The 253,066-nt window shown below is 43.4% G+C and overlaps 10 protein-coding genes across 15 annotated transcripts; 8 read left to right on the top strand and 2 right to left on the bottom strand.

Moving 5' to 3' along the window:
* Positions 1-4,864: 4,864 nt before the first annotated feature.
* LOC104034763 (sulfotransferase 1 family member D1-like) lies at positions 4,865-7,506 on the top strand. The gene is given in 9 exon segments (XM_075709447.1): positions 4,865-5,177; positions 5,965-6,186; positions 6,261-6,306; positions 6,308-6,381; positions 6,494-6,591; positions 6,689-6,815; positions 6,915-6,994; positions 7,083-7,263; positions 7,388-7,506. Coding segments are annotated over 9 exon segments (1,260 nt in total).
* A 3,441-nt stretch (positions 7,507-10,947) lies between these two features.
* Positions 10,948-12,482, top strand: LOC142593472 (sulfotransferase 1B1-like). The gene is made up of 7 exons (XM_075709755.1): positions 10,948-11,095; positions 11,279-11,407; positions 11,525-11,622; positions 11,728-11,854; positions 11,940-12,034; positions 12,112-12,292; positions 12,370-12,482. The coding sequence occupies exons 1-7, from the start codon at positions 10,948-10,950 to the stop codon at positions 12,480-12,482; spliced, it is 891 nt and encodes a 296-aa protein (XP_075565870.1).
* Positions 12,483-13,619: 1,137 nt separating this feature from the next.
* On the top strand, positions 13,620-15,243 carry LOC104033465 (sulfotransferase 1B1-like). The gene is made up of 7 exons (XM_075708750.1): positions 13,620-13,767; positions 13,987-14,115; positions 14,217-14,314; positions 14,492-14,618; positions 14,703-14,797; positions 14,875-15,055; positions 15,131-15,243. The coding sequence occupies exons 1-7, from the start codon at positions 13,620-13,622 to the stop codon at positions 15,241-15,243; spliced, it is 891 nt and encodes a 296-aa protein (XP_075564865.1).
* Positions 15,244-23,237: 7,994 nt separating this feature from the next.
* On the top strand, positions 23,238-36,638 carry LOC104038996 (UDP-glucuronosyltransferase 2A2-like). 2 transcript variants are annotated; one of them, XM_009493554.2, is made up of 6 exons: positions 23,238-23,973; positions 31,935-32,083; positions 33,372-33,503; positions 33,916-34,003; positions 34,794-35,013; positions 36,287-36,638. In XM_009493554.2, the coding sequence occupies exons 1-6, from the start codon at positions 23,238-23,240 to the stop codon at positions 36,561-36,563; spliced, it is 1,602 nt and encodes a 533-aa protein (XP_009491829.2). In that variant the 3' UTR covers positions 36,564-36,638. The 2 variants fall into 2 exon arrangements, with proteins under 2 accessions (XP_009491829.2, XP_009491837.1); XM_009493562.2 differs by lacking the exon at positions 23,238-23,973 and adding an exon at positions 29,411-30,134.
* Positions 36,639-39,253: 2,615 nt separating this feature from the next.
* YTHDC1 (YTH N6-methyladenosine RNA binding protein C1) lies at positions 39,254-60,318 on the bottom strand. Of its 5 annotated transcripts, XM_075709373.1 has the most exons (19): positions 60,227-60,252; positions 58,613-58,703; positions 56,133-56,234; positions 55,193-55,521; positions 54,706-55,060; positions 53,326-53,415; positions 52,765-52,818; positions 52,057-52,151; positions 50,044-50,152; positions 49,824-49,941; positions 48,609-48,693; positions 46,532-46,698; positions 43,908-43,990; positions 42,424-42,460; positions 42,292-42,331; positions 42,125-42,187; positions 40,374-40,508; positions 39,479-39,686; positions 39,254-39,379 (listed from the first exon to the last, which is right to left on the bottom strand). In XM_075709373.1, the coding sequence occupies exons 2-19, from the start codon at positions 58,662-58,664 to the stop codon at positions 39,354-39,356; spliced, it is 2,148 nt and encodes a 715-aa protein (XP_075565488.1). In that variant the 5' UTR covers positions 58,665-58,703; positions 60,227-60,252; the 3' UTR covers positions 39,254-39,353. The 5 variants fall into 5 exon arrangements, with proteins under 5 accessions (XP_075565488.1, XP_075565486.1, XP_075565487.1 ...); XM_075709371.1 differs by lacking the exon at positions 58,613-58,703 and adding an exon at positions 58,478-58,612 and having other exon boundaries at positions 39,254-39,686; positions 60,227-60,318; XM_075709372.1 differs by lacking the exons at positions 52,765-52,818; positions 58,613-58,703 and adding an exon at positions 58,478-58,612 and having other exon boundaries at positions 39,254-39,686; positions 60,227-60,318.
* A 29,908-nt stretch (positions 60,319-90,226) lies between these two features.
* LOC104035354 (transmembrane serine protease 11E) lies at positions 90,227-109,158 on the top strand. Its single transcript, XM_075709367.1, is given in 11 exon segments — positions 90,227-90,262; positions 91,507-91,608; positions 100,560-100,683; positions 101,836-101,951; positions 102,372-102,439; positions 104,034-104,197; positions 105,174-105,212; positions 106,902-107,082; positions 107,310-107,575; positions 108,444-108,586; positions 108,997-109,158. Coding segments are annotated over 11 exon segments (1,401 nt in total).
* Positions 109,159-119,346: 10,188 nt separating this feature from the next.
* On the top strand, positions 119,347-166,615 carry LOC142593440 (transmembrane protease serine 11E-like). Its single transcript, XM_075709503.1, has 10 exons — positions 119,347-119,513; positions 127,502-127,623; positions 128,363-128,481; positions 142,198-142,265; positions 145,549-145,712; positions 156,018-156,056; positions 159,205-159,397; positions 164,068-164,327; positions 165,095-165,237; positions 166,454-166,615. Exons 1-10 carry the CDS (start codon positions 119,347-119,349, stop codon positions 166,613-166,615), a joined length of 1,437 nt encoding a protein of 478 aa, XP_075565618.1.
* Positions 166,616-175,877: 9,262 nt separating this feature from the next.
* On the top strand, positions 175,878-206,794 carry UBA6 (ubiquitin like modifier activating enzyme 6). The gene is made up of 32 exons (XM_075708848.1): positions 175,878-175,918; positions 178,290-178,384; positions 179,224-179,252; positions 180,071-180,165; positions 181,268-181,379; positions 182,480-182,560; positions 183,113-183,235; positions 185,071-185,194; positions 186,437-186,540; positions 187,386-187,448; positions 188,485-188,561; positions 189,236-189,302; positions 189,713-189,856; positions 190,543-190,610; positions 190,883-190,961; positions 191,168-191,248; positions 192,344-192,421; positions 193,609-193,790; positions 194,357-194,462; positions 195,507-195,596; positions 195,707-195,787; positions 196,388-196,516; positions 197,445-197,496; positions 197,602-197,665; positions 198,551-198,620; positions 199,301-199,372; positions 200,572-200,689; positions 201,645-201,838; positions 202,463-202,590; positions 203,396-203,483; positions 203,863-203,957; positions 206,279-206,794. Exons 1-32 carry the CDS (start codon positions 175,878-175,880, stop codon positions 206,412-206,414), a joined length of 3,066 nt encoding a protein of 1,021 aa, XP_075564963.1. The 3' UTR covers positions 206,415-206,794.
* A 6,039-nt stretch (positions 206,795-212,833) lies between these two features.
* On the bottom strand, positions 212,834-220,497 carry STAP1 (signal transducing adaptor family member 1). Its single transcript, XM_009487900.2, has 8 exons — positions 220,360-220,497; positions 217,914-217,985; positions 217,106-217,219; positions 216,338-216,394; positions 215,272-215,432; positions 214,510-214,638; positions 213,792-213,861; positions 212,834-212,962 (listed from the first exon to the last, which is right to left on the bottom strand). The coding sequence occupies exons 1-8, from the start codon at positions 220,495-220,497 to the stop codon at positions 212,834-212,836; spliced, it is 870 nt and encodes a 289-aa protein (XP_009486175.2).
* Positions 220,498-223,418: 2,921 nt separating this feature from the next.
* On the top strand, positions 223,419-246,432 carry CENPC (centromere protein C). Its single transcript, XM_075709446.1, is given in 18 exon segments — positions 223,419-223,564; positions 225,203-225,264; positions 225,594-225,691; positions 226,776-226,866; positions 227,117-227,189; positions 228,115-228,318; positions 228,927-229,306; positions 229,977-230,805; positions 231,426-231,464; positions 232,718-232,791; positions 233,705-233,773; positions 235,015-235,119; positions 235,940-236,038; positions 238,865-238,960; positions 239,273-239,427; positions 239,918-240,008; positions 241,464-241,536; positions 246,351-246,432. Coding segments are annotated over 18 exon segments (2,766 nt in total).
* The last annotated feature ends 6,634 nt before the right edge of the window (positions 246,433-253,066 follow it).

Below are 253,066 nucleotides of genomic sequence, written 5' to 3'. Positions count from 1 at the left end.
CACTGCCGTTACGTCCCTGCCAGACTTTAGGAAGGGCTTTCTGATTTTTTTGCAGAAGTTGAAGCAAAGCAGAATTACCAAGCCTGCCTCAAATCAGTGCGGCCAAAGGTAATCACTCCCCAGACCTCGCTCTCAGTGCACAAGCCTTCGTGGGTTAACTGTCACATGTTGGTTCATAAAATGCACTTTTGTTAGAAAACATTTATGTTAGCAGCTGCACTGGCAAGGTTACTACCAAAATATCCTTCTGGGCTTTGGGTTTTTACAGTCTTTGTTGGTTGGTGGTTTATTTGTTTTGTTGTTGTTAGTTTTTTTTTTTTTAAATCCTCATCCTGTTCTAAATAGGGGAGTGATTCATTCCTCTCTTTCTGTTTAATTTTGCTTCAGCCTGCCATTTTCTGTTTCAGACGGAAGGAAAACTCCTGGTTCGGTCATAATAGAAGGAAAATATGACTGTATAAGCTTGGCCCTTGGAAGACAGAACTAGACCTGTTTGTATCTCATTTAGCATAAATAGATTCTGTGTAAGGCTGGTGTATAGCACTTGAAAGAATAAAACCAGTGAAGTCACCACAATATGACCTACCTTGAAATTACCTATAGCTGAACTAACTTGCCCTAGAGGTCCCTGATTTTGCTGGAGGGAGCAGCAGTTATAGCACGCACAAATGGATGGGGATGGCAATAAGGAAAAATAATTTGATACAGCAGCGGTTACTGAACACAGTTTGAGGCCACTACTTTCAAGAAAAATGTTTCTTCCTGCTAGAATTAAATACAAATACTTCTTGATCTAGACATAGTCAGAATCATCTTCCTATATCAAAATTACTTAGGGATTTACCAATGAAAAGGTCAGTGTGGTGAAAAGGGTGAGGGCTTCTATAGGTTAACACACAGGATCAGCTACCCAACCAAACCCAGCCACTGTAAGAAAGGATTTTTTCTAACCATAACACCTAATTTAGTCTGTTTGCAGGTTTTGAACAACTTTGGGCAACAAGCTTTGGGGTTTTTTTGAAACGCAAACTGCAATATTTATATTTGCTAATTGCACTGGATGGCTTTGCCAGGGGAAAGACTGTTCTTGCAAGCGGGAGGGAAGCTATTATGAGAGGCACTAGGCACACAAAGCTGCCGTTTACCTTTTCCACGTAGTTATTCACTCTTCTAAGCCCACAGTTATTCTGCACTGATGTAGTTTTGCCACTGGCAGCCACGGGGCAAATGAGAAGTGTTGGGCCAGGAGCAGCTCTGAGCCTCTCAGCCCTGGTGAGCATAAGGGCTGTGCTGATGGGACCCCAACAATTCTGATCTTGTCCCAAACCTCTCTGATTTCAGAAGTTATTTGCTGTTAATGCATTGCTTGGGCATTGGGGAAATGCAGGATAAAACACAAGTCGTGTGTTGGTATAAATTCTGTGAGGAGTTGGAAGGACATTGAGTTCTTGCCTGTAACTATAAACTGCTTTTAAAACTACATGCAGTTATTAAATTGCATGTGCTACTAAGGGGAACAAATTATTTATGTGAAGATGAGGCACTCAGAAGGCAGGGATCTGAGTCTGTGTCATCCCTTAGGGGACTCTTGGGGGAAAAAAAAAAGGAATATTGGGAGAGAGAAAATGTGGTGAGAGGCAGGTAATGGGGTGGAGGGGGCTGTGTTAGATGACAGGGGCGAGGCAGAAGCTGTTCTGGAGGAACAGAGAGATGCACCTTACCAGGCCCCTCCAGCTTGCTGCCCGCTCCCTTGCCTGTGGGTTCCCCCTCCCTTTTCTCCAGCCGTCCTCTCTGCTAGTGTCAGGGACGCTGCAGGATTTCCAGCCCATCCCCAGGGAATGTCCCGGCTGACACCTGCAGCTTGTACTTTGTATTGGCATCCTGGAGCTGATTTTGGGGTGATGGGTCTCTCTGGCCCTGTCCTGATGGGTGGGAGGTGCTGGGAAATGTGCTTGAAAGGTTTCAGGGGAGAGAGACCCCCCCCAGGTGGGGTTTGGGCCATGGGTCCTGTGCCCGGAGCGCTCAGGGAGCAGAGAGCATGGTTTCTTTCCAATCCCTCTCCGCACCGATGCGACCAACACAGACCTTGTTCCCGCAGCCCTGGGATGAGACCCCCGTGCCCAGTGAGGCCCGTGGCGCATCCCGCTGCAGGGTGAGGAGAGGGTCTGGGTGATGCCCTGCCGAGCCCTGGCAGTGGGGTGCGGCTGAGGGGTGCCCAGGGAGATGGGAGAGGACCGGAGGACACTCAGGCTGCGGTCATGCTTGCCTACCGCAGAAGCCATCCTGTGCAAGGCAGAGGCTGGGCAGGAATGGGGACAATGGGCGGGAGCAGCTCAGGGGCCAGGGAGAAGCAAGGTGGGGACTGGGACAGGGGCACCTGTGTGGAACGGTGCCAGAGGTTGCATTGGTCCCTGAAGCTTGGGAGGCTGGCACGCACCAGGCTGAACTCAATGCCTGAGACAGTTTCTGGGGGAAAGGGCACTTTTCACACCTTCTTCGCATCCAACTCTATTTGAGGTGTGTACAACAGCCAGAATAGTCATGAACTCATTAGTCCATATTTAGACAATGTATGATTATGACAGTTCATATTCAACTTATGACAGCAATTGATCTACAAACCTGTCAAAAGTTCATTTGAACAAGCACAAGCTGTAATTAATCAGAGCAGAAACAAACTGGAGCTGGAGCCACAGAACAAATGGAGATGGAACTGAACTGGAGCTGCAAATAAGCTGGAGCTGAGGTGAAGCCAGAGAAGATGAAACCCAACTGGAGCCTGAAACATGCCTGAAGCCACAAGAAGATGGAGCCATCCCTGAGCTGGACCTGAAACAAACCGGGGACAGAAACAAATGACCTGAAGCTGCAAACGAGCTGGAGGCATCCACGAGCTGAAACAGGCCTGAAACGAACTGGAACTGAAATTAGCCAGAGCCGCGCATGAGCTGGAGCAACAAATGAACTGGAGGCATCCACAAGCTGGGGCAGAAACAAAACAGAACAGGGGCAGAAGCAACCGACCTGAAGCCACAACTGCGCTGGGGCCGCAAAGTGCCCGCAGCATCTCCGGGCAGGCAGAGCCGGGCGGGTGCAGGCAGGGCTGTCCCCAGCCACACGCAGGGCAGGCGGCAGCGTCATCCTCGGCGCAGGCAGCCCGGCTTCTTCCTGGGGGCTGCACACCCGACATGGGTGTCTCTGGCGTGGGTGGCTCCCGGCATGGCTGGAGCGCGTCTGTCTGTCCATCTGTCCATCCCTGTGCAGGGAGAGGCATGGGACAGTCAGAGCTTCCTGCAGCCCAGCACAGCCCAGAGAGCCCCTGGAGCTGCTGCCCCTGCAAGCCCTGCTGCCTCCTGGGCACAGGCAGCTCTTCCCGGCCCCTCATCAGCACTTTCGACAGCAGCTCCCCGGTGCCACGCACCCACAACTTGAGGGGAGGGAGAAACAAGGACGGGATGCCAGAAACCTCCCATTTCTCCCCAGGTGAGAGCCAGGATCTGGCTGAAAACCCACCTGCCCCATGCAGCGGCAGCAGCGGCACAGACCAATGACCAGCAGCCCTGGGGCTGGGGCTGGCACCGCACCAGTGCCAGCAGGATCTGGGCCAGAACCCAACAGCTCCTGCCAGCCCTGAGGGATGCACACCAGCACCCACAGCAACCCACTGGTGCTGCCCCTCTCACACCAGGACCCCTCCTTCCCCCCAAGGGCCCAACGGGGACCCCTGCGGGGGGACAGCACCCACCCTCCCCCTCCCTCAGCTGCCATGCTGGCAGGATGAGGGGCAAAGCCAGAGTGCCCTGAGCACAAAACTGCTCCCCGAGCTCTGGCTGGGGCCGGCTCCCTCGCCCCAGCTTGGTCTCAGGGCGTGGCAGCCCCCGGCACCCCAATCCCATGGCTGGGGACATGACCCACGACCCCTGCCCACCCTTCCACCCCCAGGGACCCGGCCCCTCCTGCAGCACCAGAGATCCCCAGGCACAGCCGGTCCCACCGCGCAGGTCTGCTGGGTCACTGCCTTGGGGCCGTGCTCCTCGCCCAGGCGCCGGGATGAGCCTTCCCCACATTTCGGCACAGCCACGCAGCCTCACCTGTGCCACCAACACGCCCGAGGGACCAGTGGCACTGGCACGGCTGTCGGTCCCTGTGCCCGGCCAGGCTGGCTTCACCGTGTCACCAATGGGGCTGCAGAGCCAGTGTGGATCCCTGGAGCGGCCTCTGCTCCCACTGCAGCACATTTTGAGCTGAAAAAGGAGGGTTTCAGTAAAAGCAGGGCTTCATGCAGGGCCCAGAGCTGCCCCAAGGCCTCACCATGGCAGTGCCTGATGCTGCCGGCTCCGGCCCTCGGGCATCGCTGGCGAGGGTGACACCGGGCAGGGCTGAAGGGCTGAACCCCAGCGAAAACCAGTTCCCCCAGCAGCAGCTCCCTCACTCACCAGTTGGAGCTCTCACTGGCTCTGGCAGAGCCAGTGCCAGGCTGGAAGGGTTTGTCTTGCCGGCAGCTGCTCTGGAAAAGAGCTGGGGAGAAGGAACCAGCTGGGAGGAGGGAGCCCGGTGGCAGGAGGGGCCCCCAGCCCTGCCGGGCCCCCTTCTCCCCCAGGAGCTGCTGGCCTGACCGAGCTGGGGCTGATCCCGGGGTGGAAATCGGGAGCTCCCGGGGACCCCCAGCCCCAAAGGCCGAGCTGCAGCTGCTGCCCCCTGAGAGGGGACCCCAGAGGATCAGTGCCAAAATCCTCCAGGAAAAGCACTGGGCCCCAGCCGGGCACCCACGGGGGATCCTGCTCCGGGGGGGACAGGAAAACAAACCACTCGCCCGCAGCTGCCCCGGCGAGGCTGCCCCAGTGCGGGAGTGGAGCAGGCACGGATGGCAGGCAGCGCAGGCAGCGCAGGCAGCGCAGCTCCCGTAGCCCTGCGGCCGGGAAACCCGGCGGGCAGCAGCGAGCGCGGCGCCTGCCCGCGGTCACCCGTGGGTGCTGGCGAGAGCCCCCAGCCGAGAGCCGGGGCGGGGGCAGCACCGCGCTGCCTGCGGGGAGAGGCCGGGCCCGCACCGACCCCCGGCCGCTGCCCGCAGGCAGCGCAGGGCCCGGGCTCCAGGCAGCAGCTAACGGGCAGCGGCCGGCGCCCCCGCTGCCGCACGGGAGCCAGCGGGCGGGGGGAGACCGGAGGAAACGGCCCCGGTTTGCCCCATTTTGCCCCGGCTTCCCCCGTTTCCCTCGCCCGGCCCCGTCCCGGGACCCCGAGGCCGGCCGGGGCGGCCTGGAGACGGCGTCGCCCCCGGTTGCCGCCCGCCGGCTACGGCCGCGCCGCGCCGCGACCGTGAGAGCCGCCCCGGAGGAGCCCCGGGGCCCGGCGCAGCGGCACCCTCGCTCTAGCCCTGGCCCTGGCCCGCAGCAGGGCCCGGGGCGCCGGTGTCCGCTCGGCCCCGGGCAGGAGAGAGGCGGCGGGGGCAGCCGCGGCGGGGAAGCGGCCCCAGCGCAGCCCCGGGCCGCCGCAGACGGGAGCCGGGCCCCGCCGGGCCCCACCGGCCACAGGCGCGGGCGGCGGCGCCCCCTGGCGGCCGCGGGGGCGTTTGAAGTCTCGGGGGCCGCCCCGCACGGTGGCGCCCCCTGTTGGCCGCGGAGCGGCACCGCAGTCCCCGGCACCGGCACCGGCGGCACCACCGCGGCGGCCGGGCGCGACCCACCGGGCCCCTCTGCCCGCCCCTCCCGCGGCCCCGGCCCCGGCGCTCTCCCTGCCGGGCACATTCCCCGCGTGCCTGCCTACAGCGAGGCTCCACCTGCCCGTCCCCCGCCGGTGGCCCATTGGGATTGGGGTCAGGGGGCCCCACAGGCTCCCGCCGCTCCCCCCGCTGCCTCCCCGGGGGATGCCCGCCCCAAAACCGCCCCAGGCCTCGGCTGTTGGCCCTTTAATCCTGCTTCCCATCCCCCGAGCCCCTCGGCCGAGCCGGCTTCCGTTAACCATTAGGGCCCGGGGAGGGGCGGGAGGGCGAGGTGCGAGGCCCCGGGGCGGGCAGCCCTGCCGACCACGCCCGCAGGACCCGGCAGGTACGGGAAGACGTGGTCAGCGAGGAGCTGGGCAGCCTCCACACCATCCCCCTCCACAGGTGCTTCGTCGAGGGTTGGCTGCAGGTGGAGGCTTTCCAAGCCCGGCCAGATGGCCCGCTCATGGCCACCTACCCCAAATCGGGTGAGTGGCCCTGGGGAAGGGTGCAGGGGGGTCGGGGAGATGCCAGCCCTTGCAACGCCGTCCCTGTGCTGCAGGCACGACGTGGCTGAGCGAGATCCTGGACGTGATCTACCACGACGGTGGAGAAGTGCCGATGGGATGCCATCTCCAACTGGGTGCCCTTCCTGGAAATGAAGGCCCCCGAGATGCTGAGCAGTGACCCCCCAGCCCGGCTGCCTCCCTGGGTTGGGTGGGGAGGGGGCTGAGCCGGGGTGGGGGTGAGGGTGCAGGTGCTAGGGCTCACACCACTAATCCCCCTGTCCCGCAGGCATTGAGCTGCTGGAGAAAACCCCATCCCTGCGGCTGGTGAAGACCCATCTCCCAGTCCAGCTCCTCCCAACCTCCTTCCAGGACAAGGACTGCAAGGTAACACTGCAGGTGCCCCCCCGCCTCTCTCCCCATCCGGGTGACAGGGAGGGGGCGCCGCTCTGCACCACCAAACCACATCCTCAGCTGTCCCCAGGTCATCTACATGGCCTGCGACCCCAAGGGTATCATCACCTCCTACTACTACCTCTACCAGATGGCCAAGATGCACCCTGACCCCGGCACGCTGGGTGAATTCCTGGAGACCTTCATGGCTGGCAAAGGTGGGGGCTGAGCCCCAGGGTGCCCACCCCAAAACGCTGGTGGGGTGGGTGTCCCCCGCCACCCCACTTTTCGGCTAGCCCCTTCACTGCATCTCACAGTGGCCTACAGGTCCTGGTACGAGCATGTGTGGTGGGAGAAGAAGCAGCTCCTCTGCCTCTTCTATGAGGACATGAAGAAGGTGAGGGTGGGATGGAGGGGCAGGAGCCCCAGTCCCACCACCCCCCCCCAGCCTTTTTGGCAGCCTCCCTATGTCAGCTGCCTTGCAGGACCCACGGCAGGACGTGCAGAAGATTCTGCAGATCCTGGGCAAGGAGATGGTGGAGGGGATGGTGGCGAGGATCCTCCACCACACCTCCTTCCAGGAGATGAGGCAGAACCCTGCCACCAACTATGAGACCATGCCCACCGCCCTGATGGACCACAGCCTCTCCCCCTTCCTCCGGAAAGGTGGGGTTCGGCCAGCGGTGGGGGGCTTGGGAGGGGTGTCCCCGGGCTGTATTGCAGCCCCCATCTGTGGCTGCAAATATTTTGGGGGTGTCAGGATTTTCCCCACTCACTTGCTCGCCCTCAGGGATCTCTGGGGACTGGAAGAACCACTCCACTGTGGCCTGGAATGAACATTTCAACCAGCACTACCGGGAGCACATGGCAGGCTCTGACCTCTGCTTCCGGATGGGGATGGAGGCATGAGGGGCTCATACCCCTTGCTGGGGGCGGGGGGGCTTCGCTTCTCCCTGCTTCCCCGGTGGGGACAGTGGGTCTGGACGGAGCATCCTTGCACCAAGTCACTTTTCCCTCACAATTCTCCTGGTTTCGGCTGGGATAGAGTTAATTTTCTTCCTAGTAGCAGGCATAGTGCTGTGTTTTAGATTTAGTAGGAGAAGAATGCTGATAACACGCTGATGTTTTTAGTTGTTGCTGAGTACTGCTTACGCTAGTCAAGGACTTTTCAGCTTCCCATGCTCTGCCAGGTGCACAAGAAACTGGGAGGGGGCACAGCCAGAACAGTTGATCCAAACTGACCAAAGGGCTATTCCATACCATATGATGTCATGCTCAGTATATAAACTGGGGGGGATTGGCCAGGGAGCTGCAATTGCTGCTCGGGAACTGTCTGGGTATCGGTCGTCGGGTGGTGAGCAATTGCATTGTGCATCACTTGCTTTGTATATCGTTATTATTATTATCATTATTATACTGTTACTATTAGCATTACTATTTTACTTTATTTCAATTATTAAACTGTTCTTATCTCAACCCAGGAGTTTTTCTCACTCTTACTCCTCCGATTCTCCCCCCCATCCCATCGGGGTAGGGGGAGTGAGCGAGCAGCTGTGTGGTGCTTAGTTGCTGGCTGGGGCTAAACCACAACAACAATAAATTGGGATAACCAGAGGGCGAGCCATTGTCTGTGGGGAAAGGTGGTGGTGCTGAACCCCCTGAATCCTGGGCAGCAGCCAGGGGCACCCCCATGCTCAGTGGGCAGGAGGGTGGGCGCGGTAGATTTTTAGCCTGTGGTGGTCAGGCATCGCTGGGGGTGGGCATCCTCCCAAAAACCACTGCTGGCCCTCAACACCTTGGGCTGCCCCCGCCCCATCCTACCAAGGCATCCAGAGGTAGCAAAGACTGGTGAAGAGTGGAAAAACCCCACAACGCTGGCGAACCCGCTGGCCCCGCAGCTCTTGCGTGTGCAGGAGCTGTCATGCCTCTGGGTTGTGACAAGTTTCTTGACAGAGTGGGCGGTGGCAGGGCTCACCCCAGGCTCCCTGGCCCAGCCGGAGCTCGTCAGCCCGTGGTTTGTGGAGCAAAGGTGAAGGCAAACACCTCCCTGCCAGCCTATTGCCGTGCTCGGCAGCATCACCGTCCTTGCCGGATGGGCAACCCACCCTGCAACCTCCGACCAGGCTGCACCGAGCCCTTCCTTGGGGATGGCTGAAGCAAACCAGTCCCTGTCCCACTGGGGAGACGGGTTTGCTTTGGAGCCCCGGATTCCCCAGTTACGCCCCATTTCCAGCCTGTTCTTGAGTTTTGTGCTGGTTTTGGCCGAGATAGTTAATTTTCTTCACAGTAGCTAGCGTGGGGCTGTGCTTTGGACTTGTGCTGTAAACAGTGTTGATAACACAGGGATGTTTTAGTCACTGCTGAGCAGTGCTTACACAGGGTCAAGGCCTTTTCTGCTCCTCACCCCACCCCACCAGTGAGCAGGCTGGGGGTGCACAAGATGCTGGGAGGGGACACAGCTGGGACAGCTGACCCCAACTGACCACAGGGATATCCCACACTGTATGACGTCATGCTCAGCATGTAAAGCTGGGGGAAGAAGGAAAGGGATGACGTTCAGCTAGGATTAAACCACAGTAAGTTTCCAAGATTGCAGCTTGTTGGCAAGGCAGTCTCGTGGGGTTGTTTCATCCCCAAAGAGATGCAACCTGGATCCGACACCTAAAGAGCAGCAGTGCTATGAGGGGACCTCTCCCACAGGAATAAATCCTTTCCATGCGTTTATTTAAACACTGATGGAAATCTCTGTGCTTCCCCAACTCCTGGCTTTGCCTGTGAGGTTTGCACACGCCCCCAATTTTGCTGGCATACAGACAGATGGACAGGCAGGGAGGGCATGTCCCTGTCTACAAAACACCCGAATGCCTGACATGGCATGTCCTGCCTCACCAGGAACTCGGCCCTGGGGACAAATCATAGAATCATAGAATCGTGGACATTTTTCTCAACATTGCAAACAGGCAAGCTGCCCTGCCTGGCTGTCACCTCTCCTGCCTTCCCTGCTCCCTCCTGGCTCGCGTTCGCCTGTGAGAAGCAGGTAAGGAGGAGCATTTCACCACCACCGGCGCCTTTAAACCCTTTTTCCAGAAGCACGGTATGAGCTGCACTCACGCTTTGCAACCCTGCAAACTTTGGACCCATGTCTGAGTGCCTTGCGGGGGGGGTTGTGACCAAAGCCTGACCCCCCACATCCCACTAGCAAGCCCTGCGCCAGTGCAAGGAGCTGGGGATGTCCACGGGGGTGACCCCAGATCGGGACAGGGTGATGTTCAAGCCCCCCAGGACGTGGGTTGGGATTTCCTCCCTGCGTTTGCCTCTGCAAAGGGGTGGAGGGGGAAGCTGTGATTCCCCGCCCCCTCCCATCTGTGTGTTTACCGGGGGGGTGCTGAGCATGGCACAGCTCATCACAGGTGTCTGGGGACCGTCCCCAGAGGGGCTGCACCCCCATCCCCACTCGGCCCTTCCCTGCACTCCTCCCTCCACAGCACCGGGACCAGGTCGCTCTGGATCCCTTCCCTAATGATGTTCCCCGGCCTCCCACAGCCCCAGGCACTTCCCCAAACCTCCATCTTCCACGCACAGAAGGGAAAATAACAACCCCCCGGCCAAAGCTGCAGGCAAAGCTTTGCCTCCTCCCTGTCAGAGCACCCGATGAAGACCCACGGTCTGGGGGCTTGGCCCGTTTTGGGGTACCCCAGCCTTGCAAGCAGAGGGCTTGCATGGGGGAGCGCGGGGGGCTTGGAGGGGCTTGGTGTCCCCACAAGCCCCTGGGAGAGGAGACGAGCCACAAAGCTGCTCTCCAAAAATCACAGCATGGGTGTTTTGCAGCCAGCATCTCCAGCATTTCTGTCCCAGCCGGTGGGTGGAAAGGTTTCCTCGGGAGAGTCCTGTGAGCCCAGCTCCCCCTTCCCATCTCCTTCAAACCCTCATGTAGCCCCCCTAAGCAGGGCTTCCCCGTGCCATCGAGCAACAGAGAGCCAGGGAAAAAAAAGCCAGGGGCGGGGGGGCAGAAAGCAGCCTGAAACCCCAGACAGCAAAGCCCCTGAGAGCCTTTACACCCAGGAGCAGCGCTGCCAGCTTGGTACGGGCAGCTGCTCGCTGCCTGTGCTGATCTGAGCACCCTCAGGGATGGCTGTGCCCCTCCACGCTCCTTGCACTGCCAGCCAGCCCCCAAAATCCCTGCAGGAGGTAGGTGCCACCTCCTGGGATGCCAGCAAGCAGGGGACAGTTTCCTTCCTGTGGCTGGGATGGCTGGGCTCAGCAGGAATTTTGGGGATCCCAGGGGATGAGGTGGCCCGTGATGCTTCCCACTGCCTGCCAGCCTCCCCAGGCGTCCCTGTTCCCAGCAGCATGCCCAATCTGGACACCTACCTGCGGCAGCCCTGGCGCGTGGTGCACGGCATCCCCATGGTCAGCGCCTTCGCCCACGACTGGGAGCGCATCGACACCTTCCAGAGCCGCCCCGAAGACATCGTGGTGGTCACCTTCCCCAAATCCGGTGAGTGTCCCTGAGCAGCGGAGAGGAGCCGCACCTGGGAAGGGAGGCACCAGCCTGCAGCCCCCTGGGCTGGGACTTGGGGGGATGCCAAAAGGCAATGCCAGTGGATGGTGCCCATCTGGTGCCCAAGATGGGGCTCCGGTGAGAATGGCACCAGCCGGACACCCCACCTCTCCTCGCCAGGCACCACCTGGGTCAGCGAGATCGTGGACATGATCCTGAAAGGCGGTGACCCCGAAAAATGCAAGCAGGATGCCATTGTCAACCGGGTGCCCATGCTGGAGTTTGCTGCCCCCGGGAAGATGCTGGCAGGTGGGGGTGGGGCAGGGGATAGCAGGGGGCAGTGGGTGCTGGATGGGGGCAGGCTTGATTTTGGGGGACACACCCTGCCGGCAGTGGGAGCGCTCCTGGGGGAAATCTCCTTTTCAGGCACGGAGCAGCTGGAGGCCATGGCCTCCCCTCGCATCATCAAGACCCACATCCCAGCTCACATCTTGCCTAAATCCTTCTGGGAAAATGGCTGCAAGGTAATAGGCTGGAGGGAACACACCTGGAGGGACCCAGCAGAGTTAAGGGGGGACATGCCCCGCTGGGACCTTGCAAGTCCCCACGTTTCACCAAGCTCTTCACAGATGATCTACGTGGGGCGCAACGCCAAGGATGTGGCTGTCTCCTTCTACCACTTTGACCTGATGAACAAGCTGCACCCACACCCTGGGACGTGGGCTCAGTACCTGGAGGAGTTCATGGCCAGCAGAGGTGGGACAGGGCACCCATGGGTGCATGTGGGGACCCTGTGGGGTGCTGTCACCCACTGACACCCCCGGCCACTCTCCCCATGCAGTGGCATATGGCTCCTGGTACGACCATGTCAAGGAGTACTGGGAGCGGAGGAAGGATCACCCCATCCTCTACCTCTTCTACGAGGACTTGAAGGAGGTGAGGGACTGGGGTGGGTGGTGGTGTGGAGTCTGGGGGGCTGGCAGGAGGGCTGAGCATCAGCCTGTGTCCCACAGGACCTCCGCCGGGAGATTGCCAAGGTGGCCCAGTTCCTGGGGCGGGAGCTGCCAGAGGCAGCACTGGACGCCATCACGCGACACACCTCCTTCGAGGCCATGCGGGACAACCCCACCACCAACTACAGCATGGTGCCCTCCCACCTCATGGACCACGGCATCTCCCCCTTCATGCACAAAGGTGAGCGGCCCCAGGGGGGCTGCCAGCGCATCGGCCCCTCTGGTCCCCGCTGACCCCCCTGTCTCGCTCGGCCCCAGGCACCGTCGGAGACTGGAAGAACCACTTCACCGTGGCCCAGAGCGAGCGCTTTAACCAGGACTATGCGCGGAAGATGTCGGGCACCGACCCGCGCTTCCGCACCCAGATCTGAGGAGGCACCGCCGCGCGCCCCCCAAATCCGACCCGTGCCGATGGCACTGCCGCCGTGCTGGGGGCTCCTTCCCCTCTCCTGGGGCTGCCGGAGAGAAATAAAACGCCCTGCCTGACCCCCCCGGGATGCTCACTGCCCTGCCTGCGCTGACCCCAGCCCAGCCGCCCCCCCGGGGTCACTGGCGGCTCCTCGGGTGGGGCCAGGCCGGTGCCACCCCACGTCCCCTCGGCCGCCGTGGCGGGGCCATTGCCGCTGACAGCTCGCGGGGGAGGATTTCGGCAAAGCCACGCGCGGGCAAGGCGCCGGCCGGGCACGGGCGGCGGGAGGCGGCCTCCCCGTCCCCGCCTGGGGGGACACAGGCCGGGAGCTGCGGGTGGGGAGCGGCGGCGCCGGGGCCGTGTTGGCCGGCGGGGCCCCGCGGGAGGTCAGCGGCCGCCGGCTTCTCGCCGTGCTCGCTCCTCCCTCCCGGCAGCCGCAGCGCTGGCAAACACCGCTGCCCTCGCCCGCCCTGCCTCTTCCCTTCTCCTCCCCGTGAAAAGCTCCGCGGGGCCCCGCGTCTCCCTGTCCTCTGCCGTCACCCCCCGCGGCGTCGCGTCACCCCCCCGTTGTCGCCGTCACCCCCCGGCGTCGCCCCCCGGCGCAGAGCGGCACGGCGTGAGGTGAGCCGGGTGCCCCGGGGCAGCCTGCGGGTTGCCCTGCCCACGCTCCGCCGCTCGGGGCTGCGTGCTGCGGGGTCCGGGGTGGTGGGTTTGGGGTGCTTTGGGGTGCAGCCAGCAGCCCTAAACCTTCCCCTCAGCTGGGGGCTGCTGCGATAACCCCAGGGACCCCGTTCCCTGCTCCTCTGGGGTGCTGAGGTGGGGGGGAGAGGTGCCTGGCCTGGGTGACACCGGCACCCCGCGGGCATGCCCAGCCCTTTCTGGGGCTCCCACGCCTGCAGACAGGACCCCCGTCCCCAACGGCGGGTGCAGTGGCAGGGCCATGGCGATCTCTGGTCCCGGTGCTGTCAGTGTCACCGCCGCTCTCCAGGGCAGGCACGGCGCCAGGTGCCCGTGCTGCCCCGGCCGGCAGCCGCCCTGGTTGGGCGAGGGGGGCCACCCTCACCGGCCACATCCTCCACGCGTCCTCGTCCCCAGCAGCATGGCCAATCCGGACACCTACCTGCGGCAGCCCTGGCGCATGGTGCACGGCATCCCCATGGTCAACTCCTTCGCCCACAACTGGGAGCGCATCGACACCTTCCAGAGCCGCCCTGAAGACATCGTGGTGGTCACCTTCCCCAAATCTGGTGAGTGTCCCCAAGTTCACCAGACGTGGTGGTGCTGGGTGGGCGAGCGTGTTGTACAGCTGGGACCTGCTGCCTGGGGAAGCGTATTCGGGGTTGTCAGGGCAGAGCCGTGTGGGATTTCCCTTCACCCCATGGCTCCTGGTCAACATCTGGGGTGTTGTTGGTGCTAAACCCCCCAATGTTGCCCTGGCCACCCCCTTGGTGGGTTGCTTTTTCTAGGCACCACCTGGGTCAGTGAGATCGTGGACATGATCCTGCAAGGCGGCAACCCCGAGAAATGCAAGCGGGACATTATCACCAGGAGGGTACCCATGCTGGAGTTCAGTGCCCCCGGGGAGATGCCAGCAGGTAGCGGGGTTTGGGGGCTTGGCCGTGGGGACCCCACTGGGCCCTGAGCCCGGCGCCACTCTGCCGAGGGTCCGCTGGGGACGTGCTTTGGGGTCCCCCAGGGACGGACCTGCTGGCCACCATGCCCTCACCCCGTGTGGTGAAGACCCACCTGCCCGTACATATCCTGCCCAAATCCTTCTGGGAAAACCGCTGCAAGGTAACCCCCAACCCCGGTCTCTGCCCCAGGGAGCGTTGCAGACCCCTGTTTCCCCAAAGCAGGACACCCTGCTGCTCCCTCCAGCATCTTAAGTGGTGTTGGGAGCCCTAGGGGCTGGAGCATCGCCCCTGTTGGGGGTCCTGGGGTTGCCCCTTGTACCCCATGGCCCCTCTGCAGATGATCTACGTGGGGCGCAACGCCAAGGACGTGGCTGTCTCCTTCTACCACTTTGACCTGATGAACAAGTTAGAGCCGCACCCTGGGACGTGGGCTCAGTACCTGGAGGAGTTCATGGCCGGCAGAGGTGGGACAGGGCACCCATGGGGGCAGTCACCCTCCCTCCTCCAGCCCCCCCAGCTGACACCCTCTGGCCACTCTCCCCATGCAGTGGCATATGGCTCCTGGTACGACCATGTCAAGGAGTACTGGGAGCGGAGGAAGGATCACCCCATCCTCTACCTCTTCTACGAGGACTTGAAGGAGGTGAGGGACTGGGGTGGGTGGTGGTGTGGAGTCTGGGGGGCTGGCAGGAGGGCTGAGCATCAGCCTGTGTCCCACAGGACCTCCGCCGGGAGATTGCCAAGGTGGCCCAGTTCCTGGGGCGGGAGCTGCCAGAGGCAGCACTGGACGCCATCACGCGACACACCTCCTTCGAGGCCATGCGGGACAACCCCACCACCAACTACAGCATGGTGCCCTCCCACCTCATGGACCACGGCATCTCCCCCTTCATGCGCAAAGGTGAGCAGCCCCAGGGGCTCCCGGTACATCGGCCCCCCCAGCCCCCACTGACCCCCCTGTCTCGCTCGGCCCCAGGCACCGTCGGAGACTGGAAGAACCACTTCACCGTGGCCCAGAGCGAGCGCTTTGACCTGGACTATGCACAGAAGATGTCGGGCACTGACCTGCGCTTCCACACCCAGATTTGAGATGGCACAATCACATGCTCCCCCAACCCACCCCCACCAATTCTGCTCCCTGGCACCACCCCAACCTGCCTGCGTCTCACTGGCCTCCCTACACCAGACGGACTTTTGAAAAACTGAAGAGTTTTATTTCTGCATCTTCCTCCCAAATTTGCACCTGTGTGAAAGCTGCTGCACTGGTACAAAGCACTGCAGAGCCTCATCCCACCTTGCATTGCCCCAGCCCTGCGTTGCTCGCCCAGGACATGTGTAGGATATGCCTGTGTGTCTGCTTTTGGAGGAATAAAAAAGCCAGTACATAGTACAGAGGTGTTTCCAGCATGCGATGAATAAAAGTTGTTAGCAGCTTCCACTTGCACATCTCTACCGTGGCCAGGGCTCACATAGGGTCCCGCACCCACTGCCTCCTACCTCAGAAACCCCGCTGCTGATGTCACATTTTGGGGGAAGGGGAGAGATGGGACAGGACAGGGCACAGTGATGGCCATGCCCCCGCCCTCGCTTCTGGGGCCACGTGGAAGAGACGAGGTGAGCAGGATGGGGACAAAACCAGCCCCAGGGTGGCCAGGAGATGGACGCAGCCTGGGGAGCTTGGGACCAATCCTTCCACCCAGGAGCAACAAAGCTGGAGGTAAAAGAGGATTTTGCCACTCAGTTATGTGCTGTTCTGCTCCCAGGAACCTGGAAGCTGTTATGCTCTGCCAGTATTCTCGCAACCACATTGCCCATCCAGGCATGGCAGGTCCCCAGGGGTCAGAGGAAAGGGTCCCCTCGGCTGCTCCCCCTCCCACCACGGCCAGAAAAACCACAGCTAAAGGGCACACTGCAGCACCACGGCGCATGATGCAGCTGGAGGGGGGGCCTGGAACAGCATTGCTAAAAGCTGGTGCTTTTAAAACAGCTGTTTTTATGTTGCAATCATTTAAGAAAAGGACACTGCGAGTCAGATGGTCTTTGGGTCCCGGCTCCTCGGATGCTGTCCTCTCCTGCCCGTGTTCATCATCCTCTCTTCTGTTTGTACACGTGCAAGACAAACTTGCCTGCAACCTGGAGGAAATATTCATTGCTTGTAGGCACGGAGCATCTCTGAAGAAGCAGTTTCTTTCTCAGGAGTGGCTGAAATAGGCCAAGAGGTTAAAAAAAAAGACCGGGGACCTGGGGGACAGGCAAGGTGACGGGGATGCAGCCAGGCACAACCCAGTGCTGAAACAGGGGCTATGGGGTGTGAAACAGCTCTGCTATGCTCCAGGAATGAGACTGACTGACAGGTGGGACCTGTCCGGGAATACAGGCAACAGAACCGAGTTAAACCCCATCGTTCAGCAAAGTCCTTGGAGTTTGGCCATTAGGTACCACAAACCCAACAAAAGCGGGGGTGGTGGGTGTTGCAGCAGAGATAGGTCTTACCTACCTAGGTGTGTGGGGAGAAAAGAAGGAGAAAAAGAGAAGACACAGAACTGTGATCACTCCTTGGAAGAAATGTTATTTTAAGTCATAATAAAATAATTGCAAATGGTTTCTGGTTCTCTCTCAGATGCTGGGAGCTTCTCTGTGTTGTACGATGCAGTTTGTGTATCGCTTGATTATAGTGATTTGTCACAGAACGACGCAGCAGGCTCTGAACCTTGCTGTCCCCTCTTACCTTGCAGTCTCAGTACAAACAAAACTGAGCCAGCGATGCCAGAGAGATGGTAAAAATAATCCAGATAATTACAGACAGGAGCAGAGATACCTGAACTAGCGAGCTGTGGCTTTAGCCACTTCTGTTGTACAGAAAAGATGCCATGTAGGAAAGCAGCTCCTGAGCCAGATGTGGTTCCTCGCGTCTGGTCACTCTAGTTTTGTCTTCTACAAATCTGCCTTTGAAACCCTGACTCTCGTGACATCCACCACATTCCATACCACATTGTACCTCCCCTGGGGATTCGCTTTTCCCCCATAACTTGCTTTTTCTGGGTTAGTTTGGGGTTTTTTTATTTTTTTCCCTGAGGTCCTTACTTCATGCATTGAGATACTACCAGCAATTCATCCACATTGATCTTCCCCATCCTTTGGGACTCTATTGGCTTTCCTCACAACGCAGCCTCCCCCAGCTGTGTATTTTTAGGCTGAAGGCATCTTACTCTATTCAGGCGCTGGATTTCCTCTGCTGGTTTATCTCTCAGCCCCTCGACATCATGACTGTCTTGCTACAGAAATTTCCTTTCATTCTTACTCCTGCTGTTGCACCTCAGCATCACCAGCATGTGTTTTGGCCCCACTGCTGTTGCCAAAGACTGCTCCTCTGCTAATGTCCACAACTTGTTCCTCTGTAATTTCTTTCAGGCATTTTCTTCCCTCCGTAAATCTCTTGCATGCCTGTTTGTTGCTGCTTGGCTATAAAGCCAGGCCTTCCAATCATCCCTGCTTTGCTACTTAGATGTTTCCATTTGTGTGACAGATTTTGTTTTTTGTTTCCCCAAAGCATCTCTGGTCTGTTAGATGACTTTAATGACACCCCTTTCCTCTTCATAATTCAGATAGCAGCTCCTGTGAAATGTATAGGGGCATCAAACATGCTTCAAGAAGTGCTTTCATTCACTACTCTCAGTGAAAACCAGGGGGTTTTATATCTTTTGTCACTAGGCTCAAAGTGCAATCCTAACAGCACCTACTCTTGCTGCTGTAGTTATGGTGCCTGTTAGCAGCTGAAGAGATGAAACATAACCAGCTAGGGGAGGCTAAAATGCTGTGGCCCAGAAGTTTTGTGTAGACCCAAACTGCTAAGACCTGGGGAAAGAAACAAGTATTTGTTTATGAGGCCAGAGGAGGGACTGCAGAAGTAACTTTGCCCTTACAAGCACCACCTAGTAAATCAGGGCAGGATGAGTGCAGCTACCTCATAAACACCCTTGTAAAACCAGGACTTTGAATCCCTTGATATGAATGCAGTGCCTCTCTTCCCGCTGCTTGTTGACACCGCAGTGTACACATGGCAGATGAAAGCCCCGGCGGCGACGGAGGAGCCTTCCTCCTCACAGCCGCGCACAGACGCCCAGGAGCGGAGCCATGGACCACAGAAGGGGTTTCTTGCTGGCTTAGAGGCAGGAGCTCAGGGGAAGTCCTTGATGCTCACAGTAAGAGTGGTCATGGGTGCTCCCACACCACATGTGGAGGTCCAGACATCCAAGCTGATGACATCCAAAGCAGAGAACATTCCTTCCTCTCACTCTTCCAGCCTCAAAACACCCCAGGTGCAGGATACAGCAGCCCCAGCCAAAATCCCAGCCACGCCTGCAGTGCAAACAGAGGAGGAAACACAAACCTGTCCTGATGAAATGGCAGTTACGAGGTGAAGCCCAAGTCCAAACCTCCAGACCTGATTTCCTGGGAGCAGAAGGGGTGCCTCTATTTGCCTCGAGGACAGACGTGCCGAAACGTTCCTCCACACTGCGATTAGCAGCAGATGAAGTGCTCCCCTCTGCATCCCAGACCGAGCCGTGATGGATCACCTCCAAACCTGCAATATCAGAGGACAGGCAGCCTCTGCCTTTCCTACATGCTGAAACACAAGAGGAGCTGTGGCCACAGGCGGTGCTGGCAAGGAGGGTTATCTCCAAGGATGCGTGCCAAGGCCGAGGTGCAGACTTCCCACATGGATATACCTCTGGAGAATAAGTGGCAGGTGTACCGCTTGTGTACCAAGGTCCAGGTACAAACCTTGCACTAGCAGCTTCCAGTGTCAAACAGCAAAACTTTGCTCCTGCAAGACACAGATGTGGCTTAGGACCTTGAGCAGGCTGCATCCAAGTAAGAAAAAGTTATTTCCGATAAATTTCCCCTGGCCAGAGATGAGCTTTGCTCTGCTTCTAAATTTCTTTTTTAGACCAGAAAGCCAGCAAGAAGCTACAGTACAGCAGCAAGGTTATGTACAATTGGTGGATTCAGTCAAAATTTAGCAGGGATTTCAATTTAGTTTTCATTCCCCTGCAGAGCTATGAACACACAAATGCATTATAGCATGTGCATACATTACTACAAGGCTCAATGCAATGGCTGCTGGCCAACCATTCAGGGGGACCCCTACTCTGTGATAGCCTGCCTGGTCTTTGCCCAACTCCCCCCTGGCCCAGCAGCAAACTCATCTACTAAAATAAGTCATTGGCAAGCTGACCTGGCACAGGGAAAGGGTTGGCATGGGAGCATGAGCAGCAAACACACATGAGAAAGTGGGAGGGGGAGAGCGACTGCCCCTTTGCGGGCTGGTGAGCCATTAGATGAGTCTCATCATGTCTATACCCTCAGTATTTGCAGATTTGCCCATCTCCACAGCACTCAGCTTTCCCCTGGGGGTCGGGCAGATGCTGGCAAGACAGGGGTGTGCCATATGTGCAGGCAGCTTCAGCAAGGCTCCACTGCTGCACCTCACTGTAGAGCTGGAAAAGGACAGGGTGCAGCACCTCTTCTCCACCAAAATGCACAAGTCTTAGCAGGGACACAAAACTCGGCCTGGACCTTCTCTCATTTCTTTTTTTTTTTTTCGGCTAGCAGAGTAGAAACGGCTCCAGTGCCAGCCACCCCAGTCTCTACATTTACATGCCAAGGTGCCCCTGCAGCATCACAACAGCAGTGAAGAGAGTTCATGTAATTCTTAAACTGAATCAATAAAAATAAGTGAAATGCTATCAACCTAGCCCATGGTATTTTTTGTCCTAAAGCTGCAGGGTAGAGGTATAAAGATACAATTTAGCTGAGAAAGGGGGTTATGATAAGGCTATTTCAGCTCATTAACTTTTTCTGGAGTTTCCCTATTATCCCTGGGGTTTACATGGGAGTAGGCGTTTTACTGAGCACTTGCACACGTGCCTCTGCAAAGTTGCTCAATCCACTCATTTCCGTCTGTACTCAGGGATGAGCCAACCTTGGTATTTTCCCCATCCAGCCTCCTCCACCCCCCCCAAAGAAAAAAAGATAGTCAAGACTTTCAAGTCTGCTTTCAGTCCAGAAGCTGCTTTATTGCAGTAAGTGAAAGGAAACCCACAGAGTCATTTGGTGCTTCTCAGGGCAAATCCTCCCTTTTTCTACCCTGGCACTGAATTTTTGAGGTGCTGGCTGGCATCAAGGTTTTCTAGAAATAAAGGTGCCATGTACACCATCACCCCCATTCAGCAAAATGTTGGAGACACGTATTTGGAAAACACTAGCTTGTATTGCCTAAGTTTTGCATAACTCACCTTCACCTCAAAAAGCCCGTCATTATTTAACAAGGCTAGAGGTTGCATCAGTGTCTGCAGCACTTCTGCTAAGTAATGCGAGCTGTGTGCAATACAGACACTTAACACCATCTATTTTCTTCAGCCCCACTTTTCTTTCTCTCATTTGCTGGATTTTGTCCTTTAATCCTCTCAAAATGCTTATCTTCTCTGCATTAAGCATAATCTGAGTATCGTCTTTAAAAACTGGCCATGGAAACAAGACAAATTTAACCCTCTGGTTCCCCCAGCAATAGCTCTCATTTTGCTACGGAGGAATTAGTTACTGAGGGGTTAGAGACAAAACCCAAGTTCCCATCTGCCCTAGCCCACATGAACATGGACTTTCTAGTTGCTGGAAAAGCTTTAAGTTTCTTACAGGACTTCCCCAAATAAGCTAAATTAGCCTGAAAAAAAGATATTAGTCTGAATACAAAGGTCTATGGAGAGATGATAATGAAACTCCTGGCTGTAAGGCCAAATTACTGTTGAAACATGCTGGCATAATTGCCCTGAATTCCGAGGGTTTAGAAAAAGTCAAGTTGAATATTATGGACAATATTTAAAAACCATGGAGGTGCATCTTTAGATTCCTATATTTTCAAGTCACTAAAAACTTGCCTAGATCTCCAGAATCAAGGGCCACACATGCAGCACAGATAACATACCAACTTTTGAAAAATTCTGCAAACCAACCACAAGATTTTCTCTTTGTTCCTGTGGACAGTTTATAAACAAGTCTATTACTTAACAAACAATTTTTTTTTTTTTTTTTGCCAGCTGGGACCCTAAAGGGAGAGAAAAATCTTTTTAGCAGTCAGATACCGTATTTCTGAGCTACAGGGTGCAAAGTCCTGAGAATCTGGCTCTGTAATAACATTATAATATACCCTAACGTGGGGAAGACCATCTCGACTATTAAATTACTGGAGCATAACAAAGCAATGAATAATCCCAGAATATGTGCCTTGTTGTGATCATCCCATATTGTATTTCTTCCTCCTTTTGAAAAGCCCAGTTAAGAGGGCAACTTATTTAAGATCCTTCTGCTGGATACCCAGCCTCGCCAGAGCAGCTCAGGCACAGAGGTGGTGAGCAGCAAGAAACAGAAGCAAACCGATGTAGCAAATTGCACCTTGCAACTCAGAGCACAATGCTTACGTACCTTGGGAGACTCCGCTAGGTAAGAGTTTTTTGCTGCATGGCATTCATTCCCCAAATTGCATTGGATTGACCGTATCATTATATGCATGGGTTTTAGTTGTCATTTTGGCTCTTGGTGGTTAAGAGCTCCTTCCAGGACATAGCGCCTTACATTCAAGTGTTGACTTTCCAAGTGAGAGCCTCCCCAGAAGATGTGGATTTTGCTCTGAGAAGCACCTTTAGAGGCCAGGAGGGCCGGAGACTGATGTTTAGACACCTGAATTGAGCCCACAACATGACCAGGGTGGTGGTGATGTGCCGCAGACAGTAGCAATGAGCTCCCTGCATTAAGAGTTGCCTGGGAGCAGTCAGAAACCACCTGTCACATACAAGAACAAACTACATGTTATTATTGGCATTATCATCACCCGAATGCTCTTTTCTCTCAGCATGGGAAACGTCAGCAGTTCTAACATCTCACTCTGAAAAAGGATGCCACTTCCAAGTCAGCCACTTAAACGTACCCTGTGGCCTCTCCTTCCTTGGCCTGCCTCTGGCATCGCTAGCTCATGGGAGCAACGCAAGACATTTGTTTGAGTATCAGAGCCGGCATCCAGGGTACTGGCTCACTTGCAGTTTCTTCCTCTGTAAAGATGCACCAACTTGAATTAATGGTGAAGCCGGGAGGAGCAGCAGCTCTCCACAGGGGCTGGGGCATGACTGACAGTAATTCATATTATTTACCAGCAGGGACATGGCTGTAGAAGGGTTGAGGAGGCTTAAGGGTGCCTACGGTATAATTTGCACTGCTAGTCCCACCATAGGTGTCCCTCCACCTTGTGTTGCCCAGGGCTCTTGCCCCAAGTCTAGCAATATCTTCAAGCAAGCACTCCCTGTAGCACTGCTGCCCGTCAGCTAAGTAAGCCCCTGTGCTGCTTCTGGAAAGAAAGGTGGAGAAAGCTGGGAAACTCTCAGAATAAAGAGAAATATCTTTCAGTACAGGTAGGTCTGCTGCCATAAGTCATAGAAACATTACAGTATACAGATACTATGGCTGTTGCAATTGAAAACAGGCATTTTAAAATCAGATGTGGTCATACATTCTCCAGCAACTCTCAGTATTTCTCCAGTGCTGGCAGCAGAGCCACTTATTTGCTAATACTTATAGTAAATGTGCCAGCATTTACTGATACAGTAATTACACAGCTAGAAGAGACCCCCTGTTATTTGCTTTTATTTCATGGTTTTTCCTCAGAAAAACTACAAAAACTACAAAAGGTATAAAAAATAAAGGATTAAATTCTTCTTGTGCAAAGGGAGTAGCTTGAAGGCAGACTTCTGACAGCAGCGCGGATTGCTGCCACCCTGCTAACCAGGGAAAGGAGCTCCCTCAGGGGGAAACTAACAGGGTAGAAGGCAGAAAGGGAAAAGTGAATCACCAAACATCCTTTTCTGTCTTTTCAGACCTGAGACCAAACGTGGGTTTTAAAGGGCCCACCTGTGCAACAGCAAACTCTTGCTTTTGCTAAGAGTGCTAGTAAAGAGCCATCAAACGCAACACAGAGGTGCAGCACTTCCAACTGGAAGGGAGAACTCCCAGGCTATCTAGCCCTTAACCCTGCCATGGCCACAAAAGCCCCCGGCTCTAAGAAATACCTCCAGCTGCTCCTTTTTCAGGTCGCTCTTCTAGGGCCTGTGTTCTGTGGGAACGTGTTGGTCTGGCCAATGGAAGGCAGCCACTGGCTGAACGTGAAGATAGTTATACAGGAGCTCATCCACCACGGGCACAGCGTTACTGTCCTGGTATCCAATGCTTCCCTCTTCATCAAACCCAGGGCTGAGGCTGCGGAGAAGTTTGAGGTCTATAATGTGCCCTTCAAGAAAGACACCATTGAGAACCTGATCGAGGATGTAGTGGCACTGTGGCTGAATAACAGGCCAACCACCTTGACCTTCTGGCAGTTCTACAAGGAGCTGGGAAAACTGTCCAAAAACTGGCACCAGATGAACAGGCTAATGTGCGACGCAGTGCTAACCAACCGAGAGCTGATGGCCCACCTGCAGGGGTCTAGCTATGACCTGCTGCTGTCAGACCCGGTGACCCTCTGCGGGGACCTCCTGGCTCTCAAGCTGGCCATCCCCTTCATCTACTCACTGCGCTTCTCCCCAGCCTCCACCGTGGAGAGGCACTGTGGCAAGATCCCAGCCCCACCATCCTACGCGCCTGCAGCCCTGTCCGAGCTCACCGACTGCATGTCCTTCGTCGAGAGAATAAAAAACATTGTGTCTTACCACCTGCAAGACTACGTTTTCCAGAGCTACTGGGGAGAATGGGATATCTATTACAGCAAGGTCTTAGGTAAGCCTTCTGCTACGTCACTTCCCATTACACAGCCTCCCGCCTTATGACCCGCAGAGCTAGGAACCTGGCAGGGTGGCAAAGTCAAGGTCTGAGAGAGGTCAGCCAGAAGTTTGTCATTATGTCCCTATGTGGAAAAGCAAATGGGCCACCAGGGTCCATCGGTTGCACCCACTCCCCTACCAGGGTGCTGTGCTGCTATACCATTCCATTGAGACAGGGATCGGTGGTCATCCCGACTGACAGATTTGACTTTTGCCATAATTACTTTTAATGTGGAGGTTGAAACAACTTCCACACCACATAGTGCCCTCAGCAAGGGAGCTCAGCTTACACATTTCCCCCTCCAATGACTGCCTGCACAGAAAGCAGCCAGGAACAGAGCTGTTTTCCCAATCCAGGGTATCGTAACAAAGAGGGGGGAGCTGGTGAATTACGAGCCAACCCTGCCACCCTCAGCAGCAATACTGAAGTGCATTGTGGCTTTGTAATAAGAGACTTCACTTACATCACTGGTCATATAAAACCAATCCTCTCTGCACAAGACAGCTTTTATTTAAAACACATCCTCCACCCACAAACAAACAGTGAAAGCAACACGTCCTCCTCTGCAGGCTTTTCTTCTGGCCTGTTTGGAGTGAAAAATGTAGAAAAGTATGTTTATTTAAGTATTAATCACATGTGATCAACACAACATTTTTACTAACCTCACACTTGAGCTCATGAAAAAGAGCACTTGAAAATCTCTCAGGGTTCAATTGCCTGGAAATACCTGCACGCTGCAGGACTCCATAAGTACACCAAACTGTTGTCATGTACACAGCAGATGAGGTATCTCAGCTTGGCTTCTCACAGCCCAACTGCTTCCATCACCCTCATTTTCATCCTGGAAAGGATGCTCTAGGCAGCACGGAAACTTTAGCAAAAGTCTTGCACAACAACATTAAGAAAACATTGCGTAACAGAGCTGGGCAGAAGCCCGGTAGTGATGATTTTTAGCACAGTGAGGAGGACTTAACGTTATTTCTTAATCGCACATCAGAAGGGTGACCACAGATAAAACCGTTCAACAGATTTTCTCATTCAACTTATAGTGCATAATTGGCACCTAGTGGCAGGCAGGACAGCCCACACCATCACCTCCCAGCTCTGGCCTCCCGCGATGCATGCTCTGGAAGAGGGAGGTTCACATGAGGACAGTATTACTCTGATACACTTGCCGTGCAGTTTCATCCACTTCGAGACGCAGCTTTTTAGCTGCAACCCTGAGTCACCACCTTAAGTGCACTGTAAACGGACGCTCAGCGGCTTTATAAAGCAAAACGGTGCCCACACAGTCAGTGAATATCTTCGCTGCGTACCCAGTTGTGCTTCAAAGAGCCAGCAGAATGAAAAAGTCACCTCTTCTACCAAACAAATAACATAGAGATGGTAGTTAGGCAGGAGGGTCAGGATGACTAACAGGACACAATCCTTGCTGGACTGTGCCGCCCAGGGCTGACAGCTCTCCCCGCTGCTCCAGAGGAAGCACATCTTCCAGCTTCAGCAAGCGATTTACCACCAGACGATGCCAGCTGGTCCCGGTCACCGTTTTCCCCAGGAAAACATGCTGTTATCCAGGACAGGATTTTGCGCCCGCTACCTTCGGTCCCTGCCTTCCGGAGCAAGGCAGTGCAACGCATGCCCAGCCCAGCTTGGGAGCGCTGCTGCTCCCCGTGAAGGAAGGTCACCGGGTCATTGCCACGCAGGGCAGGCTATGGCTGGGAAGAAGGTGACAGTGCTGTGGCTGCTGGCCATGTTGGGCTGGGGATCCGGGGGGAAGGTGTTGGTCTGGCCAGCTGACAACAGCCACTGGCTGAACATGGAGTACATACTCCAGGAGCTTGTGGTCCGGGGCCACGAGGTGACCGTGCTGCTGCCTTCGTGCTTCCTCATCCTCAACGCCACACAGCCCTCACCCTTCCAGTTTGAGGTGGTTGAGGTACCAATCACCAAAAAGGAGATGACTGCCTTCCTGGAAGAAGTGTTCTATTTTTGGCTTTACCAGGAGAGAGCGCTATCTGTCTGGGAAAGTCTTTACAAGATAGCTCAACTGGTGCACAAGATGCAGGATGTAACCAAAATAATTTGTGATGAAGTCCTGAAGAATGAGGCACTGCTGGAAAGACTGAGGGCATCCAACTTCGACGTCCTCTTGGCAGACCCACTGGCACCCAGTGGGGAGCTGTTTGCTGAGAAGCTGGGTATCCCCTTCGTGTACACCATCCGGTTCTCCATAGGCAACACAGTGGAGCGGCTCTGTGGGACACTCCCAGCACCTCCTTCCTACGTACCAGCCACCCTAAGCCACCTAACAGATAGGATGTCCTTCCTGGAAAGGCTAAAAAACATCTTCACCTACACTGTGCAGGATATCATACATCATTACCTTGTCTGGGGAAGCTGGGATCAATACTACAGTGATGTTTTAGGTAAGGCTGCTCTTACTTCCAGAAATTACAGCTGCTGTACCCACAAGAGTAAATACCCAGAGCTTAGAGGTTAAGGCACAAATTAGGAGCAACACAGCCCTGCACTCACTCTCCTTCCTCCAAAATTTCTGTGTCAAGTCAAACAATCCAGGCAAGTACAAACGTTACCTGTTAATCCTGACCTGCTACGCTAGTACAGCTAAGTCCGTACAGGTACTCCTAGGATAGGTAAAACAGTGCTAAAGTCACTTGAAACAGAGCTCATCAGTCATATTCATAGATGAATCATGACAAACACTAAGAACAGCAACATAATACTATATACCCACCTACTACTATACAACGCTACTACTGAATTAAACCTTTTGAAGTAGAAATAAAAAATGGGTTTGGAAAGCTATACAACTATACTACCTTTTTTTCCCCTAGCACCCTTCTTGCTTGCTAGCTTATCTCAAAATGAGAGACAATGGCCTCCTTTGGTCTTTTAAAGGCTTGGGAGAGCAGCTGAGCCCCAATTTGCAGTGATAAAAGGCCCTCAGCAGAGACAGGGTTCTTTGCTTTTCTGAAAGTGTCTTAAATATTGGAAGATAGGTGCATTTATTTATACATTTTTTTCTTTTTAAAATAATATTTGTGTAATTATTTTCACCTTTTTGCTCTGATTACTGTAATACTTAAAAGGAAACAGGGCAAACATACATGCATTGTTGGTGGGCAGATAAAATGGATATTATTTCAATATGAGACTCTAAGTGTTTTTATGTATATTTCACTAGTAGAGTGTAATTCTGCTAAGGGAGCTAAGTTGCTACGATATCCTACTATTAAGAGTACCTAGCTGTGTGTTTGTTTACTTGTGTTGCCTATCATGTTTGACAGAGACTAGAAAATTTTGTGCTGGCAGAAGCATGGTTTGCTGATCTCCTGTTGTGCAAGCCTCAGAGCTGCTTAGATTTTGTGTTGTCTTTTTATTGTTAAATATGGAGTTTAGTATTTAAGGCTCCATGGGCAATACCTGTTTCATTAGCTGTGTTAGCTTAGCTGTTCTCTACCCTGACTGTTACATGCTTTGATCTGGAGTGCATCCAGTCCTGAAGGAGATGTGAAAGGAAGGGGCAAGCATCTCACAGAAATGCGGCAATATCCCAGCTCCTGCAGTGTATGCATGCACCTTCTTTTTCTCCTTGGAAAATCTTCTTCAGGGTTCTTCTTCTTCAGGACTCCACCAGAGAGGTGGTAGAGTCACCATCCCTGGAGGTGTTCAAAAAACATGTAGACGTGGCACTTTGGGACATGGTTTAGTAAGCATGGTGGTGTTGGGTTGACGGTTGGACTAGATGATCTTAGAGGTCTTTTCCAACCTTAATGATTCTAGTCTAGTCTAGTCTAGTCTAGTCTAGTCTACTCTAGTCTAGTCTATTCTATTCTTATTATTCTAGCTGCTTTCCTAGAGCTACCTAAAGGCTTTTTCAGGTGATGAGGTTGAAGCATGCATGGAGCAACTGCTTGCTCCACTGTCAGTCTAGTGAGGGGAGCTCACGTGGTGGTGCTGAGCTCCTGGAGGAGCCTCATTTGCCCTCTGCTCAGGAGAGAGCAGCTACCTGTTCTTTTTCCTGAACACATCAGTAGCAGCAAGCATCTCCACTACATCTGCAGGACACAGTCAAGAGAAGTCAGGTCTCTTGTCTTGGCAGTATCTGTCCTGGACTGCATGATAATGGATACACTGATGCCAGTTTGAAGCATCTTCCCAAGAGAAGGCACAGAAGCAGCAAGGTGAGCAAAACCTGTGCTCTTCACATCCTCCTGTTTTTCCTGGGGTGGCCTGATGCTGGAGTCATCTCTGCCAGGACTGTGTCCTGCCAGCGGCAGTGCTGTGTGTCCACAGCATCTGGTTATAGAGAGGACAGAACTAGAGCACCCTGTGACCTTTGCAGCTAGTAAATGAGGAGATAAAAACTGTAACCAGCTTTACAGGTAGGTTGGTTCTTGCAGGGCAAAGAAGCAAATCTAGGCTGTAGTCAAGTGATAAGATGGGGTTCATCTTGTAGCTGTCAAAAAAGTCACATGGGCTGCTCATGTGCTTTCCCTAGCCTGAGCTCCTGCTTAGTATGGGAATGTGTATCTTCACCTTGAAGAACTGGTATGAGGGTATACTGATTTTGGCTGGAATAGAATTAATTTTCTTCATAGTAGCTTGCATGGGGCTATATTTTGGATTTGTGATGAAAACTGTTGATAACACAGGGATGCTTTAGTTACCACTGAGCAGTGCTTACACAGCGTCAAGGCCCTTCCTGCTTCTCACCCCACCCCACCAGTGAGCAGGCTGGGGGTGCACAAGAAGCTGGGAGGGGACACAGCTGGGACAGCTGATCCCAGCTGACCACAGGGATATTCCACGCTATGTGATGTTGTGCTCAGCAAAAAAAGCTGGGGGTGGGGGGAAGTTTGCCAGGGCTGCTGTTGCTCAGGGACTGGCTGGGCATTTCTTGGCTGGTGGTGAGCGATTGTTCTTTTTGCATTACTTGTTTTTCTTGGTTTTATTTTTGGTTTTTGCTTATTAAGCTGTCTCTATCTCAATCCATGAGTTTTCTAACTTTTTCCCTTCCTATTCTTTTCCCCTCCTACTGTGGGGAAGTGGGAGGCTCTGTGGTGCTTAGCTGCCTATCTAGATTAAGGAAAGGGCTTCTGGTCCTCACATGCTGCAAAATACACTTTGCGGTGAGCAGAAACAGGAGTTGCTGTCATGTCGAGATCAGCTGTGGCTCTGCAGGAGACTCCAGAACGGGATTTGCTGCTTGCCCGGTCCTCCCATGAGTGTTTTGTGTTCTGACATGCCCTCTTGCCAAGCTTGGCACCAAGTAGATCTCACTTTTATTGGCTGGCTTTAAAGTGTTTGCACACTGGAGCAGTGAACTGCTTTCAGCTTGTCAGACTGGAGTTGTACATGGACTGCTGAGATGATGGGGTCAAGGTTCCCCTGGCTGCTCTGGGCCTATGCATGCTGCTGGAGCACTGGCTTTTGTGGGAAGGTGGTGGTCTGGCCCACCGATGCAAGTCACTGGATCAATGTGAAAGTGCTGCTGGAAGAGCTCGTTCTCCGGGGTCATGAAGTGACTGTGCTGGTGCCCTCAAGTAATCTGCTCATCAACTACCGAGACATCTCCTCCCCCTTCACCTTTGAGGTCCTGCAAGTCCCCTTTACCCAGAAGACCCTGAATGCTATCATGGAGGACTTTCTCAATTTCTGGATGAATGAGGTCTCTAATCTCTCCCAGTGGGAGATCATGTGGAGAATGAAAAAGGACTTGGAGGTCTTTACCAATATGTCAAAGCAGGTCTGTGACACCTTGGTGATGAACCCTCAGCTGATAGCAAAGCTGCAGCAGGCCAAGTTTGATGTTCTGATCGCTGACCCGCTGTCTTTAGGCGGGGAGCTCGTAGCAGAAATCCTAGCCATCCCTTTTGTCTACAGCTTCCGCTTCTCTGATGGGAATGTGGTAGAGCGGCTGTGCGGTGGGCTCCCGTCCCCACCTTCTTATGTGCCTGCTAGCACAAGCGCGCTGACAGACCAGATGTCCTTCATGGAAAGACTACAGAACTTCCTCTTTTACTTTTACACGGATTTATTTTTCTTGAAGTTTTGGCAAGACGAATGGGATGGGTACTACAGTAATGTCTTAGGTAAGGCAGCTGTTGAGTGGTTTCTCCTCTTGCATAGGTTGTGCCTGTTGAATGTTTTGGGAGCTCTATGCTGTTGTCTCAAAATCTCAATGGCCAGCAGAGATGGTAATCCTATTTGGTCACATGGAGGCTGTGCTTTCCCTTTTAGGTCTAGTCTCATGTAACAGACACCAGTGCAGTTTTGCTCTAGTCCCTCTTGAGGATCTTCAGAGCACACAGTTCTAATTTTTGTCAATGACAATACTGCTGCTGAGCTCTTGCAGTGAGCTGTATGCCTGTTTTAGTACTTTCAGAGGACAGTTGTTGCCTCTTCATCTTGATGACAGGCACTTCTACAATTAAGATGGTAGCAGACAAAGGCTGGAGGGCAAAATCATTCCTTAACTAAGCGTAAGGCACTGGAGACCGTTCCATTGACAACACAGGGATGGAGTTAACCCTGTCATAACTAAGAATGCTGGCTGTCTCTGGACAACTGCAGAGCAAAAAAGCACCCTTATAAATAGTCTCCTTAAACTACATACATACATACCTGAAATTTTTCTTCCAACCTAGTACAACTCAGGCTTGATTCAAAGTCTATTCAAGAGACCTTTTAGTTCAATGGACTTTGAATCTTGTACAGAATATCTATGTTTAGGCAGATAACGAGTGAACAGCAAGCACAAGGGCATCTATTCTGTTGCCCACCAATCTCTTCCTGTGTTTCCCAAGAACGTCTCTGTTCTCTGCAAACTAGTCCCTTCTCCCTGGATTGATTTTTTTTTTAATACCACGTAAGACTTAATTACACTTTTATATCACTCTACTTTTAACACAGGCTTAATTTTCACTCCAGTAACTTTGTAACTGACTCATTGTTCCTTACTTAAAATAAAATTAAAAAAAATTACTGGTGTAAATTGTAATGCTGATCAAGTAGTGTAAGAAGATGCCCTATATATAATTTTTATCTTGCTGCTTATTTTGCTTGGTTCCTGCTTGCATTAGGCTGGCTTTGGACAATTATTTACCAACACTTCTAACCCTTTTACTCCCCAGTTCCACTTTGTGGGGAAAATACTGTAAAGACAACTTGCAACATGTACCTGAGAATATGTATTTTTCCAAATGGGAAGCTATAAAACAGTTTTATCCATTGGATTTTTTTCTATAGATGGATTTCTAGAGACATTGGATTTTGCATAAAATGACATCCAAAGCATCTATGGATTTGGCCAAATTTTCCCAGTATGTGTCAGAAGGAGCTGACCCAGTCCCCAAGAGAACTAGGGATGGCTGTACCTGTCTTTTATTGTAGTCTGAGCAGCCACTGATTGAATTACCATTTGAAAAATGACACAGAACTTTGTTTAAAAACTTTTCTCCTCCCTGACTGGTGATCATCACTTTGCGATTCATTTATTTTTTATTTGGAATTAATTTTTCTGTGACTGTTCTCTTCCCCAAAGTGTTTTTTTATTACAAGCACAGGTAATGAAGTCTTTCAGCGGTACAAGAATTACAGTATCACAGAAACTAACTGCTTGCCACTTACTCTTCTACTGCTCTAAATTCATCCTGAAGGTTCAAAATCCTTTCAAAGATTATATTGCCTTGTCCATGGCAACCTGCCAAGGCTAAGCACAGGACAGGGCAAGGAATAGGTCTGGATTTGTCCATGTTTTCATTTCACGCATGATTTGATAGACTACACTGACTGGGAGTGCCAAAAGACAAAGGTAAGGCTCCTATTTTGCAATCTACAGCAAACGAGACCACTCCCGCGTGTGTTGTAAACCCCTTGTACATTGTTCACAGGAAGGCCCACAACCCTGTGTGAGACAATGGGGAAAGCAGAGATATGGCTCATCAGAACATACTGGGATTTTGAATTTCCACGCCCTTTCCTGCCCAACTTTGAGTTTGTTGGAGGACTTCATTGCCAGCCTGCAAAGCCATTACCAAAGGTATCCAAACTTTGTTTTGCTGTTGGTTGGTGGTTTGCCCAGCAGAACAAAAACTGTTTCTCTCCCCGATCAACCATGTAAGCCAAGTCCCGAGAAAGCTCATTCTTAAAGAAGATGCTCTGCTGCCAGTGGGGAGCACGGAGCTATTTAGCAATCTGTCTGTACTTGTGCAAACTGAGGGCTGCATTTACAGCCTGCTGTCTTAAAAGAGGACAGCTGAGGTCAGCAGGAGGGAATACAGTGTTTTAGGAAAAATATGTGCTATCTCAGAGTAGTTAAGTGTAAGATTTAATTCTAAGATACAGACTTGCAACCCATGATAACACTGAAATATCTGATGCAAAAAGGCACTGTGATGGGACAAATTCTTTAGACAAAGTGGAGTCAAGACGTGCAGAAAGGGATGAGTGTTGCTTAGTTTAAGACATCTTAAAGGGAGTAAAATACTCAGCATCTCCAGCCTATGCTCTGCTGTGACTGGCAATATTCAGGTGGAATTTGAAAATCCCAGATACTGATGACAGCAACACGACAAGTTCCGATCTAGATTATCACTCCTGTAGGAGCCTTAGAGGAGGTTAGGGTATTTTCAGTGCAAGTTGTCTACTAAAAGAAATCTTCTAACTCTCTTCCTACTCCCCTGTAGCAGGGGTTGAGTTGCGGGAAATGGATAACCATTCTCTTTTCAATGCTATTGCTCCATTTCACGTGACTAACTAAAAAAAGGAACAGGAAACCTGTTGGTCCTATTTGTAGAAAATCTGTTTAGCAACATGTGCTGTGTTGCAAGAAATAGAGAACTGGCTGACTAACAAAGTGACAGCAGCAACTTGATGAATCTCTGATGAGGATGCTGAAAAACCCTGTCAGTTTTCAGCACTGTCCCTTCCTGCAAAGCTATGAAATGCAAAGTACTCGTTCCAGGAAAATCCAGAACCATGACTGACTATGCTAGGGAGTGTGTCACAGGGTATGGCCCTCTCATGCCAGTGCCAGGATCCATTTCTGCTGCTTGTGCTCTGGAAGAAACGTGTCCTGAAACTGCTTGACTTGCTTTCAAAAAGACAAAGCTTCTCACCTGTCTCAACTTGTCCTGCTCCTTCTTGGGGAGAAACTGTCCATTTTGCACAGGGCCAGGTCTATCTTTGCAATGCCCTTCTGCCAGTGGAGGTGCTCATGCACAACTATCATCTCCTTAGTAAGCTAAAAACGTTATGCTCGTTGTTCACAGAAACCTGTGTAATCTGCAGTATGTAATTACCCTTAGTATGTTTTCTGCCTCTCCTAGGAAATGGAAGAATTTGTTCAGAGCTCAGGGGAACATGGCATTGTGGTGTTCTCTCTCGGGTCGATGGTCTACAACCTAACTGATGAAAAAAGTAATGTGATTGCCAGAGCCCTCAGCCAGCTTCCACAGAAGGTGAATTTCCTTTCGAGTCTGAAACAACTTGCCTTGGTTTTTATCACTCCGGTTGCCTACAGCAAGCCTTTTACATTTAGACTGGCCTGGTTTTTATCTGCATCTCTGCTGGATGTGCCACAACCAGGAAGCTGGGCTCTGCAGAGCTGCAGACTGCTGAGTCACCTCATGGGGAGTTCTGGTGTTTCCCCTTACCTGACCCAAATGACACGGAGGTGTGTTCATAGGCCAAAATATAAAAATCACTCTATGCAAGCACATAATAAGTCATCAAAGAGCTAAACTGGAGCCAAAGCTATTTGAATTAGTGGGAAAAGATATGTGGGTTTGAGATAAAGCCCTATGTTACATATAATAATACAGAGGGGCATGTCACATGCACTATGTTTATCTTATTCTTCCTTTGTTCAAGGTGCTCTGGCGGTACAAAGGAAACAAACCAGAAACTCTAGGCTCCAACACCAGGATTTATGACTGGATACCCCAAAATGACCTGCTTGGTGAGACTGATTCTACTGATTCTATCTGGGATGCATTGTGCCCTTGGAAAAACTGTTTCCTTCTCCCTTTTTCCACTAAAACGGCTTATTCAGGCAAAGAACCACATAATACTTGGGGCTACAATTAGTTTCGCAGCTTAAGCAGCAGAGGTTTGCTCTTGGAGCCTTAGTTTCCTAGCCTGCTTTTGACTTTAAGGCGAGCGGCTGTACAAGAACCATGGAAGATACAGACAGGCTGTGAAGGGAGTAGGGAGCAGTGGCTCAACAAGGCAGCAACTTGAGCTTAGCTATAAAGATGGATCTTGCTTAGCTATAAAGATGGATCTGCAGAGGCAAAAGCCTCTGTCCTACAGAGCTTGGTGGCAATTGTCTGGAAGGGCTAAGAACCACCTGTAGACAGGAGTAAATATCAAAGTAGACATGTACTCTGGAGCTGGATTTGGCCTCTGCAGTTAATCTCCAGGGCTCATTCTTCAAAACGCTGGACCTAAGCAAGGCTGCAGCAGGGGGCTGTTGTGAACCTGATACCATGTAAAAACTAGAACTGCACAACAGCAGAAAGGCTGAAGTAACTCTGGGGTAGTCTGGGGGAACATGCTGATTCACACATTGCATTAAAATAAATATGAATGCATGAAAGCTATGTGTGCAAGCTCTGATGCTGATCCAGAGGTCAGGGCTGTTCCCCTCTCTAGCAATGCATTTGCCCAGGTAGTCTGCACTGCTCACGTCCCAGCGAACACAGTCTGCCACAGCTGCTGTTACACGTGCCTCTCCTTCCCTGTTCCAGGCCATCCTTTGACGAAGGCCTTTATTACTCATGGTGGGACCAATGGGATCTACGAAGCTATCTACCACGGGATCCCGATGGTTGGGATTCCCATGTTTGGCGACCAGCACGACAACATTGTCCACATGACAGCAAAGGGAGCTGCAGTTGCGCTGGATTTCAACACTCTGAAGACGCAGGACCTAGTTGATGCGCTGAATACAGTTATTAACAATTCCACGTGAGTTTTGTTCTTGCCTTACAGTAGGATGAGGTTATTAAAACCTTGGGCTGCTGATGTGAGGAATTCTGCTGGCTCTTCTGGGAACCAAAACCAGCGAGCAGCTGGAGTTTGGGTTTCAGATGAAATTCATCTTTCATTTCTGAGAATCAGCATTTCTCAGGAAGGATAGATTAGTGATTTAATTTTCCTTATACTACATTTTATGATCCCTTTGAGAAAAATAGTTCTTTGAAAGCTGAGAGCAGCTCCCGAGACAGTTTTCTGCTCTCTCTCTTCCTTGTTCTCTGCTAGTATAAACCCTCTGGAGGCTCTGGGTGACAATTCTAGTTGTATTATGTCTACTCTGTAGCCACAACAATTCTTTCTCCTACCCCTGAGTTACCAATACCCTTAGGTTACTGTACCCATCAGTCAAGAATTAAAGGGTACGGAAGCTGGCAGCTGGGATCCCTTGCTAAGGATAAGGCCATTGACAAAGGGACCAGGAAAAAGCCGAGTCCTCAGTCTTTGGCAGCAACTCCTGTCAAGTGTGAAGGACAGGTATCCCTTCAAGGAAGAACCTGCAAATTCTCACAGCAAATGGACCAACATTGATGGAGGTATCCAGTATCTGAGTTGTGGTGATCTGTAACAATCTGGATGATGACCCAGCATCCAGAGACCTGGATGAAATCTGGTGCACACGCCCCCCCTGCCAACCTCCCCTTTCTTTTTATTGCTGAGCATGATGTCATGTGGTCAGTTGGGGTCAGCTGTCCCAGCTGTGTCCCCTCCCAATCTCTTGTGCACCCCCAGCCTACTCGCTGGTGGGGTGGTGTGAGGAGCAGAAAAGGCCTTGACTCTGTGTAAGCGCTGCTCAGCAGTAACTAAAACATCCCTGTATTATCAACACTGTTTCCAGTACAAATCCAAAACATAGCCCCACACCAGCTACTATAAGGAAAATTAACTCTATCCCAGCCAAAACCAGCACACTATATTATACTGGAACAGAAAACACTGCAAATGTTTCCATGTTGCTTTTTTTAAAGGAATATCTGGAATAATTTTGAATAACTTTTCTTTGCAAAAGACTGGCTTTCTCTATTAACCGTTCATAACCCAATCCTATGCAGACAGGAGTAAATTGAGCCAGTTTCAAATATATTTAAGTAACACTGATGAAAGTAAAAGCAGGGCTTTCTACCTTTCTCAAGAGGACTGCCAGGTGCTGAATGGATTGTTTCAGGAATCAGTGACAGATCTCCTTGGTTTCTCCTTTTTACCCCAGCTATAAGGAAAATGCTCTAAGGTTATCCAAGATACACCACGACCAGCCAGTTAAGCCTCTGGACAGAGCTGTCTTCTGGATTGAATTTGTCATGCGTCACAAAGGAGCAAAGCACTTGAGACCAGCTGCTCACCATCTCACCTGGTACCAGTACCACTGCCTGGATGTTCTAGCATTCTTGTTCACCTGTGCAGCCATTGCTGTCTTCATTCTTGTCAAGTGCTGCTCATTTTGCTGTAGGAGATGTGGCAGGATTGCAAAGAGGAAGAAAGAATAGACATCCTGTTCCCATCAACACTTTTTCTTCTTCTAGGGTGATTCAGCAAGGCATTTATGCACATCCCTTGATGAATAAAATTATTAGGATGTGCTTTAAACTGGGCATATCATGGAAGCACCCTGCTGAACTGGGTCACGCTAAAAAACTGTTGTGAGGCAGAGCTGCTTGCTTAGCCAGCAAATTCCTTCTGGCCTAAATAAGATTGAATTATATAGTTGCTTTATCCTTTGGAACCCTGTCAGCTGATCACACACAGTCCCTAGAATGGTAATTGCTGCTCTAACTTTTCAAATTCATTTTGGTACATTTCATAAATCCAGCCTTCCCATGTGTGGTACTGTGGGTCCCTCACTCTGCAGCAAGTCTCCTTACCTTAACTCTGTCCTCTCCTATAACGTCACCCAGGCTTGATGATTCACAACCAAAATGCCTCTCCTGTCACAATAGCTCTCTCCAGACTGGACAATGAAGCTAAGATTATGGGCTCCTAAAAAGCATCCATCTGAATGGCCAAGATCATGAAAAACTGGGAGCTGCAAGTGGCTGGTATCATCACATTTTTACAAATGCACTGACTACTTGGGGGCTGAGGGAAAACCAGAGTCCTAAAACCCAGCAGAGAAATTACTTTTCTGAGAACCATTTCTCTTTTCCATTCAGTATATGCCTGGAGTCCTGCACAGGCCAACATTCTAAGTGCAACACTACAGGGGTGTGAAAACCACCTCTGTCAGTAACTAACTCCCAAATGCCTCTGAGGCATGCTAACTGATAAATGCAGGAAAAGCTCTAGAGATGGAACTTGCAAAGAAGTAACGTTACATGTGGGAACAGCGCAATAGTCACTTGCTTTGCTTGAAAAGTGGGAGGGAAAATGCTGCTGCTCTTTGCTCAGGTAAGAGTGGTAGTAAATGCAGCACTCTTGAAATTGTTCAGGATGCACTTACTAATGAAAGCCTACTAAAATTACGCTAGTTCAGGCCTCCTGTTCTAGGTAGGGTTATTCCACTGCTGTGCCAGCTTACTCAAGAAAGAACCCGCCCCAATTTTAACTGATATTTGCTGTATTCTGGATTCTGCAGAATTGTTTTCAAACAGAACAAGCTGAGAAAACGTTATATTTGTTTACAGAATAAAATTCCCTATGGTACATTAACTTTTTTATCAGCATTGTCAATAGTTTCAAAGTCCGCTTAAATCTCTTCATACTACAACATTTACAAAAGCTCAAGTGAATTGCTTCCAAACTAAAGAGGGGTTAGAACAAGACTAATGCTTCTCATGGTAACTTCTGGTACACTGTTCCTATGGTCATGACAGAATCATAGGCAGGAATTCGCATATTGGAATATGCATAGTGAACAGAGAGTGGAACAGCATGACATTCAGGCGCCAGATCTGAAAAGTTTTGTTTTAACTGTTCATAGAGCTGGGTCCCTAGGCACAGCTCCACCAAGCTTGATCACTAACAGCCCCCATCATCCAGCTTCTGGCAGTAGAAGATTTGCCAAGATGTCAGTTTGGTCACCAGAAGGCCAGCAAGCCTCCTAGCATACTGCAAAGACACTGGTCAGATAGGGCTAACAAAGGACATGGGAAACAGGATAGCTGGGAAAAGTTGAACAGAGAAAGTGCTCTGCAGTCACTTCAAGGAGGTGCTTCTTTTCTATAACTTATTCAGAGTTTCACAGTTTTACCACTGGCATTTAGATTCAAGTATTTCCCATTTAAGAGAAATAACAAGCGATGAAGTAATCACTACACAGAAGACATGGGGAGAGTCTGGATCTTGCAGGACTAACACACTCCTAGGAAACAGGTATTATGGCCAAGGACAGCCTATCAATAGCTCAAAGATCACTTGATAATCAAGTTATCAGGGCCTTAATAACTCTGATTAGCTGCAGAAGCTGTAAGTTGACTACTTCACTGTGGAAACAGAAAAGCAATTACTTTTTATTTCAACAGTCCTTCTCCTACATTCAGGCTTTGGACCAATTTCACCTATCACAAGAACCTTTAAACTATTTTTGAACACAAATACTTTCCTAGAACTGCCAGAATCTATCAAAGCTGGCAAGCTTACAAGACCAAGAAACCCGATCTGGAGTTGTAATATCATTTCAATAGTTACCAATTTATTTTTATATAAAAAAAAATGGTAGCAATGTAGAATACAGCAATATTTTCTGGTTCCACACACGCAGGTTGTGAACATTCCAAGCAATGTGTACATTTTGGAAGGAGACTAGACAATAGAATTGACCAAAATGTTACTGAACATGGGAAGATTTTTAAAAAAGGTTAAAAATTAGAAATCAATAGTGTCGTCTTAATATTGCTTTCATTACTGAAGACTGAAAAAACACTTGACTTTACAGATAGGGTTAAAAAATGGGAGGGGGGGCAGGGGGAAGGAAAAAAAAGGCTGCTACAACACTGCCATACAGTAAAAAAAAAAAAAAAATCATACTTCAATATTTGCATACTTGATAGCAGCATTCTCCCACTGAACCATGTGAAACTACAGGAAGAAAACATCAAAGCAAAAAAAAAAAAAAAAGGCAGTTATCCATCAGTATTCAAAAACCTAGAATGAAGTCACTAAGTAGATGAACACTTATTGAGAATTAATCAGTATCTACATTCTTAGCTGTTTCCCATTCTGCTCTAATAGAAACGCCAAGTTGAGTGTCAGCTTTGTGTATTTTATTTTTGGCCGATTTGAGTTTTTCCAGTTCATAGTTCACTGCATGCTTGGAATAGAGAGGGTCATTATAAATCCTTCTACACAACGAACTGTAAGTAGACAGCTGAAAATAAAATATACTACTTGTAAACACACAAAAAAATACAAGCTTTTTTTGTTTCAAGTGAGCACTGGTTCCAGATAGATTATCTTCGGTATCTACCTCTTTCACCTCTGTCTCTGTCCCGGTCACAAATCCTCTCTCTCTCCCTTTCCCGATCACGGCCTCTGTCACGCTCTCTGTCTCTTCTGTTATCTCTAGGACGGTCCCGTTCCCGCTCTCGGTCCCTCTCCCGAGGCCTGCTTCTCCGACCGCTGACAACTGCTTGTGTACGGCGAAGAAAGTCGTCTACTCTCATGTCGTAGTCATGCTGTGACGAAAGAACAGCTCTGTTCATTTTCTTTCCCAGATTAAAATCCCCTCCCTTCCCTTATCCACAGCATTGGCTATAACTCTTGGGAAAGCCCAGTATTTTTAAAAAAAAAAAAAAAAAAAAAATTATGTCCAGCATCCATAAGCACAAGTTCCTTCTTTCATCTTCTGGGCAGCATCACATCTGTGCTTCCACTGTGCAGAAGCTAGGGTTCAAATGCCAGATACCAGCAAGAGACCTGAAAGCTAAGCAGCCTTCAAAGGCAGCTAACAGAAATTATTTAACAATCTGCACTGTTTTTTGATGTACCTGTAAAAAGTTATAAAACACAAACTTTTCTGCTGATAAAATAATTTGTTGTACACGAGTGCATGCAATGTTACAGGCATGTCCTTACTCGAACTGGGCTTCAGCATGAAAAGTTCAGAGCTAGACAGCTGGAAGCCATTTTAAGCACACACCTCAGTTTAAGAGTATGTTCTGAGAACTTTGCACTTCCAGCATCTTTGAAAAGCCTCTCTCTCCCAGTTGATATAGAAGTCTCTAGTCAATCAAAATAACTGATCTTTCCAAGGGAAACTAATTCAACAAATCTCAGGTTAGGCTACATCTGTACCCCAAATTCCTCCTGTTCCTACTCTGGCCTGCAGACTCGTGTCCCCTCTTGTCTCTGTGGACACTTACTACTCGTTTGTCTCTGTATCTTGCTTCATGTGGTACAGGATGATGTCCTGAGTATGGAGGGTGAGCTTGAGGTGGAGGTGCATGGTGCTGATAATAAGGGTGGTGTGGTGGCTGCTCCATACCTGGATACGGTTGCTACAAGAAAGTTACAGGAAGTTTGTTGAGTGTTTCAAAACAAAAGAATGCACACAAGGCTGAGCACTGGGAATTAAGAGCAGAGGTTACTTTCATTCAAATGGAAAACATGACATCTAAATATATCTGATCACAGCCTCCTAACTGAATGGCAGACTATTTTTCATTAAGTTTGCATGCTTCACTACTTCTCTACCATTGCTTCTTTAGAAGTTTGGCCAACACCCTCCCCAAACATGTCTTCTTTCCCTATCTGCCTCAAAGTGATACTGTACATAAAACTTCTGCTAGTTAAATGTGGTTTGTTTTTTTTAATCTATGCATATGGAATATGAATTTTGTCCAAACCAGCAAGCTCTTACAGAAATGAGTCTTTTCAGAGCCATTCCTTATGAATATATTCCTATTTTAAATGAACAAACTTACTCTGCAAGACAAAATTATTTGACAAAAGGCTAGCATATAATTTTCTTTTTTTTTTTAAAAACAAGACATCTCTTGTCTGTTCTCTTCCATTTCTTCAATCAGCAGGGCCTGCTTTTCCCATATTACTGAAGCATCTTTGCTTGCACTGTTGTCACAAAGGAAGTATGTGGGAGTGCTGGATTTTAGGATCAGCATTCAGAATGGGGAACAGGGGGGAGGAAGGGAGAAAAAAAAAAAAGAAAAACAAAGAAAAAAGAAAGGGAGTTTCTGGAGGCTTATCTGTATTTGAAAAACCATTTTCCTCCCAGTCTGACAACTTTGCTCACTTCCTTCAGTTACAACAAACCAGAGTTGTGTTTCAGCTGAGAAAAATGAGAGGCTACAGCAGCATCTCTACATCTGGCACTGCCTTTTGCTCATTCACAGTATACACAAGAGCCAAAAGACTCATTACAGTTACACAAAATCAGGACCCTCAGGGCCAGAATTACTAAATATAACCAAAATTACTAGTTATAATCACTATTCCTCCTGACATGATGGCAAAACCACAATTGTACAAGTGAACTATCTGTTAATTTCCATGTATGTAGCCGTAGATATGTGTATCTCATGCATATGCTCATCTGACTGGGAAAAAAGTGCATTTCAGTGGAGGCTGCAATACAGCAAGACTTATTTTGATTATGGTGTGCAGTACATTCTGCTACTTTCCTGCATGCTTCACTGCCATAGCCAAAAGCAAGCCGCTGTGCAACACTACAGCATGCCAACCCATTCCAGGAGCCTCTGCAGCAAGTCCACCTCTTTGATGCATTTGCTGTTTGAGAGAAAGCCAATTACTATGAATATTTAGCAGAATATGAAATTCCATCACACCCTCTTGTGTAGGCTAAAGGAGGGTTCTGCTATTTCCTCAGAGCTTTCAGTTTCTTGTAGGTTCAAACCAAGCCAGATTCCTGCTGCTGTACTGCTTACTAGAATACTGGACTATTGCTGAGCGCTAATTAAATTACAAAATACTTGATATAAATATTTTTTTCCCCTAAAAATTCTACAGCTACAGCAAAGATATATTTTTAGGAAAAGGGAAGAGTTGAGCACACATCGAATATGCTAGGCTCCTCCAGAGAGGAATGAAAAAAAAGCCATATTCTACAGAGAAAAACTGAATTCAACAAGACACAAACCATTCCTTGCCATGGTGCTGGTGGTCCCATGTTGTGGAATTCCCTCACGTAATCATTGTAGGACTAAAATGAAAGACAGTAACATTAACATTTGTGATGAGTTTTCTTTGGAAGCGCTGAAAGCTGAACATAAAAAGTTCCCCAGAAGTCTGCATGCACCAACTTACCCCATTTAAAAATACATCCCGTCGAACTCCTGAAAATCGTCTGTTGGGAATAAAAATTTGTAGAGCTAAATCCAATGTATCCATACAGACAAGTTACCAGGGCATAAAATGAATAACATGAACACACCTTACCTGTCTACTTCGGGATATCTGGGATCCTTTATATACCCTGTTCGAACATCAAGCAGTATTAATTCAATTTACCATCTCATGATAACAGTCTTAAAAAATATACTCATTAGAAACTTTCCTGCCATTTTGTGCCAGCTACGAAGTTGTGTCTACCTGTGATTACCCTTGCTTTCAAAACAACTCTCAAAAACTTACAACTTCTTGTAGACAGTATAGAAAAATAAGGTAGTAACAAAAAAAATTATACAGATATACCCATATGAACTTGCACACAATACAAACAAATATGCAAGGGGGTATCTGTGCAAATAAAGGCTTGAATTTTAGTCAAATGGATTGGGAATGCCCACAAGTTTGAAGGGTACTGTCCCTTGGCAGCCAGCACATGGCTGTTCCTACTTATTAACCATGTATTCAGTAGAATGTGTTCATCTGGGCAACTCTTAAGGCTGATGTCCTAGTGGTTGGATACAATTGTACACAGAAAATTAAAAACAACCTAAAACACATCTGGAAAAGCCCCACAGGGCAAAGAATTGTTACAGCTTCAGTAAATCCCATGAAGTAAACTTTAAAGAGCTCAGTAAAACAGCAGAAACCGCCAAGCATGCTTATGCTAATCAAATAACGCTTCCAAGCTTCATTATTTTAAAAAATTTTGTTCTGTACTCTATAAAATGGTCTTGGAAAGACAGGGAGCAGCAACAACACTCTTTTTGCATCAAAGAACACAGGCTTTGCAGTCAAGCTGGACAGATAAAGGCAGGTTCTCAAGAAAGATTTAGAAATCTACTACTGCAAATAATGGAATATGTATTTCTAACAGCAGTGAATCAAGATTCGGTAGATTAAAAGTGACAATTTCTCAATAATTGCTTTCTGAAGGAAAAAAAAAAATCTGCAATATTACCAGTGTTGTTGCTGCTTACCACTGCAAACATTTCTTTCTGGAGAACAACAGACCCTCTTGTAAAATGCAGTGAAACCTCCCCCTCCCTTTATCATGTCAAGCTTGTAAAAAAATTCTTTCTGAAAACGTAACTGGATGTCTACCATCATCTCTAAACACAGGCTGCTAGTCAGGCAATCTCAGCTGACCTTCCCAGTTGGAAGTTTCTGATAAACATTTCAATTTGACAATTAGTGCATTGCCAAGTAGGTCAAACCAATTCTTGTGCCCGTCAGGCATTTCAACTACTCGTATTAACAAGCGCTTTAGAGGATTATTCACAACAATGTACACAATTCTGAAGCTCTTAAAAGGGCTCAGCCTAGATTAACTCAGCTCTCTCTCTCTCAACCCAGTGAAACAGTGTCACAGACTTCTGCGAGAGGTAGGTTAAACCAGAAGGCAGCACTTGGGACAAGTCCCATTTTTATATCCCAGTCATATCAACATTTTACTTTTGAATTAAATGAGGATACACTAAAAGAGAAAACACTTGTGAATTGGTGCACACAAATCTTCATAGTAAGATATTAACCTGGTCTTTGGTGAAACTCAGGGGGATAGTCAATCCTTGGTTTCTTTCTGCTGTTATGAATATCATAATCTTCTGGTCGACGCCTACACAAATTAGATATCAGAGATTAAACAAGGTTGCTTGGAGCATTCGTCACAGCAGAATACCTCATAGGAATAGCTTGAGCTGCCCAGGATCTCAATTTAATCATTCTGAATTTCATCTGGTTCAAAATGTTCTACAGTTTTAAATTTGAACTCAAATAATCAGGAACAACAGTCTGATTAAATACTCTACACTCTTACTTTCTGGCTACAGGAACTTTGGTAGTTAAGGAAGGAACTCTAGCCAGCTGTACCTTCATACCAAACAAAGGGTAACAAATTTGTCTAAAACAAACTCAGACTTAGGCTTTAACATTATACTTTCCACATTACATTTTGAAACAACCTATCAGATAACAAAAGAATTTACAGAACTAAATACAATTAAAATAGATGGCAAAATATATCATTACAATCAGAAGGCATGGACATTGCTGTATTTGCTAGCTATGGGGTAAAGAATTCTATTAGAGGTCTATATCTGTAACATTTATAAATAAAACTGTGCATGCTTTGTGAAATTGCTTCTTTGACTGTGGGTTTTCTAACTGGGTAGGCCAATTATATTGCTTCTAACAATTTCTGTTCTAAGCAATTTACCAGCAATGCACCTGTGCCTTTTACAGAAAGTTTAAGAATGCTTATAACTTCCTAATAATTAAAATAGTTGGGGTTCCTTTCTATACAAACAGCTATACAAACAGAAGAGATACTATCTTTAAGAACTTTGCTCTAGGGGAAGAAGTTTGATTATAAACCAGTTACATTCCAGTTGCTGTTATGTTTAATAAAGAACTGAAAACTGGCTGCTAATTTTGCTCCATCAAGGTACATCAACATTAATGGGAGAATCCAATGCTAACGTAACAGTGTTTCTGAACACAAAGCAGCTACAAAACCATTCCCTTCCCCCCCACCCCAGCAATGTAATTCCTTATGACAAGAAATTAACACTTTCTTATATTGCTTAATTACTGTGCAACTTGCTCACTGAGTAACAAGCTCATGTAGCTTTTAGTTTTAAAAAGTAATTTCTCCTCCCCCTTCCCCGACTTCAATCTTTAAAGCCCACCATACCCAGTTACTAAGCTTTTTAAAATGAAAGCAGATTCTTTACTATGAGCAAAAAGCCCAAAAACCAAAGCAGTTGCATCTACAGCAAAATCAGATCAAGGAAAATAAAAGCTGGTGTAAAGAATAAACATACCGCTTTCTTGTAGTTTTGAGAGTGCATTTACGACCGGTATAAAATATGATAGAAACAGTTCATATAGTAGTCCAACTACTGACTTTAAGCTGTAAGCCACATACATAAATGGAGGCCCTGGCAGGCTTGAGAAGGTGTGGTGGTGTTATATGTATAGTTTGCAGTCCATTGCAAAACCTTCACTTGTATATACTTTATTGCACTGGAAAACTCTTAGCTTAGCTTCAAAAGCCATCTTGGTGTTCAGTCCTTTAAAGCCAAAAATAGGGGGGCGCTGCCAGGTTTCCTCCTACCTACTGGTTACAGTGTCCTTTTTTTAAGCTCAAGGAAATAGGGACTCTTGTTGGGTATCTGTACCTACCACAGGATGTTTCCACAAAGAGGAAACTTAACCAAAGGTTTCAGCCCAAACCATACATCAGTCTGTATGCAAAGTGGCTACACGGGGAAAAGGTGTTTGGCAGAAGGGCTAATATCAGTTCTTTGCAAAGACTTCTCCAATTCTGTAACAAGTTATACCCCCTTTTTTTCTGGAAAATGATGTTAAGTTCATATAGCAGTGATCAATAACCATGTCGATCCTCTAAAAATACTTTAAGTCCACAGGTACTGCCAGCATCTGGAAAGGTTGTATATACAGACACAGCAACAGCCATTCTTTTTGGTTTGTTGCCGGGTCTCCAAGGGCCACTTGATCCCTTTTGGAAAGAACCTACTGTTTTCAGAAGCTCAGCAAGATGTGTGAATTCAGTGGTTACATGTTAGAGAATATTTGGCAATGGGGTTAACACATCACGGTGACACAATTTGAAACAGTCCCAATAATGCTCCTCTTGAATATCAAAATAACTTAAATATTTTATCCTCAAAATGAGGCGGCATCTTCTGCAAAATTCTAAGTGATCCTTATAAAAGTCCCATATTTGATAAGGCTTATCCAGAGACACACCTGAAAGAAAAGGCTTTTACAAGATATTAACACATTTTTGGCATATAAATATTTCCTTCTCTCCATCTAGCCTGATCATAATCAAGCCAAGCTTACCTACAGCTAGCATTACACGTTGCATTATCTCAATAAATGATCTAGTCTAAACTAGACAGCACTTTAAGAGCTTTTTTTTCTGCAAAAGCAAAGATCCCCATTTTCCTCTTGAAAAATGACAGACCGGGGAACCATGTGAAATCCTCAATGAAGCCACAAACTTGTCCATGCAGCTTGATTTGAGGATTTTCTCTCTTCTTTATCGCAGGGAAAGCTTTGACGAATCATATTCCTCCATCACGTTATTCTGATACATGTGCCTATTATCAGTCCAAAGAACGTTTCTAACCTTCCCACGTCCCGAACGGGATCTCGACGGGATGGGCGTCCTCTTGATCGGGGTTGTGAGTGCATTCTTCTCTTGTGCCTCATTTTATGAATGACTTGATACAAGTCAATACTTTCATCAGGAGGGAAGAGAAGACAAAGTTGGGTTCCACATTCCGGCTCAATTTCCTAGAATTAGTTAGAAGTTCAGTAGTGGTTTATAAACTGAAGAAATGAAACTCTCCCCAAATACACTGACAACATACATTTTAAAAAAAAAAAAAAAAAAGAGACACTTTGAAGAGATTTCAGTATCACTAGAGACAGAGCAAAATTCATTTACATTACCTTTCACTCTTTAGGCACTACTTAGAATTTTCATAAAATAGTCCAACACTTGGGGCAACCATATCTTCCCATGAGACACACAGGCCACATCACTGTTTTGCTACAAAATCAGAGGTGTGTTTTTCATCACAAAGAAAATTATCATCTATTACAGAGAGAAAAGTGACACACGTAGGAAGAAAATCCATCCCAGCTTCACATAATAAAGCCATGGCCTGATGAAGTTGACTATTACCACTCAAAAGTGAGTTCTTCAGTGTATGATAGACAGGTCCATGAAAATACCAGCTCAGTGCTTGACAGCAGTCAAAACAAGCAAATTGCGTGTTCAGGATTATTAGGAAAGGAACACAAATTGAGAAAGTCATTTTACCACACTGAAAGTCCATGTTCCACCCACACCTTAAAACACTGGGTACAGTTCTGACCCCTTCATCTCAAAAAATAGGGGAACAGTAGAAATGGAAAAGCTTCAAAGCAGGGCACCAAGGATAACTGCATGAACACAACAATTCCTGCACACAATGACTGCACAGGTTGGGTCTCTCCAGCCTAGAATAAAAAGAGGAATATGTGGGGCATGGGGGACAAGACAGATACAATGGGAGCGTCTGACACCACAAGCTGCTTGGAGGAGAGAGGGACAGAGACAAACTTGGTGAGTCCCTCTTCCAGTTCAAGAACTCAGGGCCATCAAATGAAGCTAGCAGGAGCCAGATGCAAAACAATCCAAAAAAGTGCTTCTTCAACCTTGTGACTAGCAGGCCTGTGGAATGCCTTCCCAAAGGATGCCGTAAATGCAAGAAGCTCAGTGTACATGTCCTCAGAAGAGAGATCCATTCAGGGTTACACAAAACGTAGATGGATAAATGACAACCACTTCAAGAAATAACCCGAGTTCAAAAGCAGAGAGAGCAAGCATCAGACAATGCTTGCCTCGTACTACCTAACAGTAAGCAATTTTATGAAAAAAGATGAAACCCACGTTGGGATTGCAACTCTATACTGAAGTGGACAAAACATTAAAAAAAATTTATTTCCTTGACCATTTAACAGAAACAAAGTTAACTGACCCCCCCCCCTTTTTTTTTTAAGTTCACACTAAATTAAAAACAAGATTGAAAATATTGTTTTACTTGTGCTACCCAACAAAGTGAATGTGTGTATGGGCAAAATAATGCACAGAGTCTACATTTTCCATACAGTATAGGGATTATGCAACACCCATTTTGCCTTAAGAAAGCAGAGCCTGTTATTTTAGTCAAGGCTGGGTTACTTCACAACAGCAGCAACACACCTGCACGCTGGTATGTCTGACAAGACAAAGAGCCACCCCACTTAAAATTTACTTAGCATATACTTTATAATGGTAGAGTCTATGCCCTAAGCAATACAGTATATAAAAAAATGCAATGCAGAACACAACTGGAAACACCAGAACTTGTTCTTAAAAACTGATGCTATATAGGTTTGCATACCATACAAAGCAAGGCACGTTACATTTCAAATCCAAAATACCACATAGTTTTGAAGCATCAAACACTGTTTATCACAAAGATGGCAACAGAATTGGCACCGTATTGTTTTCTGCTTGTATCTTCTGCAACATCATTAGAAGTAAGCCAAGTGCCTTTGCCACAGTACCTACTGCAAGTAACAACTGATCTAAAAGATTCCAAATTTTCTGTACATACAAAGCTGAAAGCAAGCACTAGAAGATGTGGGTTATAAAAAAAAAAAAAAAAACAAACCTGTCCATCGCGTCCAATCTTTACTGGTTTATGTTCATTCCAAGGATTGGTCAGGTGAGCAGACTTCGTGAACGGCAATTCACGCCTAAATATGCAAGTGGCATCATTTATAGTTTTGCCTCCATTTTTCGTAAAAAAAAAAATAATTTAAAAATGCATACAGCAGGACATTACATACAAAATAATCCTGTTAACCCTCTGCACTGTCAGGGCTCTTAATGAACGTATTAGTACGTATTAAGTATTAGTAACTCAAGACTTCACTTTCACCTATTCCAATATTAACCAGTGTAGTCCATACTATGACAGCCTATGTTATTAGAGAAATTTTTTTTTGGTCTTTGTACAACATCGAGATCATGCTTGCTTATTATCTCACCATCTGAATACACTGACCAGTCTCTGTGGGAGGTAGTACTCATGGTACCTACTGAAATACATTCCTGAATGAAATGAAATCCCTGAGCATCTGACCTAACTATGAAACTAGAACTGCTTTGAGCTGGAGGTGGGAGTCAGTAACTTCCAGAGGACCTTTCTGACCTAGATTTTTCTCTAATTCAAAATCTCACCTTCCCTATATTTAGTCCTTCTGGCAGCCAAAAGTGCTTGTACAACCATGCAATGTATCTCACAGGACTGATAGAGCTTTTTTTTCCTCCTAAGAGAGGTTTAAAACCTTTCCTGCAAGACATACTCAGTTAAATCAATGAACACACTGCTCACAACCTATACGTTATGCAAAATATCTGCACTATTTCATGTTATTTTAGAACAGTAGCATTTTCTTTGTTCAGTCAGATGCCAAGATGCCAGATGTAGACAGACCTGTCCTTACAGGATTGATTTTTTTTTTTTTTCCCCTTTTACCCACAGCCGTCTATTCAAGTGAGCAGTTGTTTTTACTGAAAGTCTTCAGAATACAGTTTTCTGGTTTCAGTGCAAGAAGTCAGTGAAGAAACATAATCAAATGTTAAAAATCTCTAAATTAATTAATTGTCTACATTAAAAAAAAAATCCTACAGTGCATATCAGGTACAGACCTGAGTCCCAAGCTCAGTAACAAGGATGCATGGATTTGGGGAGGCTGAAGGACAGATCTCTGGTTGGACTGAGTTCTCAAGAGGATGCTGTCAGCACTCAAGTGAGTAACACACAGAAACGGTATTATAATGACTTGTTACTAAACAGCAACATAAATGAACAATTATTTACCTGCAAATCCAGTCAATTTTAAAGACACCTCCCAACATTTTTGCATTCATTCCTGCAGGCAGCACCCAGTGTATAGGTGATCCTCCATGATGGGACTCTGAAGACAGTCTTGCAAATCCTAGAGGATTTCACATGAATTGTAACAAAGAGATAACAGAAAAGCTATTGCACAGAGAAAACTCACTTTCACTTACCTTGATAATAGCTCACTTTCCCTTACCTTGGAATTTGCCACTCTCTCTTACAGAAAATATCAAAATAACACTCCTCGCTGATCTAAATGCAGCATTAAGCTTCTTTTCATTTACTGGAAGTGTCGACCATACTCCCTAAAACAAAAATACCCCCACCCCACAACCAAAATATAAGAGTTCATCTCAAGTGATTTAGTTGATAGAAGTATATAGTGCAGATGAGGAAAACAAGACCAAACTAGTGTTCTGGGATAGAAGATAATGGAAAGGTATTGCTAAATTCAGTTCCTTCAGAAAATATTTTTAGCCTGCCCTACGATAAAACTTTTAAAATATTGGCTGCCGATCATTTTTGAACACTGCAGATGAATTTCAACCACCTATCAGGTTTCATTTGTGATTATAATGATGGACAGATATATGAAAACCTTTGCCTTCACTATTTTTAATATATGTTTTAAATGACTTTGGGAGTTCATGTGTTATATAATACGCACAAATTATGAAAAAACAGCATATATACTGAAAGGTGTGCAGGTAGACTTCAGTAACCTTCTTAGTATGACACATCTGTTGACGACAGCTTGCAGACTTTAAAACTCCTTTAGTGAAAGGCCAGAAACATGAAAGACACCAGACCAACATTTTAAATTGGCAAGACAACTCAAACCAGTTTGTTCAGCCTCCCACATCCCCACTTTCTAATTCCTACCTTTTCCCTTTCACCAGCCATTGTGTAGCCACATGCAGTAAAACCCAATCCATTTTAAGGTACCAACTGAACCAAACTATAGAATACCAGTTTGTTGTATTACTTTTCAGCAAAATCAGCTCCCCAGTCCATTCTCTGGGCAAACTCAGAGGAGAAGCTTATGCTTGTTTAATTTGTTCAAACTTCAGCCTCAGAATATAATCTAGGATCTACCAGAGAAAATGTTCCTCCCCTTCCTTTTTTATTGAAGATATGTTCTCATGTCCTACTCTGTGCTCAGATTAGCGCTTGCCTGACTCTGACAATTCATTAGAGTCACCAGAGAACTATGTTTTTTTACTAGCTTTCAGTCAGATGTATATTGCTTTAGGCTGCTTGTGAAGCCCTGCTGCAAACTAAACCAACTTACTGCACTGGCACCACAAAAGACAGTTTCATGAAAGTGCAGTGGCAAAGCACTGATGCCTCTACACTGATAGACAAAGCATCCACTCCAAGAGCTTTAGGAACAAGGATACTGTGACAGCCCCAAGTGTGGAGGAGGCACAGAAACAATATACTCCCCTAAAGAGCTAAAGCAAACACTGGTCAGAATGATGTTCACTGCACAGATCAGACCCAAAGCTGGTGGGGAGAGCCAAACCTGTCCAGGAATTTTAAGATTTATTTAATCATTTTAATGCTATTCAATTTTAGAAAAATCTTCATTAATAGAATCACCAACTCTGTGTATATTGTGTAACAGCGTCAGCTATTTTCTCTACAAAAGTTCCAAATAACACATGCAAATACAAAACCACCGGAATGGCCTAGTGCCATTCCTCAACAGCTGAAGTCCAGTGCACTGGAATCCCTCCCAAGAACTCCCTTACACCAGCACTGCCAGGCATACATTTCTGCAATACAGCTGTGGATCCCTGAATCAACTGAAAAAAATTACTTTTATAGCATTAGACAAAAGCCAAAACAACCTTCTGAATCTCCTCACAGTACAGCGATATGAACACAAGTGCTGATGAAGGGAAGAAAATACCATCACAGCATTCCCAAAGGAGGTTGGCTTAGGACGTTATCAAACAGACCCTGAGGCCCCTTTCTAACCCTACTCTTATCAAGATAAATGACTGATGGTCTAGAAACTTTTCTAGGTTACAGCGGAAGCAGAATAGCTACCCTTGAAGAATCAAAGAACAGTAGCTTTCATCCTTCCCTCTACCAAGATCTGAGTGATGGAGAAAAGAATCCATCTATCTGTATGCTTTTCTATAGTAAGGTGGTTGTGTTTGAAAATAGACAAAGTGATCAGTTTGAAGAAAATTCAACATACCTTTGCTTTAGCAAGTGATACATTTTCGTGGTTATTACTCTTGATGAGAAAGAATCTTGCATCTTGGAGAATGTACTTCAATTTACTTGTTTGGTCTGAAAAAACAAAGTGTCTAATAAGCTGAACTGTAAATATTTACAGTTGTCAAAAATGTTGCTTTGAGTGTAGATAGTTGTTTGCTTCCTTCAAAATACACAGTATCCCACCCAGCTCCTACCTATGTATTATCACAGTCAACCACCCAACCTGAAACTTGAAGTCTAAGCTGTAGAGGACAAAATGCCAGGGGAAACCAAATCAAAACTAAAACTTAGATATTGAGGTACAGGAACAAAAAAAAAAAAATCAGCATGATTCAGTGATGTTCCGATATATAGGACTTATTTCCTTGCTGAAGAATCTTTGGATAAATATTGGGTAACATTCGTATCAGCACGAGTCGTCCAACAGACAATGCTGAAATGTTCCTCTTTTTATGCAAGCACTTTATTTTTTGGTTTGCCACCTCTGCAAGGAGCAAAGCGACTGAACTTTTTGCATATTGCTCTCAACACATGCAAAAGTAGCTCAAGATTCACTTGTCATGCTCAGAATAATTATGCACTCGAACTGATTTATATCGGAACATTACTACTTACAGGTAATTTAACGAACGGAGACAATGGCTTGCTATGGGGCATGCATTAAAAATTCAAATTTAAATGATACCTTTTTGGACAGCACGAACGGAAGATGATAATTTCTCATGCTTCTTTTCTGAACCTGTGTTTAGCCAAAGTACATTTGTTCAGATTGAGCCTTAATAGAGATAATATACAATTTCTACAGCCTTGTCACATACAATTTTCATTCATGACAAATTATGCTTTCTGGCGCGCACCCACACACACAAAAAATACTATTCAATGTGCACGAGTGTTTTGTTTTGGTTTTTTTTTTGTTTTGGTTTTGGGTTGTTTGGTTTGGGTTTGCTTTTTTAAAATAGTATTTGAACAATTTCCTACTCAGAAAACTAGTCACTGAATCATCATCTTCCAAGTTTAAAAAAAAATAAAAAAAGTGAAAATTCCACTTAAGCAACAGAATAGCATTAAAGTAACAAGAAAGCCTACTTCCCCCCAAAGGTATCCACACACAACATGCCAGAAGTCAATACCAAATTATAAAACTACATACCCCATAAATCTCTACAGCCAGTTACATTTATTTTAGATTACACATTAAGATTTGATGCAAGTCAGGATGACAAGCAATACAAGGAAAGAATACCTGCATATGATTCTGATGCAGAACTTCCACTTCTGTCAAAAACAATTGGAGAGATACCTCTAGCTCTCTTCCTCTCCTTCTTTTTCTCATCTAAAAAAACCCCACAACAAATAAAAGCAGTATTTTAAACATTAAGTGGCATGCAAAATTGAGATAGAAAGTACTGAGAGAGGAAAATAACATCTGTAATAGTGAAGTTAGCATTTGGCTTGCACATGAAAATTGTGGTTGCGGCCCCAAAACTATCACGCACAAAAGAAGCAAATGCTAATTACTTGAGCTTTTTACTCACAAAAGGAAGACAAATGCCACAAATCTAGTAATCCTGTGCAAAGTTTAGAGACAAAATTTATCTCCCAGGTGTTTTAGTAAGGGTGGTTTAGCTCGTCTCCAGCCTTCAGCCAAATTTGCAACACAGAGCACAAAATGTGTTGCGATAGTGACATGGGCTCATTCGCTCAGAGCTCAACAAAATGGCAAGGGGTATGAAAACAAAACACTGTGGCACACAGGCAGTTATTTCCACTCTTAAAAGTGTTATGTTACACTATGGAGCTTTTCAGAACAGCTATTTCAGCTTTACTTGTCTTTAGGCTACACCTTTCTGTTCCCTAATTCCAAACAGCAGAGCTGAGCCAAAAAAGGCATCATGTTAAGCAGGATGACCACCTATGGAGACTTCAGACAAGGAAGATACACAAGAGGAATCTTAACAGGATTGCAAGCTGCTTTCTTAAAAAAAAAAAAAAAACAAACAAAACAAAAACAAAAAAAAAAACCCAGCCAAACCCAAAAGTATTTATGTCATTAATGCTTCACATCTGTAAGTTAGGACCAGTTATAATATACAAATGCGAAGCATTTGCTTCTAGTTTCTGCTTAAAACATTTCTCTCCGAGTTTGCCCTAATAGCTAATAATTTCAGCTCAGGTTTAGATTTCCTACGCTGAAGGCAGCCGCTATTTAAGATTCAACTATCCTTCCTTGTGGAGATGTTGCTTTTACTACACCGTCTACCTGGTCACTCATCTAGATGAATACAGAACAGCTCAACACCAACTTAAAATTATGGGAAACCAAGCCATTAGATACCTAAGAAAATATTAATTCTAACGTTTCAAAGCATTGAACAGCAAGGCCAAAGCAATCAAGAACACTCTGAGTCCTCAGTACAGCAATCCTGATAGCCACAAGTTTTGGTGTAAGGAAATACCACTTTCCAGTACATTTTTCCTTTGCCTATGGTGCTTCATAATTAACATCTTACTGACTTGTGCTACTAAGGCTTACTTTTGACGTATTCAGGAAGTGGTTATTTTTAACAGCAGCCAAACTTCCAGTGCCAAGGTATTTCAGATTAGCATGCTAGATGTTACCTACCTGATGCATCTGAACCAGTCCCAGATCTGACTGACCCATCTGTGAAAGAGGCAGATTCAGAATCAGAATCGCTGGCTTCACTTCGCGTGTCATAGTCATTTCCTTCCTTCTGATCTCTCTCATCCTGTTCATACTCTTCTTCATCCTCCTCCCCATCTTCTTCAACCTCTTCATCCTCCTCCCCTTCATCATCATCTTCTTCTTCCATTCCTTCCTCTTCATTCTCTGTATTGCCTTGTTCAGAGGAACCACTACTGCCAGTCTCGTGATCTGAACAATATTCCTCAGAGTTCACCTCTTCTTTAGAAGAATGGCTGGATCTGCTTGGTCTTCTATCCACATCATGCCTGATTCTCTGATGTTTAAAGAAAAAGTGAATCAGCAGTCATATAACATTGTCAGGATGTACACACAGTCCTAAGAGAATGTGCCTTATAAAGGTCTCACATATTTGCTTTATTTATAAGGCAGCAAGAATATTTAATACCTCTGAACCATCTGGTGTAGAAGACTTCGCCCTTCTGTCAATATCTCTCTTCCTCATACAGGTTTTTTCTGGTTGTCCTTTATAAGGTTCCCTGGAACTGCTTGTCATGCGTGTCTTTCGATCACCATCTGGGCGCTTGTTTCTATCAGATCTCTGATACTCCTCATTCTTGTATTCTGATACTGGTTTTCCTTTTGTACTCACTATTCTCTTGTTATTGCTAACTGATGAACTGGGAGGCTTTGGCATCATCTGCCTCGATGAATGCACAGAAGGTTTTTGTCTCTTGTTTTCAGCGTTTTCCATCCTGTCAGTTTTTCTTTTTGACCCTTAAACAGAAAGAGATAACAAGTTCAGTGTTATTTTGTGTATCAAACTGAGCATTGCACAGAGGCGCCTACTTTCTCTACTTTGGGTAATTCCCCTGTTGCAGTCATAGGTAGCATCTTCCAGTTGCAGGCTTTGCAACAACACTCAAAACTGCTTGTTAGGACCAGCTCATGTCCTAAAACACATATTTTACTTTAAAAGAGCAATCCTTTCAGCCTTGGTAGGTGTTTTCTGAATTTTATATATGGGAATGCTAAATTAAATGCTTATGGGCTTGGCCTAAAGCCAAATCAAGAACTGAGCTGGAACCAGACTTTGGGACCTCCTTGCTCCATTTCCATTTCACTTCATCGAACCAAAAAGGACAGTCATTTTCTAACAGCAGATGAATTCTCGACAAGCCAGACTCAGCAATTGCTTTTGAGACAAAAGGAAACCTGCTTGGAAGGTCAGATGAAAAGGCAGATGTCCACGAAATAAAGACTTTTGGAACGCTTTCCTCTCTGAATCGGGTTATAAGAGCTGCTACCTCAAAGACTTTAACCCTAATAAGAAAGACGCTTTCTACCGTTTATGTTCCTGCAGGACATCCACTACCAAAGTCACCTACCCTTTTTCTCACTCTTATCTTGCTCGCTGTCGGGGTTATACAGCTCATCATCTTGGTCAGGAGCATCAGTCAAAATGTCATCCAGAACGTTCAGTTCGCCATCTGAAAACAAAACAAAACGAAAAAGTTAAAAACAACTATAAAAAGTCTGGATATGTAAACTACAGTAGAACTAGTATTTACAAACCCAAACATTTCCTTTAAGGTTACAGATCTGCCACAAGGCAAAAATTAATGTTGCCTTGATTTATTTCCACAATTTCAGTTGGAAGGATCAAGCAAAGCCAACAAAGAATTAAAATATGTCACAGGATGCATTTAGCCTTCTGAGTAAGATCCAAGTTGGCTCCTCATGTCACACAAGCTTTGCGGGAAAGCTGACCTACAAATGAAAGCTTAACAAAACAGCCTGTACAAAATTTGAGGAAAAGGGGACTGGGAGATAGTCTGAGTGCCATAAGCAAAGAGGAGGGAACTCTCCTCAAAATCCTGAAGAACTTGCACCTTAAATTATCTCCCCTCCTGCCTCACTATTTTTGTTGTTGTCATCGCTGTGTTAGGGGGTGAATTTCGTGGTTCACCTACAAGTAGAAAAAAATGCAACAGGGCAAGTTAACAAGAAGAATATAAGCTAGGACACCCCGCTGAAAAAGGGAAAAGTAGTACCTATTTGCTGCATAATTAATTCCGAGCTGCTCTGAAAAAAACCGCTACAACTAATTCACCTTGATCAAAAGGGCAAAAGTTTAAGAAAATTCATGCTAGAAGCAATAAATGACCACACTTAGTCACACAACTTTTAAAATTTGTCACTGTTTCCGACTCTGTTTCACTTTGCCTGAAGCTAAAGGGGATATATGCTGATTCTGGTAGAAGAAGGATTCACCAGCTTTACGACAGCAGATCTATATTCCAAGCACTTTAAAAATAAGAGTGAACTAAGCATGAGAAGGGAAAAATAACAGAAAAGGTACTAATTTTGGAATCTCCTACTTCTCCTCCTAAACTCTGGAATTCTTAGCTCTTTCCACTTTTTATTACTATGATTGATTATATCTTCTGTGTTCAGGAAAAGGAAGGCAAAGCAAACTGCAAGGATTCAGCTAGTTGGCAGTATCTGTAGAAGATGGGTTGTACAATGTTGTAAAGACGCAGGTAAGGACTCCTGTACTGGATGAAATCGGGGTAAGGCAGCAAAGTCAGTCCTCCAGAGTTTGGCAACTTGTCTATCTCAAAACCTTGAGCTGCACCGCAAGAGAAGTTTTACAGCTTGATATTAAAAAAAAGACACAATCCACACCAGAAAAATAGTATTAGAATTGTATCTCTACTATACACTACTGAATCTGAAGTCGACATGTGTGCTAGCTTTCCTGCTGGCATTTCTCGACATCTTCTGTGGTAAGGGAATGCAGAATTGGTCCCTGAACTGCACAATTACTATAGCCGATGCAAAGGAAGCAGTGCAGAGAAGTGGATCAAGCCTTTCCCTGGCAGTTTACAGTTAGAGGGCATTTAAATATAACGTGAAGCTGCATTGTAATTCTCTTGGGAACAGCCCTTTATGTTATTAGATACCTATAGATCCACAGCACATATTCTTGCTATTACTGATGAGATATGTAAGAGTCAGGTTCATGGCTGTGCAACTGCTAAACATGGGTTGCAATTTCCTGGCTTGCATTCTGCTTCCCCGCAGAAGACTACACAAGTTTAGAGCACCACATTTTTTTACTGGAGACTAATGAAAAAGAGGTGCACTAGGATTAGAATATTAAACATATCACCCATCTCACACATATTAAACCTTAGCTTTGTTTCCCTTTTGGTGAGGCAACAGCATACTTGAGTAAACGACATTTAACCTAGCTACTGCAGTAGCATTCAGAGGTGCTAAAAGACTCATGTATCAGCTGGTTCAGAAATAAATGAGAAGATAAGGAAAATTGAATGGAATAGGCAAGTCTGACACATACTCTCTGATAAATCCCCTCCAGGTTAGGTGGGCCTGATTTGTAGTTGGAACCTTGAACAAGTACACAAAGGACAGGAGCAGGATGAGTTCCCCTCCCACCCCCTTCTGTAGATTCATCTATCCGATTTATTAAAAAAGAAAATTTCCAGATTTATTTAGCTGGCTAGTGATGCAAAAAAGGCAATCTGAACACACAGTTCCCATCTCTCATTTGCATTGAGTATACTGCTCAACCGACTTCCACAAGATGATTCCTCTCACTGAACTGTCACTGTTGGTGATGAGCTAAATTATCTCAGATAGATCAAGACAAGCATCAGGAAAAGCACAAAAAAAGAAACAGAAAAAAGGTAGAGGACAGAGTTCTTACAGTTCATCACTGCTGAAGGGGGAAGATCCAAATGAGTCCTTTTCATTACAGACACTCCCAACTGGGCTCTCCTGTAACTCATCTTTTGTTGACTCTGGAGTGTGTTGGATCCTTCCGTGAACAAATTTAACTCACCTGAAACAGCAGGAAAGTAACCTGGGGAGGCCATTTTTCCTCTGCTGCCCATGAGCGTTAGATCTATTCAAGGAAGGGTCCAAGCAAAAATCTGGTTTGGCAAACAGAGGAGATAAGACCAGGCGATTTCAAACTAAAAGGGTATGCAAGATTTATTTCCTTTTTTGTTTTAAGCAGTGAAACAGCATTTCTCTTCCAAAAGGAGCATAAAAATAATGTTGCATTTACTGTAGAAATAAGTTCAGTTACAAACAATTGTGCATTAACACCTGCTATTCAGTCAGAATCATCCCTTTCACAGGACAGAAAATTAAAAGCAAATTAAAATATGAAACAGAACAACATTTCTTGTGGGCTACTCATGACTTGACCACTGTCAGTGATTAAAGAAAAAAAAACCCCAAAACCCCAAAGAATAAAAAAATTCAAGCCCATCTGGATAAATGATTCTATGAATAGAAATTTATAGATGACAACAGCAAACATTTCAATTTCACTGCTCATCCACGGTGGCAGCTCACATCTGTTTCAACACAACCTGATCATGCCCTATCCCACCAATCTTACAATAATAGCGTTAAGAATCAAGCACCAGAAATAGTTTTACTTATCAGTTTAACAAAATCTAGTGGGAATTTTCCACGTGATCTAATTCACAGTAAGTATCAGACGCAGCAAAGTTTCACCTCTCTGACAAAAAACATTTTATGCACATCTATCCTGCAAAAAATTTTACATGAAATGTATTCCATAGAAATTGAAGACAATGTAAACCAAATCACAACACCACAGTGATCATTTACCTTTTTTATAACACTGCTATTATCTGTACTAACCACCAAACAGCAAGCTGCTAAATCTAAACTTGGGTTTTACTTCTTAAACGGACTATTTTGTGAGGGAGGACTGACTCATATAACCTCATAGACAACATGCGGATCACTTCCGCTTCCACGTACAGTGATGGACAGTTATAAGAGTTGTGAATATACATTACCCTAGAAACGCTCAATTCCTTTAATTCAAACTTATTTAGCCACAGTGCCCAGAATGCATATCTGACAGCAAAAAGCGGAAGAAAAACCACCGAAATAACGTTCCAACGTCAGTTTCTGCTTGCTGAAGTAACTACGCCCCTCACCAAAAAATCCTGCAAAAAATACGGGTAGGGATCCAAGCTGAAATAAAGAAAAGCAGACACTTTCTGGGAGAAGACAACCAGCAGTAACTCGCTGCCGGTAACGCTAAACTTATGGCCCACGAACTTATTCCTATTCCCGCTGCTGAAGTCACCTTGCCCTGAGCCCACTGCCTCCGGGGCACCACATTACGGCACGACAGCCCCATCACCCCCAGCCACCCCAGGGCACAAGAAGGAGCTTTTCCCCAGACGCCACATCTCAAGACCACGGACATCGTCCTCGATGAGGGCTTCCCAGCCCCAACGCCCCTACGCTCTCCTCACGGACGTCTCCCAGAAGGAAGGCCCAGCACCAGTAACCAAGCAGGCCCCGGGGAGGGGGGATGGCTCGGGAGGGGGGGGGGCCCCCCCCCGCCCGAGCCATCCCCCCTCCCCGGGGCCTAGCCATTGCCCCCGTCCCTCCCACCGGGTACCTTTTTCCTCCCGGCTATCAGCCGCCATCCCGCCGCCGCCGCCGCCGCCGCGACGCGTCGAGCGCCTAAGATGGAGGATCCCTCTTCCTGCACGTAACGATTCCCTCTTCCCACAATGCACCGCTTTGTTTACGCTCCGCGCGTCACAGGGCGCCGCGGGCGGAGGCGCGGAGAGGGAGCGCGCGGCGCGTGCGCGCTGGGAAGGAAGGGGGGGGCGGGGGGGGGGGCGGGGCGAGGCGAGGGCGCGCGGGGAAAAACCGGCCCCGCGCGGCGCATGCGTGCTGCGGGGGGGCTGAGGGGGGTGGGGGGGAGGAGCCCGCCCGCCTCCCCGCCTCCCCGCCTCCCCGCCTCCCCGCCATTTTTTGTCTGGTGGCGGCGTAGGTGGTGTCCGGTGTTACTGTGTGGTGGGCCGTCTCTCCCGGAGCGCGGCCCTGAGCTGTTTCCGCGGCTGGGAGGGGAACTGTAGCTGAAGGAAAGAGGTTTCTGCCCTCAAAATGGGGGAAGCTGAGGGGAAGCTTCCATCTCTCGGTCTTCCCGCGCTGTTGCGGGAGGTGTTGGAGCTCTTGCCGTGGGGCAAAGTAACCATGACCAGTGTTAGGTATTGCTATTCCCCCGGTTTCCTTTGGCTGTTAAATGTTTTTGGGGTTTTTTTTTCCCTCAAGCAAAATCGTTTTTTTTTTTCTTCTTCCCGGTGATGTTCAGCTTACTTTGTAATGTATCCGTTCAAATGTAAAATAAGTGCGCTTTATCAATCCAAATAATTTTTTAAAGACGTTTGGGATTCGGGCATGCTACTTTCCTCCTATAACCTAGGTGAAAACTTACCACATCGTTTTAGTTACCCTTTCAGGCAGTTTGTGAAGAGGCCTGGCCACTTGAGTGGCCTTCAATAGTGTATTAGGGCTGTGTGTAACTTGCAATTATCAAGTAACGGGTTGTCTTGTCAGCTGTAGTAATTTAAATACTGTTAGCTGGCATGCTGCTGTTATAAAAGCTGTGCCTGCCTGTTTTGGGTTTGGTTTTTTTTCTTTTTAAGTGGAGTAGATGCATAGCAAGGTGATTAATGCTGTAGGCTAAATAATAATTTTTGTTTTGAGGCTGCAGATACTAGCTAGGTTAGCCTGATGGGTGCAGACAGTTAGCTCAATGCCTTGAATTTCTCCCTCTGGAACAATGCAGTTCCAGAACACTTTGCTTGTGATATTTGGTGTGTCTGCCTGTGCTCACAGAGTGGACAGGTTAGTAAAAATGTCTGGTCAGCACAGTAACTGTTGGTTAGCTTGAGGAAGCACCTTTCCTTCCCAGTGATGAAGGCTGGAGTGCAAAGGAACTTTATAGCACTAGTTGGTATTGTCCATCTTGCTTCAAAACTGTGAAAGCAAAGCCTGAAGATAAAAGCATCCCCTGAAGAACTGAAATATTTCTGTAGAGAGATGATGGATGTTGGAATTATGTGAAGAGATGAAAATGACAAGGTGATTGTGAAGCTTACAGAAAGAGATAAAAGATACCTGTTCTTCAACTTTGTATTGACTTTGTGATCTGATTAAAGGTTATTGTTACTGCTGTAGTGCTACAACATTTGGTCATCCCATGAGTCTTTGGAGTTTTATTTTGTTAAATATGCAGGACTTGACACTAATAGTTTTACTGGCACTTAAATTCTGGAGTCTGTAGTCAAAGACTGAAGCAATTCTTGTGTGTCTCTTCCTATCACATCAGTTGGGTAGGCTGCTTCTGGAGTGACCTTTCAACGACTGGCATGCACACAACAAGTTTGTTTAGCATGCATTATTTGTAAGCAATACTTGCATTCTCTGATTTTACTAGAAATTACCCTGTGGTATTACTTTGCTGGGTGTTTTATTATCAATCAAAAAAACTTGTCTATCTGCGTGTAATCCACTAGATGGTGTCGTTAACGTGAGTTAAATGGATGGGCACTTTAATGGAGCTGCAGTTTATGTCAGTTTCTGTACTTCTTGAATCTGCAGGTGCACCAAGACAGCTTTGGGGAAGGCTGTGCTTTAAAGCCAAGGGTGGCTCTCTTGGTGGGTTTCATACCTTTCATGTGGCACAAAATTAAAATAAGTATTGGTAGCATGAGTCTAGCACCTTTACTGGAGTATGTTTGCGAGGGGGGGAAGTCTGCAAGGGAGGATAGCTGCTGATGCTTTTCTTAAGGGTGTAGTGGCTCTAGCTAGACAAAATCACCTCCAGAGGTCCCTTCCAACCTTAACTATTCTTCTGTTATTAATGGACTCTTGTTCAAGAAGTATAGGGTAAGAGAGAATCCTTAATTGCAGCAAAGCAGCTGGTAGCTGTGGCTTCCCACATAGATTACGATATAGCAAATCCCAATGGAAAGGAGGGGTGGGGGGGAGGGTGCTAAGCTTGGCAGAGGGTTTCCTTTTAGTTCTTGCTGTGCCATTAGATATATTTTTATTTTAAGGGACAGATAATTGCTTTGCCCAAACCTGTTTTAAAAGCAATGTTGAAGAATTCCCTTGGTGTCTGCAGAATGCCTTTCAGAACAAGGTTACAACAGCTGCTTGGAAGTTCTCCCTTTAAAATGGTCTTTGTAACATCTTAGTGTTAGCCCATTTGTCCATGTTTTTTTTATGCAAGTGACTGCTGAAGGGCATTCTCTGAAGATTGCATATTAGAGGTGGGCCACTGTTGAGGAATGACTAGAGTGGCTGAGAATAATCATGCCCTACATTAGAGACAAGATTTGGACCTGCTTTTATGTCAGGGCCTTCTGCTGTCTTATCAAGGAACTGAGTGGGTCTGGTTGCTGACTGCTCAAGAGGTATATTTTTGAAAATTATTTCTCTGTAGCCCTCTTGCACCCTGTATAACTTGGAGCTGTGGAGAACCAAGAGGAGGTGGGGGTACATCCACTTTTGTGAAGTAGGTTAGCTTATCTAAGTTAGATTAAAATGCAAAATCCATTGATTCAGAATTTGTCTTCCACATTGGAGGATGAGACTCATTACTGCTCCTGCTCTTCTCAAAAGGCAGACTTTTATGATGCAAGTTAGCAGGGAGCCATTCACGTAGCTGCATCCTGGCATGTAAGTCTCTACTGATGCACGCCATACATTTGGCTGGTGTTACCCTGACTACGATTCCCATAAAGTCTGATACCTTTCAGAATGTATGCAGACTAAGCCTTGCCATCTGTTTACAGCCCTGCAACAGTGAGGTGTAGGTTATAAAAATTTCCTCTACCTTGCTCTAATCTGCTTATGCCTAAAAGCCTTTCTACAGCTACACTGCGATGCCTGAAAGTATTTTGGCTGTGTCAGCCCATGGAAGATGTTTACAATTAAAAAAAAAAAATTGTTATTTTTTTATTATTTTTTTTTAAAGAAAGCTGCAGAGAGTGGTGGCAAACACTTGTTGGTGTAGATAGCCATAAAGTATTATTTGTATTTGGTTTAATTTCTGATTTGCACTTTAAGTGAGCTGCAGGAGGTGCTAGTGCAGAAGTATAACTTCTATGTGCCTTCTGTTCCTGCACCTCCATGCAGTGGCAGTAGTGTGCTTCCTGTTTACAAGGCAATTACTGTATTCTGGACAGAGTGTGTGTCAAGGCCAGGTACTTCAGGCCACTGAGCTTATTGGCTCACAGAGTTACTGCTGTGTAAATAGGAAACTCCCTATAGGTATTACTCAAAAATATATTTTTAATTAGTAATTTAATAAGATGGGGGGGGAGGGAAACTTAAGTCCTTGAAATCAAACATTTAAACTGCGATTTAGGTTGGATATTAGGAAAACTTTCTTCACTGAAAGGCTTATCAGGCACTGGAACAGGCTGCCCAGGGAAGTGGTTGAGTCCCCACCCCTGGAGGTATCTAAAAGATGTGTAGATGTGGTGCTTAGGGACATGGTTTAGTAGGCATGGTGGTGTTAGGTTGACGGTTGGACTGATGATCTTAGGGGTCCCTTCCAACCTTGATGATTCTAGTCTAGTTTTACTTTCATTAAAAAATAATCCAGCCACCAAGCCAGGAAACGTGAAATTAATAATTACCCTTAATTGGTTTAGTGGTAGACTTGGCAGTGTTAGGTTAACGGTTGGACTTGATGATCTTAAAGGTCTTTTCCAACCTGAATGATTCTGTGATTCTTGGAAGCCAACAGGTTTTTCCCCTGTCTCCCAAAAGATACTGGTTTGGCTGCTTTTTCCCATTGTTGTTCCTGTTTGTGTCTGTTGGCTGTTTTCCTTCCCTCAGGCTTCTTCCTCCTCCCCCTTCTCCCCTTAGGTAATGTGATTCTCATGCTGATAGTGTTAAGGGTGATACCTGCTTGTTTGCACTGGGTTTCAAGGAGCTTGAGATTTTTCTGAACAAATAAATAAAACCTGAGAGATGCTTTTGGAAGTGCTTGTTGTGAGACAGACTGACCCTGGAGAGTTGACTAGTCACTTCAGTGACAAGCAAGTTAGGACAAAGCTGAGTTTGTTGGGTGGTCCCATTGGTTCTGGTTTTGTGGCAAGACCTGAAGAATCTGCAATTTCATGATCATCGCTGCAATTTTCCCTTGTTTGAGCACTTCCACTTTAAAGGGTGGACTATTTTTTCATCACTTGCCTTTTCAAATCCCCTAAAGTAGGATTAGATGATAGAGCTGAGGTGGTCAGGATATTTCTGCTGCAGGATGTGGTGACCCTGTCTTCTCTGTCTCTCCTGTCCCTTGCTTTCAGTTGTTTCTGCCCCCAGTTCTCATAGTCATCACTGACCTGATTTAAACTCCTAATCTGAAAGAAAACTTTTCTTTTTCTTTCCTGGATAACTTTCCAGAACTGAGTTGAAATGGCTTTTCAAGAAGCAGGATGAACGCAAAAGCGACAGTCGCCTTCTGGCAGCAGCGAGTAGTGTTTAGATGCCCTCAGTCCAGCTGCAATTCTGTACAGCTTTGTGGCTTTTCTAGGCCAGTCCCCCACTGAATCAGGAGGTGGCAGCATCTTGTGTTTGGTGCATATTTTGATCCCAGACCAATGTGGACTATTTTGTTTTCTTTGCTGCAGGAAAGTGGTTTACAGTGGTTATGGCTAGAGGGAAGGCCATACAGGGTCCACTCTAGATCACTGGCATGAAAGTGCTGCTTGGCCTAGCTAGACCTTGTCTGGAGATGGCAGGATTTTTTCTGGGTGATATTTTAAGCAGCAAATTTTTGCTCCTTGTGCTGTGTCTGTTTTCCTGGGAAACAAGAGGGTGTAAGGTTGCAATTAAGGACACCCCTGAGATGTATTTCTCGGATCTGTTTTGACATTTGCATTTGCTTGGCTGGAGTTCAGCCAGGCATTTCCAGAACTATGAGCACTCCTGCCTGAGCCTTACAGAAGCCACGAGGTCCTAACCAGATACTTGAAGCTAAGCATGGCCTAATGCTTCTTGCTGAATCGTGTTACAGTTAGCTCTTTATTGCCAATGAGCCCTATACTAGGAGCTCACCTTATATCCTATGCTGGACTGAAGGGGTGAGGAATGTATTTGGTATTCTCTATTCACTCCTCTCTGTCTGCCATGATTTATAGTTGCTGAAAAGTACAGATCTCTTCTTAGTTGTCATCTCACTGGAAGCGTATGAACAATTACAGTGTGGTACAAACTGTCTAGCCCAATTGGACAGGGTTTTAAAGAACAGGCTTGACAAGACTAGGTGTCTACATGGTACTATGATAGACTCTATCATTAACTAGATAGCCCTACCTTAACTTATCCTGAAATAGATGAATAGCACCCTGATGCAAACCAAGGAATTCTTTTGGTCACAAAAATAGTGTCCAGTGCTCTGTGCACCGTAAGTATTCATACCCATTGGCAGCAGCATAGTTTAAAGCTGTACGTGATGGACAGATAGCTTTCAAGAGCATAATGGAGAGACCACATGTCAAGTTCCCCTGTCTCATGGCAGCATATTTCTCCTCCATTCTGTCCTGTCTAAGGAAGAGATGCAGAGGGTTTTCTTTTCTGATAGTCCAGACTTTCAAACAAGAATTGCAAGAGAGGCAGCACCATGTGCTACTTAGGTACCAGACTGTAAAGGTCACCTTTTCCAGCTCTCGCTGTTGGAGCCAATTACAGTGGGGCCTTCAGCATGCTGACAGTTCTGAACATCTCCTGCTTAGTTTCTGGCTAGAGAGAGCTGTTCAGGGTTGGAAGTCTGATTAAAGACTGAATATAATAATTGGGATAATGTTGCTGGAAGTCATCTTTCTCTAAAGCAGGAAGCTTGTGTTCAGTGTATTTGTAGGGGGGTTTCTGTTAATAAGTAGTTCTTTGGGAAGCATAACCAAAGCAAAACCCAGTTACCCATCTGCCTTTAGCAGAGTTTCCGGTGTCTTAACAAGGTGTGAGCATGAATGTCTTTCTCTCGATAGGGGCAGTAGCCTCTTTTCCTACCCCACTCCTCCCCTTCAAGTTCTTAAAACTTCAGAGCCTGTTGAGTTTGTTGGCAGACACTGTCTGCATTAATGGTCTTTCTTTAAGAAACCAGGTTCAAAGTAGCAGCTGCTTGGAGGTTTAGACTATTAGTCTCATGAGGAGTGGCTGAGGGAACTGGGGTTGTTTAGCCTGGAGAAAAGGAGGCTGAGGGCGGAGATCTTATCGCTCTCTACAACTACCTGAAGGGAGGTTGCAGAGAGGTGGGTGTCAGTTTCTCCTCCCGAGTAACAAGTGGTAGGACAAGAGGAAATGGCCTCAAGTTGTGCCAGGGGAGGTTTAGATTTTATATGAGGAAAAATTTCTTCACAGAAAGGGTTGTCAAGCACTGGAACAGGCTGCCCAGGGAAGTGGTTGAGTCCCCACCCCTGCAGGTATTTAAAAGACGTGTAGATGTGGCACTTGGGAACATGGTTTAGTGGTGGACTTGGTAGTGTTAGGTTAATGGTTGGACTTGATGATCTTAAAGGTCTTTCCCAACCTAAACGATTCTGTGATTCTATGATCTGGGGGGGAATTGAAGGGGAGGAAGCAGCTAAGAAAAAATGCAATCCATCTCATAATTGTAGAAATGTTTGTTTAGCATGCATGTCTCTGTTTTTGGGTAGAGATTATGTATGTATCCATCTCTTGACCCCAAAAACATGAACCCCAGCAGAATGGGACTGAATGTTATGTTTTTCATAAAAAAGGGCAGTATGCAAATAGACATTAGCAATTGCATAAGGAGTTACCGTCTCATTCTGCACATATAAGCATGTGGATAATGGTCAAGTTGAGACATATATGCATGTTCTGCTGTGACAGGAAATTCCTTTGCTCCCAATACTGTTCCCTCTGTGCATTGGCAGTCTTTATGGTCAGACTCTTGGTTGTGAATAAATGTCTCTGTTCAAATTACAAAAGCTGTGCTGATTTTAAAAATGGGTTACTATTTGATTGTGGATGGCTGCAATGTGCATCACTATCAGAAGATAAGCTGGTAATAGCCAGTTGTGTTTGTGGTGACTTTTGTTTCTGTGATGGATATGTGATTTGTTCCCATGAAAGCCCGGTTGCCCTGTTCTTAACCTCTCATTCCGGCACCAAAGGAGCTGTTAATGCTGTGACTCTGTGTGTTGTCATTACAGTGCAGGTTTTGGCTTGTCTCTTGCTTTTTGTACTCTCCTTGTCTTCCAGGTGAATCACAGCTGTTATCTGGTATCACACCCTATTTTTAAACCACAATGCTTTTCTGTTTCTAGGGTCACTGGAATACTTGTGCTTCATAGGATTGGAGTTTAAACTTGCTCATTGTGTGTCCTGTTTTAGTTATTTTAAGTTTTGTTTTGTTTTTTTTTCTGTGTGACTTTGTTTATTAAATGGTTACCTGTGTTGCCCTCATTGGATGCTTAGAATAAAGAGTCAGATAGCAAAACTGTAAGGTTTCACAGATAAACAGTAGAGCTATAATAGAAGCTGGGGCTGAACAGATATTGTTGCATCTTCTGATGCATCATTGCAGGCATGATCAACTATAGTTTAAGTGCTCCTGTTTGTTTATTTACAGAAACTTTAGAATATCTGTAACTGAAGCTTGGAAGAACAGGTCCAACCATTATTAAGTACTCAGATACCATAAGGATGGGTATTCTATTGCCTTTGAATTTTAGAAGTAGGATTCATACTTTAGTGCTTTGCCTCACCTTAGATATTAAAGGAATTAAACTGAATTACCAGGGAGTATCTTGTCTACAGTAGGCAAGTGGGAAGAGGTGGAATGGTGGAAAGAAAACATTAGACTCTGAATCGGTGATCGGAATCAGTATTGACGGGATTGCATGTGTTTGAAGTCTTGATTTTATATAGTGGGTTTCAGTATAGCACTGAAAAAGTTGATGCTCAAAGAAATTGTTCATCCTTCTCAGGAAATTGTCCATGAATTGGATTGAAGAAATGTCTCTTATTTGAGACAGCACTTCCCAGCCTGTGCGTATGTCACTCTAAATCATTCAAAGTAATAATATTTTAAATTATGTCCTGAAGGGTTTCTGCATATTTGGAGCCTTTAAGTTTCCCCCAATTATGCATGTGTGCCGTGCGCCCGCCCCCCCCCCCCACTGCCACCACTGTAAACCAGAATACAATGTGGATGACCCTCTCTCCTTGTATGGTGTGTGTTTGTGGTACAGTGCTTTGGCTGGATAATGTATGCGAGCTAACTCTTAACGACTGAGTCCTGCTGCTGGAAACCGTGGTGCCAGTTGTGTGGCAAGGCCTCCTGTGTGGCTCGATAAGCCTTGCTGAAAAGCAGTGATTTTCAGGGAGACAGCCCATGTGTCAGGGGTAGCAGGGAGGGGCCTTAAGCAACTCCTGTGCCTTCATAGGGTTTGTCCCAGAGAGGATTTGTTGTGGGAGCAAGTAATGGAATGAAATAAAAGATTTGAGATGCAGGTAATGGTGATTCACTCCAAAAAAGCTTAAGATTGGCCTCTCGGATGTTCTCTGGGAGCATCTGCTCATCAAGCTTCATACAGCTCTGTGTTGATGCATGTGAAATACTGCTTATCCTTTTCTTCTCAGCCTTGGTTCTCTATCCGTTGGTTATTGGACTAATCCGCTTCTGCAGCTCATTGTAGCTGTACTGTGAACTGCCACTTGTTCTGTCTCCTTTCTGCTCTTCCTCTGCCACCTGCTTTTCTCTGGGAGGCACTGACAAGTTCTGCTGCAAAGCAAGGCAGCTAAGTACAGCTCACCTTCTCTGACCCAGGTGTAGAAATTCTTGCATGCTGAGATGGTTTTTTTTCAGGCACAGCTTGCTGGGCAATTACTCGGATGAGTCATAATACATAGGTCTAATTTAATCTGCAGGGTTTTTTTTGAGTTTGTCAGCACCGTTGGGTCACCAGCTCCACCTGTCTGCTTGTTTCTGATACAGGATTTAATGTTTCATTTTTAGGACACTTTTGCAGGACTTGGACTCCTCAGGCAAGGACTGTGAGACCCAAATGAGCATATTTGTAGGTTTTGGTACTTTGAGTTTTGGCTCTTTTTTTTCAGAAGTACCTTGTGTTTTCCTGAAAACAGTTAACACAAGTCTGAGGATCTTCTGTTCGACATCTCCTAAAGTGAAAGCAAATGCAGAAATGTGTAGTGTCACTACACTGACTTTGTCTGGTCTATCCTTGTCCTGGTAGTTTAGAAACCATTCATCTAGCTGGTTTCTGATGTAATGGGAAAACTACATGCTCTTTTTGTTCTCTGCTCTTGAAATCCCTAGCTATTATAATAAATCTTCAGTTCACCTGTAGCTTTTCTTTCTGGTGCCCTGAGTCGTCCTAAACTTACTTTGATCTGACCTGCATGACTCACAGTTTCTTGGTTTGTCAGGGTAACTCTGTCTTGTGTTACTCTGAGGGGAGCTGACCCTGGCCAGCAACTAACCACACACCAGCTGATGGCTCAAGGCCCACCCAGTGGGACGAGGGAGAGAATCAGAAGAGCAGAAGCATGAAAAACTCATGGGTCAAGATCAAGACAGTTTAAACGAACAATGGGGTGGGGGGCAGGGGGAGGACAACAAGCAATGCAAAGGCAATAATTCATCACCTTCCACGAGCAGTGGGGTGCCCAGTCAGTCTCTGAGCAACGAATATTTTGGAAAATACTACCCCCAGGTTTTTTTGCCAAGCATGATGTTATGTGGTGTGGAATATCCCTTTGATCACCTTGGGTCAGCTGTCCTGACTGTGACCCATCCCAATCTTTTGCCCACCTTTAGCCTACTTCCTGGCAGGGATGTGAAGAGTTAAGTGAGAAACAGACTTGTTGCTGTGCAAGGGCTGTTCAGCAATAGCTAAAATATTGGTGTGTTATCAACACTGTTTTGGTCACAAACCCAAAACACAGCACCATATGGGCTGCTCTGAAGAAAACTAACTCCATCCCAACCAGACCAAGTATATTCTGTGATAGTAGTCTCTGCAATGAGTTAAACTGTTTTAATTGCCTCATATTTTTTTTATAGCCTACTAACTGCTACTTTTGAAGTTCTCTTTAAATTTATATCATGTAACAACATGTTAATTCTTCCTCAGTATTGAAGTAGAAATATTAATTATGTGTATATGATACATTAATTATCTTAATTATGGCTTCCTTGGGTATTATAATTGCTTCAAATGTGGATACATTAGATAAAAACTTGGCAACCCAAAGAACCGCAAAAATAACTTTGCTTTGGGAACAAAAATGTTTGGTGTGTTTTTTGTTCAAGGTCAGTCTAACAATGCTAGATTACTTCAATTTTAAGGCTTCTATATTTTTTCTTAAAACAAACTTAAACTGAATCTTATTTTTTCAAGCTGTTCTATAGGGCAAAAACCATTAAAAAAAATTAAGTATCTGAGCTACTCCAACTTAATAATTCCACTTATTCTGCTTGTAATGCTTATAATTTTGAGATGTGGCTGCAGGGTATTTTGCTCAACTTAAGGAACTATCTCCTAGTCTCAAGTCTGACAAGGAGGCTGTGACACTGAGGAAGCCAGGAACCTTCAGACTTGGTTCCTGATCAGTGTTGTCACCTCATCTTGGAAGGCTGGAAGACAGCTGTCCCTCCTTGGAATAGACATCCCTAGGTTTTGGGAACCCCTTGGATCTCAGCTGCCCTTTTTCTTCAGGAGAGTGTGTGGGCCCTGTTTTGTGGCTCAGCCATTGTACAGCGTTTATGGGATTGTTTGTGAGAGGTACTGGTTTCAGTTCCGTTGTTACCAAGCAGATCACGTCACATCCAGGTAGTTTAATTTGGGCAGTGAATTAAAACTCTTCAATGGATGGAGTTAGATTGTGTACACAAATACAGGCAGTATCAAGGCAACCAGGACGACATGAAGTTTGGTCTTTCCAAAAGAAAGAGGGGAACAGTACAAGGTCACAGAGCCTAATGCTTAGGACATAATCTCTTTTTGATTGATAAGTGTCAAAAGGGATGCCAGAGCCCTGGGAGCCTGCCACTGATGGGGAGATGCTATAGAGTTGGGGAGCAGGTGGTCAGACCTCTTGTGATGGAAGAGCAACTTCCTTGGGGGAGGGATTGTACAGGGTTTGCTGCAATCCAGAAACCAACTACAGTGACCAGAATTAAACCTGCAAAAGGGGAGAAGTCTCTTAGGAGAGACCTGCCTATAAATCTGTTTTATTTCTGTTGTGTTTTGCATAGGGACTTCGCTTTCCTGCTTAAAAAGTTAATTTAAGTTCTAGTAAAACTTGTCCTTTTGAGTTGAAAAGTCTCTTAAATTTCTGCAGAGCTTGCTGCTCAAGAGATATGTAGACAGATGCAGTGAGGGAGGCCATCTCACCAGGTGAGACCTGTTACAGATGGCAGCAGACAGTGTGCAGGCAGGCTGCTTGGCAGCCCCAGCTAGCCTGGGGTGCATAGATGCTGGCTTCTTGAGAAGCTGCTGGCAAGGAATGGTGCTTTGTGATGGCTTTCCTTTCTGCTATTGTATGGGTGAGTAGGACTTGGCTTTCTTCTGAATTAGAAGCAGACACTGTTAGTGGATTAACAGACTAGGGGCTTTTGCTTAATTGCAATACCTCCATGCCTGTCCTAGCTCCTGCTGTCTTCTGTCCAGATGGCTAGCACTGCTCATGGAGCCAAGGTCAGCATTTTTGCTGCCTTCTCAAAACACCATCTGTGTGCAGTGAGACTGAGGAAGTTGGGTTTGTATGGATCTTTATCCAACTGGCTTTTGGTCAGTGGTGTTGGCTGTGTCATTGGTCACCTCACTCATGAGGGTTCCCTGGTGTCTAGAAGACCTGAGTTCGCACTCCAGCCTTTCTCGCAGTAGGGGTGTGTTGTGGTTTAACCCCAGCCAGCAACTAAGCACCACGCAGCCGCTTGCTCACTCCCCCTGCCCTGGTGGGATGGGGGAGAGAATCAGAGGAGTAAGAGTGAGGAAACTCCTGGGTTGAGGTAAGAACAGTTTAATAATTGAAATAAAATAGTAATGATAGTAATAACAATATAATAATATAGAAAGCAAGTGATGCACAATGCAGTTGCTCACCACCCACCAACTGATACCCAGCCAATCCCCAAGCAGCGATTGCTCCCCCCCCCCCCCCCCCCCCCCCCCCCCCCCCCCCGCCAGCCAGCTCCCCCCAGTTTATATACTGAGCATGATGCATATGGTGTGGAATATCCCTTTGGCCAGTTTGGATCAACTATCCTGGCTGTGCCCCCTTCCAGTTTCTTGTGTACCTATCAGAGCACGGAAAACTGAAAAGTCCTTGACTAGCATAAGCAGTACTTAGCAACAACTAAAACATCAGTGTGTTATCAACCTTATTCTCATACTAAATCAAAAACACAACACTATGCCTGCTACTAGGAAGAAAATTAACTCTATCCCAGCCGAAACCAGGACAGGGTGTAAATATCCTCTCCTTTTCATTAACATGTGGTGGCATCAAACTATTGAGGGTAAATACAGAGGAAATGTGATTGCAGAAGAATTCCCATAAGAAACCAGGCTGTGGGTTTTTTTCTGGCCATACCAAATAAGATGGGTATGATACCAGTCTGGTACAGATCCAAAACCAGATCTGCTACTTCACCTGTAGTTTAAAAGAAAAATGGAAATACTAGAAGTGGACATAGTCCGATGATAAGGTCATTTTTGGAGTATTGCTGTGGGAGATACTGGAAAGATAAGCTTGTTCTTTCTCTTCTCTTCTACAGCTTTGCAATGCAGTCATCTAAGTGCAAATTGGGTAGACCAGAACAGTTGAACCTTACAGTGATCCAGATTTAACTAATAGCTAGTCTCTTAGTGGCCAATGCAAATTGTGCAGGAGGTTATGTCCTTGGGTGATCCTTGTTTTTATGACCCATTTGCTGATTGCTTTGCAACATGCTAAGTGAGGGCTTCTGTAGTGTTACCACAGCTGGAGAGAAATTCCCTCCAGTTACAAGTAAGAGTGATGCCAGCCTAGAACTGGCCTGTTATTTAAAGCCAGACAGTCAACTGCTTTATATTTTTCATAAATACTACAAAGCTGTTTGTCACATTCATATCCTGCAGCAAGGTAGGAGTTGTATAATGTATAAAAACCCACTGTAAACTCATTACTTTTAATTTCATTAAATGCCTGTAGCATTTGCATTGTCTGATAGTTTTCCAAGTGCTGGAACTTAAACCTGGTCTGTAGATGGTTAAGTCAGGTCTCTCATTAGTGTATGGAGATAAAGCAGTGTGTTCGGTGTTTTAGATAAAAGCACTTTACAATTTCATGTTGCGAATGCTTATATTCAGTTGCTTGTTTTCCAGTTTTGGATGTGATGTATTTCCATGTCTGCTCTTAATACCAGTAATATGTTTGAGGTAAACTCAGTCTAAACAGTTCAGCCACTTAAAGCCAGAGAGAGTGATTCTGTCGCACTGCAGCTCTGTGATCACCCTCTGGAAAGACTAAAGGATATAAAAGACCAGGCAACCTGTTTTCCCCTTTTCCACACAGGTAGTGTTATAATGGGAATTCATTGGCTCTGTTCATTTTGGGGCACAAAAGTTAAAAATGAGAATGATAGTAATAATCCTTTGGTCATTACTAGATCCTCTGAATGATGCTAGGAATGAGATTGTTAGATGGTGTACACAGTTAACAGTGTTTCCATACTGATGATGTTCTGAGACTCTGACGTCCAGGTGGGAATCCCAGCCCTATCCTGGACAAGGCAAGTCTGTGGCTGCACATACTGCAGTAGGTTGAAGCAGCCTCTTCAATGGTCTGAGGAAAGGCCAGATGCTGTACAGTCTTGTCTAGATCAGTGCAGTTTCGGACTTGGGGGAAATCCAAGATAACTCCAGTAATTCCTCTACAGTGTGGTATCTCTGCCTGTGTGTCATGCTAGCTTAAGGAGAAGAATCTGAGAGGAGGCACTCCCTTTTGTCTTGAGAAAGGGTGAGGCTTGTTCTGACTGCAGGTGCTGAGGAATACTGGTAGAGATATCAGAAAATACAGACTAATTAAAACTTTCACACTGCATGGTCCCCTGCTGTTTTGGAGGCATATTTGGTTGCTTGCCACCTTGCTACGTGGGCTGCTGAGGCTTTCAGGCCTCTGGTTTTCCATCTCACTCCCTCTTGAGGTTTAGCTAAGAACCTGACAGAAATTTTCATGCCTGTCCCACTTCTGCTGTTGTGTTTATTGCCATGTGCTGATGCTCTCTGATTTGCCAGCAACCTTATATGTGTGGAACTAGCATCTTGAGAAAGAGCTCAGGTTTTAATATAGTAACTCTCCCTCCTAGCTGCCCTCACAAGTCTCAGTCTTCAGGAGGGGAAGCTTCTGTTCTCCCATTCCTCCTGCTCCCCTTTGAAAGAATTCTCTTTGAATGTTTGGGTGAATATTACCTGACCTTAGCAAGTGGTAATGGAAGAATTATAAAATCAAATTCTGTTCTGCTGACGCTTACTTTGGGGAGAACATAGGAGAAAATCGCTTTCTAAAGAGAGATTCCAGAGTACGAACTTCCCCAGGCTGGCATGAAGAACTTCCTTAACTTTTTGTTTTGAATGCATCTTCTGTCAATACTCCTTTAACACTGTGATAGTCTGATCCTATGGACTTCCTGCTCTGACATGCTGGAAGAGGATTTATTAGTCAGATTATGTCTTGATCATGCTGGTCTTTGAATCTTTACCTGAGCCTGTGTTGTGTTGGTATTTTATGAACCAGAGTTTGTTATTTTTGTCATCTGCATTTGGACATATCTCCAGCTTCTTGAAGGACATCTTCTTAATAGAATCCCTTCCCCTGCTCTGTGTTGTCTCTTTTTTCCCTTCTTTCTAAAGCCTTTTTTGTCACAAGAGAATAAACTTGGTCCAGACTTCCAGCGTGGTGACTCTAACCTTCACATTTCTTACAAATGTTTAACCCATTTAGTTGTTGAGACCTGAGGGGAGAGACTAAGAATAGGTCCAACACACCCATGCTGCTGTCACTCACGAGACCGGATGTGTGGCAGACATCCTGCAGGTAGCATTAAATTGGTTAAACTGCATTCTGGAGGATGTCTGACCAGCTAAGTTCAGTAGAGGCTGCCAGTGCTGCCTAAGAGGCTGATGGAAAAAATTGAGCTGTTAACCTGCAATGTTGTTACAGATCTGCTTCTCTTCTTGTTTGGGTTGAGCCACTGTGATGTGTTTTAAGATGGTTTGGTTTAGGTACCGGTAGCTACCTAGAGAAAGTTCTGCATGCGCATGGGTACGTGCTCTGTACACTCACTGTGGTGTGTCTGGAAAAGTCGTCTTAGGGGTGGAGGGGTTTGCCTCCAGCACTGTGTTTTTGTTGGTTCCTTCCTGTTTCCTCCTTTGTCAGGAAGAATCAAAGGTTGATTTAGCCTTTCAGCTGGTTTTGCGGCATCCTTGCTGTGGAAACCTACTGCAAAAGATGGCTGTGGACAACCCTGGTTGCTTCATAAGGGAGTGGAAGGAATGACTGGTGGTAGGTAGCCCATGTGCAAGAGGCAGGGGTGACTCTTGGAGGAAACAGGAAGAGCATGGTTGGTGTGGTGCTAGGGAATTTGAGCAAAGAAACTGCCTTATGTCTGTTGTGTTGGGAAGGAAAAAGTTAATATTTATTTAGGTGCAGGTGAGACTGACAGTATGTCTAAACTGGTTTTTTTGCTCATGTGAAAGCATCTCTACCTTATGCATGAGATGCTCAGACCAAGGAGGAAGAACAGTTCTTCCTACCAGCTGTGGCTGGGTTACAGCAAGTGTGATCTGTGTCAGTAGCAAATGTGGTCTTTCTTAATCCTTTGCAGAGCTGTTGTGTGGGTTCAGGGTTTAAATACCCAGGTAGAGTGGCTGAAGACAGGTAAGCACAAGTGGAAGCCATAAAGAATAAGCAAAGCTTGCCTATGTTCCTATGCTAGGCCTCACCACTTCTGGTTTCTATTGTGCATTGGGGAGAGGTAGGTCATTAAACATGTATGTGGTGGAAGCAGGACTGCAGGGTAAAGAAGGGGATGCAGGTATTGCGCTTGCTCTTGCTGCGTTCCTCTGTCCTTTCTCCCCTCCTGCAGAGCTGGGAAGTAGTTGGGTAATGCTTGGCACATGCTCAGCAGTGACAGACCTGGGTAACGTTTGTAAGCTGTCACAAGAAGGGGCTCAGCATGAAACTGTCCCTGTTAAATTGTGGGTATCGTGGACAGCGTGACCGGAGCGCAGTAGTGGAGCACTTAAGTAGATTTATCCCAGGAAGCAGAGCATGCAAATAAGGGCAAAAACAACAGCTTTAAAAACCTTAGTTTATTGGTAGGATGTAACAGCTGAATATGAATTGCCTAGCTATCTGCAGAATAAATCTGTAAACTCCAGGCAGATCATCTCTCCCTGTTCCAAGTGTTCAATACCAGTCAGTACACAGGGGTCCTGGGAAGAGACTGGCAGTGAGAGCCAGCCAGATCCCGTCAGAGACCAATTCAGGTGTTGGGGTTACATGCTCTAGCAACAGTAGGCCCTGGTTTTCCTAGCTGGAGCCAAGTGGCTTCTTGTTCATGACAGATTTGCATTGTTTGGCTTGGCTTTCTTGAAAGAGAATGAAGAACTGAAAAGGAATAAAACAGCCTTTATTATGAAATATTTATGGATACATACCTTAGTAACATGCCATTGCAAGCAGCAAACTGATACTGGTTTTCCTTTCCACATAGGAGTTGATTAAAGTTTTGGGTGGTCAGAATCTAGGTCCTAGTGAAGCACCTTTCAACCAAAGCATATTTTGATATTCCATTTCACTTTCTGCAGGCTTTTTCTTGACCCCTGTCTTAGACTATGTTCAGGCAGTAGTGCTTAGTCCTCTCTGTCATGGAGGTGCAACTGAATGTAGCTGGTAATCAAGCTGTCCTTTTAAAACCTGCAAGCTACAGAGAAAAGAAGTGTGGTTGTCACCAGAAGTGGAGGTAGGGGGAAGGTCAAGTAAGACTGGTCTTCAAGACCGAAAGGTGGAGACCTTTATCTGGAATATAAAACAGTAACATGCTATTCCAGTCATGGGTTATGGTTAGAACAAAGCAGGCTGCTTTACTTAATGGTTAGGAATGTCTAGTAACAATCTAGTAGCTTAAACGATATAAATGAGTCTTCACTCCTCACACAATTAAGTTTTCTGTGTTATTGGCAAATGGTACACTTGGAGTAGAGTAACATGAGTTTACATTTCCTCGAACTGACTATATTTAGATTTTTGTCAGGCTTTGGTAGAATGTGTGGGAGAATTCTGCCTGTTAGGTTTTTATCTTAAATCTTGTGGCTAGTGACAGACTGCCTCTTGCTGTTACAACACCAGCTCCACCTCTTTCCAACATTAATTAGGAGAGGTTACATACAATTTAAGTAAACTAGTCCTGGGGCTACTCGTGAGGATGACCACAAAGATACAGGACACGGAGGGGAGAGGGAGGGAAGAAAAGATTCATGGTTAACAGGTTTCTTAGGTTCTCTTCTAATTTTTTTTTTATGTATTTTCCTTCAGGTTAGCAGAAGGGGTTAATAGTGAACTACCGGTAATACTTTGAAGGTGCCGCACCCCAGTGTTACAGGAAGGATCATTGGGGATGCTGGGAAAAGGGGTGACCTTTGGATTGCTCTTGTTCAACATGGTACAGCTCAGCTGAGTCATGTTGACAGCATGCTTGTTTCTATCCCATCACGGTACAAAGCAAGATTATATTAGCTTAACATGTTACGAATCAGCTGGAAGTAAGTTCAGGTTACCCTGCAACTGGCAGTTGACTAGTTTAGCAGATAATTGGTAGCTAGCTAACATATGGTGACTTGACTGTTAGCAGCCATCTCTCCTGAGCCTCAGCTCCTTACAGGACCACCTCGCAACACTTGTCCCTTGCAATCCTAAATGCCAACATGGTTAAAGATGGGTAGCTTTGAAAGGCAAGCTTGTGTGTTCAAACACAGGACTCTCAAAGATGCTCGGCATAGAGCTGGCTGTTTCTTTAAAAAAATCCTTGGAGCTGTTTGTGTAGATAAATAGAAATGTGTACTTAAATGCCTACCAGGTGAAAGCATTTGGTTTTGGTGCAAATTTAAGCCTGAATGACTTTAGCAGTGTCCCCCACAGGTGGCTCTCAGTGTAAGGATCCTGGATTATTTAAGGTAAAAACAGCACTTCCCTACCTGATCGTGTCTGGGAATTAATTTTCCTCCAGCAGTGCTGAACTTTCAGGGAGAATCCTTGAAGTTTGTTACACTACCAGTGTAATGGAGATCCTTGTCCCTGCACTGGAAAGAGCATTGTCCCCTTGGGTTTGATTCAGTTGTCATCATATTGGCTTCTGACACTATCTGAGACATCTTGGGGTATCGGAGATCTCTTGGGTCTGGCACCTAGGACTTGGGCAGACCCTCACCCTTCCTGAGCAGCAGTTGGAGCCTGTGCATGATACAGATGTCAGCACAGGCGTAGAGCTGCCTGCCGATGGCTCCTTTGACTTGAAGAAAGAGGCAGAAGAGCCAGTCCAGCAGCACCTGACTGCTAGGTGGGGGGAGTTGATACTTGTAGTATCAACTACTAGTAGTAGTTTTACCATGAGTGTGTCAATGTTTGAAGTATGGCTAATAGTGAGTTTCTCCCTCCCTCTGTGGCCAGAGATGTTGGAAATTTCAGTTTTCCTTTTCAAACCGATTAGCACTCATTCCAGTCTTGCTGGTGGCAGCGACAACATGAGCTAAGATATCTTTGAAAAGTTGTAATTTTTTGTTGAAGACTTTTCTTTCTCTAAAACCCATGTCCTGCTGACTCCTGTGGGAAAGTCACATATGGCTGAACATCTTAAATACATACATGTTCCTCATCTCCAGTGTAAGATTTAGGGTTGCCAAGCACTTCCCAGTGGTTTGGCCTGGGGAAGCTCTTGAGTATTTGAACAGAAACACTGTTTACAATGGATAAGTACTAGCCTGTGCAAAGTCAACTGCCAAACTCTTGTAGAGTCACCATCGTTGCAAAGCATTTGTTTTGTGGACTATGTCAGTGTGAGCGAGTCTTACTGGCTTCCTGAATTAAAAATCATGCAACTTCTAGACTTTTGCATTCTGCTAGTGCTAACACCTGTGTCAGATGAGCTTCAGATCAAGCACAGAGGGCATTTGCATTCCTTAAGTTGTAACAATATTGTCTATCTTTACTAAGCATCATTCAGTGTGGAGGGAAACAGATTTCTTGTTTATATTTGCAACTAAGTCATACAGTCAGGAATGCTCTTGGCTAGAACATGTGTCTTGCAACACTTCTTACAAAGCATTTCTAGAATGGGTGCAGGACCAGTTTTTAATGAATATTATGCACTGACCCTGACAAATCCTTTGCGTTCACTTTGAGACTCTAACTGTGTAAAAGCTTTTGAAAGAGGGCTTCACAGATGCTCCTGTTGATCAGCTGACTATGAGGCCATGTGATGGCCTGAGCTCACCTTGCAGTGAAATTGACTTGTTTGGTGTGCCATCCTACAGGGAAGCCAGCCTTTTGGAGAGGCAGCCTACAGATGAAGGGTGAAAGGTCACCTTTGTGCATGCTTTCCTCTCCTGAAAAGCACTGTAGTTAGTCTGGCAAAGCTCAGAGCACTTCTGTCTGTGGCCCAGCAATGAAAACTGCTGGATGACTGAGACAGGTTTATATGGAGTGATTTCTTCCTGCCCTGTGGCTTCAAGCTATCAGCTATGTGCTGAAAGATAGTTTACATAATTAGAAACCATGTAGTCAGTTTTCTTTAAACATCATGTATCCATTTCTGTTCCCTTCCAAATGTAGTTCTGCTTCCTCTGCTCCCTCCACTCAAGTCCAGAGAGTTTGGGGAAAAAAGGACTAGTCAAGACTACTGACTACTTAAGGATGAGCTACCATCCAGGAGGACCCATAAGATACTCTCCTCCCTCTAATCCTCTGAAACCAGCCAAGGAGTGTTTTCCCCCTGCCACTGAAGACTTCTGTCTTTCAGGATGTGAGTCATGCCATGCAAAAGAGCACTTGAAGTGGCATAAACAAAATGATTGCTGGAGGTGCAGTGTCAAAGTATGGCTGTTTCCAGGAAAAATGCATGGCTTGCTATGTAGTTTGTGGCTGCTACTCCACTGGGTGGCTTGGTCTTTACAACACTGCAGCTGTTTCTAATTCCAGCCAAGTATCATAGTGGAATAACAGCCCAAGCAGATTTTGATTGTCTAGCTCTTGTCCTCCATGTCCTTTTAAAGTAGACTTTGAACTCTTTCTGGTGTAGTTTTTACCCTCCTCTTGTAAGAATAGCTTTCCATTGCTTTCATTCTCTTGGCAACCCTCTTCGTGTCTGCGCTAGGTGGTGTACATCCGTGGCAGTATAATTGTACATGATGCTCCAGAGGGAGTCTGTGTTGCTGTGTATGGCATACTACTTCTGTCTCAGAGTAGCTCATCTGCAATACTGACTAGATTTGTATTTTTCTTTTTGATGGCTGAATCACAATTTTAGCTCCAAGTCATTTTTGGATTGCCTTACAGCATGGTCAAGTATTTCCCCTTTCTCAGTGGATGATTTTTCAAAATTTAAGAGTAGTTTTTCAGTCTACAAGTGTTTGATCTTGCGCTTCACCCTGTTGCATGCTATTGTATTCGTTACTGGCTTTATTTCTGAATTAAATCCTGATTTGTTTCAAAATATCTAGGACCCACTTCAGTCTTGCTGTACTCTCATGTTAGTCTGACAGCTTTCAGAGCTGACTGTCTCCTCTGTCCTTACTTGTAGTAGCTATTCTGATGAGGCCATACAGTTCGGTGTATCACCCTTTTAAGATCTTTAAGATGCTAGCTTACAAGCAGATGACTGAGGGCTGTGCGTCCAGAAGAGAGGGTGGGTTCAAGTCTGTCTCACATTGTGCATACTGTCTTTGCTCACTGTCAGTGGAAGATGTGGGTTAATGACTGCAGCAGCAGCAGGCCCTTCAGCAGGCCCTTGAGTATCCACTCAGTCCACCTCTGCTCCCCTGCCAACCTGGAGCAGAGAAGTGAGGGATGACTTGTGCCCATTTGGCTCGGAGCTGTTGTCCCTGCATCCCTTGCAAATGTCAGAGTACCAGGGTCTCCAGCCTTACCTAGATGGTCTGGGAAATGATCTTGCTGACTTGTCCCTGCACAGACGCAACACAGGAGCTGGCTTACTACTGCAAAAACTTCTCCTCTTGTAGTTGCTGTGCGCTGGAGCGTGCTGGCCTGGCTCCCTGAGCGCATGCTGCCTGGCAGTGTCTCTGCATAGCGGAGATGATTTGGGAGAGACGGAGGCTCCTTCCACCTAAGTCTGAGAGCCTCATCTCTCCCCAAGTAAGGGGGGGTCCCCAGACTTTGTAATATGCAGAAACAGCCTGAGAAACTTAGCTTTCACCAGCACTGTTTGATTCGGTCTCCCCACCCAAATGCTTTCTAAGCCTGGCTCCCTGCACCAGCCTTCTTTTTTTAGCAACCCAGACCAGGGTCCAGCCCACCCAGTCTCAGCAAGCAGGAAGAGTGGAACATCCCAAGAACCCTGCCTGTCTGCAGGGAGATCACCCATATGCTCAGCACCAAGATGTTGCCGTGTTGTTATTGCAGCCCTGTTATAGCTAAGCATTCCATATGTATGTGTCCTTCTGTTTTAGTGTAAATATGTGAAAGTACTGACACCAGGGTAGGAGTGATCCTCTTATATTTGAAAGAAAGGGGAAAGAAAAAAAAATCCTTAAAATGCTGTGTTCTAGATAGTAAAAACCTTGAAGCACTGTGACTCAATGTTTGCAGTGGAAGGTTGCTCGTTATAGAAAGATTGTCTTCAACTACTGTGTGCACTATCTATCTATAGTATTGAGTGTGACAGGGTACCCTAAGCATGGTCTGTACCTTGCTCTGTTTCCTGTAGGAGATGAAGCTCCAGGCTTACTAGAGAAGTCATCTGTGGTTGCTGATAGTCTTTGCTGCTGGGACACTTTGGGTGCAGGAGGGAATTTGCATCAGTATGCAAGAACAAGCCCTCTCTGAGTGCTGGAGCTGGGAGGTGCAGGCAGTGTGTGCAGCCAGGGGCAACACTGTGTTCTTGCTGGTGATGACCTACTGCACCTCTGCACAGCATGGACAGGAGCAATGAAATGCCACAGGTCACGGGTGGTGTCCCTCACATGCTGGTAGCTACTTGCATGTCGTCTTTGCTCTATGTTCCCTGAGTCTGGTGGTAGTCCAGGTAGTGCGACTCCCTGAGTCTGGTGGTAGTCCAGGTAGTGCGACTGTGACATGCCCTTCAGTGTGGTAGGAAGATTTCTGGATCCATGAGACTTGCAGGGTCCACAGGATTAGTATTGAAGTTCCTTTTTGCTGTCCAGCAGTTCAAACATTGATATTCCTTTATTTGTTGCTGCAGCCTCAAACTTTCCTGACTCCTTTCTGGAGGCTAAAAGTGGGCATGAGAATGACACAAATTTCTTAATGTGTGTGTTTGTGTGGGGTTTTTTTTGTTTGGTTTTTTTTTTCTTTTCCCCCTCTACTTAACTGAGTTTAGATCCTTGGCATTCCTGGCAGCCTCAGCCTTCATGGACAAATGCTCCAAGGTCAATTTGCAGTATTTTTGATTCTCATCTTACTCTTCACCATCACGTTCCCCTTCCTGATTTAGAAACCAGAGCTGTGCTCAAGTTCACATTCCCTTCCATTTTGTTGAGTCTCTTTCTTCATACAGACTAATGATAACCTGGAAATATTTTGTCCTGTCATGGACATGTTAATTTCATCCTTCACAATAGGAATAAGGTAATTAAATTTCTCTTCATCTTAATACTAGCTTTGTAGAACAATTGTGCTAAAGAGAAAACACAAATATAAAATGTCTTTAGTCTTTGGAGTCATCTTCTATCCCCTAGAGATGAACATAAATCCAAACACAAATTATAAGGAGAGATATTTTTTCTTAATCTCTCTGTTCGTTCTCCCCTTTTTCACTTTGCCTTTAACAAGACTTGTAGCTTAGTCTCCAAGCACATCATTGGCTGTACCTGAGTAGCCAACCCTAAAGTAATGGGAAGAAATCTTCAGCTAGTGAGTATTAGCACAGCTCAGTATTGGGTAACCCAGTGAAGGTGATTTGAGTCAGTTGTAGACCTGTGCCTGTATATCAGTTTCTATTTTTGCACTAACTTCTACATGGGCAATTCATTACAACAGCAGATCATTGTTCTTGCTTCTCTGTTTCAAGAACAACTGCCCAAGGAGAGGTTAAATACTATGGTGATAGCATGTACTGTAGGCATGTATATGTCTCAGTATTATTTAAGGAAGAAAATGAGAGCTGTCATGGCAAACGTGATGGGGAGGAGTCACAAGGGTTGTTGAAGCAATTCTGATGACACATTAATATAGCAAGATCTTGTTAATGGCTTAGTGTTTAAGACAATTCTTTAGCATTTTGCAAGTCAGGGCAGTTCTGGATAATGTACATTTCTCAATAAGGGAAGAGATTGTCAAGGCAGCAGGAGGCTCCAACCAGAAAATTACTTCACAGTAGTTTAATAAGGAGGAGGTTTTTTTAGGATTATCCTTAGTGAGAGACAGTAAATGCTGCTTGACTAAGAGCCCTAGGTGAAACTATACAGTTTGCTCTTAAGGGCACAGGAAGCAAAGCAAAATGGGGGGGGTGGGGAAGTGCAGGGTCACAGGCATAAAAAATTACTTCTGTGTCCACTGGCTTTGGATGTCTACCACATCTGCTTGCGATACGCATGAGTAGTTCAATTGGGTTGGTCGTACAGCAATCAAAAAAAGACAGCTGAAGACTGAAGTTTGCTTGTGCAGTAAGCTCTGCTTTAAGTAATTTCTAGCTTGTATGTGAGCTATTTAGCCTGGTTGCTGCTGAACAGAACCCTGGATATTCTGTAGCTTGTGCTGATGCAGTTCTAGCAAAGCAACCTAATCCTGTTAGCATTTTGTTAGTGACAAATCAAAGTGTACTAAAAGGTGGTAGTTAGCAAATGCCTTTCCAAAGGCTGAAACAGCACTTATCTTTGTTTGCTTATGGCTTTCTTACTGTATCCTTTATGCCAGGAGTGAGACTGAAGGCATGGGATGCTGGGATTATTTGGGTGACACTAAAGGTACCAGAGAATTTGTGGACCATATGGGATGGTGAGCTTTTTGTGGGGAAACTCCACTTTCTGTGTGTGCCATGTAGGAAACTTCAGTGCTTAAGATGAAGCTGAGAACCTACTCTGGGAGTCAGCTACATGTCTACCCCTTCATGGATTTTTTTTTTTAATAACAGAACCAGGGTTAAGTGATATACATGCCTTGCTGCCATAGGGTGTCTCTGTTCAGACACCAGGGAAAAAAAAAACAGTCTAGCTTTGTGTCAAGTTTCTTCCAGCTTCAGTTCTTGCAGTTACTGTGCCTGAGTATTACTTTGATTCTCATGTTCAGGGGGACCTGACATCAGCAAGTTGAACCATTTTGAACATAACTGGGTAGACCAAGTGTCAGGCTAGAGCAGGCTCCAGAGTTGGAGTGAAGGTTTCAAGTTCCAAGCATATTCTGACTTGAATTAAATAGACTATTAATAAAATAAACCTGGCAGCAAATCATCTGGCAACTGTAATCAAACACAGCTCTGTGACAGTCTCAGCTGCAGCAGCACTACCAAGAAAAAAAAAAAAGGCAAAAAGTGGATGAAGATCCTTGTGTGTTGAAAGCCTCTCTTGTTTCCTGAAGCTTCATCATGAAAGATACTCCCTCAATACAATCAGAAAGGAAAGCGAAGGTTTAGTAGCTATTGTTTGTGTGGGCTTGTTAAAGGATGTTGATGGCTTCTGGAAAAGTGACTTAATTTTGTTTTTCAGGAGCTTTATTTTAACTACTAGGTGAGGATTTGGAGCTAGGTCTTCAGAGAAGCACAGGCAGGTCTGTACTGGGATAGTTCAGCACCTGCCATGCAAAGGCGTTGTGCTCACGTGGCCTAACTGCTCGCCTGGGCAGAGGAACCTGGTCAGCATGCAAGGCTGCAAGAACACTGTATTTTTGGCTGCTATTTTGTGTCCAGTGAAGCCTGTCTAACTAGAGTTTATCTGGGGAAATTCCACATCAGTTTCCTGCTTCTAAATATCTGCTTTAAAGCATCATGGTCAGGAACACTGGTTTTGAGTCCTTTGTTAGGAAATTTTGGGTTTATTTGAATATGCAGATTTTCTCTTCGGAAACCCACTTGTACAGAGATGAGCCAAGATAAGCTTTGTGTGCCAGTTTGTGCAGTCTAATAATTGGTGTTTGTAAAGGTAAATGAATGTGACCGAAATCCAGTGGCAGATAACACCCGAGCCACATGCATCTTATGGGAAAGGACACTCAAACTTAGGGACAAGCCAAGTTGTGAGGTGTGTTGGGTGTATGCCGTGCTTTTTTCTCATACAAAAGTTTGAATATGCATTTCCTGAATATTTTGAAAGATCTATTTTGAAATATATTTATGCTGAATATTTAAAATACTGCTAAAATATTGGAAGATACTTGTGTGTAACGATGAGGAAAAGCATAAGCTATGAAGTTTGGACTTGCGTTTATAATGGGTAACAACAGAGCTGTATTGCAAACTTTTTTGTGACTTTATACAGGCCTAGGCTTTTCCATTCCTACTTGCACAGCCCATAGGCAGCCGCCTTTTCTTTCCCAAATGTGTCTGCAGATCACAACTGTGAAAGAGTCTGTCTGCATTGGGGGCTGGACTCTCTTAAACTTGTGGCTACAAAGCTGTAGCCTGAGTTTCCTTCAGCTTTTCTATTCAGGAAGGCTGCCTGCCTCAAGAGCTGTATTTGGGGTTGCAGCACTGGATCACTATTGACTTCTTCTTGAAGGAAGAGTTATTGTCCCATCAAAACAGCTAAGCAATTTGTCTGACAAGAACCTTTGTAAATGCAAATATCCTCTCAGGAGTTTTCTATCCTAATAATAATTTAGGATTGTTATGAATAAAGTGGTGGTTTTTTTCCTTGGCAGGTGCCTTGGTAACCAGACACCTTTGGAGGAGAAAAGATGAAGAACATGCTTGGCTCATCAATCACTGATAAACCGATGTCATGCCAGTGTCCACATGTCAAAGAAAAAGTAATTTTCTGCCTTGATTTCAGGTAAGTGCCTATTGTATACAGTACTTCACCTGCCAAGCTTTGAGGGAATTAAGGAAAATTACAGTGCATGTCTGAAATTAATTTCCAAAAAGACAGCAGCAAATTTTGGTCATGTGCAAGGTGTGAGGTGCTGTTGCTTTTGTGACACCCCTTTATGTTCTCTTAGATCAGAGGAACACCATTCAGCTTGCCTGGGGGGCCACAGCCCCTTTCTGGAGTCTGATGTGTCGTCAGATACAGATACCATACAGATAGTGTGATCTGTAGCCAGGAATGCATGCTGCTGCAAAGCACAAGCTTCCTCTGTAACCTGAGCTGAATGTGCTGTTGAGTGTTGACAAACACGATGCCTGTGGTTTCTTGGCAGTTGGACTAGATGATCATTGTAGGACCCTTCCCACTGAACTATTCTGATGAGAGGGCTGCCATGGTTCCTCAGCTAAGAGCAAAGACACCAGTACATCCTTCCTGTGGCTATTGATCTAGCTAGGCGGGTCAGACCACATTGGGCTTGGGAGACAGATTGGGAAAACGTTGATCCCAAGCTGGCAGTTGTAATAAGACAGGATTAATGATACTTCATTATTATTATGAAGGAATGCCTGGCAGCTAAATGAACTAGAGACTTGTGGAGTAGTCAATGGAGGACACCTAGGGAACATGAGAACACAGCAGTCAGATTATGGTGCTTCCTGAGAGTGTTTTGTTTTTTTTTTTTTAAATTTCCAGTGATTTGAGTCAGGAAATTCTTGGATCATAAAGGTGAAATCATCATATTTAAGAGCTCTATCTGGAATTTTCTTCCAGAAAAGTGATTATTCCCTCTAAATGTGCAAAATATTTGACATCTTGCATACCCTGCAGCAAGGAGTCACATACCTTACCTGTATATTACATGACAGTATCTTCTTGTGCTTGTTTTAAACCTGCTGCTCTTCTTTGAAGTCCCCTAGTTACTGTATTAAATGAAACAGTGAATAGTGTTTTCCTGTTCACTTTCACTACTCCCCACATTACTCTAGATCCCGATCCCTTCCTGCATATATTTTTCAGGTTGCAGAATCCTGGTCTATTCAGGTATCCCATGCATAGAAGCTGCTTTGTTCCTCTGATCAGCTGTGCTGCTTCTTTCAGGACCTTTTATGGTTAGCTTTGAGATGGGCAAATGGACCAGAATTCAACGCAGTATTCAAGGTACAGGTGTAATGTGGATTAATGTTGTGATATAAGCTTGTTCCCTTTTTGCTCTTCTGTTCTCTTTACAAGTAGTTTCTAGCGTTCGTCTTGTTTTTTGACTGCTCCTGAGTTGAAATTCTGATAGGAGGCTCTGCCTTAATCTTATTCCTGAAAAGAATAATCAACTCAACACCTGACACTGAGTAGGTAAGGTTAGGGCTGTTTTTTCTGTATGCGTGTCACTTCATACTTTTTCATTCAGAAGTTCATCTGTTGTTTTATTACATAATATCTCAATATTATGAGATGTTTCTGTAGCATATTGTAGTTTTTCTCTTTGCTGTCATGAGTAGACAGTTATCATTTGATGATTGTTGCCTCAGTATTTCTTTTTCCCAGACCATTTATGAATATAGCAGAGATTCCTGTGAGATAGTGACCTGGCTTCACAAAAAACATTATCATTTATTTTCTGTGTTTCCTCTAAGTGGTTTTCCATCTTAAGCCTTCATATCCATGGCAGCAGATCTTTTAAGAGGCTTTTGTGAGAGATCTTACTTAATTTCTTTTGGAAATCCAAGCAGATATTATCAATCAGATCTGCATCATGCACCAGCTGTTGGCCTGCTCAGGAATTGAGGTAGGTTTGCAAGGCAGCACTTCGCTTTACAAAAGCTGTGATGATTCTACCCCATACAGCATATTTATAGAAATATATGCTACTTTTATTACTTAGTTGCTTGTGCTAATGTGGCCATTTTGTATATCATACTACACTGTCAAAGGTTCCCCACACTTGCTTTAGAATGCTTTTTTGGAAAGATTTCCCTCGGTCTTCTGGCAATAAAGTAGTGTTGGGTGAGAGGCTGCATACCATCATCGATAATGCATTTTTTTCCATCCTTCACCCTGGTTAAGTGCTACCTGATCTTGGTCACTTTTTTGTTGGCTTTTCCCCCCGTTTCTTATACTGATACTTTACTCCCGAGAAATATCAGCTAGATGGTTCTGGTATGCTTCTGCCTAATTTTTCTTTTTTTTTTTTTCAGTTTGTGCCTGATTTTATAACCCTTTGATTTTTTTCAGCTTTTCTGCAGTATGCTTTCTTGCTCCCAATGGTTTTGCTTTGGTTTTTTGATACCATTATGTTTAACTTTAGGCTTCCTCAAGGCTTTTTTTTTCTTTGACGGGCAGGATGCATTTGCTCTGAGACTAACATGATATCTTGAAATAGTCTGTCTCGAGAAAACATGCCACTCTTTAAGGTTCCCCTTTTAGGGTCACTGATTTTTCTACTTTTGTGTGGTTCCTGTCTTTGAAATTGAGTATGGCAGTAGTTGATCTTCTGGCTTTGAGGGTCTGTAGAAATGTTGAATCTGGTGCTGATATAGTTCAGGTACGTGGCAGAAATATGATAAACCAATTGTGTATACTGGTCAGGACTGAATTGAGAGTTGCTTCCCATTTTGTGGGTTTCCTAGCTGCCTGTTCCTGAAACAGTTATTCACAGCATCTAGAAATCTAATATTATCTAAGTGGTCAATGTAAAGATTTCACATTTTACTTCAGAGTAATTAAAATAATTGAAAATAATAGTCCCTGGGATTTCCACATTCCATTGCCTTCCGGCCACCATGTTTCCTTTATACCTGCTGTGTCCATGTCCTTGTTTAAGGTAAGCATTCTGTCTGTGCCATCATTATCTTCTTAGAGAGTTCTGTGAAACTTGGAAAGCATTGGTTTGTCCAGACTTTTTTTGAAGTTTGTCAGTGCAGCACCAGCAAGCACATCAGTACACTGTCTCTGGAATCAGGAGCCAAACCTGTTAGGTACCTGGTAACTGAACCACTGATAGCTATTGCCTGTCCATTTTTTTCTCAGCTGGGGTTTCTGCCCTGGGGAAGTATTGTCAGTACAAAAAGATACACAGACACCTTGTGCAGAGAGGGGACCACTGACCAGTATTATTACATCCTTAATCAGTTTGGTGCCTTCCTGCCATGAAACTAGGGCTGGAAGAGCTTTTTAGTGCCCTAAAAAGCCTCCTCAGTTTAACCTCTTTCCTTAAGCAGCAATAGGGTTTTTTGCCTGTAGGTGAGACTGTTCAGAGATTGCTGTGAAGCCTCTGTGTCATGCATTCTTCCACCTGTGCCACAAGTGAGTCACACGAAAGGGCTCTATCTAAGGATCATGGGCTGCCTGGAATGAATGTGTCTTTGCACCACCTACACATGGGTCAGGTAATCATATGACACCTGATACTCTACCCTTGGAAATTGTCACCTTCTAGCTAGGCTTCTGACTGCATGTCTCTTGCACATCTGGACTGACATAATAGAAGTGTTCCTATAGTATGGGATGGCAATGCAGCTTCTAGTTGAAGTATTGAGAAGCAATTACGTTATGTGCATCATTAGCAACTGTATTCATTGTGTTTCATAACAAATTTTGCTGAGACATTGACTGAATCCGAATTATGAGAAGCTGAGGCATATCTTTAGCCTGCGTTTCATTCAAAAGAAGCTGGCCTTCCCAGAAAGGCAGTCTTCCTGTTACTTGGTTAATGACTCGATATAAGGTGGAAGGAAGAGCTCCAACCATGTAAGATGTATTTGCATCAGTGTATTACTAAGCTGGTGATCCCTGAGCTGTAGAGGGGTCAAATGAAGGTCATTAAGGTGGAGGAAAAGAGTCCCTAGATGTTAGAAACTTTATTGCAGCAAAGCAAAGCAAATATGTGCCACACATGTATCTTGTTGTGATGTTCTGTCATCTTTATTTCCCTTCTGAAACCTGTGTGTAAGGCTATGTGGGCTTATATATCTTCTAGTAAGTTTGGTGAAACTGAGAAAACTTAAAATTGAAAAAAAGGTTCCCAAGAAAAGATTGAGAAAGGCTACTTTAGGTTAGAGTTTGTGATAATTGACTTGCCAGTTAACTTGCTGTAACTAGCACAAGTAGAAATGCTTATCTAAACAACCTGCAAATATTTATATCACAAATGTTTATGACCTAGAAGAATTTTTCCAGGACAGAAATGTCTGTGTGGCTAGGTGACCACAATCAAAATTGATGTCTAAGGAGAAAGAAGAATGACAAACTTGAATGTAGCTGCTGTTATGGAGGCAAGTTCTTGTCTGGCCAAATGTGTATCTGACCTGGGACTGAACATTGTCTCTGTAGAACATGCAAATTTTCTGTGTTGGTCCTGCCCATAACTTCTGATTTGTGTTTAATTATACCAAAGAAGGAAATAAACTCTGCGTCCTTGCAAAATTTTCATGGCTCTTCTGATTCGGGGTGTTGCAGGGTGTAGTTAATGCTCTGAAAAGGCTTCAGGATTCCTGGATGAAAGGTGTGATGAAAGAAGTGTATTGTTATTGTTTTAGGGGAGGAATCATGCTACTGGGTAAGCCTCTGTCACTGAGACTTGCTGGACTTGTTTGTTCTGACTTGCCTATGACTCCTTTCTTTCCTAATTCAGGAGATAAAGCCTCAAGTCTATGCTGAGATGCTGCACAGTGCCTTGTGGCGTTAGGGACAGTGTATCTCCCAGACAGAAGAGCTTCTTGCTGACCTCTCAGTGGTACCCAGAGGTAAGTGCTGCAGCCTTCTGACTTGCTCCTTGGTAGTTTGAGTAGTGTGGCTATACTATGCAAAGATTATAGGGCAGTTCGAGCTTTGACCCAAGGGCATGGGGAGAATGGCACTAGCTCTGAGCTTACTTCTGATTTCAGCTGCCTTCCATGCATTGGTAATCCTTCTGATATTTCACCCTTTCTCCTCACCCAAAATGTATTTGTTTTCTGAGAATTCCCCAGCTCCTCTACAGCATGGTATGGTGACAAATGAAGGTCACCATATGGCCACTGAAAGTTGTGGTAGGGGAGCAGGTGAGAGTCATCTCACTGCGCCCTGACTCTGGTCTGCCATTTGTGCTAGTGTGGTTAGAATGTGTTGCAGTCACAACCGCTGATCCAGTAGCATGGTACAAGAGGGTGAGTGGAGTAAAGTAGATGAAAGTAGCTTCTTGTGCTCTTGTTTATTTTCATAGGCTTTGTATGCAGCTAGTGAAGTGTTAATCTGTGCAGAATCAGCTTGGAAACACACCAAATCTGGCACCAGATCATTTTACCCACCCTGCCTTGGAATGAAAATCAAACTGAAACCCCAGAGACCGTAACTGCTTGTTTGGTGTCTCGCTTCTGGAATAGATTTCAACCAGTCAAAGCAGGACAAAGGGAGGCAGAGCTATTTTCAAGGGCTGAGAAGCAGAGGACTACTGCTATATTCTGGAACTGCCAAACTAACAGAATAAGGTACTTGTCTGTGACCAATGCAGCTGGAAGTGGGAATCTGAGAGGTAAAGATGATGTAGAAGTTGCAGGACCTTATCATCCTAAACTGATTGCAATCAGTGGCCATGTACTTAATATTTCCTTTACAGTGGGTTGGCCTCTTACATGTTCATGCAGATTGTAAAGTCCTTATGTAGTGAGTAGCCCTCCTAGTTCTACTAAAGCTTATATCAGAACATTGGAGTCTTTCTCAAGATGTTGGCTGTGGCAGTCAACAGCTATTGATCAAGGATATTTCAGTTATCAGCATTACAGTTATGTCCCACAGACTGTTGTAGTAGTATGGGAGGCTAGGTCTATCCCAACAGTCAGAGAGCTCATAACCTCCAAAAAGCTGTACGCAGAATGGATGAAAGAGTAAGAAACAACAAACCTTTTGTGCTGATTGCAAAGGTGATCAAGTAATCAGGGAAGCCTGTACAAGCAGCATTTTGGCATCATGGATATAGTTACTGGTAAGCTCTGAGTTAACACATCCCAAAGACTGCCCTTGAATCTTGATGCAAATGACAAGAACTGTATTTGGAGCGGTTGTCTTTGCCCAGCTGAAGTGTGCTCCTGGGAAGCAGCAAGACCTTGGTAGAATTGGATAGTTAAGGGGAGGAGCTCAATTAGTAAGTGGCAAGTACATTAGTGATGCTTTATCTGACTGCAGAGGGGTGGCATGCAGCATCTACTGTTTTTGTGGGATGTTCGAGGGTGTGGGGAGATGAAGCTGATTCAGCGTGACGCATAGAAGAACACACACATTTTGTTTCCCTCAGCAGATCCCTTCAATGTTTGGAAGTCTTCCATTGTATCAGAATAGCTTTGGGAGATAACAAACATTGAGTAATTGTGGTGGGTTGACCCTGGCTGGGTGCCAAGTGCCCACCAAAGCCACTCTATCACTCCCCTTCTCAACTGGACAGGGGAGAGAAAATATAACGAAAAGCTCATGGGTCAAGATAAGGACAACAAGAGATCACTTGGCAATTACTGTCACAGGCAAAACAGACTCAGCTGGGGGAAAATCGCTTTAATTTATTGCCAATCAAAACTGAGTAGGATAATGAGAAATAAAAACTAAATCTTAAAACACCTTCCCCCCGTAGCCCCTCCCTTCTTCCTGGGCTCACCTTCACTCCAGATTTTCTCTACCTCCTCCCCCACCCCCCCTCCCCGCCCCGAGCAGCACAGGGGGATGGGGAATGAGGGTTGCTGTCAGTTCATCAGCGTGGGGTCCCTCCCACGGGAGACAGTCCTCCATGAACTTCTCCAACATGGGCCCTTCCTATGGGCTACAGTTCTTCATGAACTGCTGCAGTGTGGGTCCCTTCCACAGGGTGCAGTCCTTCAGGAGCAGGTTGCTCCAGCGTGGGTCCCCTGCGGGGTCACAAGTCCTGCCAGCAAACCTGCTCTGTCATGGGCTCCTCTCTCTCCACAGGCCCACAGGTCCTGCCAGGAGCCTGCTCCAGTGCAGGCTTCCCACAGGGTCACAGCCTACTCCGGGCATCCACCTGCTCCAGCGTGGGTTCCTCCCCAGGCTGCAAGTGGGTATCTGCTCCATCACGGACCTCCATGGGCTGCAGGGGCACAGCCTGCCTCACCAGGGTCTTCACCACAGGCTGCAGGGGAAGCTCTGCTCTGGTGCCTGGAGCACCTCCTCCCACTCCTTCACTGACCTTGGTGTGTGCAGCAGAGTTGTTCCTCTCACATATTCTCACTCCAGCTGCAGTTTGTCTCCCCGTGGTTTTTTGGTTTGGTTTTTTTTTTTCTTTCCCCCCCCCCTCTTAAATATGTTATCACAGGGGCACTACCTTGGCCAGCAGCAGGTCCATCTTGGAGCCAGCTGGTATTGGCTCTGTTGGACATAGGGGAAGTTTCCTGTAGCTTCTCACAGAAGCCACCCCTGTAGCGCTCCTGCTACCAAAACCTTGCCATGCAAACCCAGTACAGCGATTGAGGCTGGTAGGTAACTGACCTCAACCAAACAAGGGTCTTGCAGTACTTAGGCAGGCACTAGCTGCTTCTATTTCAATGCCCAAAGTAGCAGATGTTGTTGTCCCACTCTCTTAGAAGTGTGTTTCCTGAGCATGCCACAAGAGCAGAGAAGTGTTAGGTTGGTGTCATTGCTTGTGGCAAAGGTGGGAGTGGAATTAGCATGTCTTGCTTCGTGGCTCTGTGCTTTTGCTACAGGACTCCTAGACTAAGCCAGATGTTATTTCAGTTGCTGCCATTCCCAGCCACCTTGCCGAGGTAGATAACTTCATGGACCTAGTCTGGATTTTCAAATTGCACTCACCAGGCCAGCAAATTAATCTGTTCAGTTGTTTTGTGAAAGGTCCCATTTCTAGGAAGAGCGAGTGTAGGGATGTGCCTGAATTCATCTTTGAATGGAAAAACTGGTCATAGCTATAAATATGGAGAGACTCTCACCAGCAGATGTGTCACCCAAGCTCTGCCACTGACTCTTCTGAGAGTATTGGAATATCAGTGAGCAGGGGTATAATAGCAAAAAAAAAAAAAAAAAATTATTATAGGAAGACAGCAGCAGATCAGATAGAAGAGGTTGCATGTTTTCTTCTATGCCAAGCGTGGCAAAACACCTTCAGTAAACAGCTGGTGCCAGAAAACATGGTTTAGATTCATCTAAAAGCAAATCTAGGTTGGGGTGCTATGAGGGCTTAGCTTAAGAAGTCAAAAAACGTCAAGGGCAAATCTGTAAAATAGAACAGGGTAGCTATTCCCTGCTTATCCAGCAGCTCATGGACTAGGGCCTTTCTTAGGACACAGATGATAAAGTTACATTTCATTTTCTTGTCCAACTGACATTTTCTGATCAGTTTTCTGGTATTGTTCTTACTGAGGCTTTTGATAACGCACAGTAGCTCAACCACAAGAGATGGATAAGCTCAATATAGTAAATCAAATCCTGTCAGGCAGAGGTGGGAGCTGAACTTTCATCACTTGCATTGTGAATGAACATAGTAACCTTTTAGGGAGTTTGGTACAGGATGAGAGAGGAAAAACAGCTTGTCACCTATGTATTGTACTTGTCTTTTTGCTTTTGAGTAAATGTTCTGAATTGGAAGGTAACGAATTCATTTGGGGTTGATCAGAAATCCAACCTGAAATCCTATCTGTTTTCTCCTTGGTTTCACAAGGAAGACCAGACAATCCGTAAAATTTCAGTACAACTCTTCCTCCTAATGTGCCAATAACTATTAATGTAGCTTTATTTCTTGCTGTATTTAACTTATCTTAATATCTTGTATCGAGGCTTGATTTAATATATCTCTCTCTAGACATAACTTTACTGTGTTTAAAATAGCTATGTTTGTATAGAATTAAGTTATTTCCAAAATAGTTCATTTGGATGATTTTTTTTCAGTATGGAATAACTTTTTAGTGATCAAAACACATTCTTTGGCTCTGAGCCAAGGTGTGTAAACTACGAGACTTAACAGTTTGCATTTCCAGACCCAAATGAACTGTGATATGAAATTGTCAGATGCTGCTGTCTCCGTGGATTGTTTTGGGCTCTTTGGGAATGAAGCATATTTTAAATGAGAACAGGGATTGCTGGAGGGAGGTCTAATGTTCATCTGTGGATAATATTGCAAAGATAAGCAGTTCTGTATTGAACCAAAAGATCTTGGGTTTGAAACTTCTTGCTAATTCACTGCAGACTGAAAGCTGCCAGACACAGACCGTGAGGAGGTGGTTTTCAGAGCAGAGAGGACTCAGCCTTTGAGGTCTCCCAGTGGAGTCTGGCTTCTGATCTCTTGTTAAGGTTTGCTCTTGAGGAATGAATGTTATCCTCATCCTTGCTGGAGGATGAATACATTGGTGTTACCTGAATTCCCCTGTCTGCCCCCCTGAGAGTTAATTTGCAGCTTACTGGGCAGTAAAAAAATCAAGGCGTGTGGTATAAGGAAGCAAGAAATGTGAGGCTGTACAAAACGCCTGACTCTGGAAGGCATCTACACAGACAGCTGTGCTATTGGGGGTCTTCTGAGGAGATCGCCTGTCCATTAAGCAGTGCCTCTTTGCCACAAGAAGAAAGAAAGGATGCACCTATGGTTGAAGGCGATGAGATCATCTCTGCCCCTGAATTCATCAGCACCACAGAGGATCAGTGTTTCACTGGCCAACAGTGAGTGTTGCTGGGTGGACCAGAGTTTTCTTGCGTACTAGAGTGTAGAGAAGACTATGCAGAAGTCTGATTCCTAAATAGGGGGATCTATCTGCCACTGAACTATTTAACTACAGAGATGGATGTCCCAGGCAGAGGAATCCCTGTCAGGTGGTTACTCTCATAGAGCATGACAGTCCTGCCCTCCATGGCATAATAGCAAAAAGGCTGGGGGGGGCAAAGGAGCTACTTGGAGGTATAACGTGTGTGATCAATAACTGAATGCTATGACTGGACATAACCTGAACAAGAACTGTCTGTCATAAACATCCTAGTAGGTCTCAGCAGAAGCAGGCTCAAAAACAGAGCTAGTTGTGAGTATGTTCTTTTGTGAATGCAGACCCTAGCATAACAGTGTCAAAGGCACTCCTGGAAATATATGCTGCTCTAATACAAACAATATACATTTGGTGTTGCCTGCACTCGAGCTGTTCTTCAGAGTAAAGGATAGCCGATTTGGGGCCAAACAAGACCATCTGTTCCCTGCATTCATGCCAATTCCTGAAATGGGTGGTAGAAGATTAGGTATTTCCTAAAAAGCTAAAAACAGGAGAGTTTTTCTTTCCCAACCCTTCTGCACAACTGCTGACTAGCATGTCTGCTGATAAAATAGACATTAAAAAAATGGGGGCTGCTGAGCTGGGTCCTGCACACAGGCATCATAGTTGAAGGATACATACTGGTAATTGTACACTGTGGGAGGTGATGAGACTTGGTGCTTCCATTGCACGAGAGATTTTTTTTTTCCCAGCTGTTCTGGTGCTTATCTTAGCAAGATGGAAGTTGAGAGCATCCTGCTAAAGGGAGGAAACTGTTTTGGATTTGAAGAGGTATTTCCACTTTAATTTGTATGTCCTATATACAAATTAATTACCTAGATGAATGTAGAAATATATGGAAGTGCTTCCTTTAGACAGTTTTCTTAAAAAATTTTAAAGTGAAATCAATATCAGAAGTGGAGGAGGTTTTTATTCCTCATCTCCTATGTTTCCATTTTCCCCAGCACTGCAGCAGTTCCTAAGGTGTCTGTTTCCCCTTGCAAGTCTGTGTGACCTGTGGAGAGCAAGCACTTCTGAAATGTTGGAGAAGGGGATCTGTGTCCCAGTGTCTGTTGATGTAGTTGGTATTTGCACGAAAAGGAAAGAGACAGTTTGAAATGGAGGATGGTGCTGCTGGTCAGAGCACGAGTCCCACAGGCAGTGAGATCTTTGTTTCTCAAGGGCGAGTCTTAAGCTTTTGTATCTTGGGCATAAGGCCACGTCTTGAGGAAATCTGTCTGCATACAGTTCAAGGAAGCTGGCGGTTATGAAACAGGAGTACTGTTGCCTCAGTATCTGTGGAGTCAGCCATACGTCGTCAGGGCTGTGCCATGTGTTCTCTGTGTCGAGATATGGAGGGATGTTGCTCTGATTGCCGTTCAGGTGGAAGTGCACTGGGGTGGGGACAGCTGAAGCACAGGGAACCAGTCTGATGGCATGCGCTCAGGCTGGAGAGCAAAAGCTCTCCAGTGAGGAGAGCAAAGTCAGATGCTAAAGCAGAACCTTTAAAACATGAGAGGTGGTTAGCTAAGAAGGAGCAGAGGCATATTGCCATGGTGGGCTGTTCTGGTTAGCCAAGGGGCTTGCCCTCAAGGGCAGTAATTGGATGCCCATGAGGTATGCTGCAATTCCATGACCTGGGACTGTGAAAGATCTCAAGCTGTGAGATGAGGATAGGAATGCTCTATGGGAGGCTGCAGCATGTTAAAGAAACTGAGGCAGGATAGTCCCACTGGTGTTAGGTTTTTATCAGAATTTCTGCATCTGTTAAACCCTCGGGGTAATGGATAGAATATATGGTGAAGGTCTAGATGGCAAGAAGTCAAGGCCTCTGTGGAACCAGTTGAGCTCTAGTGTGTGTATATTACGTGCTTACTGCAACTTGCAGTTTCCAAAGAAAGTAATCTTGGCCAGCCTGGGCTTTCAGACTCCTACCAACTGCCCTACAGTCTCTTTTGGAGAGCCTTGCAATCAGGGGACTGAGCCAGTCTAGTGGGAAGACAGCTAGATTTAGGGAAAACTTGGACTGTGTGTTGCCAGAACATAACTTTGCCCAAATAAAGCAGGCACAACAGAAGGAGAGGTACTAGGCTTCTCCATAGCATGTGACTCTGAAGCAGAAGGCTTGATCCTGGTCACCTGTCCTGTGTATTTTGGTAACTAAGCTGCTGCTTGTGACAGCCTGCAGTTGTGGTGCTGGCTGGAGCTACCCTGTTTAACTTTTTCTTTCCAGTATGCCACCTGTTTGAGTGGGTAAAAACTTGCCTGCTTCCCTTCCTAAGCAATGGACAGGGATACCTGCCAGCACTGTTCACTAGCCAAAACCAAGCTTTTATGTGAGGAGATTAAACTCCTGGAGGGAGTTTGCTTTGGAGTTGTTTCCAACTTCCCTGTCACTTGCTGAGCACACCATCACTATGTGCAGACTTGTCAGCTGCTTCATCTGTGGCTCTATCTCCCCCCAACCCCTCCCGTTTGCTTTGCTTACCATCTCTTCCTTGTACCTTTGCTCAGGTTTCTTACCCTCAGGACAGAGTGTATAACCCCATTCTGCTCTCCCACCACTTCACTGTCTTTTGCTGTCTTGCTGCCCCCTCAGCTCATTTCCTAAGATGGAGCCTCTGCTGATATCCTGCTCTGTTTTCACTGTGATTTCTTCTTTGCCACCTTGTAGTCAGAAAACCTGCAAAGACTTTCTCTCTCTGCCTGCTTTTCTGCCACTTCCTGCCCCTATTTTCACAGATGTTGCTCAGAAATGGCTGTGCCATAGGCCTGAAAAGGGGAAAATAGCATTTAGTGTGTCTGGTCCACAGCAATACAAACATGGATCAGTGGGTGTAAAACAGCATGGTGATGAGCCAGCTGCGTTCCTCCTCCCCAGAGCTGGCTGCTGCCATTTGTCACTCCAAGCACCTTTGAGAGATTATCCCATGTGTTTTTCTGATACCCTGTACTAATGCCGACCGTGATGTAGAGATTTAGTGCGTGGCATGACAACAATTACTACAGTGTGCTGTGGAATTATTTGGGATCTGAAATAATTGTGCTTAAGGCTTTGCATCATCCTACAACAAAGCTACTGAGGACGTGCAAAAAAGCAGTTTTCCTAACGTTCTCTTGTTTAATGCTGCACAGGAGGACATAAGTGGAGGAGAAAGGCTTATGTGCCTTTTTCTGTGTGTGAGTTAAGTTCCCAACCCTTTTACAGGTCTGCTGTTGGCTTTCAGCAAGTCACGAAGTCTGGGTCTTGTTGCCATATCACATTTACACATGAGTAGCTATTTCTCTCCCCTCTGACGGACTGTCTGGCAGGAGACAGGATGCAATCTCTTACAACGTATGTGTGCTTTTGGTGCAATGAAACCCAAGCCCTGTAGGGGATCGATAAATGTTACTACTCATACCAACTAAAAATAACTCAAAGCTGTATGTTATATGGCATCTCTGGTAGTCAAGAGTATCCTTGGTGCAGAAGTTATTTCATCAGTCATGAATTATTACATTTATGTTCAGTTTAAGCACCTGCATGGTCAGTCAGCTGCACTTGAAATCTGTGTAATATTTCTTGATGGGAAATTGTCTCTACTAGCAATAGCTGCACAACCCTAGGCTTTTCTCAGGGGTGCATGTGAGGCAACAGGGGCAAGTCAGAACACAGGAAATTCTGACTAAAGAAAAACTTTTTCCATGAGGTTGTCAGAGACTGGACCAGGACTCCTGAGAGACTGGGGGATCCTTGGAGATACTAAAACCTTGACTGGACAAAGCCTGTTGCAACCTGCTGTAGGGGGATCTGGTTTGAGCAGAAGGTCAGACCCACAGGGTCCAGATGGTCCTTCCCAACCTACCTCATTCTGTGAGGTTTGCCAGCTGAGCTAAGCTGTGCCAGGTATGATTTGGCTCAGGATGCGCTATTGTCTTTGTAATAGGGTTTAATTTTTCCATGTTGTTTTCTTCAATGCAGGTAGTGATCCAGATGGACAGAGCAACGAAGCGTATAGAGCCATGGAAAATAGCAGTCATCGTTGTGTCTGTGATAGTAGGCTTAGCCCTCGTCATTGGCTTGATTGCATTTTTTTTGTGCCATGGTAAGTGCACCACTCTGTTGTCACAAGTCTGCAGGAATCTGTTATGTTTCACTTGCTATTGTGGTCTTGCCTGATGATTTACATATACAATTCACCCCTGGTATAGAATCCACATGAGAAAACTTACTAGCCCCTATTCAAGATCTGAATTGATTAGAAAACCTGCAATAATACTTAAAATATCATTTAATTGAAGCAGGGATTTAAGTTTTGTCCCTCGTTTTGTTTCTTGTCTTGTCCTGGTGCTTCCACCATCCACGGTTAACCAAAGGCTAGGAGTCTTCTGTGTAAGCCGGGGTGTGTCTAGTACTCGGGCTATGCATAGTATGCTTGGCCTTGAACAGGGTTTTTGCAGAAACTGGACCTGGCACCTCCAGCTGAGGATATTCCAGAAAGAGAGAGGGCAGAGGTTTAGGCTTTTTGGAGCCCAGGAGTCAGTCCTGGTTGCCGAGGGCCCAGTTTCAGTAGCAGATGAATGAAGCCAAGCCGTTCCATTCACAGCCTCTGAGATACCAGTTTGAGGGGTTTTGAAATGCCTTCCTGCTGGGATGGAACTAATTGTGTTGCCGTCACAGCTCACCAAAAGTCAACAAGGCTGTGGCTTCCATTAGGACACTAGACAGAGCAGTGGCAGAGCTACAGCTTAGCTTTGATTTTTGCTGACTGTGTTATGGGGTCCCTCTCTGCCATTCACCCAAGAGCCAGATTAAATCTAAACTTAACCTGACTACTGAATGGATGCAAACAGCTCTGGGTCACCTGCCGCTCAGAGGGGCAGGGACATGGCAGAGTGCAGCTAGGGAGGAGTGAGTGTGTCTACTCAGTCAGAAGGGACGTATGTGGCCTGGTGTGTCTGGTGCTGTGCTCACCTCAGGCTGATGAGAAGATGGTCCCCAGAGAAATGTTTTAGTGGGTATAATTTAGAGCTACTTGGGATGGTCCTCAAAGTAGAAATGACCCCTAGCTGGTCCATGGAGCAACAAGATGGTCCAGAGCCCCCTTTTCCCAAAGTGCTGCTAAAGCTGTAATTCCACGGCTGACAGTGTCACAGCCAGAGACTGGGAGCCTTACTTGTGCCATGCTCTGTGAGGTGCTGTGCATGTTGGAATTGTACTGAAGGAGATCAGCCACCTTTCCTTTTCTTCTCTGTAGATCAGGACCGATATTACAATGTGTCTTTTGTAATCACCAATGTCAAGTACAGCTCTCAATATGAAAGGCAAACCACAGAAGAGTTCAGGCACCTGAGCGAAGAGATTGAAACCATGGTAAGCTGTTTCTCTGTTTGTGCCTGACTGCGAAGAGTCCTGCAACTGTGTGATTTGACATAAAGAGTCAGAAGTGATTGTGCCTCATCCTTATGCGGCTGGCTTTACCTTTCAACCTTGCTGTAGTGGGTTAAAGATGCATTGCTGACTGTGTGCAAGCAGATGGTAAGCACAGGTGCTGTCTGTTCCAGCAGCCCTGTGCTGGAATAGGCACCCACAGAGGAGAAGGGACAGCAAAATCAGCTAGCTCAGCTGTTTATTTTGGTTCTGCATCCTCTGATGGAAATGTGGTGGTAGCTTTGATGTAGAGGTGGAGACCTGAAGGCATTTTTCTGTGTTCCAGAGGCTCATGAGACTGTTATATCTTGAGAGCATGTACATATTACAGGTGTATTTTAACACACTCTCTTCCTTTAACAGATATCTGCAGTGTTCAAGGGGTCCTTTCTAAGTAAAAGGTACATCAGGTCCCATGTTGTGAGTCTAAGGTAAGTAATGTGAAGGTCAGGAATAAGCAGGGATGTGGTAAATATCCTTTCTTCCTACCCCTTGACCATATGGAGCATGCCTGGTTGTTTATGCTTGGATTACACCAGCAGGATGACTAAGTCTTGGCTGGTTGTCGCTCTCCTTCAGTGCTCACAACACTGAGGGCTTGGTTACCTTCAGAGGTCAGCAAGGAAGAGAAATTTGGCCTTATACTTCTGCAGATTGATTACCTGAACACCAGTTGTTTGTGGCTGTGGTGCAGTAACTGAATTACTAGGTGATCCCAGTCTTCACTACTTGTTAAGGGCTTGAGAGATGCAGAGGCAGCTCTTTAGTCCACTTAATGCTTTCCGTGGAAGCTCAGGCTGGTGTTTACCCCTTTGCGTGGTGTACAGCAGGAGGTGAATATTCTCCTCCCTCTCTGAAAAGATCTGAAGGAATAAATGATTCCACTGTGAGATACCTGGATACAGAGTTGAGGGAAGGAGACAAGTGGGACATACAGGTATAAAGGTCCTGTGTGAGAATTTTTAAGTCTTTCTTCTCTCTGCAGTAATTATGTATCGCTCTCAGTGATAAGAGCCATCACTTCCCTCTCCTTCACATTACTTTGGTTTGGAGTTATATTTCTGTAAGGCTCAATTCTGCTGTGGAAGATTTTTCCCTAGAGAGCAAAGAATGCCAGACTTCCCACAAATGTCCTTCACAGCACTTCTGGGCTTTCTTGCCTTTACCTGTCTCTAGATGGAATGAGCAATTTCCTTAAACTGTTCTACATTGTTTTCTGCTGCTGGTTTCTTCCACAAGCCTCCCATACTGTATATCAACTGAAATTACAGTACTTGGGAGCTAGACTCCAAGCAACCTTTTTACACCTTTTAGGTTGACCAAACAGCGTATCTCTTCCAAACTTGTTTTCACTACAGATACCTTGTTGTGCAACTAGGCACTGGACCAGCTTAGCTACATCTCTGCTGTCTTTCCCTCTAGGCTTCAGTTGGTTTTCCTTTAGACTGTTAGTCTAAAATATTGGGCCCAATATTTTTTTTTACTGACAGTAAGTGATCATGCCTCGCCCTGATAACTCAAACTATTGAGGTTTTTGTCTGTAGATTCAATGGAGCTAACTGGCCAATAAATGGACAAGTGACTTAAATGGAAAGAAATGCCAAAAGACCTTTTTAGCTTCTGTGGCTCTAAACTGGGTTTTTGAATGGCTGTTAGGAATGGCCTGTTTGGTACCTGTTGAAGGGTTTTAACTTGCTGTATTGTTCCTACTGCCATCTGTGTCCTACTGACTATGAGCTGCATGGAGGCCAAAGGGAGTGATCCCTCCTTTCCTTTGCAGCTGTACTGCTTATAATAGTTCCCAGAAAATTCCCTCTGATCATTGTTATAGCGAGAACCAAGCCTTTTGCTGCCTGCTGACACGTCATCATCTTCCTTTACTTGTGCACAGCTATGCTATTTGTTCTATACATCTGTGCAGACCAGACCTGTTCTTGTATAAAGGTGGCAGATGGTGCAAAGCAGAACAAAGAGGATTAGTGGGCAAAGAGAGAATGACACCACTTTGTTTTTGTTGGTTTGCAGCCCAGATCCTGGTGGAGTGCTTGTGTCTGTTGTTCTGGTATTTAAATTTGCCTCTGCTGACAGTAGGGCAACAATCTGGGGTCGTGTCAACCTTGTGTTACACAAAAGGCTAAAACCAAATTCCATGTCCTTGAATGTTGACCTGTCTACCCTTAGACTCACAGGTAAGTGCCTTAGGTTTGTGTTTTTAGCTTGGAATTTGTTCCTCATACTTTGCTGTTCTTAGTGTAATGAGTTTCACATTAGTATGCAAATATGGGCTATTCTTGTTTTCTTTTGCCTTCTCAAAATTGTGTGCTATGGCTGACAGCCTGGGAACTTGGAAGAAGTAGCATGAAAAGAATTAAAGCATACTGGCACTGATTTATGAGTGTGAGCTCTCCTCTGTGCATCAGAGGCTCTCTCTGTCTGACCTAGCTGTTGAATGAGAAAATTCCCCCCCAGTTCATCAAAAAAGGCCCAACTTTGTGACCATGGGTTCATAGATTGCTTTAAGGTACACAGTGAATTGAACAAGAACCTATATCACCAGGTACTGAAATGCAGAGTCCTCAAGCTATTAAAAAAAAATGTAAGGCTGAGATTTTTCCCTTCTCCACCCCCTGCCATTTCCTTTGCATATTTGACAGATTGCTGTAGCAAGCGTTCATAACAAAACCCTGAGGTTCCCTGGGCAGTAATTCGCTCCCATGAATCTGTTGCTGGTTACCATCAGAGTCTGGCAGATGGTTTTTTGTAGGAAAGAAATCAGTAGTGTTACACTTTAGCTCCAGTCAATCCCAGCACTGAGGATTTGTGAAGACTGTTTTGACTGCCTTGCCATACTGAATCTGAACAAATGCATGTAGGCGTTTATATTGTGCACAACTGCCAGCACGTGTAGATGTTACTTTGGACCTATTTGCAGTCTTCTGCTGCTTTTGTTAGCTTTGAGCTAAGGCAAGAAAGATGTATCCTTTGGCCTTACAGAGGCTTAATTGAACTTCTCCAACAGAGCAAATTACTCCTTTTACTGTACTGTCTCTCCATGCAGCAATGTAAGTCATTTAATTTGTGTTTGCTGGGTACAGGGTACTAGTCTGTGCTAGATCACATAGCAGTATGCGATATACTCACTGTGGTGTTTGCTTTTCATTTCAGAGTTGAGTAGGGAAAAGGGAGATAACCTTTTAAACAACTGTAAGTACAAATGCTTTATAGAAAAGGTCCAGGGATATGGTGCTATAGGTTCTTTGCTTAGAAGATTCTTATGCTTTTGAGATGCAAGTTGAAAAAATAACTTGTTAAAGATACTAGAGCAGTAGACAGTGCATGAGCCAGGGAAGACTTCAGCTCATTTTCTTGCAGTCAGGCTGGCTCTGTAGTGTTTGCAGAATCAGACATTCTGACTTGGTGGTGGGAAGTGCTTGCTTTAACATTGGTTATGGGAAGTAGGGGCATTGCTGTTAGTGAACTTTGCACAAGGACTGCAGTTGCTGTGGGCCAAGATTCTTGCTGGAATCCTTCCAAAAACATTTTTCCTCCTGCCCCCTCCTCCCTGCAGAAAGGTTTGGCAATGGCAGTCTGTCAGATTTGAGCTAAACCTTGCAATATACAGGGAAAGGCCAGAGGGTGGGACAGGGAGAAGAGCCGTCTGCAGTGAGAGCAAGGCTAGTGGCGCAGCCCTGGAGAGAGGCAGGTTCTCAGTCCCTCTCCTGTTCTGTGCTCCCCTGTGAGGTCTTAAAGCTCCTCTGGAAACAGGCATAGGTCCCCTCCCAGGGGACTACATCAGTCACCTGCATGGTCTTGGAGCCTTTGCATGTTAGCTTTCCATCTTTAAGTGCACTCTCAGAATTAACTGGTTTGGATCTAACTTTTTTCAGCTGAGTAATACATGACTCTGCTGTTGGCACAGTGGCTATAACTAAACTGCTGGAGGAAGAGGACACTATTTTTTTTGTTGCTGTTGTCAAGGCTGACCTGGAGGTGACCTGACAAAATCCTTTCTTTATTTGCTTAGTTTGTGGGTGGGTTTTTTGTCTGGATTTGTGGGTTTTTGCAAACTAGTCTTCAGTGCAATGTTACACATAATGGGAAGATTGCCTCCACTGAGTTCACAAGTAATGTGCAGCATCTGTCTTGTGCATATTTTGGTGGTGATCTGTGTATTCAAGCTTAGAGCTCCCCTGGTGTGGTTGTTGTTTATGTGGGGTTCCTCAGTATTTTCATACTCATTAAGAGTCTTTTTAAAAAAAAACAAAAAAACAAAAAAAAAACCAAAAAAAAAAAACCCAAAAAAACACCAAAGCAAACTAAGGATGTTCTTTTTTCATAAAATACTGAGAGGTTTAGTCTTTAGATGAAGCTTACACGCCATTATTATGAAAGCTGTATGACTGTAAATGCTTAGGTTAATTATCAGTGCATGTCTTTGTGCCTAATATTCTATGTGTGCACCTATATGCACAGACACACTAATGGCTATGTATGTTACCTTTCCCTCTGTACAGCTCTGGTCGAATATCAAAACAAAGCAAGGTTTGTAGGGGCAATTATTTTTTTTAGCTTGGTAAATAGTTACAACTGGGGAAAATAAACAGTGTCTCAGATGTACAGCTTTCAGTTCCCATGATCTTGTGTGTCTGAAAACTGGCTTAATGAAAAAGTAGTGATGCTTCTGCCAAACTTCTCTGTTTACCACATCTATCCTGAGATGCTTGTAACCATGACACTTGTTTTCCCTGCTACTGAAGTCACTGCTTTAGGTTAAGGCTGTCTCTTGACACCCCTGCCCTGTTATGCCTGCACATGCAGCTGTGTGGGCCCTTCCCAAAGCAACACCCTGATTTCCCTCAGTCAGCTAAAGTGGAGCTGCCTTTTCTTTGACAGGCTGTGGAATACGAAGTCAAACATTCTCCTTCACAGGAGTGGAGAGAATAGTTGGCGGGCAGCGTGCGCAGGATGGAGAATGGCCATGGCAGGCTAGTATTCAGCTTGATGGGACCCATCGCTGTGGTGCATCAGTGATCAGTAATAAGTGGCTAGTGACTGCAGCCCACTGCTTTAGAGGGTAAGTCATCAGCACCTTTCTGATTCTGTAGGCCTTAGGACTCTTGGGCCACGAAAAGTCAGAGCACCCACTAACATCAGTATCTGCTGAAAGATAATGAAGTTTGGCTCTTCTCTGTCCTGTTAGGCAAACCTGGCCACATTGTGTTTTGATGGTTAAATGGAGAGCTAAGGTCCCTTGGGGATCTTGTTTTGTGCGGCTGTGACATAACTTCAAATATCTTGCAGAGGAAGAGATCCTCAGAGGTGGACTGCCAGCTTTGGAATACTGCTGAGACCTCCAAAACAGAAAAAATTTGTCCGAAGAATTATCATTCATGAAAGATACAGTGACTTTGTCCTTAATCATGAATATGATGTGGCTGTTGTGGAACTTGCCTCTGCTATTGAGTTCACGAGTGATGTGCACAGTGTCTGTCTTCCTGAACCACCTCATGTTTTCCCAGAGAACACTTCCTGTTTTGTCACAGGTTGGGGAGCTTTGCAGAATGATGGTGAGTGTCTCTTGCCTTCCCATGCCTTGTCACACATGTATCTGAGAAGACTGCTGTTAGTTTAATGGGGATTTTGTTTATTTTGGGTTCCTTAGAGTTGGTGTTTCAAAAGTGCATGTGCTAACGATACGCTTGTGGACTTAGTTTGCTGCTTTTCTTTTGGCTTGGTCAGTGGATTGGAATATGGGGGAAAGACCCTACAGGTTAGCCTTACAGGAGTAAGAGCAGCTTTTTTTTGTTGCTGCATGCATTGTGCTGGTTGAATACATTCTGTTCTCTGTTCCCACTGGCCCAGTCCCTCTGGGTTTAGCTCTGACATGATTTCTTTTGCCACTCAGCTTTGTCATAGATGTATCATGACAGTTTTCATCAGTAACTCTCTTCGGTCATAAATCAGGCTTCAGTTCATCTAATGACTTGAGTGAGCTTCATTCAAATGAGTCCGTGTCAGTGAGGTTAGAGAAGATGGGACTATAAATCTACTTATGAGAGCCTCTTGGGATGTGTACTGATTGTCTAGAGCTACATTGTGGTTAACCAAAGGGGTCTTTCTAATGATATCAAGGACATATCTTGTAGCCTACAGTTGAATTCAACACTGAAACATGTAGAAAAATCCCTTTGCCTGTTATGCTAAAGAGCATCTGGTGAGGATAAAAGATGGAGAAGAGTTATGTTTGGAAACTAGTGAAGGACTTTGGGGATGGAGGGGACGGGACAGGACTTTCTTCTTCCTGAGACATTGTCTGGGTAGCTCCCTTCATTGCCTCTAATGGCAGAAAAGCTGTAGGAAAATCTGGCTACTCCGAATTATTGAGCATTTTAGGTTGTGTACCCTGTCTGCAAATTACAATGACGCTTCTTCTAGGCTATAGTGTTAATGAGCTTCGACAAGCGGAAGTGAAAATTATAAGCACTACGACTTGTAATAGAAGACAAGGGTATGGTGGAGCAGTAACACCTGGAATGTTGTGTGCTGGACACTTGGAGGGGCAGGTGGATGCCTGCCAGGTAAGTTTCTTCATAGGTGATAGTAAAAAGGAAATAGGTGGGGTGGGAGATGATATTTCCTAGAAATAAAATATACTTTGGGGAATCTTGATTTAAGTTTATGGGGTTCAGTATTTTGACAGCTGTAAATGAAGAGCTTCATGGCTCATGGGCTGAAGTCTGCACTTCGGTGCTTAGGGTTTATATATAATGCACATCTGAGAATACAGGTGTGAGGGTGTGGAGTGGCAGAGACTGAATTAGACATAGACTGTCAGCCTGGCTTGTCAGTAAAATGCATGGAGGTTGAATTATAGCTGTAGTCTAGAGACAAATATCTGTCAGTTGTAACAGAACAATTTGAGTCTTGCTGCATTAGTGAGGTGAACATTGTTTACTTTGTTCCTGCCTGTTGACATTTTTCTCCTTAGGGTGACTCTGGTGGGCCACTGGTGCATGCGAACTCCAGAGGAATCTGGTATCTTGTAGGAATAGTGAGCTGGGGAGATGAATGTGGCAAGCCGAATAAACCAGGAGTATACACACGAGTGACTTACTATCGAAACTGGATCAACTCCAAAACAGGCATCTGAAACCTGCAGCGAGTTAAGTTCTGTGGGCTGCGTACGGCTATTCCTGACACATTCTGCTCTGTGGTTACCCTCTAGGCAGCTGCTGGCTTAGCTTGTGGTCATGTATCAAGTTCCAGCAAGCTCAGAGTAGTCTAGGTCTTGAAATTGGTTTGGCCTACAGCCAGATAGGAATGGACTTGATCCACGTGACAGCTGTTTGTTCAGGAAGTACTCTGTCAAAGGGACAACTATATGCAATATACTGACCCTTTTTTCTCCGTGGCCGAAGGTCTTGGGTCCTACTTTTATACCCAGGCAAAGCATTTGAGCCCAAACAATCATTTACCAGCATCCAAGACAAGTTATAACTAAAATGTGGCCCGCCCATTTGCTGTGTGCTCCCAAGGCCCCATCTATCTGTAGACCAGCTACAATACAGCCCCTGACTCCAAGACTGCTGCGCTTCTGAATTCTTCTTGAGCTTTTTCCTGCATCGTTTCAGGGAGTATACTCTAATGAAGAATGGAAGATGTCTTAGAGAAGTCCTGGTTCCTAATATCATGTCAGACTGTTACTTAAGTAAATAGAGAATTTTTCCTTGCTCTGTTGTCCTGAAAAACGAATCAGTGGAAAATACCAGCTTCTGTCCACCTTCTTTGAACAAGTGTATGTGCGCCCACTCATTGCTTCATATGAACAGTCCCTACCACAGTGGTTGCCATGAGAGTGATTGCTGGACTTAAGACCAAAAACCACTTTACGGTCATACCAGTTTGTTGTCATATCAGAGTATTTGGCTGATTTTACTTCCATTTTTAACTTTCCAGATTGTATTGTTCTGAATAAAAGTCCTTTGCTTTTTGTGCAGGATGGAGAATTGTAACAATCTCAGTATGACCATTGCCAAAAAAACCCCTCTTGAACTGCTTATTCTTGTGAATGCTGTTCTCATGTCTTTTTAATTTAATATGTGCATCTTCAGCTGCATACAAAAAAAAAAAAAAGCTTTTGTGTTACGGTGGAAATACCCATCTCCCTCAGAGCAGGACAGAACTTTTGACTGACCCAGTAATCTTATGTAAAGATCTCTCTCTTCTGTCAGGAAGTAAGAATTGCCTGTGTCTCATTGCCAGACCATAGCTAACTCATTTGATCTCAACCACACAAACTTTGTATTCTCACTGACTTCATGTTTTCAGGTGCCCATGTTTCCATCTGCCAGGTAGATCTCAAACACTTTATATACCTCAGTAGTAGAATATGTGTATTGCTGGTAAGGATGCTTTCCTTGGTGTGTCTGCAGGCTCTTTCCAACATTTGGTGTGAATGCTGATCCTGACAACAGCAAGTACTGTGGTCTTAGTTGCCGGATAAGTCGTCACTCAATTGCTGTCTCTTCCCCCTATGGTCAGAAGAGAAAGAACTCGGCAAAGGAGACACCAGCCAAACGGCCAATACTGGGAGCTAGTCCAGCGTGGCAAGCCAGCAGGCTAAAAAAAGGCAAACAGCAGGCTTTTGGCATGCTTATAGTTAGAAGATCTGGGGGAAAGAGGCCCTCAGTGATTACAGTCTCAGGATCAAAGCGTTGTCCAAATTGAGTACAAGTCAGTTGGCATAGTCAATGCAGTTCAGGAGATCCCCTCTGGACTATACAGCTTGCTGCAAATGCTGCCAAACAGAGCAACAGAAGTATTTTGATTATGCGTCCTGTGATCCAGCTGCTTGCTGGTACAGAAAACTATGCTTTTTTAGAGCCTCACTGGAGGTACTGGAATATTTGGATGCCCAGAGAAGGTCCACGTGAAAGACAAGGGTCTGCAGCTGTTGTGTCCTATACTTGTGTATATCAGGAAACCTGGCACTTCAATTTTTTTTTTCTCAGGGAACTTTTCTTGTGGAATGTTTTGAGCTTCAGAAACAAAACTTGGTGGCTTAATTTCTACATAAGGAGTAAAAAGTGTCAGACTGGTTCTGTAGGTCTGTTGAGCCCAACAAATCTCATTTTAGTCCCTTCAGTAGAACATGGCTTTTGAAGTATATTGCTTGTAGAGGAAGTTTAAAAATTATGTATGACAACTATATATAGATTTTTTTTCTTGCTGGTAGCAATTGTCTTACCAGGACAGTGAATAAAATTTGATCTTCCAGAAAAGCATCATTACAAGATGCTATGGATTTCCAGTTCCTGAAGCACTTTAGGCTTGGGTTTTCAAAGGGCATAATGGTTTCCTCATCCTGGATTTAATTGTAACTTGGAAATGTAATACTTTTAGGCTTGCAAATCCCAGCTATCTTGCTGGTTCCCCAAAACAGGTAAGTAGATGTCCAAAAAATTTATTTTGCATCTGTGAACTTTCCAGTTGTTCTTATTTTGGGTACAAAATCAGAAAGCCTTAAGCATTTTGCTCTATATGAAGGGCTGCAGTAAATATTCTCCAAAGTGGTGTACACAAAGCTGAAAAAGTGAATTCATCATTTGCTTAAGGAGCTACCAGTTCGAAGCACCTACTCAGAGAGCTACAGTACCTGACCCACCTTAATGCCGAGTGCCAGCACAGTGCAGCCAGGAGGAGTGGGGCTGAAGAGGACCTGACATCTACATGGTGTATGTTTTGGGAGCCTTTATTTTGGACTGCCTTGTGGAGTTTTCCTGATAGCAGCTGGAACAAGTCTTCTGATCCAGTTTCTTCTGGAAGCAATGTAGTTTACATGTTCTGAGGCCTCTTGGTGATGCAAAGCAGTATAAACGGGGACTATCAAGAAGAGTCCTTGAAAGAATACCCCTCATCCACTGGGAATGTTGGTGCAGATGGACGTGATTGGTCTGAATCCCTTACTTATGGTAAAACTACACTGTCAGCATTGTCTGGCTTTTCCCAAGGGAAGTTACGGAAACCTGAAGCAATGTATGTGGCCAAAACATTTTATTTGGTTTAGGTGGCCTAGCAGATTTGTATTTTTTAGCTGCAGTCTCACCTATTTATGAAGCTGCAAGCTTCATCTTCTCTCAGCCATGTTTTCATAGGAATTAACATCTTCACTCAAGGCAGAATGGGATGTATCTAACTATACAATCATGCATGACACACAGGAATGTAATTTATACATAATATAAATTTAATAAAACCTGTTAAAAAATTTGCCTTCTGTTTCATGTACTTAATCTCCTGCATCACGATAAGCAACTGTAAAATGGGGACTCCTCTGTTTTAGAATGTGTTACACTGATCCTATACCATGTATTTATGTACTGGCTTTTATGTAGTCTTAACCATCTGGTTTTATTGACTAGTTAGAAAAGCATAAATGGAAGAAGAGCATAACTGTTAGAAGAGCAAAATGCCCTCCAGACTTGGACAGAATTTACCCACCTGGCCAGAGGTTACCCAAATTTGTGTGCAGGCAAACAGGTCTCACGTCGGCCACTAGAGGGTGAATCGTATTGTAGAAGAGCCTTAAACTCTTGGCTGCTGGTGGTGTTCTCTTTGGGCTCAGTAGAGAGGATCTGAGGACAACACATGTTGTCCATGTTGCCTTGAAGGTGCAGAGACGCTACACGATGGTCTTGCCAAGTTTGAGGAGACTACAGCTGTTCCACTTTTAGCATAGGCCTCTGCAGCACTGGGTGAGTTTGTCTTTTCCCCCATCAGAAAGCTGGCATCAAATGCTCCCCTTTAAGTATGTTAAGTACAGTGTGGTATGGTTGTGAGCAAGGGGCTGAGCAGGTTTTGCCTGCTTCTCTGCCATGCCATAGCCAGACCTTCGTTCTGTGGAAAAGTAGACTGGAAAGGCACAGTGTCAGGTATTGTTGGCATCATGGGTCTATTTTCTCAGTCTTCTTGCAAACAAGATAGCAAAGAGCAGAAGTAATGTTGAAAATCTGATAAGATGGGAAGTTTGGAGTGGCATACAGCTGTTGTTTGCTTTGATCTCCCATTTTGACAACTCCTGATGATTCTTGTAGATCTAGGATGCTTATCAGATTGTCGTCTTGTCCCTTTCCTGTCAGCATGGGAAACTTGGGACAAATCGCACCATATTCTGAGCTAGAAGAGCAAGCTCTTGGTGAAGGAAACATGCTGGAGTTCATTGATCCTGGTCTATAATACTTAACAGCTGAAGGGATGGTCTTGGAATTTGGGATTATCTGAGAGGGTAAAAAGGAGTGCAACAGCTTTATTGCAGTAGTAGAGGACATGCCAGGTTGGCTATGGATGGGAAAGTGGCTGTTAGTTTTGTCACGTTTTACTTGGTCAAGCGTAATAAAGGGAGTCTTAGAGACAGACTTCTTGGAGGACATAATTTTAACAAATAAATTAAATAAATTTCATTTATTTTTTTATGGCTTAAACTTTTTATGGCTTAAACTGCTTTGTGCTGAGTTTCTGACAGAACACATGCTGTGTATGTGACACTTAAAGCATTTATGAGCATTCAATAGCTAGTAATTGTGCCATGACCCAAGGATACGTTCAGCTGGTGTGGTCATATCTGGCTGGAGGAGCTATGTGGGTGGAGTTTCTGTCAAAGGGTTTGAAGTGAAGAAGTGAACAGAAGAATAACTCTCTCATGTTCTGTATGTGTGGTTGAACCAGGATCCTTCTATAAAACATAGCTGTCAATATTTCAGCTTGTATGGGGTCTTTGACCCGTTATTGCTGCGGAGAAAACTTTTCAAAATTCATCTGGTTAGAATAGCAGAAACAAATATAACAAATGGCAGTTAATCTGCTTTATCATAGCATAAAGTTTTATTTTTAATTGAACCCATTCTTAAGTGATGCTTAGTTTGAAGATTATTTGTTTGCCATTCACTGCTGGTGGCTTTTTCTCAGGTGCAAATACATTTTTTCTGTAAAGACAGAGAAAAGGCTTTTGGGAACTTGTTACCCAAAAATGCAGTTATTTTATGTAAGCTTGAATAGGCCCAAGAAATGCATGGCATGTCTCTGATTCACTTAATTAGCTACTGAATTCCTTCCTCCTCCTGGTAAACCTGAAAGGTTGTGCTTGCTATGTGATGTTTGTCCCCTCAGATCCTGTGCTTTCCATCTTCCAGTTGTGCCACTGGGGAGTCTCTTCCTTGAGGAAGGGCTTGCCATCAGCCTAGCACCCAGAGCCTGTTTTAACCACAGATTGTTCTTTGTAAGTCAATACAGTCAGCTGCCTGCAATTGTCACACATCTCTGACCTTCCTCAGACTCTTGGGATCACCTGCAGTCTGCAGCCTTTGGAGTCATGACCCAGACAGTCTGGCACTGTTCTCCAGGCCAGCAGAGATGACCTGCATACCAAGGGGAGCTGTTACTGTGATCATTCCTTCCCCAGTGGACAGACCAGATGGAGGGACTGTACTAAGAAATAATGTGTCTCATGCTAGAGGGTGGTGAGAACGTAAGAAAAATGTTTTTTACTGTGAGAATGGTTGAGCATTGAAACAAGGAGAGGTTATGGAGTCTCCATCCTTGGAGATATGCAAAACCCAGTTGGACATTATCCTGAGCACCCTGGTCCAGCTGTCCCTGTTTTTAGCAGGGATTTTGGGCTAGATCATCTCCAGAGTTCCCTTCCCATCTCAGCTACTTTGTGACTGTATTCTCCCAAAGTGCCTGGCAGCTTCAGAGAAAGGCACATGGCTGTGGCTAAGTGGCAGGTACTGTCTCAGATGAGCTGACTGCCCCTCAACTGTTTCTGTGACAGGTGAATGCTGGTAGACAACCTAAAGACAACTGACATCAGGTCATCTTCATGCTTGACCCTTAGGTGCAGTACCCAGCGCTGTTGTCCCCAACTTGTCTGGCACTGTTACCATTTACTGACTAATCAATGAAAATAGCAGGGTACAGAAGGGAAAACAATCCATTCTGTGCCTCCTAGGTAGGGAGCAGGTTACCCAAGAGTGAACTCAGCCAGAAGGTCTCACAAGGAGGCAGCAAACCAAGTGAGACTGTCATTTGGTACTCAGCAGCCCTGCCTGAAGCACGCTGCGTTTTTCTGTCAGTGTGACTCAGCTCCTGAACTGTGGCTGGAAGGACAGCCAGAGTTGAAGTGGCTGCAGGATGGAGGTCTTGGGCTTGATTTTCATTGTGTCTAATTCAGTCTATGAAGCCTTGAAGGCCAATGCAGTGTATGATAAATCAGGCAGTTGCTCAGAAGTATCACGTTTAGGAGCTTGCATGCTGCTGCAGAGCAAACTGGAACAGGTAATAGTTGCAGCAGAAAGTATCTCAAAGAGCCAGACTCCATTTGGCTTCCACTAGGCAAGTTAGCTTCTAACAAATAACACGAAATCAAATATAAGCTAGTCATTTTCTGGGGACATAGAGATGTAGGAAAGGTCTTGTTTTGAGTGTGTTGTCTTCTGCAGAGGTCTGTGTTAGTGCTCCCAGTAAGTCTCTTCTGATGTGTGACACGGTGCTGCTGTTCTTTTGTTTAATTTGAGCTGTGCCTGTAAAGGATTTGTTTTTATCTTAATGTGCCTTACTTCTTTGTAGACCTAGTCCAATTCATGTAAAGATCTGTCTCTTTGGAGATGCTGTGCATCTTGACTGGGAGCAGAGGATTTGTGCAGTGGATGTAGAGTGTGGCTTGTTAGCCTGATTCCTAGGAAGCACCTGGGAGAAAATGTGGGCTGGCCTGTTTCACTACACCAAGTAGCAGCTCTGGCTGAGCAGCTGCAGAGGACAGGCACATGTGTGCCACATTTTTGCCTCAAATGGGAGGCCTCTGGCAGTGGGGGACTCCTGTTATCTAAGGGCATTGTCAGTATTCTGGCCTGGCCTATCTGGCTGCAACTCATGTGGGTGTAGCAGTTTCTGTTATAAGGGACTAACTGGAAACCAACCAGGGCAGGATCTAGCACACTTCAGAGCTTGAGGCCACTGCTGTAGCATCTGAGAGCCTCCACACGCTTGGTGTCTCAAAGCTGCATGGGCGTGTAATAAAATCTGGCCCCAAGTGACTTTTTTGTATCTTCTTAGTGGATTTTCTGGTTTTGTTTTTCTACTTACCAGTTATTGAAAGCCATGGCTGGGAATTTCATGTCGCAAAGAAAAGCCTGGGATAATAAACTGATGACCTTTTTTTTGTCAAAACAGTAGAGTTGTGTAGCATGTTCACAGCTTAAGTTAAAAAGTATAAAGAAATGAAGCTCATTTAGACCTTCCCCTGAATTTTGAAGGCCAAATGCAAGATGCCTTTGTGTTTTTGAGGAGGAGGAGGCCTGAAGCCATAACTGAGCTGTCAAGGTGTGCTGATGGAAAATGAGTGGACTTGTCCTAGGGAAGGATTTCATCGCAGTGTACCAGTTTGGTCTTATCAGATGCTTATAGAATCACAGAGTAATTCAGATTGGGAGGGATGTACAGAGGTCATCTTGTCGAACCCCCTGCTCAAAGCAGGTCTAATTAGTTTAGGTCATTTAAGGCCATGCTGTTTAACAGTGCATCTGTCAGTTCTGTTAAATATCGCTGGCAAGAACATTCACTTCTCAGTTTAAGAGTAATGACTGACCACTGTCTTTGGTCTAAAATTCATGGCCTGGGTTGAGTAACTGGTAGATAATTATGTAAAACATCTTTGCTTGTAAATTCCAAAGATATTATTGCTATGGGGCTGGCCAATGGTCTTCTCTAAAGCCGTTCTTTGTCTCTACAGCCAGGGAGCCTATGTAAGTATGCAAACACAAATCAAGGTAGCCTGTTATTACCGTTCTTAGGCAAGCACTCTGTCTGACTGGCTGTGCTGACTTTGTAGGGTTAAACGGAGAGAATGGTCATTGCATCTTTTTACACTTTCATTCTCAAAATCCTGTGCACCCACGTTCTCGGATATCCACCCTGCGCTTTGATACTTAGTTTCCGTACTGCTTCCCTAGTATTAACTAAAAAGGTTAGTAATTGCCTTAGTTTACTAATACCAAGCACTTCAACTTGCTAATTTATTGTGGGGAAAATTGTTCCTTAATGATTGTCTTTTCTTGGCCTGTCTGTACTATTGTTCCTGGGGGACAGGTATGTGTAAATTGATTTTGCATAATCTGACACAGGCAAGTGTGTTTCGTTATTTTCCACTGTTTTCCAGGACAGTTCATTTTAATGGTTAATTAATTTGAAAACAAAAGCAACCTACTTCAATTTTTATTAACGCAGATCACAACAAATTCTTGATTGTAAGGAAATCAAATAACTTTTTTGGACTATCTCTGTTGTTCATGCTCTGGAGCCACAACAGGAAGGTCTGTCCTTGTGTGCTCTGAGTTACCAGAAGCTCATTCATCTGTTGTCCAAGACCCTTTCTCTAGCGCTACCTCCTGAGACCCTTTGCAACCTGGTATTCCTCTAATGAATGCTCTTTGGCTTCACAAAACTTTGTTGCAGAGCCCAAGATGTCAGGTAACTTTTATCTCAAACTCTAGCTGTTTGCTAAAACCTGCTTCTGCTGGAATATGTTTTTTACCTGACCCAGGTGGGTAGAGCTGGCCTTTGAACTGGGCACATCAGGGAAAATTCTGTGCATCTTACAGGGTAAACACTTCAAGGGCCACCTTTTCCCAGTGTGCTTGGCCTGGGTACTCAGGGTACCTGATTAGTAGTCTGTAAATACTAATGAAGAAACGAATGTTAGTAACCCACTAACAATGCTGCCAACATTTACCTCTGAGTAGACCACTATGCGCGGCCTCAGCCTGACCATTCTGGAGAGAAATTGCTATGCGCTTCTTTGCGTTACATCCCAAACTTAATTAAGCTTTCTCTATTCTAGGAGTGTGTTTTGTAAGCATGACAGATTTTGTGATCACAATATTAAAAAAGGAAAAAAAATTAAACTGAGGAATTCTAAGGTATTCTTGACTCCTGGATTGAATTGGTTTGTAATTGATCTCTAGCACTCCATCGAGTGTCAGAGTTCCTATGGGGGTGTGTGTGTTTCTGGGTGGAGCAGGGATTTCCTTTTGCCACAAACTTTTTTGAGTTTTACTAATCTTGAAAAATAAAATAATGGGGCTGGGCGGGGTGGGGAAGGGAATGCCCAGGGAGGATATTAGTACCTGACAGGTAACTGCAACAATGCCCTTTCTACAGGGAGCTAGGAGAAGCCAAAAAAAGCAATTTATTTGATCAAAGCAAAGGAAGAAATCAATGTTGGAGAAATAGCAGATGCCGTGCAGCAGTGCTCAGCTTTTCCCGCTGGCCTAAAAATGGGCTGTCCAGACACTTGCTTCTATAATTGCATTGAAGTGCCTGTGAATGGGCATCTTTGGGGAAAGATGGAAAAGGACTAGGTATGATTAGGTGAAATTTTCCTCTTGCTGTTTTTTTACCTTCTGTTTCTGAGGTTCTTCTGGAAGATAATGAGTATTCCCATAAAAATGACTATGAAATCTTGAGACTTCATTGGAAAACCAAATACGTCAAACTTTTTGGCACAAACTGAAGTGCATCAAAGACTAGAAACCAGAAGTTTGGTTTCTGATAGTTTTCTTTTTTGGATTGGGATTTTAGATGCAAATGCAGAATTTCTCACTAGAGAATATCCATTTTTCCTCTTTCCAGCTGGCTCTGAAGAATCATGTTTGTGCTGGGAGAAGGGAATTCCAAGGAGATTGGTGGCCCTTTTCACAGAGTAAGCATTTTCCACAGGCGGGGTTATGCCAACCATTAAATGACTAACATGTAATTAGCAGGCTGGATACTTATAGTTGCCATGTCCCTGGTGCCAAGGGAGTCCAGGACAGCTGTAGAGGAGTGAGCACCGAGGGAGATCAGGCTTGGCTGACCAAGCCATTTATGTCTGTATTTGTTTTTGTGTTCGGCCTTTGTGTTCGCTATCTCAGGAGGCAAGTGACTTAGCATTGCAGACAGTGTGGTGCCTCTCCTGTGTGGGTTTTACAGTGAGTGTACAGTAGAAGGTGCTGCTGCTCAGGAGAAGGCCTGCTGTAGGGCTACAAGTTGGACAGAAAGGGAGTGCTGGAAAAGGGAAATCTCACGCACTTCCTGTTCTGCTGTGGTGAAGAACAAGTCTTCTTGCCTGGGCTGGTTTATCTGCTCTGTCCATCTCTGCCTGGGGAGCTCTTTGATGCGGAGCTGATCTGAAGGTTAGGTCTCCTTATCAACTCCATGCTCACCTCTGTTTGTTTTTATTCTGAAGTTTGCTCCCTCATTTTGCAATAACCCACAGGGTGCTGGGTGTTGCGCCAGCCGTGCCTCAATGAAGGATCTTCATTCAACACCTTTCCCTTCCCGTCACACCAGTCAACGCGATTCCTGCAGCATTTTCCAGCAGCATTCGCTACGTAGTCCAGACTTTAGTCAAGCCTTGGTTGGTGGTCAGAAAGGCTACCAGACCTACCGGGATCTACCATGGGATCTTCAAAAGTAGGTGGCATGTTTTAACTCGGCAAGTCTGATTTGGAGGTGTAATGGTGGTAAGGGATGCTGTCTATGGGAGAGCTTTAGGACTTCAAGGACATCTGTAGATCCAGAAAAGAAATGTTTGTTCTCTTGCCTGACCTTGGACCTTATTGCTCTATCTCTTCCGCTTTCATCCTTTTAGATCTAGGGTACCTCATGGATCCATCTGAAATGTGCAGCCTGAAAAGGGGTGGTAGACGGAGGGAAAGCTAAATAGTAAGTTTCAGGCTGAAAGGGAGGTTTTGGAAGTTGTGGTCTGAATGAAGAGAATAATATATGGCTGGAGTGAGAAATGCAGAGGGAAATCCTTCCCTAGCGTGGCCAGGAGCACAAAGATTTGCTTTCTGTTTAGAAAGATGATGTGATGGCTTAGGTTGACACTTAACCTTTCCTCCTTGTGATTGTCTTACCCAGTCCCCAGAAGACTTTTATTGCAGCAGTGCAGAATTCAGGAAGCTCCTTTGTGCCAAATCAAATGTTAATAACACAATTTTGGGAAACCATGGGTTTTGGTCAGGTCTAGTGGCAATATTATCTCCCCCAAACCCTGCAAAAGGTCCCAGTTAAATCAGTGATGGCAGCACAACTACATAAGGAGATACGTGTTCATATAGTGATACATGTTCATCATTCCAGTTTTGATGCTAGTACTTTTAAGGAAGAAGCCATGATTTCTAGGGAGAAACAACAAGGTGGTTTGTATCTTGAAAGTATTTTGTGCAGTCAGAGATGCGGGATATCCTTAGTTTTGTTTTACTGTAACGATATTTAAGATGGTGCTGGAAAGTTCCGAGTATTTTTACAAAAGTAAGTCTCCCAGCTTGCGACACTCTACTGTGCTCTCTTGGGTCGGAGCAGGGATCTGGTCAAAAATGTATAGTGAGCCTCCTGGAATTTGTTGTTTCTGTTTAATGCTCTGTCTCCTGGATTCATGTGGCAATATGAGATGCTCAGTCTTCCTTGAATTTGTTTTTTGTTGTTAACTCAACGATTGATGAAGCTTAAAAATATGACCTCGGAAACAAAATCCAAAAGAATCTGATTTTTTTAACACCCTAATGATTTGGCTGGATGGCTGAATTTTTGTGTGTGATTGCTAAAGACTACACTATTAGTCTCCTCTCTGGCATTGCTTTGAGCAAATGGCTGTGGATGATTGCAAGATACTACTTATTGTTTCCATCCTTGGCATTGTAAAAAATTGGGTTTTTAATAATTTCTGGACATGCTGAAATAGAAATGTTGTTTCTGGATTGCCAAAACTTATTCTTTATGCCTACTTAAGTGTTTTTCTCATTTTGTGAGGACAATATAATTTTAGTCAATACAGTGTTGACTTTGCCAGGAGAAGACTTGAGTTCAGCTTTTGGTTCTGTGCTCCTTAGTGATACCGTGCTCCTTAGTGATACCCTGCTCAATACTCAAAGACCCTCTGCCCTGTTTAATGTCCATACCTTAAAAGCTATGTTGCTCTAACTGTCAGGTGAGGAAGAAGTCCCTATCAGTTGTGAATACCAGTTTATGCATGTTACATAAAGAGGGAAAACTAGGTGAGAGTTCTCTACCTAGCAGAATTGAAAAGCCATTCCTTTTGCCAGTTAGATGTAAATCTAAAAATAGATGTTGATATCAACAGTGGTGTAAATAGTTTTAATAACAGTGTGCTAGAGGGTAGTTAAACAACAACTGAGTCCAGTTTCGTTGCCTCCTAGTTAGGAAGGGGTTTAGTTGTTTAAATAGTTTTTTAGATTATTATAAAATCTGAAGTACATTATGGGAAATCTGTGTTGGATAATTAAATATTTACACATTTGGGAAGGGATGGAGACTGCCTGGTCTTAATCAAAGACCCTGTGTAGCCTGTTAAATGTCCAGAGTTCTTTGCTGGGCTGGGATGTAGATCGGAGTATGGAGCTATAAGCCTTGCTGTTTGAGCTCATCATGCTGTGCCTTATTCTCTTATAAGATCAGAGCTTCAGCGTTAGCTTTATCCAGTTCCAAGATGCCTCTCTTCACAACATTTCAAGCTAAGTTGGAATGTGTGCTCCATAAAATCCTTCAGGAAGCAAATCTGCTAAGGAAAACTGGGTGGAGTAGACAGCCTTGCTGGTCTTGTCCCTCCTCTGTTGTGCTGTGTCCTGCAGTCTGGGAAGCAAATGCCGTGTCCTACCCACAACTTCCTTGTGAAGGTCTTTGTGCCCTGGCAAGGTGAGGTACAGAGCAGCTGGTGTTGTATATGGTAGTCTAAAAGTGAATATGTGGGTGGAAATGCAGTGCTACTTGCACCAATTTGTCATGCAGTAGGTGGGCAAAATGAGTGTAAATTACAGACTGCTGAGGTGTAGCAGGAAATGGATACCAGCCCAGGTGCAAGGACACTCATGTCCCATTGGCATTAGTGGGAGTTAACCTTGATTATTGCAGGAGGCAGATATAGTTCCTGCACAGTACCAAACAGAAACCTTTTCTGCTTGGTTTGCCCCAGAGTAGATCCTGATTCCAGGAAACCCTAGTGAAAGACTTTTGTTTCTGGTACACACCACACCTGTGTATGGACTTGTATGGAACAGGTACTATTTGTGTTTCCTTGCCACAGTCACTCAGTTTGACCATTTTAGACAGGAAGACCAGAATGAGAATAGACTTTAAGGCTCAGGAGGAGGTCCTGTCATCTTCATTAACTAACATTAGCAAGCCCCAATGTAAACCCAGCAGCTTTTCTGGCCTCTGCTGTTCCTGTTAGAGGGTGTTGCAGAAGTGCCTCACTTTATTAATTTTTTTCACAGTTTTATGATTGGGCATTTTGTGTCAGCATAAGCTTTTAAAATCAAGTCATTCTGCTTCTATCATATATTCCTTCCCTGTCTGTATTTCTGGTTACACAGAGATCTTCATTCTGAATGAAGTCGAGCCAACAAAGCTTTGGATGGCTTAACTTTACATGCTTCTGATACAAGACAATCTGAAAACTTCATGTGGTCTTTGGACAGATTTGGTGATAACAGGAGCACAGATTTCATACAGAACTGAACATGGGAATTGTCCAGTTTCTCTGCCACTGGAGAATGTCTGGGGTTTCAGAGTCTCAGCTGAACCTCTTGTCTAAGGAGCCTTCTATAATTTCAGCAGCATTTCTCCCATGAACAAATTTGTCCATCTCGGTTCACTGAAAATACATTGCTAGATTACAGCATTTCGCTGATTATCTACCCAGCCTAGCAATTGTTCTTTATCTATAAAGTATAATATATGGAAAAACTTATTGTTCAGCCAGAAACGTAAGCTTCCACACTACAGGAAAAGCTGGATACTTTGGGCCAGATTCTCAGTGGATATAAGCTGTCACAGATGCACACAAACTATCACAAAGACAGAAGGGCTGGTCTGTTGTGTCAGACTTGCAGAACTCTTCAGGAGTGATGTAAGTATAGTTGTTTTACAGTGATATTTCGTATACCAGTAAACAGATTTATTTCAGTAAACAGATTTAAATGCCATGACTGCTAAGGCTGATACAGTGTTTTTTATCAATTTTTTTTCTCAAAGCACCTTAATAATAGGGAAGTACCACATATATTCTAAAATTGTGGAAAAAATTTGTCTGTCTAAACATGCCTCCCTTATACTAAAAATAAAGGACATTTAATTGCCCACAAGAGATCATCTTTAGGTGACTGTTCTGGGTTTGGCTGTTATGCTGTCCTGTCAGCACCTTTCTTGAGCAGACACTGTAAGTGTGTGCATGCCAAACCAGAGCCTGTGTTCTCTTTCATGGTGCATGCTGACTTAGCTAGACACTGTCTCTGATACGAAGCTCACTGCAGGTAATGGAGGAGTTCCCACAGGTGTCAGAGCGTGCTTTCTACTCTGGTGAGGAAGACCTTTGAGGCTTTTCCTCTGAAGCAGGCATTTTGACTCGGAGAAGGCAGTTGTAATTCTGCTTCTTTGCAAGAAGTGAATCTAAATTCCAATAGGTAAAAGACACTCTTATTTCTTTTGTAAGCTAACAGTTTCAGGTTGCAGTGAGGCAAGCGCATGCATGATTTAATGTGATGATTATGATATGTTTATTGAATAGCACCCTTAAAAAAACAAGTTAGGATATTAGGTAAGATTTTTCTTTGAGACTGCTTTTTTCCCCCCCAATACTCCTCTGTTACTAAAAGTCAGGAGACCTAATTAGGTGTGTCCTTCTTATGTCTGCCCTGTAAAATGCATAAGGGGAGGGATCCCTCTGGCTCTGTGTTTATTGGTGTGAGCTCCTTGTTGAGGAAGGGGTTCCTGGAGGGCCACTTTGTGCTTATGATGGTCGGGAACCCAAGTACAGAATGCAGGGCTCCAAATCACTTACCACCACTCAGGAAGGGTCTCAGTGGGTATTTCTAGGAAAATGCCAGGTGAATGCCAATTGAAAAAGCCAAGACAGTGTTAGGAATGATTAGGAAACAAAGAGAGGACAACCAAGTAAAATTGTTATGTCAGTGTGGACAATTTTATACTGTTTTTTGTTGTTTCTCTTTGCCAGCAAATATTTCACTCCTCTTCCTAATCAGACAAATCTTAATCTGGGACTTGGCAGTCTTCTGATGAGATATGAAATCCGGTCCCTGACTGCAGTGTATTTAAGATTACTGTGCAGGCATGGTTGTCTGGGAAAGAGCAGAGTCTCTAGGGTAGAGGGTGGGACCATGTAGGCTGCAGGCAGAAGGAATCCAACAGAAAGCCCACTGAGGTCAGTGGAGGCTTTCAGCTGGTATTTGGTTCAGGCTTAAAATCTTCATTTCTACTCTGGAGGATTTCGGTGACCTTCTCAGCTGGAGTGTTTTTAATCCTCCTGTGCATTTCTAGGTTACACTCCCTGTTCCCTGTGTGTTGAGCAGATAGTTCCCAAGGAGTTAGCATGGACTGTTTGACTCTTGATCTGAGAAAATAAATTCCCACTGTTGAACTTGTATCAGCTCTCTGCAGAGTATTCAAGCTCTGATGGGTCATCATGTGGATCGAAGCTGTTTCAGTTCTGGGATAGTTACTTCTCTTCTGTGTATTGAATCCCTATAAGTACTGTCCAACTTCACACAGTGGGACATGTTGTCAGGTGAAATAATTGATCTTTGAGGAATGAACCTCAGGAGACAGAGCAAAGCAACAATAAAGCTCAAAGTTAATGGGAATGGAAAAGTATCAGCCCAGCAATCTTGTGTATTTGTCTCACAGATATCTTTGAAAACCTGGATTTGAAATCCTCCTGGTGTTCTCAGTCTACACTTTATTCAAATGGAGAAGTATCCAGATGGTACAGCCTAACCAAGGACATTTTACTTAAAAATACCTTTTGTTTTTAAAACCAGTTTTTGTTTTTAAAACAAATTAGGAGTGGAGAGCAAACCTTAACCGTCATTTCATGTTGTTATTTAAAAGGAATGGGAAAGTGTGTTCAGAAAAAAAGGAAGAAAAAACTGACATCCCAGGAAGTCCAAAACAGGTGTCCCCCCCACCCCAATTAAGCGACTTTCTAAGATGTATCTATCAAATAGCTTCTTGTCTGAGGAAATTCAGTTTAGAAGCTGATGCTGAGTCCCCTCTGCACCTCTTTGCAATGATGCTCTCAAACAGGTTTCATGAATTAAGTGAAAGTCACATGTGTGATTAAAATTACACATGTGAGTAACTGTTGTGGACTGGGGTTTCTGTTTGCTAAATGATAACATGGAACTTGAAAGGGAAGAAATAATAAGAGTTATAAAAAATGTTATACTATGTACAAAAGAATGCTGAAAAGGTTTCAAATTGTAGTACTCGATATTTAACTGTGTCCCAGCCATGCTACTTCTGGTCTGAAACTGCTCTTTCGCTGATAAATGACAGGCAGTAATTTCTTCACGCTCACCTGCTGTGGTGTAGTGGAGGTGGCATTCAGCCTTTCAAATGGGCTTCTCAAACCCAGCATTTTGGTTTGGGGCTATGCCAGGATCGTTACAGCTGAAAGACCTCCTTCCGTGCATCTTAATCAAGACAACTGCTTTTAAATGGGAGTATCTACAAGAATGAATGCGAGTAAGTTGTGTCAAGTTAAATGTGTGTGTGTATTTGTTTTCGTTGGCTTTTCTTGTAACTTAGTCTCACTTCGAACATAGTAGAAACATTTGCAAAGCATATAAGCCATGCAAAGGACTGCTAGTGGTGGGGAAAAAACCCCCAATGAACCCACATGACAAATTAAAGCTGAACTTGCCACTGACTTTATGGTTTCACCTAAGAGCTACTATTTAGAAATATTATTCTTAATGAGGCAGAGTCCTAACTATTTATATGTCCATGTTTTTCATTTCTCCAGTTAAAGTTTTAAGGCAACTTCCATACAGTAGCCTCAGAAGTAACTTCAAAGCTGCTCACCTCCAAACTCTTAACAGGAGTGTTTAATTTCCATCTTTTTTTTTTTTTTCTGCTGTGGATTCACAGATGCATTTTGAAGCAAACCAGATGAGAAGAGAGGTTAATTAATAGCTGGTTTAGAGGATAGCAGGACTGAAGGAAACACTAGCTAGGAGATCCAGGACAAGTCAGAACAGATATGAGTGACAAATAAGTATTCCCATTTCCACTCAATCAAATGTCACGATACTTAGCCTGAGTAAGTTGTTTTCCAAGCCGAAGTAATAATGCTGTAATTGTAAGGCTTTACAATGAAATTAGAATGAAATATCAGAAACTGCTTTGATATTTATGTACAGTGCACAGTGCACTTGCTGTCTCATTCCTGCATGCAGCTGCAGTGGTCGCTTGCAATTATTTTCAACTTATTTTAATGTATTTAAACTTATGGCTCATGAGGTATGCGTTCCGGAAGTGAGCTATATGTACTTTGTTATGAATGTGGGAACTCACTGGGATACCTCATACCCTCAGCAGACAATCCCTGCAGCCTGCTTTCCTGGGGGAGGCTGTACCTTAACCTGAAGGTGTGCATGTTTGCATGAGTGAGGTAGCTGGCTCTAGAATGAAGGACTCTCTGCCAAAAATTGTGGCTTCCTGTTCTGTATTTTGTAATGGCTGATAACATAATAGAAAAATGGCTTTAAGGATCTTCAGATGTCTTTGAGTTTATAGCCAAAGGCAGAATTTGCTCTAAGTAACCTTTTTCAGGCAGTTTTTTGTCTAAGTACAATACTGACCTACTGACTGTTGACTTTCCTTGAGTCAATTTGGATTAGCACCTGTGTAATTAAGAGCATGGCAGACAGAAGCATCTGGTGAGGCTTCTTACCTATGTTCCCTGGTCTGCTTGCATGTCCTTGCCCTTTCCTGTCAGTCCATCACTTCAGCAAATACTGCTTAAAGCAGTGCTTGCCTTTTGCTTTTAGATTTAGTCTGAGTAAAACAGGAAGCGCAGGCCAGCCCTCTGAAATCTTTCTCTTTTTTGTCCAGCCCTGCTTTGCAGGCTGAAATGGACTTAGCAGCTTGGATAATGTATAGATAAGTACTATATAAAACATGGGGTGCTTTTTGCCAATTTTATTGCACAAAGCAGTTTTGGTGTCTGTGATAACCGATTTGTTTAACCAACTGAAAGCTGCCTACATTGCTGTATGAAAGTTCACCTAGCTGAAAAATAAGTTTTATTCTTGCAAATTTCCACTCGGGGGGGTTCACATAAGAAAGTGTTTAGTGGGACTCCTAATTAATTTGGCCCTAATAATAACAAAAAAAGCAAACCCTCAAACCCTGTCTGTGTTCTGTGACTTCATGCATATCCCAACATCTATTTCAAAATAGTCTTGAGTTGTGGTTTCATTTTCAAGGGTGTTGGGTGAGAAGTTAATTAATACTCCTGGAAGAATCAGCTGATGTTGAGGGAGGAAACTTTAGCTTCATTTTGGGGGGGGGGGGGGGGGGTCAATAGGAAAGGATCTCTTATTAATCTTCTCCCATTGTTGTTCTTATTTCCCCCCCAGAATTCATCAGCCAGCCATCAAAATAAGACATCTTGAGCCCTGGAAAATTGCTCTAATTGTTATTGGAACAGCAGCGGCAGCAGCTATTACCATTGGTGTCCTCGTTTATTTTCTGGCATATGGTAAGTTTTACATAACATATCACTGTTCGTATGTTTAGTGCATTTCCTTTCTGCTTGTTGTGCCACACAATGCTGGGAGTTTGCTTTTCATCAGCCTGTCTAAAGCTCATTTGAGGAAAACCCACCTGCTTTGCTAGAGCTCTCTTTCCTTCCTCATATAGCATCTTTGCAACTTTCTTAGGAGCATTTCCTGCTGCGCAGGGTGGTTTAGGGCTGTGGTTTCTGTTGCTTTCACTTGCTTTCACGCCTTTCATATCTTCCTTGTGATCTACTTCTGTGATGCACTCAACACACAAGTCTTCTGGTCTCCCTTACATGAGTGACAAACAGAGCCTTCCGCTCGTCTCTGTGTGATTTTTCTCTGTTCCCCTGCCCTGATCATCAGCAGCCGCCTGCCAGGGCTTGGCATTGAGTGGGCATACAGGCCAGGAAGGAAGGTAGCTGACCAGCAAGATGCAGCCTGTGATCCTGTGTGAGCACAAAGTGCTGCTGGTTGGCCACAAATGTAACTGCTGGGTAAACTGGGCTTTTTGTCACTACTTGGCTTAGATCACCTAACTCAGCTGAGTTCTTGCTCCTGGGCTCCTAGCTTTTGGAAGCTGTATTTGAATGGGTTGGATACAGGTGAAGGCTCATCCACTCCCTAGATGTCTGGATATCAGTCAGACCCAGGTGTTTCTCTAAAGTTCATCTGTCTTGGTGCTTGGAGTATTGCCTTTTCCTCTTCTTTCCCTTACAGATCAGAAGCTGTTCTATTACAGTGGCAACGTAAAAATCACCAACATCCGGTACAATAATGAATTGTCCAGACAGTCCTCAGGAAGGTTTAGAGACCTGAGCGAGAGGGTTGAGAGACTGGTAAGTTTGGACTGTTGTGCCTTTCTGTTAAGGACTGTGTGATAATACAAGAGTCATTAATGTGAACAGCATGCTCTTAGACCACAGGTGTCTGGTGTACCCTGAGCCCCCATGGTTAGCAGACCTGGGAAATGGATAGCGTGAGAGTCATGATCATACCTGGCAGACCAGGCACTTGCCAGTCTGCTTGTTCTAGCACATCACCTCTGTTTGTCCCTGCAGTGGTGAAGCAGATACTGACAATAATCTCAGCTTTGTCCTAGATCACTAATCATTTGTGTGTGTCTTCTCTTTCTCTGCCCTGAGCCTGGCTTTGTGATTTATGCCCCACTGTTCCTAAGGAAAGCATGCTTTTACACCCTCTCCTTTACGGGGTGGGGAACTCTACCTGTCAGGCTATTGCTGCGTGTTGAGAAAATAATACACAAGCCCTTTTCCTGTGCCTTTGGTATTTTTTGTTGGGAAACCCTCCTACAAATAGCAGAGGCTGCTGAGTGGCTCTCAGTCATACAGTAGCTATGGAAATAAATAGACACACTGAGATTTCCTTTCTTGTTTTCTCTTTGAGACACTTCCCCACAGATAATAATTACAGAGTTCAGCTCTTAACAGCAATAAGCATGTGATTGTGCTTGTATCTTTTTGTGTTTCATTCATCAGAGTCTGATGCGTATCTCTTTCCTGTTTAGCAACCTTTCACAGATACTCAGTTAATAGGACAATCAATGCTTTGCTCCCCATTGTCATTTAATTTAGGGCCATGCCACTTGTCCACAACAAAATGTGAGCTGTGGTGAAAGTTGTTCTGGAGAAGTAGGGTGCTATATAGGGATTTGGCAGTGCTAGCATCTCTTCCTGGCTCCACTGCTGAGGGCCTTGGAGATCTTAGTCAAGCTGTCCTCTTTTCTGTACTTGCTTCCTTTCTACCCTCTTTGCCCACCAGGGACCATACCATATTTCCCAAGACCTGCTGTTGGTGCATATCTGTATCTATAGAGTCTTAGATAAGCTGCAGTTACTTAAGTGCTACCACTTTACAACTATTACCTAATAACTGCAGGCTTTTAACCTTGTGATATAGGACCTTGGAGAGGGAACATTCTCCCTGACCAAGAAGACATTGTTTATTGCTGAGGTGGGAGGAAGGCAAGGGCTGGGGAGAAGTCTGAGGAACGCTTCATTGAGTAAAGTTGTATCCCTTTCTCCCACCCATTCCCTCTTCATTTTTTAAAAAAGTGGCTCCTTTGGAAAGGAAACACTTATTTTAGCTAAGAAGTTCTTTCAGACAGTGTCCAACGCAGTCAGATTTCCTCTGAACATGGCTATTAATTTAGATGCTTGAGTAGAAGCCAATGCTTTAGAAACCCTGTCTCCTCTATGGGTGTTGAGCACTTCTGACAGTAGTGACAGTAAATACCAGTGCTGGTTGAGCAGTGAGAACCATTATTTCAGAGCATGTTGATTGTACCTGATAAGTAACACCATAACAAACATACAGAGAACTGTTGCCTTTCCTTCATTCCTGTCACTTTTCTTTAGAGCTGTCTTTAATTTAGCCATTAACTTCTACCTCCCTCTCTCAAATTTGGTGAGTTCTTGCTGTAATTTTAGGTCAGCTGATAGAAATGGTCCCTGCCATAAACCTTGACTTGTTTTGGTTTTAGCTCCAGGTGTTCCATCTAACAAGGATGTATGAGATTGCGAATTGTCCATAAGCTTATTTAAAGTGATTCCATACACTAATGAATAACAGTATGTTCCTTGTAAGTCCTGATTCTCTCTAAAAAAAAAAAGCAAAACTCAGCTTGTGGTGATAAAAATCAAAGCAATCTTTCCAGAGACAGAAACATCCTCTTGAATTCTTGACAGACAGCTGTCTCTGAACACCTGCATTTTTATTTTCAGGATTTTCACACCATCTCTTTAATAGAGGAGGAAAGAGTTGAGGTTTTTATCACATTTCCTGATTTGTCTGGATTTACCAAAATCCTTTGCAGTCTTTCCCCAGCTGGTGCCAGGGTTTTGGATGTCCAAGTCTTCCTAATATCATAGTAGTAACCTTAAGCTCAAGTTGTGAAACAGTGAGACAATGCAGATAAATGCAATGTCTTTCACAATAGTTGGTGCAAAGTGAACAGAAGTGAATCATCTCTGATAATCAGAAGTATTCAAATTACCTGAGTGAGTGCAACTGCCTGCCAAGCGCTCCCTTCTATGATCCCTCCCTGATGAAGCCTCCTTTCTTTGTCCCCAGAACAACCCTGAAAGGAGCTCTTTTCAGAGTTGATGTTTCACCAGGAAAAATGTTTTTGCTCCCATAGGGAAGTCATCCCATGCCTTCCTTGGGACTGGCAGCAAACATCCTGATGTTTGCTTTGGTTTCCAGAGTTGAGTAGTAACACCCATTGTGTGAACGTGAAACGACATTCCCACATTCCGGACTCTTATCTCATTGAAAGTGGGAGGGAATGCAGCGAGATCATGCCAGAGAGCTGATGAAGCTCGTGCACCAGTCAACATGACAGGGCTGACTGGAAAGTCTGGAATATGTCTTGTGGGGTGGAGCTGGGGGGACTGAGGAACAGATGATGAAAGGTTTTTGCTCCTTGCCTGGCTTCCTGCAAGTGGCTGTGAGGGTTCCCTTTGTGCTCTCTTGAAAAATCAGACCTGACTGAATGCCATTGTGGAAAGAGATGTTCCAGCTCACCAGAGCCTCCTCGTTTGTCTAGCTTGACCAGTCGTTCTTCCCTTGCCAAGCTAAAATGCACTGTGCCAGATGGTCCCCTCTCACACTGGATAAAAAGGGGCATAGTCACACCCTTAATGGCTCCTTCCCCAAGGAGCCTCTATTTTATAGTGGGTTCACTTAATGCTTGGCTGATGTGCACAACTTTTACCCACTGGTTTTCTCCAACTCCTGCACCAGACTTGGATTTTTTTTTTTCTTCTTCCACAAAAATGTATTAATTCTTTTGGGTTTCCCAAGAATGCCTTGGAGGCCCTAACTACCCTCTTACTAACAGCGTCCTGGGGGAGACTTCCAAGGCCCAGCTCTAAGAATTGCTTCTTCAGCCGCTCTTCCACCACGAAGTGTGGAGGGAGCTGAGACAGCCAGCTCTAGATAGACCTGGGTGACTGGGATGATCCCAGTTGTCTGCTCTAGGCAGCAGCACTAGCTGCCCTGTGTGCAGGGAGAACGGTGGAGGGGCTTTGTGTCCAGTGTGGAAAGTCATCTTTGTCCCCAAGGGAAGGAGGTGTGCATTCAGAAGAGCTTGAAATGAGTACCTCATCAAGCCCATCTTAATGCGAATTGTCTCAGCTGAAGGCTGGCAGGTGTCTAACTGTGACAGTAGTGGATACCAAGCAGCCACAGCATGTGACCCCTTCAGTATGTGGCTGGTTGCTCAATAGAAATGGACGCCAGCCTTTAACCTGCCCGCCAGTGACTTGCAAATGTACCTGTCTGCTCTTCTTATCACCACAATAACTTTCTGATACTTTCTCCTAGATGTTTTGGGCTTTCCCCTTTTCAAGGACAGCCTATGCCACGCTTCTTTCCCAGGCACCTAGTATCTCCCTGTCTCCTTCTCCTCTGGCCAGAGCTGTTCCCAGGCCTGCTGTCGGGCTGCTTCTCCCTGTCCTAGTCCATGTGTCTTTGTGGACTCTTGCATTAGACACTGTACCCTCCCCTGCTTCTGGGGCTATGCCCTGTCCATGATCCCCTACTCTCTCCTGCTCCCATGTGATGGTAAGCCAGGCCATAGGTTGGGTGGATGGATGCTCCTCAGGTGTGAGTGTAGTGTGGCTCTCTCCCTGGCTAACTGGGTGGCTGGGGGAGAGGCAAGGTGTTTGTTTTCTCTCCATGAGTGCCTTGAGCCATGGGATGGACTGGCATGGATTTCTCCTGTTGTCTCATCATCCACAAGGCACCTGGGCTCTCCCCCATCCTTTCAGCCTCTGAAACCAACACAGAACCAACTGGTTGGATCTGGGCAGAATGGTTGGGGATTATATTAAGATGATATCTGGGTACTTCCCCTGGGAAACTACTGCCTATCCCAATATTTCTATTGAAGTAATGAATTTCATCAAGTAATTCTTGCTTCAGGACTCAGTATTGTGTGTCAGGACATCTCTTTGAGAAAGAGATGTCTTGCTTCAGTGACTTCAAGTGATAAGAGAATCTTCTGTGTCCTTAAGTACAGATGTTGGGGAAAGTTTTTAATGAATACAGCTCTTGAAGTTTGTCCTGTCTGATAAATTTTATTAGTGTGGGTTTAATTTACAAATAGTGTCTCTACTGAGTATTGCAGAGGCACTTGCAATACCACAGGAAAATGCTGCAGAGTAGTTCTGATGACTGTGCCTGTTCTCAGTCAGTTTAAGGACTCACTGATGAGTCCCTGTACTAGAGCTAGTAAGGTAGGAGGCAGTTTTCTCCCTTGGGAGATGGTGATTTTAGAGGTTGTTAACACATTTCTCTCACTACGAGGGGGGAGAAGCAGAGGCACAGGTAGGTGCCATGCACCTCCCTCCCCACACACACCCCTCCCGTTCTTTGTGCTGCTAAGATGAATGAGGAGCCCAAGGACTGTCAAGTGCAGCATTTGCTACTTGGTAGTTCTCTGCAGTTCTGCACCGTTCCTGCCGCTTTGTGGCTCACAAACAGCGCTTGCTAGCTCAATCCAATGCCTCTGCTTAACTGCCCTCTGGGCCACCACCGTGAAGGAGATCAGTGGGGTGCAATGGGAGCTCACTTTGTCCTCTGCATCCTCAGTGGTGCAGATTCTCAGCTGCTTCAGCACACTTCAGTTTCGACCAAAGTACCCTGCAGTTTCCCAGCACTGATGTCTCCTCTGTGCAGACACAGAACTGAGTTGGAGAGAGCTGAAAGGCCAAATCCATAAAGCCACTTCAGCATCTGAGAAGAGATCCCCAGAGATAGGAAAGAATTTTTCCAGTGCCTATGGATAATCAGGAAAGGACCCACCTAATTCCTTTGGCACACTCGGGTTTTATTCATCCTCATCACAGTACTTGAGTTTCTTTGTTCTCTCTTAACTCCCATGCGGACACCTATGCTTCCATGGAAAGCAGAGCTTTAACACCTGATAACCTTGTTTGGTGGATGGCTCAGCCTTCAACAGTATGCTTGTAACTGAAAGACTCTCTGCTTTATACCCAGTGATAAGCTTGCAGTCATCAGGAAGTACCTTGTATCACTTGAGTTGTGAATAGCTTACTGTCACATCTGCAGGGCCAAAGGCTGCAGTACTGGCTAAGGTTCCCATCTGAGCTGAACTCAAAGAAAGCCTAGCTGAAGACCGGCAGCAGTGAGTGAGTAGATGAGACTGCTGTTTTATGACACTTGGCCTCTTTAGGGTCAGACATGACTCAAGTCTTCCTCAGGAGCGGAAGTGTATGTGTATGTATTTGGGAGAGAGAGAGATGTGAAATACAAATCACTTCAGAACCAAGAGCTAGCTGCAAAGCTGGCTGAAACTGTGCAAGAGTTGTGTTTGTCACACCTTCCATGTGGGTGTTAAGGTAAAGCTCAGAAGCGTGTGGCTTACTCAGCCAGTGCCTTATGGTCCTTGGGTTGGGAGGTTAATTCAGTAGGAGCAGATCCCCAAGGCAGCAGGTTTTTGAAACACTCCTAAAGACTATTTGCTTTGGGAGACCAGACTGTGAGGTCTAATTTAGAGGTGATAACTGAACGTGCCCAAGAAAAGGGAGCGTGCTGAAGTTCAAGCGAGTCTAACATGACTCTTCTTTACAGCAAGTTGAAAAGTACAAGTATCGTGTAGCTTCATTTGCTGTATGTGTGCTGTCCCCACTGCCTGCCCCGCCACCCCCAAAACACTTCTTTTCCCCTCTCAGCCCCTGAAGCAAAAAAAAAATTGAAGATAAATTGGACAGATCACAGAAAGAGCAGTTATGGTAGCTGTAGCAAGCCAAATCTTTCCAAGGACTTTTCAGAGTCTTGCCGCACCCAGACCAAACTGAGTAAGAATGTTCCTGGTTGTAATATGTTTCAAAAGAGATTTGGTAGCATTTTCAGATACGGATCCCCAAATTTAAAACCTAAGTCCTTATTTAAACCCAAGCATTCCTATGCTTTGTATGTGCTCCCTCAAGTACTTGCTTAGTACTGATATGAGGTGAAAAGAGCGGAACTTTCAAGCAAAGTTTTTCTTGTTCTTCACTGAAGGCAATTTTATTTAGAGGTGCATCTATAGTACAAATGCCAGAAAAATGAAGCTTTTTAAGTGAAGCTTTTAAAAGACTTTTTAATAATACTCTCGCTCTTTTCTTATTCTGCAAAATGTTTTAAAATGGAAAAAAAAAATCTTTTCTCTGTGTAGAAAAGATCTTTAAGGTTAAGGAGCATTTTGAGAGAAAAAAAAAAATCCTAAAATAAATTTAGGGCATTTGACAACTTCTGCTTTAAAAGCTGTATTTTAAGGGAATGGTTCTCACAAATGGGAAGCATTGTCCTTGGACTAGCATGGTACAATAAGGGTGCCCTCTATGGGTGACTGGGGCTAGAAATGAAGCAGAAAGCATCTTTCCACAGTATTTCAAGCAACCGGGAAACACGGCAATGTAACAGTGGCCAAGATGACAGTGTGGCGACTTGTTTATTTAGCTCTGGAATTAGAGATTGACAGCACACTCGACTGTTGGTATGTATATATACGGGTGTGGCCTTAAAGATATAGGTGAAATGCTGGACACTTTGAGAGGAAATAACTCGCCGAAAGCACTTGCATCTCGCTTGTGATACTTTTTTCAGAAATTCCTATTGAAATCAAAAAAAGAAAAAGACCACTAGCATAGGCATATACTGCATTGATTTAAAAACTGAGGCTTTCTTGCTTTAACACTTGTTTCCAGTTTTTCCTGTTTTCACAGGTCACAGTAGCACAGGGAGCTAAAAAGCTTGAGAAAAATGCAAAGTACTTTTAAATGCTAGTGTGATTTGATGCAGTGTAGTGCATGAAGCTGTAGCTTAGTGTTTTTCCTCAACTGTAAGATCTCAAACCGTCCGTGTGCTCTACCTAAATAGCACAAATTTCCAGGATGAAATGGTTAGTTATCAACAGTGTGCCTATTATCCAACTTTTTCTCTAACTTAAATTCAATGATCCTTCAACTTCATTGGTTCTTTGACTTCTTAATACTATGTAATTTTTCCAAGTAATAGGCATACAAGCTGATTTTTCTTTTTCATTTTTTCTCGGTTCATCAAGGCAGAAGGTCTAATAAGCATATACAAAGCTAGAAAAATCATAAGATGGCAACCCCCCCAGGCACACATAAGTAACTCTAATTCAGATCCAGTGTATGGCAAGAAAAGCTATAAAATGTGCACAAGGAAAATGGATGTGAACCTAAGCCGGAAAAAGGAATTCAAAATGAAGTAAAGGGCAGTTATCAATAGAGTGTGTGATTAAGGGTACAATCTTATCTTAATTATAGACCCACAATCCAGAATTACTGCATTGTTTACAGGTGATTAAATCAATGAAGTGATTCAAGATACGAACTGGTGTCACAGAGATCAAAATCTGGCTGGTGAAGAGAGTGGTTGTTTAGAACATGGTGTTGTCAAAAGGGGGAATCTAAATTCGGTACTGAACTTGTGTGATTGATGGTATTTGGGCACTTGTAACTTGAATACATCACTATTGATCTCCCTTAGATTTCATAAAACTGTTCTTTTCCTAAGAGCTATTCACTCCTGTATTTCAGCTCCTTACCTCTATGTATTGCTTAAAAAAAACAGAGGGCAGAGAGTAATTTTCCTGGGAAAAGCATCTTTTTTTTTTTTAGGTGTGGTGGCAGGGGGAGCACCACACAAAAGCCCTTCTCTGGATGTTGGCCCAGATGGTTTTCTCTCCAAACTTGATTTTGTATCCAGAAGTTGGAAAATCTCCTCCCTAAGCAGACAAAATTTCAATGGCAGTGTGAAAGTTTTAGGAAGCTAATTATGGACAATTGAAAGCAGGGAGTAGGAATGGGAATACTTAGGTGACCTTAATTCCAGCTGTCACTATTACATGGCTATAATGAAACTCTCATGCCATTACATGCCTTTGAAATTGGTTGCACTAGACATAAGCATGGTACTTTAAGTCCTCATGTTATCCCATGTATCAGTCCTCTTAATTTCTTTTATCTGAAAGACCAGTCTTTTTAGGAACTACTGTACAAGGTCAGTTATTTCGCTTTTGCAGCCAACTCCTCCAAGAACCATCCGGCTGAGCTCCTTATTTTAGTGCAAAGTCAGATAGTGCTTACTCACCTCCCAGTTCTAGCAGTCTAGTTAGTTTAAACTCTGTGAAGAGTTTATGATACCATTTGCAGATATATGGGATCACACTGCTCTTGTCCGCCATGACACATGCTGTCTTTGTGTATGTGTCGTTTCTGATGATCTTCTGGTTTGCTGGAGGCCTGTGGATCATCACACTCGCTCTCCTTCAGGTCCATTTTCTTCACCTCAGGCAAGCACTGTAGTTACAGGGCTGTTGCTGCTGCAAGTAATTGGTCTCTAAGGGGAGTGTGCTGTTCACATCCTGGTTTGGGACAGTGCCAGGTTCAGTTTTTGCAGTCCCTATCCTCCTCTTCCTGCCCTCTCTCCCTCCAATCTCTGGTAGGGTTCCCAACTAACCCCTCAGTTGAAACCTTGGCAGGAGATATGTCAGGTTCTCAAGGGAGCTGCTACTGGGTTTGCATTATAGTCAGCTCGGGGTCTCAGCAGGTTGAGCTGTAAATTGGATGCAAATTGGCCAGCAAGTTTGGTGCTAGGTACAGAATTAACACAACTGATTAGTAGTAATTGAGCCAGCAGTGTGCCCAGGTGGCCAAGAAGGTCAACAGCACCCTGGCTTGTATCAGGAATAGTGTGGCCAGCAGGAGCAGGGAAGTGATCGTCCCCCTGTACTCGGCACTGGTGAGGCCACACCTGGAATACTGTGTCCCATTTTGGGCCCCTCAATACAAGAAAGACATTGAGGTGCTGGAGCATGTCCAGAGAAGGGCAACAAGGCTGGTGAAGGGTCTGGAGCACAGGCCTTATGAGGAGCGGCTGAGGGAACTGGGATTGTTTAGCTTAGAGAAGAGGAGGCTGAGGGGAGACCTTATTGCTCTCTACAACTACCTGAAAGGAGGTTGTAGTGAGGTGGGTGTTGGTCTCTTCTCCCATGTAGTTAGCGATAGGACGAGAGGAAATGGGCTTAAGCTGCGCCAGGGGAGGTTTAGGTTGGATATTAGGAAAAATTTCTTCATGGAAAGGGTAGTCAAGCATTGGAACAGGCTGCCGAGAGAGGTGGTGGAGTCACCATCCCTGGAAGCATTCAAAAAACGGGTAGACGTGGCACTGTGGGACATGGTTTAGTCTAGTCTACCCTTGATTGGTTTAGTGTGGACTTGGTAGTGTAGGTTAATGGTTGGACTGGATGATCTTAAAGGTTTTTTCTAACCTAAACGATTCTATGATTCTAATTCATATTGTATGATTGCCACAAAACTGGAGAGAGTCACTGGACCAGGTGGTATGTTCTAATTAATATTTATGGTCAAAAAGCTTTAAAAATCACTAATAATAGACTTTACATCCTAAAGAGCTAGTGAGGCAAGAGCAAGAATGTAGTATGAGGATAGCTGTTGAAGGACTAAACTGTCAGCAGGAAAAAGAGCAATAGTATTGAGCAAGAAGAGGATTTGTGCTCCCAAACCTACTGAATGCTTCTGAACATCCCATGCAAGCAATTCAGTGGGTTCCACAAATATTCCAGAGGAAAGTTCTGTTGAACTAGATTTAAGATAATCTTTTTGATCAATCCTGTTACTCTGTGTGCAGTGGCAGGGCAGTGTGTGGTAGGAGAAAGCAAGGGCTGACACAGCCAACCTTACTGGGTCACCTCCAGACCCAGCTACACAACTGGGCAAGCCCAGGTCATGTCAGCCCCATCCTACACCGGAGCAATAGGATCCCTGTCACATGTGACCTGCTTCCAGAGCTTAGGCTTTTTTTTGGGTCCCAGGGAGGCAGGGCATATTGGGTGACTCTGAAATCATGAAGACTTTAGTAGGTTGCTCACAGGCCTCAGAGGGTTGGTCACAGTGTGACATGAGAAAAAGAGGATAATGACGAGTTCCGGAGTTATTCAAGATAGGATAGGAAAATGAGTCTTGTTCATCAAGGTGTAAAGCAACTTCTGGCTGCAAGGAACAAGGAAGAATTTCCTTTATGTCTGGGTTTGTACAGGTGGGAATGTTTTGCCCTCTTATTGCATCTTTGGTACTAGCCAGTTAGTTACTGTATTGGCGCAGATGGACCAGTGTTCAGGAGTGAAGTCTAGTTTGTCTTAAAAAATTATACTGCATGGAGAGAAGTTTTGTAAAAAGGATAGAAGATATGAAATTAAATTGAGGAAGTACCAGATGGCATTAAGCTAAACTAGCCAACAAACATTAACTTAAGAAAATCTTGTTTGGACAAATGCTAAAATAAAGGCTGTCAGGAAAATGCTGTTCACTTGAAAGGAGCAGGACTTGGCACTTGGTTGGTTAAGAATGCTTATAGACCTTGCCTGCAGCAGCAACTGTCACCATTGAGCAGTTGCTAGGCAAGGGCCAGGAAAACAAGTGAGATGCACTTAATCAGTGGTGAATTTAAGGGATCTGGTCATGACAGTGTCACTTTTGAGTGGCTGTAATCAAAACAAAGTGCTTAAAATAAGTGTAGATGCTTCTCCCAGGCAGGACTGGGTCCCGCCTAGTTACTGGACAAAGTTCTAGTTGCTTTTGCTTCCAGGGTTGTGACTCAAGCTGAAAAGAAAGCTATAAGCAGGCTGGAAAGAAATGTTTACTGTTTGATATGGATGTGAAAGGCTTTACCAGAAGATGAACAGTAAAAACATGAGACAGAGCATTCATCTTTGAAAGTTATTATCTGAAGGCATCTTGCTACATCTTCTCTTACATAAACTCTGTATGAATGTAATGATTACTGTTAATAATTCAGGTTACCAAAATCATCGTTGAAGGAAAGAGGAGATTTGAGACAGATTCATGTCTGTCAAATGAATTCATCAGCAGGTGAGAGATAGCGGCCACAGTGCAGAGGTGTCTAGCATGTCTTTCCTGATAAAATACAGCAGATTACAAAAGCAAAAAATATCAGATCAAGTTTGGAGGTGTTAAAGGCCCTGCAAGCATCACTGGAAATGAAACCACTCTCCAGTTGTTTTTTTTTAGTCTGTTGGTGATGTAGTACTAAGGCAACTTTTAAGGAGGGGAAAGTTGGTGACAGTATGTAACAGGAGGAGAAAAGTGGCTCCTTTCTCATTCAGATATGAAACTGTGAAAGAGAATGGAAGTAACACAAATCCAGTAATTTTGGTAGCATTTTAAATCATATGGTTACTGTTGTCTCTATAAAAATAACTAACATCCCTTTTGGATTGAATCTTCTGAAAACAATGACTGTTGCTGATAGTTCAGTTGCATTTGGACTCCTTAGATTCTTTTCGTAAAAAGCAGTGTGTGTAGTTGTGTTCTGTCAGATGCCACTGGAAATCTTTGTCTTTGCTGCACCACATGGTGTTTCTGATCAGACTAGGAAAGCCCAGGATGAGGAGAAAAGGAGATAGCTGAACATGTCAGGAGTACAAAAAACACAATCACATGAGCTGCTCAGGCTGTAGCAAAGATACACAAGAGAATGGGTGCCAGAAGTAAGGATCCCTCTGTCTGCTGCAGAAATGCAGGTGGAAAGTGTAGCGAAAACATTTGCAATCTCTGAGATGAGACAGTACAGATAGCTTGAAAACACAATTGCCAGGAGGAGACAAAGGATTCAGCAATGTCATATTGACTTAACCCTCCCATGCAAGAAATTGTGAATTCTTGCCCTCTGCAGTCCTAAGCTTAAAGTCAGCCTGCTTTCGCTTTACTCTTTAGTGATGTAGAAGCTTGAGGTGTACCTCAGCCCAGTTCTTTTGTTTGCAAAAAAGCACTCTGCAAAGAAGTCCCTGTCCCAGAGGTCTCAAAAGTTCTCACAGGCAGTGCAGCCAAAGATAGCACATGCCATTGCATGCCACAAACCTGGCAGTGCTGCTTAACTACATGCTTCTGCTTGCACAGTCATCAGTGAAGCAGTTAACACTGTGACAGAAATGATAAGCGAAGGTTATTAAAAAAAATAAAAATAACTTTTTGTCTGAGGGCAAATAATTACAATAACCAAGGGTGGTGGTGGTGGAACAGGCAGCAGAGTTATAGGAAACAAAACACTTTATTCTTGATTTCTTGATGCCTCATAAAATGCAGTGGTAGCAGCTGGCAATCTGCAAAGTGACAGGATAAAGCACATTCTGCATATATACAGTAGCTTGTCACAGTTGATATATTCTTTCCATAGAATTTTGTCCATTCCAAATGCCTAAGTAATTCCAGATAACTGCCAATAACAGCAACACAAAAGACCAGCTCAATACATGACCATTAAGAACTTTTCTTTTTCTCCTTACTACTGTATGCTTAAAATTACCTTAAAATAATAAAATGTGCAGTTTTAATCTTGAAATAATTCTGCTTCAGTATCACTGTGTAATGACATGAGGCTTCATCTTACGACAGCCATGGCTGGAAAGAGGAGCTTTGTGTTCTTTGGGAAGAATCACCCCAGACTTCATGCTTACATGCTTGTTTCTGTATCTGAAAGATTTCAACATACTAGAAGCTTGAGAATCATTACTTTTTTCTTTCCTTTGGAAGACGGAAAATCTGGAGACTTGGCTAAATCAGACAGCCTTTATGGGCTAAAAACTACAAAAAAAGACAACTTGCGTGATTTTGTAAAGCATTTTGATGTAGTTTTTCCTGTAATGCATTTGATGTTTACAGGATATGTTCAATTTACTGGGCCTTGCTGATAGGAGGAACTGCATAACTCACTAGTGACTTTGCTATTTCTCAATACTTCAGTGATCCTGAGCCATTCCCAGCAGAATTTCATGCCATGTTATATCACACTGCACTGTCTCGGACTGATCACACAACCTTGAGACCATATTCATCCTAAAGCAGGATGTGGTTAAGCAGGCACCAGCAAAGGTGTCATTTGTGGATTGATTCCTTATGAGTCCTAGATTTCCATTTTCTGATGAGAATTGCTTGACAATTCCCCTAGCATGTGGCAAATCACAAGGGTGTTTGAGGGGTATAATTTGAGATTACTGGTAGTTTTGCTGTAAATTTCTGTAGGACCAAGGATAAGTGCTCAGAAAGGACCCCTACAAGAGAGGCTCAGTGCAGTGCAGAGCACAGCATGCTGTATCCTTTCTGTAGGCCAATCTTAGGAGGCTGTGCTTTGGGAGATTGCAGCAGTGTGTTTCAAGGACGTTTATAAATATCCCTCATTATGCCTGGGAGTGGATGGGACAGCACTGTAGTGGCACACTCATGTAGTCACAGGATATTTAGAAAAACAAGTTAATTTTTTATGATGCATCTTAGGCCAAATGGGGAAACAGTCAGGAAAAGTCTCTGGCAAATATTATCTAGAGGCTGAGCTGGATTATGTTTCTCAGTTCGGTAAGCTGTGAGTTTGTAACTGAATGCTGTTTTCTGAATGCTCCTTCCAGAAATATGTCCATTACCCTCCTTTTTTGTTGTTATCTTATATTTTTCTTTTTTCAACAGATCGACAAGACATTTTACAATTCCATTTTAAGGAAAAAATACATCCGTTCACGCTTAATCAGAGTGAGGTATGTGAGATTATAATAAATGCACGCAGCTGAGATAAAAAGAAATGTACACCAAGCCCAGCTAGAGAGCCATTTGATCTATTTCAGTAAAGTATATTTTATGTAAGACAGAGCATAATTCCCAACTGAGCATAATCTTATTCTGCACCATGCCCTCCTTTGGATCTTGATGCAGAAGATAAACTTGAGTCAGTCCAAATTCTATACAAGTTTGTGTTCAGATCTTGAGCAAGCTTTAGCTAACCAAGCAGATATAACTTGAGCTATCTAAAAAGTAAAAAGCATTTTCAATATTTCAAATTTTCAATAATTTCCTTTACTAAAATGCAGATGTCATTTTACTTCTAGTATTGCTACTGTGCTGGGGTTTTCAAGTAAAACCCAAGCATGGCTGTGCTGCTTCAGAAGGTCCCACTTGTCACTGTTGCGTCTCTAAGAACAGGCATTAAGTAGGTGCCTAGGGAACTGTAGCAGCACGCCAGACGTGTATGATAACTGCTTCTTGGTATGCTCCCTACCTCCAGCTGTTTACCACTCCGGATTTCCTGAAGTGGTTGTGCTTTGTTTAACTCCACCAGGGGCTGCTATTTTCCAAGGACTTGTCCAGTCTCCCCTGGACTCTTGAAATTCATGCACCTCAATCCTTTAGTAAGGAGTTACTTGTGAAGAGCCACCTTCTGTGTATCATTCAATGGCCCCTAGTTCTTGTGCTGGAAGAGGTGATGAAAAGTTGATCTCTATCCCTCCTCTCCATGCAATTAGTGGTATCGGACACTCCCATCATATTCCTTTTCTCTCCTGTACGCCATGAGCTCTCTCTTTTTTCAGTTGAAAGTCCTAGCCTGCGCAGCCATTCTTTGTAGGAAGTGTTCCTTGTCACCCTGCTCCATATCTTTCAGGTCTGCTGTCCCTGCTTTTTGAGATGAAGGGGTCAGACCTGTGGTTGGGATTATCACTGAGCAATGTTTTTTTTTCTCTTTTATTCTCTGTTCATTTGCCATTAGTACCTAATGTTTGATTTGTTTTTTTGACCACTGTTGAGTGCTGAAAATTACCTTTTTATAGAACTGTCTATTGTAATAGTAAGGTCTTGTTCCCGAGTGACAGTGCACATTGCTTTGCAAGTAAACCTTGAATGTCTTAATCATCACGCGCTAAAGCTGCAAGACTAATGATAGCAGCCTCAAGATCTTATTCTTGTGAATGTATTTCTCCTTGTTCTTCTACAGTTTGTGACATCCTGCCTCCTGCTCTAGCTTAGCTTAATCCCCAGTTAGGCAAATCACATAAGTCATTATTTGCATGTAGCTTTAGGAATATTTTTAGATACTGACTAGAGTGTTATAAGCATAGGCAAGGTGGCTTAAGGAGCTGAGAGGCCAATCTGTAGGGAGAAGTAATATTTTTCGTTACTTCTTGTTCCCAAGGACAGACTGAGGTATTTGCTGTGATGTTTGCTGTGTTGGATGCATGACTTGTATGCACCAAAGCTTGTTTGGTTTTTCAAATATACAATCTTTATGCCTCTTTAAGTGTTTAGACTGCAAGCTCTTTTAAGCAGGGTCGTTGTCGTGAATTTGCTTGGAAAGTACTGTGCAGATTTTTTGGCTCATATAAACAATGTGTTAGTAATAATGCCCACTGCTCACTGAGAAAGACAAAACAAATCTTGACTCGGTGCCTTTGGCTCTGGACCTTTGCTATATAGTGAGTGATTCAAGGCGGGATGTACTTACCTGAGGGTTTCGAGAGGTGTGGTGTACTTGCAAGAGTTGATACGGTAATTCCAGTGTGGCAGAGCACAGGAAGAGGAGTGGGGGGAGAGGTGAGGGAACACCTCAGAAATGTAGAGCAACACCCACAGTTGGATCAGATAATATCTGGAAAATAAATGGAGTGGCAATCATGCTGAAGGTGGCACAAAAGGAAAAACCAGCCTGTTGGAAAGTTCACGTATAGCTATTCAGTCTCAATTATGAGATCCTTGAGGCAAGGAACATGTCTTTCTGCTCAGCTATGAAACACTCAGCACGCCTTAGTGTGCTTATAACACACAGCCTTTTAATTGCTCTTCACTGGCGATAGCAGGAATGTCTGTTTCATTTTGGTGCGTGTTCCTTTCAAAGATCATAGCCTGACTGCATGACTTCTGTATAAGCTACTTGCCTTCTATTTTTAGTTTTCTTATTTTTCCTTTATATAATTGCAAATTTCCAAGATAATGACATATAATTGGAAGATCTTCTCTTTTCCTTTGCTATCTGAATGACACTTAAGACACAGCAACCTGCTTTTAGCTCACCCCCTATATGAAGTAACTATGATTCTATCTGTTGTGGGTTGTGTCATTGTGTCTTGGCTCAGGTAGGAGGAGGCACAGCTGAGAAGTTTCTCGGTGTGTGCTCTTATCTTCCCTGTGTAATGACCAAGGATAAGCCATCTGCAAACACAGAGCAAGATTTACTATGCCAGATTAGAGACTTTAGTATTTGTAGTCTAGCATTCAGTCTCTTGCAGTATCTGATGCTTTAAGGAAAAATAAATAATACTACTGGGTGAATTCAGTCTACTAGAATATTTTTCTTCCTTTCCCCCCGCCCCCCCGCCCCGATCTTGCATCAAAACTGTGGAATTGTGTGTCCCAGTGTGGGTGCCGCTTGTACTTTTCAGTGAGATGTTAAAGGCCCCTTTTGTGGTCCATCTCTTGGACCGTGGTAAGTAGATGGTGGATATGCTGCTGAGTTTCATTTATTGTTGCATTACATGAGGTTATTAGTCACATTCTCCTGAGAGGTTGAAGTGGTGAAATTGGGTTGTGTCATCTCTCCCCTTTGCTCAAGGGGACAGGTTTTTTTATGATGATTGGAAATTTTTATTCTGTGTATGTACAGGGCCCTGGAAAGGTCTGTCTAGATACCATTAACCATCTGCCTGATGTTTCTGAAGTGCTGTGTATCCAGCTTTTCACTGCAATCAAATCAGTTCATTCCCTCCTGCTGTAGTGTCCCAAGCATGTAGTCAGTGACTGCTTTTTAGACTCCATTATAACATTGGTCTGGCCGTTTGTTTGCAGAAAGCATCACGCCTTCTAGCCTAAGACACATTCGACCATTCAGCATTTGGTTGGATTTCTTTTGGCAATTCCGTCTTTCAAAAATGTACAAAATGTTCAAAAATGTATCTAATCCCTTATGTTACATTGCCACTGCTAGAGGAGCTAAGATAAAAACTAAGAAATGCGGAAATGGGCTGAAGGTAACCAGACTGTTTCATTGGTTTGTAGCCCAGATGCCGATGGTGTGATGGCAGAGGCTTTGCTCACATTCCGGTTCTCCTCCACGGATTCTAGAGAAGCATTGCGAGAAAGAGTTGAAAGGATCTTACGGAGGGGCCTGAGAAAATACACAGGGCCCCTGCGAATAAATGTCAGATCTTCTAACATCTCAAGTAAGTATATTACGTCTCTCTTAAAGGTAGTTCTTGCCCTTTTCTGATTGACGGGACTTGATTTTTCCCTTCTGATGATGGCTGTTACTGAGCCTGAATGACAGTCTTTCCTGCTTATTAACTTAGAACAAAACCAGTGGCAATGTATAAACCCCACCTAAGTCTCTTAAATATGGATAAACAGGAGCAGTTGCTTTGTGGCCTTGCAGTACAGCCTTAGCCTCTCTCCAAACTGCAGTACCAACCTTATGCTACTATCAGGGTAAAGGGTAGGAGCCTCACCACAGTGCTTCAGTACACAGCAACACAAACATGCTCCCTAGATCTCTGCTTCTCTGAGGAGCCTGAAAGTGCAGAAACTATGCTTGGATGACAGTGGGGAAACAGCCAATGCACTGAAAAATAATATTTGGTGGGAGGATCAAAATCCTTGCAAATTTCCCAGGGGAAAGGGAGAGAAAGGGAAAGTGTTCTTATCTGTGTGACTTCTCAGCTGGGGATCTAGCCCCTTCTTTGCAAAGCAGACCTGCATCTGCAGGACATGAACATTAACAGCACTATCTTTTTGATTTAGTGAATCACTAAACAGACACTGAAAGGTGGGCTTCCATCCTTTTCTACACTTCTGATCTGTTAGAGAATTTTTGTGCAGGCTTAGACTCTTGTCTGACTTCGCTTCAGTTATATATAGTCAGCATTTTTTCTGGGTGTCAGACTTTTCAAGAATGAGTTGCTAGTTGAAAGGAAGGGCCAGATACTTGCTCCATTTGTTTTTGCAGATCTTGTGCTTAGTCCTAGCATGAGGGTGACAGTACAGCGCATGGGTGGGCACTTGCTGCTTGCTTTTCCACACTAGACTACTTAAACCAGCAGAGATCTGCAGAGGCCAGATGGCTGTGTTGAAAGAACAAGAAGCCTGGGCCAGATTCTGTGCTGGATGGATCCAGACTTTCTCCCACTCAGAAATGACCAGGAGCAACCTCTTGTTCTACCTCTTGATGCTTAAACTGGGCACACTGTGTTGCTGCAATGCAGTGAAACTCAAATATAAGCAGTCACACACCCATTGTTTCTTGATGTCTTCCCCATTGGAATGGCTCAGGATGATAGATAACATCCCTCTGGGCAAAGAATCACCATTTCTCTGCAGTGTCTTTTATATGCCAGTAGTTCCTGTTCAGCAAAGTGCACATGTAATTTCTCCCAGATAGAAATAGTGTGTAGGCATCAACTAGAGATTCAAAGATGTGTTTTGTTTTTTTGTTTTTGGGGGGGGGGTTGGGGTTTTTTTTTTATGGTCGTGATTTAGTGAATTTTGACTCTTCAGTTTAATTTGGTGCCTTACATAAAGGATAAATTTGGAAGGAGTACAAAAATGGTTGTTAGAAAAGGATTGTGATATTCTCATTGAGTTATCTGATTAGCTGCTTTTATTCAGTCTTGTAAATGTGGGAAGTGACTCAACACTGTTTCAGTTGACCTTGAACTGCACCAGGGCTGTTACAATAATGCACTAGTTGCTAGTTAAAAAAATTAGCTGATATAATTGAATCACAATGTTTTCATTAAATATTTGGTCTCAGTAAAAGATGGCATCTCTGTGTTACTTTGATAAAGTTGTATGATAAACTTCGTGTTGCTTTTCTTGGCTCTCTCAGCCTAACCATAAAACACTGACTACATAGGTCTACTACTCACTACAGGACTAGCATTGTGCAACTGTTACACATGACACAAAGAACACAAACAACACCTTGCCATTTCTAGGAGAAAACAATAAAAGTTTCCATTTGGATCTTTCTCTGCTAATAGGATTTCAGCAGTGCTATGAGGCAAGCCCCTGTTGATGCTGCCATTTAAGAAACCTAGGTAGACTCAAGTGAAGAGTATGGAATGGAGCACTCCTATGCTTTTAGAGGAGATGCAAGTCTCAATTTATAAAGCTTGTCTTCTTCCTCACACCTGGGAGAAGTGACAATTTTCAACAGATGTTGGAAGTCCAGAGAAGGATCTAGGTCTTGCATTTCCCACTGATCTCTCCCCTCCTGAAATATCCCATCCAACATTAGTATTTAAACCAAGGAAAGCTAAGAAGCCCTAGATTTTTCCCATGCTCTGCAGCACCTTTCTAAATCTTGCCTCATTGTAACTTTGATGGTTTTGCCAACTGGAATCCTTGTTTATCTTGAGGCAATCTCAGAATATTTTCATAATGGCTTGTAAAAAAATCACTAACCTGTTCACTGTAATCACCTTTATCAAAAGATTCTAATTTGGGGGCCATGATATAGCTTAGTTTAGCTAAGCATAGCTAACTAGTTGAACAAATCCAGGTCAGGCACTTATTTACATTGCATGCTAGGAGGGTCTGATAAGGAGAAGCTCCTTAAGTCTTCCTCCCTGGATCTAATCATCTTGTTGTTCAACACCATGTCTCAACTTGCACTTCACTCAAAAGTGTTTGCTTTGAGGATCAGCTCCAGCAAACTCCTGCAAACTGGGTGCAATGCTTGGGATCTTCAGCTACAGTTCAGGGCAGCAGTACAAAACTAAGTAGTCTGCCAGACCAGGGGTAGAACTGGCTCTGCCTCTTCATTCCTGAGGATTGGGAATAAAGAGGGGATAAAATCTAAGCTGACAATGTTTTATTAGTTCAGTTTTTTTGAACAAGAGAGAGAAGCTTGAATGTACAGATGTGAAAAAATAGCAAGCGTGCAAAACTTAAAGGAAAACAAAATACATTTTCTCTGTTTTGTATCATCACTAAACAGTACATGCTCTTTACATAGGACTGCAAAAATACATTTGTATTGGGGTATCTTCAGATGTGTTATTACTCAAGTCCCTGCTTTCTTATTTAGCTAGACTTCATAGTCCCCTGGTCAAGGACAATGGTATCTCTAGACATCCACTGTAGCTTTGATAGAAAATAGGAGGTGATAGAGATCTCTACAGTTGTGTACAAACCCCACTGGAAGCCCAAATATTTTTCAGTGGAGAATCAAGCAAACTAAGTCCTAGCTTCTCCGAACAGCAGTGCAAGGACCAGCAAAATGAGATATCAAAGTCGGGTGACTTGGAAATACCCATGTTAGGACTTGCTCTTCCACTGGCACTGAAAGAAGAAGGTTTCATGGTTTGTCCTCTGTATAGTTCTGGTGCCAAAGAGATCTACAAGGCTGATTTTTTTTTTTTTTTTCCCCCCCAGGGTTTCTTGGTTAGAAGTAGAGTCACCTCACAGCCTGGATCCCTATTAAGCAAAGTGTAGAGCAGCTTGCCAGACTATTTCCCTTTGTCAGGTAGGTTGGAAGTCTCCCAAAATGTATTTTTGGGAATGTACTTCTGATGTCAGAAACTGGCTGCAAGATCACTGGCACTGTTCAAAGTGAGTAGGAAGTATTCCCACCTGTTGCACAGCCAAGGGTTTTGAACGTGAACGATGAGTCATGAATCGGTTTTGATCAACAAGTCAACTGTTATTGTTTCTATTTATCTGGCATCTGGGGCTTGCTAAAGCTCCTTACAAATAGAAAATACAGAACCTGTAAGACAGATTCCCACTTCTTTATCGAGTCTTCTGTGGGAGACATGCAGATGAGTGTCTGACCTGGATGATTGAGGAATGTTTCATCTCAAATAATGTATGTAACACTCTGGTTTTTTGTACTTTACCAGCCACAGCAGCAGCTTGGGGGAGTGGAACCGGACATGCATCTGTACGTTGGGAAATACAGTGGAGTTCTCGCATTCCTTCATTTTGATGCCATTAGTTTGGCACACATTAGTTTGGCCATTAGTTTGGCACACATTTCAGTGTTTGCAACAGTCTAGAGAGGCTGACTAGAATGGGAGGGACTGAAATGTATTTTAAAATTAGTATTTGCAAGGACATGCTTGTGATGAAGGAATTAAACAGGAAATCATCTTGGCCTGGCTTCTTAAGATGACCCAGATAAGTTGATTTAATTAATTTCCTCACTCAATTCTTGTTTTTCCCTTTCTCTGCCTTGCCTGTAGAGGTTGCAAGTGATTTGGGCTGCCCCCACTGTAGTGACACCTTGATTGCAGCTGGGGCATAAGCATAGGTCAGGAAGAAAAATAATGCTAAAAACTGTATCAGCCTGGATACATGCTACAGAACTGGTACATAGTTCCTCATGCAGATCTCTCCTTGGGCTGCAGGATGCCCAGATGGAGTTCTTCTAAGTATGCTGTGAGGTGTGGACCTCTGTCTGTCCTCATGGACAGAATTAAAATGTGGTTGATGGTGGGGAGGGGGGGGGTGGAGAAGTCATGGGTGTGAGGACACGTCCAGTGGACATAAGTAGGGAGGGAAGGGCTGGGTGACAGGGACAATTAGAGATACAAAGCCTTTGTCTTCTCTCGACCAGGTTACTCTCCCCTGTTGAAGGAATAAGAATTGCATCACCTGTATCTAAACCATGTTTTGCTACTTCTACAAGGGTGCATAACTCTAGGGAGGTAATTCCTGTTGAGAGACCGGTGAGAATATTGGAAGGTTAGTGCAGAGACGTTTCAGGCTGTGTGCACTATGTAACCACACGAGAGCATGACTTTCCTGCTGAGCCCGAAGGTCATGTTTTGCCATCTTTCAGGAAACTCCTGCATTTCCTCTTGGGTACATTTTTTGGAACATGACTGAATCTGCTGCTCACTGCTCTCATTCCCATTTCACCCCAGTACCTTGGGCCTTCATGGTCTTTAACATAATAAAAGAGTATTAGAGTAGAGCTATTATTCCCACCTCTCTCTGCACTGCAGGACAGATGCACTGTGATGCTCCTCTCAGCTGCCCAGGCTGGTGACCTACTGAAGCTTGCCAGAGATCCTTTTTTTGCCTGCTTGCACTGTTGTTACCCTAAATAACACTGAATTAGGTGAGCCCCCTGTTGCTGAAGCAGCTGAGAATTTCGTAATTCTCTCTCTTTTCAGGGAAGTTGTTATTAAAATGTGACAAAGGACAGCGGGGAAAATGCTTCCTCGGCACCCTGGTGCGTTTCACAAAGCTGTGCTTCAAATGCATGTCCAAGAATGTGTTATTAGTACTGAAGCACGTACTTTCTCTTAATTTTTTTTTGTTTACAATCCTCTTCTCCCTTCACACTGCATTTAAGATAATCTCTACCTTCCCTTCTCTGTGGAAAAAAACCCAACTTACACAAGCAAGATGTGGGAACTTGATATAATAGAGGATGGAACATTCAGTTTGCCTTTGAAGTGAGCAGGTATGTTGTGACATACAGAAAATCACAGGTAGAAACCTTTAAAGAAAATCAAGTTTCTTGTGGGAATCAACATCTGTGAAAAATTATGTAATCAGGTAAAGCTGTATCAGATTTCTAAAACTGATTTCTCATCTTTAATTTTGCAGCCATGTCTGGACCTTTCCACACTGAAAATGCATAATGTCCCCTAATAATGCATTTTCTTGCCTTGCTTGAACTACTTCAGTATAATGTCTGGTCCATTTACGTCACTGAGAGTTCTGCCTGTTATTTTCCTTTTAATACAAACACTGATCTGTCTGGCTAAAATGAAATAAGGAAGTGGACACAAGATTAATTCTTCTGATGCAGTGACACTGATATTTAGAGACATGACAAAGCGAGCACATTTTTCTGTAGGCATCTCTGAATCCCTCAGAGATAAGTGGTCATGTTCACTCTGCAGTTAACTGTGAACCTGCAAACATTTAGATGGTTACCAAATAGATCCACAGGCTTTGGGCACTGAACTCCCTTAGAAATTGTGGCCCTAACTGGCTACTACATATAATATAAACAATTACCAAAATAAAGATGCTTTCCTGCTTTTGCTTACTCCCCTTTTCTTTCCATGTTTGCTCACACACATACAGAATCATAGAATCGTTTAGGTTGGAAAAGACCTTTAAGATTATCCAGTCCAATCATTAACTTACACTACCAAGTCCACACTAAACCAATCAAGGGTAGACTAGACTAAACCATGTCCCACAGTGCCACGTCTACCCATTTTTTGAACACTTCCAGGGATGGTGACTCCACCACCTCTCTCGGCAGCCTGTTCCAATGCTTGACTACCCTTTCCGTGAAGAAATTTTTCCTAATATCCAACCTAAACCTCCCCTGGCGCAGCTTGAGGCCATTTCCTCTCGTCCTATCGCTAACTACATGGGAGAAGAGACCAACACCCACCTCAGTACAACCTCCTTTCAGGTAGTTGTAGAGAGTGATAAGGTCTCCCCTCAGCCTCCTCTTCTCTAAGCTAGACAATCCCAGTTCCCTCAGCCGCTCCTCATAAGGCCTGTGCTCCAGACCCTTCACTAGCCTTGTTGCCCTTCTCTGGACACGCTCCAGCACCTCAATGTCTTTCTTGTATTGAGGGGCCCAAAATGGGACACAGTATTCCAGGTGCGGCCTCACCAGTGCTGAGTACAGGGGGACGATCACTTCCCTGCTCCTGCTGGCCACACTATTCCTGATACAAGCCAGGATGCTGTTGGCCTTCTTGGCCACCTGGGCACACTGCTGGCTCATGTTCAGCCGGCTGTCAGCCAACACCCGCAGGTCCTTTTTGGCTAGGCAGCTTTCCAGCCACTCTTCCCCAAACCTGTAGCATTGCATGGGGTTGTTGTGACTGAAGTGCAGGACCTGACACTTGGCCTTGTTAAACCTCATACAGGTGGCCTTGGCCCATCAGTCCAGCCTGTCCAGGTCCCTCTGCAGGGCCATCCTACCCTCCAGCAGATCGACACTCCCACCCAGTTTGGTGTCATCTGCAAACTTACTGAGGGTGCACTCAATCCCCTCAATGGGGATCCCCTCAATATGTTGAGGAGTAAAAAGAAATTATTTGCTGGTAAGTTCTTAATCTTAAATAGTAACCACAAATCACTATTCTCATTAGTGAGAATTTAAGACCAATAATTTAAGTGTGTTTTAAGGTTATTCTATTTACTAAATATGCAAAATAACTGTATTAACAAGTTATCATCCAGTTGGAGAACAGAGCCCTCTTCCGAAAGATGGAATCCCTAAGCCATGTTTCAATAGATTGCTGTGATTTTAATTTAAGCATTCATTTTCTCTTTTAAGTTAGGCAAACTTTAATTAAATAGCAAGTTCTATTTTACAGGTAGGCAATGCATGTTCAAGTTGAACTTGTTCTTGTTTACAGTGGAAGCCTGAACACTGTTTTCCTAAATGCGGCACAAACAACTGTTTTTGCAGCTGTAAGTGGTTGGGACCAGATATGACACTTTAATTGTTACTAATTGATGCTTTTTCTTGGTAGTGCAAACAACTAGGGCAACTAGTAAATGAGCAGGGCAGAGAAATTGTCTCTCGTGCCTTACAAGTGACTGCTTCAAGGCCAGGCTTGCAACACGTTGGCTGGCACAATGTGAACAGCTACTGTTGACCAGGCCAAAAATGTCAGTCTAGTAACAAAGGAAGGCAAGCCCCTAATGAAGTAAGCCAGTAAGCAGCCGGATTTTCAGCAGTATCGTGTAACCCAAAGTGCTCCCTGCTTTTGATGGGACCTACTGTGGGCTCAGCTTATCTGAAAATAGTGTCAGTTAGTTCAGGTTTCCAAACATGTGTGTGTGCTCTGGGATCTTGGTTTTGAGTCCTGCATATTGTGCCTTTAATTTCACCTGTCCTGATCTTCACGATGGGTTCCTGGGTCTGTTGCCAGACAGACCTGCTTTCACCTCTTAAAAACTCCCTTTACTTTGAGGTTTTCTCCATTGCTGTGGTGTTTTCTTTAGCACTTGTGTTCCAGCTCCCAGTGTGGGAATACATGGTCAGGGCACTGTATCTGGTAGATCTCTAAATCAAAGCAGTGCCCCTACCCTGGTGAATACAGCATTGAATTTATTGACAGGTGTCACTGGCCTTTTTCCTTCAGCAGTCAGTGGGTGGGAGAGTACATCAGCTGCATAGTTGTGATATATTATAAAATATGCTAAAATTCAAAGCTGTACAGATACGCTATCTGAGACTTGCAGTGTGTGTGTGGAAGACTTGTTTCTCCAGTTATACACAGTCGGTCCAACTGGACGCAGTGGGTAAAATTTTGCCCACATGAGGTCTGTAGGTTCTTCTAGGTGCCTCATAAAAAGGCAAACAGAGATATAGCCAGGTGCCTTGCAGAACAGCTGTGTGACTCACAGCAAAACTCCGTGCAGTGAGAACATGCCAATTGAATTGCTTCTGGCACTGCACTTGAACAAGCTGGTTGCTCCTTTTGTCTTCTCAATGAGCTTTGCAACATAATGTAAGTGTTAATAATTGACTGCAGGCTTTATAATTAGGTATTATGAGGTAAATGTCTCCCCACCCAGAAAGGAAGTAAAAAACCATTATTATCAATATTGCACTTGAAGGTAAAAGGTGCTCTTTCGTTGTTGATTACATTTGTTGGTTTCTTACCAGTTTCCAGCTATAAAGTATTAGTGACCCAAATGATAAGCTAGTTCTGAGGGTTATAGGAATTTCTAGAAAAACGCTGGATGCTCATCGTAGTTGAAATAAACAAGTAGGGCCAGATTTTTCAAAGCACTTCTTGCCAATATAAACATACAGGTGAAATAGCCAAATCCTTAGCAGAGCTCAGCACCCTTTTTTTTTTTTTTTCCCTCACTTTCTAACTTACCAAACAGTAATGTTTATACCACTGCTGGATCCCACTGCTGGCTTAGCTTTTACTGTCTGGTATTATCACATTTTGATATAAAGGATCTTAGCAACAGCCAACCATATTATCCATGAAAATACACAGAATACAACTGACATTCTTGAAATGCAGAAGTACCTGTACTTTAGAGTTTTCCTCCTTCTTTCATAGGATTTGAGAAAGTGCAAGTGAGCATTTTTACTGAAAGGGGACCTTGCAAGTTGTTGCTTGCCCACCAGTAAAACTCATTTATCTTTATTATGTGAACAGTTCCTGTTTATAGTGAATAAGATTGTGTTGCTATATAAATGTCCAATTATAACTCATCTCCCATTCTTACAAAATAAAGCAGTGGCTGCATGCACGTACAGCAGCCCTAGCACTGCCTTTGTTCTGTAATATTCCCTGCAGTCAAGCTGTATGTGCACTGGAGTTCTGTTTGTTTCCTTTTTCTATCATAATCTGCTTAATGTCATATTAAGAAATGAATGAGTACATGTCTAGTAATGGTGGATTGCAAACATGCAATTCACCCTGCATACCAAGAGGAGCGTCAAGTCCACAAGCAAAACACAAGTGATACAAACACAATAGGTGACAAGTATGAGCCAGAGCTCTTTGCATTCAAAAGAGACTCCTCCTGGCTTGGTGTGGTTTTGGATCAAAACTAGGATATTAGTCTGTGTAGCTGAAAAGAGAAATTAGCTAAGCGGATAAAGACAGGGATCTGCTGAGAAAGGCTTTCCAGCCACAAAATATGAAGTTGTGGATGCTGTACGAGAATCACTATATAATTTAAAAATAGTATTGAAAGTGTGATTTTTTTAAAAATTTTATTTTTTATATTAGTTTTGACTGCTGGCAACTAAAATGGTAGCTCTAATAAAAATAGCATTATTGAAGAAGAGGAATAGACTTACAGCTTGAGCCAATGCTTGATATTGTCAGCATGAGCATACTATATTGTCAGTAAACATACAACATGCATATTAAAGGAGGGAATGTATTGCTAGAACCTGCTGTGCCATGCAATAAATCGCTATTAACTATCTCTTTTCCTATTAATAGTGTACCAGGCACCCTGTTGCTCAGTAAGATAGGAGAAAAGAGAGTGAGCCACTGCTATTGCAAACTGGCATTGCTGCAGTGAAGTCACTGCCCTCTGATCTCAAACAGGGCATAGAGTGACTGCCAGATCTCCTCTAGCCCTCACTCTGGTGTACAATGTGGCCAGCTGATTTTTTACAAAAAAGGAACTTCAAAACTTTCCACTGTAAAAATTTCTCCTCAACAAAATTGTGGATCTTCAGTAGTACAGGACTTGTTTTGTCTGTACTCCCCTCCAGAAACATCAGGGTCCAGCAGGATGGGGGAGGCCCTGTGCCTGGTCCTCAGAGGATACTGTCTGGCTGGAGAACAGCAAGCAGCACCGCAGACAGGAGGGCAATAGCCAGTGCAAGAACACTGACAACATACGAGCTACACTGGTTTCTCTAGCAGACCTCCTTGGCTGTACCTCCTGCGGTGCCCTGTACTCGAATAGCTGTTGTTGGGTGGGACAACCATGCAGATGCAAAACCTTGTCTGTGCTGTCCTGGCCTTACCCTGACTGTTTGTTTGTTTCAGATATGGAGATGAAAAGAGCAGAAGCCCTCTTCAATGACAGTAAGTGAGGGCTTTTTAAGCCTGGGAAATCTCTGATTGTTTTAATTAGCATTAATAGTCTCTGAGCACTTTTCCTGGCCCTTAAAAGCCTTTTCTCATCCTCCTATCTAATGAATGTGACCTTGTACTTGACACAGATGAGCCGTGTGTTTAGAAATCCTGCTCAGTCATAAAGAAGCCTTTTTTGTTAGTGTCTTCTGGGATACTTAGGAAGACTGGCTTGAAAACAGTGGTGATGGGCTAAAAATCCCTTCTAGAAAAAGTCTATACCCACTGCTGCATTCCCTGGTCAGTTTTTTTTTTGCAGAGGTGTTCCTTCTGTTAAAAATATCAGCAATTCTGTGAGAAAAGAGCAAGTGCTGAGGGCTCAATAGAAATCCCCAGCATTGAGCAGGGAGGAGACACGCAGGTCCTGCTGAGTAAGTGTCTATGGCATGCTTCTGCCTCCAGCAGTGCTGGTGTGGAAGGTGGAGGGTGCATCTTAAATGTAAACCCTACCATCTAGGAAACAGAGGACTTGGCCAGTGAGGGCTGAGCACTGTAATGTTCAGGACACTTGTTTATTTACTAGCCTGATCCAGTTGCTGTTGATACCAGTGAGAGCTTTTACACTGTGTCTGCTTAATTGTGTATTTGGACACCTAGAGACTAAGCTATGTTTCTATATGAAAGCCAAGGCATTTCAGATGACTCCTAGGTATATGTAGTAAAATTGAGTGAGTGAAGAGAACCTCCAATAAATAAAGGAACTTAATTGCTTGGGCTAGTTGACTGCTTTAATGTCAGGCATGGCATGTAGCTGAAAGGTGTACTATAATGTGCTGAAGGCAGGAGAGTCCTTGTCATGAATTTGAGTGCATTTTATATTTGAGCAGGTTATAGTTAGAAGCAATCTCTATTATAAATTCGTTAAAACATGTACTTAAATAGAATACTTCATCAAGTGTAATCCTGCCTGCACAGGGCAGACACCCTGTCCTTTGTCTCCCTGATGTAAAGTATTAGAACTGCATCTTGGAGCAGCGACTGCAGAATCTTTCATATATGCTTGTCCTAAATGCTGTAGCATAATGGTTCATCTCCACCTTGCTACCTGTTATTTTCCCATACGTACATTAAGTGATGAGATTTACACCTGAACATGTACCAGCATGTTGTTCAATGCTTTAAAGATGGCAGCCTAGCAGAGACCTCTAACACAGCCTGCGAGTGAGAAGTGCCCCAAAAACTGGTAGGATTGGGCACATGCAGAAGCATTTGGAATAAAGGCTTCCTCTGTGCTTTCAGAAATTGGGAATATGTCATTTTCTTTAGTGTGCATTGGAAGGAAGGACGGACCATAAGGAAATGTATAGTAGTTACATCAGCCTGTGATTATAATGTTCTGGATTTTGGAATGGCTAGTAGCACAAAATTGTTCCTTATGGAAATAGAAGGCAATATGATTGGTCTTCTCAAGGTATTGCTGTAGGGGTTAAGTTGAGGTAGTTTGTTTTAGACATGTTTAAAAATATCTCTCTCAGAGAAGGAAGTCAGCTTGTTTGGAGATTTAATAGTCCTAAAAAGCCATCTTTGCTTACAAGTTGGGTTTCTTTTAACCCTGGGAAGGTTTGTTCAGTTCCTTAGCAGCAGGCTGTCAAGTAATAGAAGATCAAATAACATCACTTTTGCGGTGTTTTAGGTGCTGGTGTTCTGGGGCACTGATAGAACTGTGAGTTTTTCTGTGTTTTGAACACTGACTGCTCAGGTAGTTGATAAGGTTGTGCAGTTTTAGGACCAGTAATTGAGGATTACCAATAGTTTTCAGGAGGGAAACATGCTAGTGCAGTCTTATCAACTATGGTATATTCTCCAGTTTTCCTTTCACACAGAACGTTTTGGACAATTAGACTTAAATTTCACTGATTTCCTTCATTGTGGTTTTAAGTCTTGGAACAGGGCAGACTCTACACTGAGCACATGAGCTTCTCAATATTGTGTGACCTTCCCCCCCCCCCCCCCCCCCCCCCCCCAAATTTATGAACAGCTCTCAATCTGCTCTGTTACTGCTGCTGCTTTTGACTATGAGGTACTGTTAACATAACCTTGTGCAGATCCTAGCAGGAAGTGGCAGAGGTTACGCTCTGTGTGGCTCCAGCGTTTCGCTTCTGAGGACTTCAAGGGCCCTGGGGCTGGCAGCTCTTCAGTGACATAGTACTGATTTCTGCTTTGTCCCCCTCTGGGTCACTATCTGTGGGAGACAGGCAGTACTATGGTTTGGATTGTGTTGTCACTATGCAAATAATTCTTAGCTCTGTCTCTTTTTCAATGAATTGGGATAGTCCTGTCTGTCAACTTTCCTAATGTCTAGCTGAATTCGGGGCCTGGATGAAAACTAGTGGGTCTTGGTCCAGGTAAGATGGATTTGATGCTGTTTGGATGGGAGAAGACAGCTGAAGCAGCTCTGTCCACTGAGGAAGCTAGGGGGGAGCTTCAGCTGCTCCTGAATATCCTGAGTGTAGTGGCTGAAACCATGGATATTTTAATTTTCTCTGGGTTTGGAGAATAATACTTTTTGTCATGGATGCACACTGTGCTGAAGGTATCCATGCCTTTGTCATCTCTGGCTTGGATTAGTGTGATGCTCTTTGCCTGAAGTGCCTCTCCAGGTTCACTGGCAGACTGCCATTTGTGCAATGTGCAGTTGCCTGTTTCCAGGTGACATTTTGCTGATGTAATCTGCATGTGCATGTGTGGTAAAAACCCATGGCTTGGGTCATTCCCATCTTAGATTTTGCCTTGTTCATGTTTTACCCTAATGACAAATTACCTGGGACATTGAAGTTGGCCATCCCTGTATTTGGGAGTTGTCCTGGGTGTGTGGTGAAGGTTTTGATCCCTCATCTGGGCTGCTCACACAGCTAAGCCTGAATGGTTGACCATTATGGCTTTCCATAATAGTCAATTGTTCATTCAGGCTTCTAACAGAATGGGTTGTGCATGAGGATCTCTGATCTGGGGGGCTGGTGGAAGGTATGTTTTCTTGTTGATGTGAATACTGTTAGAGAACCTAGGTGGTGTGTAATTTTACATATGTTTTCCACAGCCATTGGCAGGCATATTTACTAAACAGACAAATAGCTAATACACTTTTTCTCCTTTTTGACAGTCTGTGGGTTACGGCAGAATGGCTCAGTCAAGTCAATGGTAAAATCATCATTGCGAATAGTCGGCGGATTGTCTTCTGCAGAGACTGGGGACTGGCCATGGCAAGCTAGTTTGCAGTACAACAATATCCATCGCTGTGGTGCAACACTCATCAGCAATACATGGCTTGTATCTGCAGCTCACTGCTTCAGAGAGTAAGTTCCCATCTTAGAGACAATCTGCAGCAGAACTGCCCCATGTGTATCAAGTTTTGTGGCTTTCCAGATTTGCACCACACCCCTGACTTTCCAGGGGAACAATTTTCTGCCTTAGAGGAGAAAAGTTGGGATTAAGCAGACCCATCACTTGAATGTTTCAATGAGAAAGACTGGCTCTTTGGAGCAGAACTGGCAATTATATGAGTGGAAATTAATAGTCACTTGGCAAAAAAGTGCAGAAAAGGTAATGACTGAAATGGCAGAGCATTTGTTTCCTGTTGCACTAAAAGTTTCTAAAGGTGCTCCTTCATGTTACAACTAGGTTGCTGCTGCTGCAGTCTGCTACCAGAAGTTACAGTCCCACATTCCTACCCCTCCATTCAGCCATGCACTCCCAGCACTTTTCTGTTTCAAGCGTGGCAATTGTGAAGCTGCAGGGCATGTAAGATAGAACAGCTGATTGAACAGATTATTAACATGCAAAAAGAGTAATGGAGATGAAGAGTTTTCTAGCAGAAGAGCTTTTTGATTTGATTACACCCTGCAGCCACACAATGGCTAGATCACGGACAAGGAGCAGGGGAGGAGTGTAGGACCTCTAGGCAGGGTCTTAGAGGGAAGCGGCGAGTGGAAACAAGTCCACAATCGGGGCAGCAAGCGAACCCTTTCCTTGCCCACCGTGACCCCCCAGGTGCCTCTGCACAATAGGTATGAGGCTCTAGATGTGGAGGACCAGTCAGTGGACGTTGTGGGCGTTGATCCATCTACACCTGAAGAGTTGCCAAGACCACAAAGACCTACCCCCCATATTACTACCACCTCAACAAGGAAGAAAAGACAGGTCATAGTCATAGGAGACTCCCTCCTGAGGGGAATGGAGGGTCCAGTATGCCAGGTGGACCCTCCTCATAGGGAAGTCTGCTGCCTGCCAGGAGCCCGGGTCAGAGATATCACCAGGAGACTTCCCAGCCTGGTACGGCCCTCGGACTACTACCCCTTACTGCTCTTCCACGTGGGTGGTGACGAAGTTGCAGTGCACAGCCCAAGGGTGATTAAAAGAGACTTCAGGGCCTTGGGACGGTTAGTGAGGGAATCTGGGGCACAGGTCATCTTTTCCTCCCTCTTTCCAGTTGTGGGAGGTGACATTGGTAGGAACAGGCAGATCCAATCTCTTAACACATGGCTCCAAGGCTGGTGCCACCGTCACAACTTTGGGTTCTTCGACAATGGGACGGCCTACATGGCACCAGGCTTGCTGGCAACAAATGGGAACCACGTTTCTCAAAGGGGAAAGAGGGTCTTTGCACAGGAGCTTGCGGGGCTCATTGACAGGGCCTTAAACTAGATGAGAAGGGGGAGGGGGAACACATCAGGCTTGCCTGTGACAAGCTGTGGGATGGTACGCAATGGTTAGAGGGACGGGGTGCTACTATGAGCCCTCAACCTGTTGTCCAGAGGCATGATGGGGACGCTGCAGCACAGTTGAAGTCTTTCAGAGATGAGCCGGGGGCTCCTGAGGTAGTTAGAGCTCACAAGGAAACCTTCGTGAAGCACCCTGAGGGAAACAAGGGATGTTCCACTAAGAAGGTGACACGGCCAACAGCCCAGATGAAAGGCCTCTACACGAACGCACACAGCATGGGGAACAAACAGGAGGAGCTGGAAGCTGCTGTGCTACTAGACAGCTATGACCTGATTGCCATAACTGAAACCTGGTGGGACGAATCCCACGACTGGAATGTGGCTATTGATGGCTACAGGCTGTTCAGAAGGGACAGGCGAGGAAGGAGGGGCGGAGGCATTGCCCTCTACGTAAAGAAATTGATACAGTGTGAAGAGCAGTCCCTGAAGAATAGCCACGAGCAGGTTGAAAGCTTATCGGTAAGAGTCAGAGACAGAGGCAACAAAGGGAACCTTGTGGTTGGTGTCTACTACAGGCCGCCTGATCAAGGGGAGCCTGCTGACGAAACCTTCTTCCTCCAGCTCCGGGAGGCTTTGTGCTTGCAGACTCTTGGCCTGCTGGGGGACTTCAACCACCCCGACATTTGCTGGAAAAGCAACATGGCGAGCTGTAGGCAATCCACGAGATTCCTGGAATGCATAGACGACAACTTCCTAAGCCAGGTAATAGACACACCTACCCGAGGGGACGCGATACTGGATCTGATGGTCACCAATGCAACGGAGCTCATCGGTGATGTCAAGACTGGAGGCAGCTTGGGCTGCAGTGATCACGTGTTGGTGGAGTTCATGCTCCTGAGGGACATGCAAAAAGCGAGGAGTGCAGTCAGGACCCTAAATTTTAGGAAAGCAAACTTCCAGCTCTTCAGGGCGTTAGTCAGAAGGACCTCCTGGGAGACAGTCCTCAGGGACAGAGGAACAGAACAGAGTTGGCAGATCTTTAAGGACGCCTTCCATAGAGCACAAGAGCTATCAGTCCCCAAGTGTAAAAAATCAGGCAAGGATGGGAGGACACCAGCATGGCTGAGTTGAGACCTGCTGGTCAAACTAAAGAGTAAGAGGGAACTGCACAGGCAGTGGAAGCAGGGACAGGTGTCCTGGGGGGAATACAGGGAAATGTCCTGGTTGTGTAGGGAGGAGGTCAGGAAGGCCAAGGCGAGGATGGAGCTGAATTTGGCAAGGGTCATAAAGAATAATAAGAAGGGCTTCTACAGGTATATCAACCAGAAAAGGAAGGTTAAAGAAAGCGTACCCCCCCGATGAACAAGGAAGGCGAACTTGTATCAATGGACGAGGAGAAGGCTGAGGTACTCAAGAACTTCTTTGCCTCGGTCTTCACCGGCAACCTCTCTCCTCACCCCTCCCGAATCGATGGACCAAAAGATGGGGACCAGGGGGGTAGAGCCCCTCCCACTGTGAGGGAGGATCAGGTTCGAGACCACCTGAGGAACCTCAATGTACACAAGTCTATGGGACCTGATGAGATGCATCCCAGAGTCCTGAGGGAAACCACTCTCCATGATATTTGAAAAGTCACGGCAGTCAGGTGAAGTCCCTGCTGACTGGAAAAAGGGGAATGTTGTGCCCATTTTTAAAAAGGGAAGAAAGGAGGACCCTGGGAACTATCGACCTGTCAGCCTCACCTCTGTGCCTGGGAAGATCATGGAGCAGATCCTCCTAGAAGCTATGCTCAAGCACATGGAGGACAAGGAGATGATTCGAGACAGCCAGCACAGCTTCACCAAGGGCAAGTCCTGCCTGACCAACCTAGTGGCTTTCTGTGAAGGAGTAACTGCATCAGTGGACAAGGGAAAAGCAATGGATGTCATCTACTTGGATTTCTGTAAAGCGTTCAACACAGTCTCCCACAGTATCCTTCTCTCTAAATTGGAGAGATATGGGTTTGATGGGTGGACTGTTCGATGGATAAGGAATTGGTTGGATGGTCGCATCCAGAGGGTCGTGGTCAATGGCTCAATGTCCACATGGAGACCAGTGACAAGTGGGGTCCCTCAGGGGTCCATACTGGGACCGGTGCTATTTAACATCTTCATCAATGACATAGACAGTGGAATTGAGTGCACCCTCAGCAAGTTTGCAGATGACACCAAGCTGAGTTATGCGGTTGACACACCAGGAGGACGAGATGTCATCCAAAGGGACCTGGACAAGCTGGAGAGGTGGGCCTGTGTGAACCTCATGAGGTTCAACAAGGCCAAGTGCAAGGTCCTGCACCTGGGACGGGGCAACCCCCGGTATCAGTACAGGTTGGGGGATGAAGAGATTGAGAGCAGCCCTGCGGAGAAGGACTTGGGGGTACTGGTAGATGAAAAGCTTGACATGAGCCGGCAATGTGCGCTTGCAGCCCAGAAAGCCAACTGTATCCTGGGCTGCGTCAAAAGAAGCGTGGCCAGCAGGTCGAGGGAGGTGATTCTGCCTCTCTGCTCTGCTCTGGTGAGACCTCACCTGGAGTACTGCGTCTAGCTCTGGGGCCCTCAGCAAAAGAAGGACATGGACCTGTTGGAGCGTGTCCAGAAGAGGGCCACCAAAATGATCCGAGGGCTGGAGCACCTCTCCTATGAGGCCAGGCTGAGAGAGTTGGGATTGTTCAGCCTAGGGAAGAGAAGGCTGCGAGGAGACCTTATTGCGACCTTCCAGTACTTAAAGGGGGACTACAGGAAAGATGGGGAGAATCTTTTTAGCAAGGCCTGTTGTGACAGGACAAGGAATAACGGATTTAAACTAAAGAAGAATAGATTTAGAGTGGATATAAGGAAGAAAATTTTTACAATGAGGGTGGTGAAGCACTGGAACAGGTTGCCCAGAGAGGTGGTAGATGCCCCATCCCTGGCAACATTCAAGGTGAGGTTGGATGGGGCTCTGAGCAACCTGATTTAGTTAAAGCTGTCCCTGCTTACTGCAGGGGGGTTGGGCTAGATGACCTCTAAAGGTCCCTTCCAACCCAAAGCATTCTATGATTCATTCTATGCCTATGGCTGAGGAGGGAATGCAGGACTGCCCTCTTCTAGCAGCAGCCCACTACGTGGGACACAGTGTTATGGAAAGTGATGGATGCATTTAAGAATCTAGTAGGGACCTGGCTTGAAGGAGCTTTACAATAAAGGTGCTCATGAAGTTCAAAGTTTAAGTTCACCCGAACACTTATATTTCTAGCTAAAAACTTACAGCACTCTTACTTTTTTCAGCATGAGTCACCCTCAGAAATGGAATGCTACTTTTGGAGCTCTTTTGAAGCCACCAAGCTTGAAACGATCAGTCAAGACTATTATTATTCATGAAAAATACCGCTACCCAGAACATGATTATGACATTGCACTTGTGCAGCTTTCTAATCGAGTTGAGTTTACGACTAGCATACACCGTGTTTGTCTGCCTGAGCCATCTCAGACTTTTCCGTACAATATTTTTGCTGTCATCACAGGCTGGGGAGCGCTTACCAATGACGGTGAGTCCGGAGTCTACCAGGCAACCTGTATGTTACATAAACAGTGAATTGATACCACTTCTGTAGCCATATGTTGTATGGCAGCAAGCCCAATGCTTTGTCTATAAGCAATAGGTTTGTTTAATCATTAGCAGCAGTTTCTTGTTCTAAAATAAGACTGGACAAAGACAGAACTACAATCCACTGAAGCAGAAAACATAAAGAAGGCTGTTCTCTTTTTCCAGCCTTTCCATTTCATACTGTAAATTCTTAAGACAGGTAGTCCAGCCATGCATGTGTTTATGTAGCACCTAAAATATTCTCCCAGCCCTAGCCAGAAGCTACAGATGACTCTGTGGGCTTTCAAGTAAATGTGCAGAGTGAGCTGCAGATTGTGACTTACCCAAGCTTGCACTCTTGTCAGGCCACACTAAGAGTAGATTTAGCAATGGAACCCAGATGTCTTAATTTTGTATCATCTGCCCGAATTGCTAGGTAATTTGTGTTCCATGGTATTATTTGGAACATGTTTAAAATACATGGTTTTACACTTAAGGCACTATATACCATGCAATCATTATTTCTGTCTTAATGGTACAGTTCCTAAGTGAGACTACGAGTATGTACATTTTCCTTAAGGGCCTAACCTAGACAAATCAACAAACAAGACCTCCACATTAAACCAAATCAAGCTGGTCCTCCATAAAAGAACATTAAATGCTCTTCCTGTATCTTAACTAATGCAAAGTAATTCTGTTGCTAAATACTCAAACTATATTTTCCCTCAGGTCCAACTCCAAATGCTCTTCAGGAAGCAACAGTGAAACTTATCGACTCAAACACTTGCAATAGAAAAGAAGTGTATGATGGGGACATAACACCCAGGATGTTGTGTGCTGGATACTTGGAAGGAGGAGTAGATGCTTGTCAGGTAACTGTAACTGAAAATTAGAAAGGAAAACTATTTTAGTGCCGACTCCAGTAGCTGGTTGACCAAATTTTAACTGACAGTGTATTAGTCCTTTAAATAGGCTCCATTCAAACAGGAATTAAGTTGTAAAATGAAATAGCATTTAGTACACTTCATTTAGTGCATAAACCCCATACTAAGAGAGCTAAATTAGTATAATATTCAGAATTTAAGGCTTTCATAGCATGAAATGAAATTCTTATTCTGTAACTCAGATCGGTCGAAGGAAAACTATCTGAAACAAAGATAACTATAAGGAAGCCAAGTGTAAATGGTAAGGATACATGTGTGGTGCAGGTTTGCAAATGTTGCAAGGAAATGCTTATGTTCAAACAAAAATATTTCCATCATGATAACTTTTAAAAAGGTAATTTCTGTTTATGTTATTCACAAAGAATGTACTCTGAAGCACTAGTGCAAAACAGACCCTTTCCAGAATCCCAGACCTACAGATTTATGCCCAAAGCAAAACTCCCTGCCGAGTAAGTCTGGAAGGCTCAATTCCTCTGTTCCTGTCTGGCTCAGCATTGAAGAGACCTGAACAGGAAGGGTGCAGCTGCTGTTTACTTCAGTAAAGTATTTTGGTGGAAGACTGAGAATTTGGTCTGTTGTGTGAGGATTGCCTTTCAGCCTGTAAGGTTTCCAGTTTAACTGTTATGACCATATCATACTATTAACAGTATCTGAATTCAGCCTTTGACAGTGGCTAACATCTTAAGGAGTTATTGTCTAATTAGAAAACCAAGTTCCTGATGAAATTGTTTTTGAAATATTATTGCTGCAAGTGACTAAAAGAATTTGTTGAAAGGATAGTGGTTACTATTAAAAAAAAAAAATCCTGTTGGCTTAGATTGCTGTATATATTTGTGTTTCCCTACTTTGTATGAGGAGGAAGACAAGGCAGGTGGGAAGCAGTGTTTCACAAAATAGAAGAGAAGCTTTTTTTTTTTTTTTACTGTAAAACCGCAGAGACAGGTCAGGAGGTTCCATGGCAAACAGGAAAAAGCCACAGACTTCTGCCTCAAGTTTCAGAAACAGCCTGGATTCTGCACAAATGGCAGCTCTTGAAATACTGCTTGCTTTCTTCTCTTGTTGGACACACCCTCCTGTCTATGGAGAGAATTATATTTTCCCTTCTGATCAATTAAATCTTTTTTTTCCCCTCCTCTTTCTCTAGGGGGACTCTGGAGGACCACTGGTTACTCCAGACTCTAGACTGATGTGGTACCTCGTGGGAATAGTGAGCTGGGGAGATGAATGTGCCAAACCAAATAAACCTGGTGTTTACACACGAGTGACTTATTTCCGTGACTGGATTACCTCAAAAACTGGCATCTAATTCCAAAATCAAAAATGGACTTAACTACATAGACTATGTGTAACTCATATTTGCCTGTAATTCTGAAAGGTTATTTTTTTAGTATATATATTCCTATGTAGTTTTGGTTGAAGCAACCTTTGCCCACAGAAAGGGATATCTTTGCTGTCAGAGATCCTAACCCCTTGTGAATTTATGCCAAACATATGAGATTGCCTGCCTCATCTTTGAGCCTTGAAACATTACTTACAGAAATTACGAACTGACATCGTTAAATTAACATTTAAAAGCTACCAATTTACCTGCTTTATAAATACAAACATTTTCCGAGGAAGAAAGAAAAAAAAAAAAAAAAAGAAAAGAAATTCAGCTATGGCTGAGGTTTGAAGCTGAACCTTCTTCCTCCAGTGAAGCAAATGCTGTCACAGCTGTGTTTCTAGCAAAGCGAACCCTTGATTATTATTCTTGTTAGAGACTATCATCTGCACAGACTGCAGCCAAGACCCTGGATGCTCACCCTGCTCAGCGGCCTTGGTAGCTAACAGTGGATCAGCCAGGACTGAGGGCAGGTCCTAGCTAAGGAAAAGGAGGATTTCTGTGCTTGCAATACTTTGGAAGGGAAGAGAGAAAAGCTTCTTCTTTCGAAACACATTTTTAAGAGGAAATTTTTTGTGGATTCTGTGAAGTTCAAGTTACTTGAAAGTGCTGTTGTGCAAGTGCTTTATCACAATACTGTGCTGCTACCTCTACCAGTTGCCTTCTAGATCTACTCTGTTCAACTCACAATATGCTTAAGATACAGAAACACAACCTCTACCCAAGTTTGTTTGTAATAAGCGTGTCCCCACAAACAATCTCCCTGGACCAAAACACAGCATTTAAAATTGTGCTAAAGGAAAAATAAATACTCACCGCAAATAAACTGGGAACTACCTTTTTCATTCAAGAAATAGTGTGCTTTTCCAAGGGCATGCCAGCCAGTGAAAACCATCTTACTGCAAAGAAAGTAATTAGTGATACTGTCTTGCTTCACTGATGGACTCGTCTCTGTCCTGAATGAATATGATCCTGTCTCATGAGGCTGAAGAGTAATTTCATATTAAAGAAGAGTCCTGATAAGAACTTCAGAGTAAAGGCAATCCTTATACACTGATTAAGCACTTATCCTACCTCTGTGGGAGGGGGTCCAGTGACATGACTATTACTGTCCCCTAGAGCCCAGGCCTTCAATATGAGGATCCAAAATGTCACTCCAGTACTGTATCCTGCAGTCCTTGAATGGCCACCAGACTGCTTAGGCTGTGAATGCAGGACTCACAGGAGCCTGTATGAGACATGAAAGAAGCTGCAAGCCCCACAGCTGAACCTGCTACAGCTGAAAATGTCTCTGAAGCATCCTGCTTCCCCTTCTGCTCAGGACTGGCTCTCTCCTCAGCCTTCCTACTGTGCAAGCTCTCCAATAATGAGCATTCCTTGAAAACTCACACTCTGAATTACAAGTCTACATATGGATGGAAAAGCCTATGTTTAAGCGTCGGTGGTGGTGGAGGGGGTTGTTGTCTTATTAGGCTCCTTCCAGTCTTTCTATATATATTTTGAATTTCAGTAAAAGACAATATGCCTTATCTCAGAAAGAAATCTATTGAAGGTTTTAGATTAGTTTTGGTTTTGAAATACTAGTATCTTTATTCTGATTTTCTGTGTCCATTATAAAATGAAAAGGATCTTGGGACAGTTAGGAGGATAGTGAGATGCAGCAAATCTGTTTCCTTAATTTATTGATGAAGCTTGTAATTTATGCACTTTTGAGTTGCTGCTATTTTTCAACTAAGAATTTACTCTGGGCCAGGTTCAGTTACAAAATAGAAACTTCATGGTGTTTTGGATTAGGTCACCTGGAAACACTGTTTTCTTCTAGTGTTCAGGTCCCCTTTTTTCAAAGGCATCCTTTGGAAAAAAAAAAACACATCTAGTTTTTTGTGCCTCTTACTGCTTTGAAGGTGAAAATCCTTCCTTATAATCAGCTGATGAATTGAAAGTAAACAGTAGTTCACTTTCATAGATAGCTAAGGCTTTGTTTTGCACTTAAATCTATCTCTTTGCCTAGCAAATGGAAGGGCAACAATAAAGAGGTGAGGCCCAGATTACGTACAACCCCTATAAACTGGTTCCTACCTCACACTGCAAGTGACATGTATATATAATACCTTTAAAATGAGAAAGGCAGCCTTTATTTCAGATTTTCTTGTGAGAGGCCAAACAGCCAAGAGGTGTGTGGGAGAATGTCTACCTTACTCAGGGAGTCCTGAGCCAGCCAGATGCACTTTTCACAATTTTTTTAGCAAACTGTCTGGCCTGGGTTTGTCTTATACTCCATGTCAGTGTTTTATTTATGAAGACTCTGTTTGTTTTCTGCCCTAGAATAAAACAAAGAGAATATTGTGTGATTAAAGAAGATTTTTAAAAACCTTTTATTATTGTTGATGTTAAGATTTAGCAAGGATTTAAACAATATAAAGGTAATGTGTTTCATAACATTAAATGTATTCAAAAACAGTTGCTCATTTTTTGTCCTTTTTTGCTTAATAATAACCAAGCTAAAAATTGTATATGATGCAAAATGGACTAATGTTCCTTGTTTTGATATATGATTATTCCAAAACTGCAGCATGCTCTATTCATTCCCCATCCTAGGAATTGTTTGTCCTTAGTAGTGGTTGGAGCTTTACAGATATTTCAGCAAAGACAAGGTGGGACATGTGTTTTTCTAAAATAGTCAAAGGTGAATTTCAGTTAAGCTAGCACTATGCAAATTTGAGAATGGATCTGAAGCTTCATCCAAGAATCTACCACCTTGCTTCTGGCCTTGGAAAAAACTTATCCTTGTAACGTGACATTCCTGGAAATTGGCTGTAGGGAGGTCTATGCAGCTGATGTACCAATTCTCCTGAGATTTCACAGGCAGATTTAAAGCACCAAACTTCTGGTTATTCAAATTGGGTGGTTTGAGGCTTGCCCAATGCTGATTTTCAGCCTGGAGCACAAGTAGGAAAGAAAGAAGAGGCTGATTGCACAAGGCCTAATCATATGAGGAGGTCTGGTTGAATGACATCAATCTGTCACCGGGATTCCTTATGTAAGTAAAGCTTGTAGGAACTCCAATTCTGTATCTGCTGTTCCTCTTAACAAATTAGAAGAGCTGAGAGCCAACAGTTGTTATTTAACCCAATGAATATTTATCTGGCAACTCACAGCCTCTGTTAGGGATGCACGTGCATGGAAGAGCTGGCTCTTGCTTTTGGAAATGCATTCATGCACATGTCAGCATGGAATCAGCTTAGGTAATTGTCCTTGTTTATCTGGATCAGGATTCTAACAACATTGTTAACATGGTTTCTAGGAAGGTGTCACTTGCTAGAGCAGCCTTAAGTGATAAGAGCCTTTGGCCCACCCCACTAGGAAGCTGGAGTCCTTTTAAACATGCCAGCAAAGCACTCCTACACCGCACGTTGTGCCAAAAAGAGGAGACAAAGCCTTGCCAGCCAGCACCTTGCTCCTGCAAGAGCTGATGGCAAGCCATAGCCTATGGCAGGACATTTGGAAACCCACTGAAGGACTTTGATGTGGATTTATGGTCATTTCTGCACTGCTGCATGCTCCACTGAATTGTACTTTAGCCTTAGTACTTTGAAATTACACATTTTTAGAGAGAAAACTGCATAGAGTTTTGTCTGCTAATTTGCTTATTAACTAAATAAATCAGGGAAACAAACGCATCCCCCCCCCCCCAAATCACCACTTTGGAGTCCCCATTAAGGATGTGAAATCGTGCCTGGAAATCAGGAAACTGAAAGACTAAAATAAAAAGTGCAAGTGGCTGGGATTTTCCCAGCAGATGGAAAGGAGATTTACAGCTCTGTCAGCTTCATCTCCTTTTGAAAATACTGGCTCTAAAGACGTATTCAATACCTGCATGCAGAAGGAATCTAAAGTAGTGCACATAAACTGAAGTTACAGAGATTTTGGGCATGAATAGGCTTGAGTCCGGAGGTGCTGGTGTTCTGACCACAGCCCCATACCACTGATTGCTTCAGGAAGTCAGTAAACTGACAGCCTTGTTTTGTACCTTTTGCCAATCTCAAAAGCTATAGATGACTTTAACATGGTACAAACATGGAGTTGGGATTTCCTTTAAAATTAATCTATTTAACCAAATTTACTAAGATTTTATGGTGATATGTATTTTTAAAAGAGAAGGCTATGGGGAAAAAGAAAAGTCAAATGGCTCCAGATGTTTCAAATTTTGCAGTCTTGGAAAATAAGAGAAAAACCTGTATATTTTTTGATCTGGTACCATCAACCTAGAGGACTCCTGAGCACACCTACTAACTGATGCATTTGGGAACCAGTTTCTTTTGGCTTCTGGGGTAAACAGAATCTGTCCATTTTTATTTGGCAATTTATCTTGCCTATGTTCACAGTTTCACTGATGGTTAGTCTTTGCTTAATTACCGTTAAGCTGTTAGGCGAGAATAAACTGGATGTTGCTGTTTCTCCGTTTAGGCAAAAGGCTTGTCAGTGTTCACTGTTACGATGGAAAATCTGTTTCATGTGAGATGACTGCATATCAAAGTGACTGGTATCTTAAAAAAAATGCAATGACCAGAACAGAAAGATGGTAGGTAGCAGATAATTTTTTTATTTTCCACAACACCTTTAATTGGTAAGTTCTTAAAAATAAGAATTGTTAGTTTAACCTTAAAAAGAAAAAAAAAAATTGAAACAGGTTCATTTTCAAGGAAAGAAACCACAAATTTAAAGGTAAAAAATCACTGACAGAACTAAAAATTAGCAAAGTGGCAAAACTGAAACTGACATTTTTTGCTGTCTTTAAACTCTCCTTCACTTTTTTTCCCACCCTTTATAGCTGGGATTCCTGTTAATACTGTTCATCAGGTACGTGCACTGCTCTTTGAAATTACTGAAATAATTGAAGTAATTTTATTCTTTTCTGATTGTTATGTATTATGTGAAAAAGCTACAAAGCAAATACCAGCCTTAAATATGAATTTCTTTACTGGTAAAGATTGCATTCATCATTCTGAAGAACTGAACTGCTTTCTCCCTTTATCCCATCTTTCAGTCCAGCATTTCAGGCTTCTAGTGGCCTCTAGTGGTCCTTTGAAATTTGCCCACATCTTTCTTCTAATTCTTGTGTGTCACAAAAAGCAGTGTAGCAGACAGGTACTTTCACCCTGATCCTGCCAAAGCATAGCCCGTGTTTGAACGAGCACAGTGTTGTCCAGCTGCTCTTAGTCTTTGTGACTAATTCTGTATGAAAGCTATGTGCCTTGTTGGATTGAGGTGTAAATCTTGAGGAAGACATGGAGGCTTGCTGTAACTCTGTTTGTTAGAGATAAATGCTAAAGTAATGCACTGGGTACTCACAAAGAGGCCAAAACTTGGGTCTTCTTGCCCCTAAAAGTTCCCCAAAATCCAAAATATCCCAAATCAAGATAGAGAAAAGACTTGCTTTTTTTTTTTTTTTTTTCTTGTGTACTGTAGGATGCAGGCAGATGGTTGGTTGGGGTTTTTTTCCCCCCAAAGTTAACAAATATTTTAAAATACAAGGTGACTATTCTGCATACACTGTATGCAATGACATTTTTTCAGTCGTTGCTTGAGCAGTAACATGAATCCCTCCCATTCTATGTGCTAATGGTATCAAAAAAGATTTAAACTTGTCTCACCTACTCCAGTGATTAGGGATTACGAAAGGGATGGCAGGGTTTAAACTGAAGGGAGATTAAACTGCCTGATGGGAAGGTGGGCAGTGCTGGGATCTTAATCAGAGTTTGGGAAATGGGAGAGAAAATATTTATAGGAGGTGATGTTGAGTTGGTGGTGGAGGCAGAGTGATGGTTGCTGCAGTTTGCTTTCTCCTGGTTAAACACCACCAAAAAAAAAGGGAAAAACATTTCCACAAGCCTATAGACTACGTCAGCCTGGGATGTTATGTTGGTTTTGATGTCTCCTTCCCAAATCTCTGCCCCTCTACAGCCTTGGATGCTCTCCAGCATTTTGCAATTTTACTCCCTGGCCCCTTTTAAATGAAATCTCGCCTATTTTTGAGGTAGGCGACATCTTGCTGGTGCTCTCCTGCAAGATGTGTGGAGAGTTACCTCAGGAGCAGGGCTCAGAAGCGCTCGTGATCGTCTACGCTGGTAATGCTTGAACTTCACGGGTTTTTTAAAATTTTTTAATTTTTTTTTTTTTTTTAAACGACAGAGTGGCGTTACTTTTTGGGCAGAAGGTGGTGGGTTTTTTAAACGGCTTACGCGTCTCTTGGTGGGTACTGGCGAAAGGGACGCTTGCCGCCGCCATGTCGTGGGCTCGGCCTAAGGCCGCCCGCCCCGGCCCGCCTCCTCCCGCCTCGGCGGGAGGAGGCGGGCCGGGGCGGGCGGCCTTAGCCCGGCCCCTCATGTCGGCGCAGGCGGGGAATCGCCGCGGCACCGGCGCTGCCGTTTCCCACCCCCTTCCTGCCTCTTCCCCCATCGCCGCCGGCAGCGCTCAGGCCTTGATCGCAACGCCAGGCCGCCGCGGTGGTGAGGGCGGGCGGCAGCGGCGCCGAGGAAGCGGGGAGGGGGTGTCCCTGAGGCGGGCGGCGGGGGGGGCGGCGAGTCCCGGGTAGGCCGGCCCGCCCGGCGTTGCTTCCCAGCGCCCCGAGCGCTGGGGCGTCGAGGTCGGGGGTTGCAGCCGGTCTGGCTCTGCTGGGACCCGGGTCGGGTTGGTTTCGACGGCGGTCGGCTCCGTCTCGGTTCCCCGCTGTAGATCCGAGCTGTCATTTTTCCCCCATTAGCCCGGCTGCGCAGTTAACAGTGGGTCTGAGCGTCCTCTCTCTCCCCCCCTCTCTCTGCCAAATGAACAGGGAGCCTGCGTCGACTGGGATCCGCCTCTGGAAATCCTGGGTAGGTGGGATGAATCCAGGCCTTCCCGCCATCCCATCCTGCTGAACAGCAAGTACTTAATACTGCTTCAGCCTGCGCTGACTTGGAGGTAAGAAACACCGTGAAACCGGCCCATTGCTACAGCTCCTGTGCCTTTGCTGCTCTTTGGAGCATCTCAGTCTTTCTTGGTAACACATAGCTTCTCAGTTTGTCCCTGGGTTATGTCCCATAAGCAGCTGGAGCTTTAAAAAATGAAGGATGTTACTTACACAGTTATGCCAGAAGCCTGGCATTAAAACTGATAGCATTGGCTTTTAAAAGGAAACAGGCAAGTGTATAAATGTCAAGCATCTGGTAAGAACTAGGGCATAATGTTAGAATGGCTTTTTCCCCCCATTTTACATGCCTTTCTTTGAGACAGATTCAATAGCGGTTGAACTAAAATGAGAAATACAACTTGGATGCAGGAATACGTTAACAAAACTTTGTCCTAGAGCCACTTGACAATAGTACCACTAAGTCCTCTTTTGGAAGGAGGTGATTTGCCATACCTGATGGGTACACTGGCAGCAGCTCAGTGCTGTAACGGAGAATGCAGGAGGAGAACTGGGAATTGATAAATATATTGGAAGATCCACTGTCAAACAGGTCTGTGTAATACAGGTGGAGAAGGTCTCTTGTGGGTTGATCACACATCCTTGTAGTTTGCAAAAGGCTGTTTGGGAGGGCACACTGAGATAACCACGCAGAGGAAGCTGGGTTTTTTATCCAGGGGTGGATCACCTTCCCCACCTTAGTACCACAATCTGTTTTATGTTGGACATTCCCAGAGTGCCTGTGCATTTTGTGGAGGGTGATCATGGAGGAGCAGAACAGCTCGGAGATGGTTGCTCTAGGCCATTATGAGATAGCGCTGGCTTGCTTTGAGAGGAAGTTACAGTTTTGTGTCCCAGGCAGTGGCTGAAATGAAGGCTTTTACCAAAGCAGGGACTGAAGCTTGTGACTCTCAGATGAGGTGTGTTGCTCTCTGGCTTGAGATCTGTGTCCTGGGATGATCTAGTAACGTTGGCATGGGAGCTGCACTGAAGTGACTGGTGGTGTAGATTGTGACGGGGGTGCCTCAAGTTGACTGTCTTGTGTGCTAGCTTACGTGTAGGAGTACTTCCACACTGTGGAAGAGCGTAAGTGATGAGATTTGTGGCCTGCTTTCAGTGTAACTCTGTCCCTTGCTGCGCTACTTCAGCGCTTTCTAATTCAGCCTAAAAAATCAAAAGGACAAATTTCAGGTCAGAATGTTGTAGTCTCCAAGCTGTAACAGGCTGCAGGTGCCGCACTTCAGAAACCTTAAAATGTTTGCCAAAACCATCTGAACAGTACATAGGAATTAACCTTTGGGCAGGATTGCCTTGAAAGCTGTTTTAGGGTCTATCTGTGCTCTCAGAGACAAAACTCCATAGCATGTCTGGGACTTTTCAGTCTCTTAGGAGAAAGGGTTGTCAGCCATGTCTAATTTCCAAGGCAGTTTGTAGGGAGTTGAAATAAGATGTGTACCTTCCTAGTAGTGATGGCAACTGGTGTTCTGGGTCAAACATGGGGTCTGTTTTGCTTGTACTGTGTTTGGTGGCAGTCACCTGCCAGGTCCGGGAAGCACCAATTCCCAGCCTGCGTAACTAAGAAACAAGCTGCCCTACAATGAAAAAACCTTTGCTAATGACTGAAGGCCGTAATAGCACAAATTATGTTTTTTGTTAAAATCTTATTGAACTGTTCAACTTGATGTCTTAGTTAAATGTTGCATTAATTCAGATCTTTGGGTATTGACTTCTTCAGTTAGCTAAAACAGTAACTTGTTTCCTAAGGATTTTCAATTAACATAGAAATAAAGCAGTATAGATAACTATTCCTAGTCATTCAGGGTTCTTTTATCTTCTCTTCAAAAAAAAGCATTAATCGGGTAGATGCAAGTTAAACAGCTTGGAGCTGTTAATATAAAATGAAATTGTACTTTTAGTAAATCTAACTGTGGTAAATACAAGAAGTTAAGTCTTGCATCTCCTCGGTGGGGAAATTAATATCTGTCTGTATTTTGAAATAATTTATTGAAGGTTTGAGGGTTCTTCTGGCTGCTGTGCATTTTAATTACCTAGATGCTGTGGTGTTCTGTAGGCTTCTCAATGTTCAAAGTGATTCCTGTGTAACATCACTTCTTGTGTTTTTCAGTTCTTCTGAAGAATTGAGTGGGGTGGGGAGGGGGGGACCAACTGTGAAATTGCATCCAGTGTAATCAGATTATTTCTTTTTGTAACTCTTCTAGTGTAAACAAATTACATTATACCATGGCGGCAGACTCTATGGAAATCGATGATGCTTTGTATAGGTAAGAATATCTGATCTTTTAAGCGTTGCTCTTGACTTTTCAGCAACACTTAACGTTTACATGGAGTAACATGAAAGGCAAGGCTTGAAAACACTACCTGCTGCTAGTTAGGTAAAGGTGTGTGTACTTGTGCTGCTGCTTTTGTAAGGCAAAAAACCCGAAGTGTTCAGCAAGTGAAACAGAACCCACTTCTGGCAAAGTTAGCAGTGAGAACTGGTTGAATTGAAGATACAATCTATCTTTCTGTAAAACTGTTCCTTTACTGGTCTCTTAACAGGTGTTTTCTGACCATTATTAGTATTTGACCAGTTAAAAGCATAGGTAAATACTATGGAGTTGTACAAAGTTCCAATAGTATCAATAATGTGTGCTTTTTGGAAAACAGGAATAATACTTCTCCTATTTGTAATACGGATTTTCTTTCTGCCTTAGTTTGTTTCCCCTTTGATAAAGTAGGTACTCCTCTCTATCTTGCTCCTCATCTTCTTTCACTACCTTCTTTTTGCCTTCCTTTTTGACATGTATTTTTTCTCTTTCGTAATTTCATTTATTCCTCAGTCTTTGACATACTTCTCTGTCCTCATGAACATCATCAGTATCTCTGTTATCCTCCAGACTTCAGGGTGTTGGGTTTTGGGTTTTTTTGGTAGGTTTTTTTAAAAAATTTTTTTTTTTATTATTATTATTTTCATTTTAATTTGTTAGCTGGGAGTGGCTCAAGATCACTTGGCATGGCAATAGTTCAGAGAGCCTGTACTGGAACAAATGGTATCCGTGAAAAAATGTGGTGGAATGAAAAGCTTCTTTATATATTAAAAAAAAAAACAAAACAAACACCTGTATGCTGAAAAAATGAGGCTTCTTTTAAATTCAGCACAATGCTTCCTGTGTTGTATGTGTCGTTTTACTTTTTGGCACTAGTCTTGTGAAAGATGTAATTTTCCTTGGTGGAAAAGGTGGTATTTACTTTTCCTTGGTGGAAGAGGTGGTATTTAGAATGGTTTTAAGTTTAGAATAGAATCATTAAGGTTTGAAAATCTCGAAGATCATCAGTCCAACGGTCAACCCAATACCACCATGCCTACTAAACCATGTCCCAAAGTGCCACATCTACCTGTTTTTTGAACACTTCCAGGGATGGTGACTCCACCACCTCTCTCGGCAGCCTGTTCCAATGTTTAACCACTCTTTTCAGTAAAGAAATTTCTCCTAATATCCAATCAAAACCTCCTCTGACGCAACTTGAGGCCATTTCCTCTCGTCCTATCGCTAGGTACTTGGGAGAGGAGACTAACACCTACCTCACTACAACCTCCTTTCAGGTAGTTGTAGAGAGCGATAAGGTCTCCCCTCAGCCTCCTCTTCTCTAAGCTAAACAATCCCAGTTCCCTCAGCCGCTCCTCATAAGACTTGCTCTCCAGACTCTTCACCAGCTTTGTTGCCCTTCTCTGAACATGCTCCAGCACTTAAATGTCTTGTATTGAGGGGCCCAAAACGGGACACAGTATTCCAGGTGTGGCCTCACCAGCGCCGAGTACAGGGGAACAATCACCTCCCTGCTCCTGCTGGCCACACTATTCCTGATACAAGCCAGGATGCTGTTGGCCGCCTTGGCCACCTGGGCACACTGCTGGCTCATGTTCAGCCGGCTGTCAGCCAACACCTCCAGGTCCTTTTTGGCCAGGCATCTTTCCAGCCACTCTTCCCCAAGCCTGTAGCGTTGCATGGGGTTGTTGTCACTGAAGTGCAGGACCCGGCACTTGGCCTTGTTGAACCTCATACAGTTGGCCTTGGCCCATTGATCCAGCCTGTCCAAGTTTCATTGTATAGTTGGAAACTAAGAGTCTTCAGAGCTCAGGATCTGACTTCAAAAGCTGCTGCACCCTCTGGTTTGAAAATTTCTGATAACAAAGAAATACTTTGGCTTGCTTGTGTTTTCAGTAGTTAATTCCAAGACGCTACTATCCTGAATAGGTTTTACGCTGATTTAAATTTAAATGTTAGTTCTCTTCTCTTAAAACCTGGCACTGAAAAGGTCTGTAGTAAATGTATTTCACTATTTGGATTGTGAGTGCAAATATTACATTTGTTATACATTTATTTCCTAAAGCACTATACAGTTCAGATACATGCATGTTATGTCCTCAGTTGCTTGTTGAATGGAGGGCTGGTAAATAGAACTGGGCATGTGTCACTAGTGACACACACTCATAAGCAGAACTTGGTATTGCAGATTAGAAACTGATTGGGATGATAGAATAACTGAAAATATTTGAACTTTTTTGGAAATGACTGGGAATTCTAGACTTGATTTCATATGTTCTTGACTTTATTTGCATGTTTTTTTAATCTGAATTTATCTTTGCTGTAGTCGCCAGAGGTATGTTCTTGGAGACACGGCAATGCAGAAGATGGCTCAGTCCCATGTATTCCTGAGTGGTATGGGTGGCCTTGGTGTGGAGATTGGTAAGTTAGGTAACATTTATTTAACCAGACACAGGTGTAAAGTGTATGTAAACATACTGTCTTGTATACTTGTAAAGCTTGTTTTAGATGTAATAAGTATGTCTGAAGTATCTGAGTGAATTTATATGTGCATGATGCATATGAGTAACATAGCAGATGCCGGAAAGATCCTGGACTTTTCTCTAGTAAGCTTTATACTAGAACAACATTTCAAATTTTACTTTAAAATGTGCTTCCATGGGCCAGATCGCTTTACCCAAAATCTCATGTCTTGGATGAAGGTTGAGGGTGGATAATCCAAGTCCTTTAGGCATCACTATCAATGAATGTAATACAGGAACAGCTATAGCCCGAATTATCCCCATGTAGGAAATGGCGGAGTGGGAGGTGGTAGAACAGGTGCACTTTGGTGAAAAATCTATAACTGGCCTGGTGCAAGAGACTCCTTAACAATTTCCCTTACCCTTTATGAGGAGACTTGTCTTGGCTGGTTCTTACCTGGGGTGTTATCCTTTCAGTTGGCTTTCATAGTACTCTGCACCAGATGCCAGAACAGAGTCATGGGGTTTTGCAGTTTATTGTCATTAGTGTCTCTGTCATCATGCCCGTGGGATGAACAGCTGACAAATGACAAATGCAGAGCGCCTTTTTAACCTTGCTCATGTTACTCTGCTTTCAGTGGTGCTGTAAAATGCTTGAGCCAAATGTAAAAGAGAACAAACCCTTAAGCTGTGAAGTTCTTAGCAATGATATACTGTTATTGTCCGCCCACATAACTATTCATTTACAAATTTGCAAGAAGTCTGCAACAATCCCTCTCTCTCTCTGTTTTATTTCAGCCAAAAATATAATTCTGGCTGGGGTAAAGGTATGTAAAACAGTTCTGTTGTTGGATATTCTTGGGTGAGCAGGAGAAGAAGGGACAACACTACTAGCTAGTTAATCTTAAGTTTCTGAAACTGTCTTTTGGTAGAAGGATTGCAAAACATTTGAGGACCCGGGGGTGAAAACTTGTAATAATCTGGATGTTCTAGTGGTATGGTCCGAGTCTCATGTTAATGTCCACTGCACTCTGAAATACCTCATGTAATATTTTAGCCAGCTGCTGATCAGACATTGAATCCTTTTGTACAAAGTGGCCTCTCCAAAATGGAGTGGTATAAACTGAAAAGCCAGACTATTCAAAATATGTTATCCTATTCTGTCATCCATCAGAATCCTTTTGTCTAGACATTAGAATGGTTGGGTGTTTCAATCCAACAACTGTTTTTGGGCTGCTGGGATTAATTTTATTAGAGAGAAGCCTTGTAAAACTCTTTCTTCCAATCAAAAAAAAACAAACCCCACCAAACTTGTTTGTAATTTTGGGAGTCCATTAATTTACAGATCGCAATTGCTCCTTAATCGCAGTGTGGCAAAAATCATCCTTGGTATTTAAATGCTGTCATCACTGCAAGCTGGGAGTAGAATGCTTAATGAAATGCATATTGCAGATGCGTTCCTGTCTCTCAAACAGTGAAAGTTTTCTTGGAAAAGGGGCTGGAGGAGCTTGTTCCTACATATGGTGCAACTAAATCTTCTGCAGTACTAGTTCTCCAGCGTTTTATGTGGGGCTTAATCCATCCTTTTGGGTGTTACGACCATGTACACTTCTTCCAGTAAATGCTTTTTGCTGAACTTTCTTAGGCTCTTACAGTTCATGACACCAAGCAGTGCACGAAATGGGATTTGGGAATAAACTTCTTCATCCATGAAGATGATATTACCAGTCAAAGGAACAGGTTGGTGAACTCTTTGGAGGGAGGGAGGACTGAACTTCACCAGGAGTAACAGTTTAATCAGCGGCAAAAATAACAGTTCGTTGTCCAAGAGCTGCTAATACATATCAAATACTTGTTTAAACCCTTTCTCTGGAGTTTCTGGCTTTGAGTACAGTGCCCAGGTAGGTATTAGGGGAAGTCTAGGTTGGGACTGCAGTTCTGTCTGAGTCAAATGTCTCACTTCCTGCGGTTGGGAGCTTGTAATGCAACTTTAGTAGTGGGGGCCAAGGTGCATTTCTTGCTTGGGCTTTCTCAGCCACCCATGTGAGACTAGAAAACAGCCATGACACCAGACCATCAGTGAGTCCTGCTGTATTGTCATGGTTTAACCCCAGCCAGCAACTAAGCACCACACAGCCACTCGCTCACTCCCCCTGCCCCAGTGGGAGATGGGGGAGAGAATTGGAGGAGTAAGAGTGAGAAAACTCCTGGGTTGAGATAAGAACAGTTTAATAATTGAAATAAAGTAAAATAGTAATGATAATAACAATACAATAATAATAGTAATAATGATATACAAAGCAAGTGATGCGCAATGCAATTGCTCACCACCCGCCGACCGATACCCAGCCAGTTCCTGAGCAGCGATCGCTACCCTCTGGCCAACCCCCCGCAGCTTATATACTGAGCATGACGTCATATGGTATGGAATAGCCCTTTGGTCAGTTTGGATCAACTGTTCTGGCTGTGTCCCCTCCCAGTTTCTTGTGCACCTGTCAGAGCATGGGAAGCTGAAAAGTCCTTGACTAGCATAAGCAGTACTTAGCAACAACTAAAACATCAGCATGTTATCAACATTCTTCTCCTACTAAATCCAAACCACAGCACTATGCCTGCTACTAGGAAGAAAATTAACTCTATCCCAGCCAAAACCAGGACATGAATATTGGACAGAGCTGTTTTCCTCAGATCTTCTAGGAATTTAAGTGTGAATAAATGAGTTGGGGATTGTTGCCAGGAGACTTCCTGAGGGACTCTTGTAGGGTATGTGTGGTACAAAATTCTGTATTGAAAATACAATTTTGTAGGTGCATAAAAAACTTGAAAGTTGCTGTTCTTTCAGGGCTGAGGCCACACTTCATCGTATTGCAGAACTCAATCCATATGTCCATGTAGCAGCATCAACTGTGCCACTAGATGAAACCACAGATATGTCTTTTCTAAAGCAGTACCAGGTATGTCACTCTTAAGGCAGTTGTATGTGGTATTTTGCTCAGAGCCAACAACTTGGATTTTTTAATATAAATAAATAAAACAAACTCTGAAGTATATTTTGAGATGATGTAAAGGAAGAAGTAGGTCTTGTGTTTAGACTAATGAAATAGTCATGCTTGGTTTTTTCAAGGCTGAAACAACAGTGGGTTTCTGTTCCTAGCACTTTCTTATGACACTTATTATGGAATTTACTATGACAATTAATAGCTAAGTGAGATTGCCATACATTTTTTTTTGTTGTTGTTTTTCAGAGATGCAACTGTGACTTTTTTTTGCAGCTACGTAGCACAGATATTCTACATATATTTTGTGTGCTGTTTTCTAGGCAGTAGAAACTCAGGCTGTGTAATTAGAAAGATCATTTACATATGTATGTACCTAATGAAACGTAAGCTCCTTTGTGGTGGAATGAGGATGTTTTCAGTTGTTCAGTCAGCTGTCTCCTGCCTGTGTGTGTGGCTCAGTCTGAGTTGGGAACGTCTACTGTGTGGCTATTGGTTATACACAAGCTCACCAAGTTTCTGAGTGTCCTAGCTATAATAAGCCATGTATAACTGAATGGGACACAGTGCATATGCTTTGTAACCCAATACCATCCTAAACTTTAAAAGAATGCTTGCAGAAATTGTATGTGTGCAATTTGATGAGCACCAGTACTTGAAGCTTGTGCAGACCTCTTGGTGTGCACTGATGAGTATCATTTGGGTTTGTTTTGCTAACTTTAATCTTAAAATTCAAGATCTACATTTTCTCTGAGATTATCCATAACTGTTTTTGTAAGTATTCTAATTAGGTTTTGAGTTTCACAGCTGCAGTAAAAAAAAAAGAGTGAGAATTTGCTGTTCCTGCTCTTGCTCATCTTGTTTCCAGAACTTGTGGAGCAGTAACCTGTCTGTTCTAATGTATAATAAGAAAACTGACTCAAGACTGCTTTCTCTGTTATATGTGGGGGAAAGGAATCAGGACACCTGAGTAACTTACCGTTAGTACTACTTTTTCCATAGCCTGAAGATGTTGATAGCTTTTGGTGTCTTAGATATATTTCTGTTCTTGTTCACAGTGTGTCATATTGACTGAAGTAAGTCTGTTGCTGCAGAAGAAGATTAATGACTTCTGTCATGCTCAGCAGCCACCTATTAAGGTAATAGAAAAAATTAAAAAGACGAATAATTGGTACAGTGAGCATTCTGGACCTCCAACATGTTCTATCCAGAAATGGAGCAAGCCGGTTATGAGGTTACATGCAGATAGCATGTTGATGGAGCAGTTTGAGTTTTGGGAGTACGATGCTGCTACTCTGTACATGTGCCTGGTGTTACCTGAATACCAGCCCAGATAACCATAGCTCGGTTCTTTAAAAGAAAAAAAAGTAGTTCTGTTAAAGAAATAGTTTTCACTGTTAACTCATAATTGTTCTGAAAGAAGATGCTGAGACCAAATGTAACAGTAGTAGAAATGGCAGTATTTCACTGTGTATTGGTGTGATTCCTGTTTTTTGTGTAAGGGTTCTGAAATGCTCATTCAGGTTCAAAGTCTGTCATGAATGCTGCTATATAGTCAGTGGCCTGGGTGCACATGAGGTTTCCACTGTAGAAGTTAAACCGGCTAGCCTTGGACAAGGTTGAATGTGAGGGGTTATTCCTTTGGCTTGTGCTGTTTTAGGGTTACTCTTGATTTTTACTTTCTCTTGTAGTTCATCAGTGCAGATGTATATGGAATATGTTCACGTTTGTTTTGTGACTTGGGTGATGAATTTGAAGTGCTGGATACAACAGGAGAGGAGCCAAAGGAGATCTTCATTTCCAATATAACACAAGTAAGGGATAGAAGTCATTGCGCTGTTTTAATTTTTTTTATAATGACTCGTTATTGGCTATGTGACCAAGCAGAGTGTTTCACTTCAGCAGCCTGCTAAGCAGTTGAAAATTGGCAGTATAGCAGAGGCAAACAAAGTTACTTCATTCTTTTGTCTCAATCAAAAAGTCAGTTTTAATGTGAGCATACAGATGACTCCTGGTCATTACTTACAATGTAACATCACAATATTGAGTCTTTTACGGGGGGGGGGGGGGGGCGAGGCGAGGAGAGGTAGAGAGAAGAGGACATGGCCTTGGTGTGGGACTAGGTTAAGTCTTCTAAGGAAGCCCTGAAAGAGGCATACAAGTAGCCCTTTTTTAGGAGAAACTGCAGCACATATAGAGGAGGACTACTGGAATGATCAAGGGGATTGAGAGCCTGTTTGGAAAAGAAATTTAAGGGTTTGTTTTAACCTACCAAGGCAGAGGCAATGCAAAGAGGATATTATTGCTAATACTTCCAGTGCAGAATGTTAGAGGGAATGTCCATTTGATCTTGTATTACTGTTTCATAAATGGAAACGACTTTAGCTCCTTCCCTCAACTCTGGAAGTCTAGACTATAACCTCACTCATCCAGTAGCAAGTCTTTTGTGCTATAACCTCACTCATCCAGTAGCAAGTCTTTTGTCATATTTCCAGTCTAGATGTAATAATAGCCAACTAGAAGGGGTTGTACAGCAAGTTGGGTTTGATCTGGATTAAAGCTCGTGATACGATGATTTGGGTAGCCTGTTCTTTGGTATCTTTAAAAGAGAGCGGATAACTTGATTGTTCTCATTAATTACATGGAGTACACAGTTGTGTTTCATGGCTTGTGCTAATTGCCTTCCAATTCAAGGCATGAATGTATGTCTGTGATTCATAATCTGATACTTTAGTTTAGTTGTATCTTGTTTCCACTCTCTGAAGTGTAAAACTGACCGGAATTTAGAACTCAATACCAAAACCACCATCAGTTGGCTGTTCTTGTCCTGTGGGCAGGATCGAGGTGGCATTCTGTCCCTAAATCAGAGAGGAATTTTCTCTTGTCAACTCATTTGCCATTCTCCATGCCACAGAGAATGTAGTCCAGTGTAATTAAGTTTTATGCTACTTAACTGAAATCTGTCTAATATTGGAAGCTCAGGAAGGGATGGCAGGAGACTTTACAGGCCCAGCTTGCTTGCAAATCCACTGTGTTTCAGCCTGAGCTGCACCACAAGGTCTTGATGAGCTGTCCCTGGACTGCAGAGGGGTCTCTGCGCATGAGAGGTTGGCATGACATCCTGTAACAGGATGAGATGATGTCCAAGATTCCTGCAAGTGTAGGCTTGTTTGTTTGTGATATGCTTGGGGCTGTGGCTTTCCTGTATTTAAGGATGTCCAGCTTTGTAAGCTTCCTTTCCATCATGAAGTAATAAGGACCATTCACAAGATTTTATTTCTTAATGTCTCTGAAAATTCTTTATACATACAGTCTATTTTTGGTTTGGAAAAAGGAGATAAATTTGCTACTACTTCAGAACAGAACAATGAATTTGACTGCTAAGAAGTAACAAATGCAGTTTGCTAACATGTTGAGAACTGTAAAAGGTAAAAATGAGAAAGTGTGTGTTATGAAAACACTGTTAAACTGAAAATAACAGGACTGAAAAAGTTATCATAGGTAGCTCCCTTGTTATGGTGGAACTGCGGTGCTAAAACTATTTGAGGCTGCAGTTTCAACAGGCAAAATGCTATGTGCCTATGATAAAGCGTGACTCCTTTACACCAGACAGTCTCCTCCGTGCTAACTTTACCATTTTTGCTTTCAGTCAAATCCTGGTATTGTCACTTGCCTTGAAAATCATCCACACAGGCTTGAAACAGGGCAGTTCTTAACCTTTCGGGAAGTTAATGGAATGTCATGCTTAAATGGATCCACACACCAAATAACAGGTAAACTGTTGCTGACTCGTTTGTGAGGTATTTACTTTTTGGCCTGTTTTAGCTCACTGTAGCGTTAGTTACTGTAGCCAGGCTGGGTTGTGCAGACCTCCAGTGAGCTTGCACAAAAAAATTGCTTTCTGGTACAAAGGTCTTTCTAGTGTTGTCTTGACTCCATTTCCATTTAGTAAAGTCTTTCCAGACTCATCTTGCTGCTTAAGGAGCAGTGGAAACTCTCAGCTAGTGGAAGCTAGTTGGCAGCCTCTGAGGTTACTGTCATTAGTTTGCTGACAAAACTGTTTTGTTTTCTGGAGGGTCCTGTAGTGCGTGTGCTTCTGTCATGGTTTTGGACTAAATTAACGCCACTTTGTGTGTCACTGTTTGACTTGTAGTTTTTTGGGTGACAAGTGTACAGGGATGCGTTGCCATCACCCTGTTTCTAAGCATGATTTTGAAGTGATTCTCATGATTTATGTTTACTCTGCTTTGGTCTGCATCATGCATGTCTCAAGGCATACTACTTGGTTCCTTTTGGATGCTGGGGAATTGCCCAGTTCCCGGATCTGAATGCCTGTTTGTCTGGAGCAGAAGAGAGTGCGGGTGGGTGGGGGTCGTTTGCTTGTTTTTAACTGTTTTGTGGTCTGAGACAAAAACAGTACCCTTGAAACATGTGGTTGAGTCTGTTTTCTCCAGACCCTTTTGTTTTGCTAGTGCTGTGTTCAGTTCCTTCCTCTTAATCACGGCCCAGCTTTTGGTTTCAGTTTTCCATGAATTAATAATTTCTGTGTCATCTTGCTTTTATCTGAATGATGGTCCAGGTGGTATGAGAGGAAAGATGTGACTTAAATGCTTCAGCTGCCCTTTTTGATTGCCTGTTGTCTAGTCACGGGGCTAAAATCCTACTCTGAGCAGTATACTGGACACTGCTGTGTGCAGTCTAAATAAAACTGAGAGTGATTTCATTTTTGTTACAGAGCTGTAGTCATCAGAATTCTTGTTAAATCTGCTGCCACTTTAAAAAGCTTATTTCATAACAGATCATGTGAAACTAATACTTTAGCCCAGAAACTGGCAGAGAGGAACAATCCTGCTGGTTAGGAGGATCAGCTGTGTTTATGCTTTCAAAGCAAGGTTGCACACTACAAAATTACAGCATAAAAACCATTGGCAAAACCCCACTTTATTGTATACAGAATTGTAGTCTCCAATGACACTTTTAATTATCAGTCACTGTTTATTCTGTTCTCTTTTCAGTGGTGTCACCTTATTCCTTCAGCATTGGCAATACGTCAGATATGGAGCCTTACTTACATGGAGGCATAGCTGTCCAAGTGAAGACACCCAAGGTGTTTTACTTTGTAAGTGTGTGCTTGACATAACCAGGTTCTTGAGTGTTAATGGTCTGAGCAGTGGAAGCAGAGTTCAGCAGATACATGATTTGGTTACCCACGATTTGGGTTTACACTGGTGTTATTGGGTAAGAGTAGTCATACTGATTTACTAAACTGTAGAGAATAGGAAATACTTCAAAGTTACCTTCCAGTGTTGAGAAAAAAAAAATTGTGGGCAGCCTATCCCTGTGCTACTGGGGATTCCATGAAGGTCTACAAATCTGTGGTTTCTTGGAGACCTTCTGAGAAGAGACAGTTGGATGACTTTGTATAAGCGGGATCGCAAGCTACACAGTGCTGTGTGCCTTTTTGGGCCCGCAGAAAGTAGATCCTGACTGTTCTCAAACATTCTTCTAAAAAGCTGGGAGTGAGGATGAGCTGCTTCTGATATGAGAATGCTCAGTATTTTGTCTCTGTGAAGCAGTACCTTCCTGTTCTTCCTGAGCAGGGAAGTTCTACAAGCAAACAGCCAGTTGCCTATAAATTCTCTGGTAGCTGATCTCAGAGCAGTTTGAGATGGATCTTGCCACTAGGATGTGAAACATCTCTCTGACCATTTTTGATTGACAAAACTTGCAGTAGATGATTATTTTATGCGTCTTTTGTGGCATTGGACTCTCTGATCTTGAAGGTCTTTTCCAACCTAAACTATTTTATGATTCTGTGATTAATAATGGAGAGAGTAGTAGCAATGCTAGTAAGAAAGGATATTTAGTTCTTAGTCTCTCCAGGAAGAGTATTGTTTTGTCAGGTAGCAGTGACTGTCATGTACTTAAGTGGGTGTGTTGTTATCATGAATTCTATTTTTCCAGGAACGGTTGGAGCAGCAGATAACAAATCCCTTATGTCTTGTTGCAGATTTTAGCAAGCCTGAGGTAATTATCATGTGCATATTTGGGTGTAAATGCTTTAATGTTAAAACTACATGGAATGTAATCTGCAGCTTTATGTGTAGAACAATATAATTTCCTAACTTGATTCTGTAGTGTTTAAAGTGTGAAATAAGAGTGAGGTTATCACTTTGTGAGGTCACACAGAATATACATTATAGTTTAGATCACCGTAGAGGCTTGTTATCCATGACTTGCACCAAGTATATTGTAAATGCATAGCTCAGCTACCTCTGCTGTTTAAAATCTCAGTTTTTGTTAAGTCTTTAATTCATGGGAGTGTAAATTTTGCAAGTGACACAATGATTTTTCCTGTATTTAATGATGCTTGGCTGATACAAATCACACTGGCATCGAAGCTGGGATAATCAGAAAAAAGTGATCATAGGCTGGTTGGAAACTGGAGCTAACAGTGTAAGAATAATTTTTTTTTCTTTGAAAAAATGATTCAGAGGTGTTTTTAAAATCTGAGAGGAAGCTAGTAGTATTTGCCTCTAACACAATTTTAGTTAAGTATTATGGACATGCAAGTCATGTAAGTCTTGGGCTCATTAAAATCTTAAACTGAAAAATGTTGATCTAAAGATTTTTTTGTTTGATAATATAAGGTCTGACTTACCTGTTCAGATTTTCTACTTTTGACCCTTAATGCTGGGCTTTGGCATTGATGTTTGACAAAAGGCAATGCATTCTAATGTCTAGTTAAGAGAAGATTACCTCATTTTCCAACTTCAGCTCTAAATCCTTTTGGGGACTCTTTAGTTGGACTTCGTTGAAGTGGGTGCTGCATGTATGTGAAAGGTATTGTATTACTACTGAGTAATACTTTATAATCCCAGTTTGTAAAAACATTAGTGTAAGGTATTTCAAATCACTTTTTAATGCTATTCAAAAACTTTTTTGGAGCTATATGGTTGAGACAAGGAAATGAAATGGCAACAGAAGAGTTCAAATAGTTGCTTTTGTTTTCTTCAGTTTTCTTGAGTTTGTAACTGATCAACAGCTATTGTTGTCTTAACAGGCACCTTTGCAGATCCATGTTGCCATGCTTGCCTTGAACCACTTCCAGGAGAACTTTGGTCGCAGACCGAACATTGGGTAATGCAGCAGTTTGTTTGCTAAGCCTAATCAGACAGATCTCTCTGTTTGTTTTAGTTACTGGTTTGATGTGCAGCAGGATACCTTGTCTGTCTGGTATGTAATAGATGACATAGAAATGAGAAGTTGAAATCTAGATGAGAAATGCTACCTAATGCATGTCTGGGTTTGTAACAAGGCATTCCCAATATAGCAATGGCACTTTCTGGGCCCAGGTAGACAGAAAATGCTTCTGGAGGAAGTCCTTCTCTGTTCCAATTTTTTCAGATTGTGGGGTTAATATGGAAAAGTTGTTTCAGTGATAATTCAGTGATTCCTGAATTATCCTGTAGCTTATGGATTTAAAAAAAGAAAAAAGTCTGAAGCATTTGTTTTTCATTTTCAGTATTTTGTTTTCAGCTGTAGTTCTTGATGTGCATAGTTTGGAATTAAATGAGACAAAACTACTTACAAAGTATAAAGACTGGACTTGTACATGGGCTTCTCCATTGAGACTCCTATTCTTGAGCTAACCATAACATTTAGAAGTGCGTCTCTAATGCTTGCTGTTAAAGCCAATATACATTTCCAAACTCTTCCTACTCTATCCAGTGCTTTTTTCCTCCATTGACTGTGTTTCTAGAAGGACTCTGGAATGTTTAAGTGATCACTGTTGTTTCTACCCTGGTGTCTAGATGCCTTCAAGATGCTGAGGAAATGCTGAAAATAGCCGTGTCTATAAGTGAAACACTGGAAAACAAAGTGAGTAAGGAATCATTGTCATTATGAGACATTTTTGATGCACTCATTTACTTGCCTAAAGGTCATGCTTTAGTTGTTGGTCCTTGTTCTGGTCATGGTATCCATCTTTAGATGGATCAGCTGGCTTTCTGAAGGCCATGCGAGGAAACAGAATGGTGTTTCAGCGTGGGTTCAGCCAAACGTTCACCTGATACGAAGGTTGAATCCTGTGGCTATGTGAATCCAGTTTTTAGATACATGTGTATTGCAAGTACAGGGCGTACAGTGGATCTGTCTTGGCTGGAAACCTTTTTGCTAGTCAGAGTGAAATAATTTGTCTTCTACTGAAGAACAATAATCTATGAAACAATCAAGCACTGACTTCCTTGATTGAAGGGATAAATCTGTTGTTGTTATGTTTTATTTTTCAGCCTCAGGTGAATGGAGACATAGTGAAGTGGCTGTCTAGGACTGCTCAGGGATTTCTAGCTCCTCTGGCTGCAGCAGTGGGTGGTGTTGCTAGCCAGGAAGTCTTAAAAGCAGTAACAGGAAAATTTTCTCCATTGCAGCAGTGGGTAAGGCTGTCTTTGTTTTTGGATCTTTATTTTGGTAGTGATGTTACAAATGTATGGTTGTGTGTAAATGTAAATGTATGATCAAAATAGCCTGAACAACTTGTATAATGGGGGGTGGGGGGAAGAAGACTTGAGACTGAATTTAGGAAAAGATATAATGTTTTTATGTGTACAATAAAGTGCAGCCAGTTTTAGTTAAAATTTTCATATTTGGGGTTCAGACATCACGTTCTTTTTTCCCCACAAGCAAGGAGGGCACTGGTCTGTCAGTGCATGGCTGCAAAGGTGTGATATAGTCCACATTCCAGCTTAAGCAGTACATAGGAGTACATAGGAGCAGTGCTTTCACACTCTCAGGATAAGTGTCAGAATACAGTTAGCTTTAAAAACTTCACAGTCTAATTTGGAGGGGTAACATGCCTGTCAGAAGTCAAAAGCTTGTGGCTTACGTTTCAGTGAGCTTTTTCCCCCCTCTGTGTCCAGGTGCTTTTTCCTGACCGCTAAAACTGTGAAGTGAACTGTAGGGAACTGAATGCTGTATAGTCTTCCACTGACAGTAAAAACTTAGAGCTTCTAAATTTCTAGACCCTGTTGTACGTAGAAAATATTTACTTTGTTTTTTAAACAAAAATAACAGGGATGCTTTTAACAGGTTTTTGTTGTTTGTTTTGTTTTGTTTTTTACAGCTATATATAGATATGTTAGACATTGTAACACCTCTAGAAAAGATGGGCTCTGAAGAATTTCTCCCACGGTAAATGTAACTACAATCTGCTGTTTTATGTACTGTTCACATCTGAGTCTCAAGCAGGCACAGAAGATGTCTTTTAGTTCAGTGCCATTTGCTGGAGGGACAGGTTTGGTGTTGAGAATGTGTGTCCTATTTGAGCATGGAAAGAATAGGAATTATAGGGGACTCGGTCTGATTTTCTTAGTTCATGTCTAAGTGCAGTTTGGCATCAATGATACTACCATAATAAATGGCAACTTACTAGTCTTCTGTTTTTGTCTCCTATGCCTGCATAGGGGAGATAGGTATGATGCCTTGAGGGCTTGTATTGGAGACTCTCTGTGCCAGAAGCTGCACGATTTGAATGTTTTCTTGGTGAGTATGACTGACACTGTTACACTTTTTGCAAATGCTTTGTCGATACAGCTAACGTCCACTGTCTTCAAAATAATGACAGCAGCCCTGATGATGTGTGCCACCGCAGAATAAATGGTCCAAAATTGTAATGGGACTTGTGTATTATACTTGTCTTTGTGGTTTTCACTTACGTTTCTGACTCTTAAAAATGTTATTTTCTTTAGGTTGGCTGTGGAGCGATAGGCTGTGAAATGCTAAAAAACTTTGCACTTCTTGGTGTCGGTACTGGGCAAGACAAAGGATTGGTAAGTCACCTGTTAACCTCACTTTGCTTGTTAAAAAGTAATGTGACAAGGAGTAATTGAATAATTAGACTACTTAAAAATGCTAAAAGTCTAAGCCTTATTTCAGGTTGATCTCTACGAAGAGGGTAAAATGGCCTCAGCATAGAGTGGAAGTAGTGTGCAATTAGAAGTAGAATCATAGAATCGTTTAGGTTGGAAAAGACCTTTAAGATCATCCAGTCCAACCATTAACCTACACTACCAAGTCCACACTAAACCAGTCAAGGGTAGACTAGACTAAACCATGTCCCGAAGTACCACATCTACCCATTTTTTGAACACTTCCAGGGATGGTGACTGCACCACCTCTCTGGGCAGCCTGGTCCAATGCTTGACAACCCTTTCCGTGAAGAAATTTTTCCTAATATCCAACCTAAACCTCCCGTGGCGCAGCTTGAGCCCATTTCCTCTCGTCCTATCGCTAACTACATGGGAGAAGAGACCAACACCCACCTCGCTGCAGCCTCCTTTCAGGTAGTTGTAGAGAGCGATAAGGTCTCCCCTCAGCCTCCTCTTCTCTAAGCTAAACAATCCCAGTTCCCTCAGCCGCTCCTCATAAGGCCTGTGCTCCAGACCCTTCACTAGCCTTGTTGCCCTTCTCTGGACACGCTCCAGCACCTCAATGTCTTTCTTGTATTGAGGGGCCCAAAATGGGACACAGTATTCCAGGTGTGGCCTCACCAGTGCCGAGTACAGGGGGACGATCACTTCCCTGCTCCTGCTGGCCACACTATTCCTGATACAAGCCAGGGTGCTGTTGGCCGCCTTGGCCACCTGGGCACACTGCTGGCTCATGTTCAGCCAGTTGTCGACCAACACCCCCAGGTCCTTTTCAGCCAGGCAGCTTTCCAGCCACTCTGTAGAACACACTTGGAGCAGTCTTGCTGTATTTTGTTTTTAAAACAAAACTTAGTATAGGCAGAGCTGTTAGCGACAGTGGGTGCCAACAGCAGTGCTTTGTTTTGACAAGTTTCTGCATAGATTTCATCAAGGCTATTGCTCAGTGCTACACTTAAATTGTAACTTCAGCTGTTGCTTTTGCCCCTTCTGACTTAGGTTACAATTACAGATCCAGACTTGATAGAGAAATCCAACCTGAACAGGCAGTTTCTTTTTCGACCTCATCACATACAGGTAGGCTTTCTTGTTCAGTAAACTTTCTGGACTATTGTTTTGTTTCCCTGTCCTGTGTCCCCACCAAGAGCTGAACTTGTTAGTGTATGTACTTCTGTCCATAAAAGACTTAAAGGCTGTAATGAAATCCAGTATCTTCTAAAACAATACCTAGAACTATGTTGGCATCCCACTTATCACTAGTATCAGATGAGTAAAATTGGCTGGTCTGATCTTAATTTGTACTGGTGTCTTTGACTAATGAAACCTCTCAAACTTGAGAATGAGGAATGCTGTGTTGCCTAAGAAGCTGCCATGGAACTTGAACTGTTAATGGAACTTGACCAAAGTTGCTATCTTCTGACTTAATTCAGTCTTCATTAAGCTGGTAAATAGCTTGGCAAAAACACATGTACATTCAGTAAATGTGTGATACAGAAACTGTTATTTCCTTAGAAGCAGAGAGAACATCCCCGTACTTGCAAACAGAACACAAAATAAAAAAGGTGGCTCAGATCTTGACAGCAGTGGGGAAAAGAGATTCTCCTGCCCAAAACCCAGCAGCTGAATTTTCTGCCTCCTGTTTATGTCTAGCAAATTTGGGAACATTACATCTTGTTTGGATAGATAAATGGAAGGTGAACTCTGCAAGCTTTCAGAAGCTGTGTTGTCTTGGGTTCTACTGTTCTAAGTGCTGATCCCTAGGTAATGAATGTAGTATGGCTAGAAGTGTCGGGTAGGTTAAGAACTCTATTTCAGTTTAGCTTCTGAAATTGGCTTTGTGTGTAATGCCTTGCAGTAATGTGATTATTCACAGGTGTTTGATGTCTATGCTGCATAGACACAGTCACAATAACAAATGGGTTTATCCTCTGACAGTCATGAGCTGCTCCTTTCATATGGAATTTTGAGAGCCAGCATGTGGCATTGGTTTCAGTTACCTGATATGCTTCTGCTGCACCATTTAAGCACTTTCACCTTGTGGTCTCTGACGCACTATTTTAAATAAAACTAAAAATGAAACTAGATTAATAAGATATTTATTAGTGAGGGAGATATATGATTAAAGAATTTCCCTTATTGTATGTTTTGCTTACTAACATTTCTATCAGTGAATTGTTGTCTGATCAGCAAATGAAGTCAATACTTCTGTGTGCCAGATGTTCTTTATCTGAATATTGTTGATATATATATATTTATACTTTCAGAAACCTAAAAGCTATACTGCAGCAGAAGCAACTCTGAGTATCAATCCTTACTTAAAGATTGACTCGTATATTAATAAAGTTTGTCCAGCCACTGAGAACACTTACAGCGATGAATTCTATACCAAGCAAGATGTGATTGTGACCGCTTTGGACAATGTTGAGGCAAGGAGATACATTGATAGGTAGGTTGTGGAAAGGAAGTGAGGGCTGCTATTCATGTTCTTATGTGAACTCTGCTTTCCTATTCTTCCTGATCTGCAACTGCTTATAAGATCTGATAACAAATTGCTCAGATTTATCTTGCTGCTTTATAGGGATGCTGGCTGGGGGGAGGAAGGGGTTTATACTCATGGTGGAAACCAGCTCTGCTGTTGTGTGGCTGCTACTGTTCACATGGCACAGAGGCTTGGAGTGAGTTCTTGGAAAAGAAGAGCTGTCAAGGTCTGATGAGAGGTAGAATACTGTGGCAGTCTTAAGGTTGAATTACTTATGTATAATAATACGTATTTAAATTTATAAGTAGGGATGTTTACATTTAAAAAGAATTGCTCATGCTCCTAATCCAGGTAGGCGCAGGTTTATGGTATCCTGATCTAACATGAAATAACTTCTTTTCCCAAGTTTGGTGTAAGCTTTCCACTCTTCTGAAAGTGCCTAGAGTCAATTCTGGTTATACTCCAGTAATGTCTGCAAGGCAAGAATGCAGTGATTACGCTGTATTCTGATAGTCTTTGTCTTTCCATGTCAGCCGTTGTGTAGCAAACCTGCGTCCTCTTATAGACTCTGGAACTATGGGAACAAAAGGACACACAGAAGTTATTGTGCCCCATCTGACAGAGTCCTATAATAGTCACGTAAGTGTTCTAAGACCATTGCTTACCTTCTGCAGCTAGTCCCATAATGCCCTCTGATTCTTTAATCATTTATATATCTGTCTAAAATAAGTGACCTATTTGAGTTGCTGAAGTTCAGTACTGGTAGGAAATAATTACTTGGTTTCTGAAGAAAAGCTCACAGGAAATAAAATTTGAGCAGACCGGAGATACCATGTCTGCTGCCTAGCTGGTGATTATGCCTAGGCCAATAATTAAAAGCAATTACTATATGAATCATGAAACACAAGCTTTGGAAAAAGTCCTAATTCTGAAGCATTTCCAAGGGACTGACTTCTTTTCCCTTGAAAACTCCCTTCTAAATAAGAATCTAGTCTTACAATGGCATTGCAAACTGGTTTTGTACTTGTGGGTTTCTTTTGTAGAACTGCTTTCTGCCTGCTCATTCTCTTCTTGGTGAATATCACCTCCACAGGCAAGTAGGAGAAACACAGGAGAAACTCTGTAGAAGGAATTAGTCTGCCAGTTTCTACAAGCATACATAACAGTTCTGTTTGAATGGGGAAGGGGGAAATGAGCCTTCAAACTCTTGCCGTGTCCCTCTGTTTAACTTCTGGTGAAACTGCCTTTACAAGGTAGAAATTCACTGGTTGAGAACACCATGAAATGGTGCCCCATGGACACAGGGACACGATTTTGAGCATCCTAATGGCTTTGCTAGGGTCCACAAAGAAAGAAGTCTTTCTGGCCTTTGAACGAAAGGGCATATTTCATGTTGAGGGTGTACATGAATGTGAACTGCACATCTTGGAAAAGCTGGCTAGCAATTTCTTCTGTTGTGTTTCAGAGTTCAGTTTTGCTTTCCAGTGTTGAGTTTAGACTATTCTTCATAAACAGGAAGTGATATGTTAGTGTTAATAAAACAGATTTTGTTCTAAGCATATATAAGCCAACTTGTATTTTATAACGGAGTTTTAAACTTACATAGTCTAGAAATTCTTGGTGCTCTTATTAGCAATAAACTTTAATAAGCCTGCATTTACACGCAACTCCCCTTAATTACAGCGGGATCCACCAGAAGAAGAAATACCTTTTTGCACCTTGAAGTCTTTCCCAGCTGCCATTGAGCATACGATACAGTGGGCAAGAGATAAGGTAAGGGAATAAGCTTACTGATGTTCAGCATAACTTAATGTGTATTTGGAAAGGTGGGGGATCTGATATACTTCTCGCAAAATGCCATGTTTGTTCTTTTTATTTTCTAGTTTGAAAGTTCATTTTCTCACAAGCCTTCATTGTTTAACAAATTCTGGCAAACCTATCCATCCGCAGAAGATGTTTTACAGGTAGGGGAATGTTGCCAGGGTAAAATATGGGGTTTAAACTAATGCTTTATGGATCTTGTTTCTATTTAAGTGCAGGGAGATTTGGTTTTTTTTCTGACTTTATTCAGAAAACCTGGAGACTTGCTTGGTCAAGTCATTAGCTGATCTTTCATGGGAACAGTATTTCTGGTGTGTCTCATAATTAAGAGCCAAAGTCTCATGCATGGGCTGCTGCTTTAGCTCATGTGTGCTCTGTACATGATGTAGAAACATCAGAAATACTGAGGCACTGCTAGCGAGTGTATAGTAGATGTCACGTTGATGTGCAGCCAGCTGGGAAGAATGAAGGGAAGACTTAGTTTCAAGCACATTAAACTGTGTAATAAATTAGACTCAATTGCTTAATATCTTTTCATGTGAGTCTATAATGGCCTATGGTCCATAGGGCTGGGTGGAAATAAATCAAGTAGACCACAGCACCTGGGCAAAACCACAGTGGAGAGCATCACATAACCCTCTGTTTCCTTTTGTCTGTAACTTACTAAAAACATATTTACTGTTTCACTGGATTACGAGGAATCTTGTCTGTTTTAACATTTTCATATTTCCTTCTCTATCTAGAGAATAAAATCAGGGGAGAGCTTAGAAGGCTGTTTTCATGTTATTAAAACACTCAGTAGAAGACCCCGAAGTTGGACTCAATGTGTGGAACTAGCAAGAGTAAAATTTGAGAAGTATTTTAGCCATAAGGTAGGTAAGATCTGGAAATGAGGTGGCGCTAGACCGATGAGGATTTTAGAAAACTTGGTAGCCCTAATAACTAGGCGTCCAAGTCTGTGCACTCACTTCCCTCTCTTCACAAATAACGAACTGTACTTGAAACTTAAAAATGCTGTATCCCTTCCTCTTTCTAATGGAGCACTTTTAAGTCTGGTTTATTAACTCACTCCTAGTGGCTCTGTTCACTATTCTCCATGCAGTTTTCTTGGCATTTTTCCATCTGACCTAGGCATTGTTTTTCCAGAGCACCAGGATTATCAGATGTCTTTTACTAAAGGACAGTGGCTTTTTGTTTCCCTCACTAAACTTTTGTTACTGAACTCATCTTCATATCCCTGATTCTTCTCAAAGATGTCACAGAAAGTTGGCTGAAATAAGAGCCAGTCATTCTGAGAATCTGGTCCACAGTGTTGCTTAAAGTGTGTGTGTGTGTGTAATTTTGTAGGAAAGATGTAATTGTGATGGTGTGTTAATAAACATATCATACCTGTGTGTATGGAAGCCCTGGTAGTAGTTGTCACATTGAGAAAACATTGCTTTCCCAATTGTGAATTGGTATGCAAGTATCTTAAAGTGACAACAGGGTGGGGGGAATGCTTTGCTTGTTGGATTAAGTGTCTTGCTTGGACTTTGGACAGATGAGGTGACATTGCCATCTTTGTCCTGTGAGTGAATGGGTAGGTCACTTTATCTAGTAGTCCTTGTGTCTGTAAGCTCTCCATCTTGACACAGGCATCTTAGATTTTCTTAATTCTTTAAATTACTTGAACTACATATTGGAGTGTCTTAAAAGCTGTATCAAGATTTCATATCATTACTAAAAAGAAGGCTTGATTTGGTGTGACCATGTCAATCTGTATATGACAAATTACTAAAGCTGTTCTGGCTTTTCCTCTAGGCTCTTCAGCTCCTTCATTCATTTCCCCTTGATACACGATTAAAAGATGGAAGTAAGTACAAATGCTCCTTTGTGCCTGTTGTGAATTCATGGCCTATGTCATGTGTTGCTGTTCCTGATTCCTTAGGATTTCATCTTAAGTCTGTCTTCTTACCAGGTTTGTTTTGGCAATCACCAAAGAGGCCACCTTTTCCGGTGAAGTTTGAATTTAATGATCCTTTGTAAGTACGGTACTGCCACTGATGTGTTTTATAGCATCCTGTAAAACTCACCCTACAGCAGAAAGTGCAAGGCAGTGGTTTTATAGCACTGGAAGTTGGACTGGTACTTGATAAGTACTAGCGCATAGTCTTAGGCTGTGGCAGATTCAGTGAGCTGCCTTGTACTTTCACTGCAGGTAATTTAACTTTCACTGAGATGGGATTGGAGGGTGCTGTGGGAAGTTCTGACAACTACTAATGTGAAATGGCTTAGAACAACCCATTTCATTTATTGTGTGACTACAGAATTACTGAATTGTTGCTTTTGTACCCCCCATGCCCCCAGCGGGCTGTATCATGAAATGCAGGATGTGCCAAATTAAATTGACTACCTAAAATGACCTAGTGGAGACCCCCCTTCATCACAATTTGGGTCTGATCTAGATGGCTTGGGTATTACAGAGCATTTGAAAAACTGATGTGGTTGAAGGATTGAAAAGCCTTTACGTGCTGCGTATCTACATCTGCTTTGAGATACTGTCCGGATTGCCATTTTTAGTTTGGGTGAAAACTGAGATCACAGCAAATAGCAAAGTATTTCTGAGATGAAGCTTTTTATTATCATATTGATGTCACGTGAGCGTTTGTAGTTGTTTTCTTGACTACAGAGGTTAAGGAAATACGGTTTTCATTAAATAACTCTTCACTCATCAAAGCTTGCTTAGTTTTGGGGAGGACTTCTTAGTCCCTCAAAATCTGTCATCTGTTTTGTACTGTGTGCACTGAAGGGTGGAAATTCTATTTCTCTGTGTTTTCAAGACCTCTTTGAATATGATTGCAAACCTTTGGGCAACTGAATTTAAAAAAACAACTAAACAAAAATAATTATCTTTCTCTCTTCTTCAGGCACTATGGCTTCATTGTGAGCGCAGCAAAACTCTTCGCAACAGTGTACTGTGTTCCTTTCACAGAAAAGGTAATCCATACTGTAACAGTGTTCCCATTGCATAACTTGGATGTATGTGTTTGGTTTTGGCCCGATGTCCAGTTGCCAGTTCTTTCCAAGAACTGATTAAAGTGATTCTTAAAGTAATCCATCCTCCAGCACTGGCTGTTCAGCAACTGCTTACATTTAGTTGTCTTTATTTAAATCCCTAACACAGAGAAGAAATGAGTAGTGTATTGGGTATTTTCAGTAAGCACTGAACTTGGGAATTCTTATTTTGATGGACATATTTCCTGTGCAGTATAATAACTGAACTGAAAGAAGATCTCTTTAAGGCATTTTTTAAATTAAGTGTATTAGCTATGGTCTGGGAGTTTTTTTTTTTACTACTCACAGCCTCTGTGTTGCTTATCCTTTGTTTTTCTTGTTAACCTTTTTCTTGTCTAATTGGATCTTCCTGTAAGTCGCGTTTAAACTTCAGTTCTGTTCAGTTTTCAAGTGCTAGGCACTTAACACTACTCTGGTTCACCGTGGCAACTGAAATGTCACTTGGTGTTTCAATGATGATGTTTCACTGAAACGTCATTGAATACTTGTGGGATTTCTTGGTTTTGGTACTCTTTGAAATGCTACTGGGTATACAGTCTTTTTGTGGGGGCCTTTTTGAGTTGATGTGAATTTAATTTTTTTTTTCTTCAAAACTATAACAGGATTTGTCAGAGGAAACTATTTTGAAGATTATTTCAGCTGTGAAGGTACCAGAGTTTAGACCTTCAAACAAAGTAAGTGTGATATTTATTGTAAAGAAAAAAAAAATTCCACAAGCACTGTCCCACATCTTCAGCTGCTACTTGCATTGATGCTGATGAGAAATAAACACAAATTAGAATGTGTTTCGGGGAAGCAAGAGTGGGGCATACAGGACTACTTTAACTTGATATAGCTAAGGTATCTATGTACCAGATGCTAAATGCAAGCTGTGGGGTTTTTTTGCCTTTTGCAAATGATTTGTTGTAGCATCATTCTCTATGCATGAAAGTGATTGTAACTGTGCAAGCTTTTTTTAAGTTTATATGAGTCTATGCTATTTTCATAAAAGTACTAAAATTTTACTCATAAGCAACTTTAAAGCAATCCAAGACTAGTGTCAATTTGTTATTTCTTTCTAGGTAATATAAAGGAAGTGCCATTACTTCTATGGTTTTCTTTTTAAGTGTTAACTTCAAAACAGCTTAAGTGTTACTGTGCAGTGGCTAGCATTCACCATCATTTAAAATTAGCAAGTATTTCAGGTTGTTTTCATATTTGCTTGCTCAGCATTAGCACTGGTCTCATGAATGCTTGCCTTGTGAGACAAAAACGCTATTTTGACTCAGATTCACAGAGTGGTTGAGGTTGGAAGATTTTGGAGACTGCCTTGTCCAATCCACTTACTCAAGCAGGGGCAGCTAAAGCAGGTCGTCAAGGACTGTGTCCCATTGAGTTTTGAATATCTCTGAGGATGGAGACTCCACAGCCTCTGTCTGCTGCCTGTGCCAGTATTCAACCATCCTCACAGTTTTGGTTGTGTTTTCCTGTTTGTTTTTTCTTTAAAGTATTTTCTTATGTTTCTTATGGAATTTTATATGCTTCAGTTTGTGCCCATACCCCCTTGTCCTGTCGCTGGGCACCAGTGAAAAGAGTCTGGCTCTGCCTTCTGTACTTTCCCCCCATCAGATATTTATACACATGATAAGATGCCACTGAGACTTATCTTATCTAGGCTGAACCATCACAGCTCTCGCAGCTTCTCCTCATATGAGAGATGCTCCAATCCTTTAATGATCTTTGTGGCCCTTGGCTGGACTTGCTCCAGCAAGTCTATGTCTCTCTTGAACTGGGGAGGAAAGACTGCAGGGAAGACAGGAAATCTAGTACACTTCACACTTGTGCTGTACAAAGTTCATGTATTTTATTACTCAAGCACTGCATACGCTTTCAGGTTGTACAGACTGATGAAACTGCAAGAAAACCAGATCATATTCCAGTCAGCAGTGAGGATGAAAGAAATGCTATTTTCCAGCTGGAGAAGTCTATACTATCCAATGAAGCTCTGGAAAGTGAGTAGTGCAAACTATCTTCATAGCTTAGTTAACATCTTGCAGCTGCACTGCCAGTAGCATGACATTCAGGTCTTTGGATAAAGCAGTTCTGTAATTCTGCAAGAAGCAGATAGCTGATATCTAAAGCTTTCTGAAGTGTCATGCAGATAACTGTCCTTATTGCTTGATGTTACCCTATGCTTCTGTATTTCTGAGATTCCTGCAAGTTTTAGGGTTCTCTGTTATACTTGCATGTAAGTGCAACCCTGATAGCAGCGAGCAGGCAGTAAGGAATTGAACTCTAAGGAGGGAAAGGGTGCCAGCTAGATCCCAGATGGACTGAAAGTGACTCTGGTATGAGACAGTTGAGAGTTACTACTTAACAGGAATCAATCTGAAATTATGCTAAAATGTGAAGGCTGTTAGAGTCTTCTTCAGCATCTTCTAGATATGTTAAAATGAGAATGCTTGAATCACGTTTTTGTGCCTGGCCACATGAAGACGTCACTGGGCAACAACTATATGCATGTAGTGAACACAGAGGAGAAAGATTAGCTTAGCTCTAACCCATCCCATGAAGCATCAAGCTGAACCTTTGTCTCCCATGCTACTGAGTCTGTAGTGAAATGGTTACAGATAAACAAAGCTTATAGAGGGAATTCTCACAGAACGGAGCTATAGCGAGGTGGAGTGTGTGAGAAACATTCATTGGGCTGTCCAAAATCTCTTGCAGGTGTTGCAAGGAAAATAAAATTACAGAGCTCTGCTGATATTTCTTTCATTACTCACTTTTAACAGCGGGTATTGGTAGGGGCATTTCTGCTTCTAGCATGGGAAAGCAAGTTACAAATAAGGCACCAAGCTCCAGAATGTGAAATTTTTAATTTAAGGTTCTAGTTCCCTATAACTTATGTTTAGAACATCTTCAGTTTTCTAATAATAATTTTTGCCCTTTTTTTTTTCTTATGAGCAGATGACTTGCAAATGAAGCCCATCTCCTTTGAAAAAGATGATGATAGTAATGGGCATATAGATTTCATAACAGCAGCATCAAACTTGCGAGCCAAGATGTACAACATCGAACCAGCAGATAGGTTCAAAACAAAGCGCATTGCTGGGAAGATTATTCCTGCAATTGCAACAGCTACTGCTGCAGTATCAGGGCTGGTGAGTATGCTTTTTAAAATGCTTAAAATGCATATTTCTTTCTCTTACTGTTCCTTGCCTAAAACCACTGTTGTCTGGATATTGATTAACACTACCCTGACAGAGCCTTGTTAAAGAAATGGGTTTATCTCAAACTTAAAAATCTTTTTTTCTCATGTACCAATCAAAAGGTCGCTCTTGTTTCTAGATGTGGTAAGCCCTTGGTGCTTTTATTTCTGGTTGGAGGTCAGCATTTTGGCTTGTTTTCTGCAATTAATACTGACTTCCATCAGAGTGCCACTGCCAAGAGTGGAAAGGATATGTTCTGTAGTAGTTCACATCCATGCACCTCAACAGAACTGCATGCTTTGTGGAGGTGTCTTGAATTAAACAATTTTGGAAGAGTCTTACATTAGGAGCGCTTTTGAAAATTTTAAATATTTCCATTAGCAGCAACAGAATTGATATCTGTGGCATATAGGGTTGCACCTCTAGATGTGATTTACTCTGCCGATTGGAAAAAGGCTGATCTCATTAACTACTTACTCTGTAGTTGCTGCCCTGTTAACTAAGCTAGTGTTGATAACACAGTACCTAAAACCTGTGTTTGGTCTTATGGAAGTATGGGATTCTTATTTACTGCAGGTTGCACTGGAACTCATCAAAGTTGTGGGTGGCTACCCAGCTGATGCATACAAGAACTGTTTTCTGAACCTAGCCATTCCCATAATGGTCTTTACAGAAACTGCTGAAGTAAAAAGAACTGAAATCAGGTAGGAAGGACAGTGGCAGAAGGGTGGTATTTGGAAACCTGGTAATTGTTGCTTAGGACTTGGTGAGCCGTTACAAGAAGTGCAAAGTTTGTAGCATTATTAAATCCAGCAAACCACATTAAGGCCTTATGTGCTCACATAGCAGAACTGTGGTGGACCCACAGTTCATGGTCATACTCCAATTAAATGTTAGAGATATTGAGGGTTATTTTTCTGTTGTTCTTTAAACTTGGGAGATCATGAATCACTTAGTGCTTGCTATGAAACTCTATTATCCATTTACTATGTACTGCTAAAGGTGTAAGTGATATTCTTAGTACCACCAAGGGTGTCCCATAATGCATTGCTCAAGAACTTCCTGTTTGGAAAATGCAGCACATGCTCTTCTGTCCTAATTTTAAAAATAGTGGTTTTAAGGGCTTAGTTTTGTTCTCAGGGGAAGCTGTTGCTAGTGAGGCTTTAAAAATCTAGATGAGTTAGATGTGCAGCATGGTTTTTAATAAATATCCTGTCTGCACAGGCTGGACACACTTCTGCACCTTAGTCAATACAAGAGCCGTTTTTCAGCAGGTCTGGAAACTCAGTCATTTCATTGCTAGATACCAATGTTTTCTCAGAGTTCTTACTGTGTGTTGTGCTTAGCCAGGTCAAAGCACTGGAGAAATGGAAGCAGAGAGGAAAGAGATTTTTTTCCTCAAGATAAAACAGCACGTCTCTAGAAAGAGCAGTTCTTCAGTGCATGTTTAAAGGAAGTGCCTGAGTTCATGTTCTAAAGTAACAAACAACCTTTCTCTTTTTAAAACAGAAATGGGATATCATTTACAATCTGGGACAGGTGGACAATTTATGGGAAAGAGGATTTTACTCTGTTGGATTTCATAAATGCTGTCAGAGTAAGTTACCATCTATTATACTGGGTTAATATGAGTGGAAAGGGTTTTCTTGTTTTGGATTGTTCATTTGGTTTTTTGGGGGGTTGGGGTTGTTTGCTTTTTTTCTTTCATCAAGTTATTGTTCAAATCAGAGTAATTCTAGAAAGAATTAGTGTCAACGGGAATGTCTCTAAGTAAACGCGTCCAAGCCTATTTTCAAATTCTTTGTTAATTCGATTGGCTCAAATGTATCTTATTAAAACTGCTGTCAGCATCCATGCATTAGCAAGTTTCGTGGTTGGGATCCTATGGTTTTGATTTGTAATATTAGCAGTAGTAGTATCTGCTGGCTTGTGCAGCTGTCCTAGTCCTTTAATAAGTTTTAATTTGTGAACTCCAGGAAAAATATGGAATTGAACCAACTATGGTGGTACAAGGAGTCAAAATGCTGTATGTTCCTGTGATGCCAGGTCATATTAAAAGATTAAAGCTGACGTAAGTATAACTACAAAATGGATCAATGAATACAAGTGCACATACAACTTATGTTCACTGATTGTATCGTGTGTCTGACAGCAATGTTTTCTCTCAAAGTGCTTGCTAGTCATTAATATTTGGGAAGGAAAAAAAGTAATTTCTTCCTTTTGGGAAAAAAAAAAAAGGGAAAGTGAATTAATGTCTGTGGTGAGGGCAGGAGACTTGCAAAATGCTACTCTAACAGATGAATGCCAGAATGAGGAACCCAAAGAAGTCTGACAATAAGGGTTTTTGGGGGAAGAATGTACCTTGGTTCAAGCAGAACAAGACTAATTGAACCTTTTTAAACTGGCTTAGAACTAATGGTGATATTTAGCAACTTAGCTCTGAAAGAATGACAACACTTACTCAGGAGGGAAATAATGTATTGATTGCAGATTGAGATTTCTGGAAGTCTGCTCAGTTCATAGCAATTCCTTAAGATTCTAGCTCACTTTAGCCCTTTTAAAAACGAAGACATTCACAAGGCTTTGCGGTGCTGCTCACTGACAGGAAATTGGGGTACAACAAACTGGAAGTTTGGGAGGGTGTGAGGGCAGGGTGCTGGGTTTTGACTGACAGGCCTTTGCAAAGTAACAGCCAGATCTCACCCAGGTTTAGTTCTGCTTTGTATGTTAATTGAACTTCTTTAGCTTAAAATTTGTTCCTCGCAGCTCCTGTGAAGTGTACAGTGGTCAGTGCTCACAGGTTTTGCTAGAGCAAGTAGGTGCATTGATCAGTACTGTTTCGAAGGTCTGCCAGTAGGTAACGTCAGGCAAAGCAGTATATGTTATGGGCAAGCTACTTCAAACTTCTAGGGGGAGAAGAGCCTCTAAGTTGGTACTGCCTGGTGGTACTACCTAATTTGGTACTGGTGCCTGGCATACTAAGATATGAATTTACAGCCTATCTCAAAATAAGTTGTTGAAATTACTTCTCCTACAGCTGTATAAATCGTGAGAGGGGTGTGTAATGAAGTCAGAGGCATGGTTTGAAGCTGCCACCTTGTGAATATCAGGATTTCTTATTACCCGAGACTCAGTTCAAACTTTCCACGTTGTTACAGCAACTTGGGGTTCTGGTACAAACAGTCCCAAACACTCTATAAGATATTTGCAGAGCAAAGTTTTGTCCTGCTTGTGTGTTTATTTCTTCGTAAGGCTTTTAAAATCTTTCTCTTGCTGTGATATGACAAGCATTGCAAGACTCTGTCTTCATTTCAGAACTACAGCATTGACTGGTAGCATACTCCTTAAAAGCAAGTTTTAGAGACATAGTTATGTGCCCTGCTCTGTAGGTTGGGGCTTCCTCATGCAAATGGATATGACCTCAGTATCTCTTGCTGAGAAGAGGCTAACGCTTTGTGTTCTTGCAAGGGAACAAGTACTTTGTGAAAAGCAGTTTTTTGACCTGTGTGCTGAAGCAGAGCCAGAAGGGGAATCCTTCTCCAAGTGACCTGTGAGGAATAGAAATGAGTGACTGTATTCCTCCAGCCTCCTAGCATTTAAGCTGGCCTCATGAACTAGTGCTCAGAGTTGGCAAGAAAATAATTTTGAGACATCCAAAGATATGTAATGAAAGTGAGGTTGATTGGCCTTCTACTTCAGTATGTTATTGTGCAACTTCCAAGCAATAGCTGTAGCTTTTGAGACTGCGGAGAGCAAAGAGGGGAATTTGCATGAAGACATGACACGCTTACCTACTTTAAACTCACATTGTGGTCACAAAGGAAGAAGTCCCAGATCCTGGCTGTTTTTCCTCCCTCACTGCAATTCACCTTCAAAATTCAAGGACTGAACAAGTCTTAACCCCAATAGAATTACTTTCCACCAGAACTATGTATCTAGTGTCTGCACTGGAGTGGTTCTCCCTAATAACATATTAAAACCAGCCATTATTGGTAGACCAACAACTTACTCGTCCTCATTGATCAAAATCCTGCACAGAAAGCTGACTTTGCCCCGTGCCTCAGTAGGACGCCAAAGAGTAATTATGTCTGTGAGGAATCCCATCCAAAACTGGCCATTTTCTCTTCTGTACTGAGCACTTGTTAGTGAACAATGTAATAGCTCACTAATGGGCTACGTCTATCAAGAACATGGAATACCATTTGCTATACCTCAGGTGGAGGAATGGCTTTTGTGTCAAAATTAAAAAGGTGGCTTATTCTCCATTGTAATCTGGTTTCTAGTATGTTTGGCTTCATTGCTGGCAGTGAAATTCATCCTAGTCTGGCCCTGAATTCCCACTGCCAATCCTTCTTCTGGTATGTTAACAAACTGTTCCTCGTTTCCTTGTAGGATGCAAAAGCTTGTGAAACCATCAGCTGATAAGAAGTACGTGGATTTGACGGTATCGTTTGCTCCAGAGACTGATGGAGAAGAAGACTTGCCAGGGCCGCCAGTGAGATACTACTTTGTTCAGGAAGACAATTGATGGTAGAGACACAAAAGTCACTCCTGGACCATTTGTTCTGAAAGGAGTGTGCTAATTTTCAGCTATTAAAGATGGTACTATATATTTCTTTTTGGTGAAGCCTTAATTAAAACAAATGGTGAAAATCAGTGGCTTTGTACTGAAGACAAACTGGATTTATGTTTCATCTGCTCCTGTTTTCTTCAAACCTGTTTGCTCAAAGGAGGATTGGTCACTCCGTGAGATGGAATGTCCAGTGCAGTCCTTACCTTAAAGACAAGATCTGTATTGATTTGCGGGGAGCTGAAGAAACCAAGAAGAATGGTGAATCTAACAAATGCTCACCACGTGCAAATTAGGCACTGCTTAGAGAAGAGTGCAAAAAATGGGGAAACTGCCATTTTGTGATACTCCTGGTGTTCTAAGAACATCGCAAATCCATTTCATATGTTACTTAATTCTCAAACAAGAATTTCATTCTTGCCATCTACACGTGAGATTTAATCCATCCAAAAGGTTTCAACTCCCACTTAAAAGCAGATGAACTGCTTTATTGTGTTGTGGGTGCTCTCTTCTGAACAGTTAGTGATGCTGCGTGTCAGAGCAGCTATCTTACAACAGTCTCAACATGGAAACATAGGGAGGCAGGTCTTGAGTAGGTGTAAATTGTCACAGCTCCCCTGAAGTAGAGAGAGCTGGAATTGTTGATTATCTGCACTAAGACTGTTCTCTGGGGAATACTGTAACATGGGGAAAGTGGAAACCTATCGGAGAGCTGAGTTAACACTTTCGACAATAAAACTGTGTCCTAAAGAAAGAGAAAATGTTTGGTGTGATTGAGCCTTTCTGCCCTCACCAAACTAAAAACACTGTAGCAAATGGCGATGCTGAAAGGAAGAAAAGGCAAACAGCTCTGGATGTGTGCCATAGCAAACACTGTTTCCTCAGCTGCTCCTTTTGGTACCATTTCCTTATAGCAAATGGTTATGGTGTACACCTGTCCACAGCACAAGTCTGAGTTGCACTGACCACTGAGGTTATCATCATCATCAGTCAGTTACTAGGGTATCTAAGCATAAAGAATCTGCTTAATCGGAAATAATTAGGGACTAGCTTTGCTGCTGTGGTGAGGCAGAGGTGCATTACAGAAACATCTGTGACACCACCTTATTTTCTCTATCATTTAAACACTGGATAGTTGAGCTGGTAGTTCTTTTTTTCTCCCAATGGTGATAGAGTGAAGTGAGGTTAGAATAAAAACCTATGAACTGGAAAACCTTTTAATGTGTTTAAGCTTTAGAGACTGTGATTGCACATTATCTCCTGCAGCTGTTGCAAAAGCTATTGACTCCTTAGCCATTTATCCTCGATCATAATTTATTAAGCTTTAGGGATATCTTCACATTTAATCCACGTTACTGGTCAGGAATTTTACCTCTCCTTTTTTCCCTTCTCAGTTGTAGTCAGGAATAACAGCTGTTAGGCTGGGAACTTGAACACCAAGGTGTATGGAACTGAATAGCTGAATCAACACAATTATTCCAATATTTGGGATTTAGTCTTACGTGCAGGATATCTTCTGGAAGGTGTATATAGTTTTACAGTCAGTCTAGTTTATAGATATAATTTTCTAGATTAATAACACTGCTTTTTAAACTACCTAACTTATTCCATTTTTTTTTAAGAACTTCTTTTAGAGAAGCTTTTCGAAACAGGAGAAAAGATGACTACATTTAGAGTGCAGAGAAGGCACAAGCAGACAGTAAGTTTCCACTTCTAATTAACAACTAAAATGTACTTCACTGTGGCAGTATTAGAATCTGAACTCTTAACTGAAATCACTGATTACTGCTAAGGATCACTTAAAGGTTTAGGTCAAGTCAAAAGTACTTTCACTTCTCACAGTTGGAGACTGGGAAACTTTGAGTAAGTACACTGGTACGTTAGTGTGGTGTTAACATCATGCTTATGCTTTTGAAGTAAGTAGCATATAAAAATAGTAAAGTCTCAGTACTTGCCTGGAATGCCATCTGGTGGTCCTCAGGGTTTAAAGTAAATTTGCAGATATAATTAATGGAGTGGCTTTTATTAATGACAACACATACAGCTTTGTGAGACCCTTGCCAGAAAGTCCAGGTCGAGGTTGGCAGGGATCATGGCAAGAATTTACAGACATGGCTGTATCTCTGTACTGCTCCTGTTGTGTGTATCTGTTGGATGGATGTCTGTTCTATGGGTGGGTTCTGTTCAGTTAAACAGTTGCTGATGGAAAAACTGAAAATGCTTAATGGCTCTAGATATTTATTAGCAGAGTTTTAAAATTTTCTGGATTTAAGTTAACCTAGGTAAAATCTTACAAGTAATAACCTAAAGAGGACTTTATATGGAAAAACTGTGCATGTCAAGTGGCTCATTAAAATTGTTTTTCATGTTTTAAAACTTTCTGAACTTCTGATCTGGAGAGTGAATGTATTTGTATTGAAAGTTGTGCAGAGTGGAGTGAGCCAATTCAGTGTGAATTTGTGTTTGATACAGCCCATTTCTCAGTCTGTTGCTACTTTTTATCAAAAGTCTCAGGAGGTGCTCAGCATGATCACACTAAAAGGGCTCAATCAAACCGGGCAAGTGAATTTTGGGGTGCTGGTCTTCCAGATCTTCAGTGTTGTCACCACCAGTGCTAGCAGTGCAGAGGCTTGTAGCACTGCTTTTTTTTCTTTTTTTTTTTAATTGTAATCAAAGCTTTTGTGTGTCTAGGACTGTTTGATGTTCTGTTCCTGTGGAGCAGCTAGAGCTAGCCATCTCCCTACAGCAATGAAGAACTATCGTTCCACTAAAACGCTTGGATAGCTTTCCTTCAAAACATTCTTTGAAAGAGCAGTTGACTTGCAGAGATGAAGTTTTATATCGGTATTAAAGATCTTTCTCACTCAAATGCTTTCTTACAGAGTTTGCTCCTACTTAACACTAGCTTTCCCTTAATTTCTCACATTCTTAGTAATTGCAGGAATGTTTGGCTCACAAAACATATGAGGCATTTAGCACCCAGCTCAACTGTTCTCTCTGGTTAATGTGTGTTTCTTTAATGCTAGGAGTAATGAGGATTTTGTGTGAAGATCACGCTACTGTTAACAAGACTGTTTCGGCGGATCTGATATATTTCAGACTTTATTTACCTATACAAGGAGTAAAAAGTACATGTTTTCAGCTTTTTTCCTACCATATGGTGAACATGTGAATGTATATTTTAAAAAAAAAAGTGCTATTCAAGAATAATGACTGCATAGAACTGGCACCAGGAGGGACTCTGTGTATGCAGAAACCCTGTCACCTCATCACGGCATCTCACATCCTGAAATAATGTGGGTTTGAGCAAGGCAGAGAGTTTGTGTATCTGTCTGACTTGTATCAAACATAAGTAAAGGCTTTAGGTAAGTTCATGTTCTCAGTTTTTCCTTGTGTCTTTGAAACAATGTGGCTGTAGGCCGCTTGGTTGAAGAAAGAAACTGAATTTCAGCCAAATGCAACTGGCTTATTCGCTTGAAAGGTTACTGATCTCCTGTTTTGCAATTACAGAAAGCATACTCTGCTGCAGCACAGTGCAGCAATCTAAACCTTTGTCCAAAGGTTGGTAAGTTTTGACCAGATAGCTTTTGAGAGTTTATTTTAGTAAATGTGTCTTTTGTGGTAGTAAATGTTTGTGTGGTCAATGAAGCAGCTAGCGTGGGTGTTTATTCATGCTGCAGAAAGCTTACTGAGGCTTAAGCTTAAAGGTGTCATGAGTTACAGCATTGATAACACCAGCAGAACTGTCTTGCTAGTAAGTGAATCATTTTGCATGGAAAAAGTGAGATACAGTAAAGAAGTATTAAGTTCCCACTTTTCACAGCACACACAGGTTTCAATTTCATACTGAGGTAAATCTGCAACTCTAACCTGATGCATACTGAGCAGCACCATCTTCACAAAGTGATCTTAAGTATTTTCATGAAAAGAAAATGCTAACATCTCATGTTGTACTTTTATAAATACAGTGGGTGCGCCTTCATATGGTCACACATAATCTATTATTTAGAAACGTGGGCATTCTTTTAAAATAACCTTCCCAAGCCTTGACTGACTTCCATAATCCTTGAAACAAGTAATAATTAATTTGTGATTCCCAGCTGATATCAAAGGAACGTGACGATCAATCTTGGTCTGGAAATAAGAGCAACTCTACCTAGAGCAGTCCCTGTACGTATAGCGAAGGCGCTAGCTGCTTCGGTACCTAGATCATAGCTGTCTTCAGCTGAGCTGTGTGAATGCTCCCCCGCCACTGTCAGAGGAGAGGTGCGGTTTATTTGGTTGGGGTTTATTTAAAGAAAAAAGCCAGGCTCTGGAGCTAGTCATCTCCACTAACTGTGAAGGAGTGTAGCTCAGCAGTGGGCACCCATCCTGTAAGCGCTTTATTCAGTCCAGCTGCCTGGCAGAACTTAGAGGCTAAAAATACTAAACATGGATCTTACTGCTGATCACTTTAAGTTGCTTGTTTTGAAGGCTGGATCCCCAGTTTCCAAGAAGATCGATGCTGTGCCTAAGGCTCGGTGGGGTTCCACAACTGTTTGCCCAGAGAGGTAGTGGAGTCACCATCCCTGGAAGTGTTCAAAAAACGGGTAGATGCGGCACTTCGGGAGATGGTTTAGTCTAGTCTACCCTTGATTGGTTTAGTTGTGGACTTGGTAGTGTAGGTTGGACTGGATGATCTTAAAGGTCTTTTCCAACCTAAACGATTCTATGATTCTATGATCAGCAGGGCTCTCACAGGCCCTGCTGCCTTCACTCATCGCCAGCTGTGCAGTCTTGTGCTCCTTGTGCACTCACTGGGGCTTGTCTCAGCCCACGGGAAGGTCGTTCAGAGAGCTTAACCAACAGGGACACTAACCTATTTTTGTTCAGTTCCCTGAAGTAGCTCACAGCAGGGTCTGATGAACACCCCTGCTGGCATGTAGAAGGGGTGGGAATGTTCAGCTGGGCAGGAGATGTCTCTGTTTGAATTCCTGCCCTCCCTCATTTGCATAACATGGAAAATGCCCCAGCCACCTCACTGGGGATGTTCCAGGTCCTGTAAGGGTTCGCATGACCTTGCAGAGAACCAGGAACCCCCAGTTTAAGCTACCCAGACTTGTATTCTCTGCTTTTTGGTCTGTATTGCACCTCTCTGGCAGTGCTCAAAGCCCCAGCAGAGGTGAGGCATCCCTGCTCTGTGGGATGTCATAAATGGCACTGATCCTGTTACAAGTAAGTAGATGCAAAATGAGGTTTTTTTAACACAAAGTTTATTGCACTGTGAGCCAGTGACAGAATTGAGCCCACAAACACTGTCTGCCTAATTTCAATACAATATTTTTCCATCGCATTTTGCAGGGGCCATGCATCCTCTCTTTCTGTCATGACCCAAACTGGGCTGCCCAGAGAGGATCGTGGAGGTTCTGCGATTCCCTTGGGCTCAATTAAGGTGAAGCGACACCAAACGATCAATTAAACACTTTATTGATGGCAAACACCAACCTGAACTTGGAAAGCATAACGGTAGGCAACCCGAACCAGGAAAGCGCAACGATAGGCAATGTCGGTTCTAATCCAAATACTTATAAAAGGAAAGGAAAGGAAAGGGAAGAAAGTGGAGAGGGAGATATCACCACCCCTGGACCCCGGGATGTCGATGACAAACGCGGCAGCCCCCCGGCGCTGGGCGCGCTGCTCCCGGAGCGCGAGGCCTCTGGCTGCACCGGCAGCGGGTGGGGGAGGCCGGCCAGGAGCAGGGGGGTGGCAGCAGCGCGGGGTCCTCTGGGGGTAGGGGTGCACACATGGCTCCTCAGAGTTGTCTCTTTGATAGGCCTCTAGTCTCGCCCCCCTTGAGGCTTGTTCCAGAATGTTCTCCGTCTGCGCAGGCGCCACTCTGGGGGGATGGGGGGTGGTCACGAGAGGTCTTTGGGGTTGTCATGAGCCCCTTCCTCAAATGAACTCGGCATGGCCTCTGGTCATCAGAGGTGGAACTGCAAATCCTCTGACATGCCTCCCAGCTCCGTGCCAGTCAGCTTCTCACCTGTGCCACAGTGGTGCTATGCAGGCCCCAATTTACTGCTGCGGAGACCTCATCTTGCCTCACCACAATGTTTAAGACATTAACTCTTTCAGTCTCTCACACTTTTCCACTCTTGTCTTTTCTTCTTTTTCCACATTTAATTTTCTACAGGAATTTGGGTTATTTACCCTCCCCAAATCTCAGAAGTTTCTCTGGGAGCAGGTGCGTCACATTCTTGGTTTAGGGCCAACAGAGCTGTTCTAGAAACTGAGGAAGAGTAGCTTGGGGAATGACTTCTGTTTATCTTCAATAGTGCGGAGTTCTGTGCTGCTTCCCATGCCTCTCTCATTTAGCAGGACCGTTCCTGTGTGTGCCTTCAGTGACCAGCTTGCTTTCTGAACGCTGGGTCCTCTGCAGTGCATGTCTGTATGACAAACGGCTTCAGGTTCCCTTGGGTTTGGGTCACAAAGTAATTGACAACATCCTGAAGGCTTGGGAGTGTCACCTGTTGCACCAAAACCAAGATAAAGCAAACAAACAAAAAACCCCACCAAATAAAACACACTGTGTGTGTTGAGAATACATTTTCAAAAACACGCTGGCAGACTGGGATCCCTAGCGATGTTTCTCAAACAACTGATACTGGATTTACATCCAGCATGTGGATGCAGTGAGGTCTAGGACAGCCCTCCGCAATCTGTGGTAACGTTTTGACCCTTGAACATATAACCCCTTCCCTTCCATCAAGTGAGTAAACAAAACCAAAAGGCAGATCGCTCTCTGTACTGTTCTTCAATGACTGCTGATGCTCTTTCAGCAGATGGTATAACACCAGATGCTTTTTCAAACCAACAGGATGTTTCTCAGGACATGAGTTAAACACGTCTTAAGAAAAATGGAAGAAAACTTTTAAACAACATAACAGGGTCTGTACAGCCCTGCTCACACTTCAGCTAAGCTAGTTTTATTTCTCCAAGTTACATGGAGTGCATTTTGAACTTCCTCTAGCTGCAACGAGAGCTCAGTTTTCAGACTTAGTACTGAAGCCTGAGTTGAAAAAAAAAAATTAAGCAATCTTGGGGGTTTCATGAATGGTCTGATTTTATTTTTGTTAGAAGATGATGATATGTGTTTTTTTCCTACTTTTCTAGTTCTTAAAAGGTAACTTGTTCTTTGAGATTAGGTTAGTTGGACTAACAAGAGAGGTGAACACTCCACATACTTTACTTTAACTCACAAATTATAGTTACAAATTTACTAGAGCTTTTCTGTTTTTCTGCAAAGTGCTATTTCTTATACCTGCTTAAGAATCTTCAAGGGAATTGCTCACTTACCTGTCTTTCCAATTCAATAACGTAACTTGTTCCTTTGGACATCACTTTGTAGTGCTTTATGCATGGGGCACTGAAAGAAAATGAAAGTTGGTATGCTGCCTGAAGTGAAATACTTTCTGATGTACCATTGTCATTATAAACTCCTTTGCAGGAGCAATGGGTGTGCCTTGTAATATCCCCAGAGCTTAGTGAAGGTGTGCCAGGGTTTTTTTTTTTTTCCCCTGTTTTAGTTTAGAAACACTGAGAATTGCAAATGTCATTCCTGGTGTCTCAGTTGCCTCTTGTTCTGAAGCTCTACAAAAGCCAAAACATGGCAACTCATTTGAAATGTGGTGTGTTTTTAGACTAAGTTACTGTTTGAAAATACTTGTCTCTCTTGTTTTTGTTGTTTGTTTTAAAGGGGCATGGCATGTTCCATTTTCATTCTGCGTGATGATTTCTTAAACTGAATGGAGTTTCATGGCATTTCTGTTTACCCAAAGAAATGGGCTTTTGCTGGCTGATCTTCATTGCTTCTTTGTTTAATCTAACTGGCTTTGGAGGAGGAGAGAACCAAGAAATCTGTCTCAGGGCTGCCCTCGCTGCCTCACTTACCTTTCTCAAAATAGCCTGAAGGCAAGGCATATGTTTCACATGCTAACTCTGGGTATTAAGAATTTGGCTTTAATACAGCACATACTAGTTAAGAATGGGATAACACATTGTGGAATCAACCTACTGCAGCTTGTGTTGGATAGTGATTGCGTAGTTCTTGCTATCACTGCCGGGACGCAGGATCAAATTCCCACATGAAGGGTTCTTTTCTAACATCTTTATTGCTTCTTGCCGAGATACTGCATAGAAGCACCTGCATAGAAAGGAGGAAGGAAACGGCATGAATGTGAGTTACGCTGGCATGGCCACGTCGTTCTGAGCTGCATGAAGAGATACGGTCTACCACGCTAACACCTCTTCACAATGCTAGGCTTATCCAGGGTAACTAGCCATGGCTGCCAAGAGGCATGACATCTGAAGGACTCTTGCTGATTAATGCTACTGTAGGAGCATAATTCAGGACAGCAGTGCTTTGGCATTCCCGGAGAGAAAGTGAAGCTTTCATACAGGTATGCTGCTTGCTGGACCCTTGGAAAGAATGTGAGAAGAGTAACCTGGACTTACCTTGAATTTCTCAATGGTAATCAACGTTTTGTCAGAAGGGCAGATAACAGCAGCCCAACGTGTAGCTTTCTGAAAAGTTTTTTAAACATAGCAATAGACTGCACTCAGCCTTTTCAAAACAAAGGGCACTGTAGGAAAGCTGCAGGAGTAATCTTTCCCTTAGGAAATCTCTGTAAAGGCCTCAAGGGAGACTTTGTTCATTGAATATTATACAACCCTTGTACAACAGCTGAATTTTGAACCTGTGCATGAAAATAATACTTTGAAAGAAGGGAAGGCTCTTTAGTCAGATTGGGGTTTGCATAGTTCAGTCAGAGCTTACGCTGGCATAGGGGTCAATGTACTGCTGGGAGGGCTTTCTCTGTTCAAGGATGCGCTGGAACAGTCGTTAAGCGTAATCCTTCTTTCCTTTTCCTTCTCTAGCACTTCATGCATTCTTGTAAGTTGCCCAGGTAGTAATGACTCATCTGGTGGAACTGACAGCTGAAAATGAACAGTGTAATTGAAAAGAAAGAGTGGACAAACATTGTGAGCTAATCTCTGAGCACAGCTGCTGTGTAGGAATCTTTCTTACCTGCTTTGTTTTAAGCAGCTGTGATAATCTGTAAGGTTTGGATTTGTCTCCGCTTTGAATAAAATGCTGCACATGCGTTTTTGTTAGAATAGTGAAATAAGGATATCTGTGTCCTGATTCAGAGGAAATGTGCATTGGCGGAAGTGGGAATGATGTAAGAATCCACAATGATATTTTGCAGTTGCTGCACTGCAAAAGGCTGTGTAAATGTGATTTAACCTATTTCAGCCATCCTCAGCTTTAAGTGATTCAGCTAGGCCAATGCAAAGTCATTTGTGAACAAACTTCATTTATTTTTTCCACTGGTCATTGAAAATGGCAAGACCTTCTTTGATAAAGTGCATTTAGCTAAGAAGAATAGTAGAATAAAACACAGGGCTGAGGGGTTCTCTCAGGTGTGCAGTTTGACCATTTTTTTGGTTATGTCTTTATCCCATGATAAAGACCTAGGGAGTTGTCTCTCTCAGAGCAGGCTCCCTTTTTCACAGCTGCAGGGCTTGTGCTAGAAGTCTTTTCTTCCTGGACAGCAAACAGTGGATTGGGAACTGTGTCTGACTAGGTACCATGGCAGTGTGTATTGCAGATGAGCTGGGGTTATATCAGCCTGAATTTTGCTCTCCTCAGGAAAACAAACACCCACCCCACCCCAAACCCAACCAAACCAAAACAAACACAACCCCTCAACAGTGCAGTGTGTGCAAACACCTCAGAAGTGAGGCTTTGTGCCTGTGGAAGCCAACTTCTGGCATGCATGAAGACAAAAGCCCCTTATAGACTCTCTTGGCATGAAGTGAGATAAAAAACTCTTCCATACCTTTGTTACAGTGAGAATAAAGCCCTTCCATTCTTTTCCACATTCACAGTTATTAGCCTGAAAGAACAGAAAATGACGGTGTAAGAACAACTACAGCAACCAAATAAAAGTATATTATTTCATGTGGAAGCCTCAAATAGCTCTCACCCTTTTAGAAGTACCATGCCTGGAAATTACCTCCCTGCGAAGCTACATCACACCCTGAAACCGTGCAATGCCCCAGTACTGCATGTTCAATTAGAGGGAGAGGACAGAGGTGGGAAGGTAAAAAAATCATATGCTCTGCTGGAGTCAAAGGAGAAGGTTATGTGGATCCAAGAAGAAGGCCAAGCTAAAGAAATAGGCGAGTCTCAAGCATAAAACCCTCTAGACAGTCCCTGAGGCACTACAGTCTGTATGGCTTCCGAGTCGTGGGGTGGTCAGATATTTTATCCCCTTCTTGGTTTTACAGATGACGTTGGCCCGCCAGTGTGGTAGTACTTCCTGCTTTCTCTTGTCTATTTTCTTGTTCAATTCTTTGCTCATTTCATATTCCCAGATACTCCTGAGGAAAACTTCTAATGCCTTGAGGGGGAGTTTCCCTGGTGTTACGTTCCTTTTCCCTGCCTCCCTCTCTGACCGCCTTTTGGTGCTGGCTGGCTGCAGGCTGTATGCTTACATGTCTGTCAAGCAGGTAGCTCTACTCCCACATCAAAATCGAGCTCTGAATATCTGTGGGAGGCGGAGTAAAGTACCGAGTGCTTACAAATCGCAGCTTTCCCCTTTTACCTTCAGTTCTAGTTCCCTGTTTGACAGCATCAGGATGAATCGTGCAGAGCCATTTTCATCTGGATAAACATTGGTTGCTGAGGTCAAAGATGATATATCTAATTTCTGCGAGTACTAAGGAGGGGGGAAAAGAGAAATAGCACAAGTTGTAATTTTCACCAAAAATCTAGCTGCTCTCCAAAGGAATTAGTTTAGAAGAAAATAGATTGAAACTTTTTTTTTTTTTGGCTAGAATTTGGGTTAAGTTTAACTGACAGACATGCCAAAGCTCAGTCCTTTGCTTCTGCTTACAGAAGCTCTTCTCACCAACAACATACCTTCTGGATTTTTCCCATCCTGATCTTCATAATCACAGACAGATTAAATCCATGAGACCCCTCCCCGAGTATTTGCTTTGTGACTCCAACTAAGCCCTCAGCCAGAGTACTCCATAATAATACCAAGCACTTTTTCCCCACTTGCATAAAGGAAAGTCCTGTTACACACCGTGATAATTTTGCCCTTGTACACAGCTGAGGAAAAAGCACTCAGTAAAATTATAGAGCAATGTGCATACATTTGTAGCTCAGGTGCCAAAAGAATGCTTAGTTTTTGTTTTGATGAGGCAAATTAGTATACTATAGTTTGTTTCACTCTGGCTTTTTTTGATCTCAGCCTTTCTGTTGCAATGTTCAGTACTATTTTTTGGACTATGCAGATGAGAGAGGAAAGGGTGCCAAGAGGTATCTGGAGTACATAAGGATTACTTGATGAAAATAACTGAGGCACTTAATCAGATGGGGAGTTACAAAGACAGCACATTACTCACTGTTGGGGCTTTCTTATCATCATAAAAGAAGAGCATAGTTCCTCTGAGTTCTGTCCAGTACACTCTAAATTCCTGTTAGAAAGGAGAAACTGTCAGTTTGTGAAGACTATCTTTTTAGCTCCCACAAAATGCTGAAATTGAAAGAACTGCTAAGAAAGAAACTGTGTCACTATATGTTAGTTATCAGTGTTTTAAAGATCGTTAAAGAGCAAATATGTATTTTGCAGGCAGTTTATGCAAAAAAAAGAAGTTCATTTAATAATTCTTTACAGGCAACAAGTTATATAGCCTCAGGCGTTGTTTTCTAGTATCCTAATCCAGCATGGATTAGGAAAGAAAACTTTACTTTTAACTAATTTAATGTTTTAAACATTTGTCAACAATTTGTCAACGAATTTAAAGGGAGTATGTAATGGAAGGAAAATATATTTTAAATGCCACTTTAAAATCTTGCTCTCCCTAAAAGGCATACAAATGGAAAACAGTGTGAGATGAATATGTGTAAAGACCCCAATCTCCTGAACTCCATTCTCTTGAAGTGCCTATTGCATTGAATTTTGGTCCTGCCACTTTACTTGCTATAAGGAGAAGATCATGGAGCTTGATGGTAGTGTGACCTATTAACTAGACTTCTTGCATTTGAAGTGGTATTTTATATGCTTTGTCTCTAAAGTACGTGTAGTAGTGTTTGTAAAACAACACCTTGCCAAGGTAAATACAATTGTGTGACTCTTCTAACTGTTCCCTCATGCAGTCGCGCCAGAGTGATGGGAAATGTTTTTCTGTTTTCATGTGCCCCTGAGAACTATAGCTGTTAGGGGACACTGAATTGGGAAGGCAACTTCTGTAAAACAGCAACTCTGTTCCTCTGTTCTAGTAGTTTTCAGTTTACTTACCTGTTTTGTGTTTGTTTGGGTTTTTTGTTGTTTGCTTTTTCTTTTTTTTGAGGTGGGGCTTTAAAACATAGTCACAAAGAAATAGAAGAAAAGAAATAACTTGTGAAGTCTGATAGGTCATACAATTTACGGTGAGCAACATTCCCTAGAAGTATCCTGCAGGCGATCCTTGCTCTTAACCCTGCTAGCTCCTAACTAGTCTTTCTGGTGGTTTCTGCCAAATTACTAGTGTAAAATTTCTGTAGCATTCAGCATCTGGACCCCAACCTCTGAGCACTGCAGTGTTGTGTTAAGGTAAATGGCCTTGCTAAACCATCTGTCCCTGGCAAGTTAATGAAGGCTGTGAATGCTCCCTGTGGTTTGGGGCTGCATGTCAAATTTTTGAACTGCACCTTATGAACTGGGCTTTCTGCCCTATGGAAATGTACTAACAGTAGTTGCCCAGGAGCACTTGTTATTGTTCCACAGCCATGAATATGTTTTTCGCTTGGGCATCTGGTCTCTCAAAAGCGATAATACACCTCGTCAGTCCCACGTAAGTCTCCTTAGATCGGCTGCATATTACTGCTCTCCCCTGTTAACTTTTTGTTATTCCAGTATGGTAGTTACTGAATTTCAGAAGGAGGGGAAAAAAAGGTTTTACACAAAAGGATATAAATAAAGGAATGTAACAGGGAGCTTTATTAAACTTGCAGGTGTTCTCCTGCTAGATACAACAAAGCAATGTGTTGAATAATTTCTAGTGTTGCAGAAGAATTAATAGTAAGATTATTAGTCTATGTTTCTCAGAGTTCCTGTTTTCTGTGGTACTTGGTTGCTCCTGTGGTACTTGGTTGTTCCTGTGTTTGTGAACCACCATGCTATTTTGGTCTTTTGATTGTATCTACCTTTAGCACTGCATGACTCTCATTTTACCTACTCTGTGCTTCTGCATCTACAGAAATGTGAGTGTAGGTAGGGTAAAAATTACTTTGTAACCCTAAGTACAAGGACTGTCATTATCAAGTGCTGAAAAGAGCAATCAGCTTGATTAGGGACACGCTCTGAACATACATGCTGTTGTAACATACACAAGCATGTAGGCATTTACACTTACTAACAAGAAAAAAAAAAGATGTGGAGAATCTCAGGTATACTTCAGGTGGTGTGTCACTGAAGACTTCAGGATGGATACTGTTCTCCAGTAAATAGAGGATGCATCAGAGCAATATAACCATGTCAAACTTTCCTCTTGGTATTAAAAATACCGCATTAGCTTTTCACCATGGTGGTAGCTATGAAATCAAACTCCACATTTCAGTAGGTAATAGTAAATTATAATGGGGTCCTGGAGATATTGATGGTTACCTTACATAATTTATTTTACACCCCCCCCCCCCCCCCAAATAATATGAACAGAAATAACTAGATGTCATTATTTCTGCGCAACCATTTGTGTCAACCATTGCTGACAGCATTTCAGCATTTCCCCCCACAAATGTGTAGCTCCCGGCAATACATTTTTAAAGAAATATTTCAACACATGCACTTCATGGGCCTGGACACCTTACCTGGCATCTTGAGTGCCGGACAGAGAGGTAACCCTGGAGGTACAAAGGCAGACCGGTGATCCTCTGCCTCTCCTGGAAGATTGGCCGGGGGGCTGGCTGAGGGGTTTCCTCAGGCTGTTTCCTAATGCCTCTCTGCATCCTTTGGAAAGCTCAGCAGGATACCTGGATATCCTCTGTTGCTGTGCTCTTCCCCCCCCCGCCACCGCCGTTGTTCTCAGTCCGCTCCGTATCAGGCTCAGCCAGAGGACTCGTCCCAGTGCGAGGGGCGGGAAGCAGCACCTTGAAGAGGAAGTCTCCCTCCTTGCTCTTAGGTCAGCGTACGCCACCGACTCGGCTTGGTGTACGGTCACGGGGGGAACCAGACTGGCTGGATTAGAAGGATCTGTTCCTTTAGAGTGTGCTCCTCGGGTTTGCTTGAGGGGAGACATTCAAATGATGAGCGTGCTGGTACGAAAGAGCATCATTACGGCGACGGGTGTCACCCGCAGGTCGTGGTGGAGAAGCCCGCTTTTTGTGGCTTACAGCGCTGGACCTTTCGTGGGCTGCTGCCGGCGGCGAGACTGCTCTCAGCTGCCGCTGAAATTATAGTCAATTTTTTCATTGGGAGTGTGGGTTAACTTTGGGACTGTCCGAGCTGAACTTTCTCTAGCAAATGGCTAGGGGGATTACAGGACACTAAAAGTAATATTGGAAATAAATCTACCTATGGCTGTTTATAACTGGCAAGGATAAATCAACTTCACAACGTGCGTGTAGGAAGACGACTTTCATTGTGAAAGAGCTCATATACCAAAGCCTTTAAAGAAATTGTGAAGGGAGATGGTAGTTCAGGAACAAAATGTTGGTCCTGATGAAATGAGGGGTGAAATTTCCAACAAGTTCACAGAGCCATGATGTTTAACTTAGTTTCTGGCCTTCCCCTTAGCTGTTAGAAAGAATAGGGAAGACTTGGTGTTTTGAGGCTGGTTGCTATTCCACAGAAAGCAAACATTATTAAAAAAAAAAAAAAAGCTTGTTTTTTGTTGAACATCTTCATGGTCTTTTCTGTTTCTCAGCTGCGTGTAGGTGTGAGGTGAGTACATAATTAGCCAGGAAGGTGATCTGCGATAGATCAGATAGCTGCCGACCGACTCTGGCAGAAGCGGGTTCAGCCCCTTATGTGAAAGTAAATAATCCGTGTCGTATCTCAACATGGCTGGAGACAGGCACATGTTCTCAGATCTTGCCTAAATTGCAGATTTTTGCACACATTCGGTTGTGTTTAAATGGCACAATTTGACTTTGCTGTTCAATGTTGCAGAAAAGCTAATGAGCATGGGTACCTGCACCTTTGCTTGGTGAGGCTGATGGGACAGCACATGGTCCACTCCTTGCCAGCACGTGATAAAAAGCATAATTTAAAGTTGTATTTAAGACTGTCTTTTGCAGATACTGTAAGATAGCGTGGCTATTGCGGCGTTATGTTCTCAAGCAGTTGTTTTTGCTCTTTGTTGAGTTCTTCACTAATGTTTTAAAGAAAAAATGCAACCCCCCCCACCCCCCCCCCCCGTGGTGACTGGAGATGTTTTGTAGCGTTTAGAGAGCCGAGGATCTGAACTGGCGTTTCCCAAGGGGGAAAAAAGAACGGGCACCTGCGGCCCGCCACCGCTCCTCAGGGACGAAGGCTGCTGCCAGCCCCTGATGGGAGGACGGCGCGGGGGGGGGGGGGGGGGGGGGGGGAGGGAGCTGCTGGCTCCTGCGCAGGCGCGACAACGGCCCGCGGGGGGGGCGCGCGCGCAAGGCATCCGCCCTCGTTGGCGGGCGGCGGCCGCCGACCAATGGGGCGGGGGGAAGGGGGCGTGGCCGGAGTGCCGCCGCCCGCCGGTACGCGTGCGCAGCGGGAAGGCGCCCGAGGTTTGAAAGCGGCGGGGGGGGGGGGGGGGGCGGCGCGGCGGCGGCAGTGGCAGTGGCAGTGGCGCGGCCGGGGCGTCTGCGTCCTCGTCACGGCGGCCCGGGATGGCGGAGGCCTTGGTGAGAGAGCGCGGGGGAAGCGGGGGGGGGGGGGTGTTGGGGGCAGCGGCCCTCACTGCGCTCCTGAGGGGCGGGCCGGCGGGGCCGTCCTTCCGCCCCTGATGGCGCGGTGAGGCTCTGGGGGTCCGCCGCTTCCCCCTGTGAGAAAAGCGGGGCCGGTGCTAGTGCTCTGCCCTCCCTTTGGCCCCGGTTGCTGGCACAAACACTTCTGCCCTGAGGGCTTGTCTGTTGGGAGCCCCGTTTCCCTTGGGCTACCTGCGCCTGTCGCTCGTCTCTGGAGAGCCTCCTTTCGCGGGTTAGCCAGTGACTTTTGTCTAGGCACGCTAGGGACGTACTCGGCTTCCTCCTACCGTCATCTGTCAGAGGCGCACGGGGAGCTTAAGGTTTAAAAGCTCTTTATGTATAGCGGAGTCTGAACATTATTGTTATGTTCAGTGATTATTATGCTCAGTAAATAAACTGTTAAAAGCTCTTTTAGATCCGCTACAGGCATTTTCCATTTTCTTTCATATGAAAGGTCGCTTGCCAGTTCTGTACTCTGCTGCTAAGCGGAAGAAGTTTAAGCCTGAGTGACTGATTTGCTGTGGAGTGTGGTTCTGCACTGTTTCTGAAGTGATGATTTTTGGTCAGTTGTTTTCCCTTGTCATCTAGAGTTTCTTCCTGCCATTTTACGCTGATGTTGAAAATTTGTAGTGCAATAAATCCTTATGTGGTTTTGGCTATTTTTATTACCAGAAGTAATATCTAAAGAGGAATTACAAACAAGTGCAAAGTAATGTCAGTACAGCAAACTTAGGAAAAATGTGCTGAATTCTGTTGTATTTGGACTAGATAACCTCCACACCGCACATACCCTGTATTTCAGTTTACACAAATGAAGAAGATGTCATAATTGTTTTTCAGCTAAACATTTAGAATTTTTTTGAGACGTGTTCTTGTCACATTGGTGAAAAACTGCACTCTGCTTAACTCTCTTATTTTTCTTGACTTACCTTTAACCATTGTTTGAATTATTACTGCTCTAGTTCTGGTAATAGATGACTGGAGTCATGTCTGCTATTCGAATGACTTTGATTATACTCAGGGTTCAAGTATATGAAGAAGTGCTGGGAGTTAATCGAGACTTTGGTTTTACCATGGAACAGCTGATGTGCTCTCTGCCTGCCAATGTGGTCTTGCCTGTGATAAACACAGGGTAAGAATGTCCATGTGAGCAGCTCTCACAGAGCAGCAGGTGTGTTGTAAGGTTACGTCCTAGCTTGCTTTGTGGTAGTTCATTGCTTTTCCTTACTTAAAAGAGTATTTCTGTAGTCATCACAGAAATGTTAACCAAATCTTTAGATTCTCTGATTTCTGTCATGTAAGTCTCTCTGACTTCAAATGTGACAGATGCTTGATGGTTCTTGAGGAAGGCTGAATTTCTGGCCGTTGTTACAGCAGTTGTAGCTACTGCAGCGTTCTAAGAAAAAAAGGGATGCAGTAACTTCCACTAGTTTCAGATGGATCAAGAATCCTCCAGACTAGCTTACACGAGAAACAGGAGGTTGGTTGCTTATTTGTTTTTCTGTCAAGTGTCACCATGCTTAGTAAAAATTGATTCTTATTTCTTCACAGAATCACTTTAAAAAAGACTACAGAACAAGATTCTGCCATGGAGGCAGGTAATTTACATTTAAAATTTTCTTCTTGGATACAGTTGTTTGGAAAACTTACATTGGTTCTTGTCTGAGAGCTTAATGTCAAAACTATTGGGTGTATCTTATTAAACTGATCATATGATGTTTCCCAAACTTCTTTTATTTCTTAGTGGTGGGAGGAGCAAATTGTGCTGGGGGACAAAGCACCAAGGATTTCTTTTGCATTCCTCTGCTGAGGCAGCAGACTGTGGTGTTAGCTATACCTAAATTACCCCTAACTAGGCTTCCTGAGCATGGAAGCACTAGTCTGTGCAAACATTTTGCCTTTCAGGAGGTAGAGAAATGAAGCCCACGCAGAGTTCTAGCTTATTTGGCCCTTGCTGGTAAATGTTAGAGATGAGTGTGAGTATTTGCAGTGCTGTAGCTTTCTTTAAAGCATGTCAGAAGCCTGTGAGCTTCTTGTTACTGGAATCCATTTTTAGACATGCATTTCACGAGCTTACCAAATCTACCAAATTACCTGTTTTTAAAGGCGTATAATAATGATTATAGGAGAAATACTCTATGTCTTTTTTCCTGTTATTTTGGTTTTGGTCAACATGGTCTGGCTAGTGGATCACTTCTGCCATTTTCATGGGGAGGTTTGAAATAGTAAAGCAGCTGAGCTGTTCGCTTGCGTACGGATTTGGTAGCTCAAGCTAATTCTAGTTGCTGAAACTTTTGTAGAAGCACAGAATAACTGGATAAGTGGTAGAAAGAGAAGCAGAGGGTGACAGCTTGTATGAAGGGATAGATATGCAGCCTACACATTTCATTTCTGGGTCTGCTGAGACTGGATCACTGTGTAGGCAACATGACTGATTTTTAAAAAAAATCATTTAAAGTGAGAATTTCTATTCGTCCCAAAGCTCTTTTACCTGAGGGCTGTTGCAGTAGTTGTATGTTTTCTTTTATGTAGAGAGATTTCTTCATTCTCATCATATTCTGTGACAGTGGGGCTTTTTCTCCTTATTTTGACCAGTTTCTTTGCAGATACCTGTGCATGGAAATGGTAGGTAAAATACATTAAAGTTGGGACTAGTAGAAATAATAATCTACAATATTAAGTAGTAAGAACTTTATTACTTTTATATTACTGGGATAGGAACATTTAGTATTTTTGATTGAAAATATTTTTTTTCCCCTCTTCTTTCTAGAAATAAGATTAATGTGCAGCCAGGTCAAAACGTACTGAAACTCATACAGGATTGTTTCGAAAGTAAGCTTTTGTTTGGTGTTTTGCTTAATTTGCTGGTTAAAGAAAAAATTCATTTCTTCCTTGTATTATATGTAGTGGTAAATAAATAGAAATAAAAAAAATAGATAAAATGGATAAAAAGGAAGTCTTTCTTACAGTCTTTAAAAGCACCCCTTTCCCAACTGCTTTAAACTGTGTCTTAGCTGTTTTATAAAGATAATCTTCTTCCCGAGTAGCTGGCTTCTTTCTTGTTTGCATTTACGTGACCTTAACGAGCCTTAGCAACTTGTTAAAATAAATGAAACCTGGGCAATTCTAAGAATCCCTTATTTATAGCTTTTTCTTAATAGGTTGTGGCAGTGATCTTACGATAAGCTCTCCAAGTGCAACCCGTTGCTCAACTCCTATTGTCAGAAATGAGACGAGGACTTCAATACATAGCCAAAGGGTAAGTTAGTTGTGGTAGTGTTGCAACGTAGCATTGGGTAGTTTCACTTGGGTACAAGTTTAGTTCTGTAGGATTTAGTTCTGTATGAGTGTTGAATGAATAAGCTCCATATGTCACTTGTATTAGTACATGGGCTATAATGTAACCTTCTCTAATACGTGTTGGTAATGTTTTTTCTTAGTTTTTTGTGCTCTAATGGTAAATATGCTATAACCAGATTTATTTAACAGCTTATTTTCTTGAGGTTTGCTGATGAAAGCTTTTTCAGCTTTTTGTCCAGGGTAGTTAAATTTCTCATAGTCTCAAGTTGAAGCATGCTGCCTTATAACTGGTGGTTGGGCATGGCTGTCTTGGACTCCATTGGGGTTGGTTTCAGTCACTTTGCCAGGTAGATGGACACAGTTCTTAGCTATCTGATGGATAGTAAAATTGAAGGATGATTCTTGTACAAAAGCAGCTTGTCAACTCCTGATAAACAGTTATCTGTACAATAACTTTGCATATCTGTAACTTTGTTGAAGAGTGGAAACAAGTTGAAGGACTTGTTAACGTACTGAGAGAATGATGCCAATAATCTAGTTGGTATATTTAGTTTAATATTTTGATTCTAGCAGGTTTTTGTAAAAATAGGATATTCTATTAATGGCAGTGTTGAGAACAGGCATCCTTTATAGTGGTGTTTGTTTACTTTAGTCTGATGTTAGAATACCGTATAATCTTAAAGTAATTCTTGCAAAACCTCAGCCTGACTTAATATAGCTGAATTAAATTGTTTAAATTAATTCATTCTAATGAAAAGAGTAAATAGCTTGCCTGTGGACTAGCAGGGTGTCTGTTCAAAGCTGCAAATTGATTTTTACTGTACACACTGTTTTACCTGTTGTTTGAAATTTACAGTCAATTTTAGAAAGTCTTATGTGATAGAAATTTAAGTGTTTAATTAAAATAGAACTGTGCTTCAAATGAGTGAGGATTAAGGGAAGGAAGTTACATTGTGTTCTGTAGAAATTTATATTCCTGTCAAAATACTGTTGCTTTATCAAATGTTTTACTTTGTCTCATTATTCGTTATCGACTATGACAGCCAAAGGCAGGGTTAACTAACTCTGTGAAAAGAGCCTGTAATTCTGCAGAGTCCTTACTTGCATCACCACTTAAAACAGTCAGCAGCAGAGGTTGGTAGCACTATTATTGAATTAAGTTTTTTGGGGTAACTATTTCTTGGGATTTTGTAAGGTTTTGAGTAGAAGAATTAAACCTATTCCTTATATATGGCAGGATGGTCACATGAATCACCCCTGAAGCCTGCAATACATGATTACGTAGCCGATTCTAAACAAACAAAGTCTCCTGTGTCTAAAAGAGACACAAATAATATATTGAAAGGTACAGAAGCACAGTGCAAAAGTCCTGACATATTTTCAGACTCTGAGGATGATTGTGGGTCTGTTGGATCACCTCTTCTTATGGAGGAAGTGAAAAGCTCTCCTGTACATATGTAAGTAGAGCTGAACGTGGTGGTGGTGTCGTGTCTCCCATTGTTGTCCCCCCTTAGGGTAAATTAACATGGTGGTTTCAGTCATTTATGAGTTTGGATTGTGAACTCAAAAAATAATTCTAAGCTTTTTAGAACATTTCCATATCTGGGTTAGAAAGGGCAGAATTATTTTTTATTAACTATTCTGGTGTTAAAGGTTAATTCCCAAAAGTGCAGTGCTCAAGTGCAGGCAGCCTGTCAGAATAGATTTGAACTCCTTTTTTGCAGGAAAGTGCCCCAAATTATCAACTTCTTAGATAGTCTAGACTTTTTCAGTGAATCCTATTGACAGTGTTGACCTCAAAAGTTAAAAAATTGTTAAAGCAGAGTTGAGCAGTCATTGTTCCTCTCGCTCTGAATATACAAATGTTTTGTATGAAGTAGAACAACTTCAGCTGTGATCATAATCTCCTCTTTGGAAAATTTAGAAGCCTAGCTGTAATAGTGGCCAGTGGTCCCAGGCACAGTGCTGCTTTCCTGGAGGACTGAATCTCTGGGGTAGATCACAGAGAGGGACTGACACTGATCCCATTGACTCCCATTGATGGAGTGATATTGGGAAGAGAGTGCACCTAGGGTCTAGGAAACCTGACAATTTCTGAAGCACATTCTCCTAAAATTAGGAATTTGTCTTGCTGAGTAGCCCTCACTTTGATTAAAAGTCACAAACTGACCCCATGTTGCCTCATTGATTTGGACGCTTGCTGCTATGCTGGGAATTAGTACCACTAACCTGTGTTCCAGCAAATTACCAAATGGAAGCTCATTCATAAGAAGTGAGATACTGTCAGCAGGAGAAAATGAGAGCATCTGTCCATCCACATGATACTTTAAAGTGCACTCAGGATTCATAGCATCATATTTGACTGCTGTTTCTCATACACAGGTTACACTTTGATGACCAAAATACTCCTGGTGCAGTGAAGAGCCATGTGGAAGTTGAAAATTTGGAAGGACCTCAGACTCGGGGAGATGAGCAGGTTGTTTTCGTACAAGGACCAGAACGTATTGCTACGTCTTCTGTACAGAAAGAGAGGTCTTTCTCTTCGGTCCTCTTAGCAGCTGTAGCAGGAAGAACACTTGGAAAAAGGTTTGTTTTGAGGCTTAATATGGAACATAATTTGCTAGTAAAATAACCCAGTCCTGAGTGCTGGAGCAACATCCTTTTATCTGGTCTGGGAGAGTGTTTTGGGATAGTCCAACATTACTGAAAAATGCCACTTGAGAAAGGGTTTGAATAGTTACTTCCAAGTTTTGTGCTGTTAGGATTTAACAGTGCTGTTGCTTTTGTCTGCCAGTAAAATAGTATGTAGCTGTTGAATAGTGCTTCAGATTGAGCCTGAGATGTTTTGATAGGTAGGTTGGAGGATTCAGGAAAACTTTATGTGATTCTGAAGTTAGCAGTGAACAAGCAGTCTTTTTCAGAGCTAATATGGATCTGGCCAGTTAGGTAGCAAGTTGACTATCCAGCATTTGAGAAATAATGAGGTGTGAATATGAGACCAAAGCAAGGAGAAGCAGGCCTTGTGCTCTTTTGGGAAGCTAAAGGGCAATAAATGGTGAACTTCATAATAATTCTTCTGAGGAATGTCCTGTAGCATGTTTAGGTGCTCCAGAGTCACCACTAGATTTGCAAGGTTGAAAGTCAATTTTTTTCCCCCTGAAATGATGTGATTACTTTGTCCCTCCTTTCTTTAGGTATTCAGCCTCAATATCACCGCCATCACCTCCTCCTGTGAAAGATCAAGACATAGAAATAGAAAATGAATGTGAATTTTTAATTGAGGAATCAGATGGTGTATCTTCTAATTCTTGGTTTTCAATACCCCGTAAGAACAAAAAATCAAAAAAAGATGGCTCTGCAACTCCTGTTTCTAAATCTCAGCCCTCTGAAAAGGAGAAGACAGAAAGTAAGAAAGGCAAGAACAGAAAAGCACAGGTTGAAGCACTTACTAAACAGAAAAAGGATGATTTGGATGTCAGAGTACATGACATCAAAGGCACATCAGAATCAGATCCAGTCTCTAACAGTGAAGGAAAAGTCGTTAAATCTCAAAGGCAACCCAGTACTCGTATGAGTAAGTTATTTAACAGGTCTTCAGACTTCTCTTTCCAGGTGGTATTACTGTTGGGTTTTGGGTTTTTTGGGGTTTTTTTTTGTGTGGTGGTTTACTGGGAAATAAGGATAAAGTAAATGAGAGACATTAATGCATTCCTAATTGATGTTTCAGTTGCACAGTTAGGTTTGGGTGTATATAAGGCAGTGAGACAGAGTGTCTTCACCGCCTCTCCCCCCCCCCCCCCCCCCCAAAAGAAAGGTAGTAATGTTGCCTTTTCTTATGAGCAGACAAGAAGGTAGGTACCCACAAGCTTTTCCTCCTCTCCGTAGAAAGGAGGTTAAGATAAGTGCTTTGAACTGGAGGGAATCAGTTTTTAGGAATTATTTGAGAAGGGTTTTGTAGCAGGACACACTGAAAACTGGAAAGCAGATTGAAAGTAATATTTGTGCCCTTTTTTTCCTGCTAGGAAATATTGGAAGTACACTAGAAATTCTGTTTTGAATTTTTCATACACTGTAGTTCAAAGAAAGCATTCTTTTAACCATCAGGGAAAAAATCTGGTTTTGTGAGACTTCTTTATTTTTTTATTATATTCTTTGGTTTATTTTTATGCATTCAGATGTCAACATATATCTTCCGGTTTAATGTGAAAAAGATAGTAATGTCCAAGTGTTTTGTGTATTGCTAGGAAAGACTAAAAAGGATGCACTTAGGCAAGGCTCTCCAGATCAGAAAGAGGACACATCCTGGAAACCAGAAGCTGAAGAACAGATGTTGTCATGGTCTGGATTGGAAACAAAAGCATCCGATGCAGAACAGTGTAAAACAAGGGTGATGCCAAGTGAGGATTCGCCTATGCCCTCAGCTGGGCATCAGCAAGAGCAGACCGTGTCTCCAAAAAAGAATCGCAAGTCTTCCAAGTATGTGCAGTCAGCTTCAAAAGCTTCTCAGCGTTTAGTTCACAGGAAACAAACTGCTAAGCAGAAACTTCCAAAAGATACAGTAGCTAAGAGACTGGCAGGAAGTCCAAGGAAGAAGCTTAAAAAATCAGGCAAGAAAAGTAGTAATAAAAAGCCTCAGTTACAAAGAGAGGAGCATTCTGACAGTGAACCTGGTGAAGAAGAGCTTGAAAGAGAACCTGTAAAATTGAACGAAGTGTTTACCTCACCCTTGCATCAGAAATCACAGACTTCCATGATTCAGAAGTTGGCTAAGTCTGGAAAGCCTAAAAAGTTGGAGTCACTTGGTGGTGCAAATGACAAAATTCCTGTAAAAGCACTACAGCATCTCATAGACAGTGTGAAGAATTCTGGAAAGAAACAATTGTCAGCTGTGTCTTCAGGGAAGATACCCAGAAAGGTTCATCGCAGAACCACTAAAGGTGTTTGCTCAAACCCTGAGGACACTGAGTCTGAAATGGATTGTGACAGCTCTTCTGTACAGGACATGGCAATAAAAAAACAGAAGTTATCAGATGTGAGAAGAAAAAGAAAATGTAACATGCAACATGGACTACAGTAAGCTTTTTATGTAATTCCTTACAAGTGTGGTATAACTTGGTAGATAATTAAACATCTTGTTAACTTTTAAGCGGTAGTGGCCCGATTGAAGTATGTGACAGTTTCAGACTGGTTGAATAGCTAATAGAGAAACCAAGTGGTGTAATCAACATCCTATTCTCAAAGGTGGGTGCCAAATCTAGTGTCTGCTCCTACATAAGGAAACTTGTCCTGGAATTTTTAAAGTGTTCTTTTGAGACTTGAGTAGCAGATCCAGTTTAAAAACAAAAAAAAAGACAAAAAAGACACGTTCACATACAACCCCACCACCTGTAGAATAACTTCACTGTCAGGTTTGTTACTTTGTTTATAAATTGAGAAAATACAGTGTTTAATTCTTCAGCTATATTTATTTTTGTGGAAGTAACTTTACTAATGATTGGTAGTCAAAAGAGGAAGTTTAACCAGTCTGATTGTGTTTTTAATCACTGTTCTTTGCATTGCTTTTTAAATCTTTTTTTAAAAATGTCTTTTTTATGGTTCTGTTCAGAACATAAAATTATTGACCTACAGGTTCCTTTCAGTAGGTAAAATTGACTTAACAGTAAACATAACAGTAATAATTTTTTCTCTTCTAGAGATTTCATTGCACCTGAGAAGGCTACAAGTCATGAAAGGTAAGTTCCTGAGTTGTCTGTAAAACTTGCATTTAATCTCACTTCTGCTCCACTGAGATAGAACAGTTGTTTGGTACTACTACGGTGTTCTGTGTTCTACTAGTGAAGAACCTAGTAGAAAAGGAATTGCGATTCATGCCTGAGGTGTTTAAATACCATGCTAATACAGTTAATAAACTAATAAAATTCTTCTTCCTGTCATGAGTAAGGGGTCATAGTAAGTTTCTTGCCTTTGGGGATTTTTTTTTTTTTTCCTTTGAGGCTTGCTTCCACATTAATGTGTGTTTTTTGAACAGAAATACAGTGCTCCTAGAACTAATAACTGTACTAATAAAGTTGCTGTTAAGTATAGCACTGTGCCTACAATCCAAACTCTTGTTTGTGCATGTAGATATGCACATATCTTTTCCTTCACAGGATGGGAACTTAAAGCAAACAGGAGTGGCAGTCTGTGAATTTATTAAATTCTTATGTTGTAATTCTACTGAATTTTTTTTTTTTTTTGTTATAAGTGAGACTCCTGCAGACTTAATGGACAAATTTGTAGTGTAGGTTTGCTAATCTAGCATTGAAATGCGTCTTTTTGAGTTTAGGTGGATGGATCACAGCTGAACTTCATTGGCACGGTAAAAGCAGTGAAGCACAGCCACAAATGGGGGAAGGAGGAAAGGTTAGGGGTACTAATGCTAAGGCTATAAGAGAAGTCCTGTTGTAAGTGATTTGATTGCTAGAGAATCTCTGATGGAGTTACATACATGTTAATTATTGTAATTTTATGGGGGAGATTTTATGACAATACGTATTACAATTACAAACTATTTTACTGTCTTTTCCTTACAGTATGCAAAACATTTCTTTAAAGCACTTCTATAATCATGGTCTGTGGAAAATTGTTTGAAAGGTAACACTACAGAGGAGAGGGAAAGGTCTCTTTCTTCTGGAATGGAAAAAAAAAAGGAAAATGAGTTACAAGATTTTTAGGAAACCTGTTCAGAGAGAAGGTGTGAACACTATAGTTTGTCCACCGGATGACTGAGTAGAGGAGTAACTCATGAATTTCAGACCTGTGATTCTTAACTAGCAGTCATTTGCTTCAGTATCTAATAGGTACAGATAGATGTTTAGAAGGGAAAAAAAAACCAACTCCACATGATCTGAAAAAACCTTAAATTTGCTATTATTGGTAGTGCTGTAATGTTCCTTTGACATTTAACATATTCAAGCAAGTGTATTTTTTTTTTTTTCCTTCAAAGTGGGCCTGTTCTAGAACATTGTGATAAATTTGCTTCCAGAATTCAGTCTTGTGAACAGGATTATACATCTTCAGGTAATGTTTAAAGTTGGTATTTTCTTGCATTTTATGTATAAGCTTCTTATAAGCTCTAACTGATGGTACAGTAATTTCTGTTGTATTTTGCTTGTCCAGAATAAGAAATGCAGATTGTATTGGCTGTGGTCACATTTCTGCCCACATACATGATACACTATGCCAGCTTTACGTTGTGTTAGCTTTGGAAGGACAAGCACTACATGGTTTGGCATCAAGCCTACCAGGATAAAGTTATCCTTCCAAAATACTCTGAACAAATTTTTTAGACTCAGTTTGTACCAGTTTGCTGTGTTGCCATGTGATGGTACTATATACGATCACTTCAGGCCCCCCTAGACCAAATTGTACAGCCTTATGGAATCGTGGCCTATTTGCCTAAAAATATTTTGCTTTGGTTTTCTTTTAAGTTCCCCTACACAAGTTGCACATTCTGTCATAATGAACATGAGCCCTGGGGATAGAAAGTCTTTTTGTTAGTGTTTTAGAGCCAGTTGTGAATGTTCATGTGATGCTTTCTTCAGAGACCTAGTTTTCTGTATGTTCTGGTAAGAAGTTTGTTCTAAGGTTAGGCTTGAGTGGTATAAAGCTGAATGACCTTACACTTTATCAATAAAATTAGATGTGTAGTTATAATTTGCCAATGTTTGTTTTATCAGAGGGATGGGTCTGAGGAATATTTACTTGAATGCATAGTTTTCATGTAATTTTCAAGCTTACTGTTTAAAGACTAATTGCATACACTGTTTATCTACATCAGGTTTCATATATGTTTAAAGAAAAAAAATGTTAGTGGGAACACTAACATTGGGACTTCTGCTTGTATTACCTTTGGTTGCTTCTAGAGGGTATATTGAATGAAAGTCAGGAATAGCAAATGCCTATAGTGGTGGTTTTTTGAATGTATTTTCAGATGATTCTGAAGACTTGAATTGTCACATAAGACATCTGATGGCAGACAGCATAGCAAGGCATAAAATAGGTAAGACTATTTTAAAATATCTTAATGTAAGAACATAAATAGAAATGCATTTCCAACTTGATGTAAACTTTGCTGAAGGAGACACAGGAAAACACCTAGAAATGTGTTCATACGTTAATAAGTATTTACAGATAAGGCTCGTTAGTTCTTCAGGGTACTATAACTCTGCTCTAATTTTTAAGTTACTTTTAAAAACTTCTAGTGTTTCTTTTTTTATTACTATATTCAACAGTTATCTTTTTAACTGTCAGATTTCCATTTTTCATTTAATATTGAGTCAAGACACTGCTTACAGTTCAGTAAGAACAGTAGGAGTTTGAATTAGTTTTACACAGTGTAACTGAGGGTGCAAATAACCTGCCTTCTGCGGTGGTCTGAGTCCGGATGGGATGGAACAATGGGCATGCAGTTGATTGTAGTCCCATACTAGTCTGTTTTTATTGTTTTTTTATTACCTTCATTATTATTTTGTGCACAACACTATTGTTGCCTACCTTCAAAAACTATTTCAGCAAGGTTTTTTTTATTTGCCATTTTTATTTTTAGCATTTAAACATTGACTAATTTGCCCTCAACTCTTAAGGGGCTTTTAGTCTTTCTTACAAACACTAAAATATCAAATCTTACTGTATTCATATATGGCAGATTAGAAAAATTGACAGTTGAGACTATGTAATAAGTAAGTCTGAAGATAAATATCTGAGAAGTCTGGGAAATGTGTACGGTTTCTGGTTGCAAAAGCGCTGCTCTTCTGGACCTTGGAGATGGGACTTAAGAATCTGGAAGAGGAGGAACTGCTTATGCAGTCTCTGTTACTCTCTTCTTGCCATAGCCAAGGCAGTGCCTTTTCACTGTTGCTAATGAAATGCCTCAGATTTAGGCAGGGTTCTTATTCCTTGTCGAGAGCTTTGTCTTCACAGTTGTAGCATGTTTGCTACTCCTTGTGCTTGAGCCCCTAATGTCTGTATGTCAGTGATTCACTAAGACATCTAAAATCAAATCTAATGTAAAGTCAGCATGGTGACTGTTTAAGAAAAAGCAGAGTGAAATACTGCTGTATGCAAAAGAAGGCTTTTGGCAATACTTGATTCCCTTTTCCTGTCATGATAGCTGTGTGATACAAATACCAGCTGGGAAGTGCTGACCCCCTGACACAGAGGAACAGGAAAGGATATTTAATGTTTTCCATTTCTGAATTTTCCTTTCATACTTAATGTGAATGATTTCATCCTTTAAATTAGTAATGCCTTCCAACACACCTAATGTTCGTCGGACAAAAAGGATACGACTAAGACCTCTGGAATATTGGCGAGGCGAGCGTGTAAACTATACAATGAGGCCTTCAGGTATTAGTTCCAAAATATCTATTTGCTTTCTCCTGATAGGGCAGTAAAGGGAAATCTGTGGGTTGATCTTGTGCCATGAAAGCTTTGAGACGCTTACTATGTGGTAATCTTTTTAAAAAGTAGATTATTTATGGTCTCCGGCTATTTAGTCATCTTTCCATGTAGTCTTTTTCTCTCCTGATATTCCTGTGTCAGCTAGAAATAGTATCAGCAGAGCATGTTAAGTACCCTTGCCTTAACCGTTTAGGGAAGAGCAAAATGGTTTCTCTGTACTAGTACGTTTATTACATCAAAAGTTCCGTACGATACCAGAAAAAGAGACAGTCTACTGGATCATTCACTGGAGCATTTCTCTTTGTGTGGGGATTGTTCTCCAGAGCAGATACTATAATATTTTATGCAGTCTCACTGTTAAATTCCCTAAGTGACAGAATGTGTCTTGTTCTCAGGGATTTTTTTTCTGACAATTCAGCCTAATTTGGTCCTTTCCTAATTAATTAGTCTGCTTGAAAATAGTATGTCTTAGTGTCCCTGAAATTGATACTTTGTCTTAAAAATTGACTCTCATGTCATGGCTTTCTGAAATGTTCTTTGACTGAAGTATGATCAAATTATTTTCAAGAAGTCTCAAGTTGCGTTGCACTCCAAAATACTTGATGTTGAAAAGCTTTTTGGTATGTTCTGGCTTTCTGAAGCTATCTGAAAAGTTCAGCATCAAGGAAATACATTTGCAACTGAAACTCTCGTTGGTTGTGCAAATCTGCATTCTTGTAAAATTATTATGAGTTAGTGAACTTTGTGTAACTTTCTTTTGTTTCAGGAGGACTTGTGATTAGTGGAATAGTGTGTCCAGAAACAGAACCTCACAGGAAGATTATACGGAGGAAAGGTGGTCACAAGCAGGGAAGAGATGAAACAAGTATGAACACAGACTTTTTATTCTTTTGGTAATTACAAAAAAAAAAAAAATCTGTAATAAAATACTCTATCGCTGTAAGATTTTTCTCCTGTAAAAACTTGATTCTCTCTGGATGAAAATAATTTTATAATGAAATGTGTTAATATGATCTGATGTGGAAAAACCTGTTCTTACTGTATCTATAGCAATGCTTTATAATCTCACTGTAAAAACTTTAACTTCTCAACATTAGAAAGGAAGAGATACAGGACATAGAGAAGTGTTGTGGTGCCTTTAAAGCAGGGGTTGAAGAAAATAAGCTGTACTTCTGTCCTTGTTCAGCTCGTTGACTAATGATGCTAATGTTTTAGTTTCATAATGCACAGATAAGGTATAAAAACTTCTGGTCATTTTACTGATTGCTGTAATATCACATGTGAAAAGGCAGCGTATGGTGTCAATACAGTTTTAAGCTATTGTAGGTTAAATACAAAAACATAACAAGGTAGGTGAAGAGAGAGCTTTAAGAACAGTGCATAAAATGGTTAAAAGTGGGCAATAAATCTGTGTTTAAACAAACGGGAACAGGAAGCTTTGCTAGAGCCTCTGTGGCAAGTAGACAATAAATCATATATATAGGTAGTGCTCAAAAAAGGGTGATAGAGTTGAAGTCCAAAAGCCAAATTGTTTTTGCTGTGCTCTCTGTGGATGATGTTTTGATGTTAAAGAAGCTTTCTTAATGAGGACTGTCTAGAGCTTTTGTTTGAGACTGAAACATTTCTTAGCTCAGTTGGTTAGAGCATGGTGCTAATAACGCCAAGGTCACAGGTTCAATCCCTCTCACTGCGGGGGGGGGGGGGGGTTGGGCTCGATGATCTCTCAAGGTCCCTTCCAACCCAAAGCATTCTATGATTCTATGATTCTATGTGAAGTTACAGAACAAATAAAACAAATGCTAACAAACATGGAAAATGCCATATGGTCCTGACATGGTTCTAAACCAAACCAGGGCTGAAATAATCGTTAGAGAAATACGGAAGAAAACAGTCAATGTTGGTACAAATTTCTGATTTTCTAAAGTGTTGCATGTGAATTTTATGCCTTACCTCGAAGGTAGTAGGACTAGAGAAGGTTGAGAGAAAGCTTGTCAAAACCACAGAAGGTCTTCTGTACAGGAAGCAACTACATAGTGAAGGCTCCTCAGCCCTGAAGAGAGTACTGAGGATGTTGTGAGAAAGACCTATAAAGTCACGAGTGGCATGGAGAAGGGGAATAGAAATAAGTTGTGATTTGTTTTGTTGGGTTTTTTTGTTTGTTTGTTTTTAAACACAAGAACTAGAAAGTGTGGAAGGAAGATAGTGGGAGCTGGGTCTTTCAAACAAAGTAAGATGGCCCTTCTCACTATGTGCTTCCTGCCTCAGAATACTGTGGATAAAAATAATTTATGTAGATTCAAGGTGAGAACTACATAAATTCACGGAAGACTTAATTGTTAATAGCTCTAAATGAAGTGTGTGAGCTCCATGTTAAGAGGTGGAAAGTATTCCATGGAACTGCCATTATTATAGCATTTTTGGGGATGGAAGGGGTAGCTGCTTTTGGCCATTGATGGGAGACTGGATCCTGGTCTAGATCAACCTTTTATCTAAGTACTTATGTTTTAATATAAATCATGTATAGTCCATGTAAACCTGAGCTGGTAGTGACTGTTCATACTGTATCTTACAAGAATTATTGGCTGCTTTAGGTGCATTTGAACTGTCTTCCAGAAATGATGGATTTCCTTTTTAACAGACATTCATCCTGAGATATAATCTTCCGCTAGCATTCTTGAATTTTTAGTGCATATAAGGACCATCAGCTGAGTAGAATGTCTAGGACAATTTCCTAAATTTTATTGATATGATAAAAATTCTGTGGTTATAGCTATGAGTTGCACCTGTTGCTGCTTCTTTTTATAGAGAGATAGTTATGTTGGAACAAAGCTATTTCAAACACAGTGGCTTTCTTCCTACCCCTGACTGTCTTGGTGTAAGAGCATTTAAGCAGCCATGAGTGCCTATAAAGTGCTATAGCTTGCCTTTAATGTCCTTGTTCTGACTGCATTTAAAGACATTTCCTGTGCACTGTGGAGCTAAAATTGTCTGCTTAAGATAGTTCTGCAAGAGAGCTTTAGGATATTTATTCTGTCATGAACATTCTCCAGCGTCTCTTTTCTATTTGAAAAGCGTAAGGTTGTCATCAACTGTTAGGCTACTTCCTTCTCTGGAAAAATCTTTTTTATTATAGAAATAGTTCTCTGATTTACAACTTACAGTGAGATTCCTGTAATGGCATTTCCTGAGAAAAGGAAAATTGAACATGTCGCTTATTCTTTTGAACACTTTATCTCTTAAGTCTCCTGATGCCCATCAGCAGTAGGTAAAAGGAAAAAAAACTTGTTCTTCATACTTCATCATGTGTTTTATATCCTCTCTTAATATCCTCTCAGCATCTGTTGCTAGAAAAGTACTTCTCTTAAAACGCAGATACTTTGGAGTAAATACTGTCATTAATAGCACAGGATAAATAGTTGCTATTCCCCTGGAAAATTCTTTAGGGTTTAGAGACCTTTTATCTCTTACACACAGAAATAATTCCAATGAAAATTACACTTTCAGAGAATTCTTATGGATGGTTTCCTTTTATTTGAAGAAAGTGTATTCAGTCTGTTTAGTCAACAAAACAAATTTAAGTACTTATGTGTGAAATCTAAAATTGTTGAAATGTTGTGGTTAAATAATTAAGTTTTTAAAACATAGAGTGATTATTTTTCTGGTTTTTGGGGGGGGTGTTTTGTCTCCTCAGGAAATGAGATACCTGCAACTCTGGATTGCACCCTAGCTGATACTTCTAAGCCAACCATTGTACTGGACCCAGTAACAAATACGGAAGTACTTCTAGGTGAGTTGAGGGGATGTGACCAAGGGCCTTTCTGAATTATGTACTAAGTGTTTAGACTAATAAGAAAAAAAACTGTTCATGCCACATTGGGCATAAAAAGGTGAGCTGTTGAAATACTCGTTGCTGTTCTGGAGAAAATTCTGAGGGAGACCCAGAAAGTGTCCTGATTTTTCAGCTAAATATTGAGTCTAGCTCTCAGTGGTGTTGTGCTGAAACAATATGTAATGCATATGATTTAGTAAGTAGTTAACTGAGCAAGTAACAAGACTGATTATGTGTTAGCATTAATGTTAATCTGGACTTTTTTTGTAGAATGTATTAACACTGAAAGCAGTCACTCATGCTTCTTCAAAGATGAATCAATAGAAATATATAAAAATTTGAATACAGATGCTTTTGCCACTGGTAGATTGATTCTGAAACCATTTAAAGAAAAGGGACACCAGTTTGTCCACATGGATACAATAGTAAGTATGCTTTTTTTCTTATTTTTATAAAATGGACTATGTAAACAGAAAATCTTAGAATGGTTAGAAGTAGCATACAAACTTGACAAGTTTTTCAGGGTTTTTTTTTTCCCCCCTATAATGCAAATCAATATAGGAAGCATTAATGAATCATTTCAGTTGTGAAATCAGTTATAACCAAAGAAACTTGCTAGAGGTACTTTGCATGTATGTTGCCCTGCTTTGCTTCATGTTAAATCTGTATGTCCATGTATGCTTACTGTCTGGATCTTGCAGGCAAGATAGAAGTATAAAATAAATAAAATTGGCCCCCATCCCCCTTATTTTTCAGCAGGGTGGGAAAAAGGGATTGCAGCTCTGCTAGCTTATTTGGTTTTTGATCTTTGTTACAACATGTATGCAAAACAAAGCATATGTTTTCTTGGATAACTTTCTTAAATGTTTGCAAAGGAAACATTGCTAATCTTAGAACCCTTTGGCTTTCATGAAGGCTTTCCATGTCATCTACGGCAAAATTATTGTTACCTTACATAAGACATCGTATTATCTGACTACAGGGGACTACTTCTATGTTCCAGCAGGTAAGTACATGTGTTCAAAACCAATTTGTTGGAGATGGGTGAGACTGAATTAGCATGCTAGGAAGCAAAACTGAGCTGAATGGTGGGAGGAGATAAGTTTGAGTAGAGAGTGGGAAAATATAGGGTTATGAAGAAAGGATTGCGACGCAACACTGGATGTGGGTTGACAACCTAACCTTTGAATGCAGTGATACAAACACTGCTTGTTTATGTGAGTTGGCCTCAAAAGTTTTTGATGACACTACAAAGTTCTAACAGTGAATTTCTTTTGGTATTCTGGTTCTGTCCCTAGCTATAATGGAGAGACTTCACAGACAGCTTAATATAGTGGTAGTTAATATAATTGTTTTGGTCACCATCTGTTTGCTGGCTTTTCTACGTAAAATTATGAAAATCCATTTGGATCAGTGTACCATATTTTACGCTTTGTGGTTGATATATAGAAAGGGCAGAATGTCTTGTTGAACAGGTTGTAACTTCATGTGGGTTGTTGAGAATTTAGACACCTCTGATTTCGTCCATCTGAGATAAAATTGGAATGAATTCCATATGGGAAGCTGTCCTTCAGTGGGTAAGACACTAGTCAGGAGAGTTTGTAGTAGTTGTAAAGCAGGCTGTTCATGAAGCTGTAGAGAGCTTTTGTACAGCTTTCTTGTGAAGAGGCTATGTTAGAAAATTACAAGCTACCACTTGTTTTTCCATTAACTTTTCACCATCACGTCCTGATTGAACAAGCGTTGTTCAATTAATGCTTGATGTGTTGAAGCTTTTTTTTTTTGTGTGTGTTTGTTTTAATCTTAAAAGTTTAGGGGTCTGCAGAGACAATTTTGTAGTCTGCTTTTTGGGAAAGCAGATTGTATAAACTGCTGAAAGTTCCGTATGGCCATAAGGATCTATACTTCGTTTCCATTCTTCCCTGCTTCTTGATGGCCTGTCTCAGTATGCCTGGATGGGCAATGCAATGGTTGTGGCAGGTCATCTCTTTGTAATTCATCAAGTGTGGCTGTATATGAATGTTAGGTTGTTGCTCATACCCAACATTCAGTGCCCTTCAGATATTCTGTATTTGTGGTCATATTAGTATGCAAATCCCAAGTGAAGATCTGTAGATAAATTTCTATGTGCAGAATTAGGAATAAATTAAAGTCAATTCAGTCACCTTAAAAGTTTTCTTGTGGCTTTTGAGAGCTGAGAGCTCAAGACCATTACATTCTTTTCAGTAAAAATCTCAGCAAAGATGCACTTTATCCTTACCACAGGTTAAAATAAATGACACTAGCTGTATTCCTTGTTACCTCTTTGAAATGCAATGATGTGCCTGTAAGAGTGTCATCCTTGACTAGGGGCTAATATTCCTTCTGTTAAAATATATGAAATAAAAATACACTTGGCTGAAGACAGGACTTCAAAAATTGCTAGTGGCTTCTAAAGAAAACTTTCTGTTTTCATTTGTAGGAAATGGATATAACATACTTAATCTTCTGAACGAAGACAGCGTTCTTCTCTTCACGCAGCTTAAAAAAGACAGGTGAAGAACTTTCTGCAGAAAAGTTTGCTGAAACAGTTTTCAAGCTTTTGTATGTTTTGAAGTTCTTTTTACATACAAAAAGTATTTGAGTGTGCCCAGTTTAATGTTACAATTTAATACAGAGCAGCTGAAATCAACGTAAGAAGAGTTGAGAACAAAACCCCAAGAACCTCAGTAGTTTGCTATCAAACTGAAATGACATACTGGAGGGCCTCACTCTGCATCAGTTACTGTAAGAACAGCGTCATCCAGAGATGGAAAGATATATGTATAAAATCTGTGGCTAAAGCACATTGTATTTATATGCCTAATCTCCCCAAAGATGCACTTGAAAAAATTTTGATGTCTTCAGCTAACATCTGCCTGGTACAAACTGCTTAGAACGATCTCTATTTAAATGTACGACCATGCTGTTCGCATTCCAGTAATTGTTGTCTAGGGGATGGGTTGCTGGAATGCTTGTGTGCTGGGGTCCAGCCTTCTTTGAATATGTTAATGACAGGCATTTCTTCCTTGTCTAGCAGATGTATGGTTAGTGCCTCAAATTCAAATTGTGAAATGGGAGCTCTTAAGTAGGAGCTTATCGATTATATCTTTTGTATGGAAGCTATGGCTTGATTAGATCTCAACATTGTGGACAGCTTTATTCTGTGTAACAGCAATAGGTCATTGCCAAATGTATTACTTTAATATCTCCTTTTGTTTTGCTTGCTGTGTTCCTTGATAATAATGAGGACCTTTGGGAAAACTAATTACACTGTATACTCCAGAAGCCAAGTCTAGACAGCAGATGGTATACATAGCATTTGTCTCCCAAGCTCTTCAAGGTTCCTTCTGGCTGAAGATAGGGATAAACTACAGCTATTCTGGTAGGGTTCTTTCTCTTCGTGGTCACTGCTATTCTAGAAGAGAAGGAGATAGGGAAAATTGAATTGGAATCGTAAATTTTTAAGAACTTGAGGATTGAGTATTGACCTTGTAAACAGTCTTGTACATGATCTTTATGCTAAATCTAGAGTATACATTAAAGTAGGAAAGATGGATTGGCTTTAGTGCTTCGCTTAAGCTTTCAGCTGCCAGCTGACTTCGTGTGCGTGAAAAGGCTTGGACTCCAAGATTACCATGTCTCTGTGAAAGACCCTTTAGATTGGGGAATTCGAGATAATTTTTTTTTTATCGTTCTCTTTCAAGCAGTAGTTCCTATGATTAGTGCCATGTAGACTCACAGTGGAAATACTTACGAGGCATTTTTGCATTCATGGATAGGTCATGCTTAACTCTCAGAAGATGAAACAGAGGAATATGCCTATTGCCATTTAGTTTTTCCTCTGTCTTGGTATGAACTATTTGTTGTCAAAGTTCAGACTGCACAGAAGGACCTTTTTTCTTTTTTTCCCAGTCTCAAGTTTTGTAAGCAGTTTAAGAGTTAAAATAAAGTCATGTAGTAACAGCTGATAATAATTTGATGTTGGCAGCTTTTCTAAATTTTGGGCTTGGCTTGGTCCTTTCAAGGTCAGCAAGATTCAAATACTGTCCCTCTGTGTTGGATCCATACCAGCTACCAGATGGGTATACATGCTGTCTCCGCTGCTTGAGGGGATCCCACCCACTAAAACGTTTAGTTTGTAAGTCTTTCAACTCCTCAGGCCTGCAGAGGTCTGGAAATTTGCCACTTTGAAAACAGTACAGGGCTAGCATTAGACCACAGATTCTCTTCTCCTCGCCCAAGCACGTCTCCCAGTGGTCAGGGCATGGATGTGGTGGTCTCTGAGCCCAACAGCTCATTGGTTCCAGCTGAAAGTCAGAACAGGACCACTTTTCAGTTGTGTTAAAGGCCAGGGAGTTCAGAAGGAAGATACCCTGCAAATTTTCTTCTGCATTACCTGTCTGTAGATTGGGTAGCAGGATACTTTATTAAGGGGTTAGTGAACATGTATGGACTATGGAACTCATGGCCCTAAAGGAAAGTGTGGATGTATGTTGTGATAGAGCTCAAGGAAGCCTGCTGCTTTCCAGCACTGTTCTAGATTGATGGGTTGAGATGCAAAGTGATACATTGCCCTTGTTGTATCAAGCACTGATGTGTCTTCCCCCACTGCACTATACTGCAACTTGGCAGCAAGGTTTTGAGTGAGTTTTCTTTTGGGTCATGAGTAAATGATGAGAAATACCTCCTTCAGGATGTTTTCTTAAGCAGAAGTAACATGTGTGCAGACCTTTTCCTGACCCAGGCTGGGAAGTGGTGGATGTTCAGGTGCAGGTTCAAGGTCAGCATGCCATGAATTCCTGTTTCTGTTTTCCTAATTTTGTGGCCGGGAGTGTCAATAGAATAGGGTGGATTTGGTGAAGTATGTAACTTGTTAGGCTGGATGGCTTTGTTGATTCCTGGCTAATCGGTTTCTTGGGAGAAATGTCCAGTATAGTTTGCAGAGAACGTTTTGTAGTTGGACTACATCTCAAAATGTTTGGTTTGTTGTTTTTTGGGTTTTTATAAGTAGCAAAATCAATTGTGCCAAGTGTGGTGATGTAGGTAAGATGTTGCTTTAGTTTAGCAACAATTCCACTACTTGTCACTAGATGGGGCTTCAAGCACAGCTGTTTGTCCTCGGCTGGCATCTATGTTCAGCTGGCTTCGGTTTTTGAGAGGGAGGAGGAAGAGTATGTTACAGATGGAGATAAATTCAGTTGAATTCTGTTGCAAGGAGATGTAAATCAGTTTCCATTAGCATTAGGACTTGGCACTGAACCTTGCTAAGTTCATTCTGTTAGCATGTATGTTGTACTAGTTGCAGCCACTTGTTCAAAGTTGTTTTTTAAAACATTAGTGCACAGGAGTTGAGTTGAGCTAGGTTGTTTACCGTTTGTCTGGATTGCATTTCAAATTTTTTTCTTCAACTTGACACTTGTAAAAAAACTTGCTTCTGTGTCATTAGCCTGAATATAGTGTGAGGAGGTGCAGGAGAATGTTCTGCGTTCCAGGACTCCTATGGGTGCCAAGTTGTGCCGTGTGGCAAACAAGAATCAGTTGTTAGTCAGAAGCAGCAGCTGATGTTTCACCTCTACCTGGTCTTGCTTTGGCTTCTACTTCCTACGTTTTTGTGTATATCAGGCTACCAGTAGTCCTGGGTATTTTCCTTTACTACATGGGGTATTGCAAAGAAATTAAAAAGCCTTCTCTGAAATGTGAGAAGGTAGCCGCCTTCTTCCTGCATATGTGTGATTCTTTTTATCAGCATATTTTCTATTCTGTTGAGTAATCTAACTTCCACCGACTACTGTGATGGTTCAAATAGATATACGGCAAAATTATTTAGACTTGGTAAAACGCTAAAGTAATAGCCCGTACGGAACATGTTGTGGTCTGTAGCTTAAAAATACATATTCTGAGCGTTTCTATAATGTTATTTGCCTGTTGTAGCCTTTAAAACGGCTTTTATTTCATGGACTAAATATGGCTTATATGTTCAGCTCAGATGGCACAACTTTTCACTTACACTAGAATACAGAACATCACCTCTAATAGGAGTAGAGATCTGAGCCAGGTTTGTGCTAAGCTAGGCCAAAGTCAGTTAGCCAGTGTTACCTGCTGTGGAGTGAAGTTGGGATTGTCGTTGTGAAAGAGACTTGGCCTTTTCTGTTGCCTGGGTGGTACGCATACTGTTCCTGGAGGATATCACTGGTTTAGTATATTAATTCATTTATTTCTGTCAACAGTAATTGAGAGAGCTGGAAACAAAAGCCGAGTCACATATTTCATCAGCTTTGTGTTAGTATGTACCTGTGTTCTATGGCGGGTATTGTGGTAACAACTGGAGGCTTATTTTAAGGAACTTAACTGACAATGTCCACTGCAATAAAAAGTCAAATTTTTGAAGGCTTTGGCTCCCTTTGAAAAAAATTACTTTACTTGTTAGTAGGTTCTTTTGAGAATCTATCTTTTTGTAGTTTCATTTGGTTAGAAAGCTGTTCCTGTTTTATTAAACAAAGCTTTTTTGCAGTTTAAAGTGGCAGAAGAATGGTTGCAAAACTGTCAGATATGTGTGCACATCCATATTTATACAACTTTGTAAACATAAAATAGGAGAATATGAGCCGAGTAATTACACAAAAATAAAACAGCGCCAATAAAATAAACTGTTGAGGCACATACACAATTTCTTCTATTTTTCAAGTACACAGCTGAATTGGTTATCTGCAGATGATTTTAAATTAACATTTGGGGAATGCAATAAAAGAGAGCTATTTCCTTATTTCGTAACAGCTGAGAAGGCATTCAGCAATGGAATATTTCTTACATTTCTACTGACTCTGTTGCATGATGTCTTTTGTAATACAGGATTTACTTCAAGTGGTGATTGATTGCAGATAATATAGCTAACTGAAAAGTATGGAACATGCCTCTTTAATGGTATCGACAGCTGTTGTAACTGAGTATCTTAGTCTTTCCAAGCTGGTGTGTTTCCTCTTCAGAATATCCTATCGCTTCATGGACGTTCACGAATGTAATCAGAAGAGATCTCGAAGCCAAACGTTTCTCAGGTTGCATGGAAAAGCTTCATTTAGGATTTGACAACCAAAGTGATTCCTATGGTCCAGTTCTAAGATGAGAACAGTAGTTGATCATCAGTCAAAACAGTTGGCTGTAGATTATTAGGGAATGAATACGTTAAAAGGAGTGCCTGCAGAGCTGCTCTGTGTTCTTAAGCTCACCCACACAGCTCCTGGTCTGACTTGCTTCATTTAAACTCCTCTGCCCAAGGAAAGGTGCATACAAAAGGTTGTAAAAACACATTTACTTTGCACTTCTTTTGCAGTCTTTTCTTGTTTGGAGCACAAGAGGGGCAATAATTGAAACAAGGAACTGAAAGAAGCAAAGTGTTTACTTTCTCAGTCTGAGTGTTCAGTTGAGATGCAAATCTAGAAGTGTTCACAAGTAAACTTATTAATGTCCCAAGTAAGATTTTTAACTTCTCTTTGCAGCTTGATAGGTAAGGACTTTTAAATTTGAAAACTGAAGAATTGCAATACTCTTGAGAACTATTTAGGAAGTTTATTAAATGGGTACAATAGCTGTTAACACACATTATTTAATTTACAATTTTTCATGGTCATGGTGTTTGAAGTTCCCTTTTCCTGTGTTTTCAGTAACAGTAGCTGAAAGGAGAATTGATCAAGATGGCAGATGCATGGTAACGCTGTGTGGGTGTCTTCTGGAATCAACGTGCCATAAAGAGGGAGAGGACAGGAGTGTAAACATAATGAAGAGCTATAGTAGTGTCCAAAGGTGTTGCAGACTGGCTTGTCTAGGTTGTGCAAAGGGTTTTCAATGATAGTCGATAACTTTTGGGAAAGCAGAACGTGACTCTTCCGATTGGTAAGGTAAACCTTTCTGGTGCCGGTGCCATAAGAATACAGCTGTCTGTGCTGGTAACCCACACTCTTCGTTTGGGATTCTAGTAGTGCTATGATCACTTGCGTTTAAGAGCATTAAGTCATCTTATCTGAAACTGCAGGATTCAGCTAATGACCGTGATGTGTAATCCACTGAACAAGAGGCCTGAACTTACTGAATTTTATCCTTTCTTTATGTTATCATCACTTATGTGTTGAGGTACAGAGGGGGCAATTACAAGAAATGAAAGTTAATTATGAAGAAGTTCTTTCCAAACACAATCTGAACTTGAAAATTTATTGCTGACAAAGAGGAGGCTCCCCTAGGATGCAGTAGCCTATATGCTAAAGAAACTAAGCACTTCTATATTTCAGTTAGTGCCAAGTCAGCTCTGAGGCTAATTAATCAAAACAAATTTACAATTAAGCCCAGGAAGGAAGACTAATTAAGTGGCCAGTTAAGAAAAAGTGCTGAAGGAGGGTTCAACCTTAAGGGGAAAGTATGAGACTCCCAGTATTGGCCCATGAAGGACAATTAAGTGATAATTGCAGAGGCCTTTTTGCATCCAGCAAATGCTCTCTGACTTTTATTATGGCTGATTTTCTTCATATTCATAGAAGCAGACATTTGCCTGTTGAGCAGCTAAGCTTTACTGTGCACTCTTAAGGTAATTCATAGGTAAAGCAGAGAGGTCGCTGCAGGGATAAATTAGAACACAGCTGCCAGACTTCGAAAGTATTTTAGCTTGCAAAAAAGCCCCGCTGTGTTTTAAAGACAAAGTAACTCTAAATCTTTATTTGCCTCTTCATTTTGTGGCATACCAAATCCATCTTAGCATCCTGTTTAACCTTTCAAACAAATTACATTGAGTGAATTATCTTCTCAGAATTTAGAATAGCATCATTTTGTTCAGTTGTTAACCCTACTTAAGTTCACAGAAGTCATTACCTTGTCATGAAATGGTTTCTCTTTCTTACATCCTGTACCCGTGCTGCATGACATACTTGTGTTTCTTGATGGAAAAATGAGGGGGAGAGCTATAGAAGTAATATTGTTTTTACTGAAAATAATTTTGCTCCTCTTCTGAAGGACTTCTTAAGCTTGCAAAGCTCATCTCTGGTGAGATGCTGAGGGTTGTAAATGAGGCGTGTGCCCCAGTCGTCCTGTGTCCCTCTGTCCATTTCCATGGAACTGTGATGCTGATGAAACACAAAACCTGTCTTAACTGGACACATGCATGGGCTAAGAATTTGCTTAAATGTCCACTTTTTTTTTTTTTTTTGGTGCACTTATCTGGAACTTGAATTATTTCAGAAATTAGAAGAAGGGGTGTCCTCATGTATTTAAAAAGGTGTTGATAGTAACTTCCTTTTCTTAATGAAATTCCGTGTGCGCATGCTGCCATTGTGATGCACTGTGTCCTGCTATGCAAGTGTTGGCAGTTGTCTTCTTGAAGTATCTGTCAAAGGTGTGCATTTGCCCCCCCCCGCCCCCCCCCCCCCCCTTTTTTCCTCCCCTCTGCCCCTTGGAGTGGGCTGTGGGATGAAGCATTCACCTGCCACTGTTTCAGCTCAGCTGCTGTATCAAGTTTCAGTCCGCTCCTTCATCTTTTGTCTTGCTGCCTAAACTAATTTCTTGCCTTTTTTGGATGCATTTCCCTTACCAAAGATTTCTTTTTTTGTCTTTGTGCTGCTTGCAAGGTTTGTATCATTTTTCTAACTCAGTTCCAGGTATTTGAGTTATTTCAGACGTGTTCTTGTGCCTGAAGGTTCCTTTGCTACCTCTCCTTCAAGCTTTGTACAGGGCCTGGCAAAGCTCCCAATTTTCTCGCTCAGAGAAGCGATGCAAAGCTTCCTTTGGCCTCCATTCTTTGAAAGACTTTTGTGTAGTTTTAATCCCAAGAAGGTCAGTTTAGGATGTCACTGGCAAGGTGTTTGTTACCGTTGTCATCTGCCGTTTTCCAGACTGCAGAAGCAGAACTGAGACCGCTTCAGGCCCGCATGGTTGCCCTTGAGCCTCATCCATCTGTTGAGGCTGGCTCTGCAGTGCCGGAAGAATCCGTCCCAGCACCATTCCCCCGGCCAGACTTACCCCAGAGCAGCACAGCATTGTGCTTTTTCCTCCTCTTGCAGCACTAATTCAGTGTGCTGGTGACTTCCTTTGCCTTGGCACAACCTTGCCGTGGCTCTGCCATCACTGAGGCGCCATGCCATACCCTGATTTTGTACTGGCAGGCTAGTCCAGGCATTCACCTGCTCTTACATCTTCGTTCCTCTTGCCAGTGGGAATGCCGTTTGGCACCAGCTGGTTTTGGCACAGAGGTCTAGCATGGCAGCGCGCACCATGCAGATGTGGATGTGGACGCATATGCCCTCTCACACACTGTTGCTGCCTGACTTTTCTGGTAAATGCCAGGAGAAAATAATCTTCCTCGGTTTTGGTGCTCCTGCAGTGTCTAAGGAGGAGCCTGGACTGAATAAGCTGGAAGAGCTGGGTGGCCCTTCAGGGTCACCTTCATGCATTCCTCTTGGAGACAGAGCTGAGACCTGACCAAGCTCATTTGACATGTCCTTCCATGTGGAACAGCTCTGTCACAGAATCACAGAGTATCTCAAGTTGGAAGGGATCCATAAGGATCATCAAGTCCAGCTCCATATATGTCCATAGATGTCTGTATTTTGAGCTGCAGACACATCATATCCTTTAAGAGGTAAATAGAATAGAATCGTAGAATCATAGAATTGTTTAGGTTGGAAAAGACCTTTAAGATCATTCAGTCCAACAATTAACCTAACACTACCAAGTCCACCACTAAACCAATTAAGGGTACAGTAGTAATTTCTTGTTTCCTGGCTTGGTGGCTGGATTATTTTTTAATGAAAGTAAAAACTAGGAGTCATTAAGGTTGGAAAGGACCTCTAAGATCATCAGTCCAACCATCAACCCAATACCACCATGCCCACTAAACCATGTCCCAGAGTGCCACATCTAACCATTTTTTGAACATCTCTAGGGATGGTGACTCCACCACCTCTGGGCAGCCTGTTCCAATGTTTAACCACTCTTTTCAGTAAAGAAATTTCTCCTAATATCCAATCTAAACCTCCCCTGGTGCAGCTTAAGCCCATTTCCTCTTGTCCTATCGCTAACTACATGGGAGAGGAGACCAGCACCCACCTCACTACAACCTCCTTTCAGGTAGTTGTAGAGAGCGATAAGGTCTCCCCTCAGCCTCCTCTTCTCTAAGCTAAACAACCCCAGTTCCCTCAGCCGCTCCTCAGAAGGCCTGTGCTCCAGACCCTTCACCAGCTTTGTTGCCCTTCTCTGGACACGCTCCAGCACCTCAATGTCTTTCTTCTACTGCGGGGCCCAAAACTGGACACAGTATTCCAGGTGCGGCCTCACCAGTGCCAAGTACAGGGGGACGATCACCTCCCTGCTCCTGCTGGCCACACTATTCCTGATACAAGCCAGGATGCTGTTGGCCTTCTTGGCCACCTGGGCACACTGCTGGCTCATGTTCAGCCAGCTGTCAGCCAACACCCCCAGGTCCTTTTCAGCCAGGCATCTTTCCAGCCACTCCTCCCCAAGCCTGTAGTGTTGCATGGGGTTGTTGTCACTGAAGTGCAGGACCCGGCACTTGGCCTTGTTGAACCTCATACAGTTGGCCTCGGCCCATCGGTCCAGCCTGTGCAGGTCCCTCTGCAGGGCCATCCTACCCTCCAGCAGATCGACACTCCCACCCAACTTGGTGTCATCAGCAAACTTACTGAGGGTGCATTCAATCCCCTCGTCCAGATTGTTGATAAAGATATTAAACGTGGCTGGCCCCAAAACAGAGCTCTGGGGAACACCGCTTGTGACCAACTGGATTTCACTCCATTCACCACAACTCTCTGGGCTCGGCCAGCCAGCCAGGTTTTTACCCAGCGAAGAGTACACCTGCCTAAGCCATGAGCTGCCAGCTTCCTTAGGAGAATGCCGTGGGAGATGGTGTCAAAGGCTTTACTGAAGTCCAGGTAGATGACATCCACAGCCTTTACTTCATCCACCAGGTCATAGAAGGACATCAGGCTGGTCAAGCAGGACTTGCCTTTCATAAACCTGTGCTGGCTGGGTGTAGATATTTTAAACAGAAATATGAATAGAAAAATATGAACGGTTCCTTCTTAATAGAGTGCATTTTTGTCTACTTAGCTCTACTGCCAGATATTTCGGTGATCTTCTCACTTGCATTCCTCAGAAACATGTATGAAGAACAACTTCATGTTACAGGTCCTTTTGATAAACATGTAGTAAGCACACAGTTCAGAACCAGCCATCTCCGTTCTACCCTACTTACTGCCCGTGGGTGGGAGTGTGTATTTGCAAAGTACATTAGAGTGCTTGTGTACACACTTGGCATCCTCATTCTTATCACTCTGGTTGCTGTGGAGAGGTCAAGAGGTACAGAAAAGATCAGGAGACAAAAGCTCGTATGTGGTGAAAGCTTATCTGAATCCAGGGCAGCCGGCTCTCGGTGGTCCTGCTTGAGCAGGAGGGTTGGACCAGATGACTTCCAGAGGTCCCTTCCAACCTCAACCGTTCTGTGAAATCGGAGACTCCCACATTGTGGAAGCTGCTCCTCTGTAAGTTTAGTTCATGCTTGTGTTGGGAGGACCCTCGTGCCGTACACCTCAAGTGGAGGGCCTTTTCTGTGTCACACAGCAGGCTGTGACTACGCCAACCGGAATAGCATGTGGGGTGTGCCAGAGCGCTTGGCCACCGGTGAACAGCCGCTGTTTTCCCTTTCTCCATAGTAAAAAAATTGAACGTGCACACTAAGTTGCGTTACAGCTGTCAGCTTTAACTTTCCCCTTCTGGTCTTTGCTCTGAGGTGTCCCTCGAAGGAAGACACATACCTGGGTTTGAGGAAAAGTCCACTGATCAGTTTTGGGGAAGTAGGTAACAATTTGCTGCACATACACGCCAAAACATTTTAGTATAAGATGTTTTGATAGTGGGCTGTTATTTTCACTTGCAAGTCTTAACAGCAGTCTCCATTCTGTCTGCGGGCTTCAAACCAGCTTGAAAATTTGGCATCTTGTGCAGTCCAGGCTATCAAGTGGCTGCTTTTTCCGTGTAGCTGTGCATCTAGAGTAATAGTCCTCAGCTGTCACTTGATGCGGTGAGTTGCATCAGACGTTATTCTCTCGGTTGGCAACGGTTTTAATTCTTGGACTTTTCCCTACTATCGGCAGCTTTGTGGGGCCTTTGGGACTGTAAATCATAGATTGTGGGCCATTTGTCTAAATGTGAGCTTAAGTGAATTAAAATACACACAAGATTTTTATAAAAATAGCATGACACTCACATTAACTACTGAGGCCTCTTAGTCCTGCACAAAACAACACTTCATACTAGAGGTAGCACAAGAAAATACATGCAGAACAAGTGTCAGTGTCACAACCAGGTGTGGCTTTGACAACTCCAAACTTTGCACAGAGGAATGCATTTGTTAGAGACCACTGTTCGTTAAATTAAATTAGGATAATGTGCTCTTTTGAGCATAATTGAAATGATACTAAGATTTTTATTGATTTGCCACTGGAGTATGTGAATGCTCTAATGTCCTTGCTGCTGTGATCACAATTTGCAGTTGTTCCACTTTACTGTCTAGTAACTCCCGAATATTATGGCACAGTCAGATAGGCCTTTTTCCAACTGTGTTAATTTGAACTAATTTCTATTCTTTTTATAATTTAGACCAAAAGCAAGAAGCATGTTTTTGGAGACCTCTTCCCCATAACGTTGCCTGCAAACTGAAGATCATCTAATGCAAAGGAGTTCTGAAGAACACTGTAACTACCATCCAACTGGAAATAAACCCCAGTTTTAGGGGCACATTGTTTCATTGATCTTAAAAGATCTTTCTCCCGTGTGAATTGTAAATACATGGTTTGTTACAAATTATTTTTTCTTTTGTATCAATAAATATTAAATAATGCAAATAAGTTTTTATTTTTGTGATTTCTAAATAATTTAAGAATTAATTTTCTAGTTAGTACGGTTTTGAAAATACAGGTAATTGCATGAGTTTGACTTGTAAATATTTATAAATAATGTGAGTTACCTTGAGTGGCTTCAAGGATGTCACCA

The sequence above is a fragment of the Pelecanus crispus genome, chromosome 4 (assembly GCF_030463565.1).
Source record: "Pelecanus crispus isolate bPelCri1 chromosome 4, bPelCri1.pri, whole genome shotgun sequence".
NCBI classification, from domain to species: domain Eukaryota; kingdom Metazoa; phylum Chordata; class Aves; order Pelecaniformes; family Pelecanidae; genus Pelecanus; species Pelecanus crispus.
The sequence above is the reverse complement of the archived record's forward strand: the minus strand, read 5'-3'. Positions and strand labels throughout refer to the sequence as shown.

Bases quoted from the DNA above. Each gene is read 5' to 3' on its own strand.
- LOC142593472 (XM_075709755.1), top strand. From the start codon at position 10,948: ATGCCCAATCTGGACACCTACCTGCGGCAGCCCTGGCGCGTGGTGCAC. The intron at 11,623-11,727 runs GTAATAGGCTGG...AGCTCTTCACAG, and splicing joins TCTGGGAAAATGGCTGCAAG to ATGATCTACGTGGGGCGCAA. The intron at 11,855-11,939 runs GTGGGACAGGGC...CTCCCCATGCAG, and splicing joins GGAGTTCATGGCCAGCAGAG to TGGCATATGGCTCCTGGTAC.
- LOC104033465 (XM_075708750.1), top strand. From the start codon at position 13,620: ATGGCCAATCCGGACACCTACCTGCGGCAGCCCTGGCGCATGGTGCAC. The intron at 13,768-13,986 runs GTGAGTGTCCCC...TGCTTTTTCTAG, and splicing joins GGTCACCTTCCCCAAATCTG to GCACCACCTGGGTCAGTGAG. The intron at 14,798-14,874 runs GTGAGGGACTGG...TGTGTCCCACAG, and splicing joins TCTACGAGGACTTGAAGGAG to GACCTCCGCCGGGAGATTGC.
- LOC104038996 (XM_009493554.2), top strand. From the start codon at position 23,238: ATGGCCACAAAAGCCCCCGGCTCTAAGAAATACCTCCAGCTGCTCCTT. The intron at 34,004-34,793 runs GTGAGACTGATT...TCCCTGTTCCAG, and splicing joins ACCCCAAAATGACCTGCTTG to GCCATCCTTTGACGAAGGCC. The intron at 35,014-36,286 runs GTGAGTTTTGTT...TTTTTACCCCAG, and splicing joins ACAGTTATTAACAATTCCAC to CTATAAGGAAAATGCTCTAA.
- YTHDC1 (XM_075709371.1), bottom strand. From the start codon at position 60,254: ATGGCGGCTGATAGCCGGGAGGAAAAAG. The intron at 50,153-52,056 runs GTATGTTGAATT...TTTTTGTTTTAG, and splicing joins TATCACTTGCTAAAGCAAAG to GGAGTATGGTCGACACTTCC. The intron at 42,332-42,423 runs GTAAGGTGTGTT...TATTCCCAACAG, and splicing joins AGATATCCCGAAGTAGACAG to ACGATTTTCAGGAGTTCGAC.
- LOC142593440 (XM_075709503.1), top strand. From the start codon at position 119,347: ATGAAGGATCTTCATTCAACACCTTTCCCTTCCCGTCACACCAGTCAA. The intron at 142,266-145,548 runs GTATGTGAGATT...ATTGGTTTGTAG, and splicing joins TCACGCTTAATCAGAGTGAG to CCCAGATGCCGATGGTGTGA. The intron at 145,713-156,017 runs GTAAGTATATTA...TGTTTGTTTCAG, and splicing joins CAGATCTTCTAACATCTCAA to ATATGGAGATGAAAAGAGCA.
- UBA6 (XM_075708848.1), top strand. From the start codon at position 175,878: ATGGCGGCAGACTCTATGGAAATCGATGATGCTTTGTATAG. The intron at 178,385-179,223 runs GTAAGTTAGGTA...GTTTTATTTCAG, and splicing joins TGGCCTTGGTGTGGAGATTG to CCAAAAATATAATTCTGGCT. The intron at 194,463-195,506 runs GTAAGTGTTCTA...CCTTAATTACAG, and splicing joins CAGAGTCCTATAATAGTCAC to CGGGATCCACCAGAAGAAGA.
- STAP1 (XM_009487900.2), bottom strand. From the start codon at position 220,497: ATGCAGAGAGGCATTAGGAAACAGCCTGAGGAAACCCCTCAGCCAGCC. The intron at 217,220-217,913 runs GTGAGTAATGTG...CCCCCTCCTTAG, and splicing joins ATGATAAGAAAGCCCCAACA to TACTCGCAGAAATTAGATAT. The intron at 213,862-214,509 runs GTAGGTTGATTC...ATTTTCTTTCAG, and splicing joins ACTATCCAACACAAGCTGCA to TGCCCCATGCATAAAGCACT.